This window comes from Anolis sagrei, chromosome 5 (genome assembly GCF_037176765.1).
Source record: "Anolis sagrei isolate rAnoSag1 chromosome 5, rAnoSag1.mat, whole genome shotgun sequence".
NCBI classification, from domain to species: Eukaryota; Metazoa; Chordata; class Lepidosauria; order Squamata; family Dactyloidae; genus Anolis; species Anolis sagrei.
In genome coordinates, this window is record NC_090025.1 from 172506367 (window position 1) to 172790104 (window position 283738).

Here is a 283738-nt window from a genome sequence, read left to right on the forward strand (position 1 = left end):
ATGACCAGGGTGGATATATAAACCCATTTTCCTACTTCCAACAGACCTCACTACCTCTGAGGATGCTTGCCATAGATGCAGGCGAAACGTCAGGAGAAAATGCCTCTAGAACAGTGGTTCTCAACCTGTGGTCCCCAGATGTTTTTGGCCTTCAACTCCCAGAAATCCTAACAGCTGGTAAACTGGCTGGGATTTCTGGGAGTTGTAGGCCAAAAACATCTGGGGACCCCAGGCTGAAAACCACTGCTCTAGGACATGGCCATATAGCCCGGAAATACCTACAACAACCCAGTGATTCCGGCCATGAAAGCCTTCGACAAGACATTGGATACACTTGAAGTGAAGTACTCTAAAGGAGCTGGGGGTGGTGACGGCCGATAGGGTGCTCTGGCGTGGGCTAGTCCATGAGGTCACGAAGAGTCGGAAGCGACCAAACAACAGGTATGTGAGGTATTACATTTTGCTAGCATTTTGCTAGCTTTGAGTCCACCGCGGGGGGTGAGAAAAGCGGTGTACAAGTGAAGTAAATAAATAAATTCTCCGGTATAGATGCACCCACAGCCCCTTCTGCCTTTTGTCCTTAGACAAGGCGGAGGTTTGGAACAAAGCCGGCAATGCGTGTGTATGAGGGGTGAGGGAGGGAAGGAGGGCAAGCCGCCTCCACAGGCGCCCACTCCTTTTCCCTTGGCCACGGCCGCCCACGGACCCTCGTTGCCCCCTCCTCCTCCTCCTTTTCACCTCTACAACGGGACTGCAAGGAGGAGGAGGAGGAGTAAGAGGAGGGGGAGGAAAGGGGGAGGCGCCAGGGCCAGTGAGCTCATGACGCCCCCCTCCCCCCGAGCGCGCCTCCTCCTCCTCCTCTTTCCCCCACGTCCTTTTTTTGTTTTGTTAATGAAACGCTTTCCCCTCTAAGCTCCGCCTCCTCCTCCTCCGCCCCTCCCCTTGGCCTCCTGCGCGCTCCCGCTCCGGCCTGTCCTGCCTTGTCCACCTCCCTTCTTCCCTCCCTGCGCGCTCTCGCTCTCTGTCTCCGGCGGGGCTTTCTCTCGAGCCCCGTGTTTGTGTGTGTGCGTGCGTGCGTGCGCGCGCAGGTGCTGCCTCCTTGAGTCCTCCTCAACCTTTTCCTCCCTGTTCTTCCCTTTCCTTCCCTCGCCCCCTCCTCCTCCTCCTTCTCCCCAAAACGAAGCGCCACCGGGAAGCGAGGGAAGAAGAAAGAAAGAAGGAGGAGGAGGAGACGAAGAGGAGGAGGAGAGCAGCTCACTGTTAGCTGGACCAAGAGGAGGAGGAGGAGGAGACAAGGAGGAGGAGGAGGAGGAGAGAACTCCCCGTTAGCTAGAGCAGGAGGAGGAGGAGGAAGAGGAGAAGCAGTCCCTTCCCACGTGAAGAGCCCCCCATCTCAGCTCACCTTCCCTCCTGGAAGAAAGCGAGAGCCGTGGCCCGGACGGAGCAGGAGGGCAGGCGAGCTGAGGGAGTCTCCTCCTCCTCCTCCCTTCTTCCTCCTCTCTTCCCGTTATAAGCCTCCCTCCTCCTCTTTTCCCATTTGAGCCGCGTTGGGAGTGGGCTGCGGGGTCGTGAGAGGCCTCTCCCCGCCCTCCTCCTCCTCCCCTTCCCTCTCCCTTCCTGGAAGGCTCTTCCTGGCTCCTTGCGCGCCCTCCTCCTCTTCCTCCTCCTCCTCCTTCTCCTCCTTCCCTCCAATGCGTGCGGGTTTCCCTTCCTCGCCGCCCTCCATCACAGCCCCTGCCCGGGACGAATGGGCTCCTCGGCCTCCTCCCACTGCTCTCCAATAAGAGGATCCCCCCTCCTTTCGCCGGGTCCCCCTCCCCTCCTCCTCTTCCTCCTTCCTCCCCCGCTTTCCCTGCCGGAGAAGCTCGCTTGAACTCGCTTGCCATTTCCCTTCCCGCTGGTTCTGATTCTCCTCCTTCCCCACCTGCCTGAGAAAGGGAGAGGTGGGGGACTCCTCTCCGGACCCCCCTCCCCTTCCCTCCCTCCGATGCCTTGGGCGCCTGCCTGCTTGGATGCTCCGAGGAGAAGGCGGAAAGCGGGGGGATGCTTCCCTCGGAGGAGGGAAGGATGCCGACGCGGGTAAGAAGGAGGAGGACTTGAGGCTTGGCGTGGCCATGGATGGGGCGGCATGCTCGAGGGTCGCCTTGGTCTCGCTGCTGCTCCTCGCCCGCCGCCTATGGCTCTGGAGGGCTCTCCCTCTCCTCCTCCTCCTGCTCTCCAGCCCGGCTTCTTCGGCCTCGCCAGGTAAGGCTTCCTCTTGCTCCCAGGCTCCAGGTCTTCCCCTCCGGCTTCCCTGGCTGGACCTCCCAGGCCCAGCATCCTCTCCCTTTTGCTGTCCTGCTGCCTTGTCTTTCCTGGAGACACTGGGATGTGGGCATTGCACCTCTTGATACACTATAGGTATTACCATTGGCGTTATTATTACATTTGGTTAAATAACAGGAGGAGAGCTTATGTGGCATTGGGAATTTGGAGCAATATGTCCCTTCGAAGGCTTTCAGGGAGAGAATCACTGGGTTGCTGTGAGTTTTCCGGGCTGTATGGCTATGTTCCAGAAGCATTCTCTCCTCACGTCTCACCCACATCTATGGCAGGCATCATCAGAGGTTGTGACATTTTGCCCACATAAACCCCACTTGCCTTGTTTCCAACAGACCCCTCAACCTCAGAGGATGCCTGCCACAGATGTGGGCAAAATGTCAGGAGAGAATGCTTCTGGAACATGGTCATACAGCCCAGAAAACCCACAAAAACACATAGCCTGGAAATCTTTATTTCTTGTGTTGTCTTTCATGGCTAGCATTACTGGGTTTCTGTGAGTTGTCTAGGTTGTATGGCTATGTTCCAAAAGCATTCTCTCCTGTTGTTTCACCCACATATGTGGCAGGCATCATCAGAAGTTGTGAGATCTGTTGGAAACTAGGCAAGTAAGATTGATATATCTGACATTTTTCCCACATAAACCCCACTTGCCTTGTTTCCAACAAACCCTTCAGCCTCAGAGGATGCCTGCCATAGATGTGGGCAAAATGTCAGGAGAGAATGCTTCTGCAACATGGTCATACAGTCTGGAAAACCCACAACAACACATAGCCTGGAAATCTTTATTTCTTGTGTTGTTGAAAGCTTTCATGGCCAGAATCGCTGGGTTTCTGTGAGTTTTCTGGGCTGTATGGCTATGTTCCAGAAAGCATTCCCTCCTCACGTCTCGCTCACATCTATGCCAGGCATCCTCAGAGGATGTGAGGTCTGTTGGAAACTAGGCAAGTGGGGTTTATATATCTGTGGAATGTCCAGGATAGGAGAACGAACTCCTGTCTGTTGGAAGCAAATGTGACTGTTGCAATTGGCCACCTTGATTAGCATTGAATGGCCTTGCAGCTACAAAGCCTGGCTGGTTGCTGCCTGGGGGATCCTTTGATGGGAACTGTTAGTTGGCCCTGATTGATTCTTGTTTGGATTTCCCTTGTTTTCTTGAGTGTTCAGCTATAGCAAAGGCCAGGTCATCACCTCCCAATAAAGGATTCCCCCAGACAGGAAGCAGCTAGGTTTTGAAGCTGCAAGGGTATTCAGTGTTGTGTTTAATTCTTTTATCACATTATATTTGGTGTCATTATATTATTGTTATTACTTTATTGTATTATTTTGTTATTGTTCAGCATTTTATTTGATGTTATTCTTCTGTATCTATTTTATTTTGTCTTATTGTAATTCTTGGGCTTGGCCTCATGTTAGCCGCCCCAAGTCCCTTCGGGGAGATGGTGACGGGGTATAAATAAAGTTTATTATTACATTATTAATCAAGGTGGCCAATTGCAACATTCACACTTGCCTCCAACAGTTTTTTCTCCCACCCTGGACATTCCACAGATATATAAGCCTCAATTGCCTAGTTTCCAAGAGGATGCCTGCCATAGATGTGGGCAAAACATCAGGAGAGAATGCTTCTAGAACATGGCCATACATCCTGGAAAACTCACAGCAACCCATGGTCTGGAAATCTTTATTTCTTGTCCCCTTCCTTTGTGTTTGTGTGTTACCTGAGAGATTTTGCAGGGTTTCTGCAAACCAAGATGAGGATATGGGAGGAAGGAAAGCCATCCAGTTTGAAAGGGAAGGCTTCTTCATTCAGTTCAGCTTTTGTTACATAACCAAATTTCTAAAATGGAAAAGACTCCATATCTGTTGAAATGGAATTATAGCCTAAAGAATTGTCTTCTTCCTGGTCACTACTTGGAATAGGGCTAATATTTGGGCTCTGTTCTAAAAAGAGATGCACAGTTGGTCCATTTGGGATTTGCATGTTTCAGGGGGATTGATGGACGTGTTTGATGTTTCCCCAAAAGTGTACAGTAGGCACTTTTAAAGAGTATTTCTAGGATGAGGCAATATATGTATTTGGAGCTGGGGATGGAACCGCTAGTGTTGAAATGAGGAAATGAACCCAGTATACAATTCTGTATGACTAAACCTTTCTCTCTTCCAAGGAATAAATACCACACAATTAGTCTTTAGGTCTTGCTTTGAAACAGCAATACTTCTCATGCTTGGTTAGTATTTTCTCAGTATGTTAAGATACATCATTAGGGAAATGCCACCCTAAACTTGATGGCCTTGCATTTCTGAGATAGCTTTTGAGACAGATGCATTCTCATAGGAAGAAGTGTAGCGAATTTGCTAGCCATTGATCAAAGCTTCATTGTGTGTGTATGAGGAACCAAGCAATTTTAACTTATTTACATATTAGTAAATAATACTGTTTTGCATTGATAAATCTGTATTTTTAAAAAAATCAAAGGGGAAGTTACACCATTCCATTAATTATCAAAAGCAAGGCTGGAAGTAATTTTGAGAGATTTCTTTGTATAGATTTGAGTAAAAGATGCAACAGGGTAGGGATATTTCAGAGTTCAAGCACATAGGTAAGATCTTTGATATTTGATATTCTGTTTCATGTCTGATATAACAGGTTGTGTTTTTCATTTAATTGTAGTTGTTAAGTCATAATTTGTTTTTATATGTTGGTTTGTCAATTTTCGTTATTATGAGTGTATTGTTTTATGTTCTGGCATTGAATGTCTGTCTTTTATGTTTGTAATCTGCTCTGAGTTCCTTTGGGAAAATAGGGAGGAATATAAATGAAGTATTATTATTATTATTATTATTATTACTATTATCTTCTGCATTCAAGCTACCATTAGAAATAGATCACAGTATGACCCCCTTATCTGTGGACTCAATATCCATAATTTCATTTACCCACATTTTAAGAAAAAATCCTTCTGGAAGTGTTTATAGCCCAATTGCTCTCAATCTGTGGGTCCCCAGATGCTTTGACCTACAACTCCCAGAAATCCCAACCAGTTTACCAGCTGTTAGGATTTCTGGGAGTTGAAGTCTAAAACATCTGGGGACCCACAGGTTGAGAACCACTGTCATAGCCTTTCTAGGTCTGCCAAAGCTATTCAATGACATACTTCTAGCCCAAATATAATCAAAATATAGGTTTGGTACTATCCATTATTTCAATTATCCATGAGGTAGATGCATTTTGGAATATATCTCCAGTGAATACTGGGGTCTTACTGTATTCCTTAGAGCAGTGGTTCCCAACCTTTTTTTTTTTTTTGACCAGGGACCACTTGAACAGGGACCACTCTCCAACATTAGTACCAAAAGGGTTATGCATTTAGTTTTTGGTCAACTTTTGATTTGGTTTGGTTATTTGGGGTGCTGATTCAGAAAATTGCATTGGATAGACCTCATCAGCTCTAGTTTTCGATACAGAACATATGCCTTCCAATAGTCACCATCTGCTCGCCCACGTAAAACCATATTTAATAATCTAGGGCTGATGTAGTAGTAATCTTTTGTGGGTAGTCATCTTCTCCGCTCCCGACATACCCATGGCCTCAGCACTATAAGAGGGTTTTGCGAGACTAGTCACTCTTGTTGCCCCATGTTTAGGGGCAACAATGTAGTAATGGTGTGGCCGTGGACCATTTATTCGTTCTTGCGGACCACTGATGGTCCACAGACTACAGGTTGGAACCACTGCCTTAGAGAAAGAGAACAACAAAGTCTGGGTGGCCACCTGTTGGGAGTGCTTTCATTGTATATTCCATTGTGTATTTCTGAATGCAAGAGATTGAGCTGAATGATCCTTGTGGTCTTTTCCAACTCCATGATTTTGGGAACAGATTGAACCTCAGAGGAACACTGCCCTTTTGTCAGCTGGATCAAGTGATCAGCTATTATCATTAGTATGCTCAAGATTTTGACCTAGTTCTTGCTGCAGTTTTGTCCAACCAGATTACATAATGAAGAGCTGTAAGAAATGTTTAAAATCACGAATTGGGTTCTCCAAAATCATTATGCTTAATGAGATTTTAAAATAATTTGGGGTTTTTTGACAGTAATTCTAGAATGTTAAACCCCTTGTGCAATCTTCCTTTACATGAGTGGCTTTCTTATTCAGGGAAATGGTGGCATCTCCAAGAATGGAGGGAGATATCTGGCTCCAAGGTATCTTAAATACCTGGCTTTGAAGTATTCTTCAAACCAAGGTATGATAAGAAAGGTGGCTTGGAAAATCGCCTACCACATTGCCATGGCTCCAAAGACTCCACGAGGCCAGATGTTCTAGAAATAGGTGGCTTTGAGACAACTGCCTTTTCTTTCTGATCCCCTTTTTCTTTCTTCTTTCTTTTGTTGTTCATTCATTCAATCATTTCCAACTCTTCGTGACTTTATGGACCAGTCCACGCCAGAGCTCCCTGTTGGCTGTCACCACCCCCAGCTCCTTCAAGGTCAATCCAGCCACTTCAAGGATATCATCCATCCATCTTGCCCTTGGTCGGCCGCTCTTCCTTTTTCCTTCAATTTTCCCCAGCATCATTGTTTTTTCTTTTTGTCCTTCCCTTTCCATATAACTACACAGGTTTTCTTTCATATCAGGAGTGACTTGAGAAACTGCAAGTCGCTTCTGGTGTGAGAGAATTGGCCGTTTGCAGAGATGTTACTCAGGGAACGTCCGGATGTTTTACCATCCTGTGAGAGGCTTCTCTCATGCTCTTCCACATGGGAAGCTGAAGCTGACAGACTGAGCTCACCCCACTCCCTGGATTCGACCCACCAACCTTTAGGTCAGCAATACTGTCGGCACAAGGGTTTAACCCATTGCGCCTTCAGGGGCTCCACTACACAGGTGATATTACAGGATATTTGCCTTTAAAGTATGTTGTTGTCATGTGTTGAAAAGATTCTCATCAAAGGAGAAAAAACCCTCAAAATATAGAACATACACTTGTTTTTTTTCTTGAAACACCTTGAATTCATTTGTTGCATCAGCCATTCAGTGCTTTGTTATAGTGATAGGAAATGTGTGGCCTTTTAGATGTTGTTGGACTGGAAGTCTCATCTTCTCTTACCACTAGCTATGCTTAATGGTGTTGATGACAGTCACAGAATCACAAATATCTAGGCAATGAGATAGTCCATAAACTCTGCCATATTATTTATTTCTCAGCATAATTCCCAGTGCTGGTTTTCATTCTGTAAAAGCTTAATGATTTGAATCATAGTATCTAAAGAACTTCTTGTTCTTGTGCTGTACTGTTTGGAGAGATATAAAGGCCCATGGGACAAAAATGAATATATAGATATAGATATAGTTAATAGACCCTTTTTCTTCAAAGCTTTATTTTTCCTGGGAATAAAATGAATTGTGAAATATCATACTTTGGTTTGGAATACTAAATAAAATGCTTCAGACAAGACCCCCCCCCCTTACATTTTTTTTTCTAACAGTTATGTAGCAGGTAGACTTTAAGGGCCCTTCCACACAGCCATATAACCCAGAATATCAAGGCATAAAATCCTTCATATCTGCTTTGAACTGGGTTATCTGAGTCCACACTGCCATATATTCCAGCTCAAAGCAGAAAATGTGGAATTTTATTCAAACGTGTGGAAGGGGCCTATGTGTGTGCAGAAGTGATAGTCAAAGTAGTACATTAGTTATTGGCCTTCAGACGATTGCATCTTTCTGGGAAAAAGAGAAATTGTAGCCAAATATGCAACTTGCCCCTCATCAGTTTATGTACATCCGATTGTCTGAGAAGCCATGATGTACAATGTCAGATCTTTGTAACTCTGAGCAAGTTCTTTTTATCGGAATGAATGCTTTAAGTCTGGTTAACATTGTGGAAGAGTATATTAGAGACATAATTTGTTGTTCTTTTACAAATGTTGATGGTTTATTTCTTCTTACCATTGTTTGATTCTCATAATCTGGCACAACCAAAGGGTTCCTTTACAGTTCAGGACTCCTGTAGCTCTGTTTTCAAATAAAAAAACAACAATTCAATTTACAGTCATTTCCCGAATAAATGTTTCAAGTAAACCAAACACAATAATTGTATTCCAAACCAAATTCTACACAACTAATTTTTTTGGGTTACCATAGGTTTCTTGGGTTACCATTGGTTGATAGCATCCTGCAGTAAATTGAGTTTCATCTGTAGTGTGTATTGATATTATATATATTTAAAATGGATTGCTGAGTTTTCCAGGCTATATGGCCATGTTCCAGAAGCATTCTCTCCTGATGTTTCACCTGCATCTATGGCAGGGCATCCTCAGAAGTTGTGAGGTCTGTTGGAAACTAGGCAAGTGGGGTTTATATATTTGTGTAATGTCCAGGGTGGGAGAAAGAACTCTTCTCTGCTTGAGACAAGTGTGAATTTGCAATTGGTCACCTTGATTAGCATTGAATGGCCCTGCAGTTTCAACAACTGGCTGCTTCCTACCTGAGGAATTCTTTGTTGGGAGGTGTTAGCTGGCCCTGATTTTTTTCATGTCAGGATTTCCCCTGTTCTTTGAGTGTTCTTTCTTATTCCTCTTTAAAATTTGAATGTTTCTCTTTTAAAAAAAATAAAAATGAATTTTGAATCGTTTCTGGAAGATTAAAAAAATCTGATGTCTTGCTGTTGGAAATCTTCAGAAGGCACTTCTTTCTAAATGTCACTTCAAGGTGTCCTCTGGGCAACGTCCTTGCAGATGGTAAATTCTTTCACACTAAAAGTGACTTGCAGTTTCTCAAGTCGCTGCTGGCACACACACACACACACACACAAGCTTAATTTTCAGAACTTAGATCACTATCTTCAAATTCTAGATTATCAATATCCTTCTTGAATTGATAATCAAACTAGGCACAGTTGTCCAGGTGAGACCTGGTCAAAGCAGAACAGAATGGCACTGCTATATCCCTTCATCTGGACACTGCGCTCCTGTCGATGCAGCCCAGAAATGCATTGGCTTTTTGGGCCACTGCATCATACCATTGACTCATGTTCATCTTTTGGTCTAAGACCACAGGTTTATAACATGTATTCTGCTTTGAAGCCAAGTGCAACCCATCCTATATTTGTACATTTCATCTTTCCTGGAGTCTGGAAGAGCCAAAGTTTGAATCTCTGTTTAGCCATGGTGATCATGAACAAGCGACATAGAAGAAGGGAGTAGCAAATCTCTCCTTGACTTACTATAGCCAAGAAGATATTGCGACAGCAAAGGACTATTGTTGCAGCTGGTAGGAAAGGAGAATTAGTGACTTAGCGAACTGTCTTTTGTGGTTCTTTGCATACAGTCATGCAATCTTTTGCTGTACCTTACTTACTGACTTACTTAGGTGATCCCTCGTTGGCCGAGTAGGATAGTCTTCCAGGATCAGAATTCTTGTGAGTCTGTAGGTGGCTGTGGAGCCTATTCTTGATCTGCATCTTCTTCCGCAGTGAGGCATTGGTTTCCAGGTGGAAGGCGGTCTCGGTCGGGGTTGGCTTGACGCACCTTCCTCTTGGCATGTTTCTCTCTTTCACCCTCCATTTGTGCCTCTTCAAATTCTGCAGCACTGCTGGTCACAGCTGACCTCCAGCTGGAGCGCTCAAGGGCCAGGGCTTCCCAGTTCTCAGTGTCTATGCCAGAATTTTTAAGGTTGGCTTTGAGCCCATCTTTAAATCTCTTTTCCTGTCCACGAACATTCCGTTTTTCCGTTCCTAAGTTAGGAGTAGAGCAACTGCTTTGGGAGACGGTGGTCGGGCATCCGGACAACATGGCTGGTCCAGCGGAGTTGATGGCAGAGGACCATCGCTTCAATGCTGGTGGTCTTTGCTTCTTCTTGTCTGCCTGTCTTCCCAAGAGATTTCCAGGATTTTCCGGAGGCAGCACTGAAGGAATCATTCCAGGAGTTGCATGTGGCGTCTGTAGACAGTCCACGTCTCACAGGCATAGAGCAGGGTTGGGAGGACAATAGCTTTATAAACAAGCATCTTGGTATCCCTACGGATGTCTCGGTCCTCAAACACGCTCTGCTTCATTTGGGAAAATGCTGCGCTCGCAGAGCTCAGGCAGTGTTGTATTTTGGTGTCGATGTTGACTTTGGTGGAGAGGTGGCTGCCAAGGTAGCGGAAATTGTCAACATTTTCTAATGTTACACCATTAAGCTGTATCTCTGGCATTGGGAAGGGGTTGCCTGGTGACTGCTGGAACAGCACTTTGATTTTCTTGATGTTCAATGACAGGCTGAGCTTCTCGTATGCTTCTGCAAAGGTGTTTAGAGTGGCTTGTAGATCTCCTTCTGAATGCGCACAGATGATGTTGTCATCAGCATACTGGAGTTCTATAACAGATGTTGTTGTAACCTTGGTTTTGGCTTTCAGTCTGCTGAGGTTAAACAGCTTGCCATTTGTACCATTTGCTGTACCATTTAGGTACAAATGGAAATATATCTAACAACATTTTGAAAGCTATGCCAAGGCGAAGGGGCCAAGTGTAATGTGGAGAGCATGAACATGTTATTAAAGGAATCTTTGTTTAATTTTTCTTGACTGCGCTGTTTTAGTCCCATGGTTTGACAAGTTGGAGATGGTTCTTATTTGTCATACAGAAAAAGATGAGTAATACTCTTTTGGGTTGCTAAATAATGTATACATCATTGAAAATTTGTCATGTATCCATTTTTTGGTTATCTCTTTGTACAGATTTTGCTGCATAGATCATGTATTCAGCTTCATGAAGAAGTTTGTCAGCCCAAGCTATTCAGACTTGTAATCACATGTAATTATATGTTTGGTTTGGGGTGTTTACCCAGCATTTCAGGGTGGAAAGCAATTCACAAATTAACAAGCAGTAATATTTGAGTATTCCAAAGGCTTTTCCACAGAAAGATATTGCTGATTTTCACATCTTTCCATTTTAGGAATAGGTTCCCCTTTTGTACTTGTTTATATAATTGGTTTCTTCCATTTTGTAACTATAAACCTTGTTAATGGGGTTGTGCTGATCATTGCATTGGCCAATTCAGAGCAGCGACTTCTAAAAAGCTATTATGTTCTGCATTCATGTTATGATACAATAATAAATCTTGTTTAAAGTGTTCTGCCTGAGCTCTTTTTTCACATACCATGTTGATGAAACCTGATGAAATTTGATGAAATGTCTATACAGGTGACTTGCTTATTGTGTTGTCTAATTTGCACAGCAGCAAAGCTATATCCTGTTTAACATACTGGATTATGATCAGTGTATTAGTAATTGGGTGGGAGACTGCTAACGAATGCCAGATGTGGTAGGCCAGATTTCAGAGGAAGGAACTGGCAAAACCACCTCTGAGTATTTCTTGCCTAAGGAAAAACCTATGAAATTCATAGGGTCGACATAAATTGACAGGCAGCACACACATTGCATTTATGTACTAGACTAAATTGTCTTCCTGTCTCTTCTGAACCTAAAAATATCTCAGCGCTAGAGCAATTGTAATGTGGTATGGAGCTCCTGATAGCACAGTGGGTTAAACCCCTGTGCTGGGAGGACTGAAGACTGACAGGTCATAGGTTCGACTCCAGGGAGAGGCGGATGAGCTCCCTCTATCAGCTCCAGCTCCTCATGCAGGGACATGAGAGAAGCCTCCCACAAGGATGATAAAAACATCAAATCATCCAGGCGTCCCCTGGGCAACGTCCTTGCAGACGGCCAATTCTCTCACACCAGAAGCGACTTGCAGTTTCTCAACTCACTCCTGACACGACAAAATAATAATAATAATAATAATAATAATAATAATAATAATGTGGTATAAGTTGGACACAACTTGAAGGCACACAGCAACAACAATTAAATTCATTACATTAGGATTAAAATGTTTCCAAATTTCATTTAAAGTCAAGGTGTCCATATTTCAAAACCTGTTTTGTGTGTTCATATACAATTTGCATATACAAACAACTAATATCTAAGTATATTTATGTACATGCAATCCTCAAGTTACAAACATCTGACTTACAAATTACTCATAGTTAAGAATGGGAGTGAGACAACAGGAATTGAGAGAAATCTACCCCTAGGGAGCGAAATTCACTCCTGGAAGAGTTATCATGGGGAAAAGGTGTCTGCACTGAAGCTTCCTCACCAATCCTTGTTTCCACAACAAACCATTTTTTAAAACCCAATTCTGCTGAACAGAATTGGAAATCTTCTGAACAGGGGCACAGAGAGCAAAGCAAATGCCACAGGGGTGTTAACTCTTCATTATGCTATCCAAGCGAACACACACACACACAGCTGGAGTTACAGTTAAAAATGTGCCTCTTTCAACTTACAAATGCAACTTGAGAACAAACCTATAAAACCTATGTTGTATATACACACAAATAACAGCATATATCATATCAAGCTGATATAATGTCACTCCGGTATTTGTTGCTGGGCTCCCATCCAAATACTAACCAAAACTGACCCTACTTAGCTTTCAGGATCAAATGGGATTTGATACCTATAGGTTATCAGTGGGACTTACCTCTTAAGTAAATGTGCATATGGTTCTTGTGGGTTTTTTCGGGCTATATGGCCATGTTCTAGAGGCATTTCTCCTGACGTTTCGCCTGCATCTATGGCAAGCATCCTCAGAGGTGACCTCACCTCTGAGGATGCTTGCCATAGATGCAGGCGAAACGTCAGGAGAAATGCCTCTAGAACATGGCCATATAGCCCGAAAAAACCCACAAGAACTGAGTGATTCCAGCCATGAAAGCCTTCGACAAATGTGCATATGGTTACAGTGTATGAAAGTTCTTATTTGGGATATGAATTATTGTTTTTTATTGCTTCAAAGATGGATTTTCCTCTTTCAATGTAATCTTGTTTACATAGAGTAGCATGTACAACTTCATTTGCTAAAGCATAAAGTCTTTATAGGTTGAGAAAGAAGGAAATATGGTTTGAGGTTGTAGGAGATTTTCACAGTTAAAGAAAAGGCTTCGAATGTCTTGTCAAATGATACAGAAAATTGTCATGTCATGAAAACTCTGTTCTAGCAGAAAGGAAACTCTATTTGGAGAAGTTTGAAGGATTCTGTACTAAATTGGTTTATGTTCTGATGGCTGGATTTTACACCAAGGGAAGATTATGTTCTCTAGCCACCACTTCACCAACTACGTACATGGAATATACAAAATGTTTATTTCCAAAGTTGTTTTGAAAATATTTTATTAAGTAGACGCAACAGCTATCCACTTCAACTGGAGAATAGCATTGATGACTCTGGGAGGTAAATATTGTGAAATATTGCAAACATGTTTCCTTGCATACATGTTTCTTTGCCTCATAGACTTCTGTAACCATCTTTGGTGCCTGGTGACAGAAGTTTTATAAAAGTGCTAATTAATGTAATGTGGATCTAAGCTGTAGGCAGAGATATGGAGGTAAAATCACACATCTTTAAAATATTTTTGGGTCATCTTAAGGGCGCTCCATGCAGTCATGCTGGCCACATGACCTTGGAGGTGTCTGTGGATAACACCTGCTCTTTGGCTTAGAAATGGAGTTAAGCACCACCGCCCAGAGTCAGACACAACTAGACTTAATGTCAAGGGGAAACCTTTACCCTTAAACAGTATGACCTACTTCTGAGTATTTCAAAGGCTTTGCATCTCTGAGAAATCAATCGCGTATGTCAATTGCCACAGTGACTTGACTTTTTGAACTTAACATTTCCACGTATTGGTCACTTTCATTAGCAGAGAGAAACGGGGAGTAATGAGTAACAGTAATTTACTTCACTTTTGTAATTGTCTCACAATCTCTACAGAGAGTCTGAAAGAGAACATACATAATTTTTCTCTTGACATACACGCACACCAAAAGCCACAGTCGACAAAATGAGATTTATATGTGACAGTTTGCTGTTGACTGATAAGATGGTCCTGGGAGGTTTACTGGTTAGCCTGGGCTTTCAGTTTATAGTTGCCCCTGTTGCTTTTGGATCAATAATGCAAAGCAAACTTAAGCACCTTGCAACCTGTTTTCTGATGGTAGAACTTCTTGCATTTGGAAATATTTACTTTAGATTCATGTCTTTCATTTGCTTTGTATATCCTTCTCTTGAGTAATGACAATAATGTGATATTAGTCACATGTGGCTTTTCATTTACCGTACATGTATTGCATTAGCAAATATGATTTAGCTGATAGAAGATTAGACTCTTGAAGCACCATTTTCAAATCTCCATGTAGAAATGCTGTGGAATCAGTGGATAATGTATTTCAGAGCTCTGTTGACTGAAAGAGGGGATAACATCCAAACCTACCTTTATGGATATTATGTAGCATGTTAAATCCTGATGATTGATTCTGACAGGGGTGTATGCATTTGTGCATCTCCTCTCCTGATCGTGGTTGATCCCGAAGGCTGTGTAAATGAATCACACTCACAAATTATAATGCGCTTTGCATGTTAATAGTGTTATAAAACAGTAACAAATTTCACTCCATTAGGCTTTCCAGGATGGCAGCAGGGAGTTGCATGAGATACAAGTCCAAAACACACATTACATTTTTATGGTATGTAGATGGCAGGGATACTGATTCATCTCTATGCCCAGAAGCAGCCATGGTTGTAAAACACTAAGACAAATGAATGAATTTTGGGAAAGTTGATTCAGTAATATGTGGATGTGTGGTTTGTTGTGAAATAAGTTGTGCCATTGTGTCACATGGGTGTTTTTCATATTATGTATAAGTGAGTTTTTCATTGGTACCCATTTTCATATAATCATAGAGTCAGAATAAGCCACAAGCACCATCTGACCCAACTACTTGCAATACAGAAATACAAAATAAAAGCACTTCTGACAGATAGGCATTCTCTCTATATATAAAAACTATATAAAAATGTCCAAAGAAGGTATGATTTTGATCCGTTCATACAGTCAGGTGGAATTTCTTATTACAGTTTGAATCCATTGCTTCATGTTCTAGCCCAGGGGTCCTCAAACTGTTTAAATAGAGGGCCAGGTCACAATCCCTCAAACTGTTGGAGGGCCAGATTATAATTTGAAGAAAAAAATGAATGAATTCCTATGCACACTGCACATATCTTATTTGTAGTGCAAAAAAACACTTAAAAACAAAACAATAATTAAAATGAAGAACAATTTTAACAAATATAAACTTCAGTGAGAAGTGTGGACCTGCTTTTAACTTATGAGATACGATTGTTGTTGTTGTTATTGTTGTTGTTGTTGTGTGCTTTCAAGTCGTTGACCCTGAGTGAGGGCCGGGTAAATGACTTTGGACGGCTGTATCTGGCCCTCAGGCCTTAGTTTAAGGACCCCTGTTCTGGTGTCTAGAGGACTTCTTAAACCTTTCCATTTGGGACCCCATTTGACTCGAGAAATCTTTACATGACACTGAGTATATATTTATATAAAATAGATATAAAAAAACCACAAATTTACTGATTCCAAATCAGAATTTGCAAGGTTTGCTAAACAGATTGAATTTGCTTTTTATGATGTACAGCGCAAGCATCTTCTGTAGAGTCAGCTGTAAACACTGTATAACTTATTTGTGCAAAACAGCCACTAGTTGATGTTCAGAAAAACGTTACTTTTGCCAATTTTTGGGACCTCAACATTGAGCTAAAAAGACCACATTTTGAATTGGGACCCTTTAAAAAAGCAATGCTCTGGAGCAGCAGAAAACAAGCTTGCCCCATCTTTAATGTGATATCCTTTCAAATATTTAAATATGATTCTCAATTACTCTTAGCCAGTTTTTTTATATTTCAGGGTAAAAAAATTGTTGTTTTGATTAGGATTTTTTTTTCACCTGAAATTCCAAGGCTTCCAATATATAGTCTTTCCAGTATATAGTATGCCCTCATTTTGGAAGAACAGAATACTTTAATTGGGACCAGCAATAGAATTCAGGCCAGAAATGTCAGTTTTCACCTACCAGATGTTGGTTAAGCTTAAAAGAAATAACTTTGTTCCAGAGACTGGCATAATTATTTGCTGAATAATCACTTGGTTTAAGGCTTTGCTTGGATTACTGTCAAGGCTGTGATTCTCTGCATGCTTATCTGAAGTCATCCCTATAGAAATCACAGGACTCAAATCAAAGTAAACAGCCATCTGATTGTGTAGGAGCCTCTGGTGGTGCAATGGGTTAAACCCTTGTGCTGGCAAGACTGAAGACCGACAGGTCGCAGGTTCGCATCTGGGAAGTGCGCAGATGAGCTCCCTCAGTCAGCGCCAGCTCCCCATTCAGGGACATGAGAGAAACCTCCCACAATGATGGTGAAACATCAAAACATCCAGGCGTCCCCTGGTCAACGTCCTTGCAGATGACCAATTCTCTCACACCAGAAGCGACTTGAACTTGCTCCTGACATGAAAAAAAATCAGATTGTGTTATAGGTTTTACCTTGTGTTGACACTGAGAGTCTGAGGCAACGTACAGTGGTGTAGCATCTCTTTCAGCCAGAAGCAGGAAAAGGTACATGTTTTGGAACTTTCCCAGCATCTCAAGTGAACTGCTGTCTTGACATTGTGGGCTCTTTTTACATAAGAGGGGCATCATTAAGGGACACAGCTGGGAATGCAGGGAATGCATTTTGCCTCAAAGTGTCAGTGCTGTGTTGGGAATCGGGGCCAGCTGTGCAGTATTTTTGAGTAAAAGCAAACTATCCATCAAGGATTTCTGAAAGTCTTCTATTGCAGTCTTCTATAGACTGTATCTAAAATAAACAGCACACAACAAGATTCTGGATTCATTTGTGCTCAGAGCTCCCCAGCTGTCAAGATATCTGTTACATTATGTATATAGTCTGCCCTCAGAGTGAGATTTCTTCTTAATTTAGTGGATGCCATGTGTACCACAAGAAAGGATTAAAGGATACAAGATATGCACCATATTCTGGAGTTCAGCATCTGTCCAGATTCCAAAATTTCATCATACAAATTCACAGTGACAGGCAGCCTTTGACTCTGAAAACCTTACTCTTGAAATGTGCCGTGCTGTAATGAATTATTCTTCTTCTCATGCTGGCAAGGCTGCTGATGTTTTAATTTTTATATCCTTCAGACTGAGCAATGCCACCCCCCTCCCTAATTTCTAGTTATGCAATAAGGTAGTAGCTGCCAAGTCCTGAGCCATAGGGAAATCTTAGAAATCCAAGGCATAATGATTGCTTCTCATATGTGCTGCAGCAAGTGCCAAAACCTTGCCTGGTGTGTGCTAAAGGATTCAAATCCAGAGCTGTTCCCTTTATTTAAGTGAATGAAAGCATCCATGCCTGCCAAGGCATCATGGCCTTTGATCCAAAAATATCTGTGGTTTGCACATAGAAGTGAAGATGGAGTAGAGCATGACTCTCCAGCCATCCTTCCATCGCCACAGGCAGTATTTCACAGTGCAAAGTATAATCAGGCAATTACACAGTCAGCCCTCTATATCCATGGGTTCTACATCTACAGGTTCAACTAAGTATGGCTCAAAAATATTTGGAGAAAAAAATCTGAAAAGCAAAACTTGATTTTGATGCATGCTGAGTATTTTGTTGGTGTCTAGGCATCTCTTGCTGTAGCCTTCACCCATTTCTGAAATCCTCAAGATCTCTCTAGAACAGTGTTTCTCAACCTTTCTAATGATGCAACCCCTTAATACAGCTCCTCATGTTGTGCTGACCCCCAACCATAAAATTATTTTTGTTGCTACTTCATAACTGTAATTTTGCTACTGCTATGAATCGTCATGTAAATATCCGATATGCAGGATGTATTTTCATTCACTGGACCAAATTTGATATAAATATTCGACATGCCCAAATTTCAATACTAGTGGGGTTGAGGGGGGGATGTGATTGGTTCTCTTATTTGGGAGTTGTAGTTGCTGGGATTTATAGTTCACCTACAATCAAAAAGCATCCGGAACCCCACCAACAATGGAATTGATCAAACTTTGCACACAGAACTCCTATGACCAACAGAAAATACTGAAATGGTTTGGTGGGCACTGATCTTGAGTTTGGAGTTGTAGTTCACCTACATCCAGAGGGCACTCTGGACCCACACAATGATGGATCTGGGCCAAACTTGGCAAGAATATTCAATATGTCCAAATGTGAACATTGGTGGAGTTTGGGGAAAATAGACCTTGACATTTAGGAGATGTGGTTGCTGGTATTTATAGTTCACCTACAATCAAAGAGCATTCTCCAATGATATAATTGGGCCAAACTTCCCACACAGAATCCTCATGACCAACAGAAAATACTGTGTTTTCCAATGGCCTTTTGTGACCCCCAGGGATCCCAACCCTCAAGTTGAGAAACACTGCTCTATACCTTGTCTGAGTTTTTCAACATTTTGTTTAATGGCGACTAATTTACTACTCTATTGTTTATAGCAGGGTTTGAGCATCCATAGATTTTGTCATCTAATGGGGCACCTGGAACCATATCCCAGTGATTACAGTGCACTTACACCACATGTTTCAAACACAAGGCCTGGGGACTGAATCCAAGCCCCCTGGTCATGGTGCCCCTCAATGCTGTCAATGCCAGAGCAACATAGTTATATTTATACAGTCTTTCATTTACAACTGGCCCTTTGAAGGCAACCATAAGGTTGATATGGCCCTTGGTGAAAATGGGGTTGACACCCCTGATCTGCTCTGTAGAATTAATGCAATTTGATGATGTCACTCAATGCTGTGAAATGCCAAGGACCTTGTAAAACTGCAACTCCCAGTTTGTTGCCATGAGAATTAAAATGGCATCAAACTGCATTCAATCTACAGTGCAGATTTACCCAAAAAACAAATAACAGCAGCAGACCATAATCAATATATGAGTTCTTATCTTGATTGTTTACAAAATAACATATGGTTCAATGGTAAGCTGCATCTAGAATTTATTTGTGACATTATGTTACTAACAGCTGCTATTTAGTCTCAAATGTACTGCTATTTTCTGTAAATGGTTAAAACTGTTTAAAAAAATTAAAAGGATGGTGCTCATTAGCCTTCCTTCTATTCCTATTAGTAAAGCCAAACCTGACAGATAAATGATTTTTCTTAAGATTGTGCATTTTGAAGCTATTGGCCTGAACTCTCTTTTTAAAAATGGGGTGGAAATTAGTTGTAGAGCAGTGGTTCTCAACCTGTGGGTCCCCAGATGTTTTGGCCTTCAACTCCCAGAAATCCTAACAGCTGGTAAACTGGCTGGGATTTCTGGGACTTGTAGGCCAAAACACTTGGGGACCCACAGGTTGAGAACCTGCTGGAGAATGAATTCAATGCTTTATTTTGTCCTGCTACTTTTGCCACTTTGAGTCCCCATTGGGGAGATAAAGCGGGTGAAGAGGAAGAGGAAGAAGAAGAAGATCAAACTGCAAAGACTCTGGCACAAGTCAGTAAAGGTAGTCACAGTGGTGATTGGCACACCTGGTGCAGTGCCTAAGGACCTTGGCCTGCACTTAAACACAATCAGCACACTGACAAAATTACTATCTGTCAGCTGCAAAAGGCCACCCTACTTGGATCTGCGGGCATTATTCACCGATACATCACATAGTCCTAGACACTTGGGAAGTGTCCGATGTGTGATCCAATACAACAGCCAGCATAGTGATCTTGTTTACCGTGTACTAATCTTGCTGTGTTTCAAATAACAACTACTACTATAATAATAATTATTATTATTATTATTATTATTATTATTATTGAGGCAAGTTGGGTCAGGATGAGCAGTTCTTGTTGTTTATTCACTCAGTCACTTCTGACTCTTTGTAATCTCATGGACCATCCCACACTCTCCGTTGCCACCCCCAGCTCCTTCAAGGTCAAGCCAGTCACATCTTGCCCTTCGTCGGCCCCTCTTCCTTTTTCCTTCAATTTTCCCCAGCGTCATTATGATCATTATGATAAGCAGTAGCACCTCTTAAATGGCAACTTCTATGTAATGGCAATTCTCTGTTGATGACCCTTTTCTTTTATTCTTCCTATTATTGCCTTTTTATTCAGGTAAGCTTTTGGCATTTAAGCTGGATTGCTACTTTGGGAGGGCCTCTTAAAAGGGTTGATGCTGTTATTTTCATTTACTGATGTGTTTTTAATTACACTTTAATCTATTTTACATTAATTTGTGTTAATTTAATTGTCCTTATTATGGTTAAAAACCTAGTGTGCTAATTTTTTTTTGTACAGGGATGGCAAGGTAGAAATCTAATTAATAGTGAAACAAAGGAGATTTAGCACAGAGGAAATGAGAAAAAAACGGATGTAAGCAAGACATGGGTATGAACGTTATATCACCAGCAGATCAACTTCAGATGAGAAAGTTTTAATCTTAAATTGGCTTTCTTAATACAGTTTGTTTGAATTGAGAGGTTAACAGTAGATTCTGCACTTTCATAGGGGTTAAGAGCACAGGACCCTTGCAAAAGTGGAAAACCATGAATAAAATAAATATTTTATTATAACATGAGAGAATATCTCTCTAGGAATCTCTTATGTCCTCCTGAGTGACTTTCTAATTATCTTCTTCTGGAAGTTGACCACAATGTTATCCTGGAGGATCTGGAAATCCTTAGAGAGAACATATTGATCAAACCAATGAATAATCAAATACACAAAAGTTAAATCTGCAAGGGCCAATTGTTGTCACATCAAGATCTTCTGGTGGCTTTCTTGTCAGTAAGGAGGTACAATCAATCAGAGTTTTAGTCTGAACTTTAACAGAGCTTTTCAAAGTGCTGAATCCTATTCCCCAAATAGATTGAATACCTAAAATATTTAAAATCTGGGCTGGAAGCCCAAAGGGGATTCACCAGAACACTGACATGGAAGCCAGTGTTTCCATTAATCTAGACAAGTAAAATAAATTATCTTTAATGACTTTCTGTGGTGAACTTATTGGAGACATTTTTTTCTGAACGCCTTGCAGTAACTTGTAATGTAACCAATGCAAGTCAACTCATAGACCTTCTTTTTTGGAGTACAGCACCCTTTCTCTTTCTCCACCTCTGCTGTTAAACTTAAAAGCAAGGGCTGACAAAAGAGGTTGCCATTCACCAGAGGATAGGCTAATGTTTCCCAACAGCTTGTCATTCCTTTTGTTCATCTCTAGCACTGCAAATTCACAGTGCTCTCCTGTGCTGGAAATTGTGTTGGCATGTGAAGACATAGTGCTTTGAGCTATTTTCCAACTATAGTTCTTACTGGTGACATGGTGTTTGCGTCTGGCACAGGTCATGGCACCTTTTCAAAAATGATCAAAATTATAAATATCACTGGATTCATTTGGAGTATGTTACGGCTGAATATAAACCCTTAAATAGTATTAATTGCTTTGCAGGCAGTTCATGTCAAACCAAGTAGATGCTGAGATTACTGGAGCATATAAAGTACTCCAGATACAGTACTAAGTATTTGAAGTTTAACACAATCTTATATATGTCTACTTTGATGTAAATCTCATTGAGCTTGCATATGAACATGGGCTCACATATGCTTGCTTTCTGGCTTTCACAACGTAAGTGTTTGCTATGTTTTTTGAGAGAGGAGAGTAGCAGTGTAATTAGACTAATTTCCAGAGTGTTTGGTGGTTCATGCATGCATATTTTATCTTGATTCATCTACACAGTTTTCTCAAATCAGTGGGACATGTTAGTCAGAACTGACTTTAGTACCTTTGGCCCAAATCCAGTTCAATAATTATAAGTTAACAGTTATATAAAACATTGACTCAGGAAGTCTGTTCTATTTGGAAATAGTAATTGATTTGCATCACTGATATCAATGGCTCTACTCTAACGATAACTAAATTCAGATACAAACCAATATGTGTATTAGCTTACTATTTATGATGGAATGTTTTTGCATAACTCATAGCATTCGCTGTAAATCTGAATCCTCCGTGTTATTATTCAGAATTTCATACTTTAATGTGTGTTAGCATAGAGATTAGAAAACCCAACATTTGTGCTTTGTTCTTGACACTATCTGTCGAATATATCTCTAATGTACCTGTGCCAAGTGTTTGATGCACATTCACTGTGCTCCAGGAATTATTATATGAAGTGAGAAAATTGGGGTTTTGTCTATTAAATAGGTGCAGCTTAATGTTGTGGATCTCTAGATTTAGAGGCTTGTGGAGCATTTCATGGTTTTCCTTTCATTAGGGCAAAAAAAAACCCCTTCTCTTTGAATATATGAAATGTGTGTTAAATACATTATTGGACTGCAAAAATCTTGGATAGTAAGACATTGACCTTGTAGTGAAAATTACTTGCCAGTCTCTTTGTTGCTCAAATAGCAAGGAAATTTCGTTCCTACTCAAGCTACTTTAATTCAAATAGGACCAAAGTGGCCTTCCATTTTTCCTTGGCTGAGGAAAATGTCTCAACACCCTCTATGGAAATAATTCGGTAAAAGGAACTTATTGAAGGCAGTCCACATTCATCATTTTGACACCCCCACTGCATGGGAATTACTAGCCAAGTTAACAGGCCCCATGGATATTCATAAGCTTTTGTTGATCTTAACACTAAATGAGTTGTCTAGCTTTGCAACCTTACATTAAGCAGGTTTATTATTGCTGAGACAGACACTTTTTCCACTTGGCAAAAGAGTGGAATTTTTATTAGTTAGACATAGTTCGTATAATATTTTCTTTACTGTCAAATTAAGTCTTCAAAGTTGCAGTGACGGCACTAAGAAGTAGCAACACTTCCTGTAAAATATTTTTTGGCACAGCTGTGTTGCACTGTGGGCTATCTGAAGCAGTTCCACACTCACACCCTGACACCCCCAACTAGTTGTGCTTGTTGCCTGCATGTTAATATATTTGGATGCTATCCCGAAGGGAGAAGTTTAATGATGAAAATATTGCAAATAAGTAACCTGCACCAACGCTTTGGCATTTCATTAATGTTAGGGACATCAAAGACTTAGCTAATTTTTAGAGGGATGAAATAAAAATCACAGGAAAAGACCTAAAAAAGAGCAAGAAGGAAGCAATGGAACATATTTGGGCTGCAATGTATTACATAACTAAAGCATTATATAACAGAAGCTTATAAAACTTACTTTTGGGGGCTAAGGCTTCCATTGGGGATTCTGAGAGTTGTGGTCCAAGAGAAGTACCTAGACCAGGCATGGGAAAGCTTGGGCCCTCCAGGTGTTTTGGACGTCAAGCGGCTGAGGGAAAGCAAGAGGCCTGAGGCCGTTAGGAATTCTGGGAGTTGAAGTCCAAAACACCTGGAGGGCCCAACTTTGCCCTTGCCTGACCTAGACTCTATATGCAATCCACAGATATTATATAAATAAGTATAAATTTTGGTATCAGTGACAACCAAACACTGGGTGATTTATACAGTTGTATGACTGGCTTCTTGGCTAATGAATAGCTCAAGAAAGCAATTTTCCTTTCTCTTCCTTTTCCTTTTTTTCCACTCATTTGTGTATGACTACCTCTTCTAGCTATCAGCTATTTGCAAGAGAAGTTTCTCAAAAACCGCTTGGTAGATTAGGAATCATGTGGCCCTCCAGATGTTATTATATTGTTTTGTTGTTTATTCGTTCAGTCGCTTCCGATTCTTCATGATCTTATGGACCAGCCCACGCCAGAGCTCCCTGTTGGCCATCACCACCCCCAGCTCCTTCAGAGTCAAGCCGGTCACTTCAAGGATACCATCCATCCATCTTGCTCTTGGTTGGCCCCTCTTCCTTTTTCCTTCCTTTTCCCCCAGCATCATTGTCTTCTCTAAGTGGACAAAGTACTTCATCATTGCCTCTAATATTCTTCCCTTCAACGAGCAGTCAGGCTTTATTTCCTGGAGTATGGACTGCTTGGATGTTCTCACGGTCCAAGGCACTCTCAGAATTTTCCTCCAACACCACAGTTCAAAAGCATCTATCTTCCTTCGCTCAGTCTTCTTTACGGTCCAGTTCTCACATCCATAGGTTACTATGGGGAATACCATTGCTTTAACTATGCAAATCTTGGTTGCCATTGTGATGTCTCTACTCTTCACTATTTTATCGAAATTAGTTATTGCTCTCCTCCCAAAAAGTAAACGCCTTCTGATTTCCTGGCTGCAGTCCATGTCTGCAGTAATCTTTGCACCTAGAAATACAAAGTCTGTCACTGCTACTACGTTTTCTGCCTCTGTTTTCAGTTATCGATCAGTCTGGTTGCCATAATCTTGTTTTTTTTTTATGTTTAAGTGCAACCCAGCTTTTGTGCTTTCTTCTTTCACTTTGGTTAGAAGGCTCCTCAGCTCCTCCTCACTTTCAGCCATCAAAGTGGTATCATCTGCATATGTTAAGGCTGTTAATGTTTCTTCCATCAATTTTAACTCCAACCTTGGATTCGTCAAGCCCCGCACATTGCATGATGTGTTCTGCATACAGGTTGAATAAGTTGGGTGGGAGTATAAAACCCTGCCATACCCCTTTCCCAATCTTGAACCAGACTTCAGTTGTAACTTCCTGCATTCCTGACCATTGGACATGATGGCTAGGCATGCTAGGAGTTGCAGTCCAACAGCAGCTGGGGGACTTAATGACTCACACACCTGTCATATTATATAATTTTTTCATAGGGTTAAGGATCATCTAAAGAGAAAGGAAGGTGGCAGAAGGAAAGAAACCTGGAAGGACAGAAGTCTCTCTCTCAGAGCTGCACTCTGAACTCCATTTCCCATCCATTCAAATGCAAGAAAAAGTGCTTGGCTAAGTTTTCCTTGTTGCATGTGCAGGAGTCAATTCATGAGGATAAATAACACTATGTAACACAATTTGAAAAAAAATGTCCTTGGTTTGAAAGTGATATTTTCTGTTTAATTGTGAAAACCTTACTTTGAAAGTAGTTGTTATACTCCAGAAACTTCATTTTTGTCACTGCCACAAACTATATTGAACTTGTTGAGACTCTATGAGATATTAATTGAAAAACTATAGCAAAATGTTCCACAAAAAAAAAAAACATTTTTGCAGTTTAATAAATTTTTTCCATGTTTTTTATGATAGAACCAATTAGGAAATGATATTTATAACCCAGGAACATTACATAGGGCCCTTCCAGACAGACCCTGTATCCCAGGATCTGATCCCAGGTTTTCTACTTGAAGTTGGATTATATGAGTCCACACAACCAGATAATCTGGGATAAACAGAAAACCTGGGATGAGATCCTGGGATATAGGGCCTGTCTGGAAGGGGCCATATTGTAATGTATTCAGTGTCAGAGTGTTTTATATGATGGTGTGTTTTCTCCAGGTCTAGCCCACTGTATGGTTCCAATTCACCCACACAGAATGCAATGTTTTGATGTGCAAATGTCATTAATGTTACTGATGGTATAATGTGCAAATACATGGTGTGAATCCCACTTATGTGCATACACATACCCCCCACCCCCACTGCCACCAACATTTCACAGATATGTGCTTAAGGAATATCAGTGTGTGGCCAAAATGACAAAGATTACCGTATTAATGAGAAGAGCACACAAGGTAGGAGAGGCTGCTGCAACTTCCTTTTGCCTGAGAATGGGAGTGATGGGACTCTGCCACCTTCTTTTTTTCCCCATCTTAGTTAAGCAGTTGTAACTCAGCTTGCGGCAATCATAGTAACTGCATAGACTGAGCCTGCATGGTGTAGTAGTTTGAGTATTTTCTGCAACTTAACTATCCCTTACCAAAATCCAAAATACTCCAGAATACAAAGTTGTCCAAATGTCTGGATGACACCTTTCTTTTCTGATAGATAAATGACACACAAGGTTCTTGTGGGTTTTTTCGGGCTATAGGGCCATGCTCTAGAGGCATTTCTCCTGACGTTTCGCCTGCATCTATGGCAAGCATCCTCAGAGGTAGTGAGGTCTGTTGGAATTAGGACAATGGGTTTATATATCCTTGGAATGGCTGGGGTGGGGCAAAGAGCTCTTCCCTGCTGGAGCTAGGTGTGAATGTTTCAACTGATCACCTTCATTAGCATTTGAAGGCCTGGCTGAGCCTGGAAAATCTTTTGTTGAGAGGTTTTAAGATGTGCCTGGTTGTTTCCTCTCTGCTGTTTTGCTGTTGTAATTTTAGAGTTTTTTAATACTGGTAGACAGATTTTGTTCATTTTCGTGGTCTCTTCCTTTCTGTTGAAATTGTCCACATGCTGGTGGATTTCAATTGCTTCTCTGTGTAGTCTGACATGGTGGTTGTGAGAGTGGTCCAGCATTTCTGTGTTCTCAAATAATATTCTGTGTCCAGGCTGGTTCATCAGGTGCTCTGCTATGGCTGACTTCTCTGGTTGAAGTAGTCTGCAATGCCTTTCATGTTCCTTGATTCGTGTTTGGGCGCTGCGTTTGGTGGTCCCTATGTAGACTTGTCCACACCTGCATGGCATACGGTAGACTCCTGCAGAGGTGAGAGGATCCCTCTTGTCCTTTGCTGAACGTAGCATTTGTTGGATTTTCTTGGTGGGTTTGTAGATTGTTTGTATGTTGTGTTTCCTCATCAGCTTCCCTATGCGGTCAGTGGTTCCTTTGATTCCACAAATCAAGGAACACGAAAGGCACTGCAGACTACTTCAACCAGAGAAGTCAGAGCACCTGATGAACCAGCCTGGACACAGCATATTATTTGAGAACACAGAAATGCTGGACCACTCCAACAACCACCATGTCAGACTACACAGAGAAGCCACTGAAATCCACAAGCATGTGGACAATTTCAACAGAAAACAAAATCTGGCTACCAGTATTAAAAAACTCTAAAATTACAACAGCAAAACAGCAGAGAGGAAACAACCAGGCACGTCTTAACACCTCTCAACAAAAGATTTTTCCAGGCTCAGCCAGGCCTTCAAATGCTAATGAAGGTGATCAGTTGAAACATTCACACCTAGCTCCAGCAGGGAAGAGCTCTTTGCCCCACCCCAGCCATTCCACAGATATATAAACCCATTGTCCTAATTCCAACAGACCTCACTACCTCTGAGGATGCTTGCCATGGATGCAGGCGAAACGTCAGTAGAAATGCCTCTAGAACATGGCCCTATAGCCTGAAAAAACCCACAAGAATCTAGTGATTCCAGCCATGAAAGTCTTCGACAATACAAATGACACACACTTTTTTCATGTACAAAATTACTTTCAGGCGATATAGATATAGCATGTGGAACAGATGAATTTCATGTTTAGACCTGGGTCTAGGATATCTCATTATGCATCTGCAAGTATTGTAAAATCCATAAAAATCTGATATACATAACATTTCTGGTCCTAAGCATTGCAGATTAGAAATCCGTAACCTGTAGTAAGTTTCCAAAAAAAGCAAAATACTGTGTACTTTACTTCCCAGTAATGGAGAATCGGTGTCTTTCCATGTTTGCACCATGTGTCTGGGAGCCTATTAACTACAGGGATTGATGGTTGTCAGCATCTATCTCTGCTTGTCTCTTCATAAATTCCCTAGGGACTGAATCCTCTTGCTTCAGTGTTCAGATACAGCCAGTATGAGAATCCCTTGTACTAGAGGTATTGATGTCTTCGAAGAACCTGAATTCATAACCTGTCACAATGCTGTGTATTGTTCCCTTTCCTTTGTAATTTTAATCCACAACATTTTGAAATGTGATCCTCTGGACTACTGACAGTCTTGCGATCATAGATAGGCTCTTTCATGTAAGAATATAGGTTGATATATTTTTCTTGTTGTGGTTTTGCCCAAGGTTATCTCTTTGTTGTTCCTAGTAGCATAACATACATTTGATCTTATAGCACTGGATTCTTCTGTAGTTGGTAAGCACTTAAAGTTCAAAATGGGCTGATTTGCCTAATTTAATTTTCTTATGGAAACTGTAGCTTGCCTTGGTTGTTGGCAAAGTTCTCTATGGATGGAGTTATTCACAATATGTGAAACAGTTAAGATTTCACTGCAGTTATTTCAATAAGAACCAGTGTGCTGTAGTGGTTTGAGAGTTAGACACTGGGAATCCAATTGTGAATCAACCATGGAAACCCATAGAGTGATCTTGGGCAAGTCACATTCTCTCAGCCTCAGAGGAAGGCAAAAGCAAACCTCTTACTCTTGTCAAGAAACCCTGTAATATGTTCACTATAAATCAGAAATAACAAAAGTACACAAAACAGTTACACTTCCATGTTGTTAGGGTTCAGTTCAAAGAATATGGCCCTATAAATGATCAAACAACACCATTTGGGACTTACCAAAGATATTGAGTAGGTTGAGTTCAGAGCTTCTACATTTTCCTTTTTTAGAGCTACAACTCACAGAATCTTCCAGTTAATAGAATTAGTGGTTATAATGAGTGGGTGATTCTGGAAGTTTTACCCCTAAAACATACTTCTTTCAAGCTCTGTTTCAGGCAAGATTTATAAAGAATGTGTTGTTGAAGGCTGGGTTGCTATGAGTTTTCCGGGCTATATGGCCATATTCCAGAAGCATTCTCTCCTGACGTTTCACCCACATCTATGGCAGGCATCCTCAGAGGTTGAGAGGTCTGTTGGAAATTAGGCAAGTGAATACTCCACAGATATATATACATCCCAGAAAACTCACAGCAACCCAGATATAAATAATATTTAGAATTACTCTTATTTGAGATAAGAAATGGTACCTATCAAATCTTGGAAAATTGTTCAGCCCTATATGAGCGACAAGACTAATTCCTTAGTCATCAACATTGATAGCAAAAAAGAAGATTAAAAAAACCCAATAACACCACCCCCCAAAACCGTGAAATAAAGCCCAAAAATGGAGAAAACGAACAATCCTCTTCCAAAACACCTGTCAAAACATAAACACACACAAAGGTCTGAATTCTATTGATTAATTTCAACTACAGTACATCCCCTCAATCAATTGTTGAATAGCAAATCCACTGAATCCAAAGATCTTCTCTCTTTGGGACTAATCATAAAATTCAGACCATAATCTTCAAAAGGAACATTGCATTTTCTTATTCTCATATGTGAGAACAAGATCTACATCACGAGTTATACTTAGTTTCCAAACTTTGCTTTGGCAGTACATGAATCAGCTGTATACTCCCTTTTCTCTCTTTTTTCCTTCTCCTCCTCTTGCATGCTCTGATTTCACTTCAACAAACTTTAGATTTGTGTTTATATCTCACCCTGATGAATTAAGAGTGTATTATGGGCCATTGCTAAATTAGAAGCAAAGGAGGAAATGCATGGAGAGAGGAAAAAGACGCCCATGAACAGAGCACCGGGATATGGTGGTTTGGCATTACATCTAAACCAACCTGCTGCTTTCATTTGCATGGTCCATTGCTATCTTTAAAATGGCCAAGAGAGTCCTTTTAATTTTACACAAGTATCAAGTGAGACTGCAAATAATGTGGTTGCTTTCCTCACAACAGTAAATTGTTGTGTTTAGATGCTTGTGAACTTCAAAGCAGTGTACACCAAACATTATCTAAAATCCACAACAATTAAATATTTATTTATTTATTTCGTATTCATATCAAAAGCATTTGCATACATAAGTATAAAACTGATGAAAATAGAAGGAGCACAAGCGGCTAAATAATTTTTGACCAAAACAGGGCAAAAGCGACCGCATTGTCTGTAGCTTTAAACAATTCTTCCTCTGTATATGAGGCAGGACATTGTGGACAAGCATACAGATGTGAAATTGTTTGTTCTGCTCCACAGTCACACAAGGTGGAGGATTATTTTAGGTAGTTCCATTTTGCCAGGCTGTCCTTTGATCTGCCCACTCCCCTTCTTTAAATATAATATGAAGAAGTTTCTTGGTTGGATAACACTGACAAATCTTTCCAAAAATAGGTATAATTCAATATGTATGCAAAAAAAAGTTGGAGTAAATGGATTTCTGAAATGAAGTGTGTGGCAAAGAACTAAGGTCTTTCTCCAAATGAGTGAACTTTAAAAACGACACCAGAAGGAACCATATGTATCTATGAATCAGAAGCCTTTCTATTGAAGTACCAAATTATTTAGGGCTTACTCATTTCTCAGAGATGCAAACAAAAGCAGATATGACCTTTATTTCAGCAATTGTTTGTGGCTCCATAAACTAAAAATAGGGCTATGTCAACAAACATTAATATTAGTCTGGAGTTACCTAGTCTGGAGATAATGTGGTTTGTTGTTTCATGTCTTTCTCATTTCTGACAAATGGCAACCCTATCATAGGGTTTTGCCTTCCCCCTCTTCTGAGGCCCCTTCTATACTGCCATATAGTCCAGTTTCTGATCCCAGATTCTCTGCTTTGAATGGATTACATGGCTGTGTAGACTCGTATAATTCAGTTCAAAGCATATTATCTGGGATCAGATACTGGATATGGCAGTGTAGATCTAGCCTGAGTGAGCCACTGTTTCCCTGATCAGGCATTCATAAAGACTCAAAGTGATCTCGCAGAAGGGAGAATAAGGAGGTCATTGCTTCTTTCAGGTTCTAAGCCGGTGATTCTCAGCCTGTAGGCCCCCAGATGTTTTGGCCTTCAACTTCCAGAAATCCTAACAGCTGGTTAATGGACTGGGATTTCTAGAAGTTGTAGGCAAAACACCTGGGGACCAACAGGTTGAGAACCACTGGACTAAGCCATGCAGTGGTATCAAACCTGTGGCCCTCCAGGTATTTTGGACTTCAGCACCTAGAATTCTTGGCCATTGGACAAGCTGGCTAGGGCTTCTGGGAGTCAGACTCTGAAACATCTGGAAGGCCACACACTTGACATCTCTCGAAGGTGTTGCCTTCTGCCACTCAGAGGAAGGAATGACTCCTTTTTACTTGCACTGACCAATGGATAGCCCGACTCATATTTTAGTCATTTTGACTAAAATTTCTAGCTTTATATATGAGTATATACAGTAACATTTTAATCTGTTATCTTCCCACAGTGAATGAGTTCTTTAAAGGAAAAAAAACCCTAGATTTTTGGACAGGGTGTGGATTTTTAGAGGGTTCTGGGAGTCCAGGAGGCTTAAGGACCAAAGAGGCTTCCTCAAGAGGCCTACATGTGGTCACATAGTTTCCATCCTTTGCGTAGAGTTTTCCTTCTAGTCATGTTAAAAAGATCCACTTCAAGAGTTAATTATTCATTTTTTTATATTTAAAAAACAGCTTGAGCTTGGCAATATGTCATTTCTGTGTGAATCATCTGCCTAAATCTAACTTGAATATTTTAGTCTGCAATGTGTGAATTGGTACTTAAGGTTTTTCATGTTTTGGATTTTATGGATTTGTTTTATTTTATACAGAGCGATTCAGAAAGATGATTTTGTGAGACTCCTTTAAGAGAACGTGACAGTTAAGCCAATTTTTCCTGTTGTATGGAGTGAAATATCGAGCAGATGGCCTTGAATTTTATGGGCATTTTATGAGGGAAAGCATAATCTTCCCAGTGATTTAGAACATGGCATTTTGCATCTCTTGATTATTTGGCTGTGCCAGCATGTTGTATAACCACTAACATTGCTAAGGTGTGGAACACGTATGTTGCCTTGGTAAAGGATATGTATTTAATATCTGTTGTCTCTGTGTGTGTTAAAGGATACTGCAATTAGTGGGTTGCTGTAAGTTTTTTTGGGCTGTATGGCCATGTTCCAGAAGCATTCTCTCCTGACATTTCACCTGCATCTATGGCAGGCATCCTCAGAGGTTGTGAGGTCTGTTGGAAATTAGGAAAATGAGGAAGGAAACTGAAAATTATGTTTCAGATTGCTTCCCTAAGGATGGGATGGGAAGAACCAGGTTTGCGAATGGAACTCCCAGAATCACCCAGCTATACTCTAATTCAGGGGTTCTCAACCTGTGGGTCTCCTGGTGTTTTGGCCTACAGTTCCCAGAAATCCTGGTCAGTTTACCAGCTGTTAGGATTTCTGGGAGTTGAAAGCCAAATCATCTGGGGACCCACAGGTTGAGAACCCCTGCTCTAATTTGAGGGATTGTAGTACAACAAAGCAATATTTCCAATATCTGAAGACGATAATATTGAAGTCTAGAACACAACTCCCCACCTCTAGATATGGACCCACCTTTCATGGATGTGGGTCCATATCTCAGTCCCCTGTCTCTTAATTCTCGCGGCAGTTGGTCTATTAAATATTTTGCTTATATGGTGAAAAAGGCATGGACTGCCTTGCTTTGTTTCCATTTGGCCATCACAATGTATCTTGTAAAACTCTGAACATTAAAGAAGTCTTTTTGGGACTGTATAAGGTTACCATCTGATTCACTTTCACTTGGGAGTAAGACCCATTAAACCCTATTGTTGCTGTTCTATGCCCTCCTGATTTACGCAGGACTGATTCCAAAGGCATTTGTCATTGCCTATCTCTGAGGCTGTGAGTGTGTGACTTACACAAGGTTACTCAGTGAGTTTCCATGGCTTAGTGAGGATTTCAACCCTGGTTTCCCATGTCTACTCATATCACTACACTTTCCCTATTCTTATTAAATCCACAGGAGTTATTTCTTAGTAGACACACATAGTATTATGTTGTATGACTATTTGACATTGGTTGTACATAGTACTCCTTGATAGAATAACATCCTCTCCTGACTTTTTCTTTCCCATCCTTCAGTCTGTAGCAGACCATGAGGTTCATGATTTACAAAGAACTTATTTGTAATCCATTATTTCCTCAAATAATTAAAATGTTACTATGTTGCTTTAGGACTGAAACAGCTTAAGGGAATCTTCACTCCTGTTTTTGTTGTGCAACTGTTCTGTTCCTTTTTTTAGTTACAGGACTGTGAGTTAACTAAATGGGAGAGGATGAGTATTGCATGGTTCATGCTGTTAAATGAAGTTTGTTCCATCTCCCCCCCCCCCCCCCCCAGTAATTGAATGTACATAGTTACTTTTAGGAAAAGTAAAAGTAAAACGTTTTTTTGTTAAAATTTATGTGTAATTGTTATAATATACTGGTCTATATGTATTTTGGAAATATACCAGTAATAAATTATCTCTAAAAAGGAACTGGTCTATATTACTGTCTTATCTATTAATTAGACATGTGCGTGAAATTCGTTCCTACTGTTTCTTTCATGTCTTCCATTTCTTCAGAAGCACAAAATGCTAAGCCCCCTTCCCATATGAAAATCTGCTCAACAAAAAAGTCTGTTTTCATGTTCATCTGAACTTGCCTCCTTGCCTTGGGAAGAGAGTACATGCATACTAGGGCATGCAGGCAGGCAGGCCTGGAACTCGGCTGCAGTCTCAGAGAGTGTGGTGGGCCATGTAAGGCAGGGTGTTTAGTCAGGCCCAGAGTGCACCTTCAGCTGAGCACCTCTTACTCTAGAGTAAGTGGCGCTCAGCTTCAGGCACTGGCAGGCATGCACACTTTTCAGGCCAGCCTGCATGCCCTGCCACACACACACACTCTTTCCAAGGAGAGAGTGTGTGTGGTGTGTATGCAGACCCAGAAAGCATACATGCCTGCCAGAACCTACAGCCAAGCACCTCTTACCTAGCAGGTGCCAGGTAAGAAGAATGCAAACTAGGAAGGGGAGCCGGTAGGTGGGAAGCCCTCCACTTCCCATAATGGTCTGATTTTCAGACCCTAAAATGAAAGAACTGAAACAACCCTCCCAATTTTGGAAGGCTTACAAAAACGGATCGGGCCCCCCAACAAAAGCTGGGACACGAATGCACATGTCTGCTTCTAATCTATCTCAGGAGCAAGGCAGCTTTCAGCAGCAGTATAGATCCTAAGAGGCCACATCGCCACTTCCAGTACTAGCTAATTTAAGAATTATAATGATGATGATATTTATTTACATTTATTTATATCCTGCCTTTTCCTCAGTTTGGGATTCAGAGCATCTTACAACAGTCAGAACAAACATAATTGAAGCAAGATACAAAATGTGAAAAAACAACTTGGAGGCACTCAACAACAACATGTGATATTGTTATAATTTGTGACTTCTCTTAATTGTTTTTAGCTACCTTACATTGTGTGATTACACTATGAGCTTTTAAGAAACATTAATCAATTTGTTTTTATTTTTACAAAATTATCTAATACATTTTGAGCTTGCTGTCCATCTTTCATTCAGAGGATCTGGGACACAGAGGTACAACCCACTGGGTGACTTAGGGCAATCACATTCTCAGCCTCAGTGGGATGACAAGGAAACCCTGTGCTATTCTGTTTAAATTATTTAATGTTTATTCCACCTTTCTTCCAAAGAGGTCATGGTGGCTTTTGTGATTTATTCTTATTCTTACAACCACCACCTTATTTTTACCATAGCCCTGTGAGGTAGGAGAGATTGTGAGAGACATACCTAAAGTCACCCAGAGAATGATTGAGTGGGGATTTGAACTTGTAGCCCCATTTTACACAACTGTCCTGGAATTAATATGCCCTTTTGAATTCATATAAATATGTTCAATACAGGGTAATATGATGTAGTAATGAGATTACAGAGTGGCTGCATATATGGGGAGATAATAATTTTTCAGGAATTGTGATTATATTTACTTGTGCTAAGATGCTTTTTAAATCACCACAACTTGACTTTGAGTACGTCAACTGGCATCTTCTATACCTTACAACTCCTGACCTCCTTCACTCTTTCCCAGTCTCTCTCTGTTTTGCCCATCTTCTATTTTTCAGGGCTTTATGTGATGCCAGTCATTGTGATGCCTTGAATACTTAAGTGAACCCATAGCTTCCTGTTTTGCTCTCTTTTAATATAAAGTGAAGCTTTGTATTCTGGCACGAAAAGTCATTGTTCATGTTTCCTTCCCATTAATACGATTGAGGAGAAGAAGTCAAGAAACAACACAGATGCCTAATTGGTTGATCTACTCTGCTATATGCTGGGTTCCAGAAAACCATTTGAACATGGCAGACTTACATTTTAAACTAGTTTTTTCTTACTGGGGTTAACATCTGTTTTCCACTCCTTGGGTATATTATGAGCTGAGATTTCCAAAGGGGGAATTTTGTTTCAATGCTGCCTCTGATGTTAAGGCAAATTCTTTCCTGGCCACTGTTCCTTTGACCCTCTTATCTATGGCTAAGTTCTCATGAAAGTCATATATTTGTTGTTGTAATTGTTGTATGCTTTCAAACCATCCCCAACTTATGATGAACCTACCACAGGGTTTTCTTGACATCGTCTTCTGATCTTCACAAAGTTGGGTCAGGTTTATATAGGGAGATATGGTCAGAAACATGAGCCTTATAGGGCTTTATAGCTCATAACCTATATTATTAATCTGTACATATTTAAGTGAGATAAAAAGAGAATTAAGCCATCAGTTCTATTGAGGTTGCTTAACAATTCTACATGACAGAATACATTGTCCATCTATGGTCAATATGGTGACCCTAAGGCAGTGGTTCCCAACCTTTTTTTTTTTGACCAGGGACCACTTGATCAGGGATCACTATCCAACATTAGTACCAAAAGGGCTACAAATCAGTTTTTGGTCAACTTTAGATTTGATTTGGCTATTTGGGATGCTGATTCAGAAAATTGCATTGGATAGACCACACCAGCTCCCCATATGTTCTGATCCAGTAGTCGCCATCTGAGCATCCACAGAAAACCATATTTAATAAGCCTCAGCAGTATAAGAGGGTTTTGCGAGACCAGTCGCTTTCGTTGCAACGGTGTAGTCAGAGTGAGGATGCGGACCATATTTTAGTTTTTGTGGACCACTGGTCCACAGGTTGGGAACCACTGCCCTAAGGCAAGGTTTTATGGGACTGAAAGTATGTGACTTTCCCAAGGTTATCCAGTGAGTTTCCATGGTTGAGGGAAGAATCAAACCTTGGAATTGAGAGTCACTGTCGAACACTTAAGCCACTATACTATCCTGACTATTTGAAATGGATACTACTTAGTAAAATGAAATTTGTGGTAGTGTTTATCCTTCAGTAACTGATTGTAGCTCTCTGTTTTCAGATAGGGGATTTTTGAAAGTAAACCTGGGACTGCTAGTAAAGCACGCACTTCCTTTCTAAATTGCACCCTTTTCTTTGTTCATAAATGATAAGAACATCTTAGAATAATAGAGCTGGAAGAGACCACATGGGCCATCTAGTCCAAACCTCTGCCATGCAGGAAAACATCAAGTTGCAAAAGTTACTTTATAGAAGCTCCTGCCATCCCTCAGCTATTATCCTAGCTAGTAATGTTTCCAAGCTCTGCATCAATGGTTCTCAAAGTCTGCTTTTTTTTTTATGTTTTGGACTTTAACTTCCAGAACTTCTGACAATAGTCCAATGGGACAAACACACTGTGACTTTTGGGAACTGAAGTCCAGAATATCTGATTGTGCAATGTTTGGGAAGCACTGCTCTAAATCCTGTTGCCAGTAGATAGGTTTTTTCCATCAATATCTATTCTAAACAGACACAGCTGTGAATAAAATAATAATTATTTTGTAAATAACATATTTAATTGATAGTCTGTTTCTTGGAAATTTGGTTGTTGGCCTTTAGGGCAAAATTTGGCCCAGTGATGAGCCTCCACCTTGTCCTGATGATCTATTTTAACCAATGAAGGTTGAAGAGTTTTATTTGGTTAAGCCTGAGAATGCTTTGTTACTTCATGAAAAGACATGGCATTATAAAAGGTCATATTGCTATTTATTCTTGTAATACATAATACTGTTTTAAATTGTTTTGTGACCTGCAGTGTGACCCAAAAATGCAAAACTGAAGTGTACTATGGGTGTTCCAATGCTTCTAGCAGTATTGTAATTCTGCAGAAAGGAAGATTTTTTATTGGCCCCATGGCTAGCCGGCTAAATAATTCCATTACTTCACTTTGCATTTTTGTGGTCATCGTAGTTTATTTTTGGTTCAAGCTGCCAAAAATTCCATCAATACAAGTGTTACATTAAAAACAACAACAACAATGACACTCTTAACTTCAATAAAAGAAGATTTGAACTTGGGTATTTTAGAACGCATTTTCATTGTGTGTGTGTATGTGTGTGTGTGTGTGTGTGTGTGTATAATGCATCTTTTAATGACCATACTGTGGCTGTTTTATCATAACTTTGAATAACAGGATATTAAGACAAAACGGCTACCTTTGAATTAGTTGCTCTTTGAATCATCTTGTAAAACCACAATGGATTGCACAACCATCTCTAAGATGATTATATGGTTTGAATCACTGTTGTATAAATTAGCCTTGTTTGTACTTCTAAAGGGTTTTTCTTTTCAAAATGATGTTATGAATTTACTAGAATTATTTTCTATTGTCTATTATTGAAGGTTCTTTAGACATTCCATTACCCTTAGGCATAGATTTTTGTTTGTATTCTTTTCAGTTATGTGACTCTGGTAACTTTAGCTACTTTCTTGGCAGACTGCATCAAATGTCTGCACCACAGAACCAGTGTCTGTCTGTTTTAAACTTTAATTGTGAGGCATGTGTCTTGCCATCAGACTCTAGAAGCGAAGACAAGAACATTTTGGCTCCATCTTTTAGCCGCAAGGCCAAGGGCCACTAATACCTTGTGCCTTCCAGAAACAACATTTTGACAAGGAGAAAAACCAGGGTAGCCCCATTAATCACATGGAAAAGAAGCCACCGTATATATGCCACTATAAACCAACCCAAATTTTACCACAAAAAACTGGGAAAACGTATTGACTCAAGTATAAGCTGAGGGTGGGAAAATGCAGCAGCTACTGGTAAATTTCAAAATAAAAATAGACACTAATAAGATTGCATTAATTGAGCAATCGGTAGGTTCAATGTTTTTGAATATTTACATAAAACTGTAAAGATATGACTGTCCAATTCTGACTAAACCATTATTCTAATCTTCTTCAATGTAAATGTGCTTATGTATCCTTCCAATAATAATAGAGTAAAATAATAAGTGTAATAATAACAATAATAAAGTAGAATAATAATGTAACAATCATCATCATAAATAAATTTAAATAATAAATGTAACAACAACAACAACAACAACAACAGAGTAAAATAATAAATAACTGACTCGAGTATGTCAAGAGGGCCTTTTTCAGCCTAAAGAAGGGCTGAAAAACATGGCTCATACTTGAGTATATACGGTACATGCTTTCCTTTCCCTATTTGAAAGATTACTTTGTTTAGCCATAGCATTGAAGAGCATTGTGGTTGTATCCATCAAGTAAGGCCCCCCTCTACACTACCATATAAAATTCAGATTATCTGCTTTGAACTGGATTATATGGCAATGTAGACTCAGATAATCCAGCTCAAAACAGATAATGTGGATTATTTGATTTGACAATCTGGATTTTATGGCAGTGTAAAAGGGGCCTGAGAGGACCAACAGTTGCTGCGTTTTATACATCCCTATCCATTTTTGCTTTGCTGCAGTTGGTAAAAGTTTTGTTTGTTCAAAAGGGGTGTGTGAACATCTGTATAATTGTGTGATTAATCAGGAAAAGAGCAAAGGGAAATACTAGATGAACACTTCTGTGAAGGAAGAGAAAATCCAACAAAAAGAAAGAATGTAGAGAGAAGAAAGATTATGGAGAAAGAACGCCAGGTTAGAATGTGTTTCTGTCCTGTGTTATTGTATTCAAACCTGAGATCTTTATATGGGGGAGGGACATCAACTTTCAATTAATTAATACAATTATATCTCTTGTGAAACTGGGCTTTCTATTAATAAATAAATACATCTGACAACACTGAAACTTTTTCTAATATTGTCTGTGTGGCTTTGGATGCATATGTAGAAATAATGCAGTTTGGCACCCTTAGAAATCGTGGGAGTTGTAGTTTTACAAGGTCTTTATCCTTTTCTGTTAGAGTGCTTGTACCTTGCCATACTTTGGCTCCCATGATTCTATAGCACTTGAACCAAGGCAACTAAAGTGTTGTTGTTGTTTTTCATGTCAGATGCAACTAAAGAAACTGCAAGTTGCTTCTGGTTTGAGATAATTGGCCGTCTACAAGGACATTGCCCAGGGGACATCCGGAAGTTTTACCATCCTGTTGGAGGTTTCTCTCATGTCCCTGCGTGGGAAAGTGGAGCCGACAGACAGGAGCTCACCCCGCGACCCAGATTTGAACTGCCGACATTTTGGTCAGCAGTTCAGCTGGCAAAAGTGTTTAACCATTCGGCATTGGGGGCTTCTAATTAAAGTGGTATCAAACTGTATTAATTCTGTAATATAGATGGACCCTTTATTATGATGTTCAGGAAATGAAGGATCTTTCTTGGCCTTTTTGCTGTTATTGTTTTAGAGCAAGGGTCCTCAAACTTTTTAAACAGAGGGCCAGGTCACAGTCCCTCAAACTCTGGGAGGGCTGGATTATAATTTGGGAAAAAAAACCATGAATGAATTCCTATGCACACTTCACATATCTTATTTGTAGTGCAAAAAACCCACAATAATTAAAATGAAGAACAATTTTAACAAATATAAACTTATTAGTATTTCAATGGGAAGTATGGGTTTGCTTTTGGCTGATGAGATAGGATTGTTGTTGTTGTTGTGTGCTTTCAAGACTAAGGTTGATTCTGAGCAAGGGCCGGGTAAATGACCTTGGAGGGCCGTATCTGGCCCTTGGGCCTTAGTTTGAGGACCCTTGTTTTATAGTCAGATAAAATATAGTCAATGACCCAGGATAATTAAAAAATCTTCTAGTGCATGACTGGGTAAAAGGGCTCTTCCTCATGATTTCTAGATTCAGATGAAACATTGGAATGGGATCAAGACACATTGAGCAGTTCTACTGAGAGTGATTGGATTGCTTCATTTATACTCTGATGCACTGTATTATTAAGAAGTCAGGTATTGGGTTGGAAATTAGGTTAAATCAGGCACTTTTGTCTCTTTTAATGAAGTATATAATTATCAAAACAGTCAACAAAAGGTAACATAAATAAATAAGTAGATGAAGGAGTGGAAAACTGATTTGATATGGAAGATATTCAGAACACCTCCTTTCTTTCTCCCTTTTTAAAAAGGTCTGTTTTAACTCTTTCTCTCTGGATTGTGTTTTCAGCCTTAATTATGCTGCTCAGATCCAGCTATTGATTTTGCTGAGTAAAAATAAAAAATGCACTCGTCTGTAACATGCGTGTGGCGCCTTGCCCTGCACCTGCCTCCAGGGCCAGTAGCAGGCTTGGGATGAAAGGACATCTGTTTCAGCACTGAAGCCCTGATCTTTTGCATGTTTACTGATCAATACCTCTTATTGTTTTCAGCGGGGCTTACTGCCAGGAAACAGGTTGTGGGACTGCAGCTTCACTTTTTTTCTGCATACCTCTAAAATACTCCTGTTTCTCGGGAAAGCATCACCCCAGCTTCAAAGCATGTGACAGCCACCTGTTCTTGGAGCTTTTCCACTTTTTTTAGTGAATGTTTACAGTATCTTTTTGGCAGATCTGGGGCATGCATAGTTTTCAAGCTAAAGGCAGTTGTAAGCAATGTACTATTCATAATTTACTGGGGGGTGGGGAACCTTTGCTGAATTTATAACAAAACAGCAGAGAGAATTTAGTTGTTCCAAAGGGGTTTTTATTTATTTCTTTTTTACTTTTAATCATAGGCTTTTGTCTAGTTGTCTTTGCTTTAGGCAGACATTTAGATGAGAAAAGGCCAAGCGTGATTGATATGCTATTTCTGTTTTATTGACTATTCTAAAGGCTTTGACTGTGTGGATCATAATAAATTGTGGCAAGTTCTTGGTGATATGGGGATACCAAGCCATCTTGTCTGTCTCCTGAGGAATCTGTATAATGACCAAGTAGCAACAGTAAGAACTGACCACAGAACAACAGGCTGGTTCAAGATTGGGAAAGGGGTGTGGGAGGGCTGTATACTCTCACCCGACCTATTCAGCTTGTCTGCAGAACACATCATGAGACATGTAGGGCTTGACAAATCCAAAGCTGGAGTTAAAATTGTTGGATGAAACATTAACAACCTTAGATATGCAGATGATACCATTTTGATGGCTGAAAGCGAGGAGGAGCTAAGGAGCCTTCTAACCAAGGTGAAAGAAGAAAATGCAAAAGCCAGGTTGCAGTTAAAACATCAAAAAACCTAAGATTTTGGCAACCGGACTGATTGATAGCTGGCAAATAGAGGGAGTAAACATGGAGGCAGTGGCAGACTTTGTATTTCTAGGCACAAAGATTACTGCAGATGCAGATTGCAGCCAGAAAATCAGAAGATGTTTACTTCTTGGGAGGAGAGCAATGACCAATCTCAATAAAATAGTGAAGAGTAGAGACATCACACTGGCAATGAAGATCTGCATAGTTAAAGCAGTGGCATTCCCCATAATAACCTATGGATGTGAAAATAGACTGGAGGAAAATTCTGAGAGTGCCTGGGATCGCAAGAAGATCAAACCAGTCCATACTCCAGGAAATAATGCCTAACTGCTGACTGGAGGGAAGGATATTAGAGGCAAAAATGAAGTACTTTGGCCACATACTGAGAAGACAGGAAAGCTTGAAGATAATGATGCTAGGGAAAATGGAAGAAAAAAGGAAGAGGGTTTGACCAAGAGGAAGATGGATGGATGGTATCCTTGAAGTGACTGGCTTGATATTGAAGGAGCTGGGGGTAGCCACGGCCAACAAGGAGCTCTGGTGTGGGTTGGTCCATGAGTTCACAAAGAGTGGAAGTGACTGAACGAATAAACAACAACACATATGGTATTGTGCATGCTGACTAGATAGCTTTCTTTACACTTAAAAGACCACCACTTTCTCTCTTTTTTAGTGGCTGCTAGTTATAGATTGCCCAAATTTGACATGATAATTGACATGGTAATTTAATGGCTTTATAGGGTACTGTTTTCTACATATCAGCCTTGTTACGGTTGGGGTATTCATACGGGTTAACACATTTTTTTTGTATGGAGATTCTATAAGTGCATAAAAAGGTATGCCTGCTGAAGGTATGACATCTGCAGTGATGTATTCATGTCTGTTGATAGTGTGCACAGTTGGAAGTTATAAACTGGCTACACCGCTGAAAAGATGTGACATAATCCCTATTCATAAGTTAAAATTACACATGTAAAAAAAGAAAGAGATCACATTTAGAATTTTCTGGTAGAGAACTCGTTAAGTATTTATTTTATATCAATGCACTAGAGTTATTTAGTAGAGTTGTTTAAGGTGCATCACCAGAACTCAATGGCCTCGTCATGGCTCCATCCTTTGGAATTTTGGTGATGCACCTTACAATTTGTATAAATCTGTAATTTATATAAATCAGTTGTGGGAGTCATGCAACTTGCTAGATGTTGTTGGATGGCAACTTGTAGCATTCCTCACCGATGGCTATTCTAGTCCAGACTGATGAAAGTTTTAAACAAACAACTTCTGAAGGTCTGTGTGATTCCCTCTCCTACTTGTAGATTAATAAATCTACAATGGGAGCCCCCAGTGGTGCAATGGGTTAAAGGTTGGTGGTTCGAATCTGGGGAGCAGGGTGAGTTCTTGTCTGTCAGCTCCAGCTTCTCACGTGTGGACATGAGAGAAACCTCCCACAGGATGGTAAACATCCAGGCATCCCCTGGGCAACGTCCTTGCAGACAGCCAATTTTCTCTCACCAGAAGCGACTTGCAGTTTCTGAAATTGCTCCTGACATGAAAAAAAAGATTGATAAAGAGAATGATTTTCACACCTGTTCATCTTTAAATGTGACTACTGCCCAGAAATACAGCATATTTCATTGCAGGCAGGTAAATATGGCATAGAATAAACATCAAGAGTTTGTGAAATAGTACTAGTGTCTCTTTCGCATTTTCCTATCCCATGTGTATAATGTGAAGGTAAGACCTATGAGCTATAGCAAACACTGAGCATATTCTGATAGAAGAGCAAATTGCAGCAAAAATGAGTGGAACCTTCTTTCTTCACTAACCTCTAAATATCCCCAAAAGGAGGTTTGGAAATCATCTGGAGATAGTTTTTAGGAAATTCTTACTGCTACAGTCAGAAGAAAAAGGGAAAGGATCCCATTACCAAGATATCTCATTATGTACAAATACAGATAATCCAACATCTAAAAAAATCCAAAATTCAAAACACTTCTGTTCTTAAACATTTTGGATAAAAGATACTCTGCCTATACTAGTATCTTAAATACATAGAAACTGCCTTATGTTTGTTGTGTCTAGTTTTTTTTTGCTTCTGTGTGCTTTTGTTCCTCCTGAACTCCTGAAACTCTGAGACTTTCTATAGTATCGACATAGGTGGACGTGACATTTGTGGACTACACCTCCCAGAATTTGTCCAGCCAACATGGCAATTGGTATTCTAGTCAGGTATGCTTTCTCTTTCTCTGATACGTTGTCTGTGTCTGGCTTCCTCTTACTTCTAGACACGTACAGTGTTCATGAGCAAAGCTAACCTGGCACAAGGGCAATGTAATGCAAGACAAGCAGCTGTGTGCAATGTGTGTACTTCCGGATATGTCCTATTAGCATACTTGACACATTTCACTTGAGAATGATGGGACTGTGTATTATTTTACTGTTACTTATAAATAACCTTGGCTTCCAATAAATAATGTCTATTTCAACACCTGGTTATTAATCATGAGAATTTGATAGCTTGGCTGACTATAGTCCACATGTACATTGAGTTTTCAGAAGTGTCACAGAGTTTATTCCATTATATTTTCCCTGTTTTATCTTTCTTAAAAATGTTCATTGGTATGATTTCTGTGAGAAAGTAGTTCCATAAATAATTCAAGGTTTTATAAAAGGCCATAGAAATGATAATTTGTGAAGTCATAGATTGCAAATTTAGAACATAGTTTCATATGATCTGCTAAGATATGAAGACTTAGCAGTTAATTCTCTGCTGCCAGTGTTCATGATAGGAAATGAGATTTGGGCATACACATTGTTAATTGGACTATTTCATAGCCTTTTTCATTTTGCATTCAAGCCTGGTCTCTGACTCATGCAGTTGTAATTGTCTTGATGGCATGGAAGATTTTTCCTTGAGAATTACATCATACTCTGTGCTTATGAGTAATATTCCTGAAGAGTGGATTTCCCCTATGTGTAACAAGTAGAATTAATGTTTAGGCTATAATTTCTAGTCCTCGCCCTTGAGTTCTTTGTCCTTCTACATATAGCGTTCACTTGTATAAACAACTGGATGGAGGCCTTGCCTCTTTAGTCTTTTTCCTGCATTGTCACCTTTGATATTGGCAAGACTTGATCTTTTATTCTTACAATCATCTTAAAAGGGGTTTTTTTGGGTTTTTTTGTCGTGTCAGGAGCTCCTATTGTGAGAGAATTGGCCGTCTGCAAGGACGTTGCCCAGGGGACGCCTGGATGATTTTTGATGTTATATCATCCTTGTGGGAGGCTTCTCTCATGTCCCCGCATGAGGAGCTGGAGCTAATAGAGGGAGCTTATCCGCCTCTCCCCGGATTTGAACCTGCAACCTGTCAGTCTTCAGTCCTGCTGGCACAGTGCTTTAACCCACTGTGATCCACTGTGATCCTGATACATCTCAGCTCCTATCTTGGTGGCTTGTCAAGGTTATAACACACTGCTATGAAATACAAGGAAGGGCTTTCCTAGACGTTAGTAAAGGTAGAGGTTTTCCCCTGACATTAAGTCCAGTTGTGTCCGACTATGGGGATTGGTGCCAGTGTTGTCCGTAGACACCTCCAAGGTCATGGGGCTGGCATGACTGCATGGAGCACCATTACCCTCCTACCAGAGCGGTACCTATTGATCTACTCACATTTGCATGTTTTCGAACTGCTAGGTTGACAGAAGCTGGGACTAACAGTGAGAGCTCACGCCGCTCCCTGAATTTGAACCTGTGACCTTTCAGTCATCTAGTTCAGCAGCTCAGCGCTTTAGCCCACTGTGCCAACGGGAGGTACTAGACCTTACCTTAGTGTTTGTTGGTAAAATTACCCTTATGTGTGCTCCTTCTGCCAGATATTTTCCTAGTGTCACTGTTAATAAATAACTGTATGGTCTATGTTGCAACATCAGTGTATCCAAGGATCAGTTTTCCATCCATAGGACCACTCATGAGTTCAACGAGGACTGCAAAAATCAAAAGAAGTGGCTAGATTGTATCTCCACTCTTTGTTTTCTGACTTCCTAGTTTGGTTGTAGGTGAGGTTGAGCTCTGATATATTTTCAGTCAAAATTACTGCTTCTGGATGTTTCCAGCAGTAGAAAAAACAATGTTTATTTTGGGGGGGGGGGGGAGATCACCCACAAAGCATTTTTTTTTAGGGATATGCTGTTGGCTGGGTGGTGGCCTCATTTTGGCATGAGCTTTAAAAAAAGCTCAAGGGAAGCCAATGTGGTTCATTTTGCCATCCATGGTTCATAGATCTGTTTTTTATCAAACATGATGCTTGGAGACCTAAAGATCTGATGTGAAATGAGTCTTGGGTAAATTGTCCTGAAAGTCATTTTCATCGATTACCTTTTCCAGGTGAGTGAGTACATATGCATTATCTCTTTTTGAAGCACAGCTTGGGACTTTCAAAGAAGAAAACAACATTTGTTCTTTTACTGGATGTTCCATGAAGTCTTGTATCCTTTTCTTTATTCCCTCATTAAGAGACTCCCCAATGAACTGCGTTATTGAGTTTTCAGGGTATTTAGGTCATATTCTCTGTAGTGATTACCAACATTTGCAGTGTTATGATATATGTTTTGGACTGAGAAAATGTTAGGCTCTGTCTTTGGCATGTCTAGATAAGGTTGGAAAATCTGCTACTTGTCAGCAACAGTTGATTGAACTAGGCTAGTTCTTCTAACTTAGTTTCCTATGTTCTTATGGGAGACACTGCTTGTAGTCATCCAGTGCTTCCTATTGGGCCCGGCATGTTGTCTGGCTTCTGTATTCCCATCTGCGATTCTGCAAAGAATAGTAGCTGAAACAACAATGATTGCAAGTTAAAAAACACATCCTGTTTTCTGTAGAATGAATGGGGAATCTGCTAAGCTATACTGAGAATCAGTTTGATTTTAAATCAGTTTTGCAGGCATTTATATTGTTCTCAAATGAATATGTGCATTGTTTCTGTCTCTTCGAGGAATTAGCTGTGTATTCTGGCAAGGAAACAATCACTTTCTGCTTAGAGAAATTGCTGCTCTATTATATTCTGAAATGTATCCAATTATAGTTCGTAGTTCGTTGAACATTTATATACAGGACACTCTGTGGGACACATATAATATGTACGCTGCTACCCTTTATATCCCTGGCATAATCTTTGGACTCTGTATGCAAATATAATACCCTAAGTCTGACATGCAAGAGTTAAACCCTCACTAATAACAGATGTGTGAGTACAGGCATTTAGATAGCTAGTTTTTGAAGATCTGTCTTTCATAAACTTCTTTAATGGCAATTCATCTGTACTGCTATCAGAGGCTGCAGAAAATGAATTTTAATGACTTATGGATTTAAAGGTAAGAACCTTAGCTGTACAGGAAGCCTAGCTTTTAGCTATTTCAAGTCCATTATCACTACCTCAAAATATTATTATCAGGGATTCTCAAATCATCTCATAGTGCAGCTTCCTATATAAAGATTAAAAATTGTGAGATGCTCTTAAGTAAAATAGCTTTCTGTATTAAAAAAAGTTGGGTAACTGGGAAGCATGAATTTTGCTATCCCTTTGGCCAAAATTGGACCGGCATGATAGCAATAAAAAGCCTCATAATCAACACACACAAGTGGATGTGGAAATTCTTCCATTATTGAGAACTTCAGCTCCCATTCTGACTTAAGGGAGTGGCTATTACACCTTCCATCAGTTGTTTACGGCATAGCTGAACCCCTTTTCAGTTTCCTATTCACTAGCGCCTACTATTAAAGTGTCCAGCTCTTGAACTGGATGCATATTCTAGTTCAGTTATCAAGCATGTATGTACAGCGTTCCCTCACTTATTGCGGGTGTTCCATTCCAGGACCACCTGTGATAAGTGAAATACCACAAAGTAGGGATGCTCCCCCCCCCCCACTCTCTCATTTTACCTTCTCTTTCCTATCCTCTTTCCCCTCCCTTCCTACCTCCCTCGGGCACTCATGCCACCCTCCCCTGGCAAGAGGGACACTTTCACCTGTGCAGCCCTCCTCTCCTTGCCTTCCCTCCCTCCCGCCTTGCCTTCCTTCCTCCGCTGCTTTTCCTCTTGAGGCTGTGGGAGAAAGAAGAGGAGGAGGAGGAGGAAGAAGATGCTTGTCCTTCTTGCTCGGCATTCTGCTTTCACTACTCTTCACCCTCTCGCTAGGTAAAGTGAGAGAGAGGGAGGGAAGGTGTGGAGGAGGAGGGCCATGCAGGGAAAACTACAAAACAATGAGTTCGTGGTAAGCGAACCGCGAAGGAGCGAGGGAACAGTGTATTTTATTATTCTGTTTTAAATTTTTATTGTAATGCTTACATTGTTTTAATGGCATCGAATACCTGTCGCTGTTGTAAAGCCGCCTTGAGTCACCTTCGGGTTTGAAAAAGGCGGGTAGAAATATCGCAATAAATAAATAAATAAATAAATAAATAAATAAATACTGTTTCATTAAATCACCTATATTTGGACAGCAACTTCCATAGTCTCTCGACATTGATCATGTTGGCTGGTTTGATAGGAACTGTTGGCCAAACAAAAACTCCTTCTTCTCCAGAGATCTACAGTTGTCCGATCTTGATTTAAGCTGTTGTGGGTTTGATTCAGACTAAGCTAGATACTTGTAAATCACACTGAAATCAATGAAGCTTAGGTTGAGTGGACTCAGCCTAAGCAGTTGTTTGTCTGTTATCAGCTCCAGACAGCCTATACAGTGGTAAAGATCATGGGATTTCCCACTCAGTACAAGCAAAGTGCACTTTACCAATATCTGTAGGGTTAAACATTCCTCATCCCAAAGTAATCTAGTGCACATTGCAACACCAGTAGCATACAGTTTCAATCTGGACCAACAGTATATCATCATTCCCTCTCCACAGCAAAACAAGGAGAAGATAGCAGGGTAACATTTCCCCATTGCATTCCATTTCACTGAATACAGAAACATCCTCAAAATGGAACATAATCAAAACAGCTTGCGCGCCTTGTAAATGACTGAGGAAGCTCTATTAAAGATGGGGCAATTGTCTTCATTATCCTTCTGCAGCCTTCTTGCCAAGCCTCATTCACAACTTTGGATTCACTGACATGGAAGAGTACATGTGGTACATGCCCTGAAAATTGTTGCTAGCAATCTCATTAATTTCAGTGGATTTATGTAACTGACCTTTTAGGGAATGCTGAAACCCTGAATCCTGGCACCTTAAGGCTCCATTCTTTTAAAGTCTCTTGTTCCATTTCTCCCCAAGCTGGTAGGATTGGCAAGATTCAATGGAAGCCGAAGTCTCCTCCATCTTTGCTGTTAATCTTTTGAAACATTGTTAAAACCCTTTAACTAAATTCTCCCGAGAAATAATCGTGTATAACAAAGCTTCTCAGGCTAAATGATGTGCGATGCTGACAATTTCATTTTCTAATGTGCTTGAGGCTGGTACCATAATTGTGACCATTGGCTACAACTGTATCTTTATTTCTTGGAAAATATATGTGCAGGCTGGCAAGTGATGGCTCATTGACTGGCATTAGTCCAGGGACCATCACTTCAAGTGCCATTGAGTTATATAGCAATTGACATTGAGCTTTCAAACATGTATACATAAAATATGTTGCTATTACAAGTGCCTGTAATATTAAGATAATAAGCTTCTTATATTAATAACAATAATTAGAGTACTATCAAGGTCTCAAAATGATTCATATACATTTTATCTTTGTTACTTTAATGATTTCTGGTAGGCTTACCCAGCATTGGGTAGTAGTATGTTGAATCAGTACTGTATAGTCAGAGCTGCCATTTTAGTAATTCAAATGTTGGGTTGCAACTCTGGAGAACTGTTTTCGGATCCTCACTTGGCCTTAATTCACACACACTCAGCCTCAGAAAGCTTCATGATAAGTCCACCTTTGGATTGCTATAGTATGAAATGACTGGAAAGCTCACTGTGTTGTCACCACCATCAACAATATTATGTTGTTTCAGAATATGATATACTGGATGACTGGGAGCCATTGTCCAAATTTTCCTCAGCGCCCTAGAGTGAGACTATGTTGAAGGCTTTTTTGAAAACTAAAACTGCAGGTCATAGAAGACAGCTGTAAGGGACCTTGCAATATGGGTCAGCAGTAGATTTTGCTAGCTTTAGTGTGTGTCATGTGTTGATGCTACACCTAAACCTAGCAAGGAAAATAATATATTTAAAGGTGGATTGCCTGAAATCATTCACAGGTTTTTTGAGAAACTGCTTATTTGATAACCCTCATTGCTCAACCACTTTTATTCTTCTGTTTGAAGAAAGACCCTATCAGTAAGACTGGGTGAAGGTAGTTTGCTACCAAAAGCAAAAGTTGAAAGGATGTCATACTTTAAATTCCTTATGCAGAAGTTAATTTGACTAGTAGTTCAACATTACTTCAAATCAAAATAGGATAGCTAAGGAGGCACAGTACAGGCCACATGGCATGCATAGCACTGTCCCCTGACTTCAGTGCCCACCAAGTACAACCAGAGGCAGACAGCTCACTTTGGTAGGGCCTACCCTGTATTTAAGTTAATATGAAGTCAGGGAGAAAACTACTGGGCCACTGAAATGACTGTTGTTGTTGTTGTTGTTGTTGTTGTTGTTGTTGTTGTTTGAAACACAACAAGATGAGTCCACAGCAGACACTCTGCTGGCTGTTGTATTGAATCACATGTCGGACACTTCCCAAGTGTCTAAGACTGTGTGATGTATCAGTGAATAATGTGTGCAGATCCCAGTAAGGTGGCCTTTTGCAGCTGCTGATTGTGTTTAAATGCAGGCCAAGGTCTTTAGGCACTGCACCCAGTGTGCCGATCACCACTGGGACCACCTTGATTGGTTTGTGCCAAAGTCTTTGCAGTTCAATTTTTAAATCCTCATATCATGTCAGCTTTTCCAGTTGTTTCTCATGATTCCTGCTGTCACCGGGGATTGCAACAGCGACAATCCATACTTTGTTTTTTAACACGATCGTGAGCTCAGGAGTATTGTGCTCCAAAACTCTGTCTGCCTGAATTCAGAAGTCCTAGACTAGCTTGAAGTGTTCATTCTCTGTAACTTTTTCCGGCTTGTGATCCCACCAGTTCTTTGTCACAGGCAGATGGTATCTATGGCACAAGTTCCAGTTAATCATCTGAGCAATGGTATTATGCCTCTGCTTGTAGTCTGTCTGCGTGATCTTCTTGCAGCAACTGAGGATGTGATCTGTTGTTTCATCTGATTATTAATATTATTATTTTACTGATACAAAAACACAGTATGTCACAGCAAACAAGATATATATGCTGAATTTTGTATCACAAAATCACAAGTCGAACACTTCCCAAGCATTTAGGACTATGTGATGTATTTTCGAATGATGCGTGCAGATCCAAGTAAGGTGGTCTTTTGCAGTTGACAGATCATGATTTTGTCAAATCAAATTTGTTTTCAAATTTGTTTTCAAATTGTTTTCAAATGCCGGCTGAGATCTTTTGACATGATTATTATTATTTGATACACAACAAGATTAGTACACAGAAAACAAGATCACTCTGCTGGATTTTGTATTGGATCACTTGTTGGACACTTCCGCTTCTGTATTTGTTTTGCTTCCAGTTGTCCTACAGTCCGATGCCCTGGTTGCTCAGCAGTGGGTCCTGTTTCCTGTAGCCCATTTGTTGACGGGTGCCTAGGAGAAGCACTTGCCGTGGTCCTTATTAACCTAGGTGATGACCGAGCCAATATAGGCTTCTTTAGGGTTTGTTTCACCATATTTAAATGAGTTGGGTGCATTTAGTTCTGCTTCTCAGTTTAGACCACTCTGGCTTGATTGAACCTACTGGTAGTTTACACTACCACCAGCACAGCTCTCAAGATCATAGAAGCAGTTAAGCCCCCCCCCCCCCGGCCAATGGTAAGGCAGCACCCAATTGGGGGAAATTATTGTTATGTTTATGTTTATTTATATCCAGCATTTTCTCTCCACAAAGATTCCATTTTGGTACCCTTTCAAACACCATCTTATGACATATGATGAATTTATACTGAAAACTGCGAAGATCTCCTTGGTCATAACTAGTCACTTTTATTTGGAAATTTCTTCTCATATCAGTGAAATTTTCTCCAGTATGCTGTAGCCTCATAGCTGTCATGTTTAATTTCTGTTGTGTTGGTTAAAATTTGCTGAAAAAAATCCTTTTAAGCTTTTAAATATCACAATTCCCCTTGCTCCAGGTGGTTATGCTTGGACAAAGTCATGCACAGTGAGAGAATAAAGTAATTAGTGATGGTCTGGTAGGTTTGTAATCAGTAATTTATTTTCTGTTTAAAGCTGTTTGTTTTCTTTGCTTTGGGAAAAAAACACATCTGTGGAGTTGAAACAAATACTGAAAAAAAAAATACTGAGAAAGGTGGGAAGGCCCAGTATATTTTAATTGTAAATAACCTTTAAATTTGCAGATTCTTTGCTACTAATCATATATTTAGTATTATCATCCAGTGATAATTTTGATAATAATCAGAAATTGACATGATTATTAAGAAATTGTTAGTAATTTCAAAGCTAGCATGTTTAACATTGTGAATATTAGCTGGTCCAATTTTAAAGAAATTGCCTTACATATGCTGCGCTTTTTCTTTGTGGGTACCTGCTCAACAACTAAGGCCTACCAGGTTTTTATTTTTTAGCAGCATATATCTCCACTATGTTCCCGCACTAGATAACACAGTTAACACAATGCAGTGGCAGTTCCTATTTGCTGACCCAAAGGCTGAAAAATTCAATCAATAGCTATCCCCCTGGTGCTGACTGAACTGTAATCCATACGTCAAAACGAGGGATTTTCGAGTTAAGTCCAATCATAGAATCGTAGTTGATCTCTAGATAGCAGTTTTCTCTATTGGTAACTTAGTAATTTTATGTAAAGGTAACTAGTACTGTTTTTGTTTTCCTGGACTTCACTATAAAGCACATACATAGTGGCTTAGAAGAATTTTTATAAGCCAAGCAAGCTAACAAACAAATTGAAAACAAAGAAACCTTTACTTATGTATTCATAGTATTTCTACCCAACTCTAAAATGGGAAATGATCTACATCATTATACGTTTTACTACAACAGCAGTGGCTTATGTGTTAAATGAAAGAAGACAAAATAACCCCTCTTCTCAGACCTGCAAGTTGAAAAGACATCACATAAAAGGGAATGGGGGGAGGTAGACAAAAGGAAGAAAAATACAAAGCCTTAATGTTATGGGTAGGATGGTTGTGGTGGGCCTTCTTTCTCTCATTCTTAATCTAGTGGGTGTCTGCTAACATAATATACACAGTAGATGGAAGTTCATGCCTACCAAAATCTTTGATTATTGAACATCTTCTTTTAAAATGCTATCAAAGACGTGGTCCATTGCATTGATCTGGTCAGGAATGTGAAGGTAATTCCACAGTATCTTTTACAGGGAAGTCCCTGTCATTTATTCCCATCAGCAAACCTTATCAACTTCTTTCAGCAGTTTATACTGAGCCATGGTGTACATCATTAAGGCAGGTAAAGGTAAAGGTTTCACCTGATATTAAGTCTAGTCGTGTCTGACTCTGGGGGGGGGGGGGTGCTCATCTCCATTTCTAAGCCAAAGAACCGGCATTGTCCATAGACACCTCCAAGGTCATGTGGTCAGCATGACTGCATGAAGTACCGTTACCTTCCCGCAGAAGCAGTACCTATTGATCTACTCACACTTGCATGTTTTTGAACTGCTAGGTTGGCAGAAGCTGGGCCTAACAGCAGGAGCTCACCCACCTCCCCAGATTCGAACCACCAACCTTTTGGTCAGCAAGTTCAGCATCTCAGCAGTTTAACCTGCTGTGCCACCATATAATAGAATAATAGAATCATAGAGTTGGAAGAGACTCCAAGTACCAACTAGTCCAATCACCTGCCATGCAGTAAAAACACAATCAAAGCACTCCTGACAGACCAGGGAAAGAGATTCCACCATACTCCAAAACAACACTGTCAAACAGCTCTCATTGTCAGAAGGTCTTCCTAATATTTAGGTGGCATCTCTTTTCCATATTGTGCTAAATTACTAGTGAGGGTTGTTCAGCACTGCAGGTGTCCTTGGATCGCAGCTTCCAATATGTCTCACTATTGTTTGTGCTGGCTTGAGCTGCTGAGAGATGCCGGGGAACAAAATCTGGAGGGTTATACAATTACTCCTAAATCATGATGTTACTGCATTTACACAGTAATGTGATTAAAATTTTAAGGAACTGTCAAAATACGTCATCCTTGCATGAGTCTAGTTTCAGTCACCAGTGATTTCATGTGTTACAGAGATTGGTATTAATATGATTGAGAAACTTGAACGGCCACCCAGGAACAGACTTCCCCAACTATATAATTCCAAAACAAGGAAGTAGTTCAGAGTAAGCTTACACAAACTTCCAAGTGTTAAATAATAATCTCTTAACCTATTTTTAAATATTTGAAAGCAGACCTCTCTGACCGGCCTTTGATAGATGTTCCTTGTTGCTCATATGGGCCAAGAACATGTTAAATCCTATTTAACTGCCTGGTTTTTACAAAGTCTTTTAGATTTTCCCCATTTTGTTCTTTTGCAGTTCTTTAATGAGATAAACTAGTTTTTCAGGTGGAAAAATTGAAAGTGTTCTGAATACAAGCCTTACTTGTGATTTTTTTTGTCCTTGCAAAGCAGATTAGTCATAGCTTTTAAGTCTAAAGTAAAATAACTTTTCCTGGTAATCTGTTGATCAACTGTAGATTTTCTTGTAGTCTGTTGTTTTACTGGAATCAGATTATTGATTCACATGTTTGGGCTGTTTCCCCCCACTTTGTTGTGTACAGGTTGTACTGAATTCTTGTTGTTTTACGCATGCCATCTTACAGATGAATGGTTTCACATTTGCTGATGACCCAGCTAGATCTGGTGGTAATTGGGGGAATGGAATTGATTTGCATAGTTTAAAAAATGTAAATGATGTGGCGAAAGCTGAGCAGCATGGGGCACGTGAGTCTCTATCTTCCTTTTGCTATCCTAATAAAAGTAGCCTCTCTGAAGCTATTATTTGTATTTTAAGGAAAGCAGTTCACTGAAATGCAACTAGCAGGTTTAAGGAGGTAGTTTTGTGAAGGTAGTAGCAGGAAAAGAAAGAAAAAAGGTATGTCTTTCAAGAACTTATAGCAATAAGGGGTAGTATCTATTTGAAACTTCACACAAAGGTACCATGTTGCCAGGTTTCAAGCTCAAAAGGTATCATTTATCAACAATAGAATTTTGATGAAACTTTTTTTCTAAGGAACAGTTGTGCATCCCTTTAGTTCAGGACTAGGTAGACAAATACTGTGTCGTTTAAGTTGCCTTCCTTCTCAACACAGGTCATGCAAGGCTGCAGTCAGCCCTCCTGTGCCGCAGATAATGATGCCTGAAGAATCGGTCAAATGGTGTAAACCTTTGTTGTTCAGTGGCACAGCCTATTTTTTTTCTGGTGTATACAATTAAGCATTATGCAATATATCTGCAAAGGGGGAAAAGATGCTTCAATATTCTTCTGAGAGCTGCATGGCTAGTACTTTCTGGAATTGACAATAGAGTGTCCAAACCAACCTCATGGCTGTACTTTTGTGAGTATCTGAAGCTTCCTCCCAGTCTTAAATGGACAGAGAAATGAACACACTGCTTAACTCAAAGGGGAGATATGTTACTGACAGATAGCAAGATTTTAGCTGAATCTGGAAGCAGAATGGAGTATGTCTTTCATCTTCAGAGGCCCAAAGGACCTCTAATTTTGTGTTTATCTTGCAGACATGTAGATTGCAGCCAGAGTCTTGAGAAAATCATGTGCAGGATTAAAGTGCAGGTTGAAACCAAGATTTGAATTTACATGCTTTGATATAAAGATTATCATGGAAGTAAACCATAAATTGAGATACCATATATTTTTAGAGAATATTTTGTGTTGTTCTTGTTAATATATTAGATTAATTTTTATTTGTATTTTTTGTTGAGCCCCTGATGCCAATTTTGTTGTCAATGCATTGGACTTTTACAAACAAATAAAGCAAAGGACCATCTATTGGCACATGTAGCTTTGTCTTCTGATTTAACTTTTCCTGAATGCTCTCCTTTAAAACGCCGAGTGCCTACAGTTGCTTTCAGATGTCTGTACCATAATAGTAGATGCCAATAACTGGCATGTTGATCAGAGAAAGATTTCCCCTTGGATGAACGTAGTTGAATGAGGATTTTGAAATGAAATTAGGTTTTGGTTGTTTCAGCAGCAGAAGATACAGATTTAAAGAGATAATAGTTCTGGGGGGGAAAGCCTGGATTGACCTACACGGTAATGTCAGCACTTGGTTTCAACCTTAACTGCGCTTATCCAGAGTTAGAGAACTTGGTATGAGAGTGCAATTGTGACTGATGTGGTTATTGTGCCTGGATGAAATGGGCACCAGACCTTTTGACAGACCGGCTGGTTAAGGCTGGAGACAGGTGACTCTTTGTGAAAGAGTTGAATGCAGTCTGAGAGAGGCATCATTTCCCATGACCTATACGCAGATTCCTAGAGATTTACGGCCACCTCTGTCAAAGGGCTTTGAATGCTTTTGAAATGGCACAAAATAAACCCTGTAATGCCTACTTTATCAGGGACAATAGCAGAAGAAATCTATGTACCCCAAGTGGCATTCCAGAGACTTGAGAAGAGAAGGAAATACACTGACCTATGCAAACAGAGACAGCTGGAAATGGCATTACTGCCCCCCAGGTAGAGCACTGTAGCAAAGACTACTTATCTATATACCATATAGTTACAGCAGTTTGATGGTGCTGCTAAGTTCTGTGGCTCTATTGTGCAATATCCTGGGATTTGTAGTTTGGTGATGTAAATTAAGGTTTCTTAAACAACAGCAATAGAGCTCTCTAGAAGAAAGTTGCACAAGAGTTGTTAAAATAACACCACACTGCTATGAGTGTATTGTGTTATTCAGCCTTGCACTTTATCCCCTGCCCTCTTTCCATGGTCACAGCTCTGCACTTATCCTATTCCCTTATCCTATTGTTTACAGCCTAGCCATGTTTACAATAACTTAAGTTGTTGTTGTTTTCATGCCTATTTGTTTTATTCAATTGTATTTTATATTATTTTTTATTTTATGTTCTGTTTTTAGGCACTATGTGCCATATGTAAGCTGCCCTGAGTCCCTACAGGGAGAATAAAGTTGTTGCTGTTGTTATTATTGTGCAGATACTCCCTGGAAGCAGAACCAACTGGTTCCATTTTTCACCTAGAGGAGAGAGAATGTGCAGAGAGTTTGCTTTCTTCCTCTACTTCCTTCAAAAAGAGTATATAGCTTCAATTGTCCTTTGCCCTCAAGAAAGCCAGGACTTGAATCAGAACATGCTCTCCCACAGCCAGAGGTTTAGGGACTGATATGTGGACAAAGGAGAACAGGGTATACTGTTACAGCCTGTGCTTGATGGGGTTACACTCTCCCTGAAGGCATAGGTTTGCAGTTTGGGAGTGATCCAGGACTTACTGCTGAGCCTGGAACCCCAAGGTCAGCAGTGGCCAGGGGAGCTTTCACACAGTTAAAACTTGTCAGACCTGGCCATGGTGGTCCATGGTCTGGTTACATCCTGTATAGACTACTGCAATGCACTCTACATGGGTTGCCTCTGTAGACTGTTAGGAAGCTCCAGCTAGTCCAATGCTTGGCAGCCAGGCTGCTCAAAGGGGTGGGGTACAGGGAGCGTACAACCCCCCTGTTACGCCAGCTCCACTGGCTGCCTATTAGCCTCCGAGCACAATTCAAAGTGCTAACCTTGACCTATAAAACACTAAATGGCTCTGGCCCAGCTTACCTGTCCGAACGTATCTCCCTCTATGAATCCCCAAGAACCTTAAGATCATCTGGAGATAACCTGCTCTTGGTCCCACCGCCATCACAATCATGTGTGGTGGGAACGAGAGAAAGAACCTTCTCAGTGGTGGCCCCTCGGCTGTGGAACGTCCTCCCTAATGAGATTAGATCTGCCCCCTCCCTCATGAACTTCCAGAAAAAGCTCAAACCCTGGTTATGGGATCAAGCGTTCGCAGGATAGATGGTTTTAACGGACTGTTTTTTAGTTGACGGCAGTGGATTGAAGATAGTTTTAATGGACTGTTTGAACTGACGGCTAAGGATTGATTTGGAGGATGACATGAAATGGTGTATTGTTTTAGTGTATTTATAACTGTTTTTAATGTAGTTAAATGTATTTTATGTTGTATATTGTTTGGCACTGAATGGTGCCTGCTAGTAGCCGTCCTGAGTCCCTCTTCGGAGACGAGAAGGACGGGGATAGAAATGCTCTTAATAAATAAATAAATAAATAAGGAGAAAGCTTGAAAGGGGATATTATCACTTGTTACTTGTATGTTCCCTTCAAAATTGTTTTAATGAAGGAGAGCGTCCTATATATTTTTTTCAAAGTAAGTAATAAGCATTCTTCCTTCAGATTTCTGAAGAAATATGCAACATTTTGAGCAGATGGGAATGGACATTTGTAGCACGTGCCAAGATTGGGATCGGGTTTTCCAAACTCAGTGGACATTTGGCAGTTTGTTGGTTTGTGATGAATGAGATTCTCTCTTAGTGTATTTTTGCTCAGAGATTTTTAGTACTAAGACGTGCTGAGCACTAAACGATTAACAGGAACTCCAAAATTATTTTATCCATTGGTATTATTTAAAATGTTCCTGTGCTTCAGGGCTCAAATCCATTGAAATTATGTTCATCTTCACAGTTATTTTATGAAATAGTTTGCCTTTAACAAGATCTAGTAAGCAGCTTAATGATGCAGTGTAATATATGAGTATTTTTATTTTCCAAAAAAGGGAAATTGCTTCTGATGCCACCAACTGTGATTTTTTTCTCCTTTAATTTTAATAATCCCCCTCTCTCCGCTTACACATGACAAGTTGAAATCTGCTTTGTTCTGTGTGTATTGGAGCACACAATGCATCAGGCTTTTGAGGCTGTGTACGTTTGGTGAACAAAGCCATAAACTGAACCATCTGTGAAGTGAAAGCATCACAGATTTTACCAGTTGCAAAGCATTATTCTGAAATCATGAAACTAGTTGCGTGGGTAGAGAGAAAGGCAGTCCTTTTTTTCTTCTCATTTCTCAGTTGCCAGGAAATGATGTCATGCTTTGAATGATACTGTGAGGGGTCTCTAAGAGTCAACGCTCCAAATTATACTTGCTGCATAGCTGATTTATTAGAAATTGGATACTGGTAAATACTTGTCATTTTCTTCTGTTTAAAAATATAAAATACTAACTGCTGGGTGGTTGGATTTCTACCCACTCGCCTCCTCTATTTGTGCTTTTCAAAAGAGAGAACATTTTCATAGATAATTCAATCCTGTTTTTTGTAGCTGTATGTTAATATTAATATTCCCTTGTGATGGCAATATTTAAGGAACCCCCTGGTGGCGGTGGGTTAAAGAACTGAGTTGCTGAACTTCTTGACCAAAAGGTCACAGGTTCGAATCCGGGGAATGGCGTGAGAGCCCAGCTTATGTCAACTTAGCAGTTTGAAAACATGCAAATGTGAGTAGATCAATAGGGACAGCTCTGGTGAGAAGGTAACGGTGCTCCACGTGGTTATGCTGGCCACATGTCCTGGGAGGTGTCTACGGACAATGCTGGCTCTTCGGCTTAGAAATGGAGATGAGCACCAACCCCCAGAGTTGGACATGACTAGACTTAATGTCAGAAGAAAACCTTTATATAGTTGTGGAGGGAAGCAATCCATGTAGATGTTGGGTTGTTGTAAGTTTTTCGGGCTATATGGCCATGTTCCAGAAGCATTCCCTCTTGACATTTTGCCTGCATCTATGGCAGGCATCCTCAGAGGTCGTAAGGTTGTGAGGATGCCTGCCATAGATGTAGGAGAAACGTCAGGAGAGAATGCTTCTGCAACATGGCCATATAGCTCGAAAAACTTACAACTACCCAGTGATTTCTGGCCACGAAAGTCTTCGACAGTACATATATTTTTCCATGTCTTTCTCCATGTATCTGCTTTTAAATACGTATAGGCTTTCTCTTCTGCTATTTTTGGTTACTTTTATTTTTCTTGTAAAGAAAGGAACACCTTAAACACCAAATCTGGCTGATGGTTTCATTCCTGCATTATCAGTGCTTTCTGATGTAATGAAAACCATTTTTGGAGGCTTTTAAACAGAGGCTGGATGGCCATTTATTAGGGGTGCTTTGAATGTGTTTTTCCTGCTCTTGGCAAGGGGTTATTTATTTATTTATTTATTTATTTGCTTTACTTCTATACCGCCTTTCTCAGCCGAAATGGCGAAATGGACTGGATGGCCCACGAGCTCTCTTTCAACTCTATGATTCTATAATTTCTGATGACCTGGGTAGACTTTTTTGTTTGTTTGCTTGATTGTTTGACTTTTTTGTTTGTTTGATTGCATTTATGTATTGCCCCATCGGCCCACAAAAGACCCCCAAGATGATGTCACGATGTTAGGGTGATTTATAGGTGTCTCATTCATCCTGACAAAGGTTTGAATGTGACTGCTCTTGAATTGCCATTGCCAGACTTGCTGGATCCTGGTTGACTTTTCCTGGTTTGAACTCTAGGCTGTTTCTTGATTCTGGGGTGAATCACTTTCTCCTGATCTGTCTTCTTGGGAATAGGCTGTTTCTTGATTCTGGGGTGAATCACTTTCTCCTGATCTGTCTTCTTGGGAATAGAGTGCTGCTACTTGACTCTGGCACTACTCTTTGGTTTTTTCTCTGGAATTGCTTATTACAAGAATGTGGCTGGGTTAGATGTCTCATTATTGGTACCGAGCAGCGAGACCCTGCCTGACTCAGGTCTTGAAAACTCTATGATTAAACCTATCCATCTGGAATGAGGATCCCCCCTCCCCCTCTCTTTACTGTCGTTTATAGATAGTTCAGATGGACACAAATACCCATTACATGTTGTTGGGACCAGCTAGAACAGGGGTATCAAACTCATTTCCATTGAGGGCCACATCAGCCTTATGGTTTCCTTCAAAAGGACCATTGAATCTATGAACACAGACTTTGTAGTTACAGAGGACCTACTATAATTTTTGTACATAGAGGTCAGTGCTCTCTAGTTTTTACTCAGTTTGGGTATTGAACAACAACTGCCATCACTTTTGATTATCCACTATGCAAACTGGGGATAATGGGAATTGCAGCCCATCAGCACTTGTGGCTCCGAGGTTGGGGAAAGGTTAAAGGACATTTTAAAGTCCGACATGCTATCCAAAAGCCTTGTATCTAAATTTAAACCCTACTGTCCTGGCTAAACAGAACAAACCGCAGCCTTCCAGATGTTACTGTGTCACAATTCCCATCAGCTGTAGTCGTGATGACGAAAAAAGAAGTTAGTCATCCAGCACCTGGAGGGCCGCATAAAAGGACACGGTGGGCTTGATTTGGCCTGTGAGCCATACATTTGACACATGTGAGCTAGAAAGTAATTGATTTATATACCCTACTTCTTCTGTAGGAATACTCATTGTGGCAGCAGTGGAAGAGGAGCCAAGTATAAATACAAGGTGGCCTGTTTGGGTAGTAGACTGAGAAAGGAAGTAGTAACGGTAGGTCTTCATGTACTGAGAACATCCATGCCCAATTTCCTCCATGTGGGCTAGGGTTCACCCATATATGACCTGATCAGTGACTTCTGTCCCTGAGTATTCATTCATTTAGCTGAATTTCAATGTATTCCTCCCCACCATAGGACAGTACTCATACGGCAAGTAAAACTTGTGAGCCAGTCACACAAATTGCACAACGGGACTGTGAAGACTTAACTGGTTATGGGTCAAAGTGCAGCATTTTCTCTGACACTGTCTCTGTGAACAGCTCATTGAGATGTTAATGCTCGCTTGTGTAAATGAGTAGTCAAGAACAGTCAGCAAACTGTGTGATTAATTGGAAATACTGTTTGTACTAGGGAAATTTACATAGCTGTGAAGTTACATAGGGGAGAGTGAAATCACATAATCATAAAGTGTACATGAAAGCATCTTCTATATTACATATAGAATAATTGTCCTTGGCCAAATTTACTCAGGGACCTGAGATTTAGTGGCAGAACTCCTCTAGACTATGAAAACATCATCTGACAGACCTCTGTGCAGCTAAATATTAACGACTATTCATTGTTATGCCCTCTGAGCCCTAGTAAATTATGAATGACTTAAAAGCATACCAGTGTGCAGGGTAGACTCAGTGTTTTCATGAATAATTTTTCAGCAGAACAGAATTGACAAAACAAAATAACTTTGCTGCTCAAGGGCAATGCTGTTATCAGTCATATTGACTAGCTAATTGAAATATCTTTTGAATCAATATTGTTTCAGACCTGTGGCTAAGTAAACATTATAGTGGCTGTTGTATATTGATAAATGATCAGGTAACCATCCTTGTGAGCATCATGTTTCCTTCGTTCACATGTCAAATTTCACCTACATTACATTTGTTAATCTATATAAATAAAAATGTAATGTTAGTTTGTGGGATTAACAGAACTCAAAAACCACTGGACAAATTCAGATGAAATTTGGACACAGTATACCTATCAGGCCAACGAGTGACCATCACTCATAAAAACACTGAAAAACACAACAGGAGGGACTTAAAAGGCCAAAAAAGCAAAAAGACGCTACAGCGCATGCGGAAAAACAACTCCCCCTGGCAAACAAAACACACAATAGTATATCCACACTCTCTTTTGGACTACAGCTCCTAGCATCCCCTAGACCAGGCTCTTTAGGAAAGGAGAATGATCCAAATGCACTGCTTCCAAGCTGCAAGCTTTCTTCTCCTTAGATTTCTTTGAGTGCATCCCAGTCCCTGCATATTTCCAATTTCCTATTCCTGGATTGCAACTCCCAGCAATCTTCCAGATAGGTGATTGATTGATAGATAGATAGATAGATAGATAAGATAGAGGTAGGTAGGTAGATTGATCAGGAGGACTGCTGGGAGTTGCAGTTCAAGAATAGGTAGCGAAAGAAGAAAGGGGAGAATGGAGAAGGGAAAGAAAAAGGGGGCGAAGGAAGAAGAGAAGGAAGGAGAGAATGAAAGAAAAAAGGGAAGGAAGGAAGGAAAGAGGAAGGGAAGGAAGGAGAAAAAGAAAGGAGGAGAGAAAGAGGGAGGGAAGGTTGGCCACAGCAACGCAAGGCAGATACAGCTAGTGTTATTATAAAAGTATACTAAGGTCTGGAAACATTATAATAGCTTTTGATTATTAAACATGTGGGTGCACAGGAGATAAAGGAGATAATGTTTTGTTTTATTCATACACTTTTGGCTTTCTTTTTTTGTCCTCATCATCACAGCCACCTCTATCATCTTTCTATAGTTTAGACTTTAAAGATGTGGGACCAAGGAACTTTTTTCATAGAGCCATAGGATTTTGAATTTAGCAGGGACTATAAAGACCATCCAGTTCAACCTACAGCTCAATTCAGAATCTGCAGTGCAAAATGCATTTGGCAACATCCCATATGATCTCTGTTTAACACTGAGCATCATCTTCGAAAGCATCTTTCTCTACCAGTTTCTACCAGCAGAAAACCAGTTCACTTACTGTAAGTCTAATTTTTCAGCTCTCTCGGTTCATACTCAGCCCCTCACCTTCCTGCCAGGACTCTCATCTCTCCGCACAGTAACCCAGCTCACCTTCCTCTCCTCCTCTCTCACACAGCACGCATCTTCCTCTCCTTTCTCATGCAGAGCGCCTTCCTCTCCTCTCCCAGTGCAGCACACACCTTCTTCTCCTCCTTTCTCGGCACCAACCTTTCCCACTTTCCCTTATTCATATACACACAGCATTTTCCCAAAATGTATAGTTAACATAAGCTATGGTGATCATTGGAAGGATTCATAAGTACATTTACACTGAAGAAGGTTAGAATAATGATTTAATCAGAGTTGGACAGTCTTATCTTAAATTACAGTTTTATGTAAATATTAAAAAAAACTAACCTTCTAATGCCTCAATTAATGTAATTTTATTGGTATCTATTTTTATTTTGAAATTTACCACCCTCAATTTATACTTGAGTCAATACGTTTTCCCAGTTTTTTGTGGTAAAATTAGGTGCCTCGGCTTATATTCGGGTCAGCTTATACTCAAGTATATATGGTACATTCTTGCATAGCAGCCCTCTGAAATTTTGAAGACAGATATATATTTCCTCTGTTGACTGTTCCTCATTGGAATTAGTTTTGTTTATGCTCTTTAAAATGGTTTGTGCATTGAGAGATCATGTAATTATAGATAATTATAAATAATCATGTTGGTAGTCATGCTATTACAGCAACAAAAGGGAGGACATCCATAAACTGTGCTCTATTAGTTTTTTTCTTTTCCTTCCTGCCTGTCTGCATTGAATAGGAAGTGAAGAATTAAAGTTATTTTTATTTTATCACAATTTTCTGAAGGAAACATTTTGCAAACAAAAAGCCCAAATTAACTACATTTTCTAAATAATGTTTTGAAACTATAGAATCTATACCATTGTGTATAATGGGACTTAAGCATTCATAGATTTTGGTATCTACAAACTCCAGTGTATACTAAGGACCCACATTATGGTGTATAAAAAAAAACATGTTTGTCTTTTGTTTCACCTTCTAGCGGATGTGTCAATTTGCATTATTTACTAAAACTTCAAATATTTTTGTGGCAATCAAATGTTAATGTATTTGTGGCATAAAGCTCTGTGGACTCAAATTCACTAGTATTGGGGTTGTTTTTCAGTAGTGCATTTACCATTTATATAAAATTGCCTAATCTTGGAAGTTAAGCAGGGTCAGCTCTGGCTAATTCTTGAATGGGAGACCATCAACAAATACTAGGTACGGTAGGCTATGGGCAAAACCACGTCTTAGTTTCCCTTGCTTGAAGTCACCATGAGTTGACAAGCAACTTGAAGGTATGTATTGACACATAGTCTCATCTGCTTCTGGGAAAACTCTCAGAGCAGCTTAAAATTTACTGTAGTGAGAAACTGCAAATTACTTCTTAGCTTGAAGGAAAATCATAGCTTAAAGGTACTTTTGATATTTCTCAATTCTTGTGTAACTCCCTAAACTTGAATGTTTTACATTCCTCTAAATTTGAAGTAGCTATTTCAACTGTGTTACTATCATATGGCTCTTTTTAACTGGCATGAAAATGCTTCTCAAGCTGATATATGAAAGAAGATATTGTCTAGTTTTCTTACAGCGCCAACATCTAAATTTAATTTTCTTAATGTCCACCCTCCATTTGCTCTCATAAAATATGTTTACATATTTCTGTAAATGGTCACCATCTGTTTTCTTCCTTGAATTAAACAACTGAATTTGTTTTCTCTGGGTAACATCAAGTACTTTGGCGCTTGCCTTTTTTCAATGGTTGGGCTTCACATAGTGTACTGTGGAGTTAAGACACCTAGAGAAATAAATCTAAACATGCCCAAGGATAAATGAGTAACTACTGGATGTGTTGCTGTTTGTGCCTTGCAGTCTATTGCTCACTTAGTATTGTAACCTTTTGAACCAATTGTCTTCCAACTTCCGATCCCAAGGTAATTATTTGTACACAGAAATGCCTGTTGAGGAATCTCCATTCTTTGAACTTGGACATTCTTGGTGTTGCAAATTATTCCATTCTATGATGCACACTAAGTTTATGTAGGTAGTGGATTGACTTCTTGGGCCATTGTTGTTATGTGCCTTCAAGTCATTTCTGACTTGTGATTTCCATAAGGTGGAACTGTCATTGAATTTTCTTTGCAAGATTTCTTCACATGAAGTTTGCCATTCCCCTCCTCTGAGACAGAGACAGTGTGACTTGCAAGTAGGTTTCCATGGCTAAATGGATTGTCTTCCACAATCCTGGAGTGAATCTACACTGTAAAAATATTGCAGATTGACACCACTTTAACTGCCATGCCTCAGTGCTATAGAATCCTGGAATTACTAGCTTTGTAAAGTGCTGGCAGAGAAGGTTAAAGACCTTGTAAAACTACAACTCCCATGGGTCCACAGCATTGAGGGAGAACATATAGGCTAGGGGATGCTGCAGCAGTTTTTCTCTGAACTACTGGAAAGGGCAACATCTCATTCCCTCCTCTCCTTTCTCCCCTGCTAACAGAGTGCAAACTAGTGTTTGTACTTTGAAGCAGTTGAAGTAAGGTGAGGATAAAGGAGGAAAGTGGGAGGAGAGAGAAACTAGGATATTTTAAAAGCAGTTTCAAAAAGTTTGATGAGAGAGGAGAAATTAGGACTATCCCTTCAAAATTGGGAAGGTCGGAGGGTGTGCCAAGACTCAAAGTAGCTCACAATTTAAAAGAGCATCATATATGTTCCTCTCCACAAAAAAAAAATTGTAAATGCACTCATCCTACATTTAAGTGGTCTTATCAGTTTATGAATCTGTTAGCAATTGTGCACTGCTGAGCAAATTGCGTCTTTGGATGGTTTGGTGACAGGCCTGTAGCCAGAATTTCATTTCGGGGGGGGGGGGGGGGCTAAAAAATTTCAGGGGGGGGGTTCGGGGGGCTGAGTCTGAGTGAAAGAGGGTCTAGCCTACCAAACCTTTTGTATCATTACCCCAATGCCCCCATGCATATGGGATATATTGAGTATGGTGATCAGATCATGATATGAATAAACATAACAGTTTAAATAATGCACCATTAAGGCCTTTTCGGCCTGTTTGGTGATGAAGAAAAATGACAGCATCAGGAAAGTTTGAATGTTATTAACCATAATCAAAATATAAATTAGGTATAAACATTCAGAACTTTACCAAACATGCATAAAAATAAAAAGACTAAAGGAGTACATCAACTTATTAAACACGGGTCCTCAAACTAAGGCCCAGGGGCCGGATGTGGCCCTCCAAGGTCATTTACCCAGCTCTCACTCAGGGTCAACCTAAGTCTGAAATGACTTGAAAGCACACAACAACAACAATCCTATCTCATCAGCCAAAAGCAGGTCCACACTTCCCATTGAAATACTAATAAGTTTATATTTGTTAACATTGTTCTTCATTTTAATTATTGTATTGTTTTAAAGTGTGTTTTGCACTACAAATAAGATGTATGTGGTGTGCATAGGAATTCTTTTTTTTTTTCTTCAAATTATAATTCGGCCCTCCAACAGTTTGAGGGACTGTGACCTGGCTCTCTGTTTAAAAACTTTGAGGACCCCTGTTATTAAATCTCCTTTTTTGAAAAATTGCTTCCTAAAAGAATGCCAAAATTTAAAAAGTGGTGGTGGTGGCGGCAGTGGTGGTGTGCTTTCAGGTTGTTCTCAGTGTATGCCAGCTCTAAGGCAATCCTATCACAGGATTTCCTTTGCAAGTTTTTTTTCCCTCTGAAGCGGAGAGAGTCTGGCTTGCCAAAGGTCACCCAGTGGATTTCCATGGCCAAGCAGGGATTCAAACCCTGGTCTCTAAAGTCATAATCCAACATTCAAACCTTTTCGCCATATTGGCTTTCAGTTTGCTGACTAAAGAGTAGGGCCGTTTTGGTATCCCTAGGAAGGGAATTCTATTCCTTGAGAATGGCCATTAAGAGCATTCTTTCATGCTTTCCCTCCAGACATTTCTCTAAGAATGACAGAAACACAAAAGTGCTAATTGGGGTAGCAGGTCCTGGGGTTGTGCTGATTTAATGGGGTAATGTATGTCACACTGTGCTTAGGGGAGTGAAACCTCACACATTCACTTGGCTTAATTGTTTTGATGTCATGAACATTCCAACAGCTCAAGGAAATATTAGAAAAATTAGATTGAGGAGGGAAGCTGAAGCTGCTGATTTGGAGGTTTTTCAATGTTATAACCAGTTGGAGTTTTTTTTTTTTTTTTGCTGAGTCTTGTTTTCATTCATGTTATAAGCTATACAAATGAATGAAGAATAAAGGGTCGTACACATCTCAGAAGCAAGCCTTTCTGCAAGGGATGCGATCAGCTGGAGCAAACTGAGGTGTCTTCCTCTAGACTCTTCTTCTTTGGGATATGAACTAATAAAAAGGGATTCCTTGGCTTGCATTTGTCTCTAGGGCTGATAGTATTGGCATGACTATCATCCCTAGATAGTCATGCATTGTTGGCAGAATGCGTTTAGGGGAGTATATTCAGCAGCAATCTGCAAAATCCTCGTTGTTTTTCTTCTAAGGAAAGATGAGAGGGCATTAATGGTTGTCACTCTGTTGAGGTGTCCAAGTTGGAAACAACTTCCTCTTCTTCCTCCTCTTCTTCTCCTTCAGGAACGTACAATAGCTCTTCTAAATCCTCTCTCCACTCCTTGTTTTCTCTCTTAAATACGACACAAAAGTGTCAAACAATACTAAAAACAACACAATATACAACTTAAACTCTAAAGCATATAAACCAGGGTCCCCAAACTAAGGCCTGCAAGCCAGATGTGGCCCTCCAAGGCCCTTGACCCGGCCCACTCCCTAACTTTAGACTGAGGGTTGCCCTATGTCTGAAATAACTTAAAAGCACACAACAACAATAATAAGCATTTTCTGTCACTATGTAGAGAAATACTCTTCCTATTTCACGTAGCTGTTTAAAGTGGAGCCCAGAAGCACAGGTTTATGTTTTTTCTTGATTTTTGATTTGCTCCTCTATCTTGCCTAGTTCTCACTTGCTCTTTGGTTCTGACTTTCTCACCCTTCTTGGCTTCTAGCTGTCTTGTGTATTGATCGTAGCCTGGTTTTGTCAGGTGTTTGGGCAAGGTCACATAGTAAGCTTTCACAAATGACTGGAGATGTTTAACCCTGACCTCCCTATGCATGTGCCAGTCAGTCTTAGGTCCTGCTTTAATACAGCAGTAGGATTCCTGTGACCCTCCACATATTGGTGGATATCAGAACTCAGTGTTCCTTACTATTAGCTTTGCTGAATAAGACTGATAGAGCCTACAGTCCAACAACATCTATGGGCCTTGTTGATTCTCATTCATGCTTCAGTTGGAGAAAATGAATAAATCTATTACTGTGAGTGACGTATAATTTTCTCTATAATGAGGGCTTTTAAACAGGTTGTTTGTATCCTTCCCGCTTTCTCCTTTGTGGAAATTTGTTTAATTTTACTTTTTTGTAGATCACTGACAGTCAAACTTGCAATGGAGTTGGAATAAAAAGCATTGTCAGGAACTTAAAACAGCTCTTCTAAATCCTCTCTCCATGCCATATTCTTCTTTGGCAATTAATGGGTGAGCTAAGATGCTAAGACAGATTTTTTTTCTCTATTGATGGAAACCTTTTAGTGTAGAATGTTTATTAAGGGTAGACACATAACTTGAATGTGTAAAGTCTAAAAAAATAGTCTGGGACATATCATGGCAAGGATGCAAAATTATCTACTCTTCCCACCATTCATCATCATCTTTTTTTAATTAATGTGTTTATCAAACTGCTATGGGAGGTTCAGTCTCTATATAGATCAGAAGCATTAATGCTAAATAGATATGAGGTCCCAGCCCTTAAATGGCTTTAAAGGAACCTATTTATGGCAACTAAGCATGCATGAAATGAGATGGCTGAGGAAAGCTGCTAAGGGGTATCTTGCATACTAGAAAGCCAGTGTGGAAAGTAGTTTAAGTGTCATCAGGACTCTATGAGGCTGAGGTTCGAATTTCCACGCAGTCATGGAAAAACAAGGGCTGGGAGACTGTGACTTGCCCAAGTTTACTTTCTGTTCATTGGTGTTCAACAAAAATGCTCTATGCATAAAGAACATTTCAGGTTGAGATTAAAGGAAAGGGCAGATTCTGAAAAACTATTGCCTATCAGAGTTTAAAGTGAAATAAAATAATAAAATCTTAAACAGTTGGGAGGAACTCTGAAGCCCATCTAGTCCAACCTTCTTCCATGCAGGAATGAATAACTAAATGACTCTTGAAATATGTACAGCCAACCTCTGTTAAGAGATACCCACCAAAACGGTCTATTCCATAGTCTAATAGCTAGAGATATTATTCCCAATATTTAGGTGGAATCTCTTTTCTTGTAATTAGTTCTTGTTCTAGCCCCTGTAACAGCAGTAAACAAAATTGCTCCATCTTCTACATGACAGCACTTTGGATATTTAAAGATAGCTGTCATGTAACCTTTCAGTCTTTCTTCCTCCAAGCTAAATGTTCCCAGTTTGTTATCCCTCACAAGGTCTGCTTTCCAAATGTTTGATCATCTTGATCATGCTTCTCTGGGCACATTCCAGGTTGTCAATATTCTTCTTCACTGTGGGCCCAAAGGTAGACATATATTCTAAGTGGGGTACAGACTTCACCTTTCTGGGTTGCTTCAAAGGGAGCATGGTGCCCAGGTCAAGGAAAGTAGGTATGTATGCATTTGCTCTGCTGCCTTCCTCCCAACATAGGATTCAAGGTATTTTACCATTTAATAGCACAGTATGATATGCAGTCTATCCAAGGGTACAGGTTCTACTACTTTAAACATTTTAGATGGTTTTAAGCTGTCTTGCACCCCATACTGGGAGGAAAGCGATCAATCAATCATCTTGATCTGGATAGACACTGCTTCTGTTGAAGCAACATAGAATTGCAATAGCCTTTTCCGCCATATAACACTGTTGACTCATGTCTAACTTGTAGATCCGTTTCATGTGTATTGCTTTCAAGCTAGGTTTCACACATCCTATATTTGTGCTAGGGCCCCCAGTGGCACAGTGGGTTAGAGTACTGAGCTGCTGAACTTGGTGACTGAAAGGTCAACGGTTCAAATCTGGGGAGCAGCGTGAGCTTCCACTGTTAGCCGCAGCTTCTGCCAACCTAGCAGTTCGAAAACATGCAAACATGAGTAGATCAATAGGTACCACTCTGGCAGAAAGGTAATGGCGCTCCATGCAGTCATGCCAGCCACATGACCTTGGAGGTGTCTACGGACAACACTGACTCTTCAGCTTAGAAATGGAGATGAGCACAAACCCCCAGAGTTGGACACGACTGGACTTAATGTCAGGGGAAAGCCTTTACCTATATTTGTGCTTTTGATTTTTCTTTCCTAGATGTAGAAATTTAATCTGTTGTTGAGAATCAACAACTACCATTGTTGATTCTCAACAAGTGGTATCAAACCTTTCTCTCTTAAATCCCCGCATTCTCAAACTCAGGTAGCATTTTCTTTCTTTAACAATTTGGCATAAGGGAACAGAAAGAATGTGCATTTTATTTCCACCCAGAACTACTTAGGCTAGAGTATAATGAGTCAAAGTCAAGGGAAAGAGGTGTTTCTCTGTATTTCCTGAAGGAGAATATTTTTTCCAATATAACAAAAGCTCTATTACATGCCTAGGTAAATAATTGAAATGATGCTGCAGGAAACCCTAAACCCCAAGGTCATACTGGAGATGGCAGAAGCAATGCAGTGTAAAGGATAGGCTGCAACCGGTAAAAGGGAACCATTCTGAAAGCATCAAAGAGTGGATATAGTTGAAAGCATTCACATGATACCCTGCCCACCCTCTTTCTCATCACTTGCTGAATAAGAAGCTATTATATTTCATGTGCCTAATAGCCATCTGTCATAACAAGAACATGTTCCCCAAGGCTAACAAGGAGAAGAGTGCAGCCTTTTAATACTTCCAGCTACAAAGTGTCTCAGCTGAAGCTTCATTAGCATCTTTGCCACAAAATTTAGATTGCCTAATCTGTTTCTAGCAGTCTTCACCCATCTTTTCACACAAGCCCAGGTTTTAACATGATGGATTGCCCTACTTTCCCCCAAATATTAATTCCTCAGTGCTGACATCACCTGTTTTACAGTCTAACCCTATTAGAAAAAATCAATGTCCATGGAAAAATGGTTATGAAAAGTCTTTAAACGTTTTAAAGGCGTGTGGACAAGAATCTGGAAATCGATTTTGAAACTTTTATTTTCTTTGCTGAGCCTGGAAGCCCAGGTCTCGGCAGTTGCTAGGTGGGCTTTTGCACAATTAAAACGTGTGCACCAGCTACGCCCATACCTTGGGAAGTCTGACTTGGCCACGGTGCTCCACACTTCTGTTAGATTCTGATTAGATTACTGCAACACACTTTACATGGGATTGCCTTTGAGGATGGTTTGGAAGTTTCAACTAGTCCAATGGGCGGCAGCCGGATTGCTCACTGGAGCTGTGTATAGGGAGCATACCACCTTCCTGTTATGTCAGCTCCACTGGCTGGCAATCTGGTACCATGCACAATTCAAAAAATGGAACGTATCTCCCTCTACAACCCACCTCAGTAATTAAGATCATCAGGGGAGGTCCTGCTCTCGATCCCACCATCCTCGCAAGGGGCTGATGGGGAAGAGAGACAGGACCTTTTCGGTGGTGGCCCCCCAGCTGTGGACCACCCTCCCTAATGAAATCAGATCAGCCCCTTCCCTCCTATCCTTTAGGAAAAAAACTTAAAACATGGTGTGGGACCAAGCATTTGAGCAGCAGACACAGCAATAATAATGAAAATGATTTACTTGACTTACAATGGAGAGACCTGAACTTGCATACTTTTAATTTGATGTTTCTATATTTTAACTATTTGTTTAAATGTAAACTGTTATTATACTTGTCTTTGTTTGGGCACCTAATGGTTACCGGTTGTGAGGTCACCCCGAGTCCCCCTCCAAGGATGAGAAGGAGGGGATATAAATATATCAGATAAATAGATAATAATAAACTTTCTATATGAAAGAAAACAGAGGTTCTTTTAGGGTTCTTTTGTACTGCAATTCCCAGAATCCCCAACCAAGTATACCTAGTTGTGATGCTGACAGGAGTATTCTGGGATGTTTAGTTAAAAGAAAATAAAAGAGCAACATGTCCATCTCCTGGAAAAAAAGGTAAAAACTAAAATCCTATTAATTTCCTGAATGAGGGAATGCGAACTCTGCTAAGAGTCAAAAGTTCAGGTTATTTATGCAAGTGTGTGAGTGGCCCAGGGTGCTGAAACATCAGCCGACAAATGAATGTGGATGAGGTTGCTTTCCATGGAAGACTCTGACAGTACCGCTGAAGCCTGCTTTAATATATTAGGCCAAATACTGGTTAAATCACAAGAGTGCACTCCAGGCATATTTTCATTTTCTGTAAAAAAAAATGTAAGAAAAAGAAAACCGTGTTTCCTTTTGCATGTCACATTTGAGCATGCTATCAAAAGGGAATGAAAAGATCTGACAGGCTGGCTAAAATTAGATGGCAAATGTCGTGACCTTTTAAAATAAGCTATTTGCATTTTTAAAAAAATATGCAAACGCGATACATTTTTTATGCCACTACAAAGTGGGTGCTGGAGATGAGATGTGCCCTTAGCTTTTGCTTTTCTTTCTAATCAGCATTCTCTCTTAGCTGCTCCTCCCAATCGACCTCTCCCCCCCCCCCCCCCCCAAGATTTAAATGACAAAATAGACATGACGTTATTTATGCCTGTAGTACCATAAGGATGGTTGATTTTTGCTAAAAGGAAGGAAGAAATCGTTGGCACATGCAGAGAAGGAGTAGGAGAAGAGAACCAGGTTGGGAGTCATGGTGGAAGGATGTGGGATTTGTAATGGGAAGAAAGCAATTCATAATGGGAAGACAATTTCCCTTGGTGTCAGTTCCTCCCATTGTAAATCCTGTTTCAGCTTGGGACTGTGCACAAAGGCTTATATCCCATACCACGCATGTAGTATGACATCCCCATGTTTCTGTGCCAGCTATTTATTTTGAAAATCCATGCATGTAATGCAAATAATGTCGGAATAATGTAATGCCCCTTTTAAAGAGCAGTTTGACTCACAGATTGATAAAGATGAGAAATAATTGTACGTACACAAGCAGTGGGGTTTTTTCCCCTTAAAATTAAAATGATTTGGAGTTGATTGCAGCGGGGAAAAGCAGCTTTCCAGGGTTGCATCCACAGGTATTCCTAGTTCAAGTGGGGAGTTCCATTGGCCTTTTAACATGTGTTGAGCTACCCAGTTGTTTATAATTTGGCTATCAGAAACTTTAGCATACTCTAAAGTTGGTGGAACCGAGAGGCCCAGCTCTCGGTCCCACCTTCCACACAGGTTCGACTGGTGGGGACGAGAGACGGTGCCTTCTCAATGGTTGCTCCTTGGCTATGGAACTCCCTCTCTAATGAAATTAGATCAGCACCCTCCCTCCTGGCCTTCAGAAGAAAAGTAAAAACTTGGCTATGGGACCAAGCCTTTGGGCAGTAAGGGATTATGTGCAATTAATACTATATTTGGAATGGCCTGGACTATGATTGTTGGATTGTGTGATTTTAATGTTTATATTGATATGTTTTTAATTCCATGTTTTAATATTAAATTATGGGTTTTATTATTTAATTGATAATTGTATTTTATTATCGTTACGTTAGGTTTCTGTATGTGAGGCATTAAATTTTGCTATAATTGTATTGGAAACTGCTTTAAGTCCTCTGGGGGCAAAAAAGTGGTCTACAAATGAAGTAAATAAATACATAAATGCTCTTTATTAACGTTTCCTGTCTTTGTGGCTCTAAAGTCTGAAAATGGATGGGCTCTATTTGCTGAGAGCTTGTCAACAAAGCATTAAGGAGGCTGGCATCACTATTCCTTACTGCTTCATAGTTACAATTTTCTCGTCAGTGTAGCATGCAAAGCAGTGTTCTCCCACAAAGAAATGTCATGATGAAGAAATGTCATGATGAAAGAACAATAGAAGGAATCATTCAGTACTTTCAATATTCAAGGACTCCGTTTTCATCATCTAACACAGTACCTTAGTGCATTCCATATTTGTTAATCCATGATATCTACATCTTTGTCATTCTTCTCCTTCCCTTTTTACCCTTCCTGGTGGAGTTTCCTTCTGTGGAGAGCCTTAAACAGAGACTGGATGGCCATCTGTCAGGATTGCTTTGATTGTATGTTCCTGATTGACAGGGAGTTGAACTGGATAGCCTTTGCAGTCTCCCACAATTCTATGATAATAGTTAGCAAAATTTTCATTGGAATTAAACATACTGAAGATCAGACAAGGATGGTTATGCTTTCCTTTGACTACAGTATTAACAAACTGGGCCAGCAGGAAAGTTCCCTGTGGATAACTAGGTTACTAGGATATAGGGAGACGATTCTACTTTAATTATACGCCATTATGTAGATCAGAAGAAAGTTCTCCTGTGCTGTAACATTTACATTTCGTACTGTATTCCTTGTATTAACTTTCTCACTAGAATGAATGGTTGCTATTCTCTAGTGCAGGCAAAATTGTAAATTGCTGGTCAGATGCAATAGGAATGATGCTACACATATTTCCACGGAATTCCAATATCTGATTTTGGCATGTGGTGTAAGTCCTTAGTAAAAGCAGAAAACTGATTATGTTGGAGCTCTCCAAATGGTGTGTTGCAACACATTAATGTGCCAGCTGCACTGGGTAGGTGTGTCGCGTGAACATAATGAGAAATGACAAAAATCTTGAAAATGTAGTAACACTGAATTACTGTGTTGCCAAATGATGCATGTCTGAAAAGTTTGTCACCAACATGATATGTTTCAAAAGTTCTGGATTACGTCTTGGATTAATGGTTTAATGCATTAAGGGAAATACAGGTTGTGTAGATCAGGGTTCCTCAAACTAAGGCCCGGGGCCAGATACAGCCCTCCAAGCTCATTTATCCGACCCTAAGTCTGAACCGAATTGAAAGCACACAACAACAACAACCCCATCTTATCAACCAAAAGCAGGCCCATTCACTTCCCATTGAAATACTAATAAGTTTATATTTGTTAAAATTATTCTTCATTTTAATTATTGTATTGTTTTTAAGTGTTTTTGCACTACAAATAAGATATGTGGAGTGTGCATAGGAATTCATTCATGTTTTTTTCAAATTATAATCCGGCCCTCCCACAGTTTGAGGGACTGTGACCTGGCCCTCTGTTTAAAAAGTTTGAGGACCCCTGGTGTAGATTAATGAATTCTTATTATTTTGGAAATTAATATTTGTAACCCTATTTGTAGTTGTAATTATGGCTTGTTGTATGGAATTTGATTGTTAATTGCCATCAAATCAGTATTGATTTATGGTGAACCTATGGATGAGAGGCCACTAAGACATCCTGTCATCATCAGCCTTTCTAAGATCTCATACATTAAGGTTCATAGCTTCCTTGGCTGAGTCCATGCTCCTCCAGTATAGCCTTCCTGGTTTCTTACTACCACTTGGTCGACTAAAATTTTATTTTCTAACTAGCTGTACCCGCCATGCGTTGCTGTAGCCAACCATCCCTCCCTCTTTCTGGCCTTTTTTCTCTCCTTCTTTCCCTTTTTTTCTTTCCTTCTCTCCTTCCTGCCTTCTTTCCTTTTCTTCCTCTTCCCTTCCTCCTCCCCTTTTCTTTCCCTTCCTCTTTCTCCCCTTTCTCCCTTCTCTACCTATTCTTGGACTGCAACTCCCAGCAGTCCTCCTGATCAATCTATCTACCTATCTGTCTCTATCTAATCTATCTATCTGGAGGATTGCTGGGAGTTGCTGTCTAGGAATAGGAAACTAGAAATATGCAGGGATTGGGATGTTCTCAGAGAAAGCAGTGCATTTGGATCATCCTCTTCTCCTAAAGGGACTGGTTTAGGGGATGCTGGGAGCTGTAGTCCGGAAGAGAGTGTGGATATGCTGTTGTGTGTTTTGTTTGCCAGGGGGAGGCATTTTTGCACGTCTTTTTGCTTTTTTGGCCTTTTTACTTCCTTCCACCATGTCTTTCAGTATTTTTATGAGTGATGGTCACTCATTGGCCTGATAGGTGTATTGTGTCCAAATTTTGTGTTAATTCATCCAGTTATTTTTGAGTTATGTTAATCCCACAAATGAACATTACATTTTTATTTATATATAAGTGTCATATCCTCTCATGTGTCCAAAGCGGTTTTGTTACTTTGATTTCTGATGAGAGTTCAGGCTTGATTTGTTCTAGGACTCATTAATTTGTCATTTTGGGAGTCCAAAACCAGAGAAATACTTGAAACAACATTGGAATGTTATTGCAGTTGTCATGCTTCTATGCATACTTTCCTTTTGTTTTCCTAGTTCAAAGATTTGCCTTTTTCTGTACATTTCCTGTCTACCAAGGCATGTTTTACATTAATACTGTATAAAGTCTTTTTCCATGCATGTTCTCCTTTATGTTTTAATGAATGGTTGTTGACTAGTATTCATATGTGAGCAATGGTGCATTTGTTGTGGAGATGTAGAGTGCAAAAAGCCATGCAAAATATTTTCTTTTCTAGACATGTTTGGGAAACAGCTACAAGATATGAGAAACATATTTTTATTAAGGACAACTCTAGTGTTCAGCTGTTTTCATGAATGGGATGACTTGATCAGTTCATTCCCAGCAGGCATCTTGACTGAAGAAGGATTAAGTAGATATCGTATTAAATAGAACAGTTTTACCAATTCTGTTTGTGCCTTTGGTTCAGTTGTTTGCTCAGATATTCTACCTCCAGGCATTCCTTTCCATACTGACCTTTTTATTGAAGAATACCTTGTACATTACATTGATTTTTAGAGTGTTCTAGCACATGTGTGAGTGCACGTATTCACACAGCGAGAGACTTTCAATTGTTTTGTCTTTCTGTCTTGTCATTCTAAGTAAACTCCTGTGCTTCTTAAGCTACCTGGTATGGGAAGCTGGCAGTTTTTTCCCCCACCCATTGTGCTAGGGACTCGTATTGTATTCATGATCATTGGCTACAATTGTTTCCTTCTTCCCTGGAAACCCTTCAAGCTCGTGGGTTGACACTGGTCCATAGATGACCACGTTGAGTAGCATGGCTTTAAACCATGCTACTCAATGAAAATACATATGGATTTATTGGCAGACCTCTAGAAAATTTGAAGTAAGTTATCAAGGATTTCTAATTCTCAGTTTCTTAAACAGTGTGAAAAGTGTTATAAACTAACTCTGAAACTTGCAGCTTGGAAGCAGTGCATTTGGATCATCCTGCTCTCCTAAAGGGCCTGGCCTAGGGGATGCTGGGAGCTGTAGTCCAGAAGAGAGTGTGGATATTTCTATCTTGCCTTTCTCAAGCCCGAAGGTGGCTCAAGGTGGCTTACAACCCGGCAGCAATTTGATGCTATAACAATCTACAGTATGCAATTAAAACATTTAAAACAAACATTATAAAATCCATATAAAACTATTAAAAACATATAAAAACCAATGCCTTCATTGGTAATCTCATTGTCCAATAAGATTGTCTGAGCCGTTCCGTATTTCAGTCTTACATAGTTCCGTGTTTGTCTATTGCACTGTGTTTCCAAAGGCTTGCTCAAAAAGTCAAGTTTTTACTTTTTTCCGTAAAGTCAGGAGGGAGGGGGCCGATCTAATATCCCTAGGGAAGAAGTTCCATACCTGAGGAGCCACCACTGAGAAGGCCTTGTCTATCGTCCCTGCCAGATGCACCTGATTTCTTTCTTAGGATTCTAGGAAAGAAATCATGATAGTTTAAAACAGAAAGCGGATGATCCTGATCTTCTTGCCCATCCATGTAGTTGTTTTTAAAGTTGAAGACTAGCAGGGCTGGAGCTGGCTTTCAGGGAAGGTGGTCTTCCAAGTCTTCTCATTATCTAATTTCCAAGCATAATTAAAAGTGTTGGTTATGACCTTTGTATCCCTGTATGTCTTAGATCCAGTGCTGGATTTACCATTGTGCTTACATGTGCTTAAGCACAGGACTTCATTGGCCAGGGTGGGGGGCATCTTCCTGCCCCCAAAAATCTTTACGATAGATTTTGTTTATGTGGTGCAATTCTAAATGGGAAGGCATTCTGTTTTGAAGCAATTCCAGACATAATGATAGAGTTGATAGTCTATGGGAGTGTGCCACAAAGCAGGCAGTATAGACCTACTGGTCCTACCTCCTTCAGGGCCCAAAGAAGGGGCCTCATAACTTAACTAACATGAGGCCTCATTTGTCCTAAATCTAGCACTGTTTAGATCCAGACTATCTGAAAAAGCGTGTATCCTCCACCTTCCCAGGCTGGTCTGGGGAAGACATGGGATAAAGCCTTCTCAGTAACTGCGCCCAGATTATGAAATTTCTTCCAATTGGAAGCTTTATTGGTCAACTTTCTGCTCTCCTTTTACCCATGGACATCCTTTAATTAGTGATGGCAGAAGAATCATTTATCATAATATTCTTTCTAGCTGTTTTAGAGAACTCATTTACTGTTGTATTATATATTGTTCTAACTATTGTTTGTTTTACCTTCTCATATTGGGAATAAATACATCAATAAACTCCTTCTAAGTATCTGAAAAACATAGGTGGCCCTTAGAACACAGTCCAGAAATCTCTCTTTTAGGTCATCTTTTCCTTTCATTGTGTGTATATGTTAAAGAATGGGAGTATTGTAGTGTAGACAACTGAATACTCGGTCCATGGGTTTATGCTGTCCATCACATAACAAGATAGTTATCAGTCATGAATTCAGATTATATCAATATGAAAGGCAGTCTGTACAGATAAAGGAGGCGAAGCTACAAATCCATAATGAAACCAGAAAATAACCGTGTGTACAGTGGTCCCTCGCAACTTCGCGGTTCGCTTTTAGCGGACTCACTGTTTTGTGTTTTTCAATAAATATTAATTTAAATATATATTGTGGTATTTTCACAGGTTTTTTCCACCGCCGCTCTCCGAAACGCTTTCTCTCCTCAGTCCTCCCTCTCTCCCTTCAGCCTTGAAGGGCCTTTCCTTCACTCTCTCTCTCTCTTCACCTGGCGAAGGGAAAGGCAAAGAGGGCTTGCTTCCTTTCTTTCCGTCCTTCGCAGCCACCGCACTGACAGGGAGGTGGGTGGGGGGAGCTATGGGAGGTGGGAGGAGGAGGTGGAGGAAGAGGAGTATTCGGTAAAACAGAAACAGGGTTTATCTTAAGTTTTTAAAGACTTTAAAAAGTGTATAACTACTAAAATAATGTATAAATATTAAAATAATATTACAATAAATAAAGCGTCCCTACTTCATGGATTTTCACTTATTGCGGGTGGTCCTGGAACGTAACACTGCGATTAGTGAGGGAACACTGTACTCCACTTGCTTAGGCTACATGTGATCCAGGAAACTTCTATAGAGGTGAAAGAATGGGATATGATTGTCCACCCCTGGCACCTTCATGGTTGAAGAAGGAAATTCCAGAGCATCATATTATTCTATATATTCTTTCTGTAGCTAGTACTCCATTCAGTCCAGTTGATGTCTTTATGCTCAGATGGAAGAAAGCTTTGTTGTTCAAATTAACAAAGCAGTGAAATTTTGTTAAATGAATAAGTAGGCTGTACCCAAACATTTCTGATGAAATTTGAGTGGAAGCACTCAGTCATGGGTTTACTTTCAGTTCTGATGGGGTGTAATGGGATTGGCCCTTGAAATGTGTTCCAGAAACCCCTGTAGTACATAGAAATTAAGCTGAAGGCATGCATGGGGACTCTTATTAAAACAAGTCAGTGGTATATGGATTCCCTTAAGATAGAAACTTTGAAGACAATTAAAGTGATGTTTTTCTACCATTTTAGCTTTATACATGTTCGATTTTGCAGACTCAGCCTAAGAGACATTGAATCATTGAGTGATCATATATGACATTTCAATGTGTTAATACTCATTTTATTTAACACCATGACTAACTTACTCTCTCCTCTTTTCCTTTCAGATGACATATATTTGGAGCAGCAGAACATCTCCTCTCTTTTTCCAAGTCAAAGCACCATGAACAGCATGACACATGAAGCCTTAACAAAAAGCACAATAGATCCCAAGGCAAATGATGTGTTTCCTGAGGATTTTTTGCCATCTGTTACTTCTTCTGAGGTGACCTTAACAGACCAAGAAGGAACAATTACCATCGCGGATGGACAAAACATACAAGCATTGGATATTTCAGTAACAAGCAATGAGGCAGTCTTAAGTGATGATAGATTTATTAGTGCATTTGCAAATGCACAACAGACTCCTTCATTAAAGTCTTTTACAGAGGACTATCATTCAGGTTCCTATCCAGTGAAGCCAACAAAAGCATCATCACAAACATTATTGTTAGCGCCGTCATCGTCTATTCTATCCTCACTGCTTGACTACACAGAAACACTGCAAACACCTTTGCAAAGGGCTACTTCTGTGCCCCATGACTTTTTGCCATATTTGAAGCCTTTTGACTTGACAGCTGTAACTCTGACTCCAAGCAGAGACTTGTCCCAGGATTACTTAAATTCTGTTGCAGTGGTGGATGACACAACTGGAAAAGAAAGGGAGACCTCCCCCTTTTATGCACTGTCCTCAATATCTTTGCTTTCTGAAGCTGTTGAGGAAAGTTCGCCCATGTTTATGAGACAGATAAATGAGAATACCCCAATTATACCAGATACTTCGACAAGAAACCTTGATACATACACAGGGGTCAATTACAATATCAATAGTCATGTGACAGGAACTCTTGGTTTAAGAAATACATCTGTTCTGAGCATTTTTAAGGAAACTCCTGTTTCATTAGCTAACACAGGGACTGTTACGTCTTCAACACAACTTCCATTTGTTTTTCTCCCTGCTCCCCCAGATAGCATTCTGACTGTTTCTGAGAATCTTTTCAGTGAGGAATTGTTTTCTTATCAAGTCTCCAGAGGTATGGCATCAGTTTTGCATGGCAGTTTGGAAATAACAGCTCCAGTTGAGGTCTTCAGTGACCCTACAAGCCCAGTGCCTTTCACTAGACCATATGCTTCATGTTCCTACTGTGACTTCACCTCAGTTCCTTCAGAGCCAGTTTTTTCAGTGCAGCCATCAGAAACTGATGTTGGCTCAGGTGATTATGTTGAGACTCTGTCATTCATGGCCTCAGAAATAAACATTACACCACTTACATCAGTAGTTAGTGACTTGTATGATGTACAGGATTCTCCTCCAGAAGTCTTTGATACTACCTTTCCCTCAAGACCAGTTGTTCCCTTGTCTTCAAGGTTTACAGAAGTCTCCAAGTCACACGATATGGGAAATAGCCTTAAAGATGTAATATTTACGTCAGTTTTCCCTCCCTATGTCCAGCCTTCTGATATTATATCACTGGAACATACTTACAACAGTTTTCCTAATTCTGTGACCAAAACAGCTACATTGACACCTAACATTGTGGAGGATGTACCATTCAGTGTTGCCATGGTCCCCTCTGAGTCTGCCTTCATTGAAAGTGTGAGCACACCATCCATGACCATCATGAATTTAAGCCTACTGGAAACACCTGAATTTATGCCACCAATGTCCACACATTTCCTTGGCAAAACAGTTGAGGGTTTTCCCACAGAAGAATCTGCTGTAAATAGATCAGACATTCCATCCAGCCTTTCATTAACACTTTCTCCCTCTGAGCCAGATGTCTTGTCACATTTGTCATCTGCAACAACCACATCATTCCTGCTAATGCCAAGTGATTTATCAACATTTGTACCTCACATTTCACCCACATTCCTTCCATCATCTGTGCTTTTTGACAGTTCTCCTACTTGGGGTTCTTCTGAACTCCCAGCTGTTGATGTCACAGGCATAGAGACGTCCCAGCCTTTTTCATGGCAGTCTTTATTGTTTAATGCAAGCTCATTTTCCATTCCAGTCACGCACAGTTCTGCAACAGTGCCATCAAGTTTCTATATGAACTCCTCTGTGTCACTGGAACCAACTTCAACTTTACTGATAGAATCTGAATTTCACTTTACCTCAGCTTTCTCAGAAGCTACCTCTCCACATGAGTCATCGTCTTTAGCCATTGATACAAGTGGCCCTGTGCAGGTGCTGTCCACCTCTGTTTTGGAGCCTACTTTCACCAGCAATATGTTGGGTGATGAACCTCGTGTGACCTCATGGTTCTCCTCTCTACAGACAGCGACTGTCTTGACATCTTCATCCCCTTTCTATACTACTACTGCTACTATGGAGGATACTGGTGCTACTGCTAATCTCAGTTTCGTTTCCTCTTTCACTGAGGCAGCTGTTAACACACATTTTTTTAAAACCACCCCCAATATCCCCTTATTGGCTACCGACAGGAGCAGTATGAAAGTCTCCCCAACTGAATCAATGGGCATATGGTCATCATCTGTTCCTACAGTGATGCCTTCATCTGTAATTACTTCAGTTGAACCTGGCATTCCAGCACAAACTAACACAACTGAATTTACCAGTGTGACAACCTCTGCTGTCACTACTTCTAGTAGCAAAACAGGCCTTTCTGAAATTACCAGCATTACACCAGGTTCTTCTGCATCCTCTTCAACCTCTGCATTGGGCACTACTCTACAAGTTACAGTGGCAACCATTCCAGCTACCACAACTAGACAGCCCTACATTTGTGATATCACAGTTCCTGATAAATACCTAGTGACAGCGGGTAAGACACTTCTTGTTAAATTCAATTGTTTTTTTGTTTATTAAAATCATCCTTAGAGAAAACCCAAATAAAAGAAAATGTAATGGTGGCCTCAGTTCTGACTAGCAATACGAGTTTTCCCCAAACCACAACTATCTATATATTTATTCATTCACAGTATTATATATCATGACCTTCAGTGGAAAAACTTAATGACCTCTGTTTTGAATTCGAAGTGAAGAAGCAATAGTATATGTCCAGATATGCTTCCTCTGCTTATCCTTAGGGATGCCCAGAATGTACCTCTTCTGCCAGAGAAGAAGCAGATTACTCTTCATGAAATCAGACTGAGGGCCCCAAGGGATTCATTTATCTGCCAGGCATAGTAGACAGCTCCAGAATGCATTGAACTATGCATGTGGCTCAGCCTAGATCAACCTCATCTTCCTTGCACAGTGACAGCGTTTCTGTTTATAGATCTGTAATTACATCCCCTATGAATTCTAAAGTCCCCTCATTAATCCAGTGAGAAACTCCCACCATTTCTTCTTCCACTATTTCCCAGGTGTCCACTGAGGCTGGTTTTATTGTGTGGCTTCAAGTCAATTCCAACTCATGTTAGCCCTAAAGGCAAGCCTACCATGGGTTTCTTGGCAAAATTGGTTCAGAGGGGAGTTTGCCTTTGCTGTCTCCTGAGGCTGAGAGAATATGACTTTTGCAAGGTCATGCAGTGGGTTTCCATGGCTGAGTGGGGATTTGAACATTGGTCTCCTGAGTCCTAATTTAATGTTCAGACCGTTACACCATGCTGACTCCCTCCTCTAAGTCTAGGAGAGGAATTACTGTTATATGTCCAAACACAACACTGCCTGTTGATTTATCATGATGTAGTTCAAGCCTATTCCACACTTTACATTTTGTTCTTTGGTTTTTTGTCGTGTCAGGAGTGACTTGAGGAACTGCAAGTTGCTTCTGGTGTGAGAGAATTGGCCGTCTGCAAGGACGTTGCCCAGGGGACGCCTAGATGTTTTGATGTGTTATATTCTGGTACAGCCGCACCAGGAGCTCCAGCTTATCTTGCTATTTGTTGATTACTGCATGTATTTTAATGTACTATGCCTTTGCAGTTAGATGGCTTTCCTTAGTTTGCATTTATTGGATCTATGACCTGTCAATTGTCGTTAGGTTCCCTGGTCCCGCCCCCTTTTTGGGTTTTGGAGGGAATAGGAGCCATTTTGGGTCAGTCCACACAGAAAAGCCTTTCATACAGGACATAAAACCAGGAGCTCCTGTAGAAAGCTTCATCTTCTACATCTTGGCTGGGGAGATACAGCCCCACAGCTTGGCCGGGGATATACAGCCCCATAGCTTGGCCAGAGAGATGCAGTCTCAGCACAGCTCTTTTGCTGAGGATTTTACAGCCTTACAGCTCCTTTGCTGAGGGAATCCGTTCCCACAGCATTTCAGCCAGCCATCACTGAAACCTGAACACCTTCTTTTCCCCTGGAAGTCTACAAAGCTCTGCTTGGTAAGCGTCACTTGCGGCAGCCAGAAGCAGTTGGTACCGGGTGTAGGGGCTCCACACCGACAGAGACAAAGACAGACTGCCCAGATAAGAGGTTAAGGATTCCCCCATTAGTTAAAATGCAGTTATGAAGATAGTGCCTGTCCCCTGTGGACAAGATTGAGAGAGCCAATAGACTATTAAGAAAGCCTTGAAGTACCTGTTTGATTTCAATAATAAAGAACTTTGTTGAACCTTTAAGCAATCTAAAGACTCTGTTTAAGGAAATCCAAAGGCCTTTAATCTGAGGCAGCCCCGGTGTCCCGTTGGGCACACAGAATTTATGTCCTGTCTACAGTCTTATGTACAGGCCCAGCGTGTGACAGCACATGTTACCATCCTTGTGGGAGGCTTCTTTCATGTCCCCGCATGAGAAGCTGGAACTGATAGAGGGAGCTCATCCGTGCTCTCCCTGGATTTGAACCTCTGACCTGTTGGTATTCAGTCTTGTCAGCACAAGGGTTTAACCCACGGCATTACAGATATTTCTTCTCAGGACTGAAAATATGTGTTTGCATATGTTTTATACATTCAGAGCTATGAAATACTTAAAAGCATCAAGCAAAAAGATTAGCCCTTATCTTGAATATATTAAAGTTATACTCCATTTTTAATCTACAACACTTTAGATTTGAAAAGAAACATAGAGAGAGAGCTTATGTATCTTTGCCCAGCTGCTGAATGTGTAGTAAGAATTGGCTTTTGGTTTTACACATATCTCTGCAAATCTGCAAGCACTACTTTCCTATTGCCAGATATTTCTTCAAAGTCATATCTCAATCTGCACTGTTTGAATTGCTGTATTTAAACCATTATGTGCATGATTAAAACTAAATTTGTTAATCGATTTGCATTTCTAGCACTTGCCCGGAAATCTGTATTAGAAAATGTCAGTAAATCGATCAAAGAAATCTTGAAAGCCGAGTTTAGGAGACAAGTAGAACTGGAGGTAAGTGCTTATTAATACACAATGTGATGTATATGGAAGAAGGACATTATATATAATTGCACAGACTAGAGACATCTTCCCACGGATATTTGAGAGGGAGATAGGGATTGCATGAATATAGATGATGAATTTAACTGGCATCTCAGTCCTAATCCCTTTGTGCTGTCGGTAAACTTTTTTAGTGTGCCAGTATTAACATGATGGTTTATGAAGTGTCAGCGCAGTGGTGAATTTCTCCTGTCCTTGTTTGCTCGTTCAGGAAGTCCCAGAACAGGGCTTTAAATCTATTTGCCTCTCTGAGCCCACCACAGCCTTAGCACAGAGGAGGGAAGATTTGTACAGTTCTCCTCTGCATGCTTAAATTCACAGCAACCACTTCAGAGCAGTGCTGCTTTCATGTCAAAGATCCTCCTACAGTGAATCACATGGATTTATGCTGGTGAAAGCCTAGGTAGATATCTAGCATTTTCTGTAGCACATAAATTATACAAGAACTGGTACCAGTTATGGCATAATTCAGATACATTACTAATGTTTGCACCCTTGCTTTATTGCAGTAGGTGAACAACTATGGCGTTATTTGGGGTCTGTAGTCAGGAGCAGAGGTGGTGCAGTGGGTTAAACTGCTAAGCTGCTGAATTTGCTGACCAGAAGGTCAGCGGTTTGAACCCGCTGAATGGGATGAGCTCCCATTGCTAGCCCCAGCTTCTGCCAATTTTAGCAGTTCAGAAACATGCAACTGTGAGTAGATCAATAGGTACTGCTTCAGCGGGTAGGTAACGGTGCTCCATGCAGTCATGCTGGCCACATTACCTAGGAAATCTCTACGGACAACACTGGCTCTTCGGCTTAGAAATGGAGATGAGCTCCACCCCCACCCCCCCCAGAGCCGGACTCAACTCGACTTAAAGGGGAGACTTTACCTTTACATTTAGTGACCATAATCTTTTACCATTAGTGATGCTGAATAAGGCATGGGATAATTGTAGGCAAAAAGGTGTCTTGAGAGTCACAGTTACTTACTTCTGTTTTACTATTCACAGTTGATACTCCATTTTCCAGATTTTACTTTTGCAGATTTGATTTTGCATGGATTTAAAATGTTCTATCTAGGAATCTCTAGATCTTCTAGTGCTACTATAGACATCTCTACGAATCTCTAGGTCCTTCAGTACAATTATGAGGCTGATGGTGTGTTTTTAATTGTATTGTGCCCTGCTTTAAAGAGAGGCAAGTAAGAAATAAAATTACTATTGTTGCTGTTGCTGTTTCATCTGGTGGAGCTTGACCATAGAGCCATACTAGAGAATCTAAGGATTCCTAGAGAATGTTCTCTCAAGTAAAAAAAATACAGCAATTCTTTAATTTACAGTTTTTTACTTTCTTCTTGGGGGATGGCTTGTGCCCCATGCCCTTAATGTGAATGTGAAGGGCTGGTTGTACTGTGTGTATTTACATCCCCCCCCCCCTTTATTTACATTGCTGAAATTTGCTGAAATTTGGGCAATTATAGGTCTCCTTTTGTAATCTGTCATGCACGAAACCTTCCAAAATTGGCTTAATTTTCTGTGAGTCTCACTGGGCAAAGAAGACATGAAATGATAGGAAATCATAGTGGTGGAAAAGACCACAAGCACAATCCAGTCCAATCCCCTTCCCAGTATTCCTACTCATGTTTGAAATGTGATTGAACTGTGTTACAAATGAAAGCCACTCTTCATCATGGGTGGATGGTGGCATTTGTTTGTAACTGCAACATTTTTAATCTGGAGAGTTCTTACCTTTCTCAAGATGATCTGTGCCTCTTAATGAAGTGCTGCCAAGGTTACTATGTTTTGAGATTAACTGCTACGGAGCTTAATAACTCTGCACTAATGAGTTGTTGTCAGCTATCATGGAAAAATGCATTCCCTAAGGAAGAACGTCTTCCTGAAAATGAACTTGGGTTACTGTCAAACTCTACATGTTAGCTAGCCATATACTGCACAATTTGAACAAGCACCATTCCTTAATATCTTTACATGTTGTATTATGTATATTATTACTTTATTTTATGTATCTATATCATGCCTTTTCTGTAATATACCATCCAAAGTGGCTTAAAACAGAAGCTTAAACAAAATGCAGCTAAAACCAATCACAGTATTTAAAAGAAGATTAAAATATTAAATAATTGAGAAATATTTAAGTTATTAAAGGGTCTTTTACTCTTTGAATTTGGACCCCTCCTCTTCTGTTCCCATTGTGAGAACTGTTCAGCAGTGGAACTCTCTGCCCCAGAGTGTGATGGAGTCTCCCTCTTTGGAGGCTTTTCAACAGAGGCTGGATGGCCATCTGTCGGGGGTGCTTTGAATGCAATTTTCCTGCTTCTTGGCAGGGTGTTGGACTGGATGGCCCACGAGGTCTCTTCCAATTTTATGATTCTATGATTCATTGCTGGAAGCATGTTTTTTTAGGATGTGACTGCATGATGGGAAAGAAATGATGCCATATTCGGGATATCATTCCAACTTTGAAGTTTTGTGTGCAAGGAAACCAAAACAACTCCTAATTTGCAGTTATTTGGAAGAATCTTTTCAACTAACAGCTAGTTCATTTATTTTTTGTTCTTCTATATATCTTCCTATGTATTATTAGCTCTGCTAAGCATCATAAAAGGAAACTGTTATGTTAATAAAGATAAACAATGGTTTGTTGTGGTTATTTCAGTTGGATTAGATATTATGCTTTGTCTATACAGAGTAGAAAAGAGGAGGTTTATTACTGTTTGAATGAAATAAGGCAAAAGTGATATTAACTGGGAAAAAAGGAACACATTAACTGGTGTTGAAAGAGTATTATAGAGGATGTAATCAAAAATTTATAGGAACCAATCTTGTCTGCTAGTTAAAATAGATGTATCTTTGTCCATATATCCATTTCAAATATTCATAAAGATTAAATACTTTGGGTATACTCTGCAGCATTGCAACTCAAAGGAGTGGTCTGCAAGCTGCTGGTGAGTTCCCAGGAATGAACGAATGAATGAAATAGAGAAAGAGAGAGAGAGAGAGAGAGATGGTCCACCTAAGGGAAAAAATCTGTGCCAGTCCTTCCCTTATCGAACAGTGAGCTATAACATAGTCTCCTGTATATTGCTGATATATAGAAGGCAAAGTTGATGGTCTTGAAGTGTGCAGTACAGTCAGCTCTCCACATTTGCTGGAACTGGGGTGCAGGAGTCCTACATAAATGGAAAAACTATGACTAAAAACACATTTAATTTTTTTTGCCTGAGAAAACACCTTTCCAGAAATCTATTTAGTCCTGCACTGCAATACAATAGTTGTTGTCTACTGGATGTTGACCATAGAGTCACACTGGGTGGCCTAGTGATTCTTAGAGAAACCATATGAATCAAATCAAGATCTGCAAAAGTTACACCCACAAATGTGGAGGACTGACAAAGATTGTTTGCAGAATACTTTGTCAACTAATACATAGTCTTTTTCTTAATACATACAGTAATACAGCATACATTTTTTGGGCTTTAAACCCTTCTTTTCTGTTTCTTTTTATCAGGTTTATGGTCTTTCCCCCAAATTCTCTTTTCTGGTGACCTCAGGTCCTTATGTTTACACAGCAGTTGCTGTCATCAATGCTCTTGTGAACAGCAGTCTTCTTCATGGTCAGATACCTGCCATTTCATCCTTGCAGCCCTCTTTCCCTGTTCCTGATCACAAGTTCCAGGTGCAGACCGGTAAGCTTAACCAATTCACCCTTGTGGTTTTTGCCATGAAATGAAACAAAGCAATGTAGCATCGTTAATTTGAGTTATGTTGTGGGATGCAACATGAGACCTAAATCCAATCGGTACAAATACAGTAAACCCATTAAATCAGTTGCTGAATGCTGAATTAATGCATTTGTAAATCCATTTTACTGTATTTAGTAGGTATACTTTAGTTGAGATTACCAATAAGATTCAGAGCAGTATCTTTATCAAGTTATGTTGATATATTATGTGCCTATAAAAGGGTGGTGGTGGAGGAGGTGAATTCATGTAGCTATATTGGCTTGCAGATAATATTGCTATGTCAGTACACAATGGAAATGAATAGTGTAAGGTTTGGCAACAACTCTAATCACTTCGGCATTAACAAGAAAATAATTGCCAGTTTTCTTATGGTACACAATAATTACTTATTGTTCCTCATAATATATAGAACTCATGAATTTATTTGATGTTCAGGGAGCACTTTGTAATAAAATCTTGAGACTAAATGAAGATATGTGATTATCAAAGTCATGTAGAAATGAATATTTGCTTTGTCACAAGTCCTTGGATTCAGATACTAGAATCCAAGGATTCAGATACTAGAATCCAAGGACAAAATATCACTGCTAACCAAACAAATGTACAGCTCTACAGAGCAGCAAGTAAATGTGCAAATACTTTCTGGCGCACAGGTATGGTATTACTGTCCAACACAACCCATGATTTTGCTAGACAGATATTCCTATCATCCCTCTTCATTGGCTATGTATTATAAAGCTGTGGGAGTTGTGGTCCAACAATATCAGAACATCGCATCACCTCTGTGCTAAGCCGAATTAAAATCACAAGACATGTATTCTAGTGTTCCTCAATTATCTTCTTATTGTTCAGCCTGAGCCAAAGGATTGTGAGGCTCTTTGGGCCCTTCCACACAGTCCTATATCCCAGAATATGAAGGCAGAAAATCCCACATTATCTGAGTGTGGACTCAGATAACCCAGTTCAAAGAAGATAATGTGGGATTTTCTGCCTTGATATTCTGGGATATAGGGCTAAATGGAAGGGCTCTTTGTTGCTACTGTTCCTATCTATTTTAATGTGTTATTTGATGAAGCATAAACAGGATTGTCAGTGGTAACTCTCACTACTGATTCTTATCAATACCAAATTGTAACATAGTGCAGTCCCTAGATCGGGGCGAAAAAGACGTGTAGCTGGAAACAAACTTTCCACACAGCTCTATATTCCAGAATATCAAGGCAGAAAATCCCACAATATCTGTTTTGAACTGGGTTATCGGAGTCCACACTGCCATATATTCCAGTTCAAAGCAGATAATATGGGATTTTATTTAGCTGTGCAGAAGAGGGCAATGCACTGCATTAATTACTAGGCACAGCCAGTTAGGTCCACTGAGCTTGTATTTCTGACTATTTAGGCAGCAGAAATACCTTGTAATTTTAGAGCTGGAATGGCAAATATTGTATCTGAGAGACACTAGGCCCTTGTGGTGTGAGTACTTTGTCCAGATCTTAACTTAGATTTAGTCACATTAACATTTGTCTTTCTGTTTCTAGTACTTCAGTTTGTGCCTCAAAGTGTTGATAGTCGGCTCTGTAACTTCACCCTGCGCATTGAAAAAGGGCTGACAGTTGCGTTTATGGAAGTAAGGAAACATCACTTGGACAATTCCAATGTTACTGTACAGGTGAGATTATTTTTTTTCTGAAGTTTTTCCAGCACTGAATCTAGTTACACCTATGGTGGGAGTAGCATCATTAGAATGGGTTGTTTCACTTGCTCCAATCAGCAGGAATAAGATAGACGTTTTCATTATGCCCAGTAAAGAGGGCAGGTCCTAGAAAGGCTGGTCTTATTCCTGCCTGCTGCTCTAATAGGATGCATCTCTAATTGGTCTCTGTATCACCGATTCTGCGTCCACAGATCCAAACACCCACAACTTGAAAATATCCCCCCTCCCGCGCAGCCTAAAAATCCCAAAAAGCTAACTTTGATTTTGCCATTTCATATACTAGGCACCATTTTAATATGCCATTGTATATAATGGGACTGGCATCCACAAATTTTGGTACTCACTGGCAGTAAAATTTAGAATTGCATCATATAAGCAAAATCCATCATAATTTTTTTGGCAGGAAGATGACCCCCCCCCCACCCCCCCAGCCAACGGGCCCCTGTGCTTAAGCACACTTAAGCACAATGGTCAATCCGGCACTGCTTCCTGGAAGATGCTGGAATCAAATTTTTCCAGATACCAAAATCCCACCATACTTCACTCAATTCTTTTTTTCAGTTTCTTCTATTTCTGCTCTTACTTTACTACTCTTCCCTATTCTCCAAAAGAAATAAAAGGCTTTATGTATTGTCGAAGGCTTTCATGGCCAGGATCACTGGATTGTTGTAGGTTTTTTCGGGCTATATGGCCATGGTCTAGAGGCATTCTCTCCTGACATTTTGCCTGCATCTATGGCAAGCATCCTCAGAGGTAGTGATGCTTGCCATAGATGCAGGCGAAACGTCTAGATGATGGCCATACAGCCCGAAAAAAAAACTACAACAACCCAAAAGGCTTTATGCTTGCCATTCTACCACTTCTTCCTCTGCTTGCCTCCCTGGGAGCAAAACAGCAAGCATATGCTTTGAATGCGATTTTCCTGCTTTTTGGCAGGGGATTGGACTGGATGGCCCACGAGGTCTCTCCCAACTCTATGATTCTATGATTTGCAGGCTTGATCAGACTGAAGAAGACTGGAAACTTTCTTTGCTACTTGAATTCTTTTCGCCCCTGCATTTGTGAACAGGAGACAAAATAGAAGGGCAGCACAACTTTCAAGGAAACATGGGACAGATTAGGGAAAGCACCTCTGTTCTTCTCCCTCATTGCAATGCTAAAAGTCTGAAATGGCTTGGGGAAAAGACAATAGATGCAGGATGGAATAAGTAGAAGGACTCACCAGTCAACTGCTCTTCATAGCTGAGAAGGAGCTTTGCTCTGAATGTGCAACATTACTCTGAATGTTGGTTTCTCAAGAAGCTGTTGCCATTGCCTCTGGTAGTTCTGCTACCTCAGCAGCAGCAGAGTTTTCCTCCACAGTGTGGCAGAGACCCATGTATATTTGTGCTTCATTGGCTAGAATTCTTTCTGTCATTCTGGAAATTCTCCAGGGACTGCCAACTGATGGTTCATGGGCTGACATTGGTCTATAGACCACAATTTTTAGCAGACTACTTGATATAATTATTAGTGTTGCCACCATGAACATCATCAGTATCCTTAAGTAATCTTAGTTCTTTGATATAGATTGAAGTTTTAGTGGGTGTATTCATGAAATTTTCAGATCTTACCAAATTGCTAATAACTGTATTTGAAAAAAAAAGTATCAGGATTCAAGAGGATCATAACAGATTGGAAAACTTTGCTAGAATTGAATGCCAATAGGAATATATTTAAGATTTTACATCTAGGTAGGAAAAATCAGCAGTGTGAATATAGGATGGGTGATACCTAAGTTGATGACAGTATGGCGGAAGAGGATTTTAAGATTTTAATGGAATGCAAGCTAAACATCAGTCAACAATGTGATGTGTTAGTAAGAAAGCCCAATACAACTCTGGGCTTCATCAACAGAACTATAATGTCAAAATGAAGGGAAACAATAGCACCACTATTCTGCTTGGGTCAGATCTGACATGAAGTTTCTAGTTCTGTGGAATAAACAACAGTGTGAAAATGAAGGATACCAACCTGGAACATATCCAGAAGAAGGGCTTTGTGTGTATGTGTCAGGAGCGACTTGATTTTTGTGTGTGAGAGGAGTGACTTGAGAAACTGCAAATCGCTTCTGGTATGAGAGAATTGGCTGTCTGCAAGGACATTGTCCAGGGGCCGCTCTGATGTTTTACCATCCTGTGGGAGGCTTCTCTCATGTCCCTGTATGAGAAGCTGGAGCTGACAAGCAGATGCTCACCCCGCTACTCAGATTTGCACCACTGACCTTTTGGTCAGCAATCCTGCCAGCACAAGGGTTTAGCTCAATGCACCACTCCAGAAAAAGGTGACTATACTGAAGACAGAAGGTTGAAACCAAAGAAGAGCGGCTGGTCTATGGCTTTCTGATTCTATATATTGGAGTTTTAGCCACTGTACTGTACCATTTAAACACAATTGAATCAGCTGTAGGAATTGAGGCAGTCAGAAACTATTGTACCTCTATTGAGCTATGTGCCCTTTGTTATTTTTGCATTTTGGGAGCAAGCAAAAACAGAACAGTGCTAATTGTGTTTACTTTCTTTTTTATTTTATTTTTCAGATATTGAATATAACTCTGGGTAGGTCTAGAGGTGTATTTCGGCAAGGCCCTGTGCATATTATATTTGCCATTCGAGAGAAACGTGGATTCTTAAATGGTTCTGAAGTCAGTGAACTGCTGAGGAATCTGTCTGTGGTAGAATTCAGTTTTTACATGGGTTTTCCTGTACAACAGATTGCAGAACGTGAGTATTCATGGAATACAATGATTTTTGCTTTCTTGCAATCCTACTCAGTTGAATGTATTTTAAACCTGAAATATTTTTGTTATCCAGATTTCTGAACATGGAAAAGTAATTTTTTGTACTATAAGTTTCCGATGCTAGCTGAGGATTTTGGAAGTTGTAGTCCAGAGTAACTTCCAGGTGCTTGGTAAAATATGCTTTGTATTTATACTGATGTTAAGTATTTAGCACTAGAAGATGCATAAGATGCATACTGACTTAAAAGACATAAATTATGATGAAATGATTTCACTGCAAAGGGGAAATTGGTGAAAGAAGGATCTTTGAAACTGACAGATATATTTTAGTAAACATTTTCTTGGGCTCCAATCCACTATAACAGATGCAATTAACATGAAAGGCATACTTATGCTTTATTTCATGTCAGGAGCAACTTGAGAAATTGCAAGTCACTTCTGGTGTGAGAGAATTGCTCATCTGCAAAGACGTTGCTCAGGGGATGCACTGATGTTTTGATGCTTTTCCATCCTTGTGGGAGGCTTCTCTCATGTCCCCGCAGGGAGAGCTGGAGCTGACGGAGGGAGCTCATCCACGCTCTCCCTGGATTCGAACCTCTAACCTGTCGGTCTTCAGTGCTGCTGGCACAAGGGCTTAACCCATCATGCCACTGAGGACTCCTATACTTATGCTGAAATACTCTTTATTGGTTAGTCTTACAGGTGCTATTAAAAGCTTCTTTTCCCCTATCTCTTTTTCCTCTTATGCTGAAACAGATCAGCACGACTATAGTCTTATTTGTTGTGAAAGTTAAAACTTTGACTCAGAAGCTTTTCTCATTTTCTTCAAGGGCTCAAAACATTTTTTATATTTGCTAGGAATGTACATAGCCTTGGGATTCCAGAAGGTAGTACACCTAGGTAGAAAAATTGACCTCTCTGCATATAAACTATCCAATTTTCTAATTTGGCAATTTAGCTTTCTCCCCCTCTTCCACTCTCTCATAATATGCAAGCATATGATTGCTCTGTGGGAATTTAATTAATTTAGTTTAATGGTTAGAACGTAGAACTGGCAGTGATTATTATCTTGGTGAATTGACTTTCCCCAGGACCGTGGCCAATTTTGTTCTACTGTCTCAGAATGAGTTATAAAATAGTTACTTGATTATGGGCTGTGATCTTCTAAGTCTTTTAATACATATTTCCCAATGGTCTCTCTGTTATTTCCTTCTAGCTGTTTATTACCCTCAGCTGAACACATCTCATCTGATGAAGTCTTCCTGGGTGAGAACGGGTAGGTACTGAATTGCTTTCATGAGAACCTATTAGCTGGATAATATAAGAACCTACAATTAATTTTTCAAAGTGGTGTTTGCAGTTCTAAATGGTGATGGGCAAACTACTCCTGGCTCACTTTGGATTGATTCAGAAAAGAATCCGGTTTTCTTCCTAATCCACCACACTTTTCTGAGCCAGTCCTAGACTCTACAAATGGAAAGCAGCAGAAACAAGGATAGGGCAGTGCTCCAAGAGAAAGGGTAGAGTAGCCCATGGGATTTGTTGTTTAGTAGTTCTTTCTATTAGAGAACCTTTCCAGAATTTCCATTCTGAAGCCCACCCATAAACTATTTACTACTGTCTTCACTGAAACTATGGCATCTGTCAATTCTTGGTCTGGCAAATTTGGCCTAATCCAGCAATATTTTATCTCTACTGGATGTGTATACTTTCCTCCTGTGTCCCAGACTAAAACGGTTTATTCAGAAATTGTACTCTAATCACTACTGTATTTCCTGTCTATAAGTAAAATGATAAATTATGAAGAACCCTAGGACTGGACCACTGTCAGAAATGGCACACTTGTGTTGAGCTGCTCTCTTCTTTCTGTAACCTGTAATTAAACTCACCCTGTGACAAAATGGTACTACCGTGGACGTGCGTGTGTTGAAATTATTGCAACATCCTTCTCTTTTTTGATTAATTGCATCCCTTCTACAAAATGCTAGCGAAAAAGGAGTACACAACAGTGGGAAAAAGAGAGCTTAGCAATTATATTTTATATACATGTACATTATACATGATTTTAAAGTAATAATGTCATCTCTCCGAAAAGACAGATTTTTTTGTTTGAGAGTGATTGAGCATAGAATTTCTGCATGTAAAATACATCCTGATTCTTTGCATGCTTTTTTCAAAAGAACCCCCACTGCGTTCAGCTGTTTGTCCCAGTTTTGCAGCTATCACTTTGATGCAGTTCCAACATAGAAATAAGTACATGGGAGAGGAGATATTGAAGGAGGAGACATGCTGATATGAAGACTGCAAATATCCTTAGATAGGTATTTAAATGTAAAAATGCTAAGTAAAATTAAATGTTTTTCAAAAGCTGTGCCAGATATTTTAAAATAATAATAATAAAAATAATAATTATACTATATTTATACCTCGACCTTCTCATCCTGATGGGGGACTTAGGGCAGCTTACAGACCATAGCATACAATTCCACATTATACATACAGTAATAAACATAACATATCAATGGAGTCCCCGGTGGCACAGTGGGTTAAACCGCTGAGCTGCTGAACTTGCTAACCAAAAGGTCACAGGTTTGAATCCGGGGAGTGGTGTGAAATCCCAGCTTCTGCCATCCTAGCAGTTTGAAAACATGCAAATGTAAGTAGATCAATAGGAACAGCTCCGGCAAGAAGGTAATGTCGCTCCATGCAGTCATGCTGGCCACATGACCTAGGAGGTGTCTATGGATAACGCTGGCTCTTGGGCTTAGAAATTGAGATCAGCACCAACCCCCAGAGTCGGACACGACTGAACTTAATGTCAGGGGAAAACCTTTACCTTTACCTATCAATTTAAACAGTTAACATATCAATTTAAACAACTGAAATATAAGTACAATAAAACAGTTTAAAAGTAAACATTCAATCCCAACCAAAGTGGGTTGATGGAATAAGTGACCAAAAGCAGCAGAAAACAGGTGAAGAGAGGCAACCCTGAAAACCAAGCTACCCTCCTGAACTTGAAGCATGAACAGCATAGCAGCAAGGTAGCAGGGTCTGTGAGGCACCGCACGCATACGTTCTAATGGCCAGGCAGGGGTGGTGTGTCCATTAAAGAAGTTTCACGGTGAGGCTGCAGGGGCCATGGGGGCACCCCACACAGGAGTTCCAATGGCCGGGAGGTGGGCGGCATGCCCGTGAAACACAGATAATTCAGAGGATTATATGGTCATATAATCCTCTGAATTATAAGGAATAACGTTAGGCCTCAGAAAGAATTGAGTGAGAAAAACTTGTAGGTGAAAAAGGAGGAAAATGTCATTGGAAGTGAAATTATTCATTAAGATGTTTCTGTCCCAGCTTTTTTTGAAATAATTTCAGAGTCACTTACAAGTAATATATTGTGCCCCAATTTTCTACCTTAGTAGTTTGCCCATTTCTTTTTTAATATCTCTGTATCTCACCTTTATCACTATCTCCTTTGCTAGTGAACAGAAAGTCCTATAGTTATATAAAGATCAAATGGACATAAAGAAAGATTAATATAAGTATCCAGGTTATAGATTTCAACAAATACAATATATCAATATCCATTGGTTAACAGTTGTGTATCTGCTACTATTCCAAGTCTTCACATCTTTGTTTTCCATTCACTTGACTGTAGAGATTGTCCATGATTTGAAACTGCATTCTCAGAAATTATGTGTGTGCTTATTTCAATGTAGTTGTCCTGGGTGTTGTCAATCGGAAAATTCAAGAGGAGGTTTTCCAGGCTGAGATGGAGCGGAAACTGGCCCAGTTGTTAAATGAGGCCCTGAGCAGAGGTCGAATATGGAAAAGAGCAACGTTTGCTGGAAACAATGTTGTGCAGGTATATTCAAGTTGAAATCTGAATCAGGAGAGCGTGAGCATAAATCACACCAAAATGTGCTGATCTGTGATCACCTCCCTCGGCTGTTCTGACCTAAATGTTTTGAATTACATTACGTTATTAGTACTGCAGTCTTTGAAAACAGAGGCTTGTTTATAGAAGTCACTGTGGCATATGTAAGCAGAATTTAAATTAATAGGACTGAGTAGGGGTTTTAATTACTGTTTTTCTTTTGTTATTACATCAAGCAGAAGATTTTTTTTCTGCTTCTCTCCTCCTTTCTTCCCTTGTCCTCCAAACTCTGCATTCGTTAAAATAGTTTAAAAGATGCCCCTATATCCCTCTCACACTCCAACACACAAGAAACTGCTAAAATGTTTTACACAACAGCACACTTTGAGAGTTTCCAAGATTATTCAAGTACAGACTGTGTAATTAAACAGAATATTTCAAAACATTTATTTTCCAGTCGCTTACACACTAACACACACTTTTTAAGGCTGTTCATTGACATTCAACTTCAACTTATTTCCTGTTAATTATAAAAAGAGGTAATATTGACTTAGGAGAAATAGCTATTGGTGACCTTTTCTACAAAAGATGTAGCAGAGGCATAGAAATATTATACCTGAGGCTAAACAAACATTTCCTACATTCAAGATCCATGTTAATAAGAGATCTATTTGAGGGGAGATTGAATATGCTGTTTTCTTCCCAGACTTGGTTGAACTACCTTGGTATAAAGCTGTTGCCATGTTCTCATGTATTTTCCTACCAGTATTATGGTTTTGGCGGGAAGGGATTGTTGCATCAGTGCATTTATTTATGCCACACCATTAATGTATATGATATATGCCCGTATTTACAGTCTAAAATAGATAGTAGGAATTATCTATGGTTTATTTATTTATCGTGTCAGGAGCAACCAGACATTTGTATTACATTTTTAACAAAGCAAACAAAACAAACACACAAAACACAAAGTTTGCAAACTTGGTAGTTGATTAAATGTCCTTTGACCAGTATCTGGCCACTTGGAGTGCTTCTGGTGTTGCCGCAAGAAGGTCCTCCATTGTGCATGTGGCAGGGCATGCATTGCAGCAGATGGTCTGTAGTTTGCTCTTCTCCACACTCGCATGTCGTGGATTTCACTTTGTAGCCCCATTTCCTAAGGTTGGCTCTGCATCTCATGGTGCCAGAGCACAGTCTGTTCAGCACCTTCCAAGTCGCCCAGTTTTCTGTGTGCCCAGGGGGGAGTCTCTCATTTGGTATCAGCCATTGATGGAGATTCTGGGTTTGAGCCTGCCACTTTTGGACTCTCACTTGCTGGGGTGTTCCAGCGAGTGTCTCTGTAGATCTTAGAAAACTATTTTGGGACATGAGAGAAGCCTCCTCGCAGGATTGCAAGACATCCGGGTGTCCCCTGGGCAACGTCTTCGTACACGGCTGATTCTCTCACTCCAGAAGCGACTTGCAACATGAAAGCAAGCAAGCAAAACATTATCTATGGTGGCGGATACTAACATAGTGGATCCTTTGTATCTGCTGGTCAATGGCTTCCATCAATCCTAGGCAGCGTAGTCAGTGGAAGTTGTATTCCAGCAACATCTGGAGTGCCATACTTTGCTCAAACAAGCTCCCTGTGACATTATCATTTGATGCTGGTTTAAATCTTAATTTGACACGGGAAAAAATGGGAATATGGTTTCAGGTACACCGAACTCTGGTTTTAGCTATTCCTGTATGACAGACTATTACGTGATAAGATACATTTATTTTGCTTTACTATAGATGTGCTTTTTATGAGCTGATCAGTAGGGCTGATTTTGTCCATTTTGTGAGATATAAATGTTTAGAGCGAGTAAATAAATTGGATAGTAGCCTGTGCTTATAATGCAGCGTAGGAGTCCATCATATTTAAGTCTATCTACAGCTAAATTTTTGCAGTGGATACACTGTAAATCCATCTGAATCACTCAGAGAGTTTTTTAGTAGCAGTATTCATGGGCTTTAAATGTGCAGTGATGATAATCAGAAATGATGGAGCTGTCACAAACGGTGTATAATAAAATCCCAGCTATCCTCACTTTATGTCCAGATACCCTTTTCTTCCTTCTCTATCACATTTTAGTGTTTAAGCTTCAGTTGGTATAAAGGAGACTGTTTGGCATGGGAAGGATATCAGATCATGAAGTAAAGCCCAAAAGTACAGCTTCACAAAACGTAATTTCTCGATAATAATAAGAATATAGAATCAAGATGCCTTTTCTTGTTACCTATAGGACAAGGTTTCCATAGCAAATGTCAACAGCTCAGCTAACCATCATTTTTATAGCAAAAGGTTTGTCAGTGATCCCATTATAAATTTGACATTTTGAGAAATGGTGTTATGGGTTTTCTACAAATGAAGCTAATGGATAATAAATTCATTAACTTTAACTTTAACCTTATATAACATTTATTCTTCTTGAGATTTTTCATTTATATAATATAACAGGTAGTAAAGAGAGTTTAACTTTATCAAAACAGTTTAGACATATGAAAGGTCATTGAAAATAAACACAATACTGTATCAGTCCTACATGATCCTTCCGTCTTCCTTAGAAGTGAGATAATTGCTTCACCTTGGTGCACCATCCTACATTTTCCACTCCTCTCTACAGCATGCTCACCTATTTAGGATATCACTTTGCTATATCTGGTGAAATGGCTGTGAACATTTATGACACCATGATATATTTTTTTTACTCTTTATAATGTCTTAGGAATTGTCAGTAATTTTTTTTTACAAAAGTGCTTTTTACTAAGAAATTAATACCTTTTCATTTAGGTTTTAGTAGTGATAGTAGTAATTTTTATTGGTTAGCCCTTAGGCCATATCACAATACCAAACCAAACGACAAAGCTTGATAAGACTTAATTGCATTCTATGTAGTAAGTTAAAATAAGACACTTATAACAGTACAGTAAATAAATATGATAAGATATGATAAAACTGTTAAAACTGAGTATATACATCATATTTCCTTATCACCCCTAAAATTTACCCTCATCAGGCCCACATACGTGGTTCACAAATGTATTGTTTTGCTTAAATACAGAGCTGTTTTATATGTTATTTTGGGGTCTTGGCCACACATAAAATATGTTATTCTGATGTGAGATTCCCAATATATTGTCTGTTGGATATATGGACCAAAGCAGAAGTCTCTCACATTCTGATACAATTCACAGTCTAATAATATGTCTGCTGTATCCTCAGTTTCAGGTGATTAAGGTTTTAGATATAGAATTTTCTTCTGTTGAGCTTGGTTTTGAACAGAAGTCACGGAAGCAAAAGCCAATCTCTCATTAGACTGAATTCTGAAAAAGTTAATGAAATGAAAGTATAATTTTAAAATGTTAATGGCCATTCATCAAGTAAATATCATTAAGGTCGAGATTCTTGGCACACATTCTATGACTTAAATCATGCCAGTAAAGCTGTATCATTAGAGTCCCCAATAATAAACCTCTTAGAGTGCCAATGGCTGAGGGCCAGCTGAGATTCTCGAGTGGTGGAAATAGCTAAGGCCCAGCTGAGCTGGGTTCATGATGGTCTGCTGAATCCATCATGAATCCAAAGTCTTCTCAATTTAGCAGTGTTGGAAATACTTAAGATTATCCTTATACTGCTCTAACTGTGGTGGTATCATTATGGTCTAGGAATTGAGTAGATTTGGGTATGGTTTAACTCAGTTCCACTGTCACCCCACTTCTTTGCTCCTTTTGGCTTTTCTACTAAACAGAATTTGGTCAGCAGAATAGTTCTGATGGCAGATCTCTGAGAACAGCCATTTTGGTTATCAGAAGGATCATGTGTCTAATCTTAATTATTTATACCAGTGTGTCTACGATTCAGGATTGCATCATGAACCAGGCAGAAAATATGCTTGATTAGAAAGAGTTATATAACACAGTAGTTATGTTCAGGTCTCATTTGGGCTGAAAAGCAAATGGCAGTGGGCAGGTGCAATCCAAGAGGCTAAAGACAAGTGATTTGGTCAAGGAGTGGCTAGAAGGATGAGTCAAAGCACTCAAAGTTGCTTGCTTACCATTCAAAACTGAATTATTGATTCAACCCTCTCCAAAAGTTGTGTATCCTTTTCCTAACAGTCTGCTAGGTGGGGAGCAAGCAGAAACAGTGATAGGGAGAAAGGGGTGGGCACATTTGTTTGGCTTCAACTCGATTCATTACTGGCGAGTATGCTTAACAAGCTACCCCCAATGAGATGTGGTTCACTCTTGGTTTAAAACAGTGGTTCCCAACCTGTGGTGCATGGACCACCAGTGGTCCCTAAGAACGAAAATATGGTCCACGGCCTCACCATTACTACATATGTGCCTATACGTGTTTTTAAGTTGTCTATTGTCCCATTATTTTTTCCTTAGACTTTGCCAATTTGTTCATCTGAAATATAACTTACAGCGCTTGGTATTCATTGGCAGTTTCCTATCCATCAGCTAATTAGGACTTACCTGCTTAGCTTTCAAGATCAGGTGGTAATTTTAGAGTATTTAGGGTCTTGAACTTATCTTTTAATCCAAACTATAGGTTAAGTATGCATATTAGTTAGCTATGGCACATTACGGCCAGAATGAAGGGGGTGGGGCAGGGGACAGTTCCACTTGTCTCCTGTGCTATGCTAATAGTATAATATAATATATTGTATATGCATATAATATTTATAATATTATAATGTAATACAATATAATACTAAGCATAATAATATGATATTATAATTATATATTTTATATTACATGTAATATTATGGTATAGTACAATATAGTAATATATAATACTGATATTGTAGGATGCTAATAATATAATTTATTGTATGTATGTGTGTGTGTGTGTGTGTGTGTGTGTGTGTGTGTGTATAGTAAGCCACTCTGAGTCCCTTCGGGGTGAGAAGGGCGGCATATAAATGTCGTAAATAAATAAATAAATAAATAAAAAGAAAAAAGTCAGAACTCCTTAAAAAAAAACCATGAGAGCAAGAGAGGGAGAAGGAGGGAGTATCTGAATGCAAGTCACACTGTATTTCTTTCACCTTGTTCTAAATTATGGCTCATCATGATTTGCAAACAAGACAAATGCTTACATTCCAAGAGACAGCGACACAAAAGGAAAGGCAATTGATTCTACTACTTGCTTTCATACCACTATAATAATGTATTATCTTTGCACTAACTTCAGTTTCTAGGCCGTGGGATTTTACAAGTATATAGAAGGCTTTTTTATTGAAAACTTCTAAATGTTTATATTCCTTTTCAGATTGTGAACATGTCACGTTTAGAGGAACCTGACAACCCATTTATGCTGGTTTATTTTGTGGAAGATCAAGATGGCGAAAGGCTCGGTGCTGTGAAGACAGCTGATCTGATTAACAGAGTGGATATTCAGAGGGCTGCCATCATTCTTGGATACCGCATTCAAGGCCCAGTGGCTCAGCGTAAGTTCCCCTAAGAAACATATAGATAAATGATGAGGAGAAAAAAACAGGCAACCATTTTGTTATTGGCCTGTTAACGATATTCAACAGTTGGGGAAACCATTTGTTTATGTACTCATTCTCAGATTCTGGAGAATTTGCACACTCCTTGCCTTCCCTAGTGTATGCGGAATTGTGATGGTGCTCACCATATCACACAAAAACCTTTATAAAAACCTCGTATATAACTGACTCCATATGTGTTTGTTTTCCACCAGTGTTAACTTTGTTGTCATTATCATGTCAGCATACAGCAACTTTATGAAAGAGAACCTTCTAAGAGATCCTAACGTTAATAGCGCTGCTCAGGTCATGCAGAGTCAGGGCTTTGGCTTCACTGATTGAGTCAATCCATCTTTGATGTGGTCTTTCTCTTTTCCTACTACCTACCACTTTTCTGAGCAATGCCATCTTTTTCCAGTGACTTATGTCATTTTTATGTCATCATTTTATGAAGTCACTTTGGTTTCTGGCGAGTGTTAAGATCTGATTTCTTCCAGGAGTCTTTCATTTGTCCTTTTGACATCCCACTGTATCTGTAGAATCCTTTTCCAGCATTACATTTCTTTTTGTGTGTGTGTGTGTCAGAATAGAGTTGAGAAACTGCAAATCGCTTCTGGTATTACAGCAACAACAGCAGCAAAAACAACAACAACAACTTTATTTTTGTATCCCACCTCCATCTCCCTGAAGGGACTTGGGGCAGCTTACATGGGGACAAACCCAAACAACATAGTTAAAATATCAACATAGTTAAAATAAATAATATAGTATAAAACAAACAACATAGTATAAAAACAGCCATTGAGCAATCAGCCAGTGGTGTGAAATAGTAAATAGTTTCTGGTCTCAGGTGGTGGGCTGCTGCAAATCAGTTGTGAGGACAGGGCTGATGGATAAAGTGCAAAAGTCAGATGACAGAATTAGGAATACAGGGCAATATGGCATAGAACACTATATCTCTGGGTAGGGGACAGTAGTAAAGTGCAAGGATTAGATTTTGGATCATAGCTAGGGGGCGAAATTATATGGGGAACTGTCTAATCAAAAGCACAGTGGAACATCCATGTTTTTAGATCTTTACAGAAGGCGGACAGGGTGGGTGCCAGCCTAATCTCCCTGGAGAGAGGGTTCCAGAGCTGGAGGGCCATCACCGAGAAGGCCCTCTCTCTCATCCCCACCAACCATGCCTGTGAAGGAGGTGGGAGTAAGAGAAGAGCCTCCCCAGATCTTAAGAGATTGCACAGATTTGTAGGGGAAGATGCGATTGCTAAGATAGGCAGGTCCCAAACCGCTCAGGGTGATAGGTGATAACCTACACCTTGAATTGAGACTGGAAACCTATCGGCACCCAGTGGAGCTGTTTGAAAAGGGGGTTGACCGCTCCCTGTAGTGCGCTCCAGTTAACAACCTGGCTGCCGAACTTTGCACTAACTTCAGTTTCTAGGCATCTTCAAAGGCAGCCGCACATAGAGTGCATTACAGTAGTCCAACCTGGAGGTAACTAAGGTGTGGACCACCATGGTCAAGTCAGACTTCTCGAGGTACGGTCGCAACTGGCACACAAGCTTTAATTGTGCAAAGGACCAGACAGAATTGGCTGTCTGCAAGGATGTTGCCCAGGGGACGCCCAGATGTTTTACCATTCTGTGGGAAGCTTTTCTCATGTCTCCACATGGGAAGCTGGAGCTGACAAACAGAAGCTCACCCCATCTTGCGGATTTGAACTGCTGACCTTCTGGTCAGCAGTTCAGCCGGTACAAGAGTTTAACCCATTGTTCCACCATGGCTTCACATTTCAAATGAGTTTATTCTTTCTCTTGTCAGCTTTCTTCACTTCTAACTTTCACATCCATAAAATTGGAAATATTATACAATGGATGATCCTGACATTGGCACTCTTTGAAGATTTTATCTAAGTCTATCAGAGCTGTTCTTCCAAATTCTAATCTTTTTTTCTGATTCTGACTTTTCTACAGTCTCTATTTTGAATGATGTCTGAGCAAAGGTAGAGATCATCCACTTTAAAATTCTGAAAGAAATAGCAGTGTTAGCATATTTCAACATGAAGAGGAAAATAAGGGAGGGATAAGATTGGGGGAAAGAATAGCAACAACCTTTGGGCTAAATAATTTATTTAGCTCATGCTAAAAGAAGTCAGTTAATTTCAAAGGTTCTGCTAGAGTCTTCCCTCTCCCACACCTACCCTCCTTTTTATGTTTAAAGTTGCCTTGATTTGCTGTGGTGTGCTGTGCTTTTTTTGTTTTGCTTTTTTAATACTAATTTGCACTTTCTTCCTTAATTTTCCTCCAGATACTTATGTCAACGTCTTGCTAAATTCTGCCAGTAATCTGGTGTCATACGCAGATCTTAAATTATTGATATTCTCTTGCTTTCACCCCCGCACCAAGTTTAATTCTACTTTCTCAAAAAGTGTTCTATGTATAAATAGAGTGATAAAATGCCTTTGTCTGATGTCCTTGTCACTTGAAAACCATACTGTTTCTTCATATTCTGCCTCACATTGGACACTTATTTACCACATAGGACAGTCAAATATTGTGGCATTCCCATTCTTTTAGAGCAAGCATGGGCAAACTTTGGCCCTCCAAGTGTTTTGGACTTCAACTCCCACAATTCCTAACCGCTTCAGGCTCTTTCCTTCCTCCCCCCCCCCCAGCCGCTTAAGCCTTAGGTTGTTAGGAATTGTGGGAGTTGAAGGCTGAAACACCTGGAGGGCCGAAGTTTGCCCATGCCTGGTTTAGAGCAATCTGTTGTTTTTCATGACCTATGCATCCAGATGTATAAATTACTTACTTACTTGGGCAATCCCTCATAGCTTGAGGATGATGGTCTTCCAGATGTGCTGTCTTGGCGTTGGATCCGTAGGTGGCTGTGGAGCCCTATTCTTGATTCACATGTTCTCCCATAGTGAGGACATCAGTTTCCAGGTGGAAGGCAGTTCCAGTCAGGGTTGGCTTGAGGCACCTTCCTCTTGGCATGTTTCTCCCTTTCACCCTCCATTCATGCCTCTTTGAATTCTGCAGCACTGCTGGTCCTCTAGTTAGAATGCCCAAGGGCCAGGGCTTCCCAGTTCTCAGTGTCTATACCACATTTTTAAGGTTGGCTTTAAGCCCATCTTTAAATCTCTTTTCCTGTCCACCAACATTACGATACCTGTTTTGAGTTGGGAGTAGAGTAATTACTTTGGGAGATGGTGATCAGGCAGTCAGACAATGTGGGCAGTCCAGCAGAGTTGATGGCAGAGGAGCGTCACTTCAATGTTGGTAGTCTTTGTTGCTTGTATAAATCACGCGTAGTTCATGTTTTATCAGTCCACATACTGTCTTGCCAGAGAAAGAAAATATGCCACACAGATGATCAATAAAGAACAAGACATTTACTCTTTGTAACGCAGAACAACATATATTCACAATCATGAGGTCAGTTGTATTGACTCACACAATGTCATTTTAAAGAGATATAAATGGTCTTTTGGTGTCCATGTGGAAAATCTCCTTCCAGCAGCTCATGAAGCAAGAACTGTCTCTCTGTCTGCAAGCACCTACACAGCTCAGCCTAAATATGAAACTGTTGTCAAAACTCCCAGGCTCAGCTAACTCCCCTGGCATGGCCCTACCAATCAGCTTTGTGCTTTTCATTTTACAGTTAACTTATTATTTTTCAGTTGAGTATCTTTATTCACCTGTTATGTTACTGCATTTGTGTCTGTTCTAGGACTGATGGTGTTAACTTAATACATAGAATATATAGAATAGGATATGCTATTGAAATGCATGTCAAATCTGTGCAGGAAAAGACTTGAGGGAGTAAGTAGAAATCAGATTTAAAATACCACTTTAAATTAAGACATTGTAAAGGGCATTGTAACTCCAGGCAAAAGTACTTGGGGGTAACAAGAGCTTGGAAACATATTTCTTAGATGCAATCCCTTCAGTTAAATGACATTTTGTTTGGAAGCCTATTATTAATAGGATGGTACTTTCTGTCTTTTATGTACACTTATATAATGTATCAGCTGTCAGTATAAATTAGTGATTTCAGTGACTATCACAACTTGCAAGTGAAGGAGGAACATGAAGGAAACATATACAACAATATAGAGCAGAGCTGTACTCAGATTAAAAATAACTTCAAACAGCAAGGATCCTTCTATGTTAGAAGATTCACAATGACTAAGCCTTGCAATGTGGGATTTGGTTATTCAATAACTTTAACAGAAAATGATTTCTCACTTTTAAAAATACTTACGTGTTATATCCTGCTTCTCTGTTTATAAGCTTTTAAATGAAAATAATCACAGAGTTGCTGTGAGTTTCTGGGATGTATGGCCATGTTCCAGAAGCATTCTCTCCTGACGTTTCGCCCACATCTATGTGATGTCTGTCGGAAACTAGGCAAGTGAGGTTTATATATCTGTGGAATGTCCAGGATATGAGAAAGAACTCTTGTCTGCTTGAGGCAAGTTGGAATGTTGCAGTTGGCCACCTTGCTTAGCATTTAATGGCCTTGTAGCTTCAAAGCCTGGCTGATTGCTGCCTGGGGGAATCCATTGTTTGGAGGTCTTAGCTGGCCCTGATTGATTCTTGTCTGGAATTCCGCTGCTTTTTGAGTGTTGATTCTTATTTACTGTCCTGATATTAGAGGTTTTTTAAATACTGGTAGCCAGATTTTGTTCATTTTCAAGGTCTCCTCCTTCCTGTTGACATTGTCCACATGCTTGTGGATTTCAGTGGAAACTAGGCAAGTGAGGTCTGTGGAGTGTCCAGGGTGGGAAAAAAGAACTCTTGTCTTTTGAGACACATATTCTCCCCTACGAACCATCAATATTACTAAGATAATCTGGAGAGGCCCTGCTCTCGGTCCCACCAGCCTCGCAAGTGCGCCTGGTGGGGACGAGGGACAGGGCCTTCTCGGTGGTGGCCCCGCGACTCTGGAACTCTCTCCCTCTAGAGGCCAGAACCGCCCCATCCATCCTAATATTTAGGAAATGGGTGAAGACGTGGCTGTGGAGTCAGGCCTTCAAGGAATGAGACAACACCATAGGACTCTGGATGGAAGTGGATATAGATCCATCTTAATAGGACGACTGACCACTGTAGTTTTATATTTAGTGTATTTTAAAGTTGATGTGTAATTTGTGATATATGATATTTTAATGAATGTATATGTTTTTTATGGCTGTAAACCGGGCTGAGTCCCTCAACGAAGTTGAGAAGTTCGGTATACAAAACTGTGAAATAAATAAATAAATAAATAAATAAAATGTGAATGTTGCAATTGGCCAGCTTGATTAGCATTGAGTAGCTCCACTTGCATGGTTTCCAACAGACCTCACAAACTCAGAAGATGCCTGCCATAAGTGTCAGTGTAACGTCAAGAGAGAATGCTTCTGGAACATGGCCGTACCGCCCAGAAAACTCACAGCAACCTAGTGATTCTGGTCCTGTAAGCTTTCGACAACACAAAATAATGGCATATTTTCTTCAGGGTTAGTGGCTCCAGGGCAAAAATAATATTTATTGTATTAATAAGATCAGTTTTGTCTTACCTTCCAGTAAAATCTATAAATTACCTCTCTTTTCACACTTTGTCCTCCTAATAACCCTATAAGGTTAATAAGTCAGGGGCTGGGAGGTCATCAATGGGTTTTGTGGCTGGAATTATATCATACCCACATACCACTAGGCTGCACAAGCTTTGAGTTTAAAAACAAATAAAAGCACATCTTTACTGACTGTGAGCTTTCCGGTGTCTTTTCTGATGTGGTTGAGGCAGCAAGTAGTGCCTATGCACATGGAACATACGACCAATTTCTTTTGGTTCAGAGGTAGAAAGTCTCACAAATTCCTTTTCCCTTAGTGGCAGTAAAAACACAATAAATGTATATTTCTGTTTTATGACACCAGAAGTATGCCTAATGGTATGGCTACCAGTGTCTACTGATGTTTAAGAGTAGCTTGAAAGGTGATATCAGTCAAACTGTCAACCAAACTCTGATTAGGTTGAGATCTAGGGCCCATTCACATTGTTTAATTATAGCACTCTTATTCTACTTCAGCTGCTGAGAGGGAATGAAAAGGTTTTTGTACCCCTCCTTAATAATCAGGTGAAGTGACATATAAGGTTATGCTATTTTAGTGAGGGGCATTTAGAATTCTCAACCAAGAATCCCTAAGAATGGAATAATAATAATTAGAGAAGAATAATAGTATCATAATTGTGTAACATGAATAAGCCCCTGGTCTAGGAGGCACAGTGGGTTAAACCTCTGAGCTGCTGAACTTGCTGATCGAAAGGCTGCAGGTTCAAATCCGGAGAGTGCCGAGAGCTCCCGCTGTTAGCCCCAGCTTCGGCCAACCTAGCAGTTCGAAAACATGCAAATGTGAGTAGATCAATAGGTACTGCTCTGGCAGGAAGGTAATGGCACTCTATGCAGTCATGCCTGCTACATGACCTTGGAGGTGTCTATGGACAACGCTGGCTCTTTGGCTTAGAAATGGAGGTGAGCACCACCCCCCAGAGTCGGACTCAACTAGACTTAATGTCAGGGGAATAATAATAATAATAATAATAATACATTTTATTTATACCCCACCACCATCTCCCCGATGGGGACTTGGAGCGGCTTACATGAGGCCAAGCCTTACCAACCTTTACCTTTACCTTTTACTACTTTAAAAAAATCTATCAGTGTCAGTTACAAGAACCGCAATACATTATGTACTGTATGTTGTGTGCCAATAGCTTCCTAGCCACAACAAACAATACAACAGATTCTAATAAAACATAGATTTGCCGTCTCCTTTACTGCAGTTACAGCCAGTTGAAGTATTCATAATGGCTTCCAATAAAGAGCCAATCTGTGTTCATTTTCTACTGTACAGAAATGGGGAATCCTCAGTGAATGCAGATTTTCATCATCCATTTGATGTGTTGATATGCACTCCCCTTCTTAAAGGAAATACTAAATTTACATCTTGTACGAAACTTTTAAAGAAACTAGGAAGCATAATGTCTGCCAAATGTGGCACAAGTGAAAGATTGTAACACTGGCAGATAATGCTAGTGGATATTATAAGGATTGGGGGAATTTATGTGACTGGCTTTATTTTCCTTTATAGAGAGTAAAAGATTTTTGTATTAATGGAGCAAGATTAGAGTTAATAAATACATATTTATTTTATAAAACTGTTAAGGATTTGTCTCGCATGGTTTATAACCCTACCAAATCCTACATTTGCAGTAACTATCTTGAAGAAGCCAAGTAAGCCTTTAAGCTTGTTAGGTCTGTGTATTTATCAATATGTTATGATATGTATTGTATTCAAATTTCTGGAAGTTACCTGTATTGTTATGTGTTTAATAATTGCAGATTTTTTTTTTTTTGCTGGTTTGTATTATTTGATGTAGGAATGAATTTTAGTTAGAAAAAACTAGAAAAAACTTCTTAATAGCCCCCAGTGGGGGCTTCTTAATGCTTCTTAATAGCCCCCAGTGGCGCAGTGGGTTAAACCCTTTGTGCCAGCAGGACTGAAGACCGACAGGTCGGACGCTCAAATTTGGAGAAAGCGTGGATGAGCTCCCTCTGTGAGCTCCAGCTCTCCATGAGGAGACATGAGAGAAGGATGGTAAAACATCCAAACATCCGGGCATCCCCTGGGCAATGTCCTTGTAGATGACTAATTCTCTCACATCAGAAGTGACTTGCAGTTTCTTAAGTTGCTCCTGACACAGAAAAAAAAACTCAGCAATTATGTACATGTCATATCCCATCCTTCTAATCCTCTGTACATTCACATGTATTGAACATGGTGTTATTCTTTCTTGCAGAATTTTCTCACTTCCTCTTGGCATTTTTCATGCTGCATTTTTCAGCATCTCGGCCACTAAACCCTTTCTCTGATTAATCAGTGTTAAATTAGAGCATCTTCAGATGTCATGTCTTTTTGCAGCAATTCATATACCATATTTCCCTATTCTTTCCATCGTATTTCTGTTAAATAATGCCCCGAAGCACATTGATTTTGTTAACTGGAGTATAGCCATATATTTGCAGCCAGTGCAGATAAAATTTCAATTCTTTCCCACTTTGTTTTGTAGCTGTGGATAGAGTCAAAGAATCTCCCCCAGAGTCACAGAACAATCTTTGGATTATTGTTGGTATTGCCGTCCCAGTCGCTGTAGTCCTGCTCATCATCATCATTTTATACTGGAAGCTCTGCCGTACTGACAAACTGGAATTTCAGCCGGATACCATGAACAACATTCAACAACGACAAAAGGTAATGGGAGTGGGAACTGTGGTGTAATGTAAAATAAACAATGTGTAGTTCATGTTTGATCAGCTCACACACTGCCTTGCCAGAGAATGAAAATATACCATGCAGGTGAACACTAAAGAACAAGTAGTTTACTTTTCGCAGGTCAGAACAACATATGTACAGTGTGATCAGTTGCATCAACTCACATAAAGTCCTTTTCATGAGAGATTTAAAATAGTCTTTCTTCGAATAAAGAAGCTTTCTTCAGAAGCTTAGAAGTGAGCGCACACTCTAAACTCTGTGTCTCTCTGCGTCTCTCTTCAAACTGTCTCCCTCTGCATGTACATAGCTCAAGCCCGAACAAAAATGCAACAGTATTATTATTATTATTATTATTATTATTATTATTATTATTAAACTTTATTTGTACCCCGCTAGCATCTCCCGAAGGACTCGATGCGGATTACAAAGGCCAAGGCCTCAACACAGCAACAGCAAAACAATAACAATACAATTCAAAGCAAATAAAAACATAAGCAATAACAAAACATTACACCATTACACAATAAAAACCAGGGCAGGGCCAGTGATGGGTACAAGTTAAAAAAGTGCTGGGTGTGGCAGGTGGTATGTTGGATTTCTGGTCAGTGCAATGTGCAGAGAGTCTTAAACTTTGATAAAGTGCTTCTGGGACATAGTACTGGGGGTTATCCTATTCCGGAAAGGCACATCGGAATAGCCAGGTCTTCAAATTCTTCCCAAAGACTGCCAATGTGGGTGCTAGTCTAATGTCTTTGGGGAGGATGTTCCAGAGTTGGGGGGCAACCACAGAGAAGGCCCTGTCCCTCACCCCCACCAAACGCGCCTGCGACGCAGGTGGGATCGCGAGTAGGGCCTCTCTGGATGAATGAAGGGAGCGCGTGGGTTCATAAACGGAGATGCAGTCATGCAGGTAGGCAGGTCCCAAACCGTTTAGGGCTTTGTAGGTAAGCACCTGCACCTTGAATTGGGCTCGGTAGGTAAACGGCAGCCAATGGACCTCCTTAAACAGTAACCAAAAGTCCCAGGCTCAGCCTGCTCCCCAGGCATTACCTGACCAATCAGCTTCATGCATCTTTTTTTACAGTTGGCACACACACATTAACTGAGTCCTTGCATGCTCCAACAGGAACAACCTTTACTCTCTAGTGCAAGCATTGGCAGATTTCAGTCCTCCAGGTGTTTTGGACTTCAAATCCCATAATCCCTAACTGTTAGGAATTGTGGGAGTTGAAGTCCAAAACACTTGGAGGGCTGAAGTTTGCTCATGTGTTGCATCTCAGCCTTGAGGCACCTCTTCATCCAGCACCACACCAGAAACCAATGGTTCAAATATAAGGAATTTATTGAATAAAGAGTAATAAAAAGGGGGAAAGGGTTTATATCCAAAAGCAGACAGGATATAAACAGCAATATACTGAGTCACCTGAGGGCTGGCTAACTAACTAACTAACTAACTAAATAAATAAATAAATATACAAAAGCAGTCAGAGTTCAGTAAACGTCCTTAGAAATCCATGGAAACTTCACAGGAACTAGAAATCCAAGAACACCAAATGATCCAAGGTAAAACACAGGAACGTGATCACAGGCAAACTCTTACAAGGTACATAGGCAAGGCATCAACATGAAACAAGGATCTTGAGTTATAGGAATTATAGACTTGGCAACATGAGCGGAAGACTGTTTCCCAACAGCAATGTTGTCTTCTCTGCTTTGCAGAGAATCAATCAGCCAATTTAAACCCACCAAAGAATTCATGATATCATCCATGCCACATCTGGACCTGAGACTCCTTTCTCTAATTCTCTTGGAATGTTTTAATTGTCTGGTTTCCATGCCTTGAGTCCAAAAAGCTAACTTACACTCCCTTGAGACCTCTGCGCCTTCTGTCTCTTCCCATAGGCTGTGCTCTCAGACACTTTGTTTTGAAAACCATCATCCTCATCAGAATTGTCTGGCCCTTGCCAGGCTACAACACCATGCCTGCTCTAGTGCAACCTTTGCCATCTTGGTGCCTTGGATATGTGTTACATTGCAAGTTCCATCATTCCCAGAAAGGACAAAAGGATTTTTTAATTTGTGCAAGCCCACCAAAAAAAAAAAAAAGCCATATGTCTTGCCTAGTGAAGGCCCTTTCAGTAGATGTCCTATGTTATCACAGATGTGCTTCATTAGAAGATTAGCTCAGGGGCGTTCAGTATGCAACCCTGAGGTTTTATGCGGCACCTAAGGCTGTTTTTGTGGGCCTTGGGCCTAACCTTTAAAATACCCCCTTTCTGAGCAAAAATAAGAGTAAATACTAGTAGAACCATCTGGAGTCATTTTAATAACTTTCTTCACTTTCCTTTGCTGATTTTTTAAAAAAATATTGAGGCTCTGTTGCCAGTTTGTGTATACCGTAAATTGTATATACAATGCTTATAATAATTTGTATGCAAAAATATCTAAGTTCTAGAACTTCCAGGGAAAACAATGTTTTTTATTTATTAGAAGGCATGATCATCAAGTTTGCAGATGACACCAAATTGAAAGGGATAGCCAATACCCCAGAAGACAGGAGCAGAATTCAAAACAATCTTAACAGATTAGAGAGATAGGCCAAAACTAACAAAATGAAGTCCAATAGGGACAAATGCAAGATCCTTCACTTAGGCCAGTGGTTCTCAACCTGTGGGTCCCCAGATGTTTTGGCCTTCAATTCCCAGAAATCCTAACAGCTGGTAAACTGGCTGGGATTTCTGGGAGTTGTAGGCCAAAACACCTGTGGACCCACAGGTTGAAAACCACTGACTTAGGCAGAAAAAAATGAAATGCAAAGGTACAGAATGGGGGACACCTGGCTTGACAGCAGTACCTTTGAAAAAGATCTTGGCATCCTCATGGACAAGTTAAACATGAGCCAAAAATGTCATGCGGCGGCTAAAAAAGCTAATGGGATTTTGGCCTGCATAAATAGGAGTGAAGTGTCTAGATTCAGGGAAGTCATGCTACTCCTCTATTCTGCCTTGGTCAGACCATAACTGGAATACTGTGTTCAGTTCTTGGTACCCCAATTGAAGGAAGGTATTGACAAGCTTGAATGTGTCCAGAGGAGAGCGACTAAAATGATCAAGGGTCTGGAGAACAAGCCCTATGAGGAGCAATTTAAAGAGCTGGGCATGGTTAGCCTGCAGAAGTGAAGGCTGAAAGGAGACATGATGGCCATGTATAAATATGTGAGAGGAAGCCACAGGGAGGAGGGAGCAAGCTTGTTTTCTGCTTCCTTAGAGACTAGGACGCGGAACAATGGCTTCAAGCTACAAGAGAGGAGATTCCATCTGAACATTAGGAAGAACTTCCTCACCGTGAGAGCTGTTCAGCAGTGGAACTCTCTGCCCTGGAGTGTGGTGAAGGCTCCTTCTTTGGAGACTTTTAAACAGAGGCTGGATGGCCATCTGTCAGGGATACTTTGAATGCGATTTTCCTGCTTCTTGGCAGGGGGTTGGACTGGATGACCCATGAGGCCTCTTCCAACTCTATGACTCTATGATTTTAATTTTCTGGTGTGATTGTTTGCATCAGTACAGTTTTACTGATCAAGAGATGGATGATTTCTTTATAGGGCATGCTAGAAGAAATGCCTAAGCAATGTTTTGCAGCTAGGCATACAGAAACTCTGTTTCCACAAGCTTGTCTATCGAAATCTGGAAAAGAGGCTATTTTACGTGAAATGTACGCATGTTTTACTATTTGTCTTCCATGTTTTGAACTTTTTTCCTGGCAATAATTTCTGGCTATTATCATTTGGTTATCTTGGTCAAAAGCAGAAACAGTGTAAATTATAAGCACTAACAAGGTATAAACAAAGTTTTTGGTTATGCATCTTGAAAACAAACAAACAGAAATGGAATGGTGTTTTGCAAATAGCTTTATTTTTTAAAAGGGTATTGATTTCCAGTTGGCTAGTCATATCAGTCTGTTTCCACGAATATGATGATTGACTACATAAAGCTGGCAGGATTTGTTTTTGCGTAGTAGAATGAAACAACACATTAAATTATTGTTTTGGCTGTGGCCCTGGAAGGTTTTGTATGACAGTTGCGTTATAGGTACCATTAACTGGAGTATATATAATGCAATGGCAAGGCTACAGCACATATCTTCAGAACGAACATCACCTATATCTTGTGAACATGACTGCAACATGCTGCAGAAATGCTTGGAGAAATGATAGCCATTCAGTTAACGCTCTGGAAAATCTACTCTTTGGCATAGATGACTTATCCCACAAGGAGATGAAAGATAGATTCAAGGCCTGACAACAGCTTTTCCTAGTTATCAGGAGTTGCTTTCTCTTAGTCATAACATCACAGCCCTGTTGTCTGAAGAGACTGGCAAACTGTACCAGTGTGTTGCTCTATTGTCGTATTTCCACTGGCCTTAATTAATCATGGGAAAGACAAGAGAAAGAGAGAAAGTGTTTGGGGCTATGAAGCTGCCAGAAAGACTTAATGGCATCTCCTGCTTCTCTTTGTTGAGACTGAACAGTGGAATCGAGGTCAGCAACAGCTATAACCTTAGCTGAACTTCTGAACTGTTGACTCTTGTGTTCTCTTCTTTATTCGAACTGCCTCAATAGTTAGAGGCATAATTTCTGCTAGAAAAAAATAGAATAGGATTTTAAGGATTTTTTTCTTCCTTCTTTCCTCCTCCCTCCCTTTCTTCCAAATCATATTAAGCAAATGCTAGCCGGAATGGCTTGGATTAGGATATTTACTTTGGGAGAAAAAAAAACTTTAAAATGTGCTCCATATATAATAGAGCTAGGGAATTTCACAGTCATACCTAATTAGTAACACAAATATTTTGCAAATATTAAAACCTTCATTTGGATTTTGTAAGATAGTGAAGAGGGATTTCCAGAAAAACTTTAGGAATTAATGATATTCCTTAATACAATATAAATCAATATAATATAAGAATATGGAGTAATACATTAAGACCTTAGACTTGCAAGGTCAACTTTGCTTGTTTTGCATTGTTTTGACTAGAACCTCAAGGTTCATCAAACGGAATTATACAACTGTAAAGCCTCCATCTCTCAGTTTTTCAAAATTCCACTCTTGTTAATCCAAGCTGTTGTTATCTCAAAAATAAAACTGAATGCTAGGGGAGGATTGGTTTTTGTTGCTCCAGTGGTTAAGAAAGAAAGAAAGAAAGAAAGAAAGAAAGAAAGAAAGAAGGACCAGTGATCCGAGCCAGTTTATTTCAAACTGCACCTGGAGATCTACTAGGATAGTGGTTCTCAACCTGTGGGTCCCCAGATGTTTTGACCTTCATAGAATCATAGAATCTAAGAGCTGGAAGAGACCTCATGGGTCATCCAGTCAACTTCCAGAAATCCTAACAGCTGGCAACTGGCTGGGATTTCTTGGAGTTGTAGGCCAAAACACCTGGGGACCCACATGTTGAGAACCACTATACAAGGAAAATCCAGTCTTCCTTCCACCACTCTTGGCTTAAATGCCATGATATGTACAACTCCTATATATCTTCTTAAACAGGGACTTATGTTTCTTCCCTGTGAAGAGAGGAGTACGTTACTCTCAGAGCTTAGAAAAGTTACTTTAAAAAATGTGGTTCCCCAAATGCTTTCGCCACTAGCCATACTGTCAGGGGGATATGTAGAGTTGTGGTCTGAAGAACGAACGTTACCAAGGCCTGATTTTCATACTCAGATGTAGGAATTCACTCCCACTTCTTTTGTTTCCATAAATGTTTACAGTCCATTCTGGTCTGATTCCAAAAGCACTTGTTTATCTCAGCCTCTATGAGACTTGGGTAATGCAGAAATAGTTTGCTATTATAAAGTTGGAGCCCCCAATGGTGCAATGGGTTAAACCTTTGTGCCAGCAGGACTAAAGATTGACAGGTCGCAGGTTGGAATCCATGAAGAGCGTGGGTGAGCTCCCTTGGTCAGCTCTGGCTCCCCATGTGGGGACATGAGAGAAGTCTCCCACAAGGATGGTAAAGCATCAAAACACCCAGTCATCCCCTGCACAACGTCCTTGCAGATGGCCAATTCTCTCACACCAGAAGCGACTTGCAGTTTCTCAAGTCGCTTCTGACACAATTTTTTTTCATAAAGTCCACTAGCTGCTGAAAGTGTTGAAGTGACTAGATTGACCTTGAAGGAGCTGGGGAGTGGTGACAGCTGACAGAGAGCTCTGGCGTGGGCTGATCCATGAGGTCACAAAGAGTTGGGAACGTCTGAATGAATGAACAACAAAAACAGCTGCTGAAAGTTTTTCATGCTTCAGAAACATTTCTCATTTTTAAATGGCCCAGAAAGCATTGAATCAGCATTATTCCTTTTTTCAATTTACTGTACACTTTTTGTACTTTCTTGCTACAGAATGTTGTTTTACTATCTCCTTCACTGCAGTTATAAAAGTTCCCCCTTCGCATTATATGATCAACTTGTAGCCCTTTTTATAAAGAAAAAAACATGGACTTCCTGATTGCATTGAAGATTATGTGAATTATCTTTGAAAGAGCCTGTCAATTTTTAAAAGGTTTTTAATAAAATATTTCCCATTTGAGTGGGTAAGGTGAGACACAGAGCAAGAGAAAGAACAGTTCCATGAGAAAGAACATTTCAATGACTGAGGGGATAGGAAGGCCACCTAAGTTGATGGGAATGGAGAAAGAAAGTGTTCCTGTCATTGGTAGAGGAGAGCTCCGAGCTTTGGGGATGAAGGTATTGGAAAGCTGTGTAATTTTGCTTGTAAAAACTACCTGTGAGTTTCTAACAGCAGTTTTGCTACAGGCTCCTTGTAGGCTCCCTGAACTCTTTCATCATAGATCAATCTATCTGCAAGAGAATAGACTTTTAAAAAGAGAAGTTATATAAAAATATGAATGACCTGTTCTCTGAGTCACAAGGTATTTTAAGAGCCTTTCCTTGATGTGATTTGTGTTGTCACATTGGATAATGATTGTTGTAAGCCCTTTGAGTCCCATTATTATTATTATTATTATTATTATTATTATTATTATTGAGTCCTATTATTATTGAGTCCTATTATTATTATTATTATTATTATTATTATTTGAAACACAACAAGATAAGTCCACAGCAGATACTCTGCTGGCTGTTGAATTGGATGACACGTCTGACACTTCCCAAGTATCTAGGACTGTGTGACGTATCGGCGAATAATGCATGCAGATCCTTCTGCAACTGGCAGATGGTAATTTTGTCAGAGCTGATTGTGTTTAAGTGCAGGCCAAGGTCTTTAGGCACTGTATCCAGTGTGCCGATCACCACTAGGACCACCTTGACTGGTTTGTGCCAGAGTCTTTGCAGTTCGATCTTTAAATCCTCATATCTTGTCAGCTTTTTCAGTTGTTTCTCTGCAATCTTGCTGTCACCTGGGATTGCGACATCGACGATCCATACTTTGTTTTTTTAACACGATTGTGAGATCAGGAGTGTTGTGCTCCAGAACTCTGTCTGTCTGAATTCGGAAGTCCCAGAGGAGTTTGGCATGTTCATTCTCTGTAACTTTTTCCGGCTTGTGATCCCACCAGTTCTTTGTCGCAGGCAGATGATATTTGTGGCACAAGTTTCAATTAATCATCTGAGCAATGGTGTTATGCCTCTGCTTGAAGTCTGTCTGTGCGATCTTCTTGCAGCAGCTCAGGTGTGATCTATCATTTCATCTGCTTCCTTGCAGAGTCTACATTTGGGATCTATTATTGACTTTTCAATTCTGGCTTTGATGGCATTAGTTCGAATGGCTTGTTCTTGGGCTGCCAGAATCAGGCCCTCCATCTCCTTTTTCAGAGTTCCATTTCATGAGCCACAGCCATGTTTTTTCTTTGTCAATTTGGCTCTCAATTTTTCCCAGGAACTGTCCAAGGAGAGCCTTTTTTGCCAGTTTTCTCTTCTGCTCTAGATTGTGTTTTTACGGTATTTGCTCTTTGTCTTTTGCACTTGAAGCAGTTTATTACTATTGACTTCCCTCAATGTTGGTTCTTGACTGCCTTTCACATAATCTGCCAGTGTGTGTTTCTCTTCTTCTACCATTTGTTTCACTTGCAGAAGCCCTCTGCCTCCTGATTTTCTGGGCAGGTAAAGTCTGTCGACATCACTATCCTGGTGTAATGAGTAGTGGATTGTCATTAGTTTTCTTGTTTTTCAGTCCAGATCATCCAGCTTCTGCTTGTGTCCAGTTCACAATCCCAACAGTGTATCTAATGATGGGGATGGCCTAGGTGTTGATAGTCTTGATCGTATTTCCGCCATTTAATTTGCTCTTCAAAACCTTTCTGATTCTTTGGATATATTCTTTGCTGACCACATTTTTCACCTGCCCATGCTTGATGTTGTCCAACTGTAGTATGCCCAGATTATTATTATTATTATTATTATTATTATTATTATTATTTCCTAGGTAAAGAAAAAACCAATACTCACATTCTAATATCCACATACTCTGAGTTCTGGCATTTCCACTTTCTAGCCGTACATATGTCTTTCCTTAACTATAGATTATGTCTTCTGAAATGACAGTTGTGTATGTATGCATATACATTTCCACGAAGCCTCAATTTCTTAACTTTCCATGAAGACTGTCTTATTTTCATAATCAGAGAAGCATCATGTCAAAGCAGTCATGCTTGATAACTGTACATATGTTTTGCTGAAACGCAGTTTTGTCTTTCAATTAGGACTGAGCAAGCTCTGGATATAGCCTTCAAGTTACTTGATAGAAATTTTCTATTGTTTGCTAAGTAATTTTCTAGTATTTACGATTGCAGGAACAGATTTTAAAAAAGGATTTAGTCAACTTTCTAACAGTGATGATAACTGAACAATAAATATACCATGTGGTTTAGAATCGTTTAAACTACCATCTGTTAACATTTATCTTACTAAATGAACTTGAGTATAATTCTAGTGTAATTGCATATAAAATAATTTAGTCTAAAGCCATTCCCCTCTCTACCCTTACTTGGGAGAATGCCAACAGGATATATAACAGTTACTACTTCTGCGTAACCCTTCATAGGATTGTACTGTGATATTTTTCATATCTGGATGAACAACTTGTGGCGCATTTATTAGCAAAGCTATTTTTGCAGCTGCTCTAAGCACTGAAAGAGTAGAGCCTTTATTATATTTGTCCAACCATTACCATCCTGTTTGCCTAGAAGAAAAATAACTGGCAGTATTACCGTACTTTGAAGCTCAAACTGAGATATAAAGTCAGTTATTAAACTTCACTGACCCATTAATTTCTATACAAACTTTACTTATTATTGGCAACCAGTTTCAAAGCATCTTCCCCAGCTTCCTTTTAAGCTCTTTTTAGTGTTTTCCCATTTTCACCATCACTGCCACCAATTTTCCAGAATTGTGTACACTAGCATTTTTGCCAGGTCGTAATTTACCAGGACGTTTTTACAGAGTCTCCAGAGTTGCTTAGAGATTACCTGCCAGAGCTGAAATATTATTATTCCTGGGAACAAATATAGGCCCTTACTCATTAAGTATAGTGCTTTGCCAGTTTCCATATTTGTTTTATGTGTCTTTAAATAAAACAAAGCAACATTTTGCATTTAGATACATAAATATAAAATCTGGTAGATATATGCACATTCATACACACATATGCTTCCAGATAAAGAGTACATTTTCATTCAGTAATTGTGTGCAGGTTGACTTTAAGTGTACATAATTTAAACCCATGGTTCAGGACAGAAGTGGGAAATCACTTGAAGTCTGGGGGAAAACACCTTTGCATTGCTGTACTTTGCAAAGCTGCACATTTCATGCCCTCCATATATTTTTTTAAAAAAGTGAAAAATCCCTTCAAGCCTCTAGGCTTTATGTTTTCATTGACAAGAGTGTGCTGAGGAGCTGATATAATTAGACCATGAATTGTTGTCATCTTTGGCTTTGAAAAAAAAGCTCCCAGCTTCAAATAGTTCAGGGGCAAAACATATACAGAGACATTGGTCCTTCATGTCTGCTGCAGGACAGAAAGGAACTGATCAACTTGAAATTAAACAATGGGATAGAAGGTGTAGACATGATGAGTCACATTTGACTCACCTTTGAGACTCTGTCACACAGTTATAACCCTCTGCTTCTGCTTTAACCGGCACGACAACATACTATGGGATCCATAGGATCTACAATTTGAATGGGCCAGAGGACTCCAGTTTTTCACTGAATTGCAAACCATCTGATTGCATTGGTTACAGTCATTACAGCAAAAGTGGAATCATAACACAAGTTGAGTATCCCATGCCCAAAATGCTTCAGGGTAGAAGGTGAGGACATGTACTCCAGTGACAGAAACATTGAGGATAAGCAATAATGTGAGGTTGTGTACCTACTCACTAAAGGCGCAGTGAAAGAACCAAGTAGGTTCTTTTTAAAGGTTTCTAGGGTAGGGGCTTTCCTAATCTCTCCAGGTGATGTGTTCCAGAGTCAGGGGACCACAGAGAAGAAGGCTCTCTCCCTTGTGCCCACAAGGCAAGCTTGTGAAACTGGCAAGGGCGAAAGGAGGGCCTCCCCCCGAAGATGGGAGGGCCTGGGCTGGTTCATGGAGGGTGATACGGTCACAAAGGTAAAGGTTTCCCCTGACATTGTTTAGTCATCCACGACTCCAGGGAGGGGGGGGGTGTTGCTAAATCCCATTTTCTAAGCCAAAGAGCTAGCATTGTCCACAGACACCTCTTAGATCATGTGGCCAGCATGACTGCATGGCACACTGTTACCTTCCTGCAGAAGCAGGACCTATTGATCGCACATTTGCATGTTTTCGAATTGCTAGGTTGGCAGAAGCTAGGCCTAACAGTGGATTCAAACCGCCAACCTTTCAGTCAGCAAGTTCAGCAACTCAGTGGTTTAACCCACTGAACCATCAGGAGGCCCTGGGGGGGGGGGGGTATATACTGTATTGAAATATCTTGGTGATTGCACTCAAGTCTAAACACAAAATTTTCATGTTTCATATCCAGCTAATACACAGAGACTGAAGGTAAATTATTTCTGATAACTTGGTGCATGAAACAAAGTTCCAAAGGACACAGGGGAAATCTTTTTTTCCCTTGGGAACTGTGGTGCTCCTGAGTTTTTACTGTGGTCCATCAAATGATCGTAGATGTGGAATTTTCTACTTGTGGCATCATGGATTTCGGAGAATTTTAGTTTTTTGGATTAGGGATGTTCAACCCATAGTATAATTGTGTAGTGTGAAAGGGTTTATTTATGCTTTATCTGACTCTACCCAATATCCTTCCCTTCCTTTGTTGACGAAGAAGGAAAATTTGGAAGTTTTTACTTCTGCTTCTAGTTAACTACAGTTTGCTATATCATCTGGTCCCGGAGTTGATGCTAACACAATATGTTTTGTTTCAATGAGCCAGTTTCATTTGAAGTTAAAGTCACAGCAATCATACTTTGTCATGCCCAATGACACATCAAACTGGGAGAGTAAAAGTGTTCCAGACATGTGAATCATGGCATGGATTCGCTATACTTTGCCATTACTCACACATATCACACTAAACCAGTGGTTCTCAACCAGGGGTCCCCAGATGTTTTTGGCCTACAACTCCCAGAAATCCCAGCCAGTTTACCAGCTGTTAGGATTTCTGGGAGTTGAAGGCCAAAAACATCTGGGGACCCCTGGTTGAGAACCACTGTACTAAACCATGGTGTGCAAATGCAGAGAATATAGTAGTATTTACACTCCAGTGTCTGCATTTTTGGTCCAATGCAGAAAGAAACAACAGAGTGTAATAATATGTATATCATTCAGTCTCTCATGTAGGGAAAGTACTTTCATATTCTGCTTATTTTTTTCTTAAATGGTATGTCATTTTGTGGGTGTTTTTGTGTTCATGGGAGCACAAACTTGTAGTACCCCACTTGTATCCTGAAATGATCCAATCCAGGAAATATTTAGTCCCTTTGCTCCTCTACTTAATTCTTGCAAAAGGATCGTTATGTGGTCCTGCTTTCTTCAGGAAATGTCCAAGTCATTCTATTATCTAAGTCATTTTGTTGCCAAAGGGAAAATATGGGATGCTACCAACAGTAACCAACGCATGCCGTTTAATGTACCCGAAATTGACTGGACATGCTGTATTATCTTCTTTCCACAAGGGAGAGAAAAGACAAAAACCCCCACTGCATTTGTGTACAGCAGGGTACTTTACTCTGTGTAGACCAGGCTTTCTACTGCACACAGTCCTATGAAAATCCAGGAAGTGAAGTATTAATGGCTGGGGTGTCTGGCTCTGTTCCTCATGCACCAGCATCCACTATATGAGGCAGCCACTAAATTCAACCTGCCCTTGGCATTAGGCAATATGCATGGACTCAGCTCTAGGTATGAATGTATTAGCACGATACTGAATAATCATGCACTTGAGCAACTAGTTTGGATTCTAGCAGCTATGTACCAATTGATTGATAGAAGAGGTGATCAAACACAGTCCTGTCTGTGAAAACTTGAGGTTGGCGAAATTAGTGGATCCCTGTAGTACTATGATTTCTGGAGACAACTAAGCTTTTTCTTTTTTTTAATATATCCCTATGAGTGCTTTCATTCTTCATAGAGAAAGTGACACCAGCCCATTCAGAATTCAAGGAAGGTGGTACAGAATAAATTGCCTGTGAAGAGTAAAACCAATAGATAAAGAAGAGAAGATGAAGCTCATATCTGGATCAGAGTGTGATGGGAATTGAGAAGTAGGCAGAAAATCTGAATAGCCTTGAAAACAACAATGTGATTGAAAACAGTGATGGAATTCAGAGGTTGTCAGCATTCCGTGGCCAGAATATCATTGCAGTTTTCTCAATTTTTTTTATTTATTTTTTTGCTTTGCCCTTCATCTAAAGAGCACTGATGGTTCCTCTTTATCTTCAGAGCAATCCTGTGAGTTATATTAGACGTCAGGATGGGTGATTCACTCAAGGTCACCCAGTCAATGCAGTCATGTCTCCTTAATGATAGTCCAGCATACCAATAACACTATGTAACACAATTTTTTGTTCCAAATTTCCTAATTGGTTCTGTCATAAAAACATGAGAAAAGTTTATCAAACTGCAACAACTGTGTTTTTGGGAGACATTCTGCAGCACATTTTGCTATAGTTTTTCAACAAATATCACATAGACTCTCAATCAATTCAACATAGTTTGTGGCAGCCACAAAAACGAAGTTTCTGGAGTATAACAACTACTTTCAAAGTAAGTACTGCACAATTAAACAGGAAATAATAACACATTCAAACAAGGAACAAAAAAGTATTCAAATTACAAATAGTGTAATTTTTAGAAATCACACTATGCGAGTGAGACGTTGGAAATGCATGCTTTGAAAGTGACAAAGATGTGTGGAAAAAAGAAAAGTTGGAGCTAATTGCGCTTTCCAATAGTGAGTTGAGTTCCCTGTGCCAGTAGGCCTGCAGCCAAAACAAGTGAGCTATCAAAATGCTTGGCTAAATCTCAACATATACAGAAGCATGAGGCGGAGTTGGAGAAACAATTTCCCTCAATTGCAGCCCAATAATGACTTTATGCTATCTCAGTATCTTCTGGAATAGAAAAAATGACAGGGATGGAAGATGAGAGCATTGGTTTGGTGTTTTTGCTAAGGTAGAGTGGACAGTGATGGTTTTCTAGATGTTTTCTGACTAAATCTCCCCTGAAATATCTTGACATTGGTTTGGTAAGGGCTATGGTGTCTGAGCTGTGGAATTAGAGTCAAATTGTGTAGAAACTTTGTATGAAGTAGGATATACATATTATGGCTCCAGCTTCAAAATACAAATTTATTTATTGTGTCAGTATCAACCAGACAACTGTATTACATTTTTACAAATTTTTAACAAACAGACAAAACAGAGTTTGCAAGCTTGGTAGTTGATTAAATGTCCTTTGACCAGTAGCTGGCCACTTGGAGTGCCTCTGGTGTTGCTGCAAGAAGGTCCTCCATTGTGCATGTGGTGGGGCTCAGGTTGCATTGCAGCAGGTGGTCTGTGGTTTGCTCTTCTCCACACTCGCATGTCGAGGATTCCACTTTGTAGCCCCATTTCTTGAGGTTGGCTCTGCATCTCGTGGTGCCAGAGGGCAGTCTGTTCAGCGCCTTCCAAGTCGCCCAGCTTTCTGTATGCCCAAGGGAGAGTCTCTCATTTGGTATCAGCCATTGATTGAGGTTCTGGGTTGAGCCCGCCACTTTTGGACTCTCGCTTGCTGAGGTGTTCCAGTGAGTGTCTCTGTAGATCTTAGAAAACTATTTCTTGATTTAAGTCATTGACGTGCTGTCTGATACCCAAACAAGGGATGAGCTGGAGATGTCTCTGACTTGGTCCTTTCACTATTGGCTGCTACTTCCCGGCGGATGTCAGGTAGTGCAATACCAGCTAAACAGTGTAATTTCTTCAGTAGTGTAGGGTGCAGACACCCCGTGATAATGCGGCATGTCTCATTAAGAGCCACATGGTGTGTATAATATTTATATATTTCATAAACGTATCTTGTATCAATTTAAATAGCCTGATGATTTATGTGGGAGATTAAATGCCATATGCTAGCCTTTTAATACAGATACTGTTAATTAATATACACCTGCCATTTATGAAGAAATCAGTGTTGGACCGTAGAAAAGTAGATGAGTTCGAAATATAGTCAAAGGTTTGGTGCACCAACTCCACAGCTTTGATTGATAGTACTGATGTGATGTGTAGACCAACACTACCAGTTACCAGTCTCTGCCTTTACAGTATCATAAACCAGTAATGGGGAACTGTAGCAGGACTGAAAGCCACCTGGGAAAAATGAACCAAAAAAGGTGGCCAGAATTCCAATGGTTTCTAAAAATACATTTTCCAGTTAAAATAGTGCAGTGGGACATACAAGCTGCCTAAAAGATAAATTGCGACTCTTGTAGGTTCCAGGAGCAGTAATTCATCAGTCTTTTTGGAAGAGCAGAAATAGGATGGTTACAGAAGTCTGAAAGGATTGAAGGTCCCCAAAATATCCCGAGAACCACACACAGTGGTTTGGCCACTCCAAAAAGAGGACATGGCTGGCAACATATCCTCTTAAAGACCTCAGGAATAAAACATTTTGTTGCATGTCTTGCTTATGATTGAACTATTAATATGAGCATGTGGTTGTTATGTTGATCATCTATGATGCAATGCACAGGCATGTAGACAGAAATACCTTGCCCTGCTTAAAGCTTTTTATCTCCACCTGCTGGTTCAGACTTGACAATGCAAGCCATTCTAACTTCTTATGCAGTAGGATTGAGATTGCCAGTAACAGCAGTTCCATGCTTGTAACTGAATTTATTCAGTGTTGTTTGAGTAAACATTGCATGCCATTTTGTATCAGCATGAGCAGTAGAAAAAAATTAATCATGCATTCTTTATATTTATGCGCAAGAAAGATTCTGGAAATCTCTGTTCTGCAACTTCTGCTTCAAGATCAAGTGTTCCCCTGATTTTTACAGACAAGATATTACAAGCAAATTAGGAGTGCTCCAAGTAGATATTTCAAAGCCAATCCTCCTCACTGGTAATCTCATGTCAGTAAGGATCCTGTTGCAATACCAGTATACCACTAAGACTCAACTTCAGCTGCCATGCTTCTAGCTTATGGAATCCTGGGACTAGCAATTTATGGAGGGCTTTTCCAAATTTGCAAACAAAGGGATCTTTTCCATAACCAAACTGCAAAGCACATGAACAAATAGGGTTTTATTTATCGTGTCAGGGCAACCAGTCAATTAAATTACATTTCTAACAGAACAAAGCAAACAAACAGACAAAATACAAAATTTGTGAGTTTGGTAGTTGATTAAATGTCCTTTGACCAGTATCTGGCCACTTGGAGTGCTTCTGGTGTTGCTGCAAGAAGGTCCTCCATTGTCCATGTGGCTGGGCTTAGGTTTCATTGCAGCAGGTGGTCTGTGGTTTGCTCTTCTCCACACTCGCATGTCGAGGATTCCACTTTGTAGCCCCATTTCTGAAGGTTGGCTCTGCATCTTGTGGTGTCAGAGCGCAGTCTGTTCAGCGCCTTCCAAGTCGCCCAGTCCTCTGTGTGCCCAGGGTGGAGTCTCTCATTTGGTATCAGCCATTGGTTGATGTTCTGGGTTTGAGCCTGCCACTTTTGGACTCTCGCTTGCTGAGGTGTTCCAGCGAGTGTCTCTGTAGATCTTAGAAAACTATTTCTAGATTTAAGTCATTGACGTGCTGGCTGATACCCAAACAGGGGGTGAGCTGCAGATGTCTCTGCCTTGGTCCTTTCGCTATTGGCTGTTACTTCCCGGCGGATGTCAGGTGGTGCAATACTGGCTAAACAGTGTAATTTCTCCAGTGGTGTAGGGCGCAGACACGCCGTGATAATGTGGCATGAACAAATAGGGTTCCCTAACAAATAGGGTGTAGCCATGGCAAGGAAAGCATGATATGCTATAATTATACAGTATGAAAGGACCCCTAGCCATTCCCACTTTTCCCTTGAAACATAGGTAGGTAAGAACAGTATCATAGTTGTAAATTTTGAAAGGCGTGTTGACATAATGATGGTCTCATATGCTGATGTGATCAAGGAGAACTGAAACATGAAGGCTACTGTCTGCAGTTTCTTGCCATTTTCATTGTCTCTTATAAACTGATTTAATGGGTCTTGCTCACTCAAAGGCAAATAACCTCCAAATGACTGGGACCACGAGAGAAACTGCTCATACTAATACAATACTTCTAAGAGGATCACTCCAGCTACTGTGGGGATTGTGGTTAAACTCAAGAGGAAATGAGGAAATCCAAGGGAGGTGGCAGACGGTATGAGATCCTACATCACAGATGTGGTTATAAAAGTGCAATGTCTCCCCAAACCTACCTTAAGAGAGCAGCAGATGCACCAAGTGACAAAAGTATGTTCTACTAGCAATTAGGGTGCAACTGGATGAGGTTTCCAGCCCCTTCCTGTCACAATCTGTGGCTCAGTGAGAAATTGTAATAAGGTTCTGCTTTCGTTGGTTGCATTTCAGATTGCTGGTGGAAAGAGGCTGTAAATGTCATCCTGTTGCACCTTGACTGCCAACAGAAGAAACCTCAGTGAGCTGGAAGCATTTGCAACCATGGCAATAGTGCCATAATCATAGACATGAATATGGAACAGTTATGAATACAATAGCCTAGTTTATGCTTTTATAACAAAATGCCAGCCCTGGGCTTGCAAATAAAAAAAACATCCCTTGGCTGCACTACACTCCAGATAGGGGGCTGTGTGACCATACATTGTCCAACATCGACATAGTGACAGGTTCCCTGATCCATCTACTTTTTATTTGATAATGTCTCCAAACATACCCAGGTGCATTCTGTATTTCACTGTGGAATGCCTCCTTGGCAGAACTTGAAAAGGGCACTTAGGAGAATCCTAGCCCACGGAATACCCAGTATCCACTGAGAACCTAGAACAGAGTTTCTCAAATTTTTTAAGCAGACGGCCAGTTCATGTTCTCAAACAGTTGGGGGGGGGGGGCTGTTGTTTGGAAAAAAAGAATGGATTCCAATACACATTACACATAGATTATTTGTAATGCAAAAAACATATGCAAGAACAATACAGTATTGAAATGACGAACAATTTTAATCAACATAAACTTATTAGTATTTCAATGGGAAAAATGGACCTGCTTTTGGCTGATGAAATGGTCAAGTTACTTAGGATTGTTGTAGTGTGCCTTGAAGTCATTACATGCTTAAACGACGCTAAGTGTAAAGTTTAAGGTGGGGGGCAGGTAAATTACCTTGGAGGGCTGCATCTGGCCTGCAGACCTTAGTTTGGGGGCCCTTGATCTAGAAGTTGTAGTCTTGATTCATTTTATTAGCAATGTGCTCCTGAAAGTTATTTGAGTAATTTTATACTTTTGAACAGCAGTCAAAACAGATAGTCAATTCTATGTGACAAAAGTCCAGATTGAATATAACCACTGACCTTTCAGCAACCTCATTTATCAGAGAAGGTACCTCTACACTGTTGGATTAATGTAGTTTGGCATCCCTAACTGTCATAGCTCAATGCTATGAACTCACAGAACATAGAACTTCACAAGGTCCTCTCTGCTAATTTATTTACAGTACTTATATTCCACCCTTCTCATCCTGAAGGGGACTCAGGGCAGATCACAGAACACATATACAGCAAACATTCAGTGCCAATTATACAATGACAAGACAGGCAACAAATAGAGGTATATATTAGGGCTGGGCGGTTTCGTTTCGTTAATTCGTAATTCGTTAATAATTCGTTAATTTTTTCAATTACAAAACGATAACGAACCATTCTGGAGCAATTATTAAAAAAAACGAATTTTTAAAAACGTTTTGTAAATGCTTCGTATTTCGATATTGTATTCGTTTCGTTATTGTTTTGAGGTCGTTTCGTTATTATTTCCGCATGTCTGGGCCAGTTTTATGGTTTAATTAGTGAAAAAAAATTATAATATCACACCAACAGTCAACAACAGAGGGAGAGGGAAGCTTCAGAAGGTTTTGGAGGTTTTTTAGCGCATTTCGCGGTTGCGTCCGCCATTAACGAATCGATTCGTTATTGTTTCGGAAATCAATTTGTTAATTTTTTACCATTTACGAAATTTTGTAAATATCGAACTTTTTAAAAGGAAAATTTTGTAATTATTTTAAATATCGAAACAAAAAAACCCCCCAAATACAAATCGATTTTAGAAACAAATTTTTCCGTTGTTACCCAGGCCTAGTATATATAGGCTTTTTCAGCAATAGTATGATAGCTGGGACCCTATGCTACGCTGGTTATGCAATGTGGATCTGAATTAGGGGAACACGTGTGCAAGTGAGCGCACTGAGTGAGAGATGCAGCTATGGTTGCAATGGAAGGAAGGATAAAAAGGAAGGGGAAAATACGATCAATCTTTTGGCACAGATAGCTCATTTCTATCCTGTTTAAGGTTTTTGTAAGCCACCGTTTATCATTTAACATTAAATAACTTACATTACTTCACTCTTCTCCTGTCACACGTGAATTAACTGCTGGGAGAGGACATCACTGCTGTCCTCTCCCAGCTGCGTCTCTCACTCACTCACTCCGCTTACTCGTGCACGTGTTCTCTTCATTAATTCAGACCCGCATTGCACAACTAGTCATACTATTGCCGCTTTTTCTCATCATTCAGCATCTTTGGAGGCTGTGCTCAGTTCTGGCCCCTGGGGGGTGTTATCGCTCCATCTCCTTGCCAGATAGCTTTCTTTGTAAACTTTCCTCCAAAATGACATGCCTAAAATACCTCCCTGCTTAATGCGGTTTCTTTTTCATCTGCTCATATTGCTGTTTTTGATCTGCTCAGTGGGCAGGGAGCTGGGCTGAAGGTCAGGAGCTCACCCTGATATGGCTTCAAACTGTCAACCTTTCAGTTGGAAAGATTTACTGCAGCTACAGTTGGTGATTAACCTGCTGTGCTAAAGCTGGCTAAAGTGTGATGCCTCGCCAAACTACAACTTCCAGGATTCCATAGTTGCCTTGAGTCACCTCCAGGCTGAGAAAGGTGGTATATAAATATAGAATCATAGAATCATAGAATCAAAGAGTTGGAAGAGACCTCATGGGCCATCCAGTCCAACCCCCTGCCAAGAAGCAGGAATATTGCATTCAAATCACCCCTGACAGATGGCCATCCAGCCTCTGTTTAAAAGATTCCAAAGAAGGAGCCTCCACCACACTCCGGGGCAGAGAGTTCCACTGCTGAACGGCTCTCACAGTCAGGAAGTTCTTCCTCATGTTCAGATGGAATCTCCTCTCCTGTAGTTTGAAGCCATTGTTCCGCGTCCTAGTCTCCAAGGAAGCAGAAAACAAGCTTGCTCCCTCCTCCCTGTGGCTTCCTCTCACATATTTATACATGGCTATCATATCTCCTCTCAGCCTTCTCTTCTTCAGGCTAAACATGCCCAGTTCCCTAAGCCGCTCCTCATAGGGCTTGTTCTCCAGACCCTTGATCATTTTAGTCGCCCTCCTCTGGACACATTCCAGCTTGTCAATATCTCTCTTGAATTGTGGCGCCCAGAATTGGACACAATATTCCAGGTGTGGTCTAACCAAAGCAGAATAGAGGGGTAGCATTACTTCCTTAGATCTAGACACTATGCTCCTCTTGATGCAGGCCAAAATCCCATTGGCTTTTTTTGCCGCCACATCACATTGTTGGCTCATGTTTAACTTGTTGTCCACGAGGACTCCAAGATCTTTTTCACACGTACTGCTCTCGAGCCAGGCGTCACCCATTCTGTATCTTTGCATTTCGTTTTTTCTGCCAAAGTGGAGTATCTTGCATTTGTCACTGTTGAACTTCATTTTGTTAGTTTTGGCCCATCTCTCTAATCTGTCAAGATCGTTTTGAATTCTGCTCCTGTCCTCTGGACTATTGGCTATCCCTCCCAATTTGGTGTCGTCTGCAAACTTGATGATCATGCCTTCTAGCCCTTCATCTAAGTCATTAATAAAGATGTTGAACAGGACCGGGCCCAGGACGGAACCCTGCGGCACTCCACTTGTCACTTCTTTCCAAGATGAAGAGGAAGCATTAGTGAGCACTCTCTGTGTTCGTCCACTTAACCAATTCCAGATCCACCTCACCGTAGTTTTGCCTAGCCCACATTGGACTAGTTTCCTTGCCAGAAGGTCATGGGGGACCTTGTCGAAGGCCTTACTGAAATCCAGGTACGCTACATCCACGGCATTCCCTGCATCTACCCAGCTTGTAGCTCTATCGAAGAAAGAGATCAGATTAGTCTGACATGACTTGTTTTTGATAAATCCATGTTGACTATTAGCGATGACTGCATTTGTTTCTAAGTGTTTGCAGACCACTTCCTTAACAATCTTTTCCAGAATCTTGCCCGGTATCGACGTGAGGCTGACCGGACGGTAGTTGTTTGGGTCATCCTTTTTTCCCTTCTTGAAGATTGGGACCACATTGGCCCTCCTCCAATCTGCTGGAACTTCTCCCGTTCTCCAAGAACTCTCAAAGATGGTTGCCAATGGTTCCGAAATGACTTCCGCTAGTTCCTTCAATACTCTGGGGTGTAGTTGATCTGGCCCTGGGGACTTGAACTCATTAAGAGCGGCCAGGTATTCCTGAACGACTTCTTTCCCAATTTGGGGTTGGATGTCCTCCAAACCCTCATCCACTCCATCTTGCTGAGGTTGAAGACTCTCTTTTTGTGAGAAGACCGAGGCAAAGAAGGCATTAAGTAGTTCTGCCTTTTCCCTATCCCCTGTCAGCATTGCCCCATCTTCTCCTCGAAGAGGTCCTATCGCCTCCTTGTTTTTCCTTTTTCTACTGACATAAGAATAGAAGCCCTTTTTATTGTTTTTAATGTCCCTGGCAAGTCTGAGCTCGTTTTTTGCTTTAGCCTTGCGGACCTTTTCCCTACAGGTGTTGGCTATTTGTTTGAATTCTTCTTTGGTGATTTCTCCCTTTTTCCACTTCTTGTGCATGTCTCTTTTGTGTCTTAGCACAGTTAGAAGTTCTTTGGACATCCATTCTGGCTTCTTTGCACTTGTCCTATTTTTTCTCTTTGTTGGCACAGTTTGCAATTGCGCCTTGAGTATTTCACTCTTGAGAAATTCCCATCCATCCGTAACTCCCTTGTCTTTTAGTATCTGTGTCCACGGAATGCTGCTCAGCGTTTCCTTCATTTTTTGGAAATCAGCTCTCCTAAAGTCCAAAATGCGGGTTTGACTTGTCTTAGTTTCGGCCTTCCTTTGTACCTCAAATTGCAGGAGCACGTGGTCACTTGCCCCTAAGGATCCTACCACTTCGACCGCATCGATCAGGTCCTCCGCATTTGTTAAGATGAGATCAAGAGTAGTCAATCCCCTTGTTGCTTCTTCTACCTTCTGGACCATGAAATTGTCTGCAAGGCAAGCGAGGAATTTGTTGGACCTTGTACTCTTGGCCGAGTTTGTTTTCCAGCAAATATCGGGATAGTTGAAATCGCCCATGACTACTACATCTCTTCTCTGTGCCTGTTTGGTCAACTGTTGGCAGAAGACTTCATCAAGTTCTTCCTCCTGGCTTGGGGGTCTGTAGTAGACGCCTACAACGACATCTTTTTGAGTCCCAGTTCCCTTGATTCTTATCCAGATGATTTCAAGCTGGTTTCCCAGATTGCTGTCTTGAATCTCTTCTGTAGCATAAGAGTTTTTGACATATAAGGCTACTCCGCCTCCTCTCCCCTTTGTTCGGTTTCTGTGAAAGAGGTTATACCCCTCGATATCTACATTCCAGCGATAGGAGTCATCCCACCAGGTTTCAGTGATCCCTATGATATCATATTTGTGGTGTTGTGCTAAAAGTTGGAGTTCGTCTTGTTTATTTCCCATGCTCTGTGCATTAGTGTAAAGACATGTGAGCCCCTGAGATCTTCCCCTGAGCTGTTTAATTGGGATTATTGTGCTTTGGGTACTTGGTCCTTGTTGTGTTTGTGCAGCCCTCCGTTTAGCCTTCTGGCGATTCCCAGATATTGTGGGTAAAGTAGTGTTCGCAAGGCTGTTGTCCCCCTCCCCCGGTGGACCTAGTAAATAAACAAATAGCATTGGGCCATGGCAGTTAAAGTGATATTAAACTGCATTGTTTCTAGTATTTAGATGCACCCATAGTAATGGAAACAGTTATCACTTACACCTTGCAGTCATTCATGTATCTCTGACTACTTTCTGGTTACAGTGTCATACTGCAGTACTTCAGATTCATCATCCAGATGATGAATCTTGCATATGTGTCATGTTAACTCATGATTGCTTTTCCCTTTTTTTCCCTCGTTCACCCCCTCCCCCCAAACGCTGTAGCTGCAAGCCCCCAGTGTGAAGGGCTTTGATTTTGCAAAGCAGCATTTAGGGCAGCACAACAAAGATGACATCCTGATCATACATGAGCCGACTCCTCTGCCGGGACCAATTAAGGACACCACCCCATCTGAAAACGGTGACCTGCCAAGTCCCAAGACCAAGATCTCTTCAAAGCCATCCAAGAATGTCCGACACAGAGGGAGGTCAGTTCGGATGATGAGAAATTGCTTGGCACAGATTAAAGTTAATTAGTTATGGGGGGATTATTTTGCTTTTTCTCAGTTTGAATAGCCTTTGCTTAGGAACTTGCTGTTTACACTAATCCACAGGGATTTGTGTCTGGTTCTTTCTTAAATTCGTCTGCTGGGTTTCTTAATTGTGATGATATTTTTTTCAGTTCCAGAAGTATTAGAGAATGCTTTAGGATGTAGTATTGGGGAAGATAGGAAACATGCATCTTTTAGATATTTTCAAACTTCAAGCTGCATGCTGGGATTTGCAGTCCACCATCATTTGGAGAAGGGTGTGATTCTGATCCATGAGAAACAAGATAATGGGTAAACTGAGAGAAGATTACTATTAGCAAATTATTTATTTTATTTATTTATTTTCCATACTTGTACTCCGCCCTTCTCTACCCCAGCATGGGGACTCAAGGCGGTTTACAGTGGCACATACATCGTACCTCAGCAACAATTACCTAAAAATTTAAAATTGCAACATATTCGACAAAGTTAAAACAAATTTAAAATTAAAAACACACCATCCAAAGTTCAGGGTCTGCGTCCATTGTAAGGTCAAATTGCACAAAGTTTTTGATTCAGAATACTGCATTGCCCTGGTTTCCAAAAGCGTTCTCCCAGAGCCAGGTTGTGACTCTTTTCCTAAAGGCTAATAGGGAGGGGACTGCTCTGATATTGCTAGGGAGGGAGTTCCACAACCGAGGGGCCACTACTGAGAATGCCCTGTCTCTCACACACTTGTGAGGCCAGTGAGACCAAGAGCAAGGCCTCCCCAGATGATCTTAGTCTCCACGCTGGTTCGTATGGGACTATATATTCAGACAGATAGCCTGGGCCAGAACCATTTAGGGCTTTATGGGCCAAAGCCAGCACTTTGAATTGTGCTCGGTAGCAAATTGGCAGCCAGCGGAGCTGACGCAATAGGAGGTTGTGTGCTCCCTGAGTGCCGCTCCAATGAGCAACCTGGCTGCCGCTCGCTGTAGCAACTGAGTTGCTACTGATCATAGCCTGAATTATCCTCTATGCAAAACTACAGTTCAACATAATCACCATCAATTTGTACACATTTGTGCCATCATTTAACTCAGGCATCAAACCCATTTTGGAAAAATTCAGGGTTCTCTGAGGATGCTTGCCATAGATGCAGGCGAAACGTCAGGAGAGAATGCTTCTAGAACAGTCTTCAGAGTCAACCCCACATAGAGCACGTTCCCCAAATGGCTTTGTATTTTCTAAGATTTTCCAAGACCAGATGTTTTTTCCACAATCTCAGCAGCCCCCATGATGCAGTTAAATTCAGTGCCATTCTTCATCGCACCACTCTTGACATAATTAAATCAATTATAAGTGCAAAGCAGAGGAATAGAAATTCAAAGAGCTAGAGCACTACTGAGTCACCATTTCTTATTAAAACTCTGGGAGAGTGAGAAAGAGCTTTAATGAATTTCTGACACTAGTTCCTACTGGGTGAGTCTTGCTTTTCTTCACTGCTGGAGCTCAGATAGAGGGACAATTAAATGTCACTTATATTCACCCTTTGAATTTCTTTCATCAGTAACCTGCTTACATGAGTTATATAGAGCATTATTTTTCTGTCTGACCAATAATGAATCGTGATATTGAATGTAGTTGAAAGCAGAAGAAAAGTCCTGCTCAAACGGGCAAAGATTGTCTGTTTTAATTAGCTGGTATTTATTTGGGTTGGCCTTTCTGGTACATTTCTGTACATTTTCTTGATCTGGAGCCATATGATGCAATATGCTGGAATTAAACAAGCTGGAGTTTGGTCAGCAACTTCATGAGATGATGCCTCACAATCCTGTGCAGTTCCCCTGATGTTACATCAAAGCAAAGAAGTGAAAGTAAATGCACGTGATGCTAATAATGATGCACTTTTAAATGGTTTGGGTGTTTTTTTATTTGCAGAGTTTCCCCTTCTGATGCTGACTCCACTGCAAGTGAACAGTCAAGTGGTCGAGAAACGGGAGAAGAAACTGCAAGACCACAGACGGCTGTCAATGAAGTCAAACCCCACCGAGTGACCAAGGCTGGTATGTTGTATTCCTCTTTACATCATGGCTTTCATAATCCTAGAAGCATTTATAATAATGTATTGTCGAAAGCTTTCATGGCCGGAATCACTGGGTTGTTGTAGGTTTTTCGGGCTGTATGGCCATGTTCTAAAGGCATTCTCTCCTGACGTTTTGCCTGCATCAATAGCAAGCATCCTCAGTGGTAGTGAGGTCTGTTTACTACTTCAGACTACTTCAACCAGAGAAGTCAGCCATAGCAGAGCATCTGATGAACCAACCTGGACACAGCATATTCTCTGAGAACACAGAAATGCTGGACCATTCTAACAGCCACCATGTCAGACTACACAGAGAAGCCATTGAAATCCACAAGCATGTGGACAATTTCAACAGAAAGGAGGATACCATGAAAATGAACAAAATCTGGCTAACAGTATTAAAAAAAACTCTAAAATTGCAACAGCAAAACAACAGAGGGAAAACAATCTGGGACATCTAATCACCTCTCAACAAAAGATTGCTCCAGGCACTGCCAAGCCATCAAATGCTAATCAAGGTAGTCAGTTGAAACATTCACACCTAGCTCCAGCAGACAAGAGTCCTTTGTCCCACCCTGGTCATTCCACAGATATATAAACCCCCTTTTCTTAGTTCCAACAGACCTCACTACCTCTGAGGATGCTTGCCATTGATGCAGGTGAAACGTCAGGAGAGAATGCCTCTAGAACATGGCCATACAGCCCGAAAAACCTACAACAACCCATTTATAACAATGTCTACTGATGAATCATAGAAGAATGGGTATTTATTTATGTATTGTGTCAGAAGTGAATTGAGGGTACAGTTATAATGTATTTAAGAAAACACAAAGTTAAAAACTTGGCATTATACTAGATTTCTTTTGACTAGAAGCTGGCCACTTGGAGTTCCTCTGGTGTCGCTGTGGAAAGGTCCTCCATTATGCATGTGGCAGGGCAAGAATAAGTGCTAGGAATGGAAAAACCAGTCCCAGTTTCCTGTGGTGCAACTTGAAATACATTTTGTGTATATTCTTTCTATATGTTGCTATTCCTTGTAAACACACAAACATAGCTCACAACTCTTTTTGCTGCAACATGCAAACACAGCCACCCCTCTAAAAATTCACACAAAACTGTGTCGCTATTCCTTTTTTCTTTATAACATGGCTGTTCCCCAAAATTAGGAGCAATGCAATACAGTTAAAGCACGCAAAAACGCAGCATTAAAATGGAACAAAATGATTAATAAAATTGTAAACAATTAAAACTATATATTTAAAACATTTAATAATAATAATAATAATAATAATAATAATAATAATAAACAACTTTATTTATAACTTGTCTTGTCTCCCTGAGGGGACTCGGGCCGGCTAAAAGCAATTTAAAAACTATAGTATGACCCCATATCTTCCGGATATATGTTACTGGATATACTATGGAACAGGAAACTGTGGATAATAGTGAATCCTATTGAAATGAATGACTTCCACTGAACATTACCATCAAGTCATCTTGGACAACCTAGAAAATAGCTAGAGATGTATCTTTCCTAGGAATTTTCTAGCTCCTTCAGGGCAACTCAGTGGTAATTTCCAGCTGGTGTATTTTGCTGGATGCATGTAAGTGAAACTGATGACCAGTATTGTGAGTACAGGGGTCATACCATAACCCTTTTTTAAAAAGAAAAAGCTTTAAAAACACGGAATGCTTTCATAGACCAACATGCAATATGTGTTAGCTTCCTCCATAATTTCCCTTATTTATGGTTATATGTCAGGAATGACTTGTTAAACTGCAAGTTGCTTCAGGTGTGAGAGAATTGGCCATCTGCAAGGACATTGCCCAAAGGATGCCTGGATGTCTTACCATCCGGTGGGAGGCTTTTCTCATGACCCCGCATGAGAAGCTGGAGCTGATAGAGCTCAACACACTCTTCCCGGATTCGAACCTGTCTGGCAACAGTCATGCCGGCACAAAGTAGCACTCATTGTGCTACTGAGGGATCCTATGGTTATAGCTGTAACATGCTATATTAGCTAATAGAAAGTTTTGTATTCAAATATATTTTTATCGAGCTGCAGCATAGGCTCACATTGGCTCAGAGATGACTATTCAGTCAGTGAGTTTTATCTATGTATTTGTTCAAGATTCAAAAGTCAATTAGATAGGTCTGCTCTAGTTGGGATTAACCAACAGAAGGCTAAGTACTGAGTTCAGGTCAAACTTAGTAGCTTTTACTTAAGACTGCTAATGTTACTGTTAAATGGGCACTAACAACCTCTCTGATATGCAAGTCAGTGGAAGAATTGTGAGGATAAAATCAATACATCTGTATGATAATCAGTACTAGTGAGTCTGATTTGATTCAGATTTTCAAGGGAAAAAAAAGAAAAAGTTATATTTTCATGTAAAATGAAAACGCGGGATCTTATGTTTAAAAGCAGCTCAATATCAAAACATTGTGTGCGAGAAGATAGCATATCAGGACAACACATCTATTATGACAGTACACAGTCCATCACATTAATCTTGCATTGGTGGCACACTCTCAAAAGCTCTGTGCCATGTGTTTTTTGGAACATTTGAATCAACTGACTCTTGCTAAAATTTACGAATTGATACACACATAAAAGAGTTATTTTTAACAGCATCTGGCTTTCCTTCTGTCATGGTTTGTTTAATTTATAACTTCTCTGCCTCTATCTTTTCTTTGGATGCTGCCAGGAGTCAACAGAGTCGGTAAGTTTCCAAAAGAATGTGAGATTGTCTTGCAGTAACTCTGAGCACAGGATGAATCTTAATTGTAAATATGTGTCCAATTGAGTAATCTTTCAGTGCTTAAAATTTAAAGTGGCATTTTGGATGCTCTCCAAATTGTACCCAGTCAGAAATATGCCATGACAGATGTGCATCTACTGCTAAAGGGCAACATTTCAAACTGTAGGTCAGTCCAAAACTGGTTTGGAAAGTATTTTCTGGCAATGGCTGTCTAGGGTCTGTTGCAGTGTTTTACTCAACTCAGAAGTGGACAACCTTTGTAGGTCCAGAGGAAAACTTTAACATTGTGGATCCTGTTATGGCTGTATCCACCACCCCACAGCCTCTGGAATGTAGAGCTGTGAACCCCGCAAAAACAGCCCCAGAAAACCCCATGCGTATAGTTCATTGTCCAATCACAATTTAATTGGAGATGCCATAGGCATCTTTGCATGGCATCTTCTCCATGCAAAACTGTGTCCCTGATCTGTATCCTTCCTTCTGCATGTTACACATTAAAGCATGTAAGAGTGGTCTACTGTTTACTAGCAAGACTATATAGGACAGTGTTTCTCAACCTGGGGGTCGGGACCCCTGAGGGGGTGTCAGAGGAGTCATCAAAGACCATCAAAAACACAGTATGAACTATAAATCCCAACAACTACAACTCCCAAATGTCAAGGTCTATTTTCCCCAAACTTCACCAGATGTTCACATTTGGGCATATTGAGTATTTGTCCCAAGTTTGGTCCAGATCCATCATTGTTTGAGTCAACAGTGCTCTCTGGAAGTAGGAGAACTACAGATCCAAAACTCAAAGTCAATGCCCACCCTACCCTTCCAGTATTTTCTGTTGGTCATGGGAGTTCTGTGGGCCAGGTTGGGTTCATTTGGTTCAGTTCCATTGTTGATGGAGTTCAGAATGCTCTTTGATTTTCAGTGAACTTTAAATCCCAGCAACTACAACTCCCAAATGACAAAATCAGTCCCGTCCCCCCCATCCCACCAGTATTCAAATTTGGCGTAGCATGTATTTGTGCCAAATTTGATCCATTGAACAAAAATACATCCAGCCTATCAGATATTTACATTACAATTCATAACAGTAGCAAAATTACAGTTATGAAGTAGCAATGAAAATAATGTTATGGTTGGAGGTCATCACAACATGAGGAACTGTATTAAGGGGTCACGGCATTAGGAAGGTTGAGTTTACAGCAGAAACAGTAGACGTTGGGGTTCTGGAGCTCTTTCTCCATTTGTTATTTTCTGGTTCAAGATCTGCCCTCTCATCCTAAAGAATGTCAGATCTGGGGGGGGGGGGGGTTCATTAAAAAAAAGAGAAATGGAGGTGCGGGAAAGATAGAAAGTGAAAAAAGAAAAGCTAAAGGTGCCATTGTGTACATACATAAATGTGCAAGATGTACTTCGCCCTCAAGCAGCTGGCTATTCCATGCATCTTACGTTCTGCAACTGCATTGCCTCAAGCACGCTCCTTGTTTGATCAGAAAATGGTCTGGCAATTGCCTTTGTGAGGCCCAAGGATTAAGCCTTACATCTCTTAGATTTTGGGTAACAAAGGTATGGAAAAACTTGTGCAATGCTGCAGAGGTATGGAATATATGGAAGAATATTAGATATCGGGTATTACTTTTTACTTAAAACTAAGGTTTTCATCCACTATTCTGGGTGGATGAGGGACAGTGCTTTAAATTTGCCTGTACAATACATCATTGGGTTTTATTGTTGCTGCTTCAAATCTTTATCTGTGGATGGAGGAAATAAAAAGTATATTTGAATCCTTGTTCAATATTCTAGCTGTTTGAGAGTTAATGTTTGAGTCTTGCTTGACCATAACTCACACTTAATATTGTGTGAAGTCCTTGGTCTCAAGAGTTCTCCTCTACTTTCCTACACAAGGACAATCATAAATTTTTGCTTTTATTTTGAGTTAATTGCCATTCTATCCAAACTGCAATTATTTGTGAATATTACCTTCACAAACAAACCACCTTCATAATTAAGGTTGAAGCTGGGTTGTTTTAATAAACCATACTTAGGACCAAGCATAAGATGTCCAGGTTTAGACAGAATTCTAGCACATTTTAAAAATGGGAGCAAGACCCTTCCAAAATGAGAAAAGGGGTCAAATGTGCTTAAAGTTTACTCTTTTCACACTGAACTATAGTTGAGTACTTTGTCTGAGCTAGGTTATAGCCTCACCTTTGGTCTAGGCAGTAATATGCTGTTTTTGCTTATGCTATGCTTTAATAATCTTAAATCTCACCATTCTTCATATTCTGATCAAAAATTAAATGTGTGTTTATCCAGAGCAATCACATAACTTTTGCATTCCTTATAACACTAGGAAAACATAATAAAACTATTTTTAGACTGAGAATCCATTCTGGCTGCAGTGAACAAACCTTCTAGGAATTAATTAATTTGTTCTTCTGGCTGTAGTGAATAAACCTTCTAGGAATTAATTAACTTATAACATGCATTGCCCTCTATTTGACTTTCCCATTGCATTTAATATGAACTCTCTTCCACCCAAAAGAGAAAAGAGATTTCTGCTCTCATTGCCTGCCTTTCTTGAGAAGCAGTCCCTCGCATCTCTAGCTGTGAGTTATAGCAACACGTCATTCTGGAGTTGAAGGCATTGAGAAGTCAAGCCCCACTTCATTTGGTGCCTTTCCTTGTCCCCATTGTGTGGAGAGTTGGGCGTAGTTATCTTTCAGTTGCAAGAACAAGGAGCTGTTGACTCTCTTGACTGCTCAACTATATTGCATCCCAAGTCCCTCTTTGGGAGACAATCCACAGAGTTTTATAGGTTCTTCGGGTATAGTAGATCTGAAACGAGTGGAAATAACATTTTAATCAGCTTTTCTCAAGCTTTTTACTCTGATGGAACCCTTGACATAATTTCTGGATCTCCGAGAATATCTACATAAAAATTAATATATCTCTTGTGGAACTCCTAGTGACCTTTAACAAAACCATTATGGTTCACCAGAACTCTGGTTGAGAAACTACTCCAGTGCAGCTTACACAGCCAGGGAGCTATGGCCAAAAGTACTCAACTCCAATGGTGATATTAGCAGAGCCAGGATATCAATCTGAATTAAGATCGAGTGGAACCTAGGAAGTGGGGTGAAGGAGAAGCTTTTACTGTGATTTTTGCAGTGATCTGTAAACTGCCAAGGTCATTATTTTCCTGAGTGTGCATGGAAAGAGGATGCAGAGGAGAGCCAGACCGTCATATTTATGGTGATGATGAGCCAGTGAATCTACTCAGATTTTAAAGGAACTGTCCAAGGTGCTGAACCTTTTAGATGGACACAGCTCAATATATTATATAGTTTTTTTAATGTTTAGGATGCAACATTCAGTGGATTAATTGCCCCAGTGACATGAAAGTCCCAACAGGATTATTATGCAAAGTGAGTGTAATATAGCAGGTCTAGTGCTAGAGTAGGACTCTCTGAGACCAGGGTTCAAATTTCCACTTGGCCATGGAAACCCCCAGGTGACCTTGCATGAGGCATATTGTCTTAGTTTCAAAGAAAGACAAAGACAACTCTCCCATCTGATTTTTTTTTTTTTGCCCCATGATAGCTTTGCCTTAAAGACACCATAATTCGGAAATAACTTAAATAATACGATGTATCAGTCAATCAGGTGGTCCAGAGTGCAAAAATTACATTATTTGGTCCTTGACTAAGGCTGTTCAACAGTCTACCTTCTATTTCTTCTTTTTGTGCAGGTCCTCCACAGATCAGCAATGGGACAGAGCAACACTCTTCAGCCTCCATCTTTGAGCATGTGGACAGAATGTCTCGATCCTCTGAAGTCAGTAGAAGGATGCCCAGTAAGATCCAGCTGATTGCTATGCAGCCAATTGCAGCACCTCCAGTTCAGAATCAACCACTTTCTGATCGAGTAGCAGAAACCAACAAAATTAACAAGGAGGTAATCCATTCTTTAACTTTTTCACAATCTGTGATGACTCCATCACTAAGATCTGTACTATTGCAGTTTTGATAGAGATGAATTTACTACTTCTTTCCTTAAAACTACATTTCCTAAAAGGTTGCTACTTATACAGTATTTTCATTGACCTCAACTCCCAAAATTCAGGGAGGGGTCACAATATGTCTTTGGAAGGCTCCAGAAGAGAGACAGACAAAACTATAGCCAATCTCTAAATGAGAAAAGGTCAAAGGGAAGGCTGTAGAAGAGAGATGGGCAAAATTTGTAGATTTTTTTTCTTACCATTGACTCTGCTGGCTAGAGTTGATGCAAGTTGTATTCCAACACCTGGAGAGACACTTTTCTACATTCCTGCTCTAGATCACCTCAAGTTTTAGGAAATAAATTTCTCTATAAATCCCAGTGATGTGGGTAATTGTGAGAATGGAAGGATTTGGGGAAAGGAGGCACTTGCTTTTTCTATTATACCCATACTCATCCATAGGAATAGTCATTGTACTGGGTTACTGTGAGTTTTCTGGGCTGTATGGCCATGTTCCAGAAGCATTCTCTCCTGATGTTTTGCCCACATCTGTGGCAGACATCCTCAGAGGTTGTGAGGTCTGCTGGAAACTAGGCAAGGGAGATTTAGATATCTGTGGAAAGGGTGGGAGAAAGAACTCTTGACAATGCTAATCAAGGTGGCCAATTGCAACATTCACACTTCCCTCAATCAGACAAGAGTTTTTTCTCCCACCCTGGACATTCCACAGATATATAAACCTCACTTGCCTAGTTTCCAACAGATCTCACAACCTCTGAGGATGCCTGCCATAGATGTGGGTGAAACATCAGGAGATAGTGCTTCTGAAACATGGCCATATAGCCCAGAAAACTCACAACAACCCAGTGATTCTGGCCATGAAAGCCTTCGACACACATAGTAATTGTATTGTTTTCTTAGATTTAAAAAAAAAACCCACTTCCAGTGTGATCTTGTTCATGCATCTAGATGTCTGTGCTTATATGTCTTTCCTGAACTGGAAACATACACAGACTCTAAATGTGTTGTATATACACAAATGTATCATGCATGCTGTGTGCAGTACTTACTTGTGGACAAATACCTACATACTTGGCAATTTGTACCTGTGTTTAGTTGAAAGTGAGCACCAGCCAAATTGTAGGAAGAAATGGGGTTCGTGAGAGCTTTTAAAAAGAAAGGACAGCTCATTTCTGTCTGTTACAGCAGAGAGTTCAAAGAAAGGGAAGCCCATTAGCATATCTTTATTGAGGCACTGATGAAAGGAAGAGGCATAAATGGGATAGGCGCAGAATTGGTGGACATTTGTCTCTCTGTATGGCTTTCTGCTTTGGTTTTGCCTCTAGCTTGTAGATGGACAGAGAGTTCTGCTGTTTTTCTGCATAAAAGATTATTGACTATGCCTGATTCTCAATTCAAAAAGGGGGAGAATTTCTTACACTTATTGACTGCGTGTCTATAGAAGAGTGGCTTATGCAGATGAGAAATAAAAAAGTGAGCTTCTCTAAGACTAATGTTGCTTCTTGTTAATGCACTCAAAAAGAAAGAAAGCATTTGAGAATATTATACACAGAAACATACAGACGGGTTACATTTTTTGGACTACGGCTGCCAGAATACTTTAGTCAGTCTAGACCAGGCATGGACAAACTTTGGCTCTCCAGGTGTTTTGGACTTCAACTCCCACAATTCCTAACAGCCTACCAGCTGTTAGGAATTGTGGGAATTGAAGTCCAAAACACCTGGAGGGCCGAGGTTTGCCCATGCCTGGTCTAGCCTCTTGTCCATGCTGGCTGTTCTCTAACAAAGTGACCTTTCTAAGCTCTGGTTTTACCATATGAGTTGAAACCACCATCTAAGTGTTGTTTTTATGGTAGTCTGTAGGAAGAATAATCTTATCTTTGTCGTGCATTTTTATTAGCACTCTGCTCATGTACTCTCTTAATTGCCCTTGCGGTATTAATCATCATGCTGTGTATAATAATTCTTCTACCTGCACAACCTGTGGATGAATGATAAACAGGAGGAGGAGGTGATGAAGTACAAGCACGACGTGTGCTCAATATTTCTCTTCTGATGTTTACCCTTTCCTGCACAATGCTTTTCTGTCTCAAGAGAGGAAAATTGTATGTTCCAAAACACATTTAATGCTTCTCACCTTTTCTTTTCATTACAGATCCAAACAGCCCTGAGGCACAAATCTGAAATAGAGCATCATCGCAATAAGATTCGGCTTCGAGCGAAGCGGAAAGGACACTACGAGTTTCCTATTGTGGATGATATGGTTATTATTGATACCAAAGAGCAGCAGAGAATGTACCGAAAGGCTCAGATGCAGATAGACAAGATCTTGGACCCTGCGGGCAATATACCTACTGTTTTCATTGAACCCCGGAAGAGGTAAGAAAAGGAGGAGAGGAAAATAAGCAGTTCTGAGTCTCTGTGTTAATGTGAAAATGTAGACACTCGTTGTTGTGATTTGTTACATTCATATAAGATGTTCATTGCAAGAAGCCTGCAAAAAGATAAAAATAAATATGTCGATTAAGTCACGTGTGTCTAATTGTATCTTCCCATACAGACCACCCCGTGCACTGCAGTCAGCAGGGGAGGCCCTCCTCTTGGTCCCACCTTCATCACAAACTCGTTTGGTGGGAACGAGAGAGGGGGCCTTCTCCATGATCACTCCCCGTCTCTGGAACTCCCTCTCCTTTAAGATACTTCTAAAAATGCACATATACACTTTAACGTATGGAGAGGAGGAGGACTAAGATACTTTAACTATTGGAATGCTGGCTAGTTCTACTTGTACTATATGGGTGCCACGTAACATCTCAAATGAACACTAGCATCAGCCATTTTAAATGTAACTATTTTAAATTGCTTTTAGAGTATTTTTTGAATTGTTTACTTATGTTTTAGTTTAATTATGTCTTATTGGAATGTTTTGCTTTATTTTTCATCACAATTCCTAATTCTTGTTTATTTATTTTTAAAAAACATTTATATCCCGATCTTCTCTATCTCCGTAGAGGGACTCAGACCAGCTGACAGCAAAGATTCAATGCTAACACTAAAATCTAAAATATCATACATCAACATTAAAATTAACCAATGCATATAGGATAAATTACATAACGGCTGTTCACCAAGATAAAATCATGTCCAACTCAGTCTGTATATTCAGTCCATATATTGTTGGAAGCTCACTGTTATTACTGTTGCTTTATTGTGTATTGTTTTGATATGTTTGTACTCACCCAAGGCATTTAATGCTTGCCTTTTTGTATGTGTAAACCACCCTGAGTCTCTTCGGAGAGAGAGGGTAGTCTAGAAATAAATTATTATTATTATTATTATTATAACATGCATATCATGACTGGTGAAAGCATTATTCAGTGTTGGTATTTATTTAAATTATTTATTGGCCACTAATTGACCACATTTCTCAGAGCAAAAAGAAATCACAAGAATAAAATGCTACATATATAAAAGATCTAATAGAAACTATCTGCAGAGATCATTTTAGAAAACAAAACAAAAAAAATGAAATTCAAAAACCCTGATCATTTTGAAATATGTTTCCAAGTCTAAGAACTTACTGAAAAGTAGGGAAAATAAAAAAGCAGAATCTCAGATGTTTAAGCTTTTTTACTTCTTTTTATTCTTCATAGTTCAAGGGCCAAACGTTCTCCAAGACAGCGTCGGAGACATCAGATTAATGGGAGTCCAATGGATGCTGACAAGGACCGCCTAATAACCACTGACAGTGATGGGACGTATAAGAGGCCTCCTGGAGTCAACAATTCTGCATATATTGTGAGTTCATGTTTTTGTTTTTATTTTATTTAGATTTTTCAAAGCACTGGAGTGGAATATTGCGAGGATACCCTAAGAAGAATTGTCATACAAAGCAATTATGGGCAATTAGGTGCCTCTTAGTTGTATTGAAAAACAATTCCCATTAGCCACAGATAACAACTATGATTGGGAGCAAAGATAATCATTGTTCAAACTATATGGAGGGCATCAGGCTGCTAATCTTTTTTAAAAAGTAGTGATCTTTTGTAGCAGTTTTGAGATGTCTTGTTAGGCTACACTGGAGTGTGTAACTAAGTCTAACCAGATACTGAAGAAGATTTCCTCTTCATCCTGGAAAGAAGTGATGGGTGGAGTGCCACAGGGTTTTGTCCTGGGCCCGGTTCTGTTCAACATCTTTATTAATGACTTAGATGAAGGTTTAGAAGGCAAGATCATCAAGTTTGCAGATGACACCAAATTGGGAGGGATACCCAATACTCCAGAAGACAGAAGCAGAATTCAAAATGATCTTAACAGATTAGAGAAATGGGCCAAAAATAACAAAATGAAGTTCAACAGGGACAAATGCAAGATACTCCACATAGGCAGAAAAAAATGAAATGAAAAGATACAGAATGGGGGACACCTGGCTCGAGGGCAGTACATGTGAAAAAGATCTTGGAGTCCTCGTGGGTAACAAGTTAAACATGGACCCAACAATGTCATGTGGTGGCAAAAAAAAGCCAATGGGATTTTGGCTTTCAGAAACAGGAGTATAGTGTCTAGATCCAGGTAAGTTTTATTTATTTATTTATTTGATGCATTTATTAACCGCCATTCTCAGCCCTTTAGGGCGACTCATGTCATGGATTCTATTCTATTCTGCCTTGGTCGGACCACACTTGTAATCACACTGCATCCAGTTCTGGGCACCGCAGTTGAAGGGAGATGTTGATAAGCTGGAATGTGTCCAGAGGAGGGTGACTAAAATAATCAAGGGCCTGGAGAACAAGCCCTACGAAGAGTGGATTAAAGAGCTGGGCATGTTTAGCCTGCAGAAGAGAAGGCTGAGAAAAGACATGATGACCATGTATAAATATGTGAGGGGAAGTCATAGGGAGGCGGGAGCAGACTTGTTCTCCTCTGCCCTGGAGATGAGGATGCAGAACAATGGCTTCAAACTACAGGAAAGGAGATTCCACCTGAACATGAGGAAGAACTTCCTGACTGTGAGAGCTGTTCAGCAGTGGAACTCTCTGCCCTTGAGTGTGATGGAGGGCCCTTCTTTGAAGGCTTTTAAACAGAGACTGAATGACCATCTGTTGGGGGTGTTTTGAATTTGATTTTCCTGCTTCTTGACAGGGGGTTGGACTGGATTACCCATGAGGTCTCTCCCAACTCTATGATTCTATGATCAGGCAGATTGTCTGGCTGGTTATTCAAAGTTGTTATGAGCTGGTCCTCAGCTTGGTTATTTTTTTAAAAAAGCATTCTTAGTATGGTATCAGCATATTCAGTGAATGTCATTTTCTTTTTTGCATCTTCTATTTTTAGCCTCATCTTCCCTGCAGTAAAGGCACAAATACAGGATAATAATTCTGACATTAGAATGAATGACTGGATAATGGATACAGTGTAAATATGCTAACAGTGACATAATTGAGTGAAAAATTATGGGTAGCTTGCTTTCTGTTGTTTCCCTCCCTGTCATAATGCTTTCTGGATCAGGCAGCAAGCCATCACATACCTGCTTCCGAAGAAGAGAATGCTGTTATTGATTGATTGATTGATTCATGCACATATCTCATAATGGCCAGAATCCCATTAGTGACACATGAATATAAGTATGGCTTATACCCATGTATGGCCAAGATGCTATTCTGTTGTCCTCTGTGTAACATCCAAATGCTCCCCCCTCTCAGTTTTGCCAGGCCTGGGAGGGAATGCTGTGGTGCACCTTAATGATGGAAAGGTGTAGAATTGCAAGAAGGCACAACAAGGAGGGTGCACTTCATCTTTGAACACATTCCCATTCTTTTCACCCTCTGAGCTGAGACAATCTGGTCCTTCATCATCATATGAGATGCTTTGGTACACCTTCCCTTCCTCATCTCAGTAGCCCATCTCAGAGCTTCACAACCATTGGGAGGATATTTTAAATGTGGCACAAAGGGCTAGAAAATATCCCTTGCATCCTACCCAAAGAGACATGTGTGGAAACTGAACACAGAGCATTATGTGTTCATGCTTGATGTAGGATCTTAGCCAATATACAGATAGACATCACATAGAGTTAATATCACTTGTAACACATGAAATCACAATCCAAGTAATGGGAATTTTAACATTCCAGCTACTTAGGCTGACATTTCATCAGCTTTCTGTTCTCTTTTTAGTCTGATCCTGACCTTCCTGCTGAGCCTCAGACAACTTCTTCAACTGAATTGGGGAAGTTCTCCGGCTTGCCTCTTCACACGTCTCAGTACATCCCTCCTCAACCGTCCATCGAAGAGGCCCGGCAGACAATGCATTCTCTCCTGGATGATGCTTTTGCTCTGGTGGCCCCCAGTAGCCAAGGATCCAGTTCTGCTGCCATTACACACCCTGGAGGGTCTGGGGGGCAACCAACAAACACTCCAGTTCGTACAGCAAGGGACACCCCAAGCAGCCAGTGGGGGTCTCCATATGGCCCAAGTCACACGGTGAGCAAGTCTATGTTTAAGATTATTTCAAGACCCAAGCCTGATGAATTAAAGCATTCATTTTAAAGCTCTTCTATTTTTTAATTTTTTTAGAGATACATGGAATTTGGTATGACTCCTCCATCAGCGCCAGGCCTGCTACAAAGGTAATTGTCTGACTGTTTTGTCTCTTTCTGTTAATATTGGTTTTTATGCCTTTCTAAAAATTGCAACATGCTTAGACGAAATTGGGAGATTGTTATCACAGATGCTAATTATATCCTCCTCCCTAATTTTGAGGCAGAGCTTGAGATCCTATCGAGACATATCAGCACCACAGTTTTCAGTCAAGCTCTTCTGTTCTGTTCTTGCTAGTATTTAGTTTTACATAATATACACTGTTTTTACTTCTGCCCTTGTCATTGGCAACTAGTGGTCATAATGCACAGTAGAATGACACGCAAAGGCATCTTGCAGATAGCATAAACTTTAGGGTGCCTTGAATGCGATTTTCATGTTTCTTGGCATGGGGTTAGACTGGATAGTCCATGAGGTGTCTTCCAACTCAAGGATTCTATTATTCTACTTCCTCAGATACAATCTTATGAGACTAACTTTACCCTCTTAATTTGCCTCAAAGCTGATAAAATATCCCATTGCATCCAAAATTCCTGTGTCTGAAATTCTACCATCATGTTGAAATGCTATAGATACTCTGAAATTTGACAGGAAAAGAACAACAGACTTGCAGGGTATGAGACCCTATGTGATCATTATCATCATTGTTGTTAGCTGCATTAGCATCAGCATTCTAAGTTCATCATTAGAATCCCAGAGCTGAGATACAAGGGAGCTTAGATCATTTTTTCTGCAATGTTTGCTTATGTTAGCCAGGTGTGAGGAATTTGATAGTGGCCAAATTCATGTTCCAACACTCCTCCCTATGCCAGTCAATGCAGTTGTCATGGTGTGACCATGACATACTCTTCTGAAATACTGTCTGCCGTTTGAGGATGGGACATGGGCACTTTTATTATTGTTTCCATTTGATATTTGATGTTTTGTCTGTTATAACAGGCTATGCTTTTTATTTAATTTTAGTTATAATTTGTATGTATATGTTGGGTTGTATAAACTTTGTTAGTATGGATGTATTGTTGTTGTATTCGGGCATTGAATGCTTGCTTTTAATGTTTGGAATCCGCCCTGAGTCCCTTTGGGGAGATAGAGCAGAATATAAATAAAGTTTTATTATTCTATTGTGCCAGTTCCAGCTGTCCAGATTGATAACCTGGTAATCATCCTCCTGGATCCATGTAAAACATTCATATATTCCTTTCTGGACTCCACCTGACATCAAGGCAGTTGTACAAGAATAAATCATTCAAAGAGAATAGAGCCAGTGTAGTATAATGGTTTGTGCATTGGACTAGGATCCTGAGAGACGAGAGTTCAAAGCCCCACCCAGCCATGGAAACCCATGTTCTAAACTTCTGAAGAAAACAATGGCAGCCCCCCTCTGAACAAATCTTTCCAAGAAAGCCCTCTGACACATTCATCTTTCTGCTGCTGCTGCTGCTGCTGTTGTTGTTGTGTCAGAAATGGCTTAAAGCAGTGGTTCTCAACCTGTGGGTCCCCAGGTGTTTTGGCCCACAACTCCCAGAAATCCCAGCCAGTTTACCAGCTGTTAGGATTTCTGAGAGCTGAAAGCCAAAACATCTGGGGACCCACAGGTTGAGAACCACTGACTTAAAGGCATACAATAGTAACAAAATCATAATGTCAATTGCAGTGAAACACCCTCACAGTGCTGCTTCCTAGTAGACCAGAATACCTGGCCTAAACAGTATAGCCTTTGTAGTTGTTGTTTACAAATTCATTTCGTATCACCAAAAAGAAAAATAAATTAGTCTGTGAAGTCATTCACCAAGAAATGCCTGTTTGATGTTCTCATTCTCATTCATTGTTCAGCTTGTGCAGAAGACCCATTCAAATTCAAGATCAAAGGAAGAGTTTGGTTTTTTTTTTTTAAAAGTTGCTGAGGTAGCATAAAATTATCACAGTCAAGTAGTTAAAAAGCAGTTGTTGAAATAACAAATTGGGCAGGGAAGGGAGTGATTGCCCCTTTTCTTCTTAGTGATATAATAAAAATTGTGAAGTGAAATTAAATAGGGCAAATGCCATTTCCACTTCGGTTGCTCCCCACTACCAAGCCATCGCATCACATTTTGGCACAGTAGAAGTGATATTGCTTCTCTTCTGGCCTTTTTGACTAATTTTTGAGCAATTTTTGTATCTTTTTCAGAGGTTTGGGGGTATAAAGGACTTTTTGGCTAGATCTTTAAAAGACTGCATCTGTTATAACTGAAACAGCTGTAGAACTGGGCTGTCATATTACCGTGCGGTGGATCCTGGGCAGATATATGTTCATAGTCCATAGTTGAATGAAGATAGTGAAGTGGAAAGGGGGCAATTGTATGTTTTGAAATCTGCATTTCTTCAGGAGGCATATTGAATACGATTTTCCTGCTTCTTGGCAGGGGGTTGGACTGGATGGCTCACAAGGTCTCTTCCAACTCTATAATTCTATGTTTCTATTCTTACTCTACCAGCAGGCAAAACCTGGGGCCAGGTTTTCTTCCTCCTGTCGAACTAATACACCCGGACCAGCAGTCATCTGATATACAGTATTCCACTAGAGGGATCTACCCAGAGGAAATGCCATCCGTGGCTCGGCCACGACCAGTTGGAAGCACTGCAGGTACTTAAGGATTCCTAACTATTATATGCTACAGAGACTTCCATCCCATACTTCCTGGCCACATTCTCCAATTCAGCACTTACTACAGTGGTTCTCAACCTATGGGTCCCCAGGTGTTTTGGCCTACAACTCCCAGAAATCCCAGCCAGTTTACCAGCTGTTAGGATTTCTGGGAGTTGAAGGCCAAAAACATCTGGGGACCCCAGGTTGAGAACCACTGACTTACTATAAATAGCTGTGATAACGAAGATAGTTCCCTAATAAGGAACATGATGGGTGCCCTTTAGCTCTGTGTATAAGTTCCTTGCATAACTACATGCAAGTTGTATATGCTCTTTCCATTAAAAGTAGGCAGCTACTATTACTCTGAGACAAACACTGTTGGGGTGGGGGAGCCATCCCTCCAAGTCCTTTGGGTACCTCTGCCCATATGTGTCAAATACATAATAATATACATAATGATATTGGAGATAGATAGATATCCATATATGAATGTTTGTAACATTGATTCTCCAGCTTCAGATATAAAGGAGAACAATATATAGCCAAAGCTTTCTTAACACATCTCAGACAGCAGCTCTAGTGATGGAAATCAGTTGTGGACATGTTGACTTCTTAGTACATCACATACATGTCTGTAGCAGGTGCAAGGTGGGATGCATGACTATTTCCTGAAGACATGCAATACAGTCATGCAGGTTTTCCCCCTCACAGGAAATCTTTCTGCTTTCCCCAAAATAGTTTCCCATAATTTATCTGGGGTTAGTGTTGCTTTGTTTCTGACATACAGGTGCAGATAGAGTTTTTAATTTATAAAATAAGGAAAATAAGAGGTTGTCCTGGAATCAGCAGTGGGGTCAACACTGTTTTCACTGTCATCAGTTACACAGGTGTCACTGCCATCTAGGAACCATTCGAGTTAAAGGTGTTAGAGTTAGCTTTCCAGCAGAAGGCAATTTTTCCTACTAAATGTTATAAAGAAGTTCATATATGCCCTTATAAAATACATGTCATCTCATTTAGGAAAGGTGGACTAATCCTTGATTTCTCTTTCAAAGTAAATAAAAGCAAGGTCAGGTTCTCTCCAAATCTTAGCTTATGTGTGGATTTATATTTGAGTCAACATGGTGTGTTTCCGTTAGAGTGTTGGACCATGACCCTGGAGACCAAAGTTTGAATTCCTGCTCAGATGTGCAAACCCACTGAATGACCTTGGGCAAATTATTCTCCCTCAGCGTCAGAGAAAGGCAGAAACAAACCTCTTGCAAAACAAAGCTTGCCAAGAAAACCCAAGAACAAGGTTGATATGAGTTGGAAATCACTTGAAGTCACACAATAACAGCATTGTTCTAATATCAGTAGTAGTTGGTATGCATTTTGTACAAAATTATGAGTATGAGCAGCTCTGAGGACATCTGCAAGGTAATACCGGGTCACTACAGTGATTGCCTCTCCAGTTCCAGAGAGTTGGTGGAAGAATGGTGTAGCCATCTACTTACACCACATTGTTGTCCCCTAGTTGGACTCCTGCTACTACTGTACCGCTGAGTGTCCTGCAGTAAGCAAATATTTTCCCTCTACCACTAAGGGCAAATCACTAGCATGCAAAGCTAAAGGGATATTCTTTAACACTGCACATTTTAAGAAATGACTGGGGTAGTGATTAGGCTCAGTGAGCCAGAAGTGTTATCTGGGCCTCTTCCCATTTTCTTCTTCACTTCTCCAATGCACCATGCTTATGAACAGCATAAACTTATTTATTTATTTGTGAGTAAATAAATAAGTAGCCTAATTTTGAACCACACAAGCAACATCTTCCATATGTAAAAGGACTTTATTGAGCACTTGCATGCAGATAGTATTTAAACTTGCCCCTAGTTCAATATACTGCTTTGTAAATTTTAAAAAAAAGCTTTTAATTTTTTAAAAGTTCAGAGTTCACATTTCCCACACATCTCAATCCTCTTGTACTTCTGTGTTCTTATATTCTTCTTCATCACAACCACCACTTCATCATCAGTTTATATCTTCCCTCCCTACACACACACTTCTGTTGCTGCATGGAAAAAATGAAAGAAAAAACAAACAATATTTGCTTTTAAGGTTCTCAGATACAGCACCTCACTCAGGTGGGAATTGCTAGCAGGATCGGAGGTCAACAAGTGGAGATCCCCTCAGGCAGAGCAGGGCATGGCCAGCCAGGGGAACCAGGGTGGCCCCCGTATCGTGGAGAGGATGAATATGCTAGGAGAGATGCAGTGAGTACTGTGCTTCGTGTTTGAATAGTTTCTGGAGCAGTCTTGTGTTCACTTTTTAAAAATTTTGTTTTCACCCTGTGCTGCTTTGGGAGTTCCTTCCCAAGAAATCTTTTTCTTTAAAAAAAAAAAAAACCTTGCTCCTCTGACTTTTAGCTGCTGCTTTTGTCTCTTTCACAGTCCAACCCTTGAAACTCTGCTTTCTCTGTCCTTTTCTTTCTTACTCTTGGCTCTCATTGGAGGTGAGGAAATCATGGCCTGTCACGGGATGTTGGACTCAAACTCCCATCAGCCTGGGCCAGTGGTGAGAGATGATAGGAGCTGAAATCAAACATGCAAGTTCCCCCACCCCTGCATTGTGCTCTTAGTGGACTGTCCTTGCCTGAAATTATCCTTCATAGACCAATGTAGACCCCTTCCCAAAAGGTCCAAACTCTCTGGTTGATGTCAGTAGAGCAGTCATTTCTCACAACTGGAAAACCTTGACTGTGGAGCTTAGAAAGTGCCCTGGGTATATATTTTTGAAAAAAATATTATGTTTGTTTTTCCTCCTTTTGAGTTTTACTTTCACAAACCAGTTTTATTTTGGCAAAATGTATGGTACGTGTAAGGAAGAGCTGGGTGCTGGCAAGCCTTTTGAAGTTTGTTTTGTCCTTATGTGAAATCATAAGTGTTCTAGCTCTGATGCTAATAATCAGACACTAATGTTAAAGGCTAAACAAAAACATGTGTTAGGAGAATGGGGTGATAACAGGAAGAGAAGTAGTAGGTAGGCTAAAGACATATCCTGATGATAGTGCAAGTGTAAGATTGCCCAAGGAGGGAAAAATCCCCATATGTTAGTCAGAATAGCTGGTGGACTTCTCGATTCTCCAAACTTTCCAGTCAATGAAGAATGTGTTTTTGTGAGTGACTGTCCTACCTGGACAGTCCCCAGTTTCCTGTGGGATAAAGAACTAATACTTTATCCATGGAAGTTTCAGCACCACAACTTCTGACACCATTATGCTTCTTGGCAGGGGGTTGGACTGGATGGCCCATGAGGTCTCTTCCAACTCTATGATTCTGTGGTCAGGTCTGAGTTAGCTATATAATTGTACTATCTTCAGAAGCATATCCCTGAGTCTCTCTGCTTGTTTTTCTCTTACACAGCAGTAAGTTACATCTCTGCCTCTTCTGTTTACCTTTGCTATTGCTAATTGTGTTGGTCCAGTGTTGCTTCGCAGCCTTATATGTTAGTCCTTTCTACCTTCAGCCTATTTCAAGTGTCTTGCTTAAATTATACTACATTGAAAACACCGTATATGTTGGGGGGGGGGGAGGTAGAGGTGGGATTTCTTTTCAAAAGCATGTGGAAACAGAGGCAGTTGATAAATAAATACCTTTACACATTTAAACATATTACTGTAGTCCTATTGGTTGCAATATGATTGCCCTCTGTTCTTTTACTTACCTTTCTGTGTTTTGAAGGAAGTTATTCCCTTTTGTCATCAAATCTCTTTGCTGTTTTGAGTTAGTAGCCCTGATTAGATTAGCTAAATGCCTGCTTTTCAATTTAGTGTTCTTGTCGTCAGCTGCAAAATGTGTAGTCTGAATAAGCACACACTTTGATCTGACTTGAATAAGCAGCATATATATAGTCCCTGATCAAGTAGATGGTCTTTTTACAAGCACTACCATAAATCCGCATGTCAAAAATAAATGAACAATATACTATGAGTATGTTAAAGACTAGCTGGAATAAGGTTTCATGAGCTAGAATCCCACTTCATCAAATGCATGAATTTGGAAGTGACATAGCTATGCATAGGTGTGGAAATTGTACAGAATGTAAAACACTGGAGTTGGAGAAATAAAAAGCCAAAGTGGGAGACTTACAACCTAAAATTTACAAAAGAAATGCATTGGCTAATGAAGTAGACTCTAGCCCATGAAAAAACGTATTCTGTAATGAATGTGTTAATCTTATAGTACCACAAGGCCAGAGTATGTGCTACAGCACATTAAAGCTTTGGGTAGTTGAAGTCCCAAATGCCTGGAGGACTAAAGGCTGGAAACCACTGCCATAGAATCACACCAGAGGACCTTGAAAACATCTACAGAGAACATAGGTTTCATGGATAAGTGAAACCAATTACTTGTCCCACAGGCACAGGGTTTATACTGTACTCAGTCTTCCAGATCTGCATTTTAGATCCAAGAAAAAACTGCTTTCATTTCTGGCTTCTTCACTGTTTGTGCTTTCCACTGTTTGCACATTCTTGTCTTTTAAAATGTATTATTATTTCTGCCTCCCAAGCAGCGAGTGCAGTAATGTTTTGTGCCTTTCCCCAGACACATATGCCTGGACCTCCAGAATATTCCTCCTCACCAGTATTCCCGATGCCGAGGACTTCGGCCCGGCAGCCCTCAGCGCCTCCTGTTCAGCTTCCACACAGCAACCATCAGGGCACGGGGCTCTGCTACAACACCAGCTCCACTGAGGACCTCCAGCAGCCGGGACACTCCTCGGCCTCTCTCATCAAAGCAATCCGGGAGGAGCTCCTCCGGCTCTCTCAGAAACAGACCATTGTGCAGAACTTCCACAGTTGATTTGTCATGTTCCTTGCAAATCTGCCAAGTATCCGCTTCCCGTGGAAGCTGAGACTCACAGGAAACCGGCAAGAGCCTGTTGTTCTTCTCTCAGAGGAATGAGCCTATACAACACCAGAGATCATGAAACAAAACAGAAAAAGGCTTCCCAGGACCACAAGAAGATGTGTGTAGATGTGAAGGAACCCTGGGAAGGCACAGCAAGAACAAACACCTAACAATCTTCCAATTATAATTGTGCTGTGGTTGGGACTGGTTAATTCAGTGATGGTGCTGGACCAGAACCGAAATGCTCCAACGGAGGCAATGTCATCCTCTGAGATGAGAATGGATTTGGGCAGGAGACTCTATGCTGGTGGAAGAAAAGCAAGATTAAATCGGATGTTGTCTGATGAGAAGAATCTCATGGTTTCAGGCATCTCCTTGTGATGTTGGCTAATGTATGCTGCTGGTGTGTTTTTCTTCAAATTACCCAAGAAGCGGTGTGGATCCTGTGCAAGCAATTAATGTAATGAAATCATTGTGAGACTCCTCAAATAATGGATGTTGGAGCAACTCGTTAAGAAACAGAACAATGATCGTTGTTGTTAAATATTGCTCTGTGCTTCCAAATGGAGCCATTCTCTGCACTCTTCCTTGTTGTTCTTCTGGTGCTGAAGCTTCAAAGTGTCCCTTCATCCTGATGTTTGCAAAAGTTGAAATAATAATGGCCTTTTTTTAAAGAAAAAAGCAAACAAAAAATCAAGGATATAATCATTTATGTTCAATCAGGCTAGAAAAACAAAACATCCTCCATTTTTAAAAAAAGAGGACTTATTTTCTGGTGAATGAGTATGAGATGGCATGAAGAATGTTGGGATTGTTCAGGACGGTTTCACAAGTGACACAGAATGTGGTATCTATACAGAGCTTGGATGTTACACATAACCTGGTTATATGTCATGAATTGCCTTTTTTTCAGTAAAAATCAAGTGAAATTTCAAAAGTAATATGATGGTTATAAACTGCTGGGATGGAGAGACATGTCTTAGCTGCTTTTAAAATTTTCCTTTCAAGGGTATAGGATTTCAAAATGTTATAGCATTTTTATTAATCCTAAAGGATTAGTTGAGTTCTAAGTAACAAAGAAGTTGCTAGTAACAAAACAAGCGACCCAATGAGTAACTTAAAATTTTAAAATGTGTATTGTTAACAGAAGTGAATTACTTTTGAGAGGCTTTATAATGAATTACATAATGTTTTATATTCAAAAAGGAACTTTCTAAGCTCTGTATATATACATATCGAGATGGCATTACATCACCTGAAAGAATAACCTTACAAAGCTGTCTATTGCAATGGGGAAATATGATGTAGAACTGTTTTAAGTAAACATACATAGGTAGCTGTGGTTGCAACAGGCCACTGGACATGAAGATAGGAAGTCCCCTACACCTGAATCTTTTGATCTCATGAGTAGACATGTTTCTCCTGGAAGGTACATGCCAATGTTGGGAAAGCATTCTGCAGTGGATAGTGTCCAGAATTAAACATACCTCTCCCCTACCTTTTTGGACAAGGCTTCTTTGTCTCGATGGGTTAAACCTCAGCATTGAGCCCTTGGTGGCGCAATGGGCTAAATGCTTGTGCTGGCAGGACTGTTGACCAATAGGTCAGCAGTTCAAATCTGGGGAGAGTGGGTTGAGCTCCCTCTGTCAGCTCCAGCTCCCCATGCAGAGACATGAGAGAAGCCTCCCAAAAGGATGATAAAACATCAAACATCGGGGAGTCCCCTGGGCAACGTCCTTGCAGACAGCCAATTGTCTCACACCAGAAGTGACTTGCAGTTTCTCAAGTTGCTCCTGACACGAAAAAAAATCCCCTCAGCATTGAGTTCCCCTGAATCTACAATTTTATAATTCTGTGAGAAATGCTCTATTCCTATGAGCTTTGTGTAGTGAAGCATTTCTCACTTAGGAAAGCAGTTCTTATGCAAATTGCACCATCTTTTATACTAAAAGAGGCCACTTGTCCCAAGAGGTAAGCTTAGGAAGATGCTTAATTTCCAGAAAGGAGCCAATTTATCTCTTCCAACATGTGTGACCAAAATTTGAACATGGCCTTTTGAACATGGTAGTGAAATAGCCATCAAACACCATACATGAATGCAAATCCACTTTTCAATAACATCATTGGTCAAATTTCCAAATGGGTGCCTAATACGTTCTACCGAGATTAGACATGAGCAGCAGTACTCAAGTGCTGGGAGGAAGAGAGGAAGTCCTTTTCATGCATTACATGACAACAAACTTGAAAGTGCCACAGAGGAGTTGTCAGCTACTCCTGGTTCTCTGCTTAGCATACCAGTAGAACTTGCATTTCTGTACATGTACTTGCCCCAGTTCATTAATATTTTTTTAAATGGTCAACAAACTGTGTTTTAAGTGCACCCTTTACAAAAATGTAGGCACACACCAAAAAGTGTAACATGTAAAATGGCCCTGAAGGTCTCTTGTGCAAACCCTCTTGATGTGTGAGGTTGGGAGCATTGTGTAATGAATTAAGCTTTTTCTTCATTTGCCAAAGGCTGTGAATGCAGGTGTGTTGTTGTTTTTTTTACAAGGCAAGTCTGTTGTTTGAAGTGAGATAAACAAAGAGGACCAGCCTGGGTGATGCCATGTCACCAGCACTAGTTTCTCATAAACCACACTCTGCATTTGATTCTTGAAAAAAAATCTACACAAAAAATGGTAAAAATTATGACAACAGACCATTTTAGGATAACAAGGAGTTAGATTTCACTGTTAGAAGCAATCTCTACATTTGTATGTGTTCCTACTGATATGACGGTACATGCCATTCAGGCACTAGTTTTTACAGAATTTTAATTTCACTGTTAGTTGTAAAGTGTAATTTACTGTCACATCGCCATTGCTTAATTGTAACCTGCGTAACACGAGTGAAAATTCTAACTAAATTATTTTATTTGTTGGAGTGTATTTTTTTGGATTTTGTTTTTAACTTAGACTAAATTAAAGCTAAAGCAGTGGCGCAAAGATACTTGACAGATGTTCTTTCTTTGGAGGTGTGGCATCAATGCTTTTGCTGGTTGAAATATTCCATTTTATAGTCTGTTGCTAAAGATTGTGAACTCCCCAGTGTGTGAGACTTTGCTTCGTTTGAATCAAGACTACCGCATGTCACCTTGGATCCTACACAGGAGAACAACTGAGAATAAATCAATTAATGTAATAAATACTTCCAGCCTTATCCTGTAACTCACTCCCAAAACAGGAGCATCAATATGTCTTAATTCACACCAACTGAAGGAACTCCTTCATGTGTATATTTCTTTGACATATATATTGGCTTCTTCCTATTGAAATTACTGGAACCCTGTGGATGAGAGGTGAGTTTCATGTGAAAAAAATGTATCTTTCCAGATCTCTAGAACAATTTAGTTCACTCAGTTTTTTCTTCCGGACGATGAGGATCCTGTTCTGCCATAAAAGGTTAATACACAATCAGATGAAAACAGACATGTGGAATGAAAAAAGCACAATATACTCTTCTCAAACGTACTAATAACCAGTGTTGACAAAATTGTCTCCTGAAAAGCCAAAACCCTTAAGTTGTAATCTCCAGCACATTAATTTGGGTCTGGTAATACACTGGCAACCTTTGCACTATAGCTTTCAAGTTTAATAGCTGTTACATGTTCTGATCAGTGATCTCCAGTTTGCAACGTTTTCACTGTTATTTGTACCTGCTGAAATTTTAAAATTATCTTTAAAAGCAACTCCACATTGAGTCTGGATCCCAAAGCACAGACGCGTCTAGCGAGATCTACTTCCTGCAGATAGATGGTTTCATAAACCACTGTTTACAAATACGTGAATAAATGTAATTCACAAATTTGTAATTCTTTCTTGTGTCAAGTTTGGTGCCAAGCTTTCACCAATCCCAAATCTTGAGTTTATTCTAGTTTGTAGAGACTAATTCAGAACAGCCAGGTTCTGACTAACGAAATGAAGTTCAACAGAGACAAATGCAAGATACTCCACTTAGGCAGAAAAAAAATGAAATGCAAAGATACAGAATAAGAGATGCCTGGCTCGAAAGTAGTACGTGTGGAAAAGATCTGGGAATCCTCGTGAACAACAAGTTAAACATGAGCCAACAATGTGATGTGGCAGCTAAAAACGGCAATGGGATTTTGGCTGGCATAAAAAGTATAATGTCTAGATCCAGGGAGGTCATGCTACCCCTCTATTCTGCCTTGGTCAGACCACAACTGGAATCACACTGTGTCCAATTCTAGGCATTGCAATTTGAAGGAAGATGTTGACAAGCTGGAATGTGTCCAGAGAGGAGCAACTAAAATGATGAAGGGTCTGGAAAACAAGTCCTACGAGGAGCAACTTAAAAGAGTTGGGCATGTTTAGCCTGTAGAAGAGAAGGCTGAGAGGAGACATGATAGCCATGTATAAATATGTGAGGGGAAGTCATAGGGAGGAGGGGGCAAGCATGTTTTCTGCTGCCCTGGAAACTTGGACATGGAACAATGGCTTCAAACTACAGGAAAGGAGATTTCACCTGAACATGAAGAAGAACTTCCTCACTGTGAGAGCTGTTCAGCAGTGGAACTCTCTGCTCTGGAGTGTGATGGAGGCTCATTCTTTGGAGGCTTTTAATCGGTCTGGATGGCCATCTGTTGGGGGTGCTTTGAATGTGATTTTTCTGCTTCTTGGCAGGGGGTTGGATTGGATGTCCCACGAGATCTCTTCTAGCTCTATGATTCTACGGTGTAGAGCATTGGTTCTCAACCTGTGCATCCCCAGGTGTTTTGGCCTACAACTCCCAGAAATCACAGCCGGTATACCTGCTGTTAGAATTTCTGGGAGTTGAAGACCAAAACATCTGGGAACCCACAGGTTGAGAACCACTGGTGTAGAGGAACTCGAGCTTAATACTTAAGATCTCCATAGCAAAGCTAACATTCAACAGGAGAAGAGGGGCAAAGAAAAAACTCACAACCAAAGCATACACCCACAACCAAAACGGTTAGAATTGAGCCACATTGGTATTCTAAATTGCCTCTGAACTTTGTCTAAAATAGGGTTCTGAATAGCTGAATGATTACTCATTGGGTTTTCTGCCCACTGATGAAAGAAAATGGGGCATACTGCGTACACTGCGACAATGATGCTTCTATAAGCTCATCTCTTATTTGTAGAACCCATAGTGGAGCATAAATACATGCAAACTATTCAGGCACAGATATATGGGATCTGAATACATTTTGGAATATGGCAGTGCAATAAGAGTCCAAAACCCAGAAAGATTTCAACCAGAGCTACTATTGTAGATTCCCCCTCCTCTTAAATGCCTCTCCTTTGCTTCTTGTATTACGATTCCTTTATTGTAAGTAAAATAATTATCTAATTTGTTCCACTAATGTATGAGCCATACTAGACATTACATGGGAAATAGATTGTAACATTTTCCAAAGCGTTTTAATTTGAAGCAGCTAGTCTCTTTAAGTTTGAGCAATGCATAGAGCACCACTTAACTCCTGCCAATTTTCTACTTGAAAAATCCCCTTTCCCAGCAGCTTTTCCACTCTATGCATCTTTCCTCCTTTGGTGGAAAAAACCAGAGATTGAATATTTAGTAGAAATTAGCCCAAAGGAGACGGGATTAGATTGCCCCCTTCCAAACCCACAGTTCTTCTTCTGAACTCATGGCCTCTCCTGGCTGCCTCATGCTTTAAAAGGACCATTGGGGACATGTTCCAGGAATCTGCCTGTGACATCTCATTTAGCCATAACTAATCACAGGGTTTTAATGCAATTGCAATACTTCTGTGGCTTCCCTTTATCAGTCTCCCAGGCACGGCTTTCCTTTGCGAGGAAGTTAACCTTATGGTTTCACTTTGCATTTCATCTGCACGCAGCGCAGTTCTTTCACTTGCCAGATTTCATCTCTCTGGCAAGCGTCTAAGAAGGGTAATCATTCTAAATTGCTAGCTCCCACCGTTCACTGAAAACCCCACGGGACCGTCTTTAGATCAAAATGATGGGAAAGTAATGTGAACAGTTCACTCCACAGTGGTGAATTTGGAAAGCAAAAGAGTCATTTATAGCATGTAGCTTTGGGCACTTTTAAATGTAGTAAATAATGATGGGATAATTGTTTGGGTTTCTTTTTCCTGGCATTTCATAAATTAGGGATTGAAGAGCTAAGACAGTGGTTCCCAACCTTCCTAATGCCGTGACCCCTTAATACAGTTCCTCATGTTGTGGTGACCACCAACCATAACATTATTTTCATTGCTACTTCATAACTGTAATTTTGCTACTGTTATGAATCATAATGTAAATATCTGATATGCAGGATGTATTTTCATTCACTGGACCAAATTTGGCACAAATACCCGGTATGTCCAAATTTGAATACTGGTGGGGTGCGGGTGGGGAATGATTTTGTCATTTGGGAGTTATAGTTGCTGGGATTTATAGTTCACCTACAATCAAAGAACATTCTGAACTCCACCAGTGATGGAATTGAACTAAGCTTGGCACACAGAACTCCTCTAACCAACAGAAAGTACTGGTGAGCATTGACCTTGAGTTTTGGAGTTGTAGTTCACTTACATCCAGAGAGCACTGTGGACTTAAACAATGATGGGTCTGGACCAAACTTATGGATCTGGACCAAACCTGGCTGCCTCATGCTTTAAAAGGACCATTGGGGACATACTCAATATGCCCAAATGTGAACACTGGTGGAAAATAGACCTTGACATTTGGGAGTTGTAGTTGCTGGGATTTACATCAAAGAGCATTCTGAACCTCACCAGCAATAGCATTGGGCCAAACTTCCCACACAGAACCTTCCATGACCAACAGAAAATACTTTGGCAACCCCTCTGACACCCCCTCATGATCTCCCCAGGGGTCCTGACCCCTAGGCTGAGAAACGCTGAGCTAAGGGAAAATACACCATGTAGTTGGTTTTATCTCCAAGCAGAAAGAAACATTTCTCGGAATAACTTTTCTTTAATTTTGACTCTCAGCATTTATTTCCATATTTTACAGTGGGAGAAAGTATCCACGAATACACAACATGTTCTTTGTATCTGCTGAAAATTTAAAATTAGCTTTAAAAGCAACCCCATATTGAGTGTGTTACTGTGCCCTGGAGCCCAAAGCACACATGCCTTCAGCAAAATCTACTTTCTGTAGATAGGTGTGTAGCTATGAATCAAGCAAAGCTGATAAGAAATGTGGAAGATATCAGATATCACCTGTAGCTCAAAGATCCCACTGAATTCTATGCATAATCTTATGATCAGTTGAGGAGAAATGTTGTTTGAACCTACCAGCACAGTTTGTTTAGCAAATAGGCAAGACAGAATATCCCTAAACCATGCACATCCTCCCCATCTAACACAATTCTTGTAACTGTACCCGAATCTGTAGGCATCTTCTCCAGACTGTGTTCAGACAATTGTTCGGAGTTTTGATGCTCTTCATAGACTCAGTGGGTGAAAGTAAGACTCTGAATTTGCAGAGATGCAATTGTCATAGTTAATGCATCACTCAGTTGCCAAACTGATTTATATTTTCTACCCCCAAAAAAGTTGTTTATGTTGTACGCCATCCATTAAGTGCATTTTTCCTTTCACTTATTTGCTGATCTGCTACTCAACTTTGTAATTTTTTTTATTTGTGAGGAAAAGGGATTTACATGTCTTTTTGTTGACTAAGAAGCTGACAACTGATGTTGTATATTTCATAATATGACTAGATCATTCTATTTTGTTATTACCATTATATTTGCATGTACAATAAAAAAGAAGTCAGTAATATACTAAAAAAAACATAAAGACACTCTGACCAAGAACGTTTCTATTTTCCACAGTCATTCCATTCTTTAATACATTCATAGCTCTTTCAAAGGCTTCCTACATCCTTTCCAGTCCTTTGAAATTTCCTACTGAATGCCACAGTTTTAATAACATAGTGAAAAGACCAGCGGTTGTTGAACTGTAATTATTTCAAAGCCATTGAGAAGTGAGATGTAAACACAATTCAGTTGTTGTGTAAGCATCTGACTGTGCCGCCCTCAACTGAAACAAAAGCATTGCAGCCTTCCTAAGAAAACCTCTACTATTTTATTAGTTTACACTGGGCCTGGCTTAGAATCATAAAAAAGAGCAAGAGGTAAAAATACAAGTCTTGATATAAGCCATTGACCTTGAAAAGTCTCATGCTGAATGTCAACTAGCTGCATGTTCTGAGTTTTGGGAGTGGGGGAAATAAATTTTAATGACAGCAATTCACAATCAGGACCAAGACGGATCCAGAAATAGTGATTTGGAGGATGCAGAGATGTAGCAAGACAATTTTCATTTAGGGGAGGAGGAGCAGAGACAAAAATTAGGGGCCCGTCACTATAAAAGAAGTTTCTGTGGGAAAGGGATTTCATAGATTATTAATATATTTTTTGTATTGTCAAAGGCTTTAATGGCTGGAATCACTGGGTTGTTGTAGGTTTTTCAGGCTATATGGCCATGTTCTAGAAGCATTCTCTCCTGACATTTCGCCTGCATCTAAGGCAAGCAGCCTCAGAGGTTGCTTGCCATAGATGCAGGCAAAATGTCATGAGAGAATGCTTTTAGAACATGGCCATATAGCCCGAAAAACCTACAACAACCCAATATATTTTTTATTTATACCCCATTTTATCTCCCCTGAAGGGGACTCAAAGCTACTAGACAGGAATAACTCCCAATTAACTCATTTTGATTAGTATGTTGCCAAGCTTTCAAAAAGGGAAAATCAATATTTTCCACATGCAAAAACATTATACAAACTAAATAGCAGTGTCTAGTAAATACATGGTGTACAAGTTGTCCTACTATAGCAGTGGTTCCCAACCTGTAGTCCATGGACCACCAGTGGTCCGCAAGAATGAAAATATGGTCAGCAGCCTCACCATTACTTCACTGTTGCCTCAAAACCATGCAGCAACGAGAGCAACTGGTTTCCCAAAACCAAGGCAACGGGGATGTCGTGAGGGGGAGGGTTAGATTACTACTACCACATTAGCTCTAGATTGTTAGATATTGTTTTCTGTAGGCGAGCAGATGGTGAATACTGGATGGTATATTTTCTGTATCAGAGCTGATGTAGTCTATCCAATGCAATTTTCTGAATCTGTATCCCAAATAACCAAACTGAATCTAAAGTTGACCAAAAACCGATTCGTAACCCTTTTGGTGCTAATGTTGGAGAATGATCCCTGGTCAAGGGTCACTTGGTCGAAGTTGTCCCTGGTCAAGTGGTCCCTGGTTAAAAAAAGGTTCGCAACCACTGTACTATAGTCATTTGACCTTCTACCAAAGTCTAATGCGAAGGCTATTGTTTGCAAGCATGTGAGAATCTGTTCACCTGAAATTCCTTCAAATATTTCAAAAAGTCAAGATTGCCAGATATGCTTGTCTGATGAAATACATGTATCCAAGCTGGGAATGCATATTCACGCACAACTGTAGCTGGCCCAAAGGTGAGAACTGTAGTGCAGAAAATGCACATGCAAATACAACATGTTTGTCTATTGTTTTTAATATAAACTATGTTTCTGAATGCTCAGCTGCAATGCTAGGAACTCAAGCACTGAATTAAAAATCCATAGGGGAAAGAATGTATATCTGGGAGGCAATGTCCTCATTTGCACACACATAACCTTTATTGCTAAAACCCTGAATGGACAGCAAATAAATATCTTCAAAATACTTGGGAAAATACAGAGATGTATAAAAACAATAAAACGTAACTTGTCAGTGCACAGTCCTTCTTGGGCCTCAACACATTCTTCAGCTTAATGAATTTCTTTACACAGGAGTCACAAGCAGGCGTCAGCTTGGAGAGGTGTCATGCTTCCAAATACTTGGGTTCATCAGGCTTGAGTTTCATGATCTTATCAATGCAGAGAAGGATAAGGGTGATAAACCAGAGACTCCAGCCAACTGCTGCAGCAATCCAGCCATAGTCATCTACTCCAAATTGACAGCATTTGGTTGCCAATGTGCAGAATTCGGGATCTGATGGGAGAGAAGGAGAAGAGAGCCTTGCAGATTGATACTTACTGTAATTAGTTTACCTTCGCCTATGTTACCCATACAGCTTACTTCCAATTGTACTATGGATGAAGGTAATTCCACTTAATCTACTTTTTCGGTTGCTCATGAAAAGTCCCACTGCTCCTTTCCCTCTTTTTCCACAGCTTAATTCAATTGCTGCAAACTGGGTTTAAACTTCTTTTTGTGTGTCTGGAGTGACTTGAGAAACTGCAAGTCGCTTCTGGTGTGAGAGAATTAGCTGTCTGCAAGGACATTGCCCAGGGGACGCCCGGATGTTTTACTGTCCTGTGGGAGGCTTCTCTCATGTTCTTGCATGAGAAGCTGGAGCTGACAGATGGGTGCTCACCCTGCTTCCCAGATTAGAACCACCAACCTTTCGGTCAACAGAGCTGCCGGCACAAGGGCTGGATGGCCATCTGTCAGGGGTGCTTTGAATGCAATATTCCTGCTTCTTGGCAGGGGGTTGGACTGGATGGCCCACCGAGGTCTCTTCCAACTCTTTGATCCTATGATTCTAAGCCTGCCTGGAATCCGAGGTCTTGGATGCATATCTTTTGTGTGTCCCACCAACTCAAGAAGCTGCTCTGGTAAACACATGACAAAGGGCTTTCTCTGTAGAGACACTCCAACAGTGAAATTCTCTTCTAAGGGAATTCAGGCTAGCTTCATCCTCCTGGACCTCCAATGATCAGCCAAGACTACACTGTTTCACAAAAGCTTTGGTGTCTAAAACCACAATGACTTAACTATATGCACATGTGCGTGCATATTTTTAAGCTATTTTATTGTATATCCAGAACGATTAGAAATAGACCAGAAAGTGGGACTTCCGGTGGAGGCGGAATGGCGGTAGGAGTGAGGTACCGGAGCTCCGTGTGGTAGCAAGGTACCTTTCGCACCTCTCACAAGGGGAAGGGGCTCAAAGAGACCCCACAAGCCGTTGGCATTGAGGACGGCTTGTCAGCCAAGCCCTCAGAGCTTTGCGGGGGCGGAGGAGCGGTCTCCCCTCAAGGGAGGCGGCCAACTCCTGCCTGGCAGAGCGGAGGGTGTGCGCCCCGAGAGGTGTGCGACCGAGCGGTCGACAACACCGCTAGCCTCCATTTAGATTCCAAATAAAGATAAAGAAGACAAAATTAGACGGGTTATAAGAAGACAACAAAGAAACGGGGGCTCGAAAGCGGCGTCTACGGAGAAGAAGAAGACAAAACCCAATAAAAAAAAAATAAGAATAATAAGACAAAAGGGATAAAGAAATTCACCAAGTGGAAGAAAGGAAGTTGGAAAGAAAGGGAGAAAAGAAGGTAATACTCTGAAAGGAAAAGAAAAAAGTCCTCCTAACCTAAGACCCCCAATTGTACCCACCCCATCACGCTCCTTTAAGCTTAATTCTCCTCGCGAGGAGGACCCAGACGGTACCTTTAAAGAGAGATCTTCAATCAGGGCCAGGTGAGCAAAGTCACGAACTCGCGGGCTTGCGCGCCCTTGCGGGGCAGTGAAGAATACAGAAGCAGCACGCCCGGCACAGGGACGCAGGGACGCTCTGACGCCCCGACGCCCTCACGGGACGGAACGACGTCGTGACGTCAGGCACCCAACGGAAAGCCGAAACCCGGAAGAGCAAATAATAAAACAGAGCCGACTGAAAGGACCTGGAAGGCAGGCGATGATCGGCAGGAACGGAAGAAGAAGGGTAAAAATAAAGAGACAACTGGCTGCGGGGGGATTATTATAAGGACTGGTAAGAATAAATTTCAATAAAGAAACAAAGAAACCCCCTGAAGGTAGGAGGGGAGGAAGTAAGGACAAAAGGAAAGACGCTACTTAAGCAGACCAGAAATATAAGAGGAAGGGCAGAACACGGACTTTACTGGGGAGGCGAGGTACAACGTTCCAATCTTATCCAATCTTATCATTACTATTAAGAAATAGAACCCCACCAGAGATAAGAAATAAGTTGAAAGGGGAATTTACTCTCCCTTAAATAAACAAGTTGAAAGGTGGAACTTGTCTACTTTAAAGACTACCAACAACTATTAGTACACTGCTAAAAGCCCATTGGTAAAAGTCCAGTATGGCAGAAGGGAAGATGGAGAAATTTCTAACAGTTACTAAACAAAGTAAGACTTCGAACACACAGCTGGGCACAAACCCACTTCCACCTCAAAACTCTCAAGGAACAACCCCGATACCCCCAGTTCCTATACCTATTCCAGCGAGACGACACTCCACGCAAGGAGATGTATCGCTGAAAGACCTTCTGGCAGAAATGAGGAAGATTCAGGAGAATATTGAAAAAAAAATAGAAGACAACCAAGTGAAAACTCAAACTAACTTGGAAAACCTATTTCAAAAGGAAATGGGTAAATTGAGACAAGAAATAAGACAAGAAATGGAAGGGGTGAAAAAAGACTTAGAAGGTGCCCAGAAGGAAATTAAGGATTTGAAAAAAGAGAATGCCCAGCTAAAGAGGGCCCAGGAGAAGAATGAAACCAAACTAAAAAGCTTGGAGGATAAGAGTGAGAAAATGGAGAAACAACAGGACTCGCTGATGAATCCGGAAACGGAATATCAATTAAGGTACAGGAATTTAGAGGAGAAAGAGGGGGACAATTTAAGAAGTATAATAGTAGAGATTACTGCAGATATCTTGAAGCTTTCTATGGAAGAGACTAGCAAAGAAATAGATGTGGTTAGAAGAGTGAATTCCAACTACGCTAGACGAAATAATGTGCCGAGAGATGTAGTAGTAAATTTTACAAGAAAATGTGTCAGGAACGAGATTTTGAAAATAAAATCGAAGGAACAAACATTGTATAAAGGAAGAAAACTGATTATCCTTAAGGAATTCTCCACGTCATCGATGTATAATAGGAAAAAATATTATTTCTTAACGGATGTACTTAAGAAACATAAGATAAAATTCCGCTGGGAACGCACGGAAGGAGTCCAAGTCTCGTATAAGGAAAAAAAGCTTTGGATAACATCCGAACATAAAGCCAAGAATTTCTACAAGGAACTGATGGATGACTTAAGAAAGGAGCCCAACCAGGAGGAAAAGATGGAAACAGGCAAAACAGCAGCCTCACCAAAAACAGAGAAAGGAAGGAAGAAAGAGTGGAGCAGGAAGGACAAGAAGAGAGCCAGACCGGACTCACTGGAAGACGAAGAAGGAGATAAAGGGGTGGGACCCTCAGAAAAAAACAAACAAGTAAATCAAGATGAAGAGTCTATCACTTTATTCGAATAATGTAAATGGGATGAACTCCCCAAATAAAAGAAAGCTCATATTCAGCACCCTCAAAAAAAGCAATTGTGATGTTATTGCGCTACAGGAAGTTCATGTTGTCCCTAAACATAGCTCGTATCTGATACAGCCCCAACTAGGCCAGGAATTCTCCTCTCTTGCCACTCAGAAGAAAAGGGGGGTGATTATATATGTCAAAGACACCTATAAGGCCACCTTAGCCTTCAAAGATAATGATGGAAGAATGATCGGTATCAAAATCTTCCTAGGGAACCAAGTATTACTTATTTGTAATATATATACTCCCACGGGCCCCAAAACGAACTTTTTAAAAGTACTCAGAATGAAACTTAAAGAACAGACATTTGACAACCTAATTATTTTAGGGGATTTTAACGGAGTATTAGATTGTAAGATTGATAAGACAGGAAAGAAGAGGGCAAGAGAGAACTGTGGGAGACTCCCGGAAAGTTTTTTAAAATTAAAAAAGGACTGGCACCTGCATGATGCGTGGAGATTTAAAAACCCTCTAGGAAGAGATTTCACATTCTACTCAGCCCGCCACTCCACCTGGTCCAGAATTGACATGGTGTGGATCTCTAAGACCCTTTTAACCAAAACAGAAAAAATAAAAATACTGCCTAGGGGCAATTCCGATCACTGTCCCATAACCTTAAAGGTGTTTAGTGAGAAACAACAACGATTTTGGAGACTAAATGAATTCTTACTTAAAAAAGAAGAAGATGTAGAAAGGTGTAGAAATAAAATTAAAGAATTCTTTGAACTCAATGCCAACAGAGAAGTAAAGGAAGAGGTGGTATGGGATGCCGGGAAGGCGGTAATAAGAGGGCACCTAATCCAGCAGGGAATTATACGCAATAAAAAGAGAAATGAGGAACTAACCGAACTGCTGAAGAGTATTGATGAAAAAGAGAGTCTACTTAAAAAGAAACCAGGAAATAAAAAAACCAGGATAGAATTGGAGATGCTGAGAAAACAAAGGGATTCGTACCAACTCGAATATATAGCAAAAAACTTGAAATACCTGAGGGCCAAATATTACGCACAAGCTAATAAACCGGGCAAACTCCTAGCCAAATCCCTCAGGGAAAGAAGACAATCTCAACACATCATAAAGATAATTAAGGATGGGACACACTACACAGATGATGAAGGGATCAGCAGACAATTTAAGGACTTCTATGAGGAACTTTATAAAAAAGAAAATATACCTCAAGAAGAAATAGTTAAATATCTGTCAAAATATAATTTGGAGAAACTCACTGAACAACAAAGAGAACTGCTGAACAAAGAGATACAGGAGAGTGAGATAATCAAGGCAATAAGTGACCTCTCCTTAGAAAAATCGCCAGGACCGGATGGAATTACATCTCTATATTATAAACTATTTAGAGATGAGCTATTACCACATTTGAAGACACTATTTAATAATATACTAAATGAGGCAAGAATTCCGGACTCCTGGAAAGAGACGACCATCTCTCTAATACATAAAACAGGTTCAGAAGAAGAAAACGTCAAAAATTATAGGCCAATTGCCTTATTGAACGTTGATTACAAAATATTTGCACACACAATGGCTAATAGACTAAAGATCTATCTGAATGAGTTAATCAAGGAAGACCAAAATGGGTTTCTCCCTGGAAGACAAATGGGTGAAAATATAAGAACTATTCTAAATATCATAGAGTTCCACGAAGTTAATCACCAAAGAGAACTAGGCCTCTTATTTGTTGACGCTGAGAAGGCCTTCGATCGAGTGAACTGGGAATTCATGACGCACCTAGCCAAGGAGAGAGATATGGGTTTCCAATTCAATAACACATTAAAGGCTATATACACAAGTCAAAGAGCTAGGATCAGAGTAAATGGCCACCTTACAGACAATATCCAAATTGAGAGGGGCACTAGACAGGGCTGCCCCCTTGCACCCCTTTTATTTATATGGTCCTTGGAGATCCTCCTGGAAGGAATAAGGAGAGACGGAAATTTAAAGGGTGTGAAAATAAGAAGAGATGAGTTTAAAACAAAAGCGTATGCGGATGACATCGTTTGTATAATATCAAATCCGGTGGAGAACATCGCTAATTGGATAGAAGTGATCCAGGAATATGGAAGGGTGGCAGGGCTAAAGATAAATAAACAAAAGACTAAATTATTAACAAAAAACATCAGCAAAACCAAGAAATTAGAACTGGAGAGGAACACAAATTTCAGTTTAGCTGGAAAAGTCAAATACCTTGGGATAACCTTAACAGTAAGTAACATACAGCTGATTAAGAATAACTACGATCAGACTTGGAAAGAGATTTCCAAAAATTTAGAAAAATGGAAACAACTAAAGCTAAGTATCATGGGGAGAGTGGCTCTGATAAAAATGAATATTCTACCTAAGATGGTTTTTCTATTCCAAATGCTCCCGATACTCAGAACAAATCATTATTTTGGAATATGGAAAAGGGATATGCTGAAATTTATTTGGCAGGGAAAAAACGCCAGAATTAAATACTTGACAATGATTGACGCGAGGGAAAGGGGAGGTTTGTCGTTACCGGACTTCCAGTTATATTTTGAAGCCTCTGCATTGACATGGGTTAAAGAGTGGGCAACCCTTAAAAAGAAAAAACTTCTAAATCTAGAGGGCGCAGACCTACGGAGGGGCTGGCATGCCTATTTATGGCATGGAAAGGCCAGAATAGAAAAGAACTTTACTACCCATATTATTCGGGCTGCGTTGTTAAAGGTATGGGAAAAGTACAAAACTAGATTTTACGATAAAACACCCCTCTGGATTTCCCCCATTGAGGCTTTTCAAAAAAGGGAGTTCCCTAGAGACAGTTGGCATACATATAAGGCCCTTACAACAAAGGTTGGAAATCAATATAAAATGAAGTCAATAGAAGAACTGAAATCCTTAGATCCAAACTTCTCCTGGTTCCACTACCATCAGGTGTTGGACACATTCAAGGAGGAGAACAAAATAGGTTTCGCCTCAACTGACTCCTTTTGGGATAAGGTAATGGTGAAGGAGAGGAAGGTGGTCAAAGCCATTTACCAAAAATTGTTAGAATGGGGGACAGAAAAAGATCTTATTAAAGAAAATATGATTTCATGGGCGTTAGACCTGAAACACACCATCCTCTTGAAAGACTGGGAAGATATCTGGAAAGATAAACTTACACTTACCAAAACAGTAATCATTAAAGAAAGCTGGTATAAGATGTTTACACGGTGGTACCTAACACCGACAAGAATTGCAAAATTTCAACATGGGGCAAGTAATTTGTGTTGGAAATGTGGTACCAAGTTAGGCACATTTATACATTGCTGGTGGGATTGTAAAAGGGTCAAAACCTTCTGGAAGGAGGTCCACCGAAATATTCAAGGGATCCTGCAAACACAGTTCGAGTTAAAGGCGGAATACTACCTCCTGCATCTATTAGACTTCAAGATGGAGAAAAATAAAGAGAGTTTGTTATTCCATCTATCAGCAGCTGCAAGAACTGTAGTAGCGAGTAAATGGAAAATGAGGGAAGTTCCATCACTGGAGGCATGGCTATACAAGATAAAGGACTTTATGGAGTTAGATTCATTATCGAATTTGTTATATAATATAAATACAAAGAAAAGAGTAGACTGGTATCCACTTAGATGCTTTCTTAAAGAAAAGAAAAAGTTAATTGTATGAGTTTTTTTTTGTATGTTGACGCCCGCAATTAAGATTAGGTAATATTTGACAAGAATATACAAGGATGCAATTTCCCCCAGGACTTTGGGAAGTCCAAAGAGTGTATGTATGTGTAAGCTATTGTTCACATCCGACTATCCCTTCACTACCCCTTCCCATTCCCTTTTCCACCCCCCTCGATCCTACCCTGCCCTTTTTTTTCTTTCTTTTGTAAACTACAGGTGGATTTCAGTAGAGATTGAAATATATATATAACCGACATTTAAGTACACATGAAGGTTATAAATGCTTTAATGGCGGGAAATTTTAAAAGAGAAATGTAAAAGGATAGATCTCTTGAATTAACTCTTCTACTGTAACCTACATGTGTTTCGATATGTATGTTTTGTAATTATGGAAAAGCTCTTAATAAAAATTATACTAAAAAAAAAAAAAAAAAAGAAATAGACCAGAAAGTCACAGGTTTTGTTCCTGTTCTTTCCTTTTTAATTCTGGAGATTCATGCTTTGTTTATCCCATAATATTTCCCGTCAACCCCAGGTATGATCAGAGACTCTTCAACACAGCTCTTCAGATCGGTATAAAGTTGGAAAGAACAGGAAGAAAATATGGCATTTTTCATTCTGGACAGAGCCTTCGCCTGTTTTCAAAGAGTGTTTTGCTTATTTTATCTCTTTTCATTTGCTCTGCTTCACATCAGAAGTCCCTGGGAGTGGACAGCAAAAAAGAAACAATTAAAAATAAAGAAATAAAAATAACAAATGTGCATTTTACAGGATCAGCTATGGATACTTACCAGGACATGAGTTGTTGCCAGAATGGGTTTCAGTTTCTAGAACACATGAGAACATAGGAAGTTATTTTTTAGGATGAGAAACAACAGAGCAGAGTCAGATTAATATCTCAGAAAGGCTGCCAAAATCCCACCTCCTACATTATTTATTTAAACATTTTAGACTGTTTTTTATCCTTTCAGGCATCAGAGCTGTAGAGAAATATCATTGAAACTCTGGAAAGGCTCAAAATCACAAAACGAAGGCAGAAAGTACAATAACACAATGCAGATAGAATCAGCCGGTTAAAATGCCAGGTAAATAAAGAGGGGTTTGAGCTCATATTCAAGCATTTGCAGCTTTAGTGCCAGTTATATCTCTAGGCGAGGGAGAAGATATTTCATAGTTGAGGAGGCACAAAAGCTCACATTTTTGTTGGCATGACTGGCATTCTTCTGGTCTTCTACATATGTGTATGTTCCCTTATACATATGGTTGTATTTTTGGCCAACATGGAATTCCCGTGTGCATTACACGACATTGGGTATCTCCAGTTGTGCTGTAATTGCATGGTTCCATATTTTATATCAAAGCATAAGGCACATCAAAATTAAGTAACAGGATATCACAGGGCTCATCTACACAGCATCTAAAACCGGGACCCTTCAAACTTTTTAAACAGAGGGCCAGGTCACAGTCCCTTAAACTGTTGGAGGGCCAGATTATAATTGGAAAAAAAAATCATGAAAAGAATACAATAATTAAAATGAAGAACAATTTTAACAAATATAAACTTATTAGTATTACAATGGGAAGTATGGGCCTGCTTTGGCTCATGAGATAGGATTGTTGTTGTTGTTGTTGTGTGCTTTCAAGTCATTTCAGACTTAGGTTGACACTGAGCGAGGGCTGGGTAAATGACCTTGGACGGCCGTATCCGGCCCTCGGGCCTTAGTTTGAGGACCCCTGATCTAAAACATGGAAGTTACTAGGTTAAAAAAGGGGGGGGGGGCTACATGACATTAGCATTAAATGCATGCTGATTCGCTGACAGCCAAAAAAACAAGGAATAAAAAGTTCCCCTTTTATTCCAATTCCAGTAAAAAAATGTGCATATTTGCATCACTATATATCCCTGCCCTCACAAAAAATACATGATTTGTTTTCCTCCCCCCCCCCCCCCCGAAAACCCTGAAATAGCTGATCAGCTGATTCGGCTGTGAAACGGACACACCACTGATTTAAAGGAAGCACGAATGGAGGGCAATTAGAACTCTCTGAAAATCTTTATTTTAAACCAGTGGTTCTCAACCTTTTTTTGAGCTAGCCTTGTCCACAGACGCCTCCAAGGTCACGTGGCCAGCATGACTGCATGGAGCTCTATTACCTTCCTACTGAAGCAGTACCTATGGATCTACTCACATTTGCATGTTTTCAAACTGCTAGGTTGGCAGAACAGGTTGGCTAGGTTGGGGCTAACAGCAGGAGCTCCCTGCCAACCATTCAATCAGCAAGGTCAGCAGCTCAGAGGTTTAACCTGCTGTGCTACCTGGGGGACCCTTAATGCAAGTATATCCAGATAATAAATAGATGTGTTATCATCCAATATTGCAATTACAGCTTTGCATTTGGGATTGCTCCATAATTATCACTGCATCAGCAAGTTCAACAGCTTAATGGTTTAACCCACTGTGCCACCGGGGGCTCCTTGGTTATGTGTAATGCTCTTTAAGCAAGTATCTTAATTTTTAGTATACATGCCCTATATTTTCCCATATTTTTCACAATAGTATTTCCTGCATTGAACAGTCCCATAAATATTATAATTTTAAAACAAATGTCATGCAAGAAAACATAAGCATTTTAAAAATTCAAGCACAAGTATCTCCCAAATCCCCCCATCCCCTATCCAACTGCAATTTTCTAATCATATCTACACAGATTCAAAGTATGAAGAAAAATACATTAGTTTGTACTTCCCATACATAGGATTCTGGGAGGTTGAGTCCCCCAGATTAAATTTTCCAAACTCTAAATACAATTGCAGCATTGATTGTTATTACAATCCTAGACAAGAAAAATCAGAAGGAAGGGAAAAAAAGATGGATCACCTTCTGAAAAAGCATTCCTGGAAACAGAGAGTAGCAAGAGGACAGTGGCAGCAAAATGAAACAGGAGATCCATTGATAAAGGTAGAACCCCAATCTGATACAGCTGAGGAGTGAAGGACCAAAGTTGCCAGCAGCTCCCAGAGAGGTGAGTGAAACAGTACAAGACAAAGTCAAAGGTTGTGCCTAGGCAAGTGGGAGGAGAAAATCCACTTCCTGATGTACAAGGACACCTTGAATTCACCTGCTGCCAGCTGAATGTAACCCAAGTGAAAAACAGCAACAAGAACAGCCAATCCCTCCTCCCAAGCTGTGCAATACTCACACTTCCAGGGATGTTAGGGTGAAGTGCGCATATTGACTCACACTTTGCAGTTTTGCCATAACGCTGCTCTTTCGGGCGTTTAGACTCATGCTGTTCCTAGAATAATTCGGATACCCGGTCATGAGGCTGTCAAAACTGGTCTCTATAAGACTACAAGAGTTAACAAACAGATTGGGTTTTATAATTTGAGTGAAAAAATAAACAATTCAGAGACTCTGGCATAGAATCATAGAATTGGAAGAGACCTCATGGGCCATCCAGTCCAACCCCCTGCCAAGAAGCAGGGAAATCGCATTCAAAGCACTCCCAACAGATGGCCATCCAGACTGTTTAAAAGCCTCCAAAGAAGGAGCCTCCACCACACTCCAGCGCAGAGAGTTCCACTGCTGAACAGCTCTCACAGTGAGGAAGTTCTTCTTCATGTTCAGATGTGGTGGAAGCTTGTTCTTTGGAGGCTTTTAAACAGAGGCTGGATGGCCATCTGTTGGGGGTGCTTTGAATGCAATTTTTCTGCCTCTTGGCAGGGGGTTGGACTGGATGGCCCATGAGGTCTCTTCCAACTCTATGATTCCATAAAAAGCAGCCTAAGCAGTATCAGCTGTAATTATGCATGCCGATACACATTGCGATGTGAAATCATATGTGTTTGCTAATTTTTTAATTCTTTTTTTAAACACATTTCCTTCAGGAATACTAAGAGAATTTCAGTTACATGTTTCTCCTGCAGCAGGGTCAGCCCAAGAAAGTCTGCGGCCTGAGACAGAGCTGCAAATGGTGCCACCCACCCACTTCTGATTCAAGATGCATACTGCCCAAGGCTCACCAAGTACTTTTGACACTTGAGGAAGAAAACTGACATGGATTTTTTCAATGCAGAGGAAAAACACTATTTGGTTCAATAGCCTAACCTAAGGGTTAAAGCAAAGGTGAACATTTTTTTAAAGGACAATGTGAACCCATTGTCTCATGAGCCAATACTTGCCTGTGAAGCTGTGTATGGAAGAATAGTTTTGTTTTAGGTTTCAACTTCTAAGGTATGTGCCACAGCCTCCAGCCAGTCTTCCAATGGAGCATAATTGTTGGTTCTGTTGCCTTCCGATCTGTTGCTATTCAAACCAGATTGGGATGGCGTCACCTCTCCTTTGTGTAAAGGGCACAATTGTCATTTTTACTTAGACTGCGCATGGAGCATAGTGAAATTATCATTCAGTTTACCATAAGTCTGGAAGAAAAATGAATCCAGAAACGGCTCTAAATTTCCACAAATCAAAAATGATTTAAAAAGCGATCCAGTTTTTCCTCTTTACACCAATTTACCTTCTGCTTTTTGCTGATACTAGCATAGGTAAAGGTAAAGGTAGTCCCCTGACATTAAGTCCAGTCATGTCTGACTCTGGGGTGTGGTGCTCATCTCCATTTCTAAGCCAAAGAGCCAGCATTGTCCGTAGACACCTCCAAGGTCATGTGGCCGGCATGACTGCATGGAGTGCCGTTACCTTCCCGCCAGAGCGGTACCTATTGATCTACTCACATTTGCATGTTTTCGAACTGCTAGGTTGGCAGAAGCTAGGGCTGACAGCGGAAGCTCACGCCGCTCCCCGGAATTGAACCTGTGACCTTTCGATCAACAAGCTCAGCAGCTCAGTGCTTTAACCCACTGCACCACCGGGGGCTCACTTCTATATTGCCAAAAGTACGAGGGTTATCCGGAAAGTAAGGTTACAAGACTTTTTTAAAATACAAAGAATGAATATATTTTAAAAAAACTTACACAGATTGTAGCATAGCTCTATGTCTGAAATAAATGATTTGTTTGTTTGTTTGCATAGGTATTGCATTATTTTTCCACATAATCGCCATTCAGTTCAATACATTTTGTCATCTGTAGGACGAGTTTTTGATGTCTGTGTCATAGAAGTTTCCCTCCGCATTTTTTTCCGCCAGTTCTTCATATTGATTTTCACCTTGTTGTCAAAAGTGTTTTCCACTCAGGTGTTCCTTCAATTTAGTGAACAGATGATAGTCACTGGCAGAGGCGGCCCTAGGTAATTTTCAATGGTAAGCAAACAGTATTTTGCCCCCCCCCCCCCCCAAACCAATCACTGTTATATATTTTCTATTTGTCGTGGGAGTTCTGTGTGCCATATTTGGTTCAATTCCATCATTGGTGGAGTTCAGAATGCTCTTTGATTGTAAGTGAACTATACATCCCAGTAACTACAACTCGCATATGTCAAGGTCTATTTTCCCCCAAGAGCGCCTCAAGAGCGCCCCTGGACAAAATCAACTATACTGCAAATGCTTACTTTGCGTAATGGGTTGAGCCGCCCCTGGTCACTGGCTGCTAGATTGGGGCTGTGAGAGGGATGGCTTAAAAAATCCCAACCAAATGAAGTCAACAACTCTTGTGTTTCATAAGCGGTGTGCAGAAACGCATTGTCATGAAGGAGACAGACTCCCACTGTCAGCATCCCACGACGTTTGTTTTGATGGCTCTGCAAAGTTTCTTCACAGTCACACAATATATTGCATACCCATTTTGTCACATGCTGTCTTAACATTTCAATCTTTCCACAAACTGAAACCATTTCACAATGAATCTCAGCAGAGTTCATTCCCGTAGTGTTGAGGCAGCGTTACAGCATGAACTTTGCACTTGGAGGGAAATGGAATGAGGATAGTCATCTCTAACCTTCACCACAATGCCACTCGATGAGCTACTGATGACTGGCACTGTTCGTTCACTTCTGCTGGCTTCCTGCTACACAGCAGTGATACCAACTTCTCCCGAGAAAATTCCCTGTGAGAGCTATGTGCCCTGTAACTTTACTTTCCGGATAAGCCTTGTAAGTACAAAATACAACTCAGGTTCATGTATAATGTACTTTTATTATTTATTTATTTACAGTATTTATATTCCGCCCTTCTCACCCCACAGGGGACTCAGGGCAGACTACAATGTACATATACAGTCAAACATTCAATGCCTTAGACACACAACATATATAGACAGACAGTCAGAGGCTATTTAACATTCCAACTTTTTCTGGCCACCAGGGGAGCTGTCGCTTCACCGTCCATCTGCGACACTGATGAAGTACTTCCACTTTCTCCACATGCTCGCTGATCTTTACGGCCTAGTAAATTAGTTAAATTAGCCTCTCCACAAAGTGGTACCTAAATTTCCTACTTGACAGATGCAACTGTCTTTCAAGCTGCAAAGGTTGACAACAAGCTACACAAATTTGGTTGGAAGCTCACTCTGACCCTGGCTGGCTTCGAACTTATGACCTTTCGGTCAGTAGTGATCTTAATGCAGTTGACACCCAGCCAGCTGCGCCAAAGTCCTGTGCTAATTGATATACATAGGTACAAATCTGGACAGAATTGCCAAAATGTTAATAACTTGCATTGATTAACAGGTGGCAATCAAAGTGATGCCAGGTTATCAATCTGGAATCATCACTAAGAGCCTTAAAATTTGGGAGATTGGTTGCTGGGAGAAGTTGAGTGGGCAGTGGTGCCTGGTGGCTTCCATTCCATAGACTTGGGCAGACTCCTATCTGAACGTTAGTACAATGTCCTTCTTCAACGGCAGTGCCCAAGACTGGACACGGTCTTCTACAGGGTTCCATAGACTGAAAAACTTTGGAAACCACTGATGTAGAGGATGACCACTTCCCTATGGAAAGTTTGGCTCTCTTGGCCATTCATGACTATTTTTCAGTCTTACAACAGTTGGTTGTGACCTAGGCAGATCATCTTCCCTTTACACTAAACTCATTTTAAGAGATGTTTACTAAACAAATTGGGAACAGCCTCTGCTTTGTACAGCACAACATGGTTGGACCAACAACAGCAGTAAAACAAGGAAACACATAACAATGACTCTGTCCTATGCCGTATTTTCCTGCTCAGTCTTTGCACTGAAAGCAGCCAGACGTGTGTTTATTGAACACACATATCATCTGACCACAACAAAGGTCTAGGGCAGGCATGGGCAAACTCTGATCCTCCAAGTGTTTCAGACTTCCACTTTCACAATTCCTAACAGCCTACTGGTAGGTGTTAAAGATGAGGAGCAGAAAAGCAAACCAGCCTTCTAACTCAACACATGCCTTCCTTCCGTTAAGTTATCCCTATCACAGCTTTTCTATGGGAAATAAGCCACCAGAAATAAAGTAGGTTTAAAATCAGGATTGTATATGTTGTTAGGCACTTTGATTCTCATTATCAGGAGAGATAATAATGAAATAATATGGATTGAAAAGCCATTATCTGGAATTCCAAATGTTGAAATATCCCAAATTTCACATGGACAACTTAGACAAAGACACCTTGGTTTTCTGATGGTTCCATGTATTTGTTTCATCCACAAAATTGTTAAAAAAATACTGTAGATTACATTTTCTCCACACTATGTGCATAAATGTATGGATTTTTGTGTTTTGACTTGGATCCTATTGCCTAGATATCTCATGATAAGGAAAGGATTTCATACTCGGAAAAAATATGAAATACTTCTGCTCCCAAGCAATTCAGATTAGAGATTCTCAACCCATAATAATAATAATAATAATAATAATAATAATAATAATAATTAATATTATTATTATTATTATTTAAAAAAACAAAGTATGGATAGTCGATGTCGCAATCCCAGATGACAGCAGGATTGCAGAGAAACAAATGGAAAAGCTGACATGATATGAGGATTTGAAAATCGAACTGCAAAGACTCTGGCACAAACCAGGCAAGGTGGTCCCAGTGGTGATCGGCACACTTGGTGCAGTGCCTAAAGACCTTGGCCTGCACTTAAACACAATCGGCGCTGACAAAATTACCATCTGCCAGCTGCAAAAGGCCACCTTACTGGGATCTACATAAAGTATTCGGCGATACATCACACAGTCCTAGACACTTAGGAAGTGTCTGACGTGTGATCCAATACAACAGCAAAAGAGTGTCTGCTGTGGACTCATCTTGTTGTGTTTCAAATAATAATAATAATAATAATAATAATAATAATAATAATAATCAACAATAACAACAACAATAGGAAAGGGCAGCCAAATAAACTTAGGGAAGAGGTAGAGAATTTCCATTCCCCTTTATGCCACTTTTAATGTAAGTTAGACTTTCCCCTACTTTATAGTCAAGTGTACACATGTAAGCAAAATACAAATATGAAACTGGAGCTGGGTGACTGGAAAAACAAATATGAAAGAAATTCCTCCAAATTCTTATATTTCTGGAAAAACTGGGGGGAAATGGTATATAGTCTATTTTCTTTTAGAATGAGAAATAAAATGCGTTGTTGAAGACTTTCATGGCTGGAACCACCGGACTGTCTGGCCGTGTTCCAGAAGCATTCTCTCCTGATGTTTCGCCCACATCTATGGCAGGCATCCTCAGAGGTTGTGAGGTTTGTTGGAAACCAGGCAAGTGAGGTTTATATATCTGTGGAATGTCCAGGGTGGGAGAAAGAACTCTTGTCTGCCTGAGGCAAGTCTGAATGTTGCAGTAATAATCATCATCATCTTATCATCATCATCATCATCATCATCATCATCATCATCATCATCTTTATTTATGCCCCACCACCATCTTCCCAAGGGGGACTCGGAGCGGTTTACATGAGGCCAAGCCCACCGATACATTAAAGCAAAATAAAATATAAACAAAAAAAATAACATCAGAATAAAATAAATAAGTGATTCACGTAAAATAAACAGTGCAAAATAACATAATAGAAAAACAAACACAGTGGGCGGGCCAAATGCATGACATAAAATGATAAAACTCTAGAGGAGATAGCCATGAAAAAGGTGTATTTGTGGGGGAGGCTAACTTGATTAGCATTGAATGGCCTTGCAGCTTCAAAGCCTGGCTGTTTCCAGCCTAGGGAAATCCTTTGTTAGGAGGTATTAGCTAGCCCTGATTGTTTACTGTCTAGAATTCCCTGAAATTAGTGTTGTGCTTTATTTACTGTCCAGATTTTAGGGTTTTTTAAATACAAGCAGCCAGATTTTGTTCATTTTCATGGTTTCCTCCTTTCTATTGAAATTTTCCACATGCTTGTGGATTTCAGCGGCTTCTCTGTGTAGTTTGACATAGTGGTTGTTAGAGTGGTCCAGCATTTCTGTGTTCTCTCACCCTGAACATTACACATATATATAAACTCTACTTGCCTAGTTTCCAACCTATGAGGATGCCTGCCATAGATGTGGGTGACACATCAGGAGAGAATGCTTCTGGAACATGGCCATACAGCCCAGAAAACTCTCAGCAACCCTGAAATAAAATGTTTAAGTCAAGATGTTCATGTATTTACTTCTCCCAAAATTATTTCATCAGATTATGTATAAGTAAAGGTAAAGGTTTTCCCTTGACATCAAGTCCAGTCGTGTCTGACTCTGGCATAGTGGTATCCATCTCCATTTCTAAGCCGAAGAGCCGGCGTTGTCCATAGACACCTCCAAGGTCATGTGGCCAGCATGACTGCATGGAGCTTCCCACTGGAGCGGTACCTATTGATGTACTCACATTTGCATGTTTTCGAACTGCTAGGTTGGCAGAAGCTGGGGCTGACAGTGGAAGCTCACGCCGCTCCCCGGAATCGAACCTGCGATCTTACAGACAACAAGCTCAGCAGCTCAGCACTTTAACCCACTGCGCCACCGGGTAGGATGAAATTATTGCAATTCCTCGTCTTTTTTTTTCTTCGGTCCTTTATATGAAATGAGAGCTTTATGTTGACATAACACTATGGAGAACTGGTACAACACATCAAAATTATGAAATTTTAGCAGAAATATGTTATTGTTTGTCCCTGTAGTTAGATATGACCACTGCATTGGGTGCCACCAACTCTAGTGATTCCACTGGGTCAACCCTTCCCCCAAATAGGTTGAGCATCTTTAAAGTTTGGACTAAAACCTGGTGCAGATGAGTTGCCCAGCTGAAATGGAAGCATTTAGCTACCGTTCCTAATGAGAAACACATTGCCTCCTTTGTACAGAGAAAGATGTAGAATAGCCTACTCATTTAAGGAGTAGGAAAGGGCAATGCCTGAATCTGTTGTTACTGCCAACACCCCACTGCTGACACAACACCATTAGTTCTTATCACACAAGGTTAGGCCAAGCAAGGTGGCTTCTGGTCCTGTCCACTCAGCGACCAGGAGTCAAGTAGGTTCTCTTGGGTTGGGACCAGTTGGGACCAGTTTGCCTATTTTAACTATACATATCTAAGGGGAAATAACCCTTTGTGCTCTCATCAAGTCTTTCACTTGCTGTTCTGCAGACCTAGAAGCAACTTCAAAATTTGTTCAGGCTTCACAGAGGAAAAGAACTCATAGAGAAGGGATAACCAAGGTGAGATCTGGATATGCATTACTAAACATCTCTCTAGAAAGCACAGAGGTCTTTTAGTGCTTATTGATTTTCCCCAAAGGGAAAATCTCTTTCACATATGGATGCTAAATGTTTTTCCCTACTCTGCCTTCTCCCCTGGGAGAAAAATAATATAAGCCTTGATTAAAGAGCTCCAATATGTATTCTGAAACCAGCAATTAGCATTTAACAGCACTAGATCTGTATGTTCCCTGATTGCTGGTATGCTTGATGCAATTATAACTTTAGTGCCGAAAACCAACAAGAGTCTAGGAAAAACTGAATGCAAATGATTATTCATTTTAATGAGCAGATAAGGATGAGAGGTACGAATGATATGTTAGACTGGTGCAGACGATGATGGACAGGAGATTAGCGTAGTAATATTGCAATGAATGGGAGCAAGACACAAGGAGGCGAATGATCAAATGTTAGGCTAAAGGACATTTGTGTTTCCAGTCTTTATGGGTTCTTGTGGGCAACAAGTTAAACATGTGCCAACAATGTCATGCAACAGCTAAAAAAGCCAATGGGATTTTGGCCTGAATAAATAGGAGTCTAGTGTCTAGATCAAGGGAAGTCATGCTACCCTTTTATTCTGCCTTGGTCAGACTACACCTGGAGTCACATTGTATCCAATTCTGGGCAATGCAATTTAAGGGAGATGTTGACAAACTGGAATGTGTCCAGAGGAGGGTGACTAAAATGATCAAGGGTCTGGAGAACAAGCCCTATGAGGAGTGGCTTAAAGAGCTGGGAATGTTTAGTCTGAAGAAGAGAAGGTTGAGAGGAGACATGATGAGGGCTATGGATAAATATGTGAGAGGGAGGGAGGAGGGAGCAAACTTGTTTTCTGGAGACTAGGACGTAGAACAATGGCCTCAAACCACAGGAAAGGAGATTCCACCTGAACATTAGGACGAACTTAACTGTGAGAGCTGTTCAGCAGTGGAACTCTCTGCCCTGGAGTGTGGTGGAGGCTCCTTCTTTGGAGGCTTTTAAACAGAGCCTGGATGGCCATCTGTTGGAGTACTTTGAATGCAATTTTTCTGGTTCTCGGCAGGGAGTTGGTCTGGATGGCTACAAGGTCTCTTCCAACTCTATGATTCTATGATGCTATAATTCTGCATCAATGGGAGAAAATTGGGTCACATAGCCTCCTGTTTTGGTAGTGCCACTTTTTCAGCTGCTTTAAAAATATTTCTGCTCCCCTATCCCACTTTCCCAGTTGTAATCAGCTTAATTCAGCTGATGCAAAATGGGTTCAGAATGCAAAGGTGGTTTTCATTCAATTTAGAGGAAGAGAGAAAAAGTGGACAGAATCTTGTCCTTCCCTGTAGACTCAGCCAAAAGCAAACTCCTGCGACTTCTCTTAGTTCATGTGTTCTTCTTTATCAATAACTGTCATTTTGACCACACTTTGATGCTGCTTTTTCACACATAAGAGGATTTGGTGAGACTAGTAATTCTCGTTGCAACAGTGGAATATGCCTTGTTTACATCCTATTGGATTTCTCTATGCCAGTTTTTCCCAACCTTTTTTAAAACCAGGGACACTTGACCAAGGACCACTTTGACCAGTGACCACTCTCCAACATTAGTACCTAAAGGGTTACGAATCAATTTTTGGTCAACTTTAGATTTGGTTTTGTTATTTGTAGAGCTGATTCAGAAATTTATTTCTTTATTTTCTATATTTGAATACTGCCCTTCTCAGCTCACAGGCAACTCAGGGATAGACCACATCAGCTCTAGTTTCTGATATAGAACATATACCATCCAGTAGTCACCATCTGCTCGCCCACAGAAAACCATATTTAATAAGCCTCTTCACTATAAGAGGGCTTTGTGAGACCAGTCACTCTCGTTGCAACGGTGTAGTAACTGTGTGGCAGCGGACCATATTTTAGTTCTTGTGGGCCACTTGTGGTCCACGGACCACAGGTTGGGAACCACCACTCTATGTGGAGCTGCCTTTGAAAAGTGCTTAGAAGCTTCAGTTGGCCCAAAGAGTGACAGCCAGATTATTATCTAGGAACTGGCTACAGCTGGCATGTAGGCGGGGGGGGGGGGGGGGGGCTTGGGGGGCTTCAACCCCCCCCCCCAAATCTCGTGGTGGTCTGTGAAAAGGCCTTACTGGTACATTATTTAAACTGTTATGTTTATTCATATCATGATCTGATCACCATGCCCAATATATCTCATATGCATGGGGGTATTGGGGTAACGATACAAAAGGTTTGCAAGGGTAGACCCTCTTTCACTCATACTCAGCCCCCCCCCCCCCAAATCAAATTCAGCCCCCCCCCCCCAAATCAAAATCCTGGCTACGGGCCTGGGTGACAGGGAGCACACAACTCCCCTGTTGCAGCAGCTCCATTGGCTGCCAACTCTTTTCTGGGCACAATTTGTCTGGTTTTGACCTGCAAAGCCTTATACGGCTTGGATCCAGGTTATTTGGAGGACCGTATCTCTTTATGAACTTATCAGAACACTACGATCCTCTGGAGGGGGCCTTCTCTTTCTCCTACGACCATATCTGTCTCAGTTGGTGGGAACAAGAGAAAGGATCTTCTTATTGGCTGCTCCAACTTGGACCTCCTTGCCTAGAGAGGCCAGGTTGGCCCCATCCCTGCTCACCTTTCGTTGGTAGGTAAAACCATTTCTCTGCCTGGCATCAGGATTTTTCTAAACTGACAAGTGTCTGACTTTTGAAGGTGGTGTATTTGGGATTTGAAGATGGGGGTAAACATTTTAATATTTTAATAGTTTTAATATTATACATATATATATATATAATATTTTAATGTATTAGCATTGTTTTATATTTATTGTTAGCCACCTTGAGTCCCTATGTCAGGATTGATGCAACCTTGTCATGACAACCCTGTGCACCTGGCAACATTTTGTTGCAGATCCCACTATATTTGTGTTTAATGATGTCCAGGAGGCCAGTTACAGGTAGCAGCAATCAAAACAGAAGGGTGTGTTGCAAGCTTTTGGACAGGTTGCTACTCTCTCGCTCCGCTTTGCAAAATGAGACCATTTTAAATCAGATTCAGTGCTGCTCTGCTGCTAAAGTTAGAACTGCACCAATTTCCTAGGCCTATTTCTGTCCCAGGCCCCATCTACACTGTCATATAATGCAGCTTGAAACTGCATTACATAATAGTCAATGCAGTTGAACTGCCTTGAACTACATTATATGATTCTATGTTGACCATATAATGTAGTTTCAAATTGCATTTACTGGCAATGCAGATGGGGCCCCAGTCTACCCTTGCCTTTTACTTGCAGCATGAATGGGAGAATAATACTTTGGAACTGTATATTAAAGAGCTTTGGAGAAAGAATTTTGCTTTCTTTTCAGAGTGTGTAATATTCTTTAGGTTCCCACGCTAATTGAGTCATTTGCAATACAGAGGAAGAAGAGCCACTTGCTTAGCAGGCCTCAAGTTTGCCACGGATATTGCAAAAATTACTTTTTTGGGTATCCATACTGCAGATGGGGTTGGAGTAGGGAGAGATCATCTAGAAACGTATATTTCTAAACTCTGGCTTAGCAGCACATTTCAATATTGAATACTAGTGCAGTTCTGCAACAAAATAAATGGCAAATCTTTTAGTTCCTAAGAATTCCAAGCTGCAAAGGTCCAAGAAAACATTCAAGTTTCGTTCATATCTCTGAGAATCTACGAAAAACAGGCGGGCAAGGGATTAAACAATGTTCAGGTTGCAATCCTCTGAAAACTTACTTCTTAGTAGACACTCGGTTGAGTTTCATGACTTAGTGCAGATTGCAATGAGATTCTTCCAAAGTGATTTCCTAAATCAGGGCGGGAATTGTGCAGGCCTCCGTGTGATGTGAGATAGCAACTCCCAGCATCTTTCACCATTGGCTATGCTGGCTAATACTGCTGAGAGTTGTAGTCCACAAAGAGCGCATCTATATTGTAGAATTAATGCAATTTGAGATCACTTCAACAGCCATGGCTCAGTGCTGTGGAATCCTGGGAGTTGTAGTTTGGTGAGGCACCAGCACTCTGGCAGGGAAGTCTAAAGACTTTGTAAAACTACAGGATTCCATACCATTGAGCCATGCCAGTTAAAGTGGTGTCAAACTGCATTAATTCTACAGTGTAGATGCACCCTGTATCTGAACGGCCACATCATTCCCAGCCTGTTCTGAACACTGCACCAAAATGATTCGGAGTACGTATTTAATGGGTGAACTGTTTGATTTATAAATTACATTTTTGTAACTGCGTATTTTTCAAAATCTCAGCATTAGGGTTCTCTTTGAACGTCAGATGAAATGTAAAGCATTGACTGTCCCAAGAGTGAAGGAAATTATGCTTTTATCATTTGCTATTTAGTGTTTGATGTTTACTGAACTTGTATCCAGCATCGGTGTTTGTTTCTTTAGAATTGCAGTATTGATTTCTTGATGCAGGGGAATAGATCTTGCAAATTGCTAAGATTTTGGGATTTACTGTAACCCCTGGGGAAAGTCCTTTCTAGGAAAATCTAAATCCTCCATTGCAAACCTATGCTGTGCTTTGCTGAAGCTGAAGTCAGATAATTAAATGGTGTCTGGCTCTATCCTTCCTGGACAGAAATGTATCCACTATGGGTATGACAGTCTTATTCTAGTTTCGTGCATGAGAGGGAGGAGGAAACACGTTCTCAAAATGGCTTTCATAGGCCTCAACTACACGGCCATATTATGAGGTTTGAAACTGCATTATATGGCAATGTACAATGCTACCAATCATCACAGAATGAACTACCGTAGTACATTTTCTTATATACTTTTACAGTGCAAGCTTTTGCATGCCTTCTTAGAAGGGTAATGAAAGAGACATTGATAAAAAGGTGAAGGTCAAGGTTTCCCTGACATTAAGTCTAGTCATGTCCGATTCTGGGGGTTGGTGCTCATCTCCATTTCTAAGCCAAAGAGCCGGCATTATCAATAGGCACCTCCAAGGCAATGTGGCCAGCTTGACTGTATGGAGTGCCATTACCTTCCTGCTGAAGCAATACCTATTGATCTACTCACATTTACATGTTTTCAATCTGCTAGGTTGGCAGAAGCTCATCCTGAGTTTTTATCATTGTACCTTGCACATGTGGCCCATTCATTGTGATTGTGTTTGATATTGCACTGTATTATTTTGCATTATTTATTGTATTTTTATGCTCTGTTTTATTGTGATGTCTGTTTTATACTTTTGTGTTATTTTGTTGTGATGCACTACTGGGCTTGGCCTCATGTAAGCCGCCCCAAGTCCCCTTTGGGGAGATGGTGGCGGGGTACAAATAAAGTTTATTATTATTATTATTATTATTATTATTGATGTTGTTGTTCATTCGCTCAGTCGTCTCCAACTCTTCGTGACCTCATGGACCAGCCCACGCCAGAGCTCCCTGTCGGCCGTCACCACCCCCAGCTCCTTCAAGGTCAGTCCAGTCACTTCAAGGATGCCATCCAACCATCTTGCCCTTGGTCGGCCCCTCTTCCTTTTACCTTCCACCTTCCCCAGCATAATTGTCTTCTCCAGGCTTTGCTGTCTCCTCATGATGTGGCCAAAGGACTTCAACTTTGTCTCTAGTATCCTTCCCTCCAGTGAGCAGCCGGGCTTTATTTCCTGGAGGATGGACTGGTTGGATCTCGCAGTCCAAGCACTCTCAGCACTTTCCTCCAACACCACAGTTCAAAAGCATCTATCTTCCTTCGCTCAGCCTTCCCTAAGGTCCAGCTCTCACACCCGTTATTATTGATAGGTTTACCTTATTCCTGATTAAAACCCATGTTGCCCAATGCACAAAATCAATGTACATTATATTTTCATACTGAGCAAAATTCAAATGGTATACATTTTATTTTATTTATTTATTTACATCACTTTTATCCCGCCCATATCAGCCCGAAGGTGACTCAGGGCAGTGTACAAATCAGTAACAATTAGATGCCATATATAAAAATCAGTTAAAAGCAAAAAATCACACCACAATACATTTAAAAAACATAAAAGCAATAAACAATAAAATTATAAAAACTATGTCTTCTTGTTCAAAACCTCAACCGTTCCATCATTTTAGCCGTTCCTAGTTCATATTCCAATTTGAGTTTATCTGGTCATTCTGAAGTTCCAAACTCTTGCTCAAAGAACCAGGTTTTCACTCTAGGATCACAGAATTATAGAGTTGGAAGAGACCACAAGGGCATGCAGTCCAACCCTTCCCATGCAGGAAAATGCAATCAAAGCAAACCAGAACTTTGTCCATTCTGGTTGTCTTTCTCTTGGACACCTTCCAGCTTCTCGTCCTTCTTGAATGGTGTACTCAGAACTGAGCTAATGCTTGGTCCTCCTGAGACGAAACCTTAATTCTAAGCATTTCTTTCAATCTCTCCGCAGAGGAGCATGCAAGATGGGGTCCGTTTTTCGGAGCGAAGAGATGTGCCTCTCGCAGCTTTTTCTTCAAGTGGAGTCGGCCTATTGCTGTGTGGCAGAACTTGGAGAGCTGGGCCTGGTTCAGTTCAGAGATGTGAGTAGACCATTAGAAACATTTGGGTAGATCAGGATTTTAGGGCTGCCCTTTGAATTTTACAAACATCAGTAAATATTGATTGAAAAAATATTCTGAAATGAAGATTTTCTCAATGTCTAGTCACCACTTGCAGTAATAAGGAACAAATATGTTTAGAATTGTATCAGTATTTGAAGAAAGGGCTAATTCATTTGTTTTCCATTGTTTAATTTCTATATTGTTTTTGTTGTTCGTTGACTGCTGTTTAGTTGAATGCGAATGTGAACAGCTTCCAAAGGAAGTTTGTGAATGAAGTGAGAAGATGTGAATCCTTGGAAAGAATCCTTCGTAAGTAGATTTTATTTTATTTTCACAGAGCTGTGTTTAGGGAAGCATACTGTGGAGTGGATTTCTATTTCAAAACACCCAACTTGAGGGATTGCGCTGTAAAGATTGTTGACATCTATTTTCCCCCTTTTCTTTCGCACTTAAGGGGTCTCTAGAAATTGAGTGTCAACTGGAATGGAAGACCATGAGTGGTTCTATGGGAGGCTTTTGACATGCCATTGCTTTGTCTCAATTGCTAAATTTTATGTGCTTCAGATGGTGATGTCCCCCAGTTATAGCCCTTCCTTGTTTTTCTGTTCCATCTTCTGTTTTCTTACCACAGAAAACCTTTAAGCAAAAAAAGCAAGAATACCTGCAGAGTGATTATTAGTTGTGATTATTAGAGTCACTATTAGAAAAAAGACAACAGCTAAAGGGATAGAGTGCATTCTTTCAGATCCCATTCCTGACACCTGCAGCTAAAAAAGACATCGGATGTCAGATGATGTAAACCTCAACCTGACACTATGGAGAATTGCTGACTATCATAATTGCTAGCACAGCTTCGGTAGCACCACTAGGGTTGGTGTCAGCAGGGTGATAAATCTTGGTTTCACTACCATAGATTAGTCCAAATCACAATATTGTAGCTAAGTAAACAAAACATTCAATTAGATTAGTGCATATAAAAACCAGCAGAAACAAAAGCAATGGTGCATTCTTGCAACACATATAGAAAAAACCACATTATCTGAAGCATAAATATAATTGGTAATATATATTTTTAAAAATATTTTTATTGGTGTTTTCAAATACAATGTTATAGGAGATCTCAGAAAAAGTGGGGGATAGGAGAAAGGGGTGTGGGTGGTATATAGGTTCCAAAAGAGGTAGGGGTGTGCACAACACTTAGAGCAAAAACAACAACAACAACAACAAGAAAAACAGCTCCCCCCCCCCCCCCAAATAAATCAACAGTTTGACTTCTATTCTTCTTCTTGGCAATGTTTTAAGTTTCAGTCTGTGTTTTCTCCCTTTACTCTGCTAGGGAGTTTATCTTTGATAACTTTATTTCCCCCTTTTTCCTAAAGCTTATTTTCTCTCTTACATCTATTACTTGACTTCAATAGTTCACGTGCATATTTAATTAGTTTCATTATATTCCTCGAGTGGTTTCCAGTCTGTTTGTTTCAGTGGTCTCTCCGGTGGCGCAGTGGGTTAAACCCCTGTGCCGGCAGGACTGAAGCCTGGAGGAATCTTTTTCACAAGTAAGAGGATACAGTACTTCTTGTCATCCGATAGTGGATGGACAGACCAATCCAAGATAAAGAGGGCTGCCTTACTTCCAGTATCATTTGCTGTTTATTACTTTAAATCAACTTCCACTTAAGGCAGCCCTATCAAGGAAAGACCTCCAAGTCACTCTACTGTTCCCCACATTACCAAGATTGTCATGTTTTCTAGTGAATCTTCTGTTCTCACAATATGGCTCAAATGTGACAACCTCAGTTTAATCATTTTGGCCTCTTGGAAAAGTTCAGACATGAATTATTTTAGGACCCACTTAGGAAAATGAGATGGCCTGACTCTTCTGTTTGACTTGCTTACAGGCTTCTTAGAAATTGAGATGGGGGAAGACATACCATTTCAAAAGCCTGTGAAATACCCAGAGACTCCACTGCCACGAGAAATGATTGACTTAGAGGTAAGGGTACTTGTGATATGTTCTTCTCAATTATGGCCTGAAGAGAAGCACGAAGAACTGTTGCTTTCTTGCTAAACTTGTAGCTGTCTGGAGGCCTTCTGTGTGGTGTGGACTGATCCCATATCTTAGGATGGCATTTCCTATCTAATACCTCCCAGATACAGTGGACTTCAACTCCTACATAAGGTACAGGGAGAATCAGGATGATGTGATTTCTGCTCTGGAGGTCATCAAGATGGAGAAGATGGCTTTAGGAAAAACAACAAGCACTTCATTAGACCAACAGTCAAACGGAAACTCATTTTAAGCAATAAATCCAAATCTACCGTGTCCTTCGGGCAATAATGTCTTTGTAAACAAGTTCATCTCATGAAGGATTGAGATGAGTTCATCCACTTCCTCTGTTCCTACTTCTCTGCCACATTGGGGTGTAGAAGTGAGAATGCCGAAATGAGATTTCAGAGATTCAAATTCAAGTTTTCAGAATATGATCTTATGCTGGTCACTCTTCCTCTCCCCTTGACCTGCCTCACTAGCGTGTTATGAGGATAAAAGAGAGAATCTGGTTTGCAACACTGAGGTTACCGATAGAAAGAGCAAACCTGAGACCTGGGGAGAAGCCTTGGTGATGTTCCTAGGTGTTATGCATTAAGTTCCACCCACTGATGTAATTCAGACATAAAAATGGACTTTGTTTGGAAATTAAGACAGAAATTCGAACTAAAGGGGCTAGTCCCAGATCACAGTTCTTTATTACTTTATCCTTACATTTGGCCCAACCCAAATTGTTCAACTCTTTGTTTTTAACTTTTCATCTTACCTCATACCCGGTGTTTTATCCCTCTGTGTTATTTTCTTTAATTGTTTGTATTCTGTTTGAGTTACTAGCTGTCCCCTGCCACGCGTTGCTGTGGCCCACATGGGGGTTCTGTGTGGGAGGTTTGGCCCAATTCTATCTTTGGTGGGGTTCAGAATGCTCTGTGATTGTAGGTGAACTATAAATCCCAGCAACTACAAATCCCAAATGTCAAGATTCTATTTTCCCCAAACTCCACCAGTGTTCACATTTGGGCATTTTGAGTATTCGTGTCAAGTTTGGTCCAGATCCATCATTGTTTGAGTCCACAGTGCTCTCTGGATGTAGGTGAACTACAACTCCAAAACCAAAGGACACTGCCCACCAAACCCTTCCAGTATTTTCTGTTGCTCATGGGGGTTCTGTATGGGAAATCTGGCTCACTTCTATCGTTGGTGGGGTTCAGAATGCTCTTTGGTTGTAGATGAACTATAAATCCCAGCAACTACAACTCCCAAATAACAAAATCAATTTTTTTGAGTGAAGGACATACATTGGGTTGTTAAGTGTCTTGTGTCCAAATTTGGTGTCCGTTCGCCCAGTGGTTTTTGAGTTCTGTTAATCCCACAAATGAACATTACATTTTTATTTATATAGATAATCTGATATATGTATTTTATTTTGTTTATTGTATTTGTCAGGCTTGGCCTCATGTTAGCCACCCTGAGTCCCACAGGGGAGAAGGTGGTGGGGCATAAATAAAGTAATAAATAAATAAAAAGAGGTCACGAAGAGTTGGAAAAGACTGAACGACTGAACAATAACAACAACAACAATTATATGGCAGTGCAGAAGGGGGCCCAGTTGCCACATTGGGAACTTTCCAGGAGAAGCAGTTTGCCTTTTCTGTTTGGCCAGAAGTAGGATGATTAAGAAAGTCACAGAAACAGCCTTGGGGCTATATGCATCCCTGCTACCTCTGTTTGCCATCTCCTGCCCTGTTGGATATGTTCATTATTTAAGCCTCCTAGAGTTAAGGAATAGAATTAAGAAATAGAGCAGCACCTTGTATCTTAGAGAAGCAATCATTACAAAAGTTGTTAGCAACTCATCGTTGTCATTCATCATTTCACTTACTGCAAACCGGAGATTTGTTGTGCTTTCTATTACTTATTTTGGTGTCTGTACATAATTTGTGCCGTTCATGAATCATTCATGCTCAGAAACAGATTTTTAATATTTGCGGCAAGATTGCCTAACCTGCCGAGAGACATATTTTGAAAGGTTTGCCACATAATAATCCATCTTTGTAGTAATCTGTTTTGTCAGCAGCAAGGCGCGTGAAGGCATAATTGGATCTTCCTTTGTTTTTCTTTTTATTCTCTGCCGATAAACAGGGTGTTTTGGAGAAGCTGGAAGGGGAACTGCAAGAAGCCAACCAAAACCTTCAGGCATTGAAGCAGAACTTTCTCGAACTCACTGAATTGAAGCATCTCCTAAAGAAAACCCAAGACTTCTTTGAGGTGATGTATAGTCAAAATAAAATAAAAGAGTTTGTGTGGGGTGGTCATTTGAGTGTTAGACTACAAGTCTGGAGATAGGGTTTGAGTCTAGGCAACTCATTGTTGTCCTTCATCATTTCATTGTCATTTGAGTTCTGCTTGGCTAAGAAACTGGGTGGCCTTGGGGAACAATCTTGCCAAGGAAACACTTTTGGCCCTTCCACACAACACAAAAGAAATGGGTGAGAATAGGTCAAAAGGGGAGGTAGCTAGGTGACCTTTGTACTAAATCCGTGCTCAATCGCAGCAACAGAGAGAAAACCCAATTCAAAAAGGTCCCCATATATCCCGGTTCTGGACAAAAAAATTGGATTTTCCCATGACTGTGTGGCCCTGCAGTTATGTAAAGTTTGGGATTTCCCTCTTTACCGCCTGTGGAGACTACTTCCTGCCCTGTTCTGGTTTTTAAAAGCCTGAAACAGCTATTCAGCTTTTTGGGCTCCTACGGAGACACAGATGGTTTTCTAGCTGGTTTCTATAAAGGAGAAGAGGAGAGCCATTAGAAGTCTCTGAAAGTGTTTATTTTAATTTACTTCATTTTTTACCCCACCTTTCTCACCCAAGGGGACTCAAGGCAGCTTACAGGTCCAGCAAAAATTCAATGCTGGTGAAAACAAACAATAAACATTAAAATGTATCCCACAGTTAAAATGATTAACAGTTAATCAATAAAACACATAAAACAGTATACAAATTAAAAACATATAAGCTGCATAGTTCCACTTATCCGATAACCTTGCTCAAATGTTTGCTCAAATTCTTAATTAGTAACATATTCTTCGAACACTTGTGTGCAAAGCCAAGTCTTTAGCTTTTTTCTGAAAGCTAGAAGGGATGGGGCCTGCAGAGGGAGTTCCACTGCAGAGGAGCCACCACGGAGAAGGCCCTGTCTCTCATCTGCACCAGTCACGCTTGCGAAGAATTTGGGACCGAGAGCAGGGCCTCCCCAGATGATCTTAAAGTTTTAGTAGGTTTATAGGAGGAGATTTGTTCAGACAGGTAAGTTCTACCAGAACTGTTCAGGGTTTTATAGGCCAGGACCAGCACTTTAAATTAGGCTCGGTAGCATATTGGCAGCCAGTGAAGCTGACACAACAAAGGAGTTGTTTGCTCCCTGTATGCAGTTCCAGTTAGAAGTCTGACTGCTGCCCGTTGGACTAGTTAAAGCTTCTGGGCCGTCTTCCGCTTTATAATATTAATTAACTATTGGGAAAGAGGGGAATCCGGTGGCATTTTTTTTAATCCCACCATTATGTGGACTGGCAGGTCTGTGTGGGTCTTGGGTTGGTTTATCCTGCATATTAATGCTGCATTTTGGCACTGTCTGGAAGCACCTTAAGTTGGAAATTTAGGAGTATCATTGTTTCTACAGTTGTAGATGCAGTCTGGCTCCAATAAACCAGTTAAAGATTTCAGTATAATGTATTGTCAAAGGTTTTTATGGCCAGAATCACTGGGATGTTATAGATTTTTCAGGCTATATGGCCATGTTCTAGAAGCATTCTCTCTTGACGTTTTACCTGCATCTATGGAGGCATCCTCAGAGGTTGTGAGGTCACAACTTCTGAGGATACTAGCCATAGATGCAGGCAAAATGTCAAGAGAGAATACCTCTAGAACATGGCCATATAGCCCAGAAAACCTACAACAACCCAGATTTCAATATAGATGTGACCTCAAACAACATAAATAAGAGTAGTTTGAGCAATACTGAGAAATGACTTTCAATGAAATTATTTTCAAGACACCACTGTAAGATTTATATTATTCCTGTTTTCAGACTGAAACTAATTTGCCTGATGATTTCTTCAATGAAGACACGTCTGGACTTTTGGAACTAAAAAGTACTCCAGCAGCAGCTGCTGCAAAACTCGGGTTAGTGTTGCTTCTGTTGATTTATTTCCACAAAGACATTTTCCTCATTAGTTAGAAAAATAAAAAAGAGGACACATTTATCAACCAAATACTTTAAACCTCTGATTGCTGGGACATCTCTCCAGCAACATTGGCAGGCAGAAGGTCAAGTGGCAACTGATATTTTACTGCCATGACTCAATGCTACGGAATCCTAGTATTTCTATCTTGATGAGACACCAGCTTTGGCAAAGAAACCTAAAGATCTTGCAAAACTATGGCTCCCAGGATTCCATAACATTGAGCCATGACAGTTAACGTGGTGTCAAACTGCATTACTTCTACCAAGTAGGTGCATCTCCAAACACCTCATTGAAATCCCTGCTCTTTTAAAAATCAGAACGAACTATCTGTAGTATCTATAAGTATTTACTTCTTTCTCTTTATCCTAGGATTGTATCTCTGCTGCAGATTCCAGTTAGTTCTACATTTACACTTAGAGGGCAAAGATGGACAGTTGAAACTGAAATTCTGTGCAGTAAAAATAGTTAAGGAAAACAGCACGAAGATATGTGCATCCATATGGGAATTGGCTCAAATACATAAATATGACACATAAGTGTAGCATTAGTTAGCCACTCTAATGTTTTACTAGCCTGTTTCCCGAAAATAAGTCATCCCCTGAAAATAAGACCTAGTAGAGGTTTTGCTGAATTGCTAAATATAAGACCTAGCAAAGTTTTTGTTTGGAAGCTCCCCCGGAAGCTGCAATACCATCCCTGCTGTATACTTACTTACTTAGGCGATCCCTATTTGTCCAAATAATAGGGTCCACAGTCACCTATGGTGGGTCCGTAGGTGACTGTGGAGCCTTATTCTTGACTCGCAAGGTCCCCCCCTAGAGAGGGCATTGGTTTCCAGGTGGAAGATGGTCCTGTTGGGGATGACTTGACACATCTTCCTCTTGGCATGTTTCTCTCTTTCGCCCTCCATTCGTGCCTCTTCAAATTCTACAGCACTGCTGGTCACAGCTGACCTCCAGCTAGAGTACTCAAGGGCCAGGGATTCCCAGTTCTATGCCACAGTTTTTAAGGTTGGCTTTGAGCCCATCTTTAAATCTCTTTTCCTGTCCTCCAACATTCCATTCTCCATTCTTGAGTTCTGATTAGAGCAACTGCTTTGGGAGATGGTGCTCGGGCAGAGTTGATGGTGGAGGACCATCGCTTTAGTACTGGTGATCTTTACTTCTTCCAGCATGCTGATATTTGTCCACCTGTCTCCCAAGAGATTTGCAGGATTTTTTGGAGGCAATGCTGATGCAATTGTTCCAGGAGCTACATGTGATGTCTGTAGACAGTCCATGTTTCACAAGCATATAGCAGAGTTAGGAGGACAATAGCTTTATAAACAAGCACCTTGGTATCCCTACGGATGTCTCTCAAACACTCTGTGCTTCATTCGAAAAAATGCTGCACTTGCAGAGCTCTGCTGTACAAGTAGTGCTGGAACTGCTGTGGGAGATCATTGCAGTCTCCAGACAGTGTGTAGGAGCCAGGTACTTTACAGCCCTTATTTTTTGTGGCCCTGTGTGTGAGAGCCAGTATAGTTATTATATACTGACAACTACTGTACACTATATAACAAATGTTCATTTTTTTTTTCAACAATAAATGTGAATTCTTCTTCATGGAAAAATAAGACACTCCCTGAAAATAAGACCTAGCGCATCCTTGGTAGCAAAAATTAATATAAGACACAGTCTTATTTTCGAGGAAACAACATAATGCAAAAAGAATATATGTGTCATATATCCATTTTGTCTTCTGTCCCACAGATTCATAGCTGGGGTGATCAAGAGGGAAAGGATGGTGCCGTTTGAACGTTTGCTGTGGAGAGCTTGCCGGGGAAACATCTATCTGAGATTCAGTGAAATGGACACTCCTCTAGAAGATCCTGTCACTGTAAGTGTAGAAGTCGTTTCCATATTGCCATCTCTCACATCGTGTTCGGCATCCAGTGCAGCTCAATTTTTTATTATTTTTAAAAAATTCTACTTATACTGCATTTATTTTTTTTCTCCAGAAAGAAGAGATGAAAAAGAATGTGTTCATTATCTTCTACCAAGGGGAGCAGCTTAGGCTGAAAATCAAGAAGATCTGTGATGGGTAAAAATAAACTATTGCTGTTGTTTGTTTGATTTCATTTTGTCTATAGCTGATGAGGGGTTGAGGAATAAGTAAGACTCCTACGCAGGGTAAAGGGTCAGAGTAACTGACCTTGTATCCTGAGGCACATTTGCCCAGTTCTTGTCTGTTGTTCGTGAATTGGGCTTTGGACCTTGTTTTTGTGATTGACCGATTGTGATCTGTGGATAAGTTGGGCAAATTGTGACTGTCTACATTTTTTGAACAGAATAGTAAGGCTTTCTGGAAACTCTAGTTATATTTGGAGATAGATATGTCAACCATTGCTAGGCTATGTATAACAGTGGTTCCCAACCTTTTTTTTTTTGACCCGGGACCACTCTCCAACATTAGTACCAAACGGGTTACAAATTGATTTTTGGTCAACTTTAAATTCAGTTTGGTTATTTGGAGTGCCGAATCAGAAAATTGCATTGGATAGACTACATCAGTTCTAGTTTCTGATACAAAACATATGTTATCCAGTAGTCGCCATCTGCGCACCCAGAGAAAACCATATTTAATAATCTAGAGCTGATGTGGTAGTAGTAATCTTTTGTGGGAAGTCAGCCTCCCCTCCTGACATCCCCATTGCCTTGACACTATAAGAGGGTTTCAAAGCAATGATGTAGTAATGGTGAGGCCGCAGACCATATTTTCATTCTTACGGTGGTCCACGGTCCACAGGTTGGGAACCATTTATGAATATGTAGCTTTCTCTGAACACATAGGATTAGATCCAATTTATGTTGTACAATATATGCCCCATACCCTGATCTGACAAAGTAGCCACCCCGAGTCCCCATTGGGGAGATGGTAGTGGGGTATAAATAAAGTTTATTATTATTATTATTATTATTATTATTATTATTATTATTTGTCTAGGAATTTTCTAGGTCCTCCTATGGTAACTTCTGGCAGACGTTGTTAATTTAAACTAGGTTTGCTGTTATCAACAGTTTCATTTTTCCATTGTATGTTCAGAATCCCCTCGTGGACACAGGAATTGGACTTTATTAAGTTTTCATTGACATCAACTCATTTTTACTATTCCTGTAAATCCATCCCAGCAAGGATTTAAACCTCTGCACGAACATCTCTTATTTTCTGTTAGAAGCTTTGTGTTATTTCCATTTCTGAAGTTGAAGTTCTATCTAATTCGTTCACAAAGAGCTCTCAATTCATATTTGTTTTTTATTCATTCACATATTATTTTGGGGGACTGCAGTTTCTAAAATTCTGAGAGGTGTAGGCCTCAAAGTTATTTTTCTAAGTACAATTCAATTTGACATTAGGTTGACATTTCAGCATCTATATTTAACTGTTTATTTGCTTGGACCCCTGGTGGTGCAGCGGATTAAACCTCTGAGCTGTTGAACTTGCTGACCGAAAGGTTGGCGGGTCAAATCCAGGAAGTGAGATGAACTCCCACTGTTAGCCCCAGTATCTGCCAACCTAGCAGTTCGAAAACATGCAAATCTGAGTAGATCAATAGGTACTGCTTCTGTGGGAAGGTAATGGCGCTTCATGCAGTCATGCTGGCCACATGGCTTGGAGGTGTCTATGGACAACGCTGGCTCTTTGGCTTAAAAATGGAGATGAGCACCACCCCCCAGAATAAGGCATGACTAGACTTAATGTCAGGTGAAACCTTTACCTTTTACTATTGATTTGCTAATAATTAATAATCAATAATCAATAATCACACAAACATAAGGCTTAGAATGGTTTTTGTTTGTTTGCTTTTTGGTCCAGAGTTCTGCAAGTCTTCCAGCTTGCCATACTAAATGGGGATTTGGGGAGGTATGATCTACAAAGGCAATGTTTCCGAGCTTTTCATATACAAGTTTGTTTTAAAAGGAAGGTAGAGCAGAAAATGACAGCCCTGTCCAGGTCTTTCATTTGCAGATGCTGGGATGCTGCTGTGAACGCAGCAGCCGATTTATCAAACTGAAGGCTCCCCGGCGATTTCTCCTTGAGCTTTCTTAGATGTATGTGTCATTACGGTAAAACTGACACTGTGAGAAGATCAAAGCCACATTGCCGTGATAACGTGGAAGGAAAAGTGCAGTGTTTGTGGGTTGCAGCAAAGAGGAATAATCTGTCAGGCATGATTAGAAAGTCCAATTTAAAAATGTGTGTTAAGAGCTCTGCAGCATGTGAGCCTGAAGTAATGCTGAAAAGGGATTTTGAGGCTTGGCTTTTTAAGAAGGAATATTTTGTCAGAGATCCCATTTCAGAGTTGGAACTGCAGTGAAGATTATTATGGATTTGTGGCACTTTCTGCTTGAAATTGAAAAGGCAGTGTGCTGTGTGGACTCTCACCTTTCTCTTGTGTCCTTGTTCACAGATAAGCAAGGATTGCCTTGCGATCAAGTTCTAGCTTTGCAAAGATTAGTCACTGCAGGCATGCAAGAAGCAGTGCAATGTGTTTTGAGGTGGATATAGTGCAGTTACAGCAGGCTTGGGCTGCTAGGAATTGTGGGGGTTGATGTCCAAAACACCTGGAGGGCTGAAGTTTGCTCATGCCTGAGATACAATATACAACAAAATCAAACTTTTTCTAATAATCAGAAATGAGAGTAAGCAAAGATAAAGGTTTCTCCTGATATTATGTCTAGTCGTGTCCGACTCTGGGACACGACTAAGCCAAAGAGCCAACATTGTCCATAGACACCTCCAAGGTCATGTTGCCAGCATGACTGCATGGAGCGTAGTTTCCTTCCCACTGAAGCCTTACCTATTGATCTACTCACATTTGTATGTTTTTGAATTGCTATGTTGGCAGAAGCTGGGGCTATGAAAATAGTACAGTTTAAATTAATTTTATGCTGATTTAAAATATGTCTTTATTTTTTTCCATCACGTCAACTTTTTAAAATATGACAAATGGTACATTAAAATGAACTACTGTAAAGTCTGCACATTTCACATCATATTCATGTAACACAAGCCAACAAGTATTTTTCATCAGATATAATTTTAGGTCATTCTTATAGAGTTTTGCACTGAATTCAGATCTGTGTTTATTTTTTCTCTATCACTTGTAGTTTTTGAGATGAGGCTAATCAAATAATTAATGTATTTATTCACTGATACCAGTAGAATCTAACTACAAGCCAACAAGTATTTTTCATCTGATATTATTTTAGGTCATTCTTAGAGAGTTTTGCGCTGAATTCAGATCTATGTTAATTTTTTTCTCTATCATGTGTAGTTTTTGCGATGAGGCCAATAGAACAATTAATGCATTTATGCTCTGTTGTCAATTAGATTCTATTGATATCAGTGCGTAGATGCATTAATTGTTCAATTAGCCTCATCACAAAAACTACCTATCATAGAGAAAAATAAACACAGATCTGAATTCAATGCAAAAAACTCTATAAGAATAGCCTAAAATTATATCTGATGAAAAATACTTGTTGGCTTGTGTTATTTACTGGTGGAGACAGATTTGTAACTACATGTTACAAATAGACAGACTAATGAATTATTTGGAATTGATTTCGTTGCATAATAAATAACAAACCCTCTACTGAATTTTGTTATGATTATAATGCAAAAAGCTCTACTGCCCATCACTTTTTTATGATCATGCTTCAAAGATATGAGAGAAAGTTGCTCAAATGACAAATTGGCTGGAAGTTCTGCCCTGTCTAATTGACACATATATTTCGGTCCTGGTTTGAGTTCCAGAATAATCTTGTCTTGAGGTGTATCCAACGCTTGGGCACACCAGTCAATGTCTGCTCACTCTCTTTGGTCTTGTTTCCTTGCTAGTTTCCGGGCCACAGTGTACCCTTGCCCAGAGTCGGCTGGAGAGCGGCGAGAAATGGCTGCTGGTGTGAACACAAGGATTGAGGATCTAAACACTGTAGGTGACCTTTGGCTGTACTCTTACGATTTGGTGATAAAGTATAGCAGATGTCACCTGCTGGACCCACACTGTCTTGACCAGAGCTCAGAAAACTCACTTTTAAGGCTTTATGTCCTCAAAACCCAGGATAGCATGGCTTCCCATGGACAAAAACAAAGAGAGAGAAACACCAAGGAGCATCCAATGAAATCTCAAGAAGAAACAATTGATTGGATAGCTCTTGCTGTTGCAGTTTGGCAACTAGGGCCTTTGCTCAAAGGGCCTAGTTCCATATAATGGCTTGTCAGCCTCTAAATACCTCTTCTTACTTATCTTCAGTTCTGAATCAGAGATAATTATGGTTGTAGGTCAGATGGAAGATTCCTATAGACCAAACCTGCACAACTTATGGTCCTCCAGGTTTTTGCACCTCAACTCCCAGAATTCCTGATTATTGGTAAGCTGACTGGGGCTCCTGGGAGTTGGAGTCACAAACACCTGGGTGGCCACAGGTTGTGCAGGCCTGCTATACTCTATATCTGACCCACAGTTGGGAGATTCCCAATCTGAACTTGGCCGTTAGAGGACTTTCTGTAGATAATCTTCCACGGCAGACAATCTTTATAACAAGGGTTCTCAGACTTTGCTCTTCAAATGCGTTACATTTCATATACCAGATCCCTGTTCTTTGTCTATACTAACTGGGAGCGCTTCCAGACAGCGCAGGAATATGGGGCAAAAAATCCCAGGACCTGACAGCAAGTCCACACAGACATGTCAGTCTCAGGAAATGGTCCCCCACCATCCTCTCATGTTCCTTTGAAGCAGATCGAGATGGTGGACAGGGCAGAAGTTTGTTTGTTTTTTAATTATCTCTGAGGTGTCCTGGACTTCAAATGCACACATGCGGAGATCCCAACGTACACAGAAGCAAATTTCTTATTTCTCTCTTCACCCAACTTATAAATGAAGCTCTGTTTAATATTATAAGAAAGAAAGGAATGGTTAAATAGAGTTCTGATTGCTTTTCAATTGTGCCTCCCTTTAGCCACCTGTGTGTCCGTGGCTCCATGTTTTAACAGCCCAATCAACTGTTAAAAAAAGTGTGCCGGAACAGTCCACACAGGGGGATGGGAAGGAAATCATATGTTTTCCATGACTGCAGGGATATACAATCATGTAAAGGTGCACATTTTGAGGGCGGAGTCAGGTTTTAAGAGCACCTTTTAAACACGTGCTTTTCAGCTGTTAACCCAGCTCTGACCTCACTGTCCCCAAATATTTTTTACCCTTCCCCCTTTATCCTGATTACTTCTGGGTTTTACTGCATGTGTAGAAGGGCCCTGGGTCTTCTGGGAATTGAATTCCAACTAATCTGGAGTACCCAAAAGTTTATCACCATTGTTTTCTCATATGGAGATTTTAGGGGGACCAAAACATTGCTAGCTTTGTCTAGCCTTGTGTTCATCAAAGCGCGGGTTTCCCAAAAAACAAAGTCAGACAGTTCACATCTGCTTATTGGTGCTTTGTTTACAGGTGATCATCCAGACAGAATCCCATCGCCAGGTACTGTTGCAGGAAGCATCTACCAAGTTGTGGAGCTGGCAGATCAAAGTGAAGAAAATGAAAGCCATCTACCACATCCTGAACTCTTGCAACATTGATGTCACGCAGCAGTGTGTTATTGCTGAGATCTGGTTCCCTGTGCTAGACACAGGCAGGATAAAAAGAGCGCTGCATAAAGGAATGGTGAGATACTATACCTGGTTTATATTAATTTAGTGGGGTTTGGATGATTGACTCAGTAGGCCAGTGAGGAAACATGTGCTTTGCATGGGAAAGCATCCAGGTTTGGTCCTAAGAAGGGAACAACACGACTCTAAAACCCAAATGATCCACTGTTAATCAAGGAAGAAAACTATTTTGGGAAGGGAATCTTGTGCTTTCAGACAGCATGGTGGAAATTGTAATCCAGCACATTGATATGGGGTAAGTTGTGTGGCATAATGTAAAATAAACCACGTGTAGTTCACATTTGATCAGCTTTGGCAGAGAAAGAAAATATGCCAGCAGATGAACAATGAATAATAAGTAGTTCACTCTTCGTAGTTCAGAACAATTTATGTACAATGTGATCAGTTGTATCAACTCACATAATGTCCTTTAATGAGAGATTTAAAATGGTCTTTCTTTGTCCATGTAGATAAACTCCTTCAACGAGAGCACACCAAACTCTTTCTCTCTCTGCTTCTCTCTCTGATTCTCTCCAAGCACATGCATAACTCGAACCTGAACAAAAATGTAATGGTAACCAAAAGTTCCAAGCTCAGCCAGCTCCACACAAAAAGCCTGACCAATCAGCTTCATGCATCTTGTTTTACAGTTGACAGACATGCACACACTAGCTGATTTCTTTCATGCTCCAACAAGTTGGTGGTTGTGGTGGTATAGATCACTGCTTTTTAAATTTTGGGTCTCAGCCCCAAATTTTCTGTGACCCATATTTGGGTCACAGAAAATTTGGCAACAGTAAAATGTTTCTGAATTAACACAAATCCATTAGCAAAAATAGGGTCCTGGCCCCAAAGGGTGTCCCCTTAGCTCAATGTTCAGGTTACAAAAAATTGGCAACACTTTCTGAATTAAGACAAATCTACCACCAATTAACACAAATCTGCTAGCAAAAACATGGAGTGTTTACTGTGGACTCTCCAGAAAATGCTTTCTGAGGATGCCCAATGGGTTTCCATGATGGAGCGGGCACTCAAATGGTCTCTCAGAGTCCTTGCTCTACATGCAAACTACTACACCATTCTGTCTTTTCCTAATATTTACCAAACCCAAATCCATCAATTTGTTGAAGTTTCCTTATTACCTTCTGTGGGTTTGCTTTCATCTGAAAGCAACTAGTTCTCATCTGTTTCTTCCCTTAGAGAGAGTCCATAATATATTAGGAAGCAGCAAAATATTTTGGAACAAAGATAGGATCAAAGTTGGGCCCAGCTTACTGCTATCAAGAAATATTTCCTTCCAAAATCAATGGGCATATTTCATTCCGATATAGAATCAACTTGACCAAGGAAGTACCATAACAGGGTCACTTTGGGACCCCTGTAAGTTGGAAATGACTTCAAGACACACAACAACAACAACAACAACAATCTAGTGCAAAAACTTTCAAGCTGCAAAGTGGAGTTCACTTCTGGACAACAGCTTGCCAGCTTTTAAATACTCTTTTTCTTTTGTCTCCACTCTGGATAATTGCAGAAGCAGCTTGTAGGCCAGATGGGGATCTCTGTGGGCCATATCTGAGCATCGCCAGGAAATTCCCAATCTGAACTCATTTGAATTAGGCTATTTTTGTATTTATTTATTTATAGATAATCATCTGTGGAAAAAAGTCTTCTTTCAAAGAGTGATTTTCAACCTTTACTCTTTGGGATGTTTTGATCTTTAGCTCTCCAAGTCCCAGACCATAGGCCTCGTGGATTGGGGATTCTGAGAGCTGAAGTCTGAGGAATCTGGAGAGCCAAGAGATTATTAATACTGGATTATAATAAGTGGAGGGGATGAAAACAGTAACTGTCAGCTTGATAACAGCTAATTTTGGAAAGTGTATAAAAGATATGCATGACCCTCAGGGGGAAAGAAATTCTAAAAGTATATGGAGAACCAAATAAATAATCTGTAGGCTGCTGACAGCAGCTGTTTTCATTCCCTTCTTCTCTGACTTCCACTTTGTTTCATAACACAGAATGCTGTGTCACGTTTGGTGTCTTTCAAGCCACATGTGTCCTGACTCCCATTTTCGCAGCCCCCAAGGAGACCTTTGAACCCCCTCCCCATTCGTTGGCCAATTTTTAATGGTAAATACCATGAAACCTTGCAAAATAATCCGAAAACTTCACAGATTCCTCCCTACCCCCTTTCCCAAAGAAGCCAATCTGGAAACCAATTTTGGGGAAAATCCATGTATGTGCCCTGCCAAGGTGCACAGGCACAAAACTTGGCTCTAAACACAATCCCATTGTCATCCAGCATCTGGGTGTTGTTTTTAACAAGCACATAGTGTGCGTGTGTGTGTGTATTATGTGTGTGTGTGTGTATATATATATATATATAGAGAGAGAGAGAGAGAGAGAGAGAGGACCCTTGGTGGTGAAGCGGGTTAAGCGGGTTAAACCACTGAGCTGCTGAACTCACTGACCAAAAGGTTGGTGGATCGAATCTGGGGAGCCAGGTGAGCTCCCACTGTTAGTTCCAGCTTCTGCCAACCTAGCAGTTCAAACACATGAAAATATGAGTAGGTCAATAGGTACTGCCTCGGCGGGAAGGTGACGGCGTTCCATGCAGTCATCCTGGCCACATGTCCTTGGAGGCATCCTTGGAAATGAGCACCACCCCGCAGAGTCAGACACAACTAGACTCAATGTCATGCGAAACCTTTACCTATATATATAGACACACACACACACATTTATTTATTTATTTGGAACATTTGTACTCTGTCCTATCTCAACCTCCAAGGAGGGACTCAGGATGGCTACCAACAGGCAACAATTTGATACCGAAAAAATATTTATTTATTATTTATTTATTTACAGCATTTATATACCGCTTTTCTCACCCCTAGGGGGACTCAAAGCGGTTATAAACCACATCATAAAATGTCATATCATAAAATATAATCAAATGCCTAAATATCATATCATAAAATATAATCAAATGTCTAAAAAATAAATATCAATATACATTAAAACAGTTCACCAGGTTAAAACATCCAAATCCATCCAAATTGCGGTCTCACTAAAATCTCATCATTGCCAGGAAAATCAATCTAATCTGCAAACGATTGCTCCCACAACCAGAATGTATGTTTCTTCCTGAAGGTCAAGAGGGAGGGCGCAGATCTAACATCCTTAGGGAGGGAGTTCCACAGCTGAGGGGCTACCACGGAGAAGGCCCTGTCTCTCATCCCTACCAAACGCGACTGCGATGGTGGTGGGACCGAAAGCAGGGCCTCTCCAGATGATCTTAAAGTCCTTGATGGTTCATATATATATATATATATATATATATATATATATATATATGCACACATATATGACACACTTTCATATATTGCGTGTATGAAACACAATATGCATAGATATGATTGAGGGCATAGAGTTGGCAGGGGAAGAAGTGACCTTAAAAACAGGAAGGGTGATCCATGTAGCAATTTGTGTAGATACAAGAGATGGTCTTGCTACTCATTGTCCCCTCCTATGGTTTCATTCAAACATTTCATTCATGTTTTGACAGATTCTATGATAGCCAGACTGAAATAAACCCGGTTATGATGTAGTTGGTGGCATGGGAAAATTATTTTTTTTAATCATATGTATTTAGCAAATATGGCCACTGGACTGTTTTCCCAAACTCTGGATATGATCCAATGAGTGTTATTCTCATTGCAGGAACGAAGTGGATCCACAATCAACCCCATCCTGACTGCTATACAGACCAAGATGGCTCCTCCCACCTTTAACAGAACCAATAAATTCACAGTTGGCTTTCAGAGCATAGTCGATGCCTACGGAGTAGGGAATTACCGGGAAATGAATCCAGGTAGATCCACTCTATTACTTTTTTAAAATTCTGTGTTTGGAACAAAAATGCAGAAGTCACTTAGCTATTGATTATTCTTCTGCCAGTTTATACAAGGGCTGCTTGCCTGGCATACATAATATTTGGATCTTTATAGATGGAATGTTTCGTAGGAGGAAAACAAATTAGCAGTGGGATTTAGGATAAATTACTCCTTTTTTGTGTTGTTTTTGTAAGACAAGGGAAATGAACTAAACATGTAAACATTTCTCACTGTGGCTTCAGCTCAATTGCTAATCCCAGTTAGAATATGCACAGGAATCAATAGGATTTAAATAAGTATCGATTTACCATTTAGTGGTTGATCGGTGTCTAGCTGTCCTGATTCGCCATGGACAGTCCCAGTTAATCCTTTGCTATCCCATTTTCTTGACTGCTTTAAAACGTCCCAATTTCGCTTTATTTATTTATTTAGTATATTTAGTCAATATAGTAAATAAATACATAACTTGGGGCGGTTCACAGTCGGTACCAAGACCATAAAATACAATTTAAAACATTAGAACAATATAAAACCATAGCAAAGTCAATAACAAATGTATATCATTAGCGTCTCCTTGATGAAAACATTGGCCAATCACATCGTCTAATTGTTCCATTTTCCTATGTCAGTTATACTGTACTTGCAAACGCTTCCTCAAAAAGCCAAGTCTTGATTTTTCTCCAGAATGTTAAAAGGGGTGGGGGCCGATCTGATATCCCTATGGAGGGCGTTCCATAGCCGAGGGGCCACCTCTGAGAAGGCCCTGTCTCTTGTCCCTGCCAGCCGTGCTTGTGGCGAGGATGGGATCGAGAGCAGGGCCTCCCCAGACAATCTTAAAGTCCTGGAAAGTTCATAAGGGGAGATGCGTTCAGACAGATAAGTTGGGCCAGAGACGATCTTAAAGTCCTGGAAGGTTCATAAGAGGAGATGCGTTCAGACAGATAAGTTGGGCCAGAGACGATCTTAAAGTCCTGGAAGGTTCATAAGGGGAGATGCGTTCAGACAGATAAGTTGGGCCAGAGACGATCTTAAAGTCCTGGAAGGTTCATAAGGGGAGATGCGTTCAGACAGATAAGTTGGGCCAGAGACGATCTTAAAGTCCTGGAAGGTTCATAAGGGGAGATGCGTTCAGACAGATAAGTTGGGCCAGAGACGATCTTAAAGTCCTGGAAGGTTCATAAGGGGAGATGCGTTCAGACAGATAAGTTGGGCCAGAATCGTTTAGGGCTTTATAGGCTAAAGCCAGCACTTTGAATTGTGCCCAGTAGCAAATTGGCAGCAAGTGGGACTGCCACTTGCCTAGTTTCCAACAGACCTCACAATCTCTAAAGATGCCTGGCATTGATGTGGGTGAAACATCAGGAGAGAGTGCTTCTGGAACATGGCCATACTGCTTAGAAAACTCCCAGTAACCCAGTGAAAGCCTTCGACAACACATAAAAAAGGTTCTTGTTAAAATGCAGTTAAAAGTGAAGTAGTACTTTGGCCACATCATGAGAAGACAGGAAAGCTTAGAGAAGACAATGATGCTGGGGAAAATGGAAGGAAAAAGGAAGAGGGGCCGAACAAGGGCAAGATGGAGGGATGGTATCCTTGAAGTGACTGGCTTGACTCTGAAGGAGCTGGGGGTGGTGACGGCCAACAGGGAGCTCTGGCGTGGGTGAACCCATTAGGTCACGAAGAGTTGGAAGCGACTGAATGAATAAACAACAACAACATGATTAAAAGTCTTTGAAATAGACCAATTAAAAGGCGAAAGGTAATGCTACTCCTTGCCCAGCAAGCCAGTGCTTCTGCAGCCCAGCAAGCAGTATGTCTGCAAAAAGCATCTGCCAACTCTGTGTAACAGCGCCATCTGGCGGTGACAGTTTCAGTGACACTAACTTTACCCACATTTTATTTTATTTCCATGCTCATATCCATGCAGTCTGTATCCCAGTTACAGAAGAGGAAGAAGTTGATCAAATCCATGACACCCTCCCAATGTTAGCTAAACCCTGGGATTTTTTTAAAGTTAAGAGCAACTTCTTAAAAATGTGCCACTCTTCTCACCAAATTTGAGTGCAAACTGCTTTTTTTCACATTAGCATGTAGCCAGCTTATTTATTGCCTGGACATGAGCCTGGAGAGAGATATTGTAAAGGAAAAAAATGGCTTCTCCTCTGGAATGTGTCCAAATTTGGTGTCAATTCGCCCAGTGGTTTTTGAGTTCTGTTAATCCCACAAACAAACATTACATTTTTATTTATATAGATATTTATATACCACCTTTCTCAGCCCGAAGGCAACTCAAGGTGGTTTACAGTCGGCAATCAGTTCCCCCAACAACATAAAATATAATTTAAAACATTAACATATAATATAAGCCATATAAATGTATGCATGTAAGGCATTGAATTTTGCAGTTATTTTTGTGTAAAGTGCTTTGAGTCTCCCTAGGGGTGAGAAAAGCGGTATATAAATACTGTAAATCTTTATAAATAAAAATGTAATGTTCGTTTGTGGGATTAACAGAACTCAAAAACCACTGGGCGAATTGACACCAAATTTGGACACAAGACACCTAATAACCCAATGTATGTCCTTCACTCAAAAAAATTGATTTGGTCATTTGGGAGTTGTAGTTGCTGGGATTTATAGTTCACCTACAATCAAAGAGCATTCTGAATCCCACCAACGATGAAATTGAACCAAACTTGGCACACAGTTCTCCCATGACCAACAGAAAATGCTGGAAGGGTTTGGTGGGCAGTGTCCTTTGGTTTTGGAGTTGTAGTTCACCTACATCCAGAGATCACTGTGGACTCAAACAATCATGGATCTGGACCAAACTCTACACGAATAGAGTTTGTGGAGAAATGCCTCTAGAACATGGCCATATAGCCCGAAAAAACCCACAAGAACTGAGTGATTCCGGCCATGAAAGCCTTCGACAATACATTTCTACACGAATACTCAATATGCCCAAATGTGAACACTGGTGGAGTTTGGAAAAAATCGAATCTTGACATTTGGGAGTTATAGGTGCTGGGATTTGTAGTTCACCTACAATCTAAGAGCATTCTGAACCCACAAACGACAAAATCGGAGCAAACTTCCCACACAGAACCCCCATGACCAATAGAAAATACTTAAGGCCATCCAGTCCAACTCCCTTCATCAGGGCAAGAAAAGGTAATCAAAGTCCTCCTGACAAAGAGCCATCCAGCCATAGATATAGATAGATAGATAGATAGATAGATATGATTCACACACACAGAGATATAGTATCATAGATTGAAAGGGACCCTTAAAGAAGGACAATGATTTTGCATGTTCCAGGGTGGGCAAACCAGACACTTTCCACATCAACACTGACAAAGAAACAGCAAGAAATACTGTTTACCCATAAGCATAAAGAAATTACATATAGTAGAAACCAATACTTTCTCATTACTTTATTTTCCAGATCAACAGACTGAGCCACAGCAATGCGTGGCAGGAGATAGCTAGGAAATAAAAAACCAATGCGATTGGAGGTCTTTGGGAATGTCCTGGATAGTTTAAGCGCCGTACAAAAATTGGCATTGTATGTAGCCTGTGTGCTGCAGTTTCCTCACCGCTGTCCTTTTTGTAGGTGTTCATTCTGAACCTTCCAATATCTTAATTTCTCAGTCTCTGCTAGACATGTGGATGAAAGCTCAGAGTGAGCAAGGCAGCTTGCTTTTGTAGAGAGATTTCTTATGTTACAACCATTCAAATACTTTCAAGGCACTACTCTGACAAGTCTTTCTCCTTCCAACAGCCCCCTACACTATCATTACCTTCCCTTTTCTGTTTGCGGTCATGTTCGGCGATTGTGGCCACGGGGCTGTCATGCTGAGCTTTGCTCTCTGGATGATCCAGAATGAGAAGGCCCTTTTAGCACAGAAGGGTAGCAGCGAGGTGAGTGACCTCAAGTGGAATCGTATCCTTACAGCAGCCTTTGAGATTCCGTCTGAGAAAAAAAAAAGACATTTCTTTCCTGACTAGTAGTAAAGGGAGAGAATACGAGTATGTTAGACATTGAAACAATTTAGGTCAAACTAGAAAAACACAGTAGTATCTATTCCTTTTTTCCTCTCATTTTTTCAGCAAGATTTCCTTGGAGATGCATACGTCAGGTTTTACTTACTTACTTACTTAGGCGATCCCTCGTAGCCCAAGGATGATGGTTCTCCAAGTGCGGTGACTTGACGATGGGTCCGTAGGTGGCACTGAAGCCCTATTATTAATTAATTTTTATTAATTTATTTACTTACTTACTTACAACATTTATATGCCACCCTTCTCACCCCGAAGGGGACTCAGAGCAGCTTACAAGATATATAAATATATATACATACAATATATTATATAATATCAGTATTATATATTACTATATTGTACTATATGATTATATTGTAATATTATTAGTTTTTTTTAGTCGTGTCGGGAGCGACTTGAGAAACTGCAAGTCGCTTCTGGGGTGAGAGAATTGGCCGTCTGCAAGGACGTTGCCCAGGGATCACCTGGATGATTTGATGTTTTTATCATTCTTGTGGGAGGCTTCTCTCATGTCCCCGCATGAGGAGCTGGAACTGATAGAGGGAGCTCATCCGCCTCTCCCCAGATTCGAACCTGCGACCTGTTGGTCTTCAATCCCTCCTAATATTATTAGTAATATTACATGTAATATAAAATACATAACTATAATATCATATTATAATTATCATATCATATTATTATTAGTAGTATTATATCGTATTACATTATACTATTATAAATATTATATGTATATACAATATATTATATTATATTATATTATATTATATTATATTATATTATATTATATTATTAGCATAGTACAATACCAGAATTATATATTATTATATTGTACTATACCATTATATTGTAATATTATTAGTAATATTACATGTAATATAAAATACATAATTATAATATCATATTATTAGTATTATATTGTATTGCATTACACTATTATAAATATTATATATATACAATATATTATATTATATTATATTATATTATATTATATTATATTATTAGCATAGTACAAGAGACTAGGTGGAACTATTCTTGATCCGCATGTTCTCCCGCAGTGAGGACATCAGTTTCCAAGTGGAAGGTGGTCCCAGTCAGGGTTGGCTTGACATGCCTTCCTCTTGGCATGTTTCTCCCTTTCTCTCTCCACTCGTGTCTCTTCAAATTCTGCAGCACTGCTGGTCACAGCAGACCTCCAGTTAGAGTGCTCAAGGGCCAGGGCTTCCCAGTTCTCTGTGTCTATGCCACAGTTTTAAAGGTTGGCTTTAAGTCCATCTTTATATCTCTTTTTCTATCCACCAACATACCTCAGGTAGGAACCATCTAATAAGCAATCACGAGACATGCTCAATGAAAGATAACATAGGTGAGAAAAACATAACCGATGACCAAAAAGTGTGCTACATGCATTATCTTATTCCTGTTGGTCTCTGAGTGACCCCAATTGTTTTCCTTTGCAGATCTGGAACACCTTTTTCGGTGGCCGCTACCTGATCCTTCTCATGTCTATATTTTCCATCTACACGGGCTTCATTTACAATGATTGCTTCGCCAAATCTTTCAACATATTTGGATCTTCCTGGCATGTCCGCCCCATGTTCGACAAAGGAAACTGGACGTAAGTGGTCCAGTTTGCACCGAGCCAGATGTTGCCACAAACCTGTAGATATGTTGTCTGGAACACGTATCATCTTTATTCAGCCTTGTGGCTGCAGAATATGAGGACCATGTCTAAAAGACATGTCTAAAAGACATGATAATTTGAAAACAGCCCCAATCTTTAGCCCCTCCAACTCTTGTCTTTTATGGAACTTACTCCAAAGCATGATTGTCCAAATACTTTCTATGTTTTGCTGTTACTCACAAACAACTGAAAATGGCCTGAATCCTATTCTAATCCCAAATAGAACAGAGCCATTAACTCAGTTGTTGAACAACGAATCGGCACAAAAGCAAATACTGTTACTTCATTGGGTTTAGTGTAAGTAAGACTTACAATACAGTTGAGGCCAGTGATGAAGAACAAAAGTGGGGAAACTCGTAATGAGCAAAAAGAAAATGATTTAATTCAGAATGGGTTTGGGTTTGTTGTTTAGTGACTGGACTCTTGGAGTTATCTCGTTTATATGGCCATTATAAATGAGGGTTGAATGAAAAGTAATGCCTCCACCTTCGTAACTCCTCAACAGATGGCAGTACTGGTATGCGGCAGGTACTGGCTTGTTCAGTAGACTCTCCTCTACAGTTCCATTTTGTCGGTGTTGCAATCCAGAGCAGGAAATGAGGCCCTAAGATAACTATCCACCACACTTGACTGTGAAAAAACAATCCTTTTTTATTGAAGAAAAATGGTTACAAAATAAAGGAAAATGCAAAGTCAAAAGCCACAGCAAAATTAGCAAACATGAATTTCCATGAACAAGATCAAAACCCAAAGCCACACTGTAAAATACTGGAACCTGTTAGCAATCCACTAACCGTACTTGATGTCCTAGAAATCTTTCAAGACGATGGCCAGGGAAACCGGGAGAACTGCCAAGGTCTTCATCAATCTAAAACGATGCCTGAACAGGGAAAGTCAGCCCGGCAGAAGGCACTTAAAGCAGAGGAATTGGTTTCGTGAAACACCTCCCTGCTTTGAAGCCGTTGTTTGTATTTCTTTTAATCCCGGAAGACCTTCGCAAGCTGAGTGATTTACTTCTGTCTTGCCAGATCTGGCCCCTTCTATTCTGATTAAGGTTCCTAGGTGCAGAAGGGAGTGAAAGGTCATGGCTTCCCTCTGAAACATTCTCATGAACACTGGTACTTTCATTTTCCAAATCTACAGAAGTTTCTTCCTCACTAATTTCAGGAGCATTGACATCAAGAAGTACATTTTCATTAGCATCAGGAAGTACATTTTGATTAGCATCAGTAAATATATTTTCATTAGCATCAGGAGGAACAAACAGAGAATCAGGTTCAAGTTCAAACTCAGGCTGAACCCCAACAGTCGGCAGGTACTGGCTTGTTCAGTAGACTCTCCTCTACAGTTCCATTTTGTCAGCAGGTACTGGTTTGTTCAGTGGACTCTCCTCTACAGTTCCCTTAGCATCGAACGGTTGTGTTGTTAAAGTGCGAAGTATGGAACCCTGTACAGACGGTCGGTCAATGCGATTTAAGCAACGTGCAGTCATTGAATTCTTGATAGCAGAAGGTGTCACCCCAAAGGAGATTCATCAGAGAATGCAAGCTGTTTATGGCAATTGTGTTGATGTGAGTACTGTGCATCGTTGGGCGAGTAAGTTGAGGTGGGAACATCTGACTTGCATGACAAACAAAGAGTTGGAAGTCCTGTGACAGCAACCACCGAGTTTCACAAGCAAAAGATTGACAGATTGATTCAGGATGATCGTCGTATCACTCAGAGAGAAATTTCAAGCACAATCGGCATTTCACAAGAACATGTGGGTCACATAATTGCTTTGCTTGGTTATCAGATCTGTGCACGATGGGTACCCAGGATGAGAGAACTGTGAGACGCTGGTTGCGGAAACAGAGTGTCGACTTCTTCCGTGACAGCTTCAGAAAACTTGTTCATCGTTGGCAGAAATGTATCCAATTGTCTGGTGATTATGTGGAAAAGTGAATAGTGGTAGTTAAAGAGCACATTCTAAGGATTATTTCTGCGTTTGATTTATTAAAATATTCCCATCCAAACCCAAGTAACGAAGGCGGAGGCATTACTTTTCATTCAACCCTCGTAAATTGAAGCTTCATTAACAGCAAGAAAATGTTCTCATCATTTAATCTCAGCTCATTCCCAAGATCTGACTTATCAGGACTGTTATTATGTTGATAGAGTTTAAGCTGAGTTTTTCAGCCCTTTTTTAAGGCTGAAAAAGCCCCCCTCGACTTATATTCGAGTGAGGGTCCTGGTGGGAAGGCGTGGGACTGAAAGAAACCCCATGCCTTCCCTCCAGGACCCTCACCTCTCCACACAGCAACACAGTTGGGTCACTGTGCTGAGAGAGGAGGAGAAAAAGGCTTTGTGGAGAGGTCTCTCTCTCCCCTCTCGTGGAGCCACCTTTTCTGGGGCCCTGATCCCCAAGAAAGAAGAAAGGAAGGAACGAAGAAAGGAATGAAGTCAAGAAAGGGAGGGAGGAAGGAAAGAAGCAAGGGAGGGAGGCCTGAAGAGAGGGGGCCAGTGGGGGGGGGGCACATTTGGTCCCTGGGCCGGAATTTTGACAAGCCTTCCTTGGCTGAACCAGACCCCCTTTGCTCAATGCAGATACTGATAAAGGGGTGGGACTAATTATAGTGACGCACTGATAATTATGGAGGAATCCTAAATGCAAAGCTGTAATTGCAATATAGGATGCTAATCTGGGAACACATCTACTTTATTATCTGAGTATACTTGTATTAAGGGCCCCCCTGGTGGTGCAGCGGGCTAAACCGCTGAGCTGTTGAACTTGTGGACCAAAAGGTTGGTGCTTCAAATCAGGGGAGCGAGGTGAGCTCCCGCTGTTAGCCCCAGCTTCTGCCAACCTAGCAGTTTGAAAACATGCAAATGTGAGTAGATCAATAGGTACCGCTTCTGCAGGAAGGTAGCGACACTCCATGCAGTGATGCTGGCCACATGACCTTGGAGGCGTCTATGGACACCGCCAGCTCTTCAGCTTAGAGATGGAGATGAGCACCACCCCCCAGAGTCAGACACGACTAGACTTAATGTCAGGGGAAACCTTTGCCTTTACCTTACTTGTATTAATGTATAAGCAAAAGGACATATTATACTGCAGGCGACCTGAGTTTTCTATTGCGAGGCTGTGCAACTAGTGGAAGCTATAGGTTTGGGGTTAAATGTTGTTGTGTTCATTGGTTTTTAATTATCAAGCAACGATAAATGAGGGTGTGTTTGAGCATCTAACCTTTCTCCCTTTTTCCATAGAGATAGTATGATGCATCATGATGGCACATATCAGCTGGACCCCAAAATCGTAGGAGTATACTCTGGAAATCCCTATCCTTTTGGAATAGATCCGGTAATTTTAAAAAAATACTTCATTTCACCCTTTCCTCCCCGATAGCCAAGGAAAATTGATCTCGCTATCAGATGGAACTGAGGGAAATAAAAAATATACGTCATACACTTGACATGTTGCTTTACTTAGCAATAGTTTCTGCTACATTGTTTAGAAAGTTCAAGAAAAATTATCTGTAAATTTAAAGTGCTAATTTCAGCTTGCTTAAAGACCTCTCCAGTCATAGTTATTAAATATTTAAATGTTTCCTGAAAGAAAGATGTACCCTTAATGCAACTTTAAAACTGTAGACATTTCCTGGGGCTGTATCCTTTTGTTCTTTTTCCAATTAATTTTTCAAAGCAATGACTTAAAAATTGTCCCTTTCCCCCTAAATAATATTTTTCGAAGTTTTTTTTAAAAAATCAAGAATATTTTCACCTATATCCCTGTTGCCTTCCACCCAAAATTCATTTTCTGATGTGCAAAAGAACTCAATGATTAGAACTGGCCACTAGATGGCAGCATTGATTGCAAATCTTTCCCCAAGTTGGAGGGCCTTGCAAGAGATGGGGAATTGTTGTGATCCTGTATTCAGAAGGTTTCAAATCCCATTTGTCTTGAAAGCTAAGCAGGCTCTGGTTAAAACTTAGATGGGAGACTACAAATGAATATCAAGTGCTATTTCAGAGGAAGGAGTTAGCCAAACCGCCTCTGAGTATTCCTTGCCAAAGAAAACTCTCTGGAAATAATGATAATGATAATAATAATGATGATGATGATGATGATGATGATGATGATGATGATAATTTGGAACACAATACACCAGACATTACGTTTGTGGAAAAGAAAAAAGTTTGGATTATTGATGTTGTCATACCAGGTGACAGTCACATTGAGGAAAAACAACAGGAAAAACTCAGTCTTTATCAGGACCTCAATATCAAACTGCAAAGGCTCTGGCATAAATCAGTACTGGTGGTCCCAGTGGTCATTGGAACACTGGGTGCCATGCCAAAAGATCTCAGTGGGCATCTGGAAACAATAAACATTGACAAAATCATGATCTGTCAAATGCAAAAGGCCACCTTACGTGGATCTGCACGCATCATTTGAAAACACATCACACAGTCCTAGATGCTTGGGAAATGTTCGACGTGATTTTGTGATACGAAATCCAGCATATAGATCTCATTTGCTGTGACATACTGTGTTTTTGTGTCAGAATAATAATAATAATAATGGAGACCGAAGGCCTGATTCTCACAGCCCAAGCAATTAGAACAAATGCCATCAAATCCAGAATTGAAAAGTCGATGACAGATCCCAAGTGTACACTCTGCAAGGAAGCAGATGAAACAATAGATCACATCCTCAGCTGCTGCAAGTAGATCGTACAGACAGTCTACAAGCAGAGGCATAACACCGTTGCTCAGATGATCCATTGGAACTTGTGCCACAAATACCATCTGTCTGAGACAAAGAACTAGGTGGGATCACAAGCTGGAAAAAGTTACAGAAAATGAACATGTCAAACTACTCTGGGATTTCCAAATTCAGACAGACAGAGTTTTGGAGCACAATACTCCTGACCTCATGATCGTGTTTAAAAACCAAGTATGGATCATCGATGTTGCAATCCCAGGTGACAGCAGGATTGAAGAGAAACAACTGGAAAAGCTGACATGATACAAGGATTAAAAGATTGAACTTCAAAGACTCTGGCACAAGCCAGTAACGGTGGTCCCAGTGGTGATTGGCATAATGGGTGTAGTGCCTAAAGATCTTGGCCTGCACTTAAAAACAATCACTGCTAACAAAATTGCCATCTGTCAGCTGCAAAAGGCCACCCTACTGGGATCTGCACGCATTATTCGCCGATACATCACATAGTCCTAGAAACTTGGGAAGTGCCTGCCGTGTGATCCAATACAACAACCAGCATAATGATCTTATTTGCTGTGTACTAATCTTGTTGTATTTCATATAATAATAACAACAATAGTCCTAGATGCTTGGGAAGTGTTCGACTTGTGATACGAAATCCAGCATATATATCATGTTTGCTGTGACACACTGTTTTTTTGTGTCAGTAAAATAAAATAATAATAATAATAATAATAATAATAATAATAATAATAACAACAACTTTATTCTTATATCCCACCACCAACTCCCTGAAGGAACTGGGGGTGGCTTACAGATGGCACAAAGTGCCTAAAAACAAACATAAAAGTGAACACAATATAAAATACGGAGTTGCTGTCAATCAACAGGCAACTTGAAGGCACATACACACATGCATGATTATTTCATTCATGTTTTATGCTTGGCAAGATTTATTCAGAGGGGGTTTGCCTTTGCCTTCTTCTGAGGTAGAGAGAGTGTGACTTGACCAAAGTCACCCAGTGCATTTCCATAATTAAGTAGGGATTTGAACCCTTGTCTCCAGAGTCCTAGCCAAACACTTACACCACTACACCATCCTTGTCTTCTGTGTTTGGTTACAGATATCTATTTTACTCAGGGCATTGCCTATTGTTGTGGTGGTCCTTTTAAAAACTTCCTTTCCCCGATAAGATGGGTGGCATTTCTTTTAAATTGTGTAGGGCAATTCTCCCTTGATATGACATTATTAAAGGTCCTCACTTTCTATTTCATGCTTCTGTGTTCACTCATCTTTTCACCTGTTTCTTCAAGGTCTGGAACATTGCAACCAACAAGCTGACATTCTTGAATTCCTACAAGATGAAGATGTCTGTCATCATGGGGATCTCACACATGATCTTTGGGGTGGTGCTCAGTATCTTCAACCACATGTAAGTATTAGGGTCTAATTTATGGACTTTAAGGAGAAGTCTTTCTTTAAATGTTGCTCTCTTTCACATCTGTATCTTGCATGTTGTGACTCGTCAGTGGAAGGTATACACAGCCTTCTTTTGCAAGTCCGGTTGGTGAGGCATGGATCTTAGAGAAATCCCATTTCTGGAGAGGCAAAATACTATTTGCCCAGAGTGTGAAATCCCTCTAACATCTAGTTTGATCCTATGTATCAGTGTTGCTTGTGGTGGTGTAGTGAAATGAATTATTTGTGTATCCATCCTATTTCATGCCCTTGCTCTTGCCTTGAGGATCTGCAGGCATTTGGGACTTCAATTCCCAGAAACCCCAGCAAGTTTGACTAACTGTCAGGAATTGTGGGAGTTGAGGTCCCAAACATCTGGAGGACCAGAAGTTAGGAACCACGGGTCTAGAGCACGGCTTCTTAAACTGTGGGTTCCAATCCCAAATGGGGTTCTGATCCCAAATGGGGTCCCGATCCCAAATGGCTCAGTTGAGGTCACAAAAATGTGTGTAGTATGCCACTTAGTGGTTGTTTTAGACATTTACATGAATCTGTTAGCAACAATATGCAGTGTTTATAATAGTAGACTCTTCAGAAAATGCTTCACCTGTACTTCAGAAAAAGGAAAATCAGCCTTTTTAGAAAGCCTTACAAATGCTGATTTATTTTCAGTAAATGTTTGATTTTTTCAATACCTATTTTATATACCCATATACCTGGGATTGTGTAAATATTTTTTAAGTTGAAAGCGATTATAAATAGAAAAAGTTTAATAAGCCCTGGTCTAGAGGGTGTAGAGGTCACCGAACACATCTCTTTGGAAATTGAAAAACATCCTTTTTAGAACAAGTTGTATTGCTTCACTTCTTCCCCGACTAACCCGTTCCCTTTTCCTGTCTCTATACAACTTCCTCTTAACAATAGATTTTCCTGATATTGTTTACAATACAATGCATCTCTGAAATGATTCTGTGTTTTGTTTTGCCTTTTCCTGTTCTAGCTTCTGATAAGGTTGGATGAACCCGCCTGTTTTTAATCTGAATGATAAGTTTGAAATCACTAAATTATTTAACATCTTCCAAATGCTTCCAATTTCTTCTTACTTGTTTGCAGCTGCCTCCTCTCACTTCTTTTGGAAGCTCATCTTTCCTGTTCCATAAAGCATTACATTCAGAAGTAATCCTGTAGTCCATTGGCTTTTAAGGGAGACACTAGATTTAAAAGCCTTACCAACAGGAAATTGTTGGTACAAAGCAGGGGTCCTCAGACTAAGACCCATTGTGGCTCTCCAATGTCATATTTTTGACCTGTAAATAAGATATATACAGTGTGCATAGGAATTCGTTCATGCTTTTTTCAAATAATAGTCTGGCCACCCAACAGTCTAAGGGACTGTGAACTGGCCCTTGAATTGAAAAGTTTGAGGACTCCAGGTACAAAGCTTTCCAGAAACTGTGCTTTTGTTGTCCCCTTCATGTTGTAGCCGACTTATGGCAACACTAAGGCAAAGCCATCAAAGGATTTCTTAGCTAGATTTGTTCAGCCTTCTTCTATGGCTGAGATGTGTGATTTTTCCCCAAGGGCATCAGGTGGGTTTCCATGGCTCAAGTACAATTTAAATACTATTCTGCAGAACTGTAGTTCAGTGCTCAAAGTACTACCTCATGTTGACTCTTTCCAAAGACTCCCAATGCCACCCTGAGTCCCTTCATGGGTTAAAAATAAATTATTATTATTTGAAACACAAAAAAGTTGAGTCCACAGCAAACAAGATCACTCTGCTAGCTGTTGTATTGGATCACACGCCGGACACTTCCCAAGTGTCTAAGACTGTGTGCTGTATCGGCGAATAATGTGTGCAGATCTGAGTATGGTTGCCTTTTGCAGCTGACATATGGTAGTTTTGTCAGCGCCGATTATTATTAATATTATTGTTGTTATAATTATTTGATACATAACAAGAATAGTACACAGCAAACAAGATCACTATGCTGGCTTTTGTATTTGATCACACATCGGACACTTCCCATGTGTCTAGGACTGTGTGATGTATTGGCAAATCATGCAGATCCTAGTAGGGTGGCCTTTTGCAGCTGACAGATGGTAATTTTGTCAGCTTTGATTGTTTTTAAGTGCAGGCCAAGGCCTTTAGGCACTGTACCTAGTCTGCTGATCACCACTGGGACCAACTTTACTGGCTTGTGCCAGAGTCTTCACAGTTTGATCTTTAAATCCTATTATTATTATTATTATTATTATTATTTAAATCATTTTCTGGCAGTTTTTGTTTTCAAAACACAAAAAGTTCCATTTTCCTTTGTGATCCCTCTCAAAATGGTGCCAGGAAGTGATGGGAAATCACTTGCTGTGGTGTGTAGACTGTTCAAAGGAGTTGGTGTAGGAGAAAATGCCCTTTGGTCTCCACTGTTGTCCATCCATTACATTGTCCTAAGTGTTACAATAGGGTGACTTTTCTCCAGCATTAATTAATCCAATCATCAGACAAAATAAGCCAGGAAGTCATTCAATATCTCCCGGTTGTTGTTTTTTTTTCTATGTCATGTGCTAACCAAGGAGAGTGTATCTGTAGCCTTCCAGATCCATTTGCAATAGAAACCTTGTCATCCATGACCATTGATCATACAAGCTCAGGGTTGATGGAGGATAACACCAACCACATCTGTAATACCACAGGTTTACTGGGCCTACCATAACTTGTTTGCTTCTTCATGACCACATTTGGACACTACTGATTCTGTTATTTCTTTTGGCTCATTCCATTCCAGTTATTTCAGGAAAACCATCAACATCATCTTGCAGTTCATCCCAGAGATGATCTTCATGCTTTCCCTGTTTGGTTACCTCGTTTTCATGATTATTTTCAAGTGGTGCCACTATGATGTCCACGCTGCTGGATATGCTCCAAGCATCCTCATCCATTTTATCAACATGTTTCTGTTTAGTTATGGTGATCCGACAAACGTTCCCCTCTATGAGCACCAGGTATGGACTCTTTGCCTTCTCCTATGAATCCTGGTATTTACCTGACAAGGATGGTAGTAACTAACATGGAAGAAGCTGAATGATGGAACATTAAGGGCATTAAAAGGAAGTCTTTGTTCACCAGCACATAATTAGATTGTTTCCAGAAGGAAGACCATGTTCCTCTCTTGAAGACAAATCAGGGAAGAGTCTTGTAGCACCTTAAGAACTAGTGAGCATGTATTTTAGTGGAATGGAGCCCATGTCTTCTGATCATAGAATCACAGAGTTGGAAGAGACCTTGCGGGCCATCTAGTCCAGGAAAATTGCATTCAATGCACCCCTGACAGGTAGCCATCCAGCCTCTGCTTAAAAGCCTCCAAAGAAGGAGCCTCCATCACACTCCGGGGCAGAGAGTTCCACTGCTGAACATCTCTCACAGTCAGGAAGTTCTTCCAAACCCCCGGTGGCGCAGTGGGTTAAACCCTTGTGCGGGCAGGGCTGAAGACTGACAGGTTGCAGGTTTGAATTCGGGAAGAGCACAGATGAGCTCCCTCTGTTAGCTCCAGCACCCCATGCGGGGACATGAGAGAAGCCTCCCAAAAGGATGGTAAAACATCAAAACATCAGGGCGTCCCCTGGGCAACGTCCTTGCAGACAGCTAGTTCTCTCACACCAGAAGTGACTTGCAGTTTCTCAAGTCGCTCCTGATGCGAAAGAAAAAGGAAATTCTTTCAAATGTTCAGGTGGAATTTCCTTTCCTGTAGTTTGATGCATGGAGGATAACCTCATTTGATACATATTTATACACATGCTGTGATGGGGGTATGAGATGTAACTGATATAGTTTCTGAACATACCTGCATTGCCATTTTGTGCCTCATTTGCAGGATCAGAACAGCATCTGTGTCCATGTAGTTGGATGCAAAATAATTACATCAGTGCTGAGATCTGCCAGAGTCATCTAGAGGACTCAGCACTGGTGTAATTACTTCATGTTTGGTTATAGGGATGTAGCCACATGTATCTCCCATCTTGTTTACTTTTGGATGAACATGTCTTTAGAGCCTGTAGAGGAGGCCTGGGCAAACTTCGGCCCTCCAGGTGTTTTGGACTCCAACTCCCACAATTCCTAACAGTCATTAGGCTGTTAGGAATTCTGGGAGTTGAAGTCCAAAACATCTGGAGGATCAAAGTTTGTCCATGCCTGCTGTAGAGTAAAGTGGGAAGGCTTGTGTGCTTCACTCACTGTATATAGTCAGGAAGGGAACACCAATCCCAGGAACATCTCAAAAAAGACACACACAAATTTCAATCGTTGCCATTTAAAAGACTTCAGCAGATGCTAAGTACTTCCAAGCACCGCTAAATAGATTTACACAATTATGGAATAGAAAAGTCTTTGAGCTGAATGTAAGAGAAGAATTTATCATATGAATATACATAAATAGTAGGAGATTAAAATCAAATGAAAGGACAGAATAGGAATATAAAAAATACGGGTAGAAATAACTCCCCAAACAATTTTCATTAAAAGATACATAATCGGATATAACAGAGATAAGCCTACATAGATGAGCCGATTTTGTATAACCAGGGCAGACATGTAAAATTCTGGAAATTTTGAAGTTATTATTTTCCTCCTAGTTTTTTCCCAGTCTGGAGATACAATGCCGGCACTCTCTTCAGCTCAGGAACATAAAATGCATTATACATAAATTAGTTTGACATCAAATTCTTATGTTTGAAAAATGCTATTTTTGAGGAAAGATTTTTTTTCTCGAGGGAAATACTTTGTATCAACTTGCAACGCATTAAGCCTGGGCTGGCTCAAGACATTTTGCTGCCATTGATAGAAGTCAATCAGACTAAAGCTGAATCATAATTTGACACAATGGTAGCTGATGGCTTTTACGTCAGCAGGGTCATGAATCTGCTTTGAAGGAGCTATTCAATGTGCTGAACTCCAAACCTAGCTTCAGCACTTCAATCCTTCAAAGTTCTGACTAAAACCAATGAAAGATTTACCACTTGATTGACATGAATTTGCTACCACTGGAGACTCTACTCCAGAGGTCTTCAAACTAAGGCCCGGAGGCTGGATACGGCCCTCCAAGGTCATTTACCTGGCCCTCACTCATAGTCAGCCTAAGTCTGAAATGACTTGAAAGCACACAACAACAACAACCCTATCTCATTAGCCAAAAGCAGGCCCACACTTCCCATTGAAATACTAATACATTTATATTTGTTAAAATTGTTCTTCATTTTAATTATTGTATTGTTTTAAGTGTTTTTTGCACTACAAATAAGATATGTGCAGTGTGCATAGGAATTCAGTCATGTTTTTTCAAATTATAATCTGGCCCTCCAACAGTTTGATGGACTGTGACCTGTTTAAGAAGTTTGAAAACTCCTGCTCTACTCCATCTCAAGAAAGATCAGTAGACTGTCTGGAACAGGCTAACTTGCATCCTGTTAAGGAAACTGCAAGAATTGAAACTGATACAGATAAAAACATACAAGTAGTTTGTCTTAAAATATAGTTACATTATAATTGCAAAGTTACAATAGGGTCATGTCTTTAAAATAAGGTTATTGATATTACAGTTGGCCATCCAAATTTGCAAGGTTAACTTTTGTGGATTTGAATATTCATGGATTTGATTAAGACATTCTGTCCCTAAATTTCTAGATCCTCCAACACCACTCTATGGCCATCTTCTGACAGACATTGACCACAGAGCCATGCTGGAAGACCTAGAGATTCCTAGAGCAGTGCTTTCTCAGGTTTTCCCACTTTTATGGAGATCCTGTGCCCTTGATCCCATCAACTATGGAAGGTCCACTGCACATTTTCGTTTTACGCGGTTTTGAAGTGTACAATTGTATATTTCTTCCAGCAAGAAGTACAAACCTTTCTGGTAATTTTTGCCTTGATTGCTGTTCCTTGGATGCTCCTGATTAAGCCCTTCATCCTTCGAGCCAATCATCAAAAGCAACAGAGAATGGTAAGTACAAAGATCCCCAGCGATAGTGGGGCTCTTTGAGTTCAAGGTTGTGTAGGTCAAGTTAAAGGATTTTGTAGTGAAATTTTGCAAGCATTCGCCATTGTTCTTCCTTTTCTGCAGAAAAAGTCCTACTCTCTTCAGAGGACAAAAACCTATACGTTTATAATGCAGTGATTTAACTGTGCTATAAAATCATGGTTTGTCTTGATATGAGAATTATCATTTTCCAGACTTTGGTTGGAAAAGCACATTGTAGAAGCAAAGTTTGTATAAGTTTTGGGTAAACATTGGTTAGTATTGTATCTAAACCAGAAAGTGGAATAATGTGGGCCTCCAGATGATGTTGGACCGCCAATCCCAATGATCTTCCCTACTGGCTAAGGCAATATCTCTAGAGTTGTTGTCCCCAACCTTTGGTCCTCTAGTAAGTGGTTCTCAATCTGTGGTTCCTCAGGTGTTTTGGCGTTCAACTCCCAGAAATCCAAGCCAGTTTACTAGGAGTTGAAGGCCAAAACATCTGGGGACCCGCAAGTTGAGAACCACTGCTCTAGGTGTTTAGGATTTCAGCTTCCACAATTCCTAACAATTGGTAAATTGGCTGGGATTTCTTGGAGTTGAAATCCAAAACACCTGGAGGACTAAATCTTTGGAACCATTGCTCTAGAGCAGTGGTTCCCAATCTTTGATCCTCAGGTGTTTAGGATTTCGGCTCCCACCATTCCTAACAATTGGTAAGCTGTCAGGGTTTCCAGGGGTTGAAGTCCAAAACACCCAGAGGACCAAAGCTTGGGAACCATTGCTCTAGGGTAATGGTTCTCAACCTGTGGGTCCCCAGATGTTTTGGCCTTCAACTCCCGGAAATCCTAACAGCTGGTAAACTGGCTGGGATTTCTGGGAATTGTAGGCCAAAACACCTGGGGACCCAGAGATTAAAGAACCACTACTCTAGGGTTACATGATTCCTACTCTTACTCTGAACCAAGCCATTAGTGCATCCTCAGTAGTAGGGAGACAGTAATCAAACACTTGTCTGAGATTACTGGGAAAGGCCTCTTCTCTTCCATTTCCCAAGTTAATTGAGTGTTCAATACGTTTGCACTTTGAACAGTTTGCAGCAATTGTATAATCTAAGGATGAAGATGGAAGGTGGGAAAAGGAAAGAAAAACTTTTTTAAACTTCTCAGAAAGTGGGATTGCAGAAGATTAATTGAGACTGTTTTGAAGGGGCAGCGATGTAGGGACACAGGCTCACCAGCACTCCAAATACATAAGCTTAGGAGTCCCCTCAAAGGCCCAGGTTGCAGGGCAAGGAGGAGACCACCAGTTGGATTCTTTCTACAAAGGCTTTTATTTTGGGCCTAGCAATAAGCTGACAGTAGTGCCAATGCAAAAAAAGTTCTGTCGCAACCTGAAGTGGGCTTGCACAGCTTTTTATCACATTCTCAATGGTATTCAAAGATCAATCATTTCATTGGTCTAAGATGGCTATACAATTGCTCATTGGCTCTTTATGACTTTGTATTGTCGAAGGCTTTCATGGCCAGAATCACTGGGTTGTTGTAGTTTTTTCCGGGCTATATGGCCATGTTCTAGAGGCATTTTCTCCTTCTTTATGACTTTAACAGACATGAAGGCACATGCGGGATCTTAATAATGGCACAAATATAGTCTATTGTTCTTTGGCCATGAACACTCAGTTGGAAAGTATCTATAGGTTGGTACGTCAAGTGGCTGGGAATTAAGAGAGTATTGGGGAGGACTTTCTGTCCAACTCTGGTCCTTGGCAGCTCTTTCTCTACACAACAGCATTTTTGTAAACAAAGGCTCTCTGCAAAAGCAGGCACATAGGATTTTCAATCATTGGAAGCATCCATGAAACTCCCTTTTTAAAACTATGTCTCCCACAGTTTGATAAATCAGGACATTTGGGGGCTACAGTTGACCATTTGTATCCATAGATTCAATTATTTTTTTTAAAAAATATATTTTTTTAAAATTCCAAAAGGAAAACCTTGATTTTATCATTTTATATAAGAGATCCCATTTTCCTACACCTTTCATATATAATAGGACTTGAGTATACACAATTTTTGATATCCATGGGGGTTCCTGTCACCAAACTCCAATGGATACCATGGATCCACTGTATGTGTTTCCACCAGCCATGCCTGGGAAGGTTATGAGTCTGAAAGGCCCGCCCCAACAATCATAGAGTCTAGTCAGGTGCGTAAATAAATGTCTCCATTTATATTTATTTATTACATGCAACTTTTTTCAAGGAGTCAAGATTCTTGAAAATGGTTATTCAGTTTTATTCTTGCAACAATTGTGTGCATAATCTTGTGCCTAGAGAGAGATACTATGATTTTACCCAAGGCTATTTACTAAATTTCATTATTGAGCAGAAGATTGGAACTAAGTCTCTCCGGTTCATCGCTAACGTTCTCTCCGCTACATCACATGGCTCTGAAACATATAAAAAAAGAGACTTTTAAATTGCAAATAGTTTCTAATGCAATTATTTCCACTAAAAGGATGCACACCTCTAATACTTACAGTTACTGGCATATCCTACCTTTCTTCGAAGGATGTCTGCACGCAGAATTAATTTTTTAAATGAACTGTGATTTCAGACAAAGAATGTTTTTCATCACCTGTAATTCACAATTTTACTGCGAGACACATTTATCCATTTTCCATAGTAATGGAGGAATAATGAGTCCATTTACCTTGCTTAATAAGAGTAAGGACCTTTCTCTAGCTTGTTACATTCTGAAATTGAAAGCTAATAAATTCTTAGACAGAACTGATGGGAAAATTGATAACTTGAATACCGCTAGTGATTGCTCATATCTCTAATAGGAAATTAAGGTCTCTTTTAAGCAGGGTAGACAATTTTTCACCAGGGACAACAGACAATTTTGGTCCTTAGAATGAGACACACCATGCAGTTTTCAGCCAGAAAGTGCGGTCAGAAATCATTTGCAAATTCCATAGTTTGGATGGGATTTTTGGATGGGATGTGTGTGTGTAGTTATCTTGCTGCTGGTGAAAGGATCCAGCAGTGAGAGCTGGGCTTATTAAAATTGAGGGAGTGGGATTTTTACCTGGAAAAATTGGAGAGGAATGAGAGCCACATATTGAACATAGGCTGCTTTTTACCTTAGTCTCTCCATTAGAATAATTCATTTACCTATTTCTGTAATCAGCACTAGGAATGGCATATTAAACCAAGTCAGAATGCTGTTCCACCAGTATTATCCCTGTTCACTTAAAGCAGTTCTCCAGAGGTTCACATACTCTTTCTCAAATATAAATACTGTAAATAAATAAATAAACACGGCAGAGATACCAGGGATTGTATCTGTGGTGTTCTTTGTGCAATTTATATATTCCAGAACTTGCTTGCTTGGTTATTTCTTTGTTATCCTTCAGGAATGAAACATATATCTTGCCCCTCTATCTAAAGATGTCAGGGGATGGAATAATAATAATAATAATAATAATAATAATAATAATAACTTTATTGGGTTGTTGTAGGTTTTTTCGGGCTATATGGCCATGGTCTAGAGGCATTGTCTCCTGACGTTTCGCTTGCATCTATGGCAAGCATCCTCACTACCTCTGAGGATGCTTGCCATAGATGCAGGTGAAACGTCAGGAGGTAATGCCTCTAGACCATGGCCAGATAGCCCGAAAAACCTACAACAACCCAGTGATTCCGTCCATGAAAGCCTTCGACAATAACTTTATTTTTATATCCTGCTTCCGTCTCCTTGGAGGGACTCGAGGCGGCTTACATAGGGGCAAGCCTGGAAAAGCACAAATTAAAACACAATGCAATAAAATCAAATAAAAATTAAAATCAAAGTAATAAAAAAAGAAAAATAACACATCACAATAACACAACACAATATCATAAAATCAATCCCTGGTTCATTAGTAATAAATACTGAGCTCGGATGGCTAAGAGTTTGTGCAATAGTTTCAGGACACGCCTAAAGGAGAAGTGCAAAAGCCAATGAAAGTTAGGGCAGGAAGGGTAAAATAATAAAATCAATATGACCAATTTGAAATAATATAGATGAGAATTGTGTAGGGGAGTTTCATCTTTCGAAATTGATTTAGTCCTGCAGGAATCAGAATTATGCAGTTGCAGAACGTCAGTAAAGGGTTGGCATTTCATAACTACATAGCAGAACCAGTGAAGTGCCTGATATGCATATGATAAGATACCCAATGCATATCTCAATAGTCCTGGCGCACACTACATGGATCCCATTGACAATCAGGCATCTATACACATCTTGTTGTTGTCCCTATGTGCCTCATCACTATTCAATTGCCAGATTACTTACTTTCTCCACTTACTTAAGCATGCATAATGTCATAGACATTTCTGGCAATAAACAATAGTCGGCCCTTCTTCACATTTTCTGGAATTAGCGGTATGGAGCCCCACAAAAATGGAAAAAAAATATGATTTTAAAACCTGGGAGAACAGCTCTCTACAGGCCCGTAGCCAGGATTTCGTTTCGGGGGGGGGGGGGCTAAATTTTTTTTCAGGGGGGTTTTTGGGGGGGCTGAGTTTTGGGGGGGGGCTGAGTCTGAGTGAAAGAGGGTCTAGCCTAGCAAACCTTTTGTATCATTACCCCAATACCCCCATGCATATGGGATATATTGAGTATGGTGATCAGATCATGATATGAATAAACATAACAGTTTAAATAATGCACCAATAAGGCCTTTTCGCGAACCACCATGAAAATTTCGGGGGGGGGGGGGCTGAAGCCCCCCGAGCCCCTCCCCTGGCTACATGCCTGGCTCTCTAGGAATCTCTGGGTCTTCTAGAACTGCATCAGAGGACACAGAGATTCTTAGAAAGGTGTTCTCACTAGTAATCTCTAGGTCCTCCAGCATGACTCTATAGTCAACTTCCAACAGAAGTGGAAGGCTCTAAAGAATCCTAGAGATGACATTTTAATCAATGGAGGGTGGCTCTAATATGATTTTTAAAAGCCAAAAAACATATTGAAGAATTTACAGTTAAAAAAACAAAACATATTAAAACTAGTTTCAAATACTTTAAAATAGTTTTAAACAATGCACTTTTGTGCATCTGTATAACACCAGTTAGGGCCCAAAGACTTTTCTGGACAACCATCTTTTCACTTGACACAGGATTGACAGAAATGCAGGTGCAATTGGGTCTCCAAGGTGAGGTTGTTTATAATTGGGATACCACAGAGAGAAAGCCTTCTGTTGTGTCCTTCAATAATATATTGCTCTGACTGAAAGGACACTGTGCTTGGAATGTTTTCAAAGGAATTTGTTGTATGTTCATTTTTAATAGTGCCTCATTAATGTCATATATTTTTTGGAAAGATGTATTATTTATTATCTAAGGAAGAATTTTGGTAGTAACATATTATAAAAATTCATTGTGGAAAAGAAAAGTTACTTTAAGAAAATAGGCCCTCAAACTAGTTTTTCCCAACTAGAGTAGACTCACTGAATCAATAGTTAACCGGTGAGTCAACAGATAGAAAAATAACAGGATGCATACCTATGTTTGTACAACCACCCTCCATATCCACAGATTAAATCATCCACTGCTTAAAAATATTTCCTTCTCTGTCAAAACATTCTGAAAAACAAACCCTGATTTTGCCATTTTGTATAAGGGACACCATTTTACTACACCATTATATATAATGGTACTTGAGCATTCTTGGATTTTGGAATCAAACCCCAGCAAATACCAAGGGCCCACTATAATATTATTATACCAAAATCAATGTGACTCCACCACTAAGGTATAGCCTCTGGTTTGTGACAGTTCTACATTTTGTCAGAAGTAGTCTGAAAACCTCCTTCATATTTTAATAGTAAGTATTCTCTTTCTTGGGTATCACACACTTCCTTAACCCATTTCAAACCAGCTTCAGGGCAGGATATGGACTGCTATGGTTGCCTTAGTGGATGATCTCCATCCTAACACTAACAAAGGGTGTGTGTCCCTGTTGATGCTTCCAGACCTTTCAGTGGCTTTTGATACCATCAGCCCTGATATCCTTCTGGAACACCTGGAGGGGCTGGGAATCAGAAGCACTGTGCTGCAATGGTTCTGGTCGTACCTTTCAGGCAGGTTCCAGATGGTGGTGCTTGGGGATAGTTGCTCCTCAAACAAGAAGTTGTCATATGGCATCCCACAAGATGCCATTCTATCCCCAATGCTCTTTAATATTTACATGAAGCCACTTGGAGGGATAATCCGTAGGCACGGGGCAGGCTGTTATCAGTATGCTGATGAAACCCAAAACAGCCTCAGCTAAGGATAGTGTATCTCCTGTGAATGAATACCTGTAGGAAGTAATGGGCTGGATGAGGAAAAACAAATTGAAACCGAATCCGGACAAAACAGAGGTTCTTGCCATCAAGGGTTCTAATCTGGGAATGGAGGTGTGTCAATGAGTCCTGGATGGGGTTACACTCCCTCGAAAGACTGTGTCCGCAGCTTGGGAGTACTCCTGGATCCGTCTCTCCAAATGTCAGCCCAAGTGGACAGTCAGGAATACTCACTGTCAGCTTCAGCTGATATGCCAGCTGCACCCCTTCCTAGAAACTAAGGATCTAAAAATAGTAGTGCATGCACTGGTAAGCTCAAGGTTAAACTTCTGCAATGTGCTTTACATTGGGCTACCTCTGTACCAAGTTCAGAAACTACAATTCATTCAAAATGCAGCAGCCAGGTTCATCACAGGAACATTTAGTAGTGAGCATATCACCCTTACACTAAAGTCACTCCACCTGTTGCCAATTATTTTCCAGGCAAAGTACAAAGTGTTGGTTTTGACCTTAAAAGCCCTATATAGTTTAGGTCCAGGTTACCTACAGGATCACCTTCTCCCGTACAATCCGCTCTACACACTTAGATCATCTGGGGAGGGGGGGGGTGTCTACTTCATCCATCCAGAACCCAACTAGTGACCACCATCAAGAGGACCTGTTCATCAGACTGTTGGAAGAGATTTGACAGCTAGATCAGCTGTCGGAATTTAAAACACAACTGAAGACCCATCTCTTCCAGCAGGCCTACCCAGTCAATTACATTTTAATATACATTTTATCAGTGGATTTTAACTTGTATTTTAACTGTGTAGCTTGTTGTATGTCTTTTAATAGTGTTTTATCTCTTGTTTTAATGATGTTGTATCCTGACTCAAGCTGCAGGGAGAGGCAGGCAATAAATTCATTATTGTTCTTCTTCTTATTGTTATTATTAAGCTGATGTCATCTGAACTGTCTGGGAGTCCCACAGGTGATATCGAGGTGGATATCATGGAATCTAAGGACCCCAAGAAGGCAAACCACCATGACCATGAGGCTGGTGGCCACGGAGGGCATGGGGATCATGAGGAAGAGGTAAGCTGGTGGAATGAGGGCACCTAAAGAAAACTGTGGTGCGAAAGCTGATTGCTTCCCTAGCGTAATTTAGCGCATGTGGCAATAAATACAACCTGAATTCCATGTGCAAACTAACATGGTAATATTCCTGGAATCCTCACATCTTAGCTTAGTGATGGTTGAGGATGTGTCAAAAAGGAGTTTGCATGCATCCCCAATATCTGGCATGGATGATATTTTCCTACTTGCCCTGGCAAATCCTGCAATAGCCTCAGGTCTTTTACCTGTTTTGCAGTTTGATAGAACATTGGCAGTTGGATGTCATGAGATCCTTTTTTTTTAAAGAGCTTTGTAATTTTGTTGCCTACTATAGATCCAGCAATCCCAAAGTGATGCCTGTAGACCTATGACAAAGTGCTTGTGCTACCTTGCACCATTTGCCTTTATCCTGTAGTTCAAGTGAATTGAGCATTATTTTCATAATTATGTCTATTTTTATTTTACTTCTTTTATATAATTGTGATCTTAAACACCCTGAAAGCACCACATCCTATCTGATCTTGGAAGCTACGTGGGGTCAGACTTGGATAGGAGAACCACCAATGTATTACTAGGTGCTACAGACCATATTTCAGAGGAAGGAACTGGTAAAATCATCTGTGACTATTTGTTGCCTAAGAAAACCCTATGAAATGTATGAGGTCACCATACATTGAAAGATGACTTGAAGATGTGCATGCAGGCACACTATTAAAGCCAATTTTGTACCTTGCATTCAAGTGAGTAGCGCACTTTCTTCATTCCTTTGTGGGTAAAGGCAAGATGAGGATAATGGTTGGTTGGTCAGTTGGTCTCTCTCTCTCTCTCTCTCTCTTCCTCCTTCTCCTCCTCCTCCTCCTCTTCCTCTTCCCCTGAGAAATATACAGAAAAGAAAGGTAAGCAGGGTGCTCTCCTAATTTTGTGATTGGCTCCACCTCCATAGCACAATTGCCATTTTGTGACTGTGTTCGAAATGTTTTTATTATTATTACTAGCAGTTCAAAAACATGCAAATGTGAGTAGATCAATAGATACCACTCCGGCGGGAAGGTAATGGTGTTCCATGCAGTCATGTCTTGGAGGTGTCTACGGACAACACGGGCTCTTCAGCTTAGAAATGGAGATGAGCAGCACACTCCAGAGTTGGACATGGCTGGAATTAATGTCAGAGGAAAACCTTTACCTTTAACTAGCCGTCCCCTGCCACGCGTTGCTGTTGCCCACATGGGGGATCTGTGTGGGAGGTTTGGCCCAATTCTATCATTGGTGGGGTTCAGAATGCTCTGTGATTGTAGTTGAACTATAAATCCCAGCAACTACAACTTCCAAATGTCAAGATTCTATTTTCCCCAAACTCCACCAGTGTTCACATTTGGACATATTGAGTATTCGTGTAGAGTTTGGTCTAGATCCATCATTGCTTGAGTCCACAGTGATCTCTGGATGTAGGTGAACTGCAACTCCAAAACCAAAGGACACTGCCCACCAAACTCTTCCAGTATTTTCTGTTGGTCATGGGAGAACTGTGTGCCAAGTTTGGTTCAATTCCAACGTTGGTGGGGTTCAGAATGCTCTTTGATTGTAGGTGAACTATAAATCCCAGCAACTACAACTCCAAAATGACAAAATCTATTTTTTGAGTGAAGGACATACATTGGGTTGTTAGGTGTCTTGTGTCCAAATTTGGTGTCAGTTCGTCCAGTGGTTTTTGAGTTCTGTTAATCCCACAAACGAACATTACATTTTTATTTATATACGAGATATTTCAAGCATGTTCACAGGCCTGTATACATTGAAAATAAAGGATCAGTTTTCAGATTGTCTTTAAAGTATGTATAAATGACATTTACAAACTGATTATGAGATAAATTTCATTGCAATGTTTGCACAAAGATATCCTGGTAGATTTCCAATCTTCTTGAACTGTTAAACAAGTGAACTTTACGGAAGTTACTGATGTAGGGAGAAAAGTGTCTTAAACTAGAGTGGAAAAGCTGGCTTGCAGGGACATTCAACTTCAAAAACTATATTGAGAATTGTCCTCTAATCAGCTTTACACAGCTTTATAGGTCCAACTGGTTTCAAAGGTTTATTGTCTGTCTGTTTGTTTATAAAATCATTTTAAATATCACTCTTCCTCATTGCTGATGTTAGAGCAGAGTATAAATGTGATTATAATCATGTTTACTTAGGCAAGAAACAGATAATCAGAGATAGTTTTGCCAGTTCCTTCTTCTGAAATATAGCCATAAGCACTTGGTATTGGTGGATTTCACATCCAAGTCCTAACCAGGGCTGATCCCACCTAGACCCCCTTCTACACTGCCATATATTCCAGATTATCAAAGCAGATAATCCACATTATCTGCTTTGAACTGATTATAGGAGCCTACACTGTTATATAATCCAGTTCAAAGCAGATAATCAGGATTTTATATGGCAGTGTAGAAGGGACCTTAGTTTCCAAGATCAGATGGGATTTGGCGCCTTTACGGTTTTTTTAAGATCATTATTATATAAATACGTAATACAATAAAAAATAAAAACAGTCTTCATCATGAAAAAGAAGGCAGCAAATATATTTGTTGTTGTGCATCCTCAAGTTGTTTTCAAATTATGATGACTCTAAAGAGAACCTGTCTTGAGATTTATTTATTTATTTATTGGCAGTGTTTATGCAGAGGAGATTTGCTTTTTTAATGTAACAGAAGAGATAAAATGGTTTATTCTGTTGGCATCCATAGCACTTATATTACATGAGAACGAGAGCAGTCATAAGCAAGGAGAGAATATGGTCTTGTCATTTGAGAAAAATATATTCAAATCTTTTTCAGGTTTACAAATAGGATTATATAGTTGTTTGGTTTCTAACCGTCATATATCTCGTGTCTTTCTTTAAAATCTCATTTTAGTTCAACTTTGGAGATATCTTTGTGCACCAGTGTATCCACACCATTGAATACTGCTTGGGTTGCATTTCCAACACGGCTTCCTACCTACGGCTCTGGGCTCTCAGTTTGGCTCATGCACGTGAGTTTTCTTTTTTGCTGTGTTCATCCCTATGCGGTGCCCCGTGGCACAATGGGTTAAACCCTTGTGCCGGCAGGACTGAAGACCGACAGTTCAGAGGTTCGAATCCAAGGAGAGTGTGGATGAGCTCCCTCTGTCAGCTCCAGCTCCCCATGTAGGGACATGAGAGAATCCTCCCACAAGAATAGTAAAACATTAAAACATCTGGGCATCCCCTGGGCAACATCCTTGCAGACTGCCAATTCTCTCACACCAGAGGCAACTTTCAGTTTCTCAAGCCCTCTATTCTGCTTCTATTCTACCCCTCTATTTTGCTTTGGTTAGACCACATCTGGAATATTGTGTCCAATTCTGGGCACCACAATTCAAGAGAGATATTGACAAGCTGGAATGTGTCCAGAGGAGGGCGACTAAAATGATCAAGGGTCTGGAGAACAAGCCCTATGAGGAGCGGCTTAGGGAACTGGGCATGTTTAGCCTGAAGAAGAGAAGGCTGAGAGGAGATATGATAGCCATGTATAAATATGTGAGAGGAAGCCACAGGGAGGAGGGAGCAAGCTTGTTTTCTGCTTCCTTGGAGACTAGGATGCGGAACAATGGCTTCAAACTACAAGAGAGGAGATTCCATCTGAACATTAGGAAGAACTTCCTGACTGTGAGAGCCGTTCAGCAGTGGAACTCTCTGCCCTGGAGTGTGGTGGAGGCTCCTTCTTTGGAAGCTTTTAAGCAGAGGTTGGATGGCCATTTGTCGGGGGTGATTTGAATGCAATATTCCTGCTTCTTGGCAGGGGGTTGGACTGGATGGCCCATGAGGTCTCTTCCAACTCTTTGATTCTATGATTCTATGATTCTAAGTCGCTCCTGACACACACAAAATCCCTATGAGCAAGAACTGGGTTGCGGCATGGATTATCTTAATACGACACATCAACATGGAAGAGTTGAATAGGCTGCAATGAAGTTGGGAAATGTATTGTTGTAGGTTTTTTCGGTCTATATGGTCATTTTCTAGAGGCATTCTCTCCTGACGTTTCGCCTGCATCTATGGGGAACTTTCACTCTGGGAGAAATATGGACTTAGGATGCATCTCTACTGCAGAATGAATACAGTTTGACACCACTTTGATTGGCATAACTCAATGCTGTGGAATCATGACATTTGTAGTTTGGTGAGGCAGCAGCACTCTTTGGCAGAGAGGGCTAAAGACCTTGTAAAACTACAAATCCATGGCAGTTCAAGTGGTATCAACCTGCATTTGTTCTGCATCTTTAGTTAGGCACCTTTAAACTAAAGCAAAAGCAGGAGAGCAACTTCTACAAATATTTTGGCCTACATTGAAAGGTTAGGAAACCATCCTGTTTTGCAGTTAGTGGAAACTACCAAATGGAGATTAAAATAGTTGCCTGCGCAGAACGAGGGGAATTGGTCCAATTGGCTGAACTCACCCATGTGAGTGATGCTAGACGCATTGGCTTCGTGTTCAGCATATGTCCTAAGTAGCGTTGTATAGCCCTATGTGATTGATTGCACTGTTTTGATGCTGTCACGCTCACTGTAACTTGAAATCAATCTTAAGCAGGAGAACAAAACCCTAGCTCTAACCCTATTTTAATGGCACTGCTGCATTGGTGGAGAAGGGAAACAAAGAGAGAGAAGGCTGAAAGAAAGGTGGATATTATCTTTTCTTTTCTGCAGACACTGTGACAAAGGAACATTGCATCGGCTCCAGGAAGTGAGGGAGCAAATAAATACATGGCAAATTTCAGCCATTAAATAATTTAGACTATTGACTAAAATAAAATTTCTAAATCTCAACTAGAGTACACATATATCAGTGTCACTGTGGGGTTAAATTCAGCAATTGGTTCAATATATTTGCTGTAGCTGGGAATAGTAGTTGAATGTAGGACTTGATCCAAGCTCCTTTGGGCCTGTCCAGACAGTACCTTTACTGCGGTATCTATGACAATAAAGGAGGATCTGTCCAGACAACATTCTGGGCAGTCCCGAATTAATTAGCTACAAACCAGGAAAACTGTTTCCCGCAGTTTTACCATGTTAAAAAAGCCCGGTAAACTGTGAGAATACCCACCCCCTCTCCAGAAGCCCCAAACCCCTTTGAAAGGTAATGAAAACTTACCTGGCCTCCATTACAGGCTTCTACCAGCTCTCCCAGCACATAGAAATGATGCGCCAGGAGAGCAAGGGTGGGGGGAGGAGGGAGGAAAATTTCCCCACCTTGCTCTCCTGGCACGTCAGGAGAGCTACTCAAAGCCTGTAATGGAGGCTGGAATGAATATAAATATCAAATTTGTAAAAGAACTATATGTTCTATAATACACTTTATTTATAATAATACACTTTATTTCTATTCCACTTTATGTCCCCAGAGGAATTACAGTATACACGTATAAGGCAAACATTCAGTGCCTTTTTACACAGTGAACAAATGGGATACAATACACAGACAGTTAAAGGCCTTGCCCTTCTATTTCCGGCATCTGGAGGCAATGCTCAACTCCAACCATGAGAAGGTGCTCTTGTTCCATTTTTCCATGCCAAGGAGCCTGTTGACCATTGACATCTCCAATTGAGTTGCCTGCATGTCTGCATGGGGTGCCTTTTTACCATCCTGCTGAGGTGGTACTCGCATTATATAACAAAGCAGCGAGGAAGTAGAGTAAGATTTTAAATTTAAAATTATTGACAGGGAAAATGTATATTAAATAATCCCAACGCTCGCTGCTCAGCCAAAATTAAAAAGCCGTCAAAAGGAAGAGGGAGTATGGTTCCTGAACCAACTGTATATTTAAAATTTAGGAACTGGGAACCACTGGATCTGAGAGACTTAAAATGATTCTTCAAATGAATTCCGCTGCCACCATTTCAATAGTAATCAGGCTGAGGTAATATTGAGAGTTTGTTTTATAACACACACTGTGCCACTATAGTTTCTCAGGGGCTGCTGTGAAGCTGGCTTTAGTAATACTTTGACCACAAAGGTATTCACACTGAGGCTGGTATAAGTTGAATAAAAGAACTAGAACATTTATTAAACAAGCTTGAAATATTCAGATACAAATGCTTAATGGTTTCAGTCAAATACTGGAATTAAAAGTTGTGGTTGAGTTAGTCAAAATCTTAAAAACTTCTGGGTTACAAGTCTTCAAAGTTCCACCACAGAAAATTACTTCAGGAAATGAATCTCTGAAAGTAACTCCCAAAAATACCCCTTAGGAATCTAGCCAAAAATACCCCGAACTAGACTTCCTTAGGAATTGAATAGACCAATAACGGGGTACTGCTCCACAACACAGTATTCTAGCTATCTGCTCAATAGCTTCTCTGAATACTTCACAAAAGACTAACCCAATCTTCTTTTCTAAACCCAAACTCTCTCTCACTAACACTAACCCTTCTTCTCTCTTTAACATCCAAACTTCAACTCCCTAAACTGGGACTTCAAGCCTCAGTTTAAAAGACACTTTTTTCTCTAGACCACTTAGGCTCCGCCCCCATCTTTCTAGCCAATCCTAGCTTTCTGATTTTCCCTCCAAGACCTGAACACACCCCTTCAAGGCAAACCTAACTAAAATGGCTTCTCCCTGTCTCCCTTTTCTAAAATGGATGCCGTGGCTTCACCAGGTCCATTCCCTTAGGCTGTCAGGCAGCTAGCTAAGGTAAGGGATTCATTACACATTACATGCTTTCAAACTGCTAGGTTGGCAGAAGCTAGGGCTGACAGTTGGGAGCTCACCCCAACTCATGGCTTTGAACGGCTAACCCTCCAGTCAGATTTCCTGCATCTAGTGGTGTAACCGCTGTGCTACTGTGGCCCTCTATGATATTGTTGTTGTTGTTGTTGTTATTCAGCACCTCAAATATACCTTAAAAACAGCTACAATCCCCCAAAAAATTATTGCAACTGATTTGAGTGTTGTCAAAGGCTTTAAAAGTGTAATGATAAAAACAAAAATAATAATTTGCTGCTTCCTGAAAAATGGTTTCTAGGCTTTACTGGAGGGTTTTATCCATTGTTTGTTGAAACAGAGTGTTTCCAACTTGACAGAGAAATTTGTATCAGTGTATTTTAAATTTTTTGTTTCCCAAGACTGATTGTCACTTGCCATATTTCTATTTGTGCTCTCTTTCTCTCTCTCTTTTCCTTTCCAGAGCTCTCCGAAGTCCTCTGGACCATGGTGTTTAAGATTGGGTTTGGGTTCAAAAACTGGGCAGGACTCATTGTGGTTTTTATCATCTTTGCTGTCTTTGCTGGCCTGACAGTAGCGATTCTGCTTATCATGGAAGGCTTGTCTGCCTTCTTACACGCATTGAGGCTTCACTGGTAAGAAGAAATAGGGCTGGCGAGTACATTTTTCTTCCATTTGCATTCTAATGCAAACCCATCTAATTCGCACTTCCAAAATAACTCTTCGTGTCTCTAGATTTTCCCTCTTTGATCGAAGAATGCAAATACAAATTGTGGGGAGGGGGACATGGAAAGAAAAATGCATACATTGGAGAAGATAGCATGAGATAATGCACTGTGTAAGGAGAAATTGCTTGCAAAAATGTATTTGCTAGGCTTTTTCATGTTCTATATCTCATTCTATTTCTTTCCCAGTTTCTTTTTTTCTTTTGAAGCTTTCTTTTATCATTACATAGAAAAGTACGCTAGAGATAATAAGCTAAATGAATCCTTTATGGAACACAAGACTAGTTTAACGTTTTGCTTTGTGTCTGTTCCTTCCTGCTTAGGGTGGAGTTTCAGAACAAATTCTATGCCGGAGCGGGTTATGCATTCACGCCATTCTGCTTTAGGACCATCATTGAAGGAACAGAAGAATGAAGTCTATTCAGAGCATGGAAATCTAATCTCCTTGTCTTGCTTCCATTCTTTTTTTCTTCTTCCAGAGAATTAAAATCCATGATGAATAAAGACACTGCTTCTGCATGGCCTTAATATATTGCACAATTAGTTGCAAAGGAAAATCTCCTTTGCCTAACTGGTTGGCGAAACAGCTTCACTACTCAGTCCAGTAGCCTTCGTAGATAGTTAAACGTGATCCTTTCCTATGTCATCTGTTGTAAACAAAACCACGTATCAGCAATCTGGCTCTAAACAAAGATCTGAACCACAAATTTTAGTTTGCGTCTATTATTTGATGTCACAATGTGAGCCAGCATGGTGTATTGGTTTGAGGTGTTGGACTACAACCCTGGAGAGCAGAGTTCAGATCTTTGCTTGGACATAGAAATCCACCAGATGACCATAGACAAGTCACACTTTCTCTGCTTCAGGGAATGGTGAGGACAAACCCACTCCAAACAAACCTTTCCCAGAAACCCCTGTGATAGTGGGGGTGGATGTGGCCCTTTGGGCTCTTTTCTGAGGCCCTCCTGTCTCTCACCACCCTATCCTTTAATTGCACTGAACATAAGAGATTAACTTGAGAATAAATTCATCTGAGTAAAACGGAACTTCAATTCCTGGTATATGTCCTGGTGCAGAAAGGCCAAAAGAGAGTAATACATAACCCAGAAGACACCTGAATTATTTTTCTGCTATTGCAACTGCTCATCCAAACTTCTGCTTAGCTAGGAATGCAGGTGCATTTTCTATCCAAAGTCTTCTTAACATGATATTTCACCTAGCAACTCACAAATAATTCATATAGAAAGAGATATAATAATAATAATAATAATAATAATAATAATAATAATAATAAGCAGAGGCATAACACCGTTGCTCAGATGATTAATTATAACTTGTGCCACAAATACCATCTGACCAACAAAGAACTGGTGGGATCACAAGCCGGAAAAAGTTACAGAAAATAAACAAGTCAAGCTACTCTGGGACTTCCGGATTCAGACAGAGTTTTGGAGCACAATACTCCTGATCTCACGATCGTGTTAAAAAACAAAATATGGATTGTTGATGTTGCAATCCCAGGTGACAGCAGGATTGAAAAGAAACAACTGGAAAAGGTAACACGATAAGAGGATTTAAAGATCGAACTGCAAAGACTCTGGCACAAACCAGTAAAGGTGGTCCCAGTGGTGATTGGCACACTGGGTGCAGTGCCTAAAGACCTTGACCTGCACTTAAACACAATCAGTGCTGACAAGATTACCATCTGCCAGCTACAAAAGGCCACCTTACTGGGATCTGCACGCATTATTCGCAGATACATCACACAGTCTTAGACACTTACGAAGTGTCCGATGTGTGATCCAATACAACAGCCAGCGGAGTGTCTGCTGTGACTCATCCTGTGTTGTTTCAAATAATAATAATAACTTTATTTATATTCCGCTCTATCTCCCTGAAGGGACTCAGGGCGGATTCCAAACATAAAAGGCAAACATTCATCACCCAAGTACAACAACAATACATCCATAATAACAAAATTTAAACAACCCAACATATAAACATGAATTATAATTAAATAAAAAATACAGCCTGTTATAACAGACATAAGACAAAACATCAAACATCGGATGGAAACAATAATTTCCCATTTCATTGGGGAAATCAGGGCTTAGAAGAGTACCATTTTCCCGCTATACGACCCCAAATTTCTTGGGCTGGAGAATCTTGTAATTACAGTCTTAAAAAACCAGTTGCCCAGTCCTGGTTGAACTTTGTGGGTGTAAATGCCCACAAAACCCAAAAGAATAGTGGGCATGGCTTTTCTGCTACTAAATTATATTGTCCAAATACAATGTTAATTCTTGCTAGATAAAACACGTTGTTTTGTGAGCATGTTCTTCAAATCAATTGCTTGTTCATTTGGCTGATAAAAGAAATGATTGCTTAAAACCAACATGTCTCTCTCTCGCTCCTCTCTTACCATCTCAGCCTTTGGAAATTTTCCAGAGAAAACATCTCCAGACGCTAATGAAGCTTAAAACCACCATGGCAGATCAGATGTCAAAATCAAATTAATTCCCTTGCAAGATTACATTTCTTTATCTTGGCCCCAGAAAAGAACACAAACAGGTTTCAGAAATAATTGGAAAGCATGTAATATATAAATATGCTTTATTATAAGAATCTCTTACTTTCCATGGCTTAACATTAACTGGTTGGAGATTTTCTCACCCAGCTCCATCTTAAATAAACTGGAACCTTGATTATTGACTGTAGATGTCAACAAGATAGATCTGCCAATTCTAGAGTAGAATCAAATATTTATTTGCCTTCTATCCCTGCCTCAATAAAATCTCTTATTTGGTGGTTAACGTTAAGGGGCATTTCTGTATCCCTGCTTGGCAACTACTGTTTATTATATTTATTTATTTATCACATCAGGAGCGAACCAAGAGTACAGTTGTATTTTAAAAAACACAAAGTTTTAAAACTTGACAATTATATTAAATGTCCTTCAACCAGTAGCTAGCCAATTGGAGTGCCTCTGGTGTTGCTATAAGGAGGTCCTCCATTGTACATGTGGCAGGACGCAGACTACATTTTAGTAGGTGGTCCGTGGTTTGCTCTTCTCCACACTCATATGTCATGGACTCCACTTTGTGGCCCCATTTCATCTCGTGGTGCCAGAGTGCAATCTGTTCAGCGTGTTCCAAGTCGCCCAGCTTTTTGTGTGCCCAGGAGGGAGTCTCTCATTTGGTGTCAGCCATTGATTGAGGTTCTGGGTTTTAGCCTGCCACTTTTGGACTCTTGCTTGCTGAGGTGTTCCATCGAGTGTCTCTGTAGATATTAGAAAACTATTTCTTTATTTAAGTCATTGGTGTGCTGGCTGATATCCAAACGGGATGGGCTGGAGATGTCACTGCCTTGGTCCTTTCACTATTGGTTGCTACTTCCTGGCGGATGTCAGGTGGTGCAATAGCATCTAAACAGTGAAATTTCTCCAGTAGTATAGGGAGCAGGCACCCTATAATAATGCGACATGTATCATTAAGAGCCACATCCACTGTTTTAGCATGATGAGATGTGTTCCACACTGGGCATACATATTCAACAGCAGAGTAGCAAAGTGCAAGGGCAGATGTACAATATCGGCTAAACAGAGTAATTTTTCCACTGGGACATGAGAGAAACCTCACCGCAGGATTGCAACACATCCAGGCATCCCCTGGGCAACGTCTTTGTAGACAGCTGATTCTCTCACAACAGAAGCGAACAGAAATGAACAGTATGTTAAGTAAGGGCCAAAGGAATAAAAACTGACAGTCCATCAGCACAGCCTCAGTCCCTTGGGTTCAAGCAAATGGCATTTTCCCAGGGAGCTCTGAAGCAGTTATTGGCAAAAGTCTCCTTATATGAACTTTAGGTTTTGTTTTTTTTTTTCATTTGAAAGTCTTATATGTAAAACCGGTCCTGTCATTGAGGGGAAGGAAGCAACCATCTCAGGCTCCAGATGTCAAGTGTCATGGAAAGGAATCAGATTGTTACTGGAGAGGCACATGAATGGGTTTTGTGTCACAAGAGTCCCTCCAGAACAGGGCTTGGGATTTCACAGAAGTCGTGCCTTTCCTTGAGATCTTTAGAAATATCCATATAATCTACCTCCTGTCCTACTCATATTTCTTGTGAATTTCCAGGATCAGCTACAACTTTTAAAACACAGAGTGGAGGCAAGGGATTTTTCCCCTCTCACCTAGGGTTGCAAGGAAAAGAAGAAGATTTGGAAATTCACCTAAAACACTTTGAATTAAAAAAATTCAAAATGTATGAAGATTTATTTTCTTACTAACCGGAAAATATTACAATTTGTGTGAGAATGAAACAAGCAAAAAGTTGCCTCACTGTGAGAGGAGAACGTGAAAAAATCCACTCAGTGACTAGAATCCTATCAGGCATAGAGCACGATAATGCAGCATTTTCACAAATATAAAGAAAACAACAGAACCCAACAAACAATTGAGATAATTCGAATACGTTGTCAAGATGGAGTTAGGCAGGTTCACTACAGTATAACAACATAATTTTTTTTCACAAACACTGGGAAGGCGCATATAAGTTAAATAGTGCTGGCACAAAAAGCTGTAATAAAGAGCCTCCTGGACTCCAGCTTCTGTCAGCCCAAGTCAACCAGATCAAAGGTCATGGTTATTGTTGTTTTGGAAAATGGCATTCATAACCTTTTGGAGAATACCTTTGGGAGATCATACCTTTTTAGAAAAGCATGACCTTTCAGAGAAAAGCCAAAAACCCTGTAGAGTAAAAAATTTTCTTGTGGTATACAACCAGACATAATGATGCAAGGCAATGGTTTCAGTAGTTGGACTGAATAACCTGTTATCTCTGATCTGTTAGGAAAACAGGGATTTTGCCAATGCATAAAAAACAGCAGTATTTCAGAAGTGTTTTTCATTGCCCAAAAATATATTCTCTCACATAAAACAACTTGTTTTATATCATGTACTCAAGAGACAAAAATGAAGTAGACTTGGATAAAAATAACATATTGATGAAAGCTGTCATTTCCAACAGGTTGATGGGATCCATGATCCAACAGCATTTTGACGATCATAGGTTCTATAACTGGATTATATGCTGGTTATGTTCTGAGTTGTTACTTCCCTGTTTTCAGCTGAGGAGGTCATGGTTATTTTCACTGGTTATTTACCATGTTATTAGCATTTAAAAACACTGTTGGAGAGTGTTGACAGATCACAGTGAAGCTACCATAAGGATGGCCTTGTGGTAAATACGATCTTTGGGTATTTTGTGTTCTGTCTTCCAGGAACCTCAATTGTTCTCCATCAATCAGAGCTTCCACGTATGAACTTTATTGAGTAAATATATCAAGTCACAAAATAAATAATCAAAACATATAACCTTAATTTTCTAAACTATTTTATACAGAGTTGCCAGGTGAAAGGAGAAACAAGACTCCTGTCTCTTTAATTCTTATGTGAAAGAGGGAATTTAAACAGGTGTTGCTTGTCATGTTAGCAAAAGGTGTTAAAATTATCTCATCAGTTTCACCTGCCAACCCTAAGTTTATTGCAAATCTATTTTTATTTAGACATAACTGTTGTGGATGCTTCCAAACAAACTGACATCACCTTTTTTTCCAATGTGAGATTTTGTTGCAATGGAGCTCCCACCCCCAAGTTCAGAATTAAAATAGGAAAATTGTATAATTTGACATGGTATATAGATGTGTGTATGTGGAATATGAAGGTTTTTACATCCACATATTTATGCAAACATTTAAACTAGATGGTTGTGCCAATCAGGAGAGTTAGTCCCAATTTTCTGATGTACTGGATTAAAACTCTTGTCACCTCGGGCCAAAAACGTGTTCTCGCTGGATTGAGGGTGACTGGAGCTACCCAAAATATATCGAAGGACCCAGGTTTGGTTCCGTCACCTAGATGGGTTACATTGAGGGACAGTAGGTGGTTCTCAAATGACCTTTGAAGGCGTCCTCTCTCCTTGCCTTTTCTTGTCATTGTATTACTGCTGCAGATGCTTTATTTATACCCTGCCTTTCCATCAGACCTGAGACTAAAGTCAGCTTAGAAATTTCAGTACAATACAGTACAATCTCCCAATCCCATTTAAAAAACAAAATAAATTAAAAAGTACAGTATAACCTCTGTACCTATGGAACCAATACATGTGGTTACCCCTAACAGTGTCAACATATTTAATCTTATAGAATTTTATAGGATGTTCTGCCAATTCTTTAGTATGCTTCCACCAGAACCTAACATGCAATCATGTTGGAGAACCTAACAAATTCCTAGAGTGGGTATCTCTCTAGGAATGTTCTAGGTCCTCCAGTGCAGTTCTTTTTGTAATTTCCAATAGATGTGATTCTTTTCAGTTGGGTTAACTTTTATCCATGGTTTCCTAATTCCATGGTAAGTTCAGGAATATATCCCCGTGGATACATGGGTTTGTACTGTACAGCAGAGCCTCGCTTATCCAACATAAATGAGCCAGCAGAACATTGGATAAGCAAGAATGTTGGATAATAAGGAGGAATAAAGGAAAAGCCTATTAAACGTCACATTACGTTATGATTTTACAAGAAATCAACAGAAAAAGCAGTTCAGTACATAGTAATGTTGTGTAGTAATTACTGTATTTACAAATTGATCACCCAAAAATCTCAGTGTATTGAAACAGCTTTGGATCCATGCGGGAGGCAGACTGCGTTGGATAATACAGAACGTTGGATGAGCAAAGGTTGGATAAGCAAGACTCTACTGTAACTAAAAGCAGTGTAAATGAACAGTACTGTTAAAACAATAAAGACAGTACAAAATCCCCTTCTTTGAAAACTTTCTATTTTTAAAAGCCTGTCAGATTTTTATTTTTATTTTTTAAAGGATTTACTACTTAATGGAAGCATTGCAATTGGGGGCATTCTAGTATTATTTCTTTATTTAAAACATTTCTATTTCACCCTTGTCACCCCGCAGAGGACTCAGGGCAGAGTACAACATATATAAGGCAAACATTCAATGCTGGGATCTAAAACCATAAATATATACAAACATTAAAATCACTTATATCCACCTTAAAATCAGTTGCTTAGAAACCATCTCAGGACACCATTCTATTATTGCCTCATTGCACTGCCCCAAAGGCTTGGTCCCACAGCCAGGTCTTCGCCAACCAGGAGGGAGGGAGCTGATCTAATATCGCCAGGAAGGGAGTTCCATAACCGGGGGGCACGCCAAACTTGCCTATGATGTTGGCGGGACCAAGAGCAGGGCCTCCCCAGAAGATCTTAGTCTTTGCAGTGGTTCGTAAAGGGAGATGTGTTTGAACAGGTAAACTGGTCCAGGGCCATTTGGGGCTTTACAGGCCAAAGCAGCACTTTGAATTGTGCCCGATAGCAAACAGGCAGCCAGTGGAGCTGATGTAACATGGGAGTTGTGCATTGGCAGGAAGAGCTATCCAGAGCCTAGGGGCTTTCTCTCATGTGTTATGAAGATGACGGGGCTGATAAAAAAAATGCCTCTCTTGATGATCTGAGGTCCTGCACAGGCTTGTACAAAGATATACATTTCCTTCCTCCCCCGCCCATTGTATGCCATTGCCTAGCGATATAACCAACCAGGCCTCTTTTCTTGCTCCTCTTGGTATCCCTAAGCCCAAATAACCCACTATTGTCCACCCACAACATTGACTTTTGCAACCAATAGTCTTTCCCTCCTTTTTCTCACATCTTCCAACCTGCAAATTCCTTTGTTTACCAAGGGCACTGTCTCTCGCCTACAGAAAATAGTGTCCTCCACACCTGCTTGGCCAACAGCAAGGCTAACTTACATTTCCCCTACCAGGTTTTTTTTTTTTTGTAAAGTAGACTTGATGTACTCAGAGCAGCTAAGATTAGGACATCTGAATAATGAATTCATTTGTGTGTTTGTTATTACGGCTATACTTCCTTCTCTGGTTTCTCTCAGTCAACAGTCGAAATGGAAAGGCTTGCCCTTTTGAGGGACAGGTGCAGAGGTGATGTTGAAAGCAAATTGTGTAGCCTATGATTAAACCCTTGGTAAGATGCAGCAGGTGTGGCTACTTGCTTTCCGAAACTGAGGAAATAACTGTCCAAGAGTCTTAAACATGAAACTTAAATGGGAAGCAAAAGTCTGAAAAGTTAGAAGAACGTACATCAGGCCATGAAGAAAATGCACACAGATATACATAACTCCATATTTGACAAGAGGACGACAGGATTTGACCAAGATTATTAAAAGGTAAGACTTTCTTCTTCTAAGAATAATGTAGTTCCTTGATTAGTTCTGTTCCATAATGTGGTCTTATTAGCAAGTGAACTAACTGGCATTGAGAGGCAGAACTTGGTATCCTGGTGGCCGTTAAGTCATTTACTTCTTACCACATTTGCATTTTCTTGTTGTAATTTTTCATTTTTTCCAGTAATCGTTAAATAATGCTGTTACTATTACAAAGTCAGATAATAATAAGAACAACAACAACAACAACAAAAACAACAACTTTATTTTTATACCCCACCACCATCTCCCTGAAAGGACTCGGTGTGCCTTACAAGGGGACAAGCCAAAAAATACAGATTAAAACGCACACAATAAAATCAACAACAAACATCAGGAAAAAAAATTCACAATCACAACCCACATTTTTAAAACAGTGCCATAGCTGAAAGATTAAGTGCTGAGTGCGGAGGGCTCAGGGTATGTGCAATGGTTTCAAAATAGAGCCAAGGGAAAGTGCAAGATTCAATTCAAATTCAGTAAGGTCCAGCTGGGAGGGTAATGTCCTTAGCCATTTAAAGTGTCAGGATTACAGGTAGGAGGCCAACTAAAGTACAAGGAACTATGGCGAGATCGAACCAATTCTCAGGTGAAACTGTTTAATCAAATGCACAACGGAACATCAGGTTTTTAACTCCTTGCGGAAAACAGATAGAGTGCATGCCAATCTGATCTCCTTAGGTAGAGAGTTCCAAAGCTGAGGGGCCACCACCGAGAAGGCCCTGTCCCTCATCCCCACCAACCACACTTGAGACGGCAGTGGAAGCGAGGGCAGAACCTCCCCAGATGATCTTAAAGTACATGCTGGTTCGTAGGGGAAAATGCAATCCCGAAGATAGGCAGTTCCTGAACCGTTTAGTTATGGCAGGCATCCATATGACACACTCATTTTTCCTCTCTTCTCTTTCTCCTTTGCATAATAACAAAACTCTCCCTAAAACTTTATCTAAATATCCTGTTTGGAAGGGAAGGAGGGTCAACTCTGGTTAGTGCTTAGATGCGAGAGTGCCAAAGAATATCAGCTGTTGTTGTCTATATTTTAGATGAAGGCATAATGACACCTCTGAGGATTGCTTGATAATAAACACTCTATGAAATTCATGAGGTTGCCATAAGTCAATAGGCGACTTGAAGATATATTTACATAGCTGCAAACTGCATGCATCTATTTAGTGGCTCATAGACAATGTGGGGAAGTGCCCAACTAAATGCTTGTAGGTGGATGCACAGAGGTGAGATGGGATGAGGTGAGATGAGATGTCTTCCAGAACTTCACAGAAATATTCCGGAGGTCTTGGAAGATCGTATTATTGCTCTCCATCAAGGCACTTAGGATGTATCTACAATGTAGCTTGAATGCAATTTGATACCACTTTAACTACCAAGGCTTGCTGTTATGGAATCCTTGGAATTGTAGTTTTACAAGATTTTTAGCCTTCTCTAGTGCTGGTGCCTCACCCAGGATTCCATAGCATTGAGCCTTGGCAGTTAAAGTGGCGTCAAGTTGCATTAATTCTGCTGTATAGCTGTAGCCTGAGTCTACAGAGCTGTTGAGGATACAGTGACTTGGAGCAGAATCCTGGCTTATTTGAACAATCATGAGTAACCTTTTTATTTAATATCTAAAATAAATTAAAAAGCATATTTACATGAGGTTCTCCACAAAAGCAATCAATCTTATTCCAAATCTCTTTGTGAACCAATTTCCCCTTGGTTGGAAGGCAGAATAGAACTATAATGATAAATAGCACCAAGGCTACACATATTTAATATATCATTGAGCTATGGCATAACTCTTCATCTTATGATTTACTGTAATCTTCTCTTTAACTTAAAAGTAAAGACAAGACCTTCTGCAGCTACTAACTCGAGGAGCAAGTGTAATTAGGAGATGGCTGAGAACAAGAAAGAAGGAACTACTGCTATCCCACTTGAGGAAATAGGAACTCAACTGCAGGAGCCAGCAAAAGGTAATCTAATTGCGATTAGTTTTGCACTTGCCCTGCTATGCCCATTTCGAATTACCTCTACACCATTCAGTCAATATGTGCACTCTTGATTCTGGTGACCAATAATAATTTGTGTGTGTGTATATATACACACAGTAGAATCTCGCTTATCGAACTTTCACTCATCCAACCTTCTGTATTATCTAACGCAGTCTGTCTCCCACCCGGATCCACAGCTATTTCAATACATTGCAATGTTTTGGTGCTAAATTCATAAATGCAATAATTACTACATAATGTTACCATTTATTGAACTGCTTTTCTGTCGATTTGTTGTAAAACATGATGTTTTGGTGCTTAATTTGTAAAATCATAACGTAATTTGGTGTTTAATAGGCTTTTCCTTAATCCCTCCTTATTATCCAACTTTTTTGCTTATCCAATGTTCTGTCGGCCCATTTATGTTGGATAAGCGAGACTATACAGCAGTGATTCTCAGCCTGTGGGTCCCTAGGTGTTTTGGCCTACAACTCCCAGAAATCCCAGCCAGTTTACCAGCTGTTAGGATTCCTGGGAATTGAAGGCCAAAATATCTGGGGACCCACAGACTGAGAACCACTTTTCTAGCCCTTAGTTGTTGATACAGTTGGACCTCCTCATTTACAGGTTTAGTTTCTGTGGACTTGGTTGTTCACGGATTTGATTAATATGCTCTCTTTAGGAATTTTGAGGTTCTCCAATGTGACGCTATGATCGATTTCCTCCAAAATTTCACCATAGAGTCACACTGGAGAATCCAGAGATTCTAAAAGAAGTGCTCCTTCAATGTAAAAAATTCAAGGTGCAGGTTATGAGCTATAAAGCCCTAAACGGTTCAGACCCCACCTATCTTCGTGATTGCATGTCCATCTATGAACCGACGCGAACTCTAAGGTCTCCCGGGGAGGCCCTCCTTTCGCTCTCACCAACGTCACAAGTACAGTTCGTGGGGACGAGAGAGGGGGCCTTCTTGGTGGTGCCCCCGCCCGCCTCTGCAACACCCTTCCAAGGGAAATAAGACAGGCCCCATCCCTCCCCTCCTTTCATAAGAGCTTGAAGACCTGGTGGTTTCAACAAGCCTTTGAGAAGGACCAGTTCTAGCCCAGCTCCAAACATTGTTGAATATGGCCTCATACTTCCTACCTATTACCCCGGTCATCCCTGTAATAAGCCCTGGAAATGAGCAGCCACAGACCCATACCTGCTATTGTTGTTAGCTTGTTATAGCATTGTACTTAATTCCTGGTCCCCTCATATTTTGAGTTTGCACTAGCCTCGGCCCAGTGTTTTAATTGCTCTGAACAGGCAGGATTATTTTTAATATCTATGTGTTATTGTGATAATTTTATGCTTTTGTTGTTTTATTAATTTTATGTTATGCTGTTTACTTTGTATGTTTTGGTGATGTTGCTTGGAAACCGCCCTCAGGCCCCCTTGGGGAGATAGAGCGGTATATAAATAAAGTTTTATTGTTATTATTTTAAAAAGCAAACAAACCCTATTTTGAAAAATTCATGAGATTTTTCCCACATTCCCAGCAGTCCTTTTTCCTTAACCCCACCGAATGTAGAGGGCTGACTATAGTTCATTCTGAATCTCAAGCAACATGCAAGACATAGCAAAATTGGGAATCACTACATTAACTTCTAGTTAGTGTCCAGGCACAACTCTAAAGGTTGGTCTGAACCTTTAAAGTCTTTAATCTCTCAGACCCAGACCCCTCCTCTCTGCAAAAGCTGTCAGTAGATAGCAAAATACATTTAAACACATAAGGAATATAAATTAGGGATAGAAATGTATTAAATTGGAATTTCTGTATGGAAATACAGATTTTGTATCTGCTAATTGAACCAAGCAAAACCACATCTCAAAGATCTGTACATTTGTAAGAACTCTAATGCATTTTGCAGGATGACAAGGCATACAAAACCACATGATTTACGTATATATATACACACACACACTGAAAATGCATAGTAAATTTTGCAGCCAATACACATTTCAAAAATGCACAAAATCTATTATAGTATTTTGAAAATGTGTGCCCAAAAGATGCATAAATTTTCTGCATGGTGGGAAATCGAGTCAATCTATTCAATGTGGAATAAGACAGACTGAGAATGTCACTGAAAGGAAAGTTAGACTGATGGATTTTGGCAGCCCTAACATTAAACATAAACAATAAGTCCTTTATTACAATAATTAACGATAATCTCATACTTGAACAGTTAGCCTCCTTGAATTACTTCTCCCTTGCCTTAAGTTTGGTGCGCTTGTTAATTAAATTGTCAACAGAGCCTTTCCCAGCAGGTCTGCTTTCTATTGAGAACATAATAATTGACTAAGCTTTTCTTAGTGATAGACCTAAGTGACCGAGTTTAGTTTGCGAAATCCATCATCTTATGATATTACCAATGTGCATATGCCGCTTAGGCATATCAATGTCTGTTTGTTTCATGTCAAAGTTTATTTATATCATTTTTTATATTGTTTTTGTTAAGATAATCCGTGTGAAGTTTTTTGGCAAAGCAGCCATAATAAACAAATTGATGAATGTCAACAACAAAAACAATCCAATGGGCAGAAAACAAAACAGACTGGGTGATACATACAATTGCCTTTTTTTGCAAATTTAAGCGATGAAAGGCATCTGTCTCTTGCAACACATGCTTCCCCTCATCTGTGTAACTTTCATTTAGCACACTTTATTTTGTGTTGGCCATTAGGAACCTCATCATACACTGGTGTTCCCCCATTTCTACACACTTTAAAGTAATTTTAAAGACGGAGCCCATCAAACAACATAAAAGTAGATCTGCTGGTTGATCGTGGGACTCCATCTTTAAAACATCTTTAAAGTGTGTAGAAATGAAGGATTTTGGACTTGGGGACCAATTGACTCTAGACATCCCCTTTTGCATAGAAATGGCTAAAGGTCCTTATTTTAAGGTGAAATGGGAACTGTCACATTTCTCTGTTTTTAGATGTTGCATCTCTTCCAGTTTGTGATTTTCCAAATACTGAAAAACTTTGAGAGGTATTGAGAAGAGGGGGAGACAAATATATATGGAGATCTGGAAGCTATGTTGTTTGCAAAATGGGGCTCCATGGTTTGCCTGTAACCGAGGGGTCTATTTTTCCTACCTCTGGATTACAATCAAATCAGGATTTTCTTTTGTGTTTGCCCTAGCCTTCCTCAAGAGTGAAGTTCTTGTATGTGTTCTTCATTTGCCATTAAATGTTTATATGACTAGCAGCTTTACAACTAACTTTATTTATTTTTCTTCATGTTTTAGAGCACAAGCCAGACACCACAGGTGAGGTAGAGCAGAAGACATTCACAGTAGCAGAGGCTGTGGAAACCATTGGCTTTGGGAGATTTCACATTGCGCTTTTTATGATAATGGGCAGCACTGGTGTAAGTTTTTCACAGCACGGGATAACCTGACCTTAAAAATGATGATCTGTTTTAATGCTTTGAGATAATCTGCTCATATCTTGGAAGATGATGCTTACAGTTCCACTTAGGCTGGCTCTACACTGCCAAATAATCCAATATCTGACCCCAGATTGTTTTCTTTGAACTGGATTACACAAGTCTACTGCCATATAATCCGATTCAAAGCAGATGATCTGGGATCAAATACTGGATTATATGGCAGTGTAGAAGGGGCTTAGGCCCATATCTCCATTCTCAGAGAACTTACCCCATTTAGTGGTTGATGGAGAACTGGAGGGATGGATAGAAGCAGCTAGCTATAATCACACAGCTGGGTTCTTCTTTGCCACTCTCTGCTCTCTAATGGTGGTGGTGGGGGTGGTGTAGGAGGAGGAGGAGGAGGAGGAGGAGGAGGAGAAGAGAAGAAGAAGGAGAAGGAGAAGGAGAAGGAGAAGGAGAAGGAGAAGGAGAAGGAGAAGGAGAAGGAGAAGGAGAAGGAGAAGGAGAAGGGGAAGGGGAAGGGGAAGGGGAAGGAGGAAGATACAAGGAGAGGAAGAGGAGGAGGAGGAGGACTAGGACAAGAAGCAGGACTAGATCTCTGGATGTTGCGCCTCAAGCCTGAAACCTCTTATAACCACAGTACCAAACAAGAGTCCAAAGTATAAAGAGTTTATTGTAAAAACACACACACACACAAAGTATATGGGAAAAGAAGGATAAAGAAAGCAGAGGAATAATCCAAAACAGTTTTAGCCATAGGTGATAATCACAAAGGATTCCAAATGTCTCACGCAGATCCAAAGGTCATGTCATCCACGAAGAGCCAAAAGTCACAAATAAAGCATAAATCCATAAGCAAAAGAGATCCTTAAACTTGAGCAAGAATCATGAAACAAAAATATAAAAACCTTCCAAGATACTTAAATCCAAAAACAGGGCATGACTTTACACAAGAATTCGGGCGTAGGTTCTTCCTTGAACACCAATGTTGCCTGAACTAATTTTAAATAAACATTTGGTTGTTAATAAGCAATCATGAAGTCATGTTTCCCACGTAATCTTGCTGATCTACGGAGCTGACTCTCTGCCGTGATCTGCAAACGGAAATCCTTGCTTATCTCCGTACCTCCAGGTGGTTCTCCGTTAATTCAGCATCACTCAACCCCCTATCTAATGATGTTGTTTCTGATTCCTGAGACTGACCTTGAAGTTCAGCACTGTCTGATGCAGTTACATTTTCTTGGCCTGCATCCCCCAGGCAACAACCAGCCAATTTCATTCCCTTGGCCTGTATCCCCTTGGATTCCAGGAAACCCCACATTCCCTTCTCAGTCTGAATCATCGGTGAACCCATCAGTCCCTGGCTGCTTTGGCCACTGAGTTGCAACACTGGGAGACCAAGTCTAAATCCCTGCACAATCATGGAAACTCTGAGTGACCATGGGCAAGTCACTCTATCTTATTCAGCCTTAGAAGAAAACAAGGGAAAGCCACCTCTACACAAATTCTACCAAGAAAACACCATGCCATAGAGCTGCCATTAGTCAGAAATGATATGGTTGAAAAAGTCTGGCAGCTGTTTTTCAAAATGGTAGGCTTTCTAATGTCTTTTCCTTAGAAAGAGAATTGGGAAATAATAAGGCCAATCCTTTATTTGCCCTTGAAATGTTGGACACAGTGCTTATGTGTGTTTGTTTATCCCTGAAGGTGACAGAAGCCATGGAAATTATGCTGATTGCTGTGGTGAGTCCGGTTATCCGGTGTGAATGGCAACTTCAAAACTGGCAAGTGGCTTTTGTGACAACTGTGAGTAGACTTTATTTTAACCACAGTTTTTATTTTATTTTTCATTTATATGGTGCCTTTCTCCCAGAGTGGAAACTAAGATGGCTCCCAAAGGAAAAAAAAACCTTAATAATAAAAAAAACATAAAGGTCTTTGTCTGCTGGTGAAAGGAAAGTGGCAAAGCTGGGAGAGGCCTTTTTTTGCTGATTAATTTCCAATTTATTATTATAAGACAATCAAATACAGGATACATATAACCACAAAAAAGAAAAAACAATGACAACCAATCATTGTAATGAAAGATTAAAAAGAAATTTTTAAAAAATATATATTTAAGAGCTATCAAAATATTATGACTACAACAAGCACATACAAAATGTGCAAATACATTTTCTGTTTCCATATTTGTTATGAGAAACAATTAATCTCAATTATTCCCCCAGGCAATTCTTGGCAGCTTTCACCGCAATTAGATTTGCAGTAACCAGGAATGACTAAATGGAAGTAGACAGCAAATATATAATTTTAACTGAATCATTCAGGTCAGCTACTGGCTCTAATTATAACAAATAATGTATTTCTTGGGATTTCATATATTTTTCAATGTATCACACAATGTATTGTGTGCTGACTCACTCTGTTTCCACAAATGCAAAGCTGTTGTTCTCTGGGAATGTTCTTATATATCCCTTCTATAAAGTTAGACTTCATTGTCTGTAAACGCAAAGCTTCATTGTCTGTAAATGCAAACTATTATATGGGGGTAGAGAAAATAATGGCAGAATATGAGGATAAGGGTAGAAAAGAAGAACAGTCCAATCATCCTGGAAAACAAACAAACAATAAAAATGTCTGAAGTACTTCCAATGACAGAAATCTCTGCATGTCAGGAAAAGAACAGAGGCCACCAGGACCTGTGTAAAACTACATTTTGGTAGAGTGACATACATCACAGATCAACAGAGAAAACTGGAGGGTGGGCATTGAAACCCCGAGTGGGCTTTAGCCTGAACTTTAAAGGATCTAACCAAAGTGCTGGACAGGTTTTGGGATAGCTCATCTAAAGTTGTATTAAAACCTGAAACGATTAATCAGTCATGCTGAAAAGGGAAGCAAGTAAAGATTCGGAGGCCCAGATCAAGAGATGTAAGAAATATTGTAGAGGATTTTTCCTGAGAGTATGCATATTATAATTTATTTATATTTATTAGTTGGTTAGTTTGTTTTGCACACACACATCCAGCTATGAGCTTAGGATGGTGTACATAGCCCTGCTCCTCCTCCTCCTCCTCCTCCTCCTCCTCCTCCTCCTCCTCCTCCTCCTCCTCCTCGCAGTGATCTTGTAAGGTTGTTCTGGTGGTTTAGGGATTCAAATGAAGATGTGAATCTCTCAAGTCCCAATCTGACACTCTTTCACAATATCACACTATGAACTGATGTAACACTGGCTGTTATTGAAGATAGAGATATGTATGTGTCAAGTTGGGATTGTTGTTGCATCAGATAATTGGAATAGCTCCAGATGGCCTTGAGTTACTCCAGAGAATCTGGGAGGAACCCAGCTGTATTTTCTCTTGCATTTGCAGTGTGATCTTAGTTTGACCAGAGTGTTGGATGAAAAACTTTAGATAGTGAAAAGTCAACTGTTCAACTACTAGACTTGAAAATATTAAAGATCCTTTAAATATTCCTGGCCTTGTTTCCCAATTGAGAACAAAATTGAGGAGATTATAAATTACAGAATCATAGAATCATTGAGTTGAAAGAAACCTCGTGGGCCATTCAAACCAACCCCCTGCCAAGAAGCAGGAAAATCGCATTCAGAGCACCCCCAATAGATGGCCATCCAGCCTCTGCTTAAAAGCCTCCAAAGAAGGAGCCTCCACCACACTCTGGTGAGTTCCACTGCTGAACAGTTCTCACAGGTCGTTCTTCCTAATGGAATCTCCTTTCTTGTAGTTTGAAGCCATTGTTCTGCGTCCTAGTCTCCAGGGCAGCAGAAAACAAGCTTGCTCCCTCCTCCCTATCACTTACTCTCACATATTTTACACTGCCATCATGTCACCTCTCAGGCTTCTCTTCTGAAGGCTAAACAAACATGCCCAGCTCTTTAAGCCATTCCTCATATAGTTTGTTCTCCAGACCTTTGATCATTTTAGTTGCCCTCCTCTGGACACATTCCAGCTTGTCCACATCTCCCTTCAATTGTGGTGCCCAGAATTGGACACAGTATTCCAGATGTGGTCTGACCACATCTTCAGCAGAAAACTAATGTGTGCTCTCTGGAATTGCCAGGTACCACACAGAACAAACAAAATGGGAGCAATTTATACAGGTCACACATTCCACACTAACATTTCTTCACCCCCTCCCTGTGCTCTTCCCAGTTCTACCTTCTTTCCGCCCCTGGTTGCATCCTCAACTCTTATCCCTCCTTGAACTCCACCTTCTCACCTCACTAATGGGCCTTCCAAAAATCTAGATTTGGCACTCCTAGTTCTCAAGTCCCTTTGTTTTGGAGTTAAATCATAGCACATATACCATAAAAGGGTAAAATGTCTATCAGTTTTCCAATACATGCTGCTTTATATTCATTTCAGATGGTGTTCTTTGGTTACATGGTATCCAGTTTAATATTTGGAGTTCTAGCTGATAGATATGGCCGCTGGAAGGTAAACAAGGAGATATTTTGGTGGGTGTTGCTTTTAAGTGCTGGGCAAAAGAGCTGTTTAAGTCTCTGAAGATCTTTTTATTGTGGGTTGTTGTGAGTTTTCCATGCTGTATGGCCATGTTCCAGAAGCATTCTCTCCTGATCTTTCAAATGCATCTATGGCAGGCATCCTCCAAGGTTGTGAGGTCTGTTGGAAACTAGGAAAATGGGGTTTATATATCTGTGGATTGTCCAGGATAGGAGAAAGAACTCTTGTCTGTTTGGGGTAGGTGTGAATGTTTCAATTGGTCACCTTGATTAGCATTTAATGTCCTGACAGTTCTAAGGTCTGACTTCTTACTGCCTGGGGGAATCCTTTGTTGGAAGGTGATTAGCTGGCCCTTATTGTTTCTTATCTGGAATTCCACTGTTTTTGAGTGTTGTTATTTATTTACTGTTATTATTTTAGAGGGGTTTTTAAAAATACTGGTAGCCAGACTTTGTTCCTTTTCATTGTTTCTTCCTTTCTGTTGAAATTGTTTACATGCTTGTGGATTTCAATGGCTTCTCTGTCTAGTGGTCCAGCATTTTTGTGTTGTCAAACAATATGCTGTGTTCAGGTTGGTTCATCAAGTGTTCTGCTATGGCTTACTTCTCTGGTTGAAGTAGTCTGCAGTGCTTTTCATGTTCCTTGATTCGTGTTTGGGTGCTTTCCAACAGACCTCACAACCTCTGAGGATGCCTGCCATAGATGCAGGTGAAATGTCAGGAGAGCCATACAGCCTGGAAAACTCACAACATTCTGGCCATGAAAGCCTTCAACAATACATTTTCTTATTATGACTACCCGGGACCTTAAATCATAGGTTTGGGATATTTAAGATCATCTATCAAACTCTGTTTTCGGTGGAGGATCAACAGTACAAGAAGCTACCAGAACATGTTTGACAAATGGCGTTTAGGCCTCTTCAGTGAAAGTGGTTTGTTCTACTATAGAAAAAGCCACTGTGGAACAACTTTCCAACATAGAACAACTCTCTGGAAGCTTATACTAAAGATTTAGCTAGAATGTGCATCCCAGCCATTCCTTGCCACTAATTCTAGCCTTGTTAGCCAGAACTACAGAGAACAAGGGTCTTTAGAACATTGCAGACACCTTTGACACACACATTTATTTGGAATAGGGTCTGGATTTCGGTAGTTGTTGCCCATCTGCCCAAACATTGCAGCCAACCCTGCCCAAAAGGTAGCTTTCTTTAACTCTCCAGGGCCCAACTGTAAACTTATAACATATTTCACTCCTGTTATAAGTTCACAGTGTGGTATTAAATGCCTTGGTTGGAAAATCTGGTCCACTTTCTCCACCAGCTAATGAAAATCTTTGAAGTAATTTTCTAATACACCCTTTATGGGTTTTAAAAGCCATCTGTAAAACAATTTTCTTTTTTGTGTATGATCAGTATGCTTGTAAACAATCTTTGAACAAGAAAAATGCAACTTAACAAAACAAAACACCCAAGAGAAAACATTTATAAGGCCCCATGAATTTTTGGTGAAGCTGTACACTTATGTGTATATTCTACTGTAATTTCAGTTGGGAAAAATGTCCAAGACAGCAACTGCATTAATAAAGAATAATAGTTTTACTTATGGCTTAAATGTTCTTCCCTTTGTGTAAAAACGTTTGTTCCGTTCCCTGCATAGTAGCTCTTCGCACATATGAAGGTGGCAATTATCGATCCCATCTCATTTGTTTTCTTCTTCTCTAGAATAAACACACCTACCTCTTGGTTCAATGGGATAAAGAATAAAGTTTTAGTAACCAGTGCAGAATTTTGCTTTCAAGGCAATTTACTTCTGTTATGTATCTCCTATTCCAGATTTTATTCTTCTCTTTCATCTGGGGAGCCTATTTCTCCTTGCTGGCATCATTTTCCCCATCGTACATCTGGTTTGTCTTCCTCCGAACCATGGTGGGATGTGGTCTGTCAGGTCATGCACAAGGGTAATGTTATACTATGAATAACATGTCACATGTTATCTAAAAGTAGTTTAGTATGTAACACTTTAGAACCCCTTGCCCTCTTAATTAACATTACTGATGTTTTATTTTTTAAAAAATATTGTGTTATATTATTCATTACCTCTCAATTACCTTTAAAAAAACCAAGGACTCTCAAGGGAATGGATTAAAACTCTACTAAGAGTGTCTCTAAAAAGGTAAAGGTTTCCCCTTGACATTAAGTTTAGTTGTGTCCGACTCTGGGGGGTGGTGCTCTAAGCCAAACAGCCAACATTGTCCGTAGACACCTCCAAGGTCATGTAGTCAGGATGACTGCATGGAGCACCCTTACCTTCCCGCCAAAGCAGTCCCTATTGATCTACTCACGTTTGCATGTTTTTGAACTGCTGGGTTGGCAGGAGCTGGGCCTAACCGTGAGAGTTCACCCCACAATCCAGATTCGAACCACCAACCTTTTGGTCAGCAAGTTCAGCAGCTCAGCAGTTTAACCTGCTGTGCCACCTAAAATGCCCTTAATAGACAACTAGAAAAGCAACAAGAAAATATTACACTTACACCAAAAAAAAAGTTGCTTCAACGTGTACAAAACTGTTTAATGGAGTTGTCAGATCTTTCTAATTTTCATGTGCCATTCCAGCCTTGCTAGGAAAAAGGTTCCAGGGCCTCTTTCCTATCTTGTGTCCTCACCAACCATACATGTGTAAGTTGTAAGGCTGAAAAAATGACTTCTCCAGACAATCTGAGGCTCCTTTCAGGCTCCTATGAGGAACCGTATTACCTGATGACCTACAGTATTATGCATTTTACTTGTTCTCTTAACTTTTTCTTGTTTCCTTTAGGCTAATAATAAAAACAGAATTTTTGCCTACAAAATATCGGGGCTATATGTTGCCATTATCACAGGTAAATATGAAGTCAATCTGCTGGGATGTAATACAGTGGAATACGAGCGTCCCAACATATGAACAATCTGAGATATGAGCCATAATTCCTCTGATTGTGTGTTCCAACTTGCGAGTGGCAATCTGAGTTATGAGCCACGGCTGAGGGAGGAGGCTCCACGCCCCGGGAGTAGGTCCTGTGCAAGATGGCAGGTACTATCATATTAGCACTACCTCTTGTGAGAGTACTATATGGCCAGCCACGCAATTTGCCATGGGCCTGCTCATGGGCATGGAGGCTCCTCCTTCAGCTGGGGAAGTGTGCACAGCTTGCTCCAGGCCCAGTACAACTTGCTTGCGGCCTTCCTTTGGCAGGTCAGTGGGGGGAACTGGTGTGGTTTTTAGGGCGCTGGAACACATTCATTAAGTTTCAATGCATTTCAGTGCTGAAATTTGCTTTGTCATACAACCAAATTGATATATGAGCTTGGTCACAGAATGAAGTAAACTCATATGTCAAGGTATCAATGTATAGTAGTGGCCTTTTGTCTCCAGTTCTCAGAAGGGGAAGGAATCTCAGGACAAGAGCACAGACTTGAAAAGTGTGTGTCTATATTGTGTATATATTATCTTATTAGGACTTTAAAAATTGAATATTCCCTGAGCACTGGTGATTGATATTTACGATATCCTGCTTAATGGTATAATAGACGTCTTCCTGCTGTGAGCCACCAGGAGTTGTCTTTTGATCTCAGGGTTTGCTATTGAAATCTCAAGACCTAGGATGATTTGGATGCCATTTTAGGACAGGATAAAACAGGATACTGGTGATGATGATGATTGGTGGTGATGATGATAGTGATAAAGTAATAAGTTGAAGTTACTATTTATTTGATTGGAGTTGTGTTTTTTTGGTTTTGTTTTATGATGTTTCAATGTTTTACCTTTTCCAGATTTTTTTCAAAATTAGTTATGATGATCATGTCATTAAGTTGCCTATAAACGTATTCAGAGCAGAAATTTTGAGAGGTCAAGTACTGCAACATTCCCTTTATATACTTTAGGAAATTCAGTTTCATATTTGTCAGATTAACACCACTCTCCTGATTCTTATCTTATAGGGAGATCTACTTTTTATAGTGGGATTTCAAGAGTAACTGCTAATATCTGCTAGTTAAAGAAAAAGTACACTAACCCACTTGGTATCATTTGGTATTTGGTATTCCAGATGTAGTTATGGATTCCTGACTCCAATACATTAAATTTTGAGTTATATTTATTCATTTATTTATTTTTAGATACTGCCTTTCTCAAACCGGTGCGGACTCAAGGTAGTTTACAACATATTAATGGCAAAAATTCAATGCCAACATATATATAGAAAGAAAAAAAATCATAATAACTAAACACTAACATATAATTATAAATTAAAATAATTAAAGCCATTAAACATAAGACATAAACATTTAAACACTAAGGCAAGCATTAAAAACATCCTATATATATATTTATAATCAATTATTAATCTAATACAATTACTTCTATTGCAAGCAAGTATAGATATGTTACATCCCAGTATTTAATATAACCATAACAACAACAACAACAACAACAACGTGAATAACTAAAACAGCAGGTACTGATCCCACAGATGTGGGTTGTGCTGTATTGACATCCTGTTTTTGATAACAGAAGGCGTTTTACCTTCAATGGCAATCTTTTGCAATATGTTAGTCTAGGTAACATTGACCAGCTCAAGGTCAGCTAGTGGACTTAATGTCCAAATGAGGATATAAACAAATTTCCAGAACTGTAGAAGTACATAGTTCCCTCTATGAAATCTCTTTACTCTTTGCAATATGAAATGTGTGTGCCTGTAAGCACCGAATAAATTTATTCTCCAGTAATTGACTGTGCCACATATTCCATTCTGAGGAACCCTGACAGCTGACATTCAACCTTCCAGAGCTAAGTTGATGAACACAGTGCTTGCTTTATCGAAATCTGTATTGACAGCCTGCGAGTTGGAAGCCAGAGAGCATAACTAAATCTCTTTTCATAATAATGTTTTATGCAGCAATAGCAGTTGGAAGGAAGTCATGAATGCTGATGTGACTGTGGAGAGGAGATGCTGCTATAACAAATAACAGAGAGAGTCCCATCATCACTTCATGTTTTAACCACTACTTCTCCTCTTGGCAGGTGTTTTGGTTGACAGGCTCCTTATTAATTATTGGCTTGGCATCCGTGATTAATCCAACCATTGGATGGCGGTGGCTGGTTCGAGTTTCTGCTATTCCAGGCATCATTCTCATCCTAGCATTTAAGGTGTGGAAAATGTATGATTCCATTAATAGGGCACCCATACAGTTAATTTGTTGCAGCAGAAGGCAATTTGGTAAGGTAGTGTAGAAGTCTGAGTGATGGACTAGGAGTCAGGAGTAACCAGGGTTTGAATCCCTGCTCAACCCTAAGAACACAATGGACAACATTGGGCAACCCACAGTATCTCAGCCTCAGAGGAAGACAGAATTAAAATCATTTAGTGGTGGACCTCCATATAATTTTGGTTTGTGACTCACATTAGTCCCAGCCCACACAGCGAGTGGAAAGGAACTATGAGTGTTGCATCCCAAAACATCTAGAGCAGCCTTTGGTTCTCCTGATGCTTTGAACTTCAGCTTCCATAAGCTCTGAGAACTGGGCATGCTGATTGTGGAGTGAAGACCTCAAACATTTGGAGGACCAATGTTTGTGCTGTTAGTGTAAGATTTATGTATAGTGTGTGTTTAAATGTACATAATTTTATGTACAATGGCTGTGATTGTAACAGGATTGTAATGCCAGAGAGTATTCTGACACAGAAAGGGTTAAACAGTAGAGCTAATAAGCTGTGAAGATATGACCCTGAGCATTGCCTTGAGTGAGTAGGGAGGACACAGAGATGTCCTTATAGCTCCAGTGAGTGTGTTAGTCATTCCTCCTTGTTGTTCCTGTCTGTCTACTGATGGTGTATGCTGTATATTTCGAGCTGCTTAGTAAAGCTAGATATCTGTTTTCTACTGAAGTCTCAAGCGTCCATTTCTTCTGAGCTTCCAAGCTTCTGCAGCACTCTGACATGTGCACCCCTGACTCACCATTGTCTATCCTTGTCCTAGAACAGTGGTTCTTAACCAGTGGGCCGCGAGGATGAAAATCTGGTCCGCGATCCTCAATCCTCTTTATTCATTTATTGTATTACTGCTCCTATTGCACTGCCTGCCACTGACCATTGCATATGTTCTGTATTAGAAGCTAGAGCTGATGTGGTCTATCTAATGCAATTTTCTGAATCAGCACCCCAAACCAAATCTAAAGTTGACCAAAAACTGACCCATAGCACTTTTGGTACTCATGTTGGAGAGTGGTCCCTGGTCAAGTAGTCCTTGATCAAAGTGGTCCCTAGTCAAGTGGTTCTGGTCAAAAAGAGGTTGGGAACCAGTGCTCTAGAGTATTGTTTGTGAGACGTGCTTTTTGCTTTGTTCTTATTCAAGTGATGGCATTTTTGAAACTTGATCACTTGGCTTATCATTTATGTGCTTGGCAGGTATGGTTTGTCCTTCACTGACCAATTTACCAAGTAGATACATTCCATTATTCATAAGTTTGTCTGATAGAAATCCATCATTACTTTTAGCTGTGATGGAATATTTTGGAGTTGCAAGAATGCAACTATCTGATGCTGGAAGATACTGTTCAAGCAAACAAATCTGTTCTAGACTTCAGGTTATGAATTATGATATATTATAAGCTGTTGTGTTTGTTAATAAGGCTTGACTATATATCCTGTTTGTGAATTATGACAAACTTTATTACTAGTAATTACTATGTACAGTCTAATCTTTACTACATTAAAAGCAGTAATGCTGGTAAATGCTTTTTCTTACCCCAATGCATTTTGTAGTTTATCCCCGAGTCTGCCCGGTACAATGTCTCATGTGGAAATGAGAAGGCTGCCCTTGCCACCCTGCAGTGGATTGCTAAGATGAATCGCTCTGTTATGCCTGAAGGAAAATTGGTGGAGCCTGTTGATGTAAGCTTGAATATATTCTTGTTGTGTTAGTGATAGACTTGTGGCTGAAATTATGAAATCCAAACTTAGGCCCATGACTAATTGGCATGGTAATTACAAATTTAAGAGCAAAACCACAGCTGTTCACTAGTCCTGAGCATCTGTTATTCAGTGGCATCCTGCCTCTGTACATGTTGTTGTTATTATAGCTAAAAGCCAATGATTAACTTTGTTGTTGTCGAAGGCTTTCATGGCCAGAATCACTGGATTGCTATCAGTTTTTCAGGCTGTGTGGCCATGTTCCAGTAGCATTATTTCTTGGCGTTTCACCTACATCTGTGGCCGGCATCTTCAGAGGTCAACAGATCTCTGAAGATGCTGGCCACAGATGCTGGCAAAACGCCAGGAGAGAATGTTACTGGAACATGGTCATACAGCCCAAAAAACGCATAACAATCCAATCCAACGTTGTTGTTCTTGCATGTTTTTGAGTCATTTCTCACTTATGGCAACTCTAAGATGATCTTCTCATGGGGTTCTCTTGGGAAGATTTTTTTTTCAGAGGGAGGTTTTCTTTGCCTTTTCTTGAGGCCAAGAGAGTGTGACTCCCTGAGGCCACCCAGGAGCTTTCCATAATGGAGCAAGGATTTGAAACCCAATCTCCGGTGGTGATCCAATGTTCACATCACTATACCACACCAGTTCTCCATCCATGAATTTTGCCACTGAGTCAGATTTGGATTTCAACTCCCAGAAGCCCAACCCAACATTGGCAATAGTAAAAGATTATGAAAGTTGTAGTGCTCACCCCAAAGATCTGGATGTTGCACAGCCTGATATGTGAATTGACTGTAATCCTGAAATAACTGCCAAGCATGTGTTGTGTCCTTAGCTTTTCAGTCACATTTTTCTTCATGTATTTCTGACTGGTCATTTGAAATTACTTTCAGCAAAAAAGGGGTAGATTCAAAGACCTTATGGATCCCAAATACTTAAGGACATCTCTACAAATATGGATTATATGGTAAATATGTTTGATTTGTTTCTTTCAGATGGCAGTGCATAAGGAAATGGAAATCAATGGAACATGTCAAGGGAGTAGGTTCAGTTGCCTTTTAAGGAGTGGAGCTATTATTCAGAAACTAGTCAGTTAGAAGGGAAGAAAATTGGTTATGCTAATAGAATTTGCAAGTCCTTTTTCTTTATGCTGTGGAAGGCTCTCTGCAAGCCCCAGTTGCCTCTGTATCACAGTGGGAAGAAGCTGAATCACCGCTAATGAAATCCTTTTAAAATCCTATTGCTCCCTCTCTTACTTGGGGAATGTATGTGGGAATAAAAGATTAATACAGAATAGAGAATAAGCCTGCACAAGTATCCTGTGCATCCATCCAAGTCTTTTGAAACAGTCCCATCGTATAGCATTCTCACGCAACCTCTGTGTGGCTGGGATTCAGCCAACAATCATATTCAGTTGGACTGCTGTCATTTATAACCATTCAGACATGCAGATAGGCACACAGTCTCTTAAATCCTGCATTCTGTTCACTGAGCTGCACTATCCATAGAAGTTACATACTGAATTTGTTCATGCATCAAGACATAATGGGGTCTTTTTTCTTGCAGTGTCACACACCGTTGTCCTCTGACTTGCTTCGTTGCTTAAGCCATAGAGGGAGCGAAAAGTGGGAAATGGGCCTAATAAACTTCTAATACATGCATGCGATCACACACGCACTGTCAACAGAGCCTTGCCAGCCTGGGCACATATTCAAATTTGTATGCTCAAAATATCTTGAAACCAGTTATTAGGAAATTCAAATATTTTGGCTGCAATGTGTTATGCAGTCAGTTTGGAAAGATACAAGACCTTGTTCATGTCATAAATATAGCCCTTGGGCACATTGCCACTGACCATGTAATGTGGATTAAAGTCATCTAAAAATGCAGTAAGCAAAATAAGTACAGCATGAACGCATGCAGAAATGCTTTTTAGAGGCTTTACGCCAGAATATGAAAAACAGCTTAAAGAGCTGGGCATGTAGTCTGCAGAAGAGAAGGCTGAGAAGAGACATGATGGCCATGTATAAATATATGAAGGGAAGTCACAGGGAGACGAGAGCAGGCTTGTTTTCTGCTGCCTTGGAGACTAGGACGCAGAACAATGGCTTCAAACTACAGGAAAAGAAATTCCACCTGAACATTAGGAAGAACTTCCTAACTGTGAGAGCTGTTCAGCAGTGGAAAGTTCTGCCCTGGAGTGTGGCGGAGGCTCCCTCTTTGGAGGCTTTTAAACAGGCTGGATGGCCATTTGTTGGGGGTTCTGTGAATGCTATTTTCCTGCTTTTGGGCAGGGGGTTGGACTGAATGGCCCATGAAGTCTCTTCCAACTCTGTGATTCTATGATTCTATGAATAAACAAAATCATGGGATGGATACTCTGCAATAGGCCATGTAATGCATATCTGCACACATAGGTATAAATAACATCACATGGTGAAACCGATTAAGGGCACACATGTGCATAGCAAGGGGAGTTGAAACATAGCCTGAAACCTCCATGGCCACGAAGCCACAGATATTGCAGTTCCTGGAACTGGGTAGGATCCAACTTCTCTGCTGGGTATAACCAACACTCCCCAGGTTTGACTCACTTCCAGGGCTTTGCATGTGATCGGGTGTATATTCGCTTTGCTACCACCTCTGCTGCAACATTTTGTCCTGAATTCTTTGTTAGGTGTAGATGTCGCCCTTGACTCCATTTAACTGCCACAGCCGCATTCTATGGAGTTCTGGGTTTATTGTTTGGGGAAGCACTAGAACTCTCCGGCAGAGAATTCTGAATATCGCAGGAAAATGTAAAACCTGGGATTTCATAGGATGGAACCATGGCGGTTTATCAAATCACTGTTATTATGTAGTGTGAGAAAACTTAAATGGGAATTTGCATGAGATCTTTAATGTTGCAGTGGTGTCCTTTCAAGTAATTTCCAACTAATGTGACCTGTCATGGGGTTTTCTTGGAATTGAAAGAGGTTGCATTGCTTTTTTCTGAGACTGAATAAGTTTGACTTGCTCAGGAACATTCATGTTTCGCTTTTTTTAATTTTTTCAATTTTTCTTTTAAAAATATTTATTAAAAATAAGATAAAGCTAAAGGAACAAAACAAAAATGTTAAGAATAGTCACATAGAACAGGGATTATTTTTTCATGCCTGCATTAATTTTGCAAATTCCATGACGAAGCATTAATTTGAATCCTAATCTCCCAGTGTCCTTAAACCACTATACCACACTGTCTTGCAGAGTTCTTTGATACATTGAAGGTAATATTTCAGTAACTCAGTAGCATGTCTTTGAAATTCTTTAGAAATGTTCCAAAGATGTGTGGTAATTTAATAGCAAGCCTCTTCTCCATACTTCCTTGCAAGCACTGTGCTGTTTAATGAAGTAGGAATATTTATGAATCCCATAGTAGTAAAATTCCACAACCTATTGGCTAGGTGGAAGACTGCTATGATTACCTTTGTTGCTTTATTTCAGGGATAAGAAACAATAGGAAAGTTGGGGCTGCATCCTTCTCAGGAAGTTGTTAGAACTAAATGACACTCTAAATGTTTTTGTTTGTTTTTTTTGGAGGGAAATGGCATCCCAAACTCTAAGGTTTTGGACCCCCAATTTTAGAAGCATGGGGGGGGGGGGTTTAATTCATGTTGTTTTCAATACATTATCTACCTTAAATCCCACCATCAGGATAAAGGTGGAATTATTATTATTATTATTATTATTATTATTATTATTGCAGAGGACAAGTCTCTTTCCCCACAGGAAGTAATCTTGAAGTCAACACTTTGACTATTCATTGTTGGAAAAGGGTTGCTATCTCCTTGCATTGCACAATTGTTCCTTATGAGACAACTCTGAGGAGTTCTGGATGGTCTTGTGGATGAGGGGACATAAAATAATATTGGGGATTCCGTGTGGTCCACACATTCCCTACCCTTGCTTGCCTTGAATCTGAAGTTCAGGGCCCTACTTCTTGCATTCCAACATTATTCAGAATGTTTCATTTCCACTTCTGGCTTCCCACCTACTCATTCCCATCTCTTTCTTTTACAGGCTCACTATATCTTTTGCTTATTATGGTGTTATCCTGGCAAGTGCAGAGTTACTGGAGAAGAACCTGGTTTGTTCAACAGAAGGAGGAACAGGAAAGGATGAAATTGGTGATACTTTTGAGGGGACCCATAGTCCTTGCTTCTGCCATCTGTTTGCCCCGTCGGATTACCAAATCATGTTCATCAGCACAGTTGGAGAGATTGCATGTAATATATCCTTCTCTGTATATAATGGATAGCTTTTGGAAGGGCAGGTAAAAGCAGCCACATAACACACAGCAAATTTTGCTGTGATGTAGGCTGATAAGCTTCTGGCATGTTTTCTCCCCCTGGTACCAACCAGTGGCTATCAGGAGTTTACCACCAAGACATGAATGCAATAGTACACTCTTACTCAAGTTCTTCATCAACTAGTACAAGATGACTAATATATTTCCATTCACAGCTAGAAGCCATAAAAGGTGGTTTCTTCCATTCATTTTGCAAATTCCCTTTTAGAATTGTCCACACACACTGGATCCATATTTTCATTAACTTGTCAATTGCAACTCCAGCATCCCTTTTCCAATGAGTCGTTGCTGGACCACAGAATGTGTTGTGTTGAGAGTTTTTGTTCCAATATACACTGTGAAACACTTGCTTATTCTGCATTCTAGTGCCGTTGTATTTACTAGATCCATTATCCCACTTCGAAGAGGTCTTCTTTGTCCTCTTCACAGAAGAAAAATGTAATGCAGGGGTCAGTATTTTGCATCCCATCAGATGCAATTCACCCATGCCTCACCACTGACCAATCTGACTGAGACTCGTGGGAGTTGGAACCCAACATCCAAAGAACCAGATATTACTCAGCCATGGTAGAGCATTTTAGTTGGTTCATAGTTGATTTTGCAACTAGGTATAATTTGCTTTGTCTCTGTTTCCAGTAAACCCTTTAAATATTCTGGGCATCAATTTCCTGGGAAGGCGATTGAGCCTGACCATAACCATGGGATGCACTGGAGTCTTCTTCCTCCTCCTGAATATATGCACATCAAGGTAAATGTTTATATATAGTGACAGAACTGTGATGAAAAGACTTCCCTTTCTGATGTGTACAGTGTCTTACATTGGCTCAACACTACTGTTGATTAGTCTCAACTAGAGACTGCCTACTGCTGTATATTAAGTCAACATTGATTCAAATGATCTCCGCTAAATGGAACTAAGAAGATTTAGGCCTCTATGTACTTGTTACTCATTCTGAAAATAAATTATTCTATTTTATTTTATAATAATGTTAGCTGTAATCAGCCATCTCAAGAACAGTGCAATGGGATAAAATAATCTGAGTTAGAAAAGTGATTGTTTTCTGAAATCTTATCAGTGACACAATCCCAGTTATGCTATTTTATACATCTCGTGGTTTAGGATTGTATGCACAACCTGAGTATCCCTTTATCAAAATGCTTGGGATCAGAAAGATTTTGGAATACTTGTATTTACCGTGGTAGCACAGCAAGATAAACCTCTAGCTGCAGGAAAACTGCTGACTGGAAGATTGGCAATTCGAAGCCACGAGTCAGGGTAAGATCTCACTGTCAGCTCTAGCTTCTGCCAATCTAGCAGTTTGAAAACATGTCATCTGAGTAGATCAATGGGTAGAGCCTCGGCGAGAAGGTAAAAGAATGCCCCATACAGGCATGCAGGTAAAATGATTGGAGATATCTACCGACAACAAGTTTCGCACCATGGAAAAATGGAACAAGCATACCTCCCCATGGCCGGGGTTGAGCATTGCCTCCAGACGCTGGAGATGAAAAAGGGGAAGGCCTTTACCTTTGTCTTTTATGTTGTTGCAGTATCACAGTATCAGTTATGTTTCATAAACACCTTAGACTGAAGGTAATTTTATACACAATATTTTAAATAATTTTGTGCATGGAGCTACATTTTTGTACACTTTACCACCAGAAAGCAAAGTTGTTACTATCTAAATTACCCATGTGGCCAACTTCAGATTTTGAAGTATTCGTATTTTGGAATTTCTGATAAAGGTTGCTCAAACTGTGCTTCCTGGTGCATTGCAGAAGGGGTTATCTCTTACCTCCTTTCACAGTGTCCTTGCTTTAGCAGTGCCACTCATAATTCCATTTTTGTGCATCCATTTTGAGAGGAATTGCATAGAAAAGCACAGATATGTGGTCTCTTGTGCAGATGGATGGGTGAACCACAATATGACATGTATGGAACTGGAACCATATACTTCCCCATTCCTGTCCTACTCCAAAAGACTTGTATTTAATGGTCCTGTATGATGGTTTTGCTTTATGCTGAGAGGTTGTAGTTGATCACATGCAAGTTGGATTACTTTAATGTGCTCTATCTGGGGCTGCCTATGCAGAGTGCTTGGAAACTTCAGCTGGTCCAAAAAGCTGCAGCCAGGTTGCTAACTGGAACTGGCTGCAGGGTCAGAAAACACCCCTGTTGCAGCAGCTCCACTGGCTGCCAGTCTGTTTCCAGGCACAATTCAAAGGGCTGGTAATGACCTTTAAAGCCCTAGATCAGTGTTTCTCAACCTTCCTAATGCTGTGACCCCTTAATACAATTCCTCATGTTGTGGTGACCCCCAACCATAAAATTATTTTTGTTGCTACTTCACAACTGTGATTTTGCTACTGTTATGAACAGTCATGTAAATATCTGATGTGCAGGATGTATTTTCATTCACTGGACCAAATTTGGCACAAATACCCAATACGACCAAATTTGAATACTGGTGGGGTGCAGACGAATTGATTTTGGGAGATGTAGTTGCTGGGATTGATAGTCCATCCACAATCAAAGAGCATTCTGAACTCCACCAATGATGAAATGGAACCAAACTTGGCATACACAACTCCCATGACAAATAGAAAATATTGGAAGGGTTTTTATACTGTGAATGTTTTTGAATGTTTTTATACTGTTTTATATTGTTTTTATTTAAATTGTATATGTATGCTTTTGGTTGTGGGCACCATGGTGTGCCAGTAGTTAGCCGCCCTGAATATTGGTGGGATTTGGGGGTGTGTGTGTGTGATTTTGTCATTTGGGAGTTGTAGCTGCTGGGATTTATAGTTCACCTACAATCAAAGAGCATCCTAAACTCCACCAATGACGGAATTGAACCAAATTTGGCACACAGAACTCCCATGACCAACTGAAAATACTGGAAGGGTTTGGTGGGCATTGACCTTGAGTTTTGGAGTTGTAGTCCACCTACATCGAGAGAGCCCTGTGGACTCAAACAATGATGGATCTGGACCAAACTTGACATGGATACTCCATATGCCCAAATGTGAACACTGGTGGAGTTTGGGAAAAAATAGACCTTGACATATGGGAGCTGTAGTTGCTGGGATTTATAGCTCACCTACAATCAAAGAGCATTCTGAACCCCACCAACGATAGAATTGTGCCAAACTTCCCACACAGAACCCCTATGACCAACAGAAATTACCGTGTTTTCTAATGGTCTTTGGCGACCCCTCTAATACACCCTCGCAACCTCCACAGGGGTCCCGACCCCCAGGTTGAGAAACCCTGCCCTAGATGGTTCAGGTCCAGGCTATTTGGCTGACCGCATCTCTTTGTATGAACTTGTCCAGGCCATGAGATCTTCAGGAGAGGTCCTTCTCTCAGTCCCACCTCCACCTCAAGCTCAGTTGATGGGACTGAGACTCCAGAACTCCCTGACCAGGGAAGTCACAACATCCTCGTCTATGCTGTCCTTCCGGCGGCAGGCTAAAAACTTTTTATTCAAACAGGCATTTAAAGATGAAGGTGTTTAAGATCTAGTCAGGGGATGCTATCGTTTTTAAATTTGAATATGTTTTGATGGATTTTAACTGAATTTTTAAAATGCTTTTTGTGTTTAATTCTGTTTTAATGTTTGTATATTTGTATACTTTATATACTACTACTACTACTACTACTACTACTACTAATAATAATAATAATAATAAGTTTATTTCCAGTTTCTTGCCTGAATGGAGGTGATTTCTGGGTTGGCCATCTATAAAAGGTAGAATAGCCCTCAGAGATAAGGGAATTACACAGACTGAACTGCAGACTGAGTCAATCATAGAACCCTTATATAAGAGAGAAATTATGTAGATGGGACACTAGTTCTACTTCTGTAGTTTATAGCAATGAAGAGGATGTTTGAACAAATCTGGACAAAGTATGCCTGTTAAGGTCATCCTTAATCCTATCTGATTACTTGACTAGTTACATAAATTTGCAAGAAACCTCTTTGTACTTATAAATGAAAAGGTACGGAGGAGAGGAAATAAAGACTAGCCAGGGTAGAACTAACAGACAACCTTTTGCATTTTGTGTCCCACAGGTGGGGGCAATACAGTGTGTGAGGACACTGGAAATGCCCCAACTGTCAAATGCCTTCTCTTTGGAGGTCCAATCACTGTCAATATTGGTTTCTTCATGGCTCCAAGTCAAGGCACAGCTTTACTGAGTTTAATTTAATTGCATTATGCATGTGCATGGTTTTTAATCGCTTTAGCCTTCTAATTCGGATCCCCTGGTGGCACAGTGGGTTAAACTGCTGAGCTGCTGAAGTTGCTGACCAAAAGGTTTGTGGTTCTATTCTGGGGAGCGGGGTGCACTTCCACTGTTAGGCCCAGCTTCTGCCAACCCAGCAGTTCATAAACATGCACATGTGAGTAGATCAATAGGTACCGCTCTAGCAGGAAGGTAATGGTGCTCCATGCAGTCATGCTGGCCACATGACCTTGCAGGTGTCTATGGAAAATGCTGGCTCTTCGGCTTAGAAATGGAGATAAGCACCACCTCCCAGAGTCAGATATGACTAGACTTAATGTCAGGGGAAACCTTTACTTTTAGCCTTCTAAGCTTGTGGTTGTATTTGATATAGATTTATCATGCTCCAGCTATTTTATTGTTTTACTCTGAAATTATTATAAGTGGTTTAAAAATCTGTTTGCCAACTTGAAATCCCATAATAAATGGTGATATAAATGGTCAGTAAATAAATAATTAATAAAATTATCTAAATACATATGCTAGTTAAGAAAAGTCTTTAGTGCACTAGATGCAGTTTGTAAATATTCTGGCATACAGTTCTGTCTGATAGATTTCTTTGGTGTGATGAGCCATTGAATTCCACAACTTAGATACTGAATGACTGTCCATTTTTATCTTCTCTTCCTTTTTTCTGTTTAGTGTGGGTCTCATTGCTTTTCTCTTCATGCTGCGTGCCTTTGTCTCTGCAAATTTCAATACTATCTACATTTACACAGCAGAGGTAAGATGTTTCTGAATTTATGAATGGCAGAGAAGAGGTATGTGTAACTGACAACGTAATTACATGAAAAACACATCCTCTGGGTTTCCTGATTTGGCAGGGATGATCCCAATGAACCTTCTGCCGTCCCATCCTGCCTTAAAAATGATCTTTTTTCTCGTCTCCTATTTCTCCTTTTCATCTTCACCTTAGTTCAGTGGTTGAAAACTGTGTTCACAATGCAAAAGTACTTGGCACTCAAGTAAAAGAAACAATAGGATGGAATATTGCTTTTCCCAGTTAGCTCAGACAACAACAAACTGTTCCAGCCTCTCCTTGCTTGTTTGTTCTTCCTCATTAATAACTTTTGCTATCTTGATCACATTTGTGTTTCACCTTTGAAGGTATGGAATAACTTCCCTTTATTTTACTTTCTTCTTCTCTGTAACAGATGTTGTACTTCTCTATACAGGAACTGTGATATATAATTTTCTTATAGGTTTATCCAACTACAATGAGAGCTGTAGGCCTGGGGACCAGCGGTTCTCTCTGTCGTATTGGTGCTATGACGGCACCTTTTATAGCACAGGTAAAAAATCTTTCTCTTCATAAATTCCCTGTACCCATGAAAATTAACTACCCAAACTTTCTAATAAATCATATAGATTATATATATCAGGTCTAATTTCATGTCAATTTCTTAAAAGATAGGAATACAGGAATAAACCATTTCGAATTTTGGAGTCCTCCTAAATCCAAGGAATACATCTGTATTCAGCATAATATGCCAAGCTTACAAATTAGTAACAAAAGTGGCAAGTCCAATATTATGTAGGATAACAGATTCATTCATTCTGAATGAGAGGAAAACGTATTAAAAGAAATTGGGCATTCAGGGTTTTTTTTTTTTGGTCCTGTACTAATACGAATAATGGGGCCGTGGTGACACAGTGGGTTAAACCGCTAAGCTGCAGAACTTGCTGGAAGGTCGGCGGTTCAAATCTGCAGGACAGGGTAAGCCTCCATTGTTAGCCCCAGCTTCTGCCAACCCAACAGTTTGAAAACATGCAAGTGTGAGTAGGTGCTGCTTCGGCAGGAAGGTAATTGTGCTCCATGCAGTCATGCTGGCCACATGACCTTGGAGGTGTCTACAGGAAACTTTTACCTTTACTTACTAATACCATTATTTAGACAGGATAACTGAAATTCTTTTTAAAAAAAGCAGTCAGATTTTTGAACACACACCCACCAAGTTTCTCTTTGGGAATAACATGACTCATACTGAAAAATGTGAATATAAGTAAGTTAATCCAACAGCTTGTTCAACTTCAAACAAGATGAAGTAGAGACCATGCCATTCAGAAGGATTCTAAATAAAAAGTAGCATAGAGGTGATAAGTTTCCAGCCATTTGGCCAGGAAATGTCCTTTTGTCGAGACTAGCCTGCGGAACTGTGGTGGGAACATAAACAAGTAGCTGGTAAATCTCAGTTACCAGCTACTTCAAAGCTAGGCAGGGTTATATTTGAGAGGATTAGTGGAATGGGAGTTAGCACTGGCTTTGGGTTGTTGTGAGTTTTTTCAGCTGCCTGGCCATGTTCCAGTAGAATTCTCTTCTGACATTTTGCCTGTGTCTATGGCAGGCACCCTCAGAGGTTTGTTCAGAGGTTTGTTGGAAACAAGACAAGTGGGGTTATATAGGTCAGGAGGGAATGCTACTGGAATATCGCCATACAGCCCAAAAAACTCACAGCAACCCAGTGATTCTGGCCATCAAAGCGTTCAACAACACATAGAACTGGCTTTCTTTGTTTTTCTGCAAGACTTTGAATAGAGTTGTGTATACTGGAAAGCTGCATGGGATCCATCTTTACCTGGGATCCATCTTTATTTCATTGGAGTCTGCAATACTGAAAGCCTGGGTATATCTACATTTTACAATTAGTGCAGTGTGACATCTCTTTTACTCAATGCTAGGGAATCCTGAGAGTTGTAGTCTGGTGAGGAACCAGCATTCTTTGGCAGAAAAAGCCAAAGACTTTGTAAAACTGCAGCTTCCATAATTCCATAGCATTGACTTATGGCAGTTAACGTGGTATCACACTGCACTAATTGCACAGTGTAGGCATAGAATCATATAGTTGGAAGAGACCTCGATGGCCATTCGGTCCAACCTCCTGCCAAGAAGCAGGAAAATCACATTCAAAGCATCCCTGACAGATGGTCACCCAGCCTCTCCTTAAAAGCACCCAAAGAAGGTGTCTCCACCACACTCCAGGGCAGAGTTCCACTGCTGAACGGCTCTCAGTTAGGAAGTTCTTCCTAATGTTCCAGTTAGGAAGTTCTTCCTAATATCCAAGCTGTGGGATAATATAGTATGTATTTTTGTGGATCTTTTAAAATGGTCACCCCAATATCTTTTTATTTGCAGGTGCTTATGAATGCTTCTTTCCTGGGAGCTCTTTGCCTTTTTGCTTCAGTTTGTGTTGTGGGTGCCATCTCTGCTTTCACTCTGCCCATTGAGACCAAAGGGAGAGCACTTCAGGTTGGTAACTTGTCCCAAGTATTGCAAAATCAGGTGCAAGCTACTGTCCTGAGTGGAACCAAGGGGAAAAATTCCCTAAAGTTCATCCTACTATTATAAAGGCAAAAGAACTTTGAAGGAACCATCTTGGTCCCATGAGTGATCAGCTTACATTTAATTCCTTTATCTGCTCGAAGGAATACAGTGAGGAGGACCCAAATCCAATGGAAATACATGGGTGTAAAGAGAGACAGTAAGAAGGCAAAGGCAGCAAAGAATAAGGCATTGTAGTAATAGGTTAATTGGAACTGGTGGATTTTATCTGCCTCCCTTGCAAGTAGTCACATAACCTGAAAGGGAAAAAACCTGAAGCTGCTAACAACTGTTCCTATACTTATTAGATTTCAACAGGGCTTCCAATAAAATTAGCTGAAGGATACATTAAAAGGTTATTTCCCCCAATTTTAAAACAGACCAAACAGTTAAATAATAGCAGTATAAAACATGTGCAGCCTGGATGAAATAAGTTTGGCCCAGACTTTAATTTTAAAGATGTTCTGGTATATGAAAAACTCTGCTTTGTTTGCGATTACACAGCTCAGCTGATAGGTATGGGGCCAATCAAGTCTAATAATAGAAATATATTTACAATTAAATGTTATGCAGCCAATTAAATCTACTCTTTCTGTTGAAGCAATCCAGTCCTTGTGTGCTATCTAAATCTTCCTTAGACCTCTGCATGCTTCACTTTATACTATCTGAGAATCCACTTGGGGTCAATTGTCTCTTCACAAAGCTGTGATGAAGCTTTAATTCATCTTAGGTTGGCCTGATATGCAGCGGAAATACAGATGAAAGGTTAAACTTACATTAATGGCTTTGTTAAAAGAGTATCTGGAGACAAGCAATTATAGCGGAACCTCTTTACCCAAATGAGCAAGTCACGTCACAAAACAGATTTGTTTTCTAAGCTAATAAATATTGAAGTGGAATCGCTGCAGGAAGGGGTTGAGTAAGTGGGTTAGCCTATGATTAGCTCCCTCCCGTTTACTCACTTTAGACAATCCCTTCTTTATTTGCAGGTTGGGGAGAACAAATACTATAAATTTTGTTACCTTTTCATTACAAAACTGATTTATTTATTTATTTCGTATATTTGTATTCTGTCCTTCTCACCTCCGAGGGGGGACTCAGGACAGCTTCACAACAGGCAGCCATTCGATGCCATCACACAGATTTAAAATATCATTTACAAATAATACAGTTATTATTAACACATTCATTTAAAATCACGCAAGTTCAAAATCACAGTTCAGGCCAGTCACATAGAATCAATCTCATTCTTGATTGCTGCATCTACTGTTTGAACGCTTGGTGCCACAACCATATTTTCTCTAAAGGTCTGGAGGGGGGAGGGGGCTGATTTGATGTCACTGGGGAGTTCCAGACGAGGGGCCACCACTGAGAAAGGCCCTGTCTCGCGTTCCCACCAGTCACATTTGCAAGGATAGTGGAACCGAGAGCAGGACCTCCCCCGATGTTCTTAACCTTTGCAATGGTTCATAGTGGGAAATACTTTCCGACAGGTAAGCTGGGCTGGAACTTTCAGGGCTTTATAGGCTAAAGCCAGCACTTTGAATTGTGCTCGGTAGCAGACTGGAGACTGATGCATATTTCTCAAAACATTTTTTAAATCCTACTTTTAGCAAATGAAATGAAGATGTGGAAGCAGAGATCTACAAGATACCATTGCAGCTCACCAGTTTGACCCTGTTCATCAACAGGACAACTGTGTATTTCTCCGTATGTGTTTTAAAAAAATGTAGTGTAAACCTGATGTATTTTCATGTCTTCAAATGGAAACCTCTGCATAGCTTAAATAACTAGAATGAAATTCCAGATGGTAGATTTTTTTAAAATACCTTCACAGCAGCATGTTTAACCAGGGTTTAGAAGGCTGTGCAACTAGAGTCCAAGGTCTGGTCTCCATTCAAAACAATATGCTATTCACATCAGATAAAAGTAAACAGGAAATGTTTGTTACACAGAAATTAGCTGGAAGCATAGGAAGTAGTTGGTGATGTAAGTATCCAAACATGGATTAAGAAGATGTACTACCAACATTTCACAAATAAATTGTTGCTTGCTCAATTGTTGTTATATATTTCATTCAAACATCTGGGTGTCCCCTGGGCAACATCTTTGTAGACGGCTAATTCTCTCACATCAGAAGAAACTTGCAGATTCTCAAATCACTCCTGAAATGGAAAAAAAATCTCTACTTGCCACTACAGTTTTGATGCAGCTAATTCAGAGATATTAGGAGGAACTTCTTGATAGTAAGGACAGTTTTGTCAGTGGAATAAAACTGCCCCACAGGGTACTTTTTTTTTTGAGGTCTATACACAGAGGCCATCTTCAGGAGTGTTTGAATTGGGTACTCCTCCAAGAGGGGATTGGACCTAGATGGTCATTACAGTCTCTTCCAATTCTTGATTCTATACAGAATAACCCCACTGCATTCTGCACACAGACATACACTGAATTTCTCTCTACAATCTTCTTGTTAATTCGGTTAGAAAACACAGTGAGTTCAACAGTAACGGGTCAATTCTCTTGCCCGTGGCCATCAGAAAACAACTGAAAAACAGGGACACCACAGAACATCATGCTGGAGCCAAATGTTACCTTATTGACACTTTCATCAGAATTGGGAACTTATTTTGTTTGAGATACTACTGTGAATTCCAACTGAAGAAATAAATTTCATTTGGCAGCACTGTTGGGGTGGAGGTCTCAATAGATTAGCTCCCAGCCCAGCTGTTTCTCTTAAGAGAAAGTTCAGATTTCTCTCACCCAACAATATATTTGATTGAAATCCACTTATTTTCTCCCATGAAACCCAGTGCCCATCTAAATGCATATTTTCATACCAATCCGATATACATTCTGATGAACGTTTTCACATGTGCTATTTGGTAATAAATCAGTAGGAAAGATGGGATTCATCACCCTTCATTTCACATTTATTTTCAAGCAGGGATTTTAGACCATTTTATTAAAATCCAAACCCAATTTAAGATGGCGAGTTACCCATTCTGTTTTTTTTTTTTTAAATGCTATGGACGATTTCTTGCTATTTGAGATAGATAGCATAGGAAGAGTGGGAATCAACCAGAACAGTTCTATGGGCACCTTAAGACTACCTAAATGCTTGCATTATTAACTAGGTAAAAAGGTAAGTCTAGTTGTGGCCAACTCTGGATAGTGGTGCTCATCTCAATTTCTACGCCAAATAGGCAGCGTTGTCTGTAGACACCTCCAAGGTCATCTGGCCAACATGTCTGCATGAAGTGCAGTTATCTTCCCACAGAAGTGGTACCCACTGATCTAACATTTGCAGGTTTATGAACTGCTAGGTTGGCAGAAGCTGGAGTTAACAGTGGGAGCTCATCACGTCCCACGGATCTGAACCGCCAACCTTTCGGTCAGAAAGTTCACCAGCTCAGTGGTGATAAACGTCACGAATGTCCCCTCTCGTTGCGCAGACACACACCATCTCCTTGGTTCACTGGAGAGTTGGCTGTGATGAAGCGAACAAGAAGGAAACTAGAGTGCGTCTGGAGGAAATCTCGGGATGTCTTTGACCGAACACATGCTAGAGCCTCACTTAAGGCCTATACCGCGGCTATACGGGTAGCCAGGGAGACCTTCACGACTGCCTGCATAGCGTCTGCATCCAATAGATCTTCAGAGTTGTTTCGGGTCGTTGGGGAGCTTCTTCACCCCTGGGGTGGAGGAGGTCTTTGACGACCCGACAACTCGGTGCTGCGAGTTCGCGCACCATTTTGCAGACAAAGTTGCTCAGATACGCCTCGAGTTGGACACCAGCTTAAATACAGTGCCAGGAGAGGTGACTGAGGCATCTGATTGTCTGCTTTTGTGGGATTCCTTTCGGCTTGTTCATCCTGAAGACGTGGAGGGGATCCTTGGGGCTGTGAGGGCGACCACGTCGGCTCTGGACCCTTGCCCTTCTTAGTGGATTGATGGATTAGTTTGTATTGATCATAAATGCATCGTTGGAGCAAGGGAATTTTCCATATGGGTTGAAACAGGCTGTGGTTAGACCACTCCTGAAAAAAGCCTCCCTTGACTCCACGGTCTTGAGTAACTACAGACCAATCTCCAACCTCCCGTTTTTAGGAAAGGTGCTGGAGTGGGTGGTCACCTCAGCTCTAGGGTTTCCTGGATGACATC

At 40.3% G+C, this 283738-nt stretch overlaps 4 protein-coding genes across 10 annotated transcripts; 3 read left to right on the forward strand and 1 right to left on the reverse strand.

The window, feature by feature from the left end:
* Nucleotides 1–1026: 1026 nt before the first annotated feature.
* KIAA1549 (KIAA1549 ortholog) lies at nt 1027–160536 on the forward strand. 6 transcript variants are annotated; one of them, XM_067469240.1, is made up of 22 exons: nt 1027–2244; nt 80202–82922; nt 85326–85414; nt 88976–89153; nt 90749–90879; nt 93503–93686; nt 94920–94979; nt 97426–97571; nt 102889–103066; nt 111230–111411; nt 134340–134542; nt 136508–136632; nt 139362–139376; nt 143161–143366; nt 145586–145809; nt 147084–147228; nt 149607–149912; nt 150006–150058; nt 152504–152652; nt 154756–154910; nt 155150–155211; nt 157242–157330. In XM_067469240.1, coding segments are annotated over exons 1-22 (5745 nt in total). In that variant the 5' UTR covers nt 1027–2012; the 3' UTR covers nt 157243–157330. The 6 variants fall into 6 exon arrangements, with proteins under 6 accessions (XP_067325341.1, XP_060632840.2, XP_067325340.1 ...); XM_060776857.2 differs by lacking the exon at nt 155150–155211 and having other exon boundaries at nt 157242–160536; XM_067469239.1 differs by lacking the exon at nt 154756–154910 and having other exon boundaries at nt 157242–160536.
* A 6619-nt stretch (nt 160537–167155) lies between these two features.
* On the reverse strand, nt 167156–177687 carry TMEM213 (transmembrane protein 213). The gene is made up of 3 exons (XM_060779708.2): nt 177466–177687; nt 175378–175413; nt 167156–167589 (listed from the first exon to the last, which is right to left on the reverse strand). The coding sequence occupies exons 1-3, from the start codon at nt 177536–177538 to the stop codon at nt 167420–167422; spliced, it is 279 nt and encodes a 92-aa protein (XP_060635691.2). The 5' UTR covers nt 177539–177687; the 3' UTR covers nt 167156–167419.
* A 13926-nt stretch (nt 177688–191613) lies between these two features.
* On the forward strand, nt 191614–242862 carry ATP6V0A4 (ATPase H+ transporting V0 subunit a4). 2 transcript variants are annotated; one of them, XM_060779705.2, is made up of 20 exons: nt 191614–191730; nt 191982–192060; nt 193650–193744; nt 195938–196063; nt 197883–197977; nt 199791–199917; nt 200039–200121; nt 203923–204016; nt 205535–205747; nt 209458–209608; nt 213415–213554; nt 215153–215310; nt 218626–218719; nt 221399–221517; nt 224330–224546; nt 227429–227536; nt 234824–234961; nt 237895–238012; nt 242187–242358; nt 242772–242862. In XM_060779705.2, exons 1-20 carry the CDS (start codon nt 191614–191616, stop codon nt 242860–242862), a joined length of 2535 nt encoding a protein of 844 aa, XP_060635688.2. The 2 variants fall into 2 exon arrangements, with proteins under 2 accessions (XP_060635688.2, XP_060635689.2); XM_060779706.2 differs by lacking the exon at nt 234824–234961.
* A 13169-nt stretch (nt 242863–256031) lies between these two features.
* SVOPL (SVOP like) lies at nt 256032–281632 on the forward strand. Its single transcript, XM_060776856.2, has 14 exons — nt 256032–256148; nt 257877–257975; nt 260555–260626; nt 262485–262609; nt 263467–263530; nt 265711–265836; nt 267452–267580; nt 268510–268583; nt 271676–271881; nt 272601–272712; nt 276898–276979; nt 277458–277547; nt 279389–279502; nt 281188–281632. The coding sequence occupies exons 1-14, from the start codon at nt 256128–256130 to the stop codon at nt 281197–281199; spliced, it is 1326 nt and encodes a 441-aa protein (XP_060632839.2). The 5' UTR covers nt 256032–256127; the 3' UTR covers nt 281200–281632.
* The last annotated feature ends 2106 nt before the right edge of the window (nt 281633–283738 follow it).

Coding starts and splice junctions, on each gene's coding strand:
- SVOPL (XM_060776856.2), top strand. CDS start 256,128: ATGATAATGGGCAGCACTGGT. Junction 257,976..260,554: donor AAGTGGCTTTTGTGACAACT/GTGAGTAGACTT, acceptor TATTCATTTCAG/ATGGTGTTCTTTGGTTACAT. Junction 260,627..262,484: donor ATAGATATGGCCGCTGGAAG/GTAAACAAGGAG, acceptor CTCCTATTCCAG/ATTTTATTCTTCTCTTTCAT.
- TMEM213 (XM_060779708.2), bottom strand. CDS start 177,538: ATGGATCTCCTGTTTCATTTTGCTGCCACTGTCCTCTTGCTACTCTCT. Junction 175,414..177,465: donor CAGGAATGCTTTTTCAGAAG/GTGATCCATCTT, acceptor CATGTGTTCTAG/AAACTGAAACCCATTCTGGC. Junction 167,590..175,377: donor TGGCAACAACTCATGTCCTG/GTAAGTATCCAT, acceptor CTCTCCCATCAG/ATCCCGAATTCTGCACATTG.
- KIAA1549 (XM_060776857.2), top strand. CDS start 2,013: ATGCTCCGAGGAGAAGGCGGAAAGCGGGGGGATGCTTCCCTCGGAGGA. Junction 94,980..97,425: donor GTCTTCCTGGGTGAGAACGG/GTAGGTACTGAA, acceptor ATTTCAATGTAG/TTGTCCTGGGTGTTGTCAAT. Junction 154,911..157,241: donor AATATGCTAGGAGAGATGCA/GTGAGTACTGTG, acceptor GCCTTTCCCCAG/ACACATATGCCTGGACCTCC.
- ATP6V0A4 (XM_060779705.2), top strand. CDS start 191,614: ATGGGGTCCGTTTTTCGGAGCGAAGAGATGTGCCTCTCGCAGCTTTTT. Junction 196,064..197,882: donor AAACCCAAGACTTCTTTGAG/GTGATGTATAGT, acceptor TCCTGTTTTCAG/ACTGAAACTAATTTGCCTGA. Junction 218,720..221,398: donor ATCCTTTTGGAATAGATCCG/GTAATTTTAAAA, acceptor TGTTTCTTCAAG/GTCTGGAACATTGCAACCAA.